Raw genomic sequence first — 254,823 nt, 5'->3', positions numbered from 1 at the left:
ATGACTGTGCTTTTCTGCTCTTCTCTTACTTTTATGCATATCATTTTTTTAACTAATGCTGTCTTCCAGAAGTCATTTATGTCAGCTTACATCTAACTTTCTGCTGCTGTGTTTTTCACATTATTAATGTTTGAAAGACTGCTCATAGCTAGCGTTTCTCAGAGAATAGCTTTTTACCTTCCCAATGCCATCTGTTTGGACTGCGCAAGCAGGGGGATACTCCTATTTTGCAATCTCTTCACAAAGTGCAGGCTGCATCCGCAATTTGCAACTCCCTCCAGGGCAAAGAATAACAGCTGATTGGAGTATATATAGAACAAATTGGATGATTCTTCATAGAGCCTCTGTAGCTCAACAAGAAAACAGTGTCGGCTGGGAAAGCTGAGCCTTCCAGGAGCATTTTTGCAGACATTCCTAATGTCCTGATCATGCAACCTTGTGCGACAGCTGCCTGTGCTTTGTTACCGTGACAGTTTTGAGTCTGCAGCTGAGCAAGGGGTGGGCCTGCGAGAACATTCCTGGGCTGCTTCAGCAAAAAAAGTTCAGCCAGGTCAGCTTCAGAGCCTGCAGGAGCAGCCAGCAGCCTGCCTACAGGACAGAGCTCACCCCATGTCCCTGCTGCAGGGATCAGGAACAGCTGGCGGGGTGGCTGGGACAGACGGGGAGCTGGAAGGAGGGGTTGAAGGATCTTCATCTCTCATGGCTGCTCCTGCAGTGGTCTTCTCTCCCCACTGCCTTAGTTCTGAGCCCTCTTTACACAAACAACAGCTGTGGATGTGATTTATCTCACTTAACTTCAGACATGGAAAAGGTGGATGCCAAAGTCTGAAGGAGGTTCCTTTCACAGTGAATGGAGATACACCTCCCAAGAGCTATTTGTCTAACTTACTGTAGATGGCTATCTTAGGATGAGATAAATTGCCCTCTGAACTGTCTCTTTCTTTCCATGGACTACAGAAGAAAACTAGAAAATTTGCCTGGCCTTTAGCATTTAGCTTTTTGATCTGTGTTTTAGGACAGCTAAGTCCACCTTATGGAAAAGGTGGGACTAGAGATGGAGGCAGGGAACAATGACAGATCTAATTATTTCTGTGAAATGAGAGGAGTAAATACACAGAACACATTCTTCTTCTCGATATCTGAGCAAATCTGTAAAATCCCAGTCCTGTAGATGCCGTAAAGCATTGAGGCTGTCTACTCATTTGACACAAGACAACCAGACTCTTAAGTGAAGTTCACTGGCAGAGCTATGTGCTGTGGCATTCATAACCCTCATCTCTCTTTGACTGAGTGGAGAAGGACTGGAAACTATATTCCCCCTTGACTTCTGGATGTGAACTCAAAAAGCAAATCTGTAACTGGAGCACATTCCCAGAAGTGCAGCAGAGCAGTAAGGGCCATCATCATTTACACTAGCTGAAGAAGTGCTTCTGATGTAGTTCCAAATGCTGTCCATCTAAACTGGAAGAAATTAACCTCTGTGTCTTTTGAAATATATTCAAAACTACAGGCTTGAAAAGAGGCCATGAATTTCCCTAAATGGCAGAGTATTGGAGACAGTGTGAATTCCAAGTCCTGAACTGGCAGATCTGAAGTGCAAACTTTGAACTTGGGCTGTAGATTTTCTCACTATTCTCGATTCTGCTAAGTCTTATGAGGTATGACTTTAATCTAGCAACCACTTCCCTCCTCACATGCACATGTAATATGCTTCTTGAGCTTCTGATCACATAAACAAATGCCCACCCACGCATAGTCAGCTTTTTGGTCAAGAATCAATAATGATCATTTCGTTGAGAAACTGGAAGAAATGATTAATAAAAGGCAATTGAAACTGGAAATATTGTAAATGTTTGTTGTAAGCAGTGTCACAACTGAGTCCAAAACAAGGTCTCCGCTGGATCTCTTGGAAGTGTAAGGATTTGACAAATTTTCAGTTGGATTTTCTTTGGGTGTTTTTGTATTGTTAGCCAGCACTTGGTATAAGATTTGCAATCAACAACAGGACTTGCAGGTACCACTGTAATGTAGACAAATTATCCGAGACTAATAAAATCAAGCTGCAGACCCACGTTACAGCTGGCTGCCATGGCTGGACATCAGAGTTCAGATCAAGCCATCTGACAGAGACATGTCTGGATACCAGTTGTATTTGTCTGTCTGAGGTAAGCAACATTTAGATTAATCCATTTTAAAACAAACCTCTCAACATTTCTAACTGTAGTCTGTGAACATTTCTCCATAATCTGCATTTTAAGTTAAAGAGGGAATTATCAGAAAATCAGGGTAATTGTCCCGTATTCAGTATGCTACTTTTTTTTTTTTTTTTTTTTTTTTTTTACAGAAGTTCTAAAGCATTAAATAATAACAGTCTTTCATAATATGTTACTGGAAAACTACTTCTTTCATTTAAGAGCTCACAAGAGCTGGCTGAAAAATTTTTGGATGTGGATTGTTCTTTGGAAAATGTCATTGAAAAATTGGCCACTAGAAATTTCAATTGGAAATTTTTTCAATGGAATATTGTGCTGTTAGAAAATGTGTTTTCATCCAAATCAATTGTCTGTAAAAATGTTTTAATTCTGACATTTCATTAAAAAAAAAAAAAGTTTTTAAGTAATACTGAAGTAGTTCTTTTCAGTATTTCACATACTTTCAGTCTCTTACCTAGAAATATTTCTGGCTTTAATTTTTTAATTTTTTTATAGTCGAAGTATTTTTAAAAATCTACATTTAAGCATTTAATTTGATTCAAGCACGTTTTGAAGAAAATCTTGTATTTGATTTTTATATTCTACAAAGTAATTGAAGTAAGGCCTTATAGCTATCAGATGTGGAATAATTTCTGTGATCACAAGGAAAAAAAGCACTGAATCTGGCTTTACATTATATTTAACTCTGCTGCTAAAATGATGTGTTATATAAGTCAGTATCGTGCAGTTCAGCACATTTGGGAATTGTTGCAGGTAAAAATTTCATGCAAACTTTATTACACAGAATTTGATATTCCTTTGAATCAGAATTCTGGCTGGAGGCTAAGCTGTCAATTGGTCTGTCTGCAGCACAGACAGCTCTGGCAGCACAATTTCAGGGGGGTAGGAACACACACAAAGCAGACTTTTGCTTATGAACCTTAAGTGGAGATAGTTGCCAAAGCTGGAAAAATGCCTGTAAACCTGTTAGAAGTATTTGTATTTTTTTATGCCAAGCTATTTTCATGGGTTAGGGTTGGAAAACTCTGTAGCAAGGGTGAAGGCAGAGAGACAGTATTCAGGTGGGCCAACTTCAGCTCTGGGGGTTCCAGAACTGCGTGAACCCTGGAGCTGCTGTGAGGGTACAATGCTTGGTCACCTAAGGGAAGATGTTCAAGCAGCAGTCACCGTGCTGGCTGCTGTAGACTCAAAAAGCAAGTCACAGGGCTTTGGGACTTCTGGGAGAACAACATTCTAGGATTTTGCAATTATTTGAATTGAGTACTCTGAATCATTCAGCATTAATCAGCTTATACTGTGAAGCCTATCAAATGTGTTCCCTCTTGGTGTAGCTGCTATCTCCCTTGCTTTTGTTCACTTCTGAGGGCTGAATGGTATTGTGCTATTTGTGCTGTTTGCCATTAAAAGGTACACAGGATTTCAGCTGATTCCTTTCTTATAAGTTCCTCTGCTTTCCCCACATCTCCTGCCTTGCTCAGTTTCCAGAGTTCTCGTTTGCTCCCTGCTCCATGTAACGCCCAGGCTGATTCAGGGTTTGCAGCACACTTCGCTTGCCTGAGTTCCTTTCTCAGAACACTGCTCCATGCAGTCATGTCCAGCGCACCGAATGATTAATGTGTAAATTGAAACTGTAATTCAAGAAAAACCTTGTGCTTTACTGGGCTCGTCCCCAGAAGAAAAGAAAAAGGAGGCTCTCATGTGGATCAGTGTGATGTGCCTTTTGACTTTGGAGACCTAATCCCAGTGTGGTTCTTGGTTCAAGCTCAGTGAATACGGTCCTTTGGCTCTGGCACTTGGCTAGCAGCACAGCTGTTGGCTGGAACTCCTGGCACAGCAGGAGTTACGCTGACAGCACGGTGCAAGTCCTGCCCACGCAGGACCTGAGGGAACTGGGGTAACTTATTCTGTCTGACACCTTCCTGAACGGAAAACCTAATTCAGCCAACACAGTGCCGAGAGACCATGACAGGAAATTTCCTCCTGAATCTTTCAGGAACCTCAGAATCCTGCCTTGCTCCCACAAATCACACTCGATATTTTTGCAAAGCCCTCTGCAGCCCTTACCCCCCAGAAAAGAATCTGTGCCATCCTCATGGGCATTCCCTCACGTCTTTCTAGTGAAAAATTTTGGTCTTCCCCTCTGATCCTACAGAAGCAAATGGAAGGCTTCCCATCCCAGTTTTCAACTGTAGTGTTCATGTTTCTTTACGAAGAAGGTGTTATTAATGTTCCTGTGCGAACAGAGGAACTGGACAGAGGGTTGGTGTGGCTGGCCTGCCCAGGGCAGCAACACGGGCTGGCTCTTTTAACCCTGCACAGAGCTGGCTCTGGGTCTGCGCTGCTCTGGCCTGGAGACTCTGAACAAGAGCATAATGCAAGTCTGGCAGCACTCTCAAGGATTTGAGTGGTGGCTGCCTTAAGTGGTAAGATTTCTAGTTTGATTTGAGAACCCTACCAGTAAGCCAAGTTCAGAACAACAGGAAACTCGTCCACCCTCCCTCCCCCGCCTCCTTTTTTTCTGTTCCTCTGCTGCAGAAACTTTCTGATGTTCAGATCACAGGCTCTCCGGGGTTAAATGCACCATTAGTCACTGGAAAAAGAAAAGAAAAAAAAAAAAAAGGAAAAAAAAAGAGACCCTTTAAAAGCAGATGGTGGGTGATAGGGAACCTGTTTGAGAGTAAATATCTACACCAGCATGTCTGCTTCATCAGATATTAGCATCAAAAGCTGTCTGACAATTTAGCAACAAACAGAAATATTGATTTTCTTCCAAACTGCAGACACAAAAAGCACAGAAAGACAAAGACGGAGAAATGGCTCTTTCATAGGATCCCCATCATGCCTGGGCAAATAACAAGGCGGGACTGCCAGGCAGTGAAGCACCTGCAACACCCAGCTCAGCATGGTACCAGCAACCTGCAGGTTAGAGGTGACTGAAGGATGCAGGGGATGGTCCAGCTCCTGGCCCTGAGGTGTGCAGCACGCAGTGATACCTTCCCAGGGGTGAAGAAGTGGGGCTGAGGCTGGGCTGTTCCCACCACGTCAAGTAGGAGCTTTTGGATGGAAAGTGAACTGGTGAACTTGCTTCCCTTGCTGTTTTCAGAGGATACACGAATTACTCACTACAAAGCAGTCGCACAGTAATAGCTACCTCTCCACCTGGGCTGCCTGCAGCCCCAGCAGCCATCCTGACTTGTCAGGGCACTGGCAAAGTAGCCATTTTTCCACCCTGGCAATCTGGAAGAATTCTACCAAAGAACTAAGATGCAACTGTTTTTTTCTTTTCCTTTGTTCTCTGTCCCATTAACTTCATTTTCCCATGTTGGTAGAAAAGTCTTCTCATGGCCAGCAGTCAGACCTCGGAACCACTTCTTTTATCACAAGTGTTTGGTATATCCAGTCCTCTGGAGAACAGCTTTCTTTTTTCTGATTTAAATTCACCACAGCCATTGGTCTCACATCAATTATGTACACTTTTCCCTTGCCTCTCAGTCTGAAATGCCAGTGAATCTGGTAATTTTTGCTCACAGAAGTGGGGAACTAACAGGGATCTGATCTTTGGCACAGCCTGCAGTGATTGCAAGTACCAAGGCATTAACAAAACAGTAAGGAAAGAGAAGCAGGCACTGAAACTCACTGAAGTACAATCTCCTGCTCACAAACAAGTATTCAGAGAGTAACTCATAAAGTAGTGCTTCAGAAGTACATCAGGACAGTGCCCAAGAAGGGCTACACAAAGCAATACCCAGCCCTGGTCATTAGGACATCCAGAATGCTCAGGATAGAACAGGACAAGAAATAAGGAATAACTTGTGCCTAAACTTCCTGGCATAAATGGACACAACTCCATTAACTTTTAGCTCTGTGCACCAGAAGGAGCTAAGCTGGATATTGGCTCTGACCTAGTTGGAGTTCTTTATAGCAACATTACCGTATTGTTAAAATGCTGTTTTAAGAGCCAGTTTTTGGTTGTTGCCTTCATTTTTTTCACCCTAGAGAAAGCTGGTGGGGTAAACTTCTATTAAATGAATGTGAAAAATTGATGCCTGGGTCTAAGTGCACATTTATAAATATAACATCAAATTCAGTGGCTTACAACAGCAATGTCTCCCAAAGAGCTCTGCCCTCCAAGCACTGCCTACCCTGCTGTAGTAATGGTCTTTCTCTTACCAGCCTCCCGAAACACTCGAGCAGTCTTCCAAAGGCAGCCTTATGCTTGTGAGATTTAGCTCTGTCATTGTAGCATGTCTGCAGCATTTACTTCTCCATATCCTGGTGCTGAGCTGATTTGCTCATTATCAGATTGCTTTTTATTAATCACAGCAGTAACAATGGGACAGAGAAGCTGGAATACAGCATAGACAGTGCTTCATTTGTTCCAATTGATTTTCCTATCACATTTTATTACTACTATTTACTTTGTGCGCCTCAGAAAGATTGAACTGCACTGTGCAGTAGGGGTACATATTTGAATTTCTCCTCCTTTTAGCTCTTGCTATTTCTATTATGATAGTCAGAACAGTGGGTTCTTCCAGCAACTAAGCCATGACCTTCTCTGCTATAAAACAGCATATAGAGGTTTTGTGATAATTAGACTCCACCGGCGTGTGAAGTCCTGCATGTGGAGTCCTAGGGAAATCCATGAGAATCATGGATACCGAGCACATCTGAAAATTAGACTGCCAAGATGGTATTTTACAAATTCTCAGCACTGACCAGAACCACAGCTATAGCTAAAACAGCCACAAGGTATAATTTGAGAGTATGTGTATGCGTCCTATACTTGGGCTAGGATGTTCTGGTGGTTTCAGAATGAGGTTTTGATTTGCAGTAAAAATAATGGAGATGATGGTGATGAATATGCTTTTTCTTTTTCTTTTTTTTTCTGCTTCTTCCTAGCTATGTTCTAATGTCTTAGATCACTGTTCACAAGCTGGATCTGGCAAACTTCAGCCAGAACATATAAAACATCAGAGAAGACCAAAGGATTACCGTCAGAAGGTATTTGATGGTTTATGGAAAATGATGCTTGAGTCAATGAGAAGACAAAGGATGGCAGGTGCAGTAAGATTCATTAGTTGTTTCCTTTCCATAAATGAGGCTCACTGAGAACCAAAACCAACTTAAAACTTTGCCAGAAAAAAAAATATCAAATTCTGTGGTAAAGCTCCTATTTTCAGCACAGCTAGGATTTCACACTAGAGATTTATAAGCGTTTGAACTATATTTATTCTGAAATTGCCCTATTCAATGAGTACAACAGGAAATCCATGGTTGGCTGCACCTGTAGGTGTGAGATACAGTTGTGTGGGGAGGTGATGAGAATATGTAAGAAAAAAAAAAAAAAAGGCTTTGTTTTGTAGAAATTGTTTTACAATTAGCCTAGTTTAGGAAGGAGGAGGAAGCTAGCAGGTGGTAGCATGTGTCATTAATAAAGTTTAAAACAGAAACCACAAATAGTCAGCTGAGCTGAAAGTTTCCGTGGGCTCTTCACTCTTACTGGAAATGTAAGAGTCCCTCACGCAGGAATTTCTTTCTTATCATGTGCTTTATCTTGCTGAGGTGCTGTTTTATAACTTAAGCAGAATGTGTAAGTGTTTGTGTGTGTGTGCGTGCAAGCACATCTGTGCACACGTGCACCACGGAACAGCACGTCTATACAGATGTGCAACATCATGCTCTTTGGGAACATGCCACGCACCACCAAGTAGATTTTTTTTTTCCTCCTAGCTTAACCAGTAGAATGGCTTCTTTTGTTCTACCAGCAGAAGCTTTTGTTTCTTAGAGCAGAAGATGCTGAGCTCGTGTGCCCTGGCCCCCTCCCTGAGGTATATACATATACTTGTCAGTTGTCCAACAGCATCATCTGAGCTGTGTGACTTTGAGCTTGTATGATGGTTTACTATCCTCCTACAGCTGGTGACCTTGAGCTGCATCAAATAATCATTTTCTTACCTTTTTTTTTTTTTTTTGAGCAGTAGTGGGGGTAATTGAATGATTGTAAAATGGACCACTAGGCAACTAGAGGTTAAATGAAAACTAAAATAATGTCATCTACTGGAACGTTTTTGGTCACATTTAAGGTCACAGTCAGATAAAGGGTTAGGAAATATCAGCCTGAGACTTTAGCATTGCAAATGGGTTTCTGCAAGCACAGCTTGTGAGTGATGGGAGGGGAGAGGAAGAAGGGAGGAGAATATATAGATACTGGTGGTGGATTTAACCTGGACTAAGTTCAGGCACCTCAATAAGATTCACTTGAGCAGTATTGATCAGAGTGGAAACACTAAGTATGTTTGTTAATCTGGCACTATTTCTTTCATGCTGTGTTTTTATTGTTATTAGAATCTGTGATTTACTGTGTCCAGCCTGGATCAAATTCAGCAGCTGTATTTCTCAAGATTATTTTTTCACCCTTTCTTACTGAAGTACATTTATGGAAGAAGTTTTACAGCTTTTCAAAAGAATCATGTCTCCCTCCAGTGGTGAAGTGATACAGCTTGGGTTTCCAAAATCAGTTAGGCCATGTGACTGTATGAGTGTGCATGACAGTACACTTTTACGTGAAATAGTCCTGTGACGCACGTAAGGAGAACATGAACACTCATCAGTAGCCACCTATTTTATAATGGTTCTTCCAGTAGAACACACTGTTTCTTTGAACAACCTCTGTGGTACACCACATCTCATTTAAATATTCTTTGTTTTAACAAAATAGTTTAATATTGCAAATTCTCACTCAATTTGCATGTTTTGCTGCTTGAATATTAGTAGTTTCTGTCTTCTGGTTCCACGGTTGTACAATAAAATACTGGGTTGAGCCCTGTCACGTTGTGGCGTGAGGTAAAACAATGCTTTAGATGTCATGTAGAAAAATCTCTTTGGATCAAGCTGTTTTCAGTTCAGAAGAGACATATTCAAGCCCTGGTCACCCCATAACAGAAAGCCATATGATACAAGTGCATTGGGGTGAGGAGATATTGATTTACCTTCTGTAAAATAAATGTAAAGTCAAAAGTCTGAGCGTTTTTCAGCACCTCTCCAGTTCTCTGCCTGATTTGTGTGCAAGCCCCAAGTCTCATACCTTCCACCGTACATCCCACATCTTTTGAACCATCCCTGAATTGCAGGTTCATATTATGAGCTGCAAAACTTGTTCGGCCTGTGTTGTAAGCCACAAGTGCTCCCTTACTCATCTGGTTTGTGTTCCTTACTCAAGTTCTTCCTTCTTGACCTCATTCTTCACATTTCCAAATCTGAGATGAACTTCATAAAGCACTTTTCTTAACCTCCCTGTGCCTTACTGTGTTCCCCGTTGAAACTGTGCAACATCAAAATAGATATTAAAGCAGTGATACCTCAGTAAGGGAAACAGCAAGAAGCGTTACATTTAAACCAGTATTTATTGTTAATTATGCTTTTCCTTCTAGTAGTGAATAAGCACTCAGTGCTGAAATTGGAAGACCTGCTCAGAAAGGGTTCTATGTGATTATCCGATTATAATATGTTAGCAGTGCTTGTAGTTACCGTTCTGCTGATTTCATGCCAAAACAATGGGCTGTGATGGCTTCAGAATCAGCTAAACACTTCACCATCTCCTGAGCACCGTAAATGGATTGGAGAAAACATATTTGTGCATTTTCTTTCTGAGCTCTTTCATCATCTGAACTGTGACATAGAATAGTTTTCCTCAATGCTCACTGTATCACAACCGTTTGCTAAAATATGAATATATTTTTGAAGATAAAATGTTATCTTGTCTCTTCAGGAGAATGCATTCTCCTCCTGTTTACTTTGGGTTTCAGGTTGTGCTTTTCCCTGTCACCCACAAATATTCAATTGTATGTTCCCTCCTCCTTCTCTTCTAGCCAAGGTTATAAATTAAAATTCAATTTCATTAAAATCGTAAGTAATCATTCTCTGCCTCTCATTAGTAATGATTCGGTGCAGGGGGATCCCGGCTGCTCCCACAACTGTAATTCAATTGGACTCACCAGCTCTTGTTCACAAATCGCTTGAGCTGCACTTTCTTCACAAATTTATGGCATCAGCACTGTCCAGAGGTTGAATTACAGCTGCAGGTTTGATCAGGGACTGCATTATTCTGCATCTAATCCCTGCATTCTGACAGCAGCAGGGGGGAGCACTGTTGTTTTACAGGAACTGTGCATTGTTCTTCTGCTTTATGTCAGGGCCTGAATTGCCTTTGGAATCAGGGAACTGTCAGCCCAAAGCTACAAGCAAACAACAAGATCAGAATGACATGGTGTATAAATAACAAACATGGAGACAGTCGAAAGCCAGCGTTCCTTCTTCTGCACTCTCCTAAATTACTGGAATGGTGATTGACCACAGACTGTGCTCTTTCATCATCTGATGCTATCTGAATATGCGATGCTAGCTGAGCATAATGGTGAAATATCACTCCCAGCTTTTACTCAAAACGAGGAATGTTGATATTCACTCAGTGTTGATATTCACTGGTGGCACAAAGTCACCATTAACATTAATTAAATCTTTCAGCCAGAGGCCATGTTCATGCACCCGTTCACACATGAGCCCTTCCTCTCGGGCAGCGTTCTGCAGCCTACGGCATTCTTGGCAAAAAGGATCCATCAGCAGATCCGGAACAGCAAGCAGCAGGACCTGTGTGTGCCATTTACCCCAGAGGTAAGACGTCACCCATCAGCTGACAACTTGCCTGCTGCAAGGCGATATAGCCCCAAAGCCGCCTGTACCCGGGGTTTTAAACCTGGTGGAAAGCAGAAGCCCCTGCCTCTTGTAGAAAGGTGGTGCTGACATGCAGCTGACCTGGCTCGTGACTCTCAGTTTGGAATTGATCTTCTGCAGGACTGCAGAGACACATGGCCTCAAAACATTTAACATCAGTTTGGAATAAAAAAAAAAAAAATAAAGTAAATAAAAATAAAAAATAAAATGGTGCATTGCCTTTGAGAGGTTTTCCTGCTTTAGAAAGTATATGGATACTTTTTTAAAGTATCCATATGCAGGTGGTCCTACAACAAAGAGCAGGTCCAAAGCTGGCACATGCCACTATCTAGTACTCATTTCATTGAGCTTTTCTTTTAAATCATTAATGGAAATCACTGAGTGTAAGGCAATATGGTAGCTTTACCACTGTTCTGCTTCTTGGGGCTTCTACTAATTTTCTTGTTTGTTTTAATAACAAAATCTGTCATATTCTAGTTTTGCACAAACCCTAAGAGGCAAATTACAAGATGTGTCAAGCAATTCTTGTTGACTTCAATGAGGGTTATGTTTTTTTTAAAAACTACTTCCCGTGGAAACTGAAAGTCCTTTTATTTCTTTATGCAATCTTGCCATTTTTTATGCTTTGTTGTCAGAGAGACTCTGACATGAGACAGGATAAGGGAAACGTCTGCTTTCACATGACAAGTCAGAGCAACATCATCTGGCTCCTGGTTTGCAGCTTGCAGCTGAATCACCTGTTGTGTGCAGTCCCTTGTGGCTGCAGGCTCCCCCAGCAGGATTCTCAGGCACGATTTCCCAAGTGTGTTCCAATATGTTTTCAGTGTATTTTAGATCCTCCTTTTGCTCATTTTTTATCCCTTTGCAAACTGAAATATATTTTTCCTTTCCTAATTAACTCCCTGCCACCCCACTTGTGGTAAAGCCTGATTTATTTCTCCGTCTCTGCACTGAGAGGACAGGATACTTAATCTCCTCTGGGTGGACGCTGAAACACTGTCTGAATAAAATGCTGATCACTCATCTGGTTAGCTCCTGCCAGCTCTTCTCCGCGTTCCTGCCTCCCAGGTTTTGCATCATTTGCTATCACTTCTTTAAAATGACCGAGTCCCTTCCTTCTCCACTTCTGAGGACTAATAATTCCTCGGTTAGCCAACAGCCACATTCAGGTGTGCCTTTCATATTGTCTGAAGATCATGAATATTCACAGGCTAAAAAGGATTGTTTGGATAAAAACTTTGAAAGGACATTAAGCCAATGGCTGCAATTTATTGCACTTGCTGTTCTTTTGGGAGGTTTGTTTGTTGTTTTTTTTTTGTTTGTTTGTTTTTTTGGTTGTTGACAGGGACCTGCTTTTTGTGCTTATGTCCACTTGGTAGCTGCAGAAGAATAAGGAAGCTTTGGGATCCTCATTCGGGGAGCAATGAATAAACATGTTGTAGAAACAAACAGGAATAACAATGAATTAGCATTTTGAAAGCTTCTGTGTTTGATGCCCATCTGCAAAATAAAGAATGAATATCAGATATATGTGGATGCATGCATACATGTTTGCAGTGGCAATCTCTTTCAGATGGCAAACACTTAACTCTAAGTGCCAATGTTTTTGCACATCTTGAAAATATTTGTGTAAAAATGGAAAGAGAAAAGTTGCCATCTGCACCGTGTAGTGGAAAATGATGTGGGCAGAATGCACAACATGTGTGAAGTGAAGAGAGCCAGGTGAATGAGGTGAGGAATCAAGATTTTTCTTCTTCACGCTGAAGCCCTGAGAGACTCATTTAGTGACGTCTCATAGCACACTTTTCAGATGTGCATCCATTCTGCCTTTCCTTTGAAGTTAACCTGGGCTGCGAAACGTAACAGTGAATTCAGCGAGAGGGCTTGGAAGCCTGGCCTGCCAGACCATTAATGGTCTCAGGCAAATACTGTGGACTCCGTTCTATTTATTTTTCCTAAAGTGTAGGTGTTAAGAAATACGAGGCTGGTAAGCGGGTGACACGGCATCTGCAAGCATCACCTCGGCAATTCTGGTTAGCAGACAGCCTTGGAGTAGGATTGTAAAAATTGCATCATTTGTAACCTTTTCCGCACCAGCCTTTTTAAAAACAACTGTAACCAACAGCTTTCCTTTGGACATGAAGAGAATAACTAAAGCGAACATCTGTTTTCCCTTTAGATGTGGAACTGCAATAGCAAGCCATGCATAAATTTTATTAAGGCTTGCTAATTTCCTATGAGTTTGGGGAGCTACATGTTACCCATGGAGATATTTGGCTCTGCATCTCCAGATGAAATGTAATTTTAAAAACAATGCAGAAAAAAAAGTGTATATAATTTGGCAGCAAACATGTTAGATTCTGTTCTCAGGGAGCTCCATTTTCTTTGACTTTGTTTTTATACTTCTTGAATTTTTTACCTTTTCTTTCCTCTTAATGTTATTCTCCTTGTTTTCCAATGACTTTCTGTAACATAGACATCTAAACGAAACAGGCATCTGAATTGGATATACTGCTTAACGTTTGAGGCTTTTGTACTCAAAATCAGAGCTCCAAACATATTTAGGACCAAAGGCTGGTTTTATGTTGTTTCTTAGATGCCAGACTTCTTGTGCATGCTAGGGATGTATGCTCTAGCCAGCATATGCCTGTTCTGTCACTTGGGGCTCTAGGAATGTCTCCAGATTTAGAACTCAGAAGCAAGGACTGTTGACACATAACCTCATGTGGATATAAACCCGCTCAGACCCCACAGGCCCAGTTTCTGTGCCCTCCGAGGGCACCTTTGAGCAGAACCTCACTTTCTGATCTTTCTAAACTCTCAGAACCAAGGCACATGGTCCCTGTGCATAACCAAGGGAACTTCACATTAAGAACTTAGAATCTGCAGGATGCTTAGCAGGACATGCCTAGAATTACACAGATCATGCCATCTTATATGAAATAAGTAGAAAAGTCATGGCATGGGTTAAAAGTATGCTTGTCTTCTCTTAATAATTAATTGTTCAGGGATTAATATGGGGTTTTGTGTTTTGAAAGTAAACTAATCCACTTGTTGGCTGGTGTGTAATGAAGGAGAACAGGCTACTGTCAAGCAGGCTGAAAACAGTGAAAATTAACTACAAGAAGTGCCACGACTCACATATTTTATGTATATGAGTAATGTATTCTCTGTGGGACAGAAGATGAAAATATCACACAGAAAAGAAAAACACTGTGGCTACAAATTTAATAAAAGAAGCAGGCATACTTGCCTCACAGCATATTTTGGCATTTTTACTTCCTGTTGGTATCTGGGCTGGGCAATTGTGAGAGAATCCATGTTTGCAAACCCACAAGAAACATGAACGAAACCTTCTGCAGCCTCCCTGCCTGCAGAGATAGCAAAGGGAAAATATAATTAAAAATCAGAATACGCTGATATCAAACAATTATAATTTGAAAACACTGTTTGGTCCTGCATTCTTCTTCCAGTCATACCATTATGAGGCTGTTCATGGTTTTCATGTTCTTTTTCTAGGCCTGTTTGCGATATCTTGATGTTAATGCTTAGAAGCTCAAGAAGTTTAGGCAAATCTGGGTCAAAAAAACAAATGCATGTACAAAACAACTGTATATTAAAGCAATGTTAAAAGGGACAACGCAAATACTGAGAAACAAATTCCCTTTTAAATGTATTTTTTGAGAGATGCCAAACTACTTCAGTTTTCTTTGACTTGATGGGAGTTGAGACTGCAATCACTTCAAAGAACTGGGACTGCTGAAAAAGAGCAAATTACAATAGAGATCATAAAGACTTGCAGAAAACATCCACCTAAGGTGTCAGTACCCATAGCAAAACACTACTGTATTAGTCCTGGAAGGTTCCTATATTCTTAATGAGGTTACTAGAAAATAGTTGATTTACTTGAACTGTTTTTTGTTTTATTCCTCCACAGGAGAACATTATTCAGTTTTTCTATTTTTTTCATGCTGCTGTGGGGAATGTGCAGAGAGGTGGCCATTGAAAAAGCCACATAAAACCCCTGAGAATGCAGTAAGCAGAATATAGCTCTTTTAACATTACAAATCTACCAGCTTAGGTAAGGGCTTGAAGTGCATATAAACTCCTGCACCTCCTCAGATAGGCAGAGTCACGATCTCAACAATGGAGTAGAAGCAAAAGGAGCTTAGATCATAAATCTTTTTCAGATCTACAAGCTTTGCTGTCTGAATGCACAACGAGCAATTCAAGGGCCCCAACATCTTTTAACAAGTCCGGCTAAGCTGGGAGTACTTCTGCCCTGTGGTAACAACAGTTCAATATTTTGACTCAGTTCGCTCATCTAGCACAGTGGTGAGAAAGGACAAGGTGGGTGATTTATCAGCTCAGGTGATTCCATTAGTGCATACTTTATCTTGCTGTTGTCTAAAGATTGCCAGTTTCGTGCCTAAACTCTGAAGTTTAAATTGCATTTGAGCTAGCTCTAATATTGCTGCATGGTGCTGTACTGCAAGCTGGTAGGCATAGCCTCATTGTTGTTTGCTTTGCTTTCCAGTTTCACTGAGCAAAATATTTTTCCTGGCAGTGACAGTGTCTGGCAGTGCTCAGGAAGACAAGAGCAGTGTCTCAGGTATGGACTAACACTCAGTTTTGTAGCAGTGCTTCCTTCATACTGTGTCTCCTGCACTGATGTTAATGATACACTTTCAGAGCACAGAATATAGTCTTTAAGGTATGGGTCCTAGCAGGCTGGATGAAGAATGGGCCATCATCCAGGGGGCTGAGGAAGAATTTGGGGTTGGTCAACTATGGGCTTCAAGACACTAGAAAGATAGCTCTGCATGCTTTCAAGGGCTTAATCCATATATCCCCTCTGTGCTCACCCCAAGCAGAAAAAAGTGACACTTGAAACACAGAGAGAACCAAGTTCAGGCACCTCAGCATTCCTCATTCCCTGTACTTCGTGCTGACATTCATCAGTGAGGCCATAGCCTCGTATGAACTTTCTGAAGAAGTCACAGAAATCACAGGATTTACAGACTGGTGTTCAATATCAGGGCTACTTCCATAACTTCTTGCTCATCCGCCTGAGCTGACCAGATGTCATGCCCAGCTGCAGTAAGGTCTGTATGTACAAGCAATCCAACAGCTTCTCCAAGTCCCATACAACTTTTCAGCCTTGATCTTCTGCCGTCTGTTTGCAGACCCCGGGGGCACAGAATTTTGTGCTGCAAGAGCTCCCAATTTTCCCGATCATAATTCATATTCATTTTCCTGCTCATTAAAAGTCTGTAGCCAACAAGGGAAATGGAAATCATGTTGCCCTCACTGCCTCTTTCTAGCCTCCTCTCCTCTATTCCATCTTTCAGTCTCCTTTTTTCTTTCTTTACATCCATGGGAGTTGAAGGAGGGAGAAATAGAAGCAGGTGTACAAGTCTTTCTTAATCTGGGCAGAAAGAGAAGAGGAATTATAGGAAGTAACAGAGATGGCGAAAAGAAAAATAGAGTTGAAATAGGAAAAATATGTATCTGGAAAACTCAGAAAGTAAATAAAGAAATAGAAAGCTGAAACATTAGTATAAATTTATTCTGTTTTGTACCAAAAAAAAAAAAAAAAAAAAATCAGTACAAGCCCAAAAGAGGGAGGTGAACTTGGAATTTTGAAACATGAAACTAGTAAATGATAAGGAAATGGAGAAAGGGAAGCTGTAGAGACTGAGTACAGACCTCTCTCTTATAAGCTTTTACATGGATGCTTACACCTACTGCTTACGCTCATCACAAAATATCTGCAGAAACATCAGCAGGGATCACCACATGCATTTGTGAGGTTCTGCCCAGTCCCTCAGCAGGGTAACAGAAAGCGTACTGCTGCAGCTCCGCAGTAGTAAACAAAATTGTTTTGTCCTGTTTTTAGAGCAGCTTCTGAATGATTAGATGAGCAACAACAGTGCTGCAGGGGAAAGAGGGAGGGGTGGACCTTTTCCTTTTGACAATTAGATGTGAGCTATTGAAAGCTGCTTTCATGGATGGATGCATAGAGAACTAAGGACATATGGTAGCTGATTTGTCTGATGAGGTTATTGTATACCATAATTTCGCTCTCACTTACAGACGAGGCAGGCCTATCACGGGAGCTGCACTTCACAGTTGTTTGAATTCTCTGCCAAATACTTTCAGAAGCTCAGAAGTCTGAAGAGGACCTCAAGCAGGGCGCAGACAAAGCTAGTGGGGCAGGAGTAAGGGAGCTAATCAGAAAATACCAATCTGGGCACTTCACAGTTACATAGGGTCTGATTTTCAGGCAGCTCAGGCTCTGTGGATTCCAGCGGGAGTCCTGAGTGCTCAGCTGCTCTGAAAATCAGGCCTGAGAGCATGGGGGATTTGGGGGCTGGTTTGTTTGCATCGTCCTGCTCTGGCTGGCTTCTTCTGGGGCAATGACGACCTCCAGCGGGGAATGTGGTGAATTGCAGCAGTATTTTAGGGTGGAATGAGCCGTGCTGCCTCAAAGTGCAGTCAGAGAGCAAGATCCTGAGAGAGGAAACAGCTTTTTCAAGACATATTGTGTGTTGTAGTGAATGGCTCGTGGCTTTGTGTTGTTCTCCTGACTACTGCAATGCCTAAAGGTGTTTTTCAGTTCTCTCTCTCGGCAAGGAGAAAAAGATTTGCTCTTTGGGTAAGTTGACAACAGCACCTCGGTGTGATTAACAGTCAGAGTGGGCACTCCCAGGGAGGGTTTTTGTTTATTTTTGTCTCTTTTGCCTAGGCCTTCCCCAGCGCTTGGTAAATGCCTGGGGAACACAAAACAGCTGGAGCTGGATGAGGTATTCATGACACAGCCTATCAGAAGCAGAAACAAAGGGATAAGCACAGGACAGGCCTGCAGCAGGCCGTGGGGCCCCTCACGGCCCGGCCGCCGGGGCTGCAACGTGACGTCACGACCTGACGTCACACTCTGGAGTCGCGGTCTGACGTCACACCCCTTCACCACGCCCCCTTCGGCCGACCGCCCCTCTCCCCCCAGCCCGGCGCAGGCCACGCCCCCTCCTCCACCACCGCGCTCCGCCCCCCGCCCGCCATTGGCCCTCCCTCGCTTTGCCCCGCCTCCCTCCGCGAGGCTCCTCCCCCTCCCCCGCCCTGCCCCTCCCTCCCCCGCCCTCTCCCCCTCGCACCCCCGTCCCCTCGCGGTGCTTTTATCCAATCAGAGCCGAGAACCCTTTGAGCGACGCTTCCCTCGCCCAACCAGACGCGGCGTCGGCGGGGCGGAGCCCCTCCCTCCGCCGGCCGCCTGAAGCCACCGGGGGGCTCCCCGACACCCCCCCCCCCATCCCCTCCCCTCCCCTCCCTGCACCCCCTCAGCGGCCGCGGGGCTGAGGCCGGGCCGCGGCGCTCGGGGGGCGGCTGCCCGGGCCCCTGGGCGCCCCCACGGCTCGGAGCCAGCCGCCGGAGCCCCCTCCCCGGGCCTGCGGGCCGCGCCCCGCCGCCACCGCCCCCCTTCCACCTCCTCCTCCTCGTCGTCGTCGTCGTCGTCTCGGCGGCCTCCGCCCGATGCTGGCCGCGCAGCCGGGGCTCGGCGCGGCGCCGTGAGGCGGCTCCCTCCCTCCCCTCCCTCCCTCCCCTCCTTCGTCCCCCTCCGCCGCCATGTCCGGCGTGGTGCGCACCCTCAGCCGCTGCCTGCTGCCCGCCGAGGCCCCGGGCCGAGGCCCGGAGCAGGCACGGAGAGAGGGCAAGGAGCGGAGCCGCGATGCGGAGCGGGAGGCGAGGCGGAGGAGCCGGGAGATCGACGCGATGCTGGCCCGCGAGAGGCGGGCGGTGAGGCGCCTCGTCAAGATCCTGCTGCTGGGGGCCGGCGAGAGCGGCAAGTCCACCTTCCTCAAGCAGATGCGGATCATCCACGGCCGCGAGTTCGACCAGAAGGCGCTGCTGGAGTTCCGGGCCACCATCTACGAGAACATCCTCAAGGTGAGGGGCGAGGCGCGGGGGGCAGGTGCCTGGCGAGGCGCTGCCCTTTGTGTGCCCGCGGAGAGCGGCTCCGGGATCCCCCCCCCCCCCTCCCCAGGGCCTCGCCGAAAAGGAGTCGGGGGAAAAGTTGGAGGGGCTTCAGGGTTTGGAGGAGCGAGGAGGGGTCTCGGTGCGCCCCGGGGTGAGGTGAAACACGGTCCCGGTGCGTGTGCTGTGGCTGAAAGTGGCTGTGGGACATAGGTCCTTCAAGCTGGGTGCTGTGGGGTGTCACCGAGTGTAGCTCAGACATCAAAATAACTTCGTTTCGGTGCCTTTGCAAAAAGGTTATTGTTTGGTGCTTGTGCTCTTAGTGCTGGCGGTACATTTCTTTAGTGACTGGAGAAGGTAAAGGCTACTGGCAGAGCTGGCAAGTTGAGCTCTTGGTCTTCAGACAATGAAGGGAAATTATCCCTGACAACTGCTGTGCCCTTCTGGGGAACTAGCTCTGATGCCCTGTTCAGGTAGAAGGGGCTGTGTTCCAGAATATCATTGAAGATGTGTGAATACGTTACTTATGAATAACTCTCTTGTAATCGTCATAATCTCTCTAAAAGACTAGAGACGGCTGCTTTCCTGCTTAGGCTTTCTTGTAGGATTGTCTCCATTCTTTTATGGACATGGATTTGTGAGGCACTCTAATACCTCATAGAAAACTTGAGTGAAGGCAACTGTCTAAGTTAAGGATGACAAGAGTGACTTCTGAATTTCCAGATTTGTTTTGAAAACAAAGGCTTACACATTTACACATTTACACATTACATTTACACATTTACACATTTACACATTTACACATTACACATTTGTTTTGAAAACAAGGGCTTATACGCCCTTAATAAGTGCACGCATACACAGTGATTCTTGGTTATTAAGAATTCCAGTACTCTGTCAAGAAGCTTTAACTTCTGTTAGTGAACCAGAACCTTGTTGGCTGATTTTCTTTTCCTTTACTTTTTTGGTCCGTTTTTGGAGCATGCTGTTTATTACATGAGCACATACATGAGTTACAGGCCCATTAACTGCAAGAAAGTCGAAGTTCAGAAGCCTTTCTTTGATTGAATTTAGGTGGAAAAAAAGCGTTGTTACAAGTTTTTTATTTGTATAACTAGAAGCAAGGATTCTTATCATAGAGGACGATGCTTATTTTGGCACTGTCACTGGTATATTTAGTGGTACTACTATTTTAAAGTAGTAACAGAAGCTTTTAAGGTAGAGATCTGTGGAAACAACAACTTGATGAGACTTTCTTCTTTAAGTTATAGAAGCAATACTATTTATGGTTAAAATACTATAATATTTTATGTATAAAGAAAGTATACAGCTTTCAGCAGTAGAATTTATTGTGCCTAGGAAAGGAAAGTGTCTCCATCATCTTGGGGAAGCTGAGTGACACACTTGAAGCACTTGTCTGCTGGATGGCTTTGGGCAAATCTGTGGAATCCGGGTCCTCAAGGTAGCTGGCTGGTGTTCTGATTTCAAGACCAGTAGTTACAGCACTTCATGGAGCGTTGTCAGCTGAACACCTCTTTTAAGCCTCCCAATCATCAAAGTAAAACATGGAGGTATTATTAAAGGGAGATAACAGGGTTTAATGAACGCCCTTTTGGCCTTACAGATCATGGTTTGGGAGTGTTAGGGTATGGCACCCTTGTAGGTACACGTACAGTGTCCGTTGAACTTCTGCTTTTTTGTTTCTCTGGATGACAGAGATGGCGCTTGTGTAAAAATACAGTTTGTATTTCATCCATAGTTTTGGGGAGTGGCTTGGGAATAGCTGCTACGGAAAGAGCATGCAGCAGGGGAAAGAGCAAACAGAGGAAACAAAATGTTTTCTGATGGGAAGGTCTGAGACTGGACTGGGGAGAAGGCAGTAGATGTTCTGTTTGTTTCTTACCCATCTGAAAGAATCCTGATAACACCTTGAAATTCTGCTGCAATCATCAGGAAGAAGAAAAGTACCAAGACAGATTTAGGGGGCTCTTAAAACAGTGATGTTGTCAGGGAAATTTAGTGTAGTGTAACGCTTTCTTGTATTACGGTTCTGTGGAAAACCATAAAATGTTTTAAGTAAACTAATTTTGATTCTCGGACAATGTAAATTGTCAAGTGAATCTGATTGCTATTCTTTCTATAGCAGTGTTTAGACTACAAGTTATTTCCCGTGTTTCAGGAAGTTCAGACTCGAGCAATCATCCATTAACACTAAGTGGAGCGGAGATCACTGTGTAGCTAACTTACAAGAAGGGGTTTAAGATCAATTTTTAATTTAACATGATACGTGGACCACTTGAAATGTAAATGGTCATGTAGAACAGCATATAAATCTGTTGGACGTTGCGGAGTACAGCTGCAGCAACCTTACCCCTTTTTCTATTCAGTTCTCAGCGTCATCAAGTAATGGTTCTGTTAAGCTCCTACAGCGCTGAGATCTGAGATAGAAATGCAGTGTAAATCTCCGGGATTAAATGGTCAATTTTCGTTTTCCAACCATGACTAAACTTCTGTCTGAAGGAGAGAGGATTACTAGTCTCTCAGCAGTACTTGATATTTCTAAAGTGCTTATTGCAGTAGTATTTCAGCAGTCTACATGGCTCTTGGAAACCAAAGGAACTGATTGAGCGAACAGAACCCGAAACCTCTCTGGACATAATGGTGCTAAGTGTGAATTGACATTATTGTCGGCTTCGACTTTGAGTTTTCAGCTTTCCTTGCTCCTTTCTCTCCATTTCTTCTCCCCTCCTCCTTGGGAAACCCTAGTTAGAAACAAACTGCTAAAATGGAGTAAATCCCTGGTACAGGATTTACTTTTCCATTCAGGACAGGTGATAGTTCAGGGCCTCGCTAGCTTTTTCTGGCGTTTGTGGGGCCGTCTTCAAATACATTAGTTTTGCTTTGGTTTAAGGTAAATAGTCATCGGTTAACTAGGGTTTTGCTTGTTAATCGAGGCTAAGTTTCAAAGTAACTTTTTGGAACTTTTTGGTGATTGAAGTGAAAAGCAGCAGTGTTAATGTCCTGGTATGAGTACACAGGCTTCGCGGCTTCAGCACACCCACCTGGAGGAGGCAGGCGGGTAGGACAGGGCCGTGCTGCAGCATGAGCTTCAGGACAGCTCTTGGGGGAGCAGAGAAGCCTCAAAAACCTTTGTGTACCCTAAGTCCCAAGTCTTGAGCAACACCTGGTGGTGTTACGTGAGCGTTTTGATAACCTTCTAGCTGTAACTGGAGGGGTGATCTCCTGATACCTTCCGAAATAGAAGGGGTGGCCTTGCTCTGCTCTATTTGCTTCCTTTGATAACAATTAAAGCGCTTAGGGACTCGATGAATCACGACTCTGATGTTCCTTGTCTAAATGTTTTTTTGTTTCAAGTATGAGAATCGCATGCTGCTTGAAGAAACCCAGCTTAGCTGCGTAAGAAAATAATTAATGTACGAGCACCAGAGTGGTGCTTGCAGCAGCATGTTTGGGAGATCTCAATCTGAAGGGAGGAAAAAAAAAAATCAGTTTTTAAAAGCCTCAAGTATGATCTGTTGATATTTTTGGTAGCAGTATTTTCTATGTTGAGATTGCAACGGCCAGCCCGAAGTTTCAATACATCTACGAGTGTTTTCTTGGTGTCTGTGGGCTGAGTCGGGCCGGCTGGCTGCAGAGCTGGGAGCCTGGCCTCGCGGAGGAAAGGACTGCTCAGGAAGTGATGTGTAACTGCTTGTGGGCTCTGACGGGGGGAGGAACAACCAAAGGTCTCAAACATGCAAACTCCCTGAGGATATATCTTCGGGACTTCTGGATGTAGCTGCAATACACGTGGGCATACCTGAGAGCGTTTCTCCCCGATGGGTTGAGTCTGTGTAAGTAACAACAAAGCTGGCAAAACGCGTAGCCTGTGCTGAAGTCCATCTTAAGAACTTTGGACGTCTGAGCTGGTACCGAAACCCAGACTGCTGCTGCTCCGTTGTTTCAGGTACCCCCTGCCTTGAATGGGCTCCTGTTGTGTTTGTCGGCTCCAAGCAGAAGTAAACCTTTAATGAGTTACCAAATATAATTGCTGGATTAAAAAAATCTTGTTGGCAACTTGCTGGTTTCAGTCAAGCACACATTCTGGGAAGTGGGAAGAGGATTCCCAAATTTAGATGAGCTGCACTGCGAGTCACTGACAATGCAAATGTGTTGCTTCTAACAGCCCGCAAACACAGGGGGACCGAGGTCTTTCCGATATGTGAGTTCTTGCTGCTCGCTGAACTGACTCCCAATTTCTCTGGGTTTACATCAAAATGAATTGGGTAACCTGTTAGGTGCTAATGACACGCAGTCTGTAGGTGGGAGCCTGCCTACACTCGAGCTGTTTGTTGCAGGATGGCGTCTGTCAAATTTCCACTGGGACAGCTTCCTTTGAGAGGAATGTGAAGGAGAAGGCTCGGGAGGAGCTGTGGCTAATCAGGAGCTTTTCTATTAAATTTAACGTGCAAGTGCTAAAGCTCCGTGTTAGAACTGGTATTTAAATCTGGTTATCTATGCTCCGTGCTTTGACTCTTTGGTGGCTCTTTTAATATGAAAAACAATATTCACAAACATGAGGGAAAATAAACACGCCAAACTTCTGGGTCGTCTTTTTGTTCCAGGTTCATTTGATCAATGAAACACTTGGTAATTTCCACTTGATGTGGATGTTGTCTTAAACCTAAATTCCATCACATCTGGTGGTCTGTTCACATTTTAAGGGTGGGTTAGAGAGCAAACTTCCCCATGGTGGACAGTGGAAGAGGAATAATGGTCAGTAGTAAGTGATAAATATTAATTGTTGCTCCAAAACAGAGCCTACAGTGCTCTTGTGATGTAGTCATTAGTCTTGCAGAACATGAGTTAGTCCCTGGAGACTGGAGACACATACTTTGATGTTTTCCAGACAAAACTTTAGTCACTTGAGTGACTAAATCTGGGAGCGTGCATTGCATTCAGCTGTTTCGGTACAGATATATTTTTATAATTCACTTGGAAACAGTATTGGCAAGGAAATCTCCAGATTCTGCTACTAGGAGTGTGTACAAGACAATTTCAGAGCAAAAGCAGACTAGCAGGCATTATTTTAAGAAGTTCAATGCAAATCACAGAAAGAGGAAAAGCCGAGAGCGTAAGCCATGGGGCTGCAGGGTTGCCAAATGAGTTTCCTTCACTTGTGTGTGTGTCTTTGCCTCATCGTGGGGCTGGGGACAACGGATCCTGTCCTGGGGTGGAGAGCCCTGGAACTGCAGGTGCTGCTTCAGCCCCACTGAAGGCATGAAGGTACAAGGACGATAGTCTCAGGAAAAGGAGCAACCCAGTAATGTAATTCTGGGAGTGCTAACTTGGAACCTTTTTCAAGGTCCTGCATTACTCATCACCTCCGAGGTAAATTGTCTCACTACTTTGTGCCTAGCTGCAAGTAAAGCTTGCATCAAGAGGACTCTTTTTCTTCTGCATTTATCGTCATTTTGCTGGATTTAGTGGAAGACAAGGACTCTTTTCAGAGCCGCCAGACAAGCAGACATACTGCTGCTCCCAGGTCAGAGATTCAGTGGCTAATCCAAATGCTGCTCAATGTTTGCGTTCCCATGGACTAAGTAAATGACTCCTTCCCTTTGTTCAGGTTTTTATTTGTGTGTTGGGCTGGAAGGTAGGTCACCTTCACTGCCTACCCTGCTCAGACCTGGCTGGGATTGGGATATGGGAATGTCGAAAAAGCACACAACTGCTGAGCCTTCTGCTGGCCAACTGGTGCTGCTTCCTCCCCTGCCTTGCATCTCTGATGAGGCTTTGATTGGTGTTTGGTTTGTGGGCTCCAAAAATGACAAAGCCATCCAACAGGAGAGGGTGGAACCATGTTGCCAGGAGGGATGCCCCTCTAGGTTGTACCCAGTTATTGGAGGGACTGCTCTGTGATACGAAGCCTCATCCTTAAGGGCGTTGGGTTCTTTGCTGCTGCTTGGATGTCAAGTTCCAAGGGCATAGATCAAATAAAAACACCATTAATGCCTTCATGATAGCGTGCTGTGTGAATCTGATTGTCTTTCAGCTAACTTTGTTAGCAGCGGATCACCTTTATCCCAGTTTTCCAGCCGGCAGTAAAAAAATAAAAATAAAAAATGTGAGTATATTTAGGAGCACTGACAATTGTGTTGTTCAAACTCGTATTTGAAAATGTCTTCTTTTAGAACGTAAAGAGTTATTTTCTAAAAACACACACAGGCTACATTTTATCATCTCTGTTTGCCAGTAAGAGCTGCTGCTGCTAAAAAAGCCAGCCCCATCTAGGGCTGCGAGGTTGAGCCTTCTTCTCTCGTGCTGGCACCAGCGGTCCCGAAGCTGTTGCAGTTTTTTGGTCCAGCCTTCCAGTCCAGCTGGCCCCGGCTCACCCAGCTGCATCGTGTCGTGCTGTTCCCCTGGCACCAGGGCACAGCAGAAATATCTTACCAAGGTGGGAGTGCTCCCTTCAGCGTTAGCTCAGCTCTATATTGGTCTCCTTGAATTGTGATCCCCAAACATTGCCAGTTTCTTGTCAACAACAATGAAGAAAAACACGCAGCAGGAAACACGTTTCAATCTCCCTGTTGCCTGCAGCGTGAAAGCCATGGGAAGACAGCGCTGCCTGCGAGCTGTGATTTGGAGTCTCCTGATAAAGCACTAGGCGATGATCAGCGTTTCTCTTGTGACAGCCATTTCTGTAAGTGACACGGTCGCTGGGCATCTGGGGCTTTGGTGTCAGGTTGGGCGGTGTAAAAAGAAAGCTTAAAAAAAAGCATCTGCAGCAGGATTTTGTGTGTAGCAGTTCTGTGCTGTCTGACACCTCATACACAGCTGTAGTTCAATGCAGGGATTCAGGGACAACTCCGTGCAGAAGGCTTTTCTCACTATTTTTGTATGTTATCTCTAGACCCTTGACTACAATACTCAGTTCTCTGAGTCACTTCACTGTCACTTTGGGCATGGACCAACCTGTATTTGCTTACAAGTGACCCCTAGACCCATGGCTTGGGGCTTAACTGCGCTGTGCTCACTCAGCCTGTGGGTTGGCCAACAACCCTGATTTGTTTCAAAGCACTTTGAGAAGCGAAGGAGACAAAATATACTTTAACCAACATTTGTGGAAATGCTCATAAAACCTTCATGCTGGTGAGGAGTAAACATTCTGCTGAGCGCTCCATCAGGCCAAGGATCCAGCGCTTTGTCTCTGACGTGAGAGGGGAAAAGAATGGGTAGGAGAGCAGGGCAATGTGATATTTTGGTGTACTCTTCTGGCAGCTGTGGGTTTCGGAAACTTCCTGAGCCAGGAGTCGCATCTGGAATGTAACTGAGTAGTCCTTCTTGGAGCACTCTGCTGTCAATTTGTCTTGGTTGCTTTCGGAGTCCATGTGTTCTTTTGGCCAGCATCCTCTGTAACTCTGTTAGGCTCACTTGGGGTGGGTAGGAGAAAACTTTGCTTTTAGTTGAACTGAGTTGTACTGCTGTGCCAGGAGTACTTGTGTACTGGGGGGTAGTGGAATAATCTTCTGTATTCCCTGTCTCTAAGTAGTTTGCAATTTCTATAGATTTCTGGTGTGTCAGACCTTAGTTATCTTTTTTCAAAGCTGTAGGTTTCTATATCTATTTGGTGTCTCCTTCAATGTAAGATAATTTGTGACACGGATCACAGCACACCTCTGGTGTACTTTTTTTGGTTCCACCCTCTCTCTGTTCAGGTTGTGTGTGTGCAGGGGTTTGTGCAGTGACTTGTACATGTTAAAAATCACTAGGAGAGGAGTAGGGCAGAGAACTTTGCTATTTCTTACCTGGTGTTTCTCGTATGCTGCTGTTTTGCCTTTTTTAATGCTTGGCAGTATCCTTAGCTGTGAATTTGTATTCTTCGCACCTGTGCTTAGTCTGTGTCCTGCTTTGCAGCACAAAAGCTTTAGATCAGCTGAGCTCTTAGAAAGTTTATTTCATATCAAAAGCATTTGCCACTTTTTTTCTGTATGCCAGTTTAGAAAATGTTACAGTAATGGGCAATATTCACTCTTCTGAATGAAAGAGTGAATTGTTAATTTCGTGAAGAACAGAAAAGGGGAAAAATGTTCAGTGTTGGGAAGCCTTACTGTGAAATGGTTACTGCAGTTGAAGGCTACCTTTGTTGCCAGAGCTCGGGAGGAAGGGTTGCACATGCAATGACACTGGCTATTTTTAATCTTTACTGATGGTATGAGTCCAAACTGAGTTTTGACAAACATACTTTAATAATGTATTTTGCTATTTTAAGATAGATACAAAATCTAGGTATTTTAAGGAAATTCCATTTTCTAAACGAAATGTTTACTTCTAGGCATCACCAGCGTGTATAAGCTGTTGAGCAGTTTTACCTAAAGAAGAGTTGCTGGCTGGCTCCTGTGAGGGTGGGTTATTTGGAGGAAAGAGGTATGGAAATCTTTCCAGAAGGAGGGAGCCTGTCCTATGGCAGCTTGTGCTGCAGATTATTGGGGCAAGGATTATGCAGTGCTTGTGGCAGCAAAACAGCAGAGTTACTCTGAAATGAGAGAAGAGCCATACATGAGATCTAATTTTGGAGATGTTTGTCCTTGTTTTTGTGACATCTGCTCGGAGCATTTATCATTTTGTGAGGATGCAGGAACACTTGGTTTAGGCTTGCTTTACTGGGGCACCTTGCTGAGTCACATTTTTAACTGCTAAGAGTTGGGGGTAAGAAACCCTGGCTGTTCTTACATCAAGCTTCTACCCGTGATGCATTTTAGGTAGCAATGTCAAAGCTGGTGTGTTCTGTAAATTCTGATTTTGAGAGGTACTGTTCCTGTGGATGTCCAGGACAGCATTCCTGGTACCCCATTTCCTATTTTTGATGCTCTTCATTCAGTGTTTAAGGTTGTCCTATGTGTTTCTGCAGGTGTCTGTGTTTGTCAGTGCTGATGGCTCTGCCTCTGGCTGCCAGTTGGTCCCAGCTCTGTCCCTGTACGTGACTTGGTGGCAATCCTCCCTCTAAAACAGTGGGAGGACGATGCTGATGCCACATGCACCCCGTGGGTAACCATGTGGTTAATGCACGGCGTAGGGTCTGTGGGATCCAGGTTTAATTCCTTCTCCTGCCCCAGGGAGATTCAAACCTGCATTGCCAAGGAGCTGCAGCCAGTAGATAAGTGACTATTCTGGGACCGGAGCAGTCTCTACGCCCTTGATTGAAATTCTGCTCTGTGGTTTTCTCCAAACAAATGATGAAACTTTCCTTAACAACAGCCTCTCGAGATCCTGCACGTCCCCGGTGGGAGCAGTAAAATGCAAAGTGACGGTATGGGGAAAGGCGTCGAGTCTCAAGTCCAAATGCTGCTTCATCTCGGTGGGAACTCAGCGACCCTGCCATCTTTCGCTTGAGATGCTTTTAGGGGACTGCGGTAGCCGTGAGATGGTGAAGAGTTAAATCCATCTGGATGCTGGAAGATGGAAAAGCTGCGGCTGAGCCGGGCGGTGGCTGCGGGAGCTGGAGCCAGGGCAGGTGAAAGGTCGGAGCCGGCTGAGCCCTGCGTGTGGACAGAGCCCCAGTTAACTGTTTCTGTCCATCAACACGACTTCTGGCACAGAAAGAAACATGGCATTAAGCATCTAGAAATAGCGGTGTGCCATCAGCCCTGCTAACCACAAAGTTTTGGAAAAAATTCCTTGTGAAATTCTCATCTGGGGACGGGGGGGGACTTTGCACCCGGACAGAGGCCAGTGCAAGTGATGGGTTTGCAAAAGCATCTCAAGTCCTGGAGTGCGGGCATCTGCGGTTCAGAGGGAACCTTGCGAGTGGTTCTTTTTCCTTCTGGCTTGCATTTATTGACACTGTTCAAATAAAGCAAATCTCAGGACTTGTGCTAATAAAGCAATAAACTCTAACTAGGAACGAGAGTGGGCTTTTGGTCTGTCCAGCAAAGTTACCAAATAGTTACTTACATCTGGAACTTAAACCAGCAGCTTGTAAATACATTCAATTTTAGTCTTTCCATGGTATTGTCAGGATCTGTTCTCTACTTTATAAAAAGAAAGTAACAATCACCAGAGAACCAAATATTTACATTTCTGGGAGACTGCACTTCAGGAACACTTGCACAATGACAACTGAGATGCTTCGTTTTGTGTTCTTGTTCTGTGACACTCAAACTGAAGTTGCTTCTCACTTCCCTTTCCAATCTTAATTTCTATTGGGAAAGTTACTGTTTGTGTTGTATGGGGCTGTTAAGGGACTGGAGGCATGAAAGGTTCAAGAGTTGAAAAAACATGCTTGCCATCTTGGTAGCTTAAAGTGTACAGAAAGGAGTTGGTCCCATGATGCAGAGGTTTGTGTGCGTAGCTGTGGAAACAAAGCTTCAGTTTTGGTTTTTATTTTTGTTTTCATAAACTGTTAAACCAAAAGATCAGCACAGTAAGCAGATGTTTAGTACAACACACAGATCTTGTGAATTAGATAGTGCTTGAGATGCAAAGCCACCATTAACAGATTTATCCAGTTTTAAAATGATTCTTACTATTGAGAAACGAGTACTGCTCATCTGAAGCCAATAAGCACAGGTGTGGTTAGATTCAAGGCTGAAGTTTCAAAGTTATTTAACCTCATGTGTTTGGCTCCTTGCCATGAATAAGAAATTAAGTTTCCGTAAAAATGGTAAAACGTGCAATTGAGTGGTCTCAGTAATCCTGAGTTAAATTAGAGAACTGGGGCACCTTCCTTCATTTTATTTTATTTTAATTTCCCCCCCCCTCAGAATTGGGATATCAAAACATATCTGTCATGACTTATCAAACGTGTGGCAAGCTGGAAAAGTTAGCTGGTGCTGATGGAAAACTGCTGCTGCTTTACTCAGCCTAGCAGCTTGAAATCCCTCCAGAGTCTCCAGCTTCCTTGCCGCTAGGCTTTCCTACTGGAAGGAACTGCTTGGATGAAGGTCTCTCAACAGAAGATGCTTATTTACAGTAAATTTTCAATAAGTCTGTCAAGTTGGATAGACGTATTTTCTTGTGTTTTATAGCATCCAAGTAGATCATGTCAAAACCACGCTTTACAGCAACATGCTTCTAGGATCTTTCTGGCTTGGTATGGTGCTCTGTTTCTGTGTTTAAAACTACATCAGTGAGGATCACAAGTTAGTTCCCAGGCACTTTTTTATGCATTTGGTGCTTGCTTTTATTTTGAATCTGTTGGTAGTAATCTTTGTTTTGCTGCTGATATTTTTTCCCACCTGAAGAAACGCATTGCGGCTAGGCTGCTTATACCAGCAAGCTCTTTCTGTCTTAATTCGGGTGGAGATGTTCCAATAAATGATGTTTGATCCCCTTCTGAGTTCAGGCTCACCAGAGTAAGGTCTTAACAAAACAAAACCCCAAACCAACCCTGAATTTCAAGCACCTCTAATTCCTTGTTCTTTTGTACACTTTAATCTCTTTATCACTGACTTTCTTATCTGACTCCTTAGGGCTGCAGGGTTCTGGTTGATGCACGGGACAAACTGGGGATCCCTTGGCAGTACACAGAGAATGAGAAGCACGGGATGTTTTTGATGGCTTTTGAAAACAAAGCTGGAATGCCCATAGAGCCTGCCACGTTCCAGCTCTACGTACCTGCACTGGGCGCCCTGTGGAGGGATTCGGGAATCAAGGAAGCCTTCAGCCGTCGAAGCGAGTATCAGCTGGTGAGTACCACTGGTTTTGTGGTGGGAAGGGGAAAAAAAATGTTCCCTGCTGTATAAATATCTCCTCAGTTGAAAGATCGCTCGCTACGTGCAAGATTTAGCCATCATACGAGCCATTTGTAGTTATGCTGTAAATCTGAACACTTCAGCAGCAGGAACAAGTGGTAATTGGAGCCAAACTTGAAAAACTACATGGCAGTAAGAGGGAGTGGAAAAGTGCACATGACTGGATAAACTGGAAGAGCAAGAGGAACCAAAAAAGGCAGGAATTGGTTGAACTAAAAATATTTTAGCAGCTCAGTAGTTCTGTTCATAGTAGGTCACTGATGAAGGCACACTTAATTTGTAACTTTCCAGTCCTGCCAGCTTGCACTATATTGATACTGGCAAACTATTCCTGCATGCAGATCTTTTGAAGTGAATGCAACACCCATTCCGGCTGCTGCTATTTGGCTGTTTCTTTTCATCCTGACGTCTGCAAGTGAAATTTGGATAAGCAACTGGAAGATGACAGTGAGCTTTAAAAATGTGCTATCTTCCTTGCTCTCTTGTTACTTAGATTTTTGTGCTCTAGCACCAGACTAACTGCAGTTCTGGTGTGGAATATGTTTCTAGCAGCTGTTCATAATCCACTCTTTTTTCTTTCTCTGTGTGAGTTGGAAATGTTTTTCCTTGTTTTCCACTTCCTTGTTCAGTGAAGCAAGGTACAGGTCCATGAAACTTAATATCACTGTAACTAGTTCTTAGAAGGTGATAGGGGATGATTTTCTAGTTTTTCTAATAAGTGATTTGTGATTCTAGAATATTGATTATGGTTTAATCTGCAGGTAGAATTCTTTGTTTCAGGTGTTCTGTCCACAGACTGAATTTAGCTATGCTTAAAATCAGCTGAAGATGAAATTCTTCATACCTGCATATGTTATGAATGTTTACTTAGAAGAGTTGGGTTAGAAGCCTGAATTATTAGACTCTTACAAAGGAACTGGATATAACTATAGAAAAGCCTAGAGAAACTCCCAGTGAAAGTCTGTTTTTTCATGCTACTGCTTTATTTTGTAGTGTTTAATAGGGTAGTTAAACTCATGCTGTAGAGCTTAGAGAGTCATCTGTCTCTGCTACTAAGATGCCTGTTTGAGTCTTGCTGTTTTGTGTCTTTGATATCTGTCTGAAGTATCTTGAGAATAGCTAAAGAATAAATAAAATGACTAGGTAAAATTGTCACAGGATGGTAGTAAAAACTGCATTTCCTTAGGCTAAAAATGTTAACAAATTGCATGTTACTGCACTGGGAATGGGGGAAGGATAGATTGTTTCATAATTCCTAGCATCTGTAGAAACAGACTAAGCCTTTGCTGTTCTGCACTGTTCAAATGTGGAATAAAAAGATGGTTCATGCCACGGGGGACTTGCATTTAACATGAGACAACTACTAAGAGAATCCAGTATAATGAGCAGTAATTGCATCAGCAGCCTATTACAAATCTTACTTTTTCTGGGAAACACTGTGATCAAGCAAGGGTTTTGTTTTTAAGGGGAAATGGAGATTGGGATCATGTGGGAGGTTCATCCCTATACTGGTTCAAAATAAAATTACATCAATTACTGGGGGGCTGAGGGGGTCCAGTTTGCATAAATAGTATTCCCTGTCTAGGAGGACTACCGTGGCATTCTCTTATATTGAGAGCAGAATTAAACAGAAAATACCAAAAAATAAAAATGCCCCACAAAAACAAAGCATACAGGCTTGGAAGTGATCATTTAAGACTGTCATCTTCAGCATCATGGTATAATTCTATCGTGTGTCTCTTTGGACAACATTCAGGTAACCTGCCTAATGCTACTAGTGTGGCTGAAACTGCTGCAGCACACACACTGTTAAGTTCTCGATAACGCAGAGATAGTGTGCTGCCAAAAATACTGTTCATAACCCACTCCTGTTGGGTTAGGGAAAAAAAAAAAAGCTCTTATTGCAGTAAAGTTTTGTAAATGTACTTGTTTTCAAGGATACAAGCGCTAGTTTTAGATTGCTCCCTAAACAAATTCTTGAGACCTTAATAACTTGAACCTGTTTCTATTCCTTCTAGTTTCAGCAAAAGTCTGATTGCCCGAGTACACGGGAATTAGAAGCAGCACAGTTCCTTTAAAAAATAAATAAAAAGCTGAAAACTACTGAACATTTTTACAGAAAGCAGATAGTTTAAGGAGCAGCCTTATTTATAATTGCATATAGGATGTATAAACCCATACCTTAATTTAGTTTAAGCCCTCCCTGGATACCGACACATGTAAATAAATAGAAGCCAGATTTAGTCGACTCAGAGAAAATCATTCTGTTCTGAACTGATTTTAACCAAGGCTAAAGAGAATCTCTGTATCAGCACTCCCTTTCTTATTTAGAGTAAGCTACTGAATGGAATATGCTTGGTTGGAACTGAATTTATTATCCTTATCCTAGTTTTAAAATAAACTCAAGTTTAAAGCTTTAAATTGCTGCAGTTTTTCTGGATGTTTCTGGACGATGTTTGAAGTCATGACCTTGCTCAACACTCGTGTTTTCCTCTCCCATGTCTTACAGGCAACTGAACACCAGCCTGTTTTATTGTTGTTAATACTTTGCCTTTAGTAGTTGCTCCTCCAGTCAATGCTGCCCTGACTTCTAAGCCAGAGGATTACGTTGGTTTGCTTTTGAACTCTTTTTCCAGGAAGTTGCGTAACTTTACTTAAAAATAAAACATGGTTGGCTGGTTAACTACAGCTGAAAACTGTGGTGTGCAGGTGTCCTCATGGGCTGTAACGCCGAGCATAATGACTGACTCAGCAGCAGAAAACCTGTTGAAAGAAAATGGCTCTGACCAGAACATCGTACAATCTGGAGGCTTCTTCTCTGGGATTGCAGAAGCTGCCTCTGGGCATTTGAGTGTTTTCTGCTTCATATTCAGTGCCTAGAAGTGCTGGCTGTAAATCCCTGTCTGGGTCTTTGAGCCTTTCAGAAATGAGTGGGTGGATTCTACAATAGCAGGGTGCTTTTCTGCCTTTTTTTTTCCCTTCACTGTCTTTCTTAAAGCAGACTAACCAATTTCACTTTCTTTTCACAAACATCAGCCTCTTGCGCTTCCCCCCCCCGCCCCAGCCTGTCCCCACCGCCCCAAGTTCCTCTGTTCCTTGTATGCAAGCCAAGTAGTTCGGGGACAAAAGCTTCATTGTACGGTTGGTTACATTGTCACGTCTCTGTCCTCGGTTTTTTAACTACTAGAATAGAAATTCCTTTGTAATCAGTATGTGATTCTTCTCCCTCGCCTGCATTATCCTACCCCATTTTCTGTCTGTATGTTAGAAAGGAATACATTTATCATGTGTCTGAAAATGTCCTGTAACATTTGTTCTTTTGAGGTTGCCTGTGGTGGTCTGGGCAGCTGGGTGTCAGTTCTTCCGTGCCAGCAGGTGGAGACAAATTCAATTTTGAGTGGCTCCCTCATAGGAAAGGACTTGGGATTACAATTAGGCTTTAGCTGAAAGGGAGGGAGTTTCTTCACTTTGAGCCTAGTAACAAGTAGTTGGGTGTACTTAGGAGTCCAGGTGTGTGTCCTAAAATAAGCTGAAAGCTTTCTTACACCCCAAAACAATGCAGGCTCCTTCTGGTAGTAAAATGTGAAGACCAAGGCCAACGTAGGAATCCCTTCGGTCAGTTGGGTTTTGTTTTGTTTTGTTTTTTCCCTTCCCAGGATTTCAGTGGGAGAACATGAGAAGCCATTCGCTTTTGTTTTAATGTGTCCAGAACAAGCATAAAAACTGACGGGAGGTCAGCTACTTTTGGAACTGCTTGTGATTTTCTGTCATTTTGGATGAAGATGGGCTAAATAGGACTTGTCGTGCAAGAAAGTGATACTTTGGTCATGGGCGAAAAATAGCAGCATGCTGTATGCTAGCTCATTACAGAGCTCATGGCAACAATGAGCAGATTTGAAAAGACGATCATCTGCCCTTCATTGATTTATTAAAGGAAAATTGACATTATTTTAGCAGATAGGTGTTTTTTAAGCACACATACTGTTTCTCTACGTCCCAAACACTGAAAGTCAAAACAATATCTTTATTTCAATTATTCTTGCTCTCTTTTCAAAATACCAAGTCTTTCTAGCCTGTAACTATGTATTTGAAGAGTTCTTGAACTTCTCCTGTTGTACAACGTATCTCTTCAGTGTTGATAGGATTATTTACTCGGAACTTCAAAGACTGTTTGCCTGTTAAGGTGCCTGTGCCCATTTATTCACATGTTGCCAGACTAATTTCTGACTTGAGTTTACAGATACCCACCCTTCATGCAGAGGAGAGAGCGTGGCCTTGCTGTGAAAGACATCTATTTTAATGCTTTTTTTTAAAAAATACAGGATATATTGCTACAGTATCAATTTAAATGTAATTATTATTGATGTTCTCTACTCTTGTGAAATAATTCCTAATGTTTAGTAGGTGCTTTTAAAAGTCAGCATAAATGGGAAGTAGTGGTTCCTGAGAGGGATGTAAGGGGCTTACAAATACAGTTGAAAACTTACTACTGTGTCCGTAGTTATTTTTAGATCTCTGCTCAGGGAATTGTATGGAACACTTCCAGTAATACTTCAAATGCTAAGAGCCTCTGAAGCCTTGGATGTGGGAAGACTCTGGAAAATGCTTTAAAGACTGTTTCTTTATTGATTCTCCATTTTCTGGGTGTCTTGGGGTGTGGGTTTGGGGGGGAATATTTATAATGGGGTGTGAGTCGCTCCCCTGTGAGTTAACTGTTTGTTTTTTTTTTCTTCAAGCAGTTCCTTGAAATAAATGGAGGTGGTTAAATTATACCTGACAGAACAGACAGTGTGTTGGAAATGTTGCACAGTGAACAGCCTGCTCCTTGCATTAGTATAGCTACGGTCAAATTTTGTAAAGATCTGATGGCTTCAAAGCCTTGTAGGCAGCCAGCTGTGTCTTCTGGGCAGTATGGAGGTGAGGAACCAGTCTCTCACATGAATTCTTGATGCAAAGCAGACAAACTGCTCCCTAAATGGCTTACTTTTGGCACAGACATTCTGGGTATTGCAGTAATGTAAGGTGATCAGGAGTTGGGCTGTATACCAGTGTACGGGGGTTGTGGGAGCCTTTGGCTGCTTCCATAAGCCAAGGGAACGGAAAGGTTGGGCAGTGAAACAGTGCTTGCTTGACATGGCAATTAAGTGACTTCTAAGGTGACGTGTTAAATGTCTGTGAGACATACTAAAGTCTGTGAGAGAGGTCTCTGGCTTGTTCGTATCCTTCAGTGCACTTTAGTAGAAATTCCTCAAGTCCTTAATTTAAAAATTTCCTACTGATCACGTATCTTTACGATGCAAGGGAAGAGTTTGATGAGCCTTAGAAGTACGTTTCTAAACATCTTGTTGTTCTTTCAGCATGCATGTTGCAGCACTGAAATGCAGGAGAACTTGCATCTGGTATTGACTTAATGCACTTACTAAGAACTCATTGGGAAATACCAAGCATTAAATCAGCTTCAGCTTCTGCAGTTGACCATAATATAAGCATAAGCTATTTGCTTTGCAAATCACCGTTACGCTGTCAGGAACCTCATGAAGATCAAGTGCAGTTCTGCACCTGGGGAGGAACAACCCCATGCAAAAACATATTCTGAGGGCCACCCAGCTGGAAGGCAGCTCTGCAAGAAAGTACCTGGTGGTCCTGGTGGACACCAGGCTGAACATGAGCTGTAAATGTGCCCTTGCAGCACAGAAGGCTATTGGTATCCTGGGTTGCATTGGGCAAAGCACTGCCAGCAGGTCAAGGGAGATGATCCTTCCCCTGTATCCAGCACTGGTGAGGCCACACCTGGAGTGCTGGGTCCAGTTCAGCTCTCCCCAGTACGGAAGATGCTTGGGGCTACTGCACAGGTTCTGATGAAGGGCTGTGAAGATAATTAAGGGTTTGGAGCACCTCTCCTGTGAGGAAAGAAGGAGAAGAGAGAAGGCTCAGAAGGAGTCTTACCCACATACTTAAAACACCTGAAGGGAGGATGCAAAGATGACAGCCAGGCACCAGTGGTCCTCAGCAACAGGACAAAATCCAGTGGGCACAAACGGAAGTATGGGCAGTTCCATCTGAACATCTGGAAGCATTTCTTTACTCTGAGGGTGACTGAGCTCAGGCACAGGTTTCCTGGGGAGGTTGTGGAGTCTCCCTTCTTAGAGAGACCCAAAAAGCATTTGGGCATGGTCTTGGGCACCCTACTCTAGGTGGCCCAGCCTGAGCAGGGGGATGGACAAGCTGGCCTCCAGAGGTCCCTTCTGACCTCAACCATTCTGCAATAACTTGAGTATAAGCTTACGCAGGAGGTTATGAATGTTCCTTGTTGTGTAAGGATTTTTTGTTGGTTTTTTTTTGTGTGGTTTTTTTTTTTTTTTTTCAGAGCCATGAAACTTGCATATTTTGTCAGTGAGACTTACTGGGGCTTGACCAATGTTGGTGAGATGTACAAAGGAAATAGTTGCGCTGTTCAAAGGGTCAGCGTGGGAAATCTTGTTACCCTTTAATGCATGTAATTAGGACTAAGCAATAACTCTTTGCAAGTTACTTGTGAACTTGCGGGTATTTCTAGTTCACAGAATTCCTGTGAAACTAAATTATTGCTGAGGAAGGTCTACAGATTTTTTTTTCTGCATCTGGATGGGACGTAGACACAGAAAATCTTAATGCCAATGGGCTGACAGGAGCACAACAAACTAGAAACTCTCCTACCATCATTGATCCTTGATATTTTTTTAATTCCATTGTTAGTGCTCAAAGTCAATTACATCTGTATTTAACGATGTTAGGTTCGTTTTTTTATTTGACAAAGCTGATTGTGAAGCTGAGGAGGGCATATAGACCAGTTTTGATTTAGCTATTGCTCTTAAGGAGTGATAGTGCTCTAAGTTTTCACTTAAATTAGTCACATTTTTGTTGTTATAAAAATAACAGCAAGTTTCTGTTATCTCAGTTATGTTAGAATTCTGAAACAGGTTTAATCTGACATAAGATGTCACGATGACTTAAAGGATCATTAACTTGCTGACTTTATCTCTGCAACTTGCAGAGATATCTTGTTCTGAATTCATAGCTGGGTCAATTATGGAGATGTTTCCCTTCAGTTAAATATCTAAGCAAGGCTTTATGCCTGTAACGTGGCAATTAAATGCCAGAGGTCCAGATTTAAATTCTTAGTTGTAGTTCTGTCCTCTAATCCCAAGACCTCAGTTGTTCACAGTCATGTTATGTAGTTTGACTCATCTTTGTACAGCAAAAGAAGTTAATTGCTTGTTTAAGCACAATAGTGCAAAGCATTGTGGCTGGCCTGTAGTAGGAGGGATTAGCTGTTGGAGTCCCTGGCTTCTAATCCTGTCTCTAAAACCAAATAAGAAAAAAAAAAAAGCAGATCAAAGTCTAAAATAAAAACTGTCAAACAGAAGTGGCATTTTGTTAAAGGAGGTGAGAGTTAGCGAGTTGTTATAGCTTGGGTTTTATTAAAATTTGAGAGAGAACATGAAGCAAAATGCAGCTGGCAGCCTTTGCACAAGATTGTGTGGATATTGGCTAATACTGTATAGTTTGTCAGTGTGCATCTACAGGGGTTAAATGCTCACTGCCATTATATTTGCACTAATCTAAAACTAAATCTAAAGCTTTTCTTGATAATGTCAATTTTGGCATAAGTGGCACTGAGCAAGAGGTGAGAACAACTTGCATTTAAAGTAGGCTGGAAGGAAAGGTCATAAATAATTTTATACTTTGAATTCTAGGAAAATCCACTTGTATGGTATCTGTTCTTAATGAGAGAAGCCATTCTCACAAGCAGAACCACCCACAGGAAGCTGTATGATGGCTAAAGCAGTTATTAGCTGTTTTTTAATAATTTCTGCTGTTGGAGAGAAATAACAAGAACCAGAAAGGTCATGAATTGTGACCTTTTCAAAGCAGTGCAAATGGAAAATTGTTAGAAAATAGCAATTTATTACCTTAGCTACCAGAAGTCTCGAGCAAGGATTAAAGCCCTCTGTACTGAATGCTCTGCAGAAAAATAAAAAGATTCCTGCCACTAATTGTCCCCAGCCTTAGGTTATGACAGCATGCAACAGCTGGATGAAATGTAGTGTGCACGGAACTGGGAGGATAATTTGGAAAGTAACAAGCAGATCATACATAATAAATAAGAATGGATAACAAGAAACTGATACGCCTACCATATGGGAACAGAGACAGATGCTGAATAAAATTAATAGGGAAAGACCTGTGCTACTGACTGTTCTAGTACTCAGTGAATTCCTGGCACTCTACAATTCTTCCTTCTTTTTTCTTCTTTTAAAGGCTGAAAACTTAGAGCAAAATCACCTCTGAAGTCTGTAAAATATGCAGTGTGTTCATACACTTCATTACTGCACTGTCTGGATACCAAACGGTTGAAATTTTAGACTTCGTGTGGTCCTGCTTTTTACTTTCTTAGGTTCTTGGAGATGGATTAAAAAGCCTTGTGTTTTTATGGCACTGTGTAAGCCTGTCTGTAGGAGCTCTTGCTTTTGGCCCATGGATGCTAGTTAAACTTGACTTTATTTTTGGTGTGGTTAAGGTGAACAAGAGAAACAACTTCATTGATACAGGTCCCGTGTTGAAAATGCTTTACTATTGTTTGTATCTTGCATGTTCCTTTGCTATTTTTGTGGTCACAAAGTTTCTTTTTACTCATGCGTATTTGATTAAGGACAAACTTTTGTTTTTACTTCATACTGCTGCAGCCAAGTCGGGAACTGCCTGGGTGTCCCAAAAGGTTTACAGAATAAGTACTGTACTCATCCTTGCCTGTGTGTGGTAGTGGTTATAATCTGATGTCTTACCTTCAGCAATAGCACTGAAACACAAAATCTAATATTCCGAGAGTGGAAAAGTCCTTTTGGCTCCCAACTCTTGAGAGTAAATGCCACCCTGCTTTGGGAAAGAAGCTTTCATTTTATTATGCATAAAATAATTCTAAAAAATACTTCTGTCTTTGCAGAATTGTTGTTCTAAGTCCTAATTAGCACTACTCTAAATCTTGCGGGACTGTATTGAATATAAAGATTTGTTCAGAGCAAGTACAGCTGTAATTAATCTTTGCATTCCCATCAAGAAATGCTGGCACATGCTGTGAGAAACAAGGAAGGAAATTTTCAGTTCAGGCTGTCTGAGCCAGTACCCAACTGCAGCTAAAAACCACGGGAGTAATCTTTTTATCCCTTTCTAGTGCCCAGGAAAGATCTGGGCAGACACAAATTCAGCCCAGGGAGCAGACTTGAGCTTTCAATTGTACCCTTTAGTTTCCACCTTCAGAAGGTTTCTAATGGAGCTCAGTAATTCAGGAGACTTCAAAACTGGCAACGAGCGGCTCCGTGGAGGTTCCCAGTAATGAGGATGTATTCCAGAAGTCTGAACAAGTTAGGGATGTTTAAAGGTGTGCTCTTTATGTGACTAAAAGAGACTAATAAACAGTTCCCACTGAAACTTGGTGGAAGCTAGAGGGGACTCACATCAAATACAGCAGGATAAAACCACAGCAGTGCATGAGGACAGTGACTTTTCTTCTAGTCACAACAAAATACATGCATAATACAGCAGCGTATGTTAATATTTAATTGTTTACACTGAAGACTAAAACAATTACAGAATGCTGCTTCTGATGGAAGGGTTCCACTTGTCAGATGGGATTCAGTCCTTTAATCTTGAAAATCTAGCTGAAGTGGAGACTGAAATCATGTTCCCATGACACAGGTTTTCAGGGGTTTGGGTATATTAAAGCCACATACAGTTCTTCAAGAACCAGCATAGCCCTGTAAAAGAAAAGAGGGAAAGAGGGCTCCTGCTACTCCTGTGTGCTCTGTTTGTGCTTTTCTGCCCTTACAGCTGGTTTGGGGTGTTGGGGGGTGCTGCAAAAGAAGAGGTGAATAGTTTTCTGTACACCCTTCTCCCTGGCTTGACTCACTGTGCACTCAGAAGTGTGGTGCTCTGCTTTTTCATAGTAGTTCTGGACCTTGTTCTCTGCCTAAATTCAGGGCTGAGAGCAAGGGTGACTTCAGTGTCTTTTCAAGTGCTCTAAGATACTCCCTTGAAAGGAAGAAGAAGAAAAAAAAAAGAGGTTAAGGCTTGGATTTCTTGAAGGGGCCACTGAATTTGGTAGAGTAAGGATTATTGAGTGCTTTAAAGCTTTCCTGAGTGTCCTGGTTTCTTGATTCCACATAGCTTACAATAACAAGTAATAAGCACAGATGAACAAATAAGTGAAACATTAAAAACTAGAAAGTCTCACTGTCATATTTCCTGGGTTTTTATGTTTGTAAAAAGAGAGCAGATTGAAGTTGTTCTTAATTCACTGTCAATGTGACATGTTACGTTCAGTAAGTCTATTTTTCTTAAGAAGATGGGACCTGCTACAATGCTGAAAAGGAAAATGCAGGTAGGATAATCACGTAGCAATAACTTGCCGTTTTGTGTTCATGCCAGCTATCCAAACCTGGATCTTTTTGCAACAGCTTCTTGTAAAGAGCAACTTTCTTCAAGCTACTGTTCTTCTGTTATCTCCCCCTCTTCCTACTCCCTCCCTCCCAGGCCTGCTGTGCTTTAAAACATGGGGTGTTGCACTCAGCATGTCTGCAAGGCTTGAGCTTAACGTGGGCTGTAGTTCTGTGACAGAGCAGTCACGGTGAGTGATAGGAAATGGTGGTTGAGGGAGTTCTGCCCTGCACTGTGTTCTTGTTTCTGTTGGCATAACTTTTTTTTGGAAGCTGTGCTGTAGTCTGGGAGGCTGATCTGAGGCAGGGTGCAGCTGTAGGACTGATCGTAAGTGCAGCTCAGGCAGTGACATGCTGGGGCATTGAGGATGGACAAAGCAGCTGGTGTCCCATCTGAGCATGAGTTTAACATCAGGCCTGCCAGGGAACAAGGGTAAGGTCTTTCTCTGCTGGCACTTCCTCCAGGCAATTGTTCCTTTCCTTCATAAAACCTTCCTGAGGCCAAATGAAGATGTCAGTTCCATAAGGATGCCATTTAGTTTTTTCAAATGTTTGTGCTCCAGGTTATCAGTGTATCACAAGTGTTTGTGTAACATTCAAAGGCAAGGCTCAGTTTCATGTGTATTGAACATAGAGAAGGAGGTAAGCAGAGGGAGGGAGGAAACATGGTATTTGAGTTGTATTTTTGGGGGCTCTGTGAAATTACAGTTGTGCCACAGTGGAAGGTTTTCATACCTTAAGTGACTTAAGGATGCGTGTGAATGTGATAATGCTGCAGAAGATCTCTTGGGGTTCCGTAGCGCCACAAACTGACCAGCTGCCGATTGAACAGCTATGGGAGGAGCAGAGCTGTAGCCTCCTCAAAGGAGGAAGAATAAGTTTGGTTCAATACTCTTCTCTTTTTCTGAACCGGCACTATCTGGGAAAGCTTTCTATTACAAAGGCAGAAGGCAGCCTAATTTCTTCTCACTAGTTTGAAGCTCTACTTAAAGCAGCTCTGTGGAGTAAACATAATTTGGCTCTATTATTGACTTAGTATTTGAGGGAGGGGAAGAAAACTTCTTGGAAACATCATGCAAGATTTTCTGCTTGAGAAAGTGGAAAACATGTTGCTCTGAAAAGTAATTTATTGACACCTTTCAAATGTCTCCTCTGTATACAACACAGATTCCTGCAGTTCAGACTGTGGCAGACTTGTGCTTCACTTGGCTTTACTCCTGAACAAACTGTTGGTGTTTGTCCTTAGAAGGTCTGCTCTTCACCCCACCCCCAAAGCCTCTTAATTTGACTTGCTTTCCATGATACTCACTTAATTCTAGTCGGGAAAACTTAGTAAAATCTCTAGCTGAAAATAATGGTGGTTTATTGATGGAACGCTTTCACATTTAACTCTGTCTCTGTGTGAATTTAAGACTTTGATCCATCTATTTTCGGTTTGGTCAGAGTACAGTACTGAATTAATAATGATGTTATGTGTGGATTTATTGGCCAGGAGGCAAGAGAAGAACTTACTGCGTCCTCTTTTTCTGTCATCGTCCTCCTGATCCAGCACATATGTTCTAGGTTGCAAGGAGTTCAGATGGCTATGCATGTGGCTGGGCAGCTTCCCCATCTGCACCTCAGTAGGATGTGACCAGGGCTTTAGTCAGGATTTTTTTTTCAATAGTCTAGTCTGCTCAGCTGCTTTTAGAAATTTGTTAAACCTACTTTAGTTCCCACTGTGGTTTCATTAATTTGCACATGTAAATCGGGCCTTAAGGAGGGAAGGTAAGTTACTTATTCCAAGTCACTTATTTCAATTATTAGTAATTTACTTTAGATTTGTTTTAATATGCTTATAGTACTTGGTTTTTATAAGGCAAATGCATTTATACACTTCAGGGTGAGTAAGAATAAAGCTTTCCATTTGATACAGGTCTTCAATATTACTTTCCTTGGAGCGAAAAAGCCCTCAAGTGGTTTCTAAAAGCCTGAACTTCATGATAGTAGTTTTTAATGATTAAGGGCTGTGTCAAAGAACTAAGATGTAAATGCATATGAAAATTGGATGGATTTGTCAATAATACAGCTATTGTTCATGCAGTTAGCAATCCCACCTCATCTTGTGAGTGTTCACTCAAGGATGTTTGATCCTTTAGGGAATCAGTACCTGAGTAGGTGTAGATTTCAGCTCAGGTAAGTCCATTCTTAATAAGTGAAATTAATAATGTGAATTTGTGTAGTTGGATGAAGTGAAAAATGCAGAAAAAGCAATCCTGAATATTTTGAAAGAGAACAAGTCCTGATATCAAGTAATAAATTTAAGTTACTTGAAATCCTCTTACCAAAATATCAGTGGTGCAGATGTTTAAGTGCATATTTAGAAGAATGTCCCCTTCTCCCACCATGACAACCTTCATTTAGGGGGAATATATTTGTAAGAATGGATACATCATGACTGGGTGTAAGTAGATGCTATATTGAGGTAATAATTGCAAATCAGATCACAGAGAAAACTTGAGATTGTGAATTGAAACTGAATTCTATTTCAGATCATCTGAGGCAGAGAGGTTCACCAGCCCTCATCTCCAGGGATCAAGATGTGCTGTTGTGACCAGCACTGGAGCTGGAGAGACAGGGTTAGAGGGAAGGCAGTCACTTGCTGAATTCCCATCTCACTATTAAATGGGTGAACTGAGATGCCGAGTAGCTTCTCAGTACTGAGAGAAATTCCACTGATTTGAGCAGTCACTGGGAAAGCAAGCAAGCAAAAAAGTTGAATTTTGTAGTTAAACATTTGTCAGTCTCTTAGAATTAAAGAAAATTAACCAAAAGCAAGCTGTTATTGAAAAAAGTGAGGTTACTTCTTCCCAGGGTAAATGAAAATTTTTCTGAAAATACAGATGCAGAAAGTGGTTAGAGAGGAATTCCCCAAAGACTTGTAAGTCCTGTGTTCTGTGTAGCTGAGCCTGCTGAGAGCTGAGGTAGTGCACATGGTATAAAACTTGAAAATAATGTAAGCACAGTGGAGTATGCTTTTTCTGCACTTTACTATCTGCACAGTTGCTTTTAAGGGAAATTGCTAAATAGCACACTCAAGTGTAACTAAGACTTAACATTTTACGTTTTCGGTGAAAATCAGGCTGAAGGAACTTTCAAATAATGAGCAGCTTTCTTAGTCTTGCGAGATCATCGTTTTCATCTGCACTGTATCTAAAAATGTCCTAGTTACATACACAAAAAATGAGAGAATCTTTTTAAAGCTTTTTTTTTTTTTTAATAAATGTGTGGGGTAAACGACTTTCCAATCCTTATAATTACCTTAACAACAAATATAGAAAAACTAAGTAAAACGTGGCTGAGGTGATGTTTTTACAGCAAGTGGAGCATTAGGGCACCTTGCAACAAATGCTGTGGTGTAGAAATGGAGTAGGAAGCATCCTTCTGTGCGATACTCAAGGTTATGCCTGTTGTAAATGCATTCAAGTTGCTTAGCTTTCCAGCTGGCTGCCTGCCATGGAAAAGTCCAAGCTCAACATTCTCTCATGGCTGGTGTTAGCTGTTTTTTTCAGCCCACAAGATCTAAGATATTTATTTCCCATCCCTTTATCTGATAAGGTTTGAAAGGGAAACTCACTGGTAAACTTGTGATTTAGTCTTGATCAGATAGTCGGCACTGCTGACTAGATTAATTAGTAAGTTAAGGCTTTTCTGTCAGCGTTTTTTCTAGTTCTGCAGACGTCTTCTGTAAACAGAGCAGGTTCAAGTCTGCATACTGAGCTGCTGAAAACAAAGCATGGGACTAAGGTCACCTAATGGGGTTGTTCATCGCTCCTGATGGTGGTAGAAACATCCAGTTCCTTTTCAATTATGCATTTGTTGCAAATGCACATTTTTGCATGGCAGCTGCCCACTGAGAATAAATGAGATAATTTGCCAGTGATTGACCAGGAACTTGGATCTATCTATCCAGCTACTGCTCAGGGTTTTGTTTTAGCTGCTTTCAGTTGCCTTCCCTTCTGGGTTTCAGCCGACTGTGCTTGGAATGAGAAGTTGAGTTGGCGTGCATTAGTTCAACTTCACGGAGAACCTCCGGTGTTGGAGATGAAAGGGTTCTTGCAACAACTCCAGACAATGTGGTCGCTTGGACAGTTGGCAGGGAAACAGGAAGGAATCCTTTCATGGGGTGCTGGGGACTAGGTCTGTCGTCTGCTTGTGCCAGGGTGAGTGTGTGAGCTGGGCACACAGCTGATGTTGGATACGGGCGGTCAAGCTTTTATCATGGTTTAAATATAACTGTGTTTATTCCACACAAAGTAGGTATATGTCTCCTTATATCTGTTCCCTGATTCTTGCTAACTGCTAGTCAGTGAGTGCTAGGAAGTGCTAAATCACTAATGTGCAAGTCTAGATAAGGATTTCGCTAGAATTTTTTAAAAAAATAAATAAAAGAAAAAAGCAATAACTTAACTCTATTGTTTTGCACCTGTGTGTCTTAGTTTGCGTCTTAGTTTTGTGGGTGGCCAGTACTGGTTGCTTGGCTGTCCACACCTGCGTTTCTTCCTGTCAGTGCAAGTCTGTGAAGCAGGGATAGCGGTGAAGAGGAGGCAATAAGTAGGAGTAAAATCAGAAGGACAGGGATTTGTGCTAATGTCTTCTGAAGCTGAGAGTGTGGGATGAGTCTGCCTTAGTCTGAGAGAAAATTTCTTTCCTCCTTGAGGCACTTTTACTAGCGCGCATATTTGAGACAAATGGACAGAATTGTTAACATACTATCAAGTAATTTATCTCCTCTACATCCTGCTGCAGCAGAAACACCTAGAGTTTCAGGGAAAAAATGTTTTTTTTTCCTTGCATTTCCAGAAAGAGGTGCTGTACTCAATTGCAGCTAAAAGCTAACGGATGTAGGATTTGAGGAGTGCTTGTGGTGAAGGGCTCCTGTGAAGGGTGCTTCTAAAACTTCCCTCACAGGGACCCACAGTTCTTATCGATGATGTGGGAGCTCAGACTAACCTGGACTTTTGGGGAGGAACAAAATAAATATTTGATCACATATTTTTTTTTCATGGGCTGTGAAGCATACAGCTTGGCCGCCGTGTCCTATCTCGGAGCAGGATGAGTTTATAGAAAGCCATCCTGACTTGGACAAGCGAGCAGATTTTTGCGTTGCCTGTTATTACTGAGCTGACAAATAAAGGATTTAAAAATATTTTTAGACTCGAATATCTGATACTCTCACTGTACGAGTACAGCAGAAAGAAGAGGTAGCTTTTTCTAAAAAGCTTGGAACCGAACGGTGCTTTTTTGTAGCTCTTATGTTTGTAGGGTGCAGATAGCAGCAACTTGGATAAGCTCTGGAGGCACTGGATGGGAGCCAGGAGCTCAGGCTGTTGTTAAGGAGGAAGTTAAGCAATGTTAGAGAAATTTGATATTGCTGTTACGTATGGCTTAAATAGCGAGAAGTGGTTAGTCTCTGCCTTGGAATTGGTGATTGATTGAAATATTGCTGCTTGCCTTGTGTCAGTAAGGGTCAGTGCCCGTAAAGGATGTAGATAATATCTATAAAAGGGAATTACGGTAAGAACGGGCATAAACATTTCAGCATTTCAGGGCAATTTAGGTTACTTCAGCATCCTTCTGAGTGAATTCTGAGCAAGCACGGGCATGCTTGTCTCCTTGGAAAATAACGTTTTAGAATTCATCAACTGTTGTTGTAGAGTAGGGAAGAGTTTAGGCTGTGGTCAGTCCATGCCCTGTTACTAGTTAGGCTGAACAGAAGGACAGATCCAGAAGTAACCCGCTGAATGAGTGTGCAGGTCATTTGTTCATGAGCAGGGTTATTTGTCTGTAGTTGTCCCTCCTGAGAATTTTCAACTTGTTTTTTCAGGGTTTTTAAAGGACTACTCTTCCCCTTGCACCAAACCAGGCTGTGTAAACTGGAGTTGTGTCTGCATGTTTACTTGTAAGGGTTGTATGGATTATAGTGACAGGATGTTAACCTGCTTGTTATGTCCAGCAGGTGTCTCTAAGGAAAGTATTTCCAGCATCTCTTTTTGCTGGTTTGGGGTTTTAATCTCAGTACCCAGAGAAGTGGCTGCTCTAACAGTCTTCAGTGTTGTCAAACTCCAGTCTCCTGATTCTTTTATTGTAATTCTGTGCTAGCAACCTTGCTGTTCCTTTGGGCATCTGCCTTGGATATATTGTTTTTATACAACATGCCCCTTAACAATCAAAAAGTGATTGAAATACCAGGAAATTTGGCAAAAAAAAAAAAAAAAAAAAAAAAGAGTCGACAGCATCTGTCTGAAGAACAAATACATTACTCGCAAATTAGCGTTGCATTTTCTGGTAGTATGTGTCTTTGCCAGTGCTTTATATAAAGGCCAAATTTGGATGAAATTATGTACCAGTGCTTAAAATCCATCCTATTCAGAGCATTACAGAATATCCAGGGTTGGATGAGACACGCAAGTATCATCGACTCCAACTCCTGACTCGACACAAGGCCACCAAAGAGTTAAACCATATGGGCATGTCTTGGACATCTCCAGGGTTAAAGGCTGGGAGATTTCCAGACTTGCTTCTGGGCTCTCCTGGATTTCCTCAATGCTGCTGGAACATCTTACACCATCTAAATGGAGGGTGTGATGCAAACAGCACCGTGCTTGTAGTCAGATCCCCATTGCTTCCACTCCACAGGTTCAGATGCAGCTTGCAGTAGTTACAGGATCTGTTCCTCTGTGTCTATTTGTGGGAGTCCTGTTAGATCTGTATTACATGTTCCTTGAAGTATAACATTTCCTTCCTGTGTGGTTTAATTCATCATCTGAAACAAGCAAAGACTGACAGGTCTACCTTAAATTGTCTGCTCTAAATTTAGCAGCTAGAGACAGAATGATCAGGAAGGGCTAAATTAATATTATGTCAAAAAGGCCTTGGGACAAGGAAAGGAAAAAAGCCAATTTGGAACAGAAGGTCTGCTTTTCAAGTCTTCTAGCATTTAAAGGAACTGCTTTTCAGAAGAAGTTTGAGACGAGCCTGTATTTTAGGGAACTAGACAATGGGACGTTTCATTATTAATGATCTAACCAACGTCACTTTGAATAACTGGCTAAGGGTTAGCGACAAGTTGATAAATTCTGGCCTTGCAGAACATCTTTTCTTATTTCTGAGCTTCTGGGTGTATTTTAAAGTGATCTGCATGTAATCTATTATGCATTTATTTTCATTAAATGAAAACTATTTGGGAACTCTGCCCAAGTGTTTTCTACTTGTTTTTTGCAACAGGGCTCATGAGCAGCAAAGGAAGTGATGCCAGTTTTGTTCTAGTATTTCTTTGGGGAGATTTCCTGTGTGTTATGAATCTAGCCTGAAGGGACAGAGGAGTTGAATTCAGTTAGTTATTTTGTATTATAATTATTTGGAGTTAAGATGATATTCGTATAATGCAAAATATATGGAAGTAAATGCAATAGATATTTCTTAATATTGCGACTTTTGTCCCTTGAGAATTTTACTTGCCATGTTCATAGTAATCTAGAATATAAAAAGAGCTTTAGAGCACTATTTCAGGAAGTGAGAATGTTTTCACTTTTACCTTTCCTCCCTTTCTCTTCCACCAATCACTCTGTAAGCAAATTGTACTATTTTTGTTGCTTCACCAAACTTTATACTGCAGATAAGGCAGTTAAAAAAAATAGAAATAAAAAATGAAGTCCAATGGTGATGCTGCACTGTGGAGCTTGTGGGCTCGTTATAGGCCTTGTGTTTGTGTTTCTCGATACCCCCAGTTCCCAGATGTGCAGTGACTCATCCCGCTGAACAATGGGAACGGAGCCTTATTCCTTCACTTGGTCCCAGTTGGCAGAACAGTTACTCAGAGGATATGTGTTGCAGAGGGAGAAGAGATTAGCAGTGGGAGAATGAATCATCCGAGCATTTGTGGTAACTCTTGTGTGGTGACCAAGAAGTTAAGAAAGGCTTAGAGTCTGTGCTGTGCTCTTGTGTACTAAAAAGGAGTATCTGAATTACTTATGTACGTTTCATAACGCAGAGCGTATTCGTCCCAGACAGTACTGAGCAAAGATGGATGACAGCGTTTTGACATCTTGATTAATTATCAAAAGGGGAAAAAAAAATCTAGCAGATGGCCGTCATTTATTTTGCTGATTTTGTTTTTGTTTTGATTTGTTGATAAAACTTCTGAAATGTGAAATGCACTACTAGATCATCAGGTAAAAAGTAACAAAATCCCAGCACTGACATGCTTCACTAACACGCGTAATGCCACGTCAGCTGAAATGAAATGATGCCTTTCAGATTTCAAAAACACTATGTATGAATATTCTTAAATTATTTCTTTCAAAGGTGGTAGTACTCCAGCAGTGGAATACAAGACTTGAGTCTTCCTTGAAAAGCCAGAGGCTAGAAAAACTTCTATGAAGGTGGTTGATCTTCAGGAAGTTTTTTGAGCTGCTACAATTTTCCAGCCTGTTAGAGCTGTCCTGGACTTAATTTGTGTGATTTTTGTAAAAGATGCATCGTGGGATGTGTTTCCTTAGGTATTTAAATACAGTATGAATAGTATAAAGGTTATATTGCTTGATTTCTGTTTTGCTGCCTGCAAGCATAGTTCAAAATATATTGCAGCGCTTGAAAAACCATTCAAATATTTCAGTAGGACCATTAAAATACGTTGAAATAGCCAATCTATATAAAGATGTCTTTAATATCAGAGTTAATTGCAAATATGAGCTGCTATATTTGCTGCTGCTTCTAAGGCAAGTTGTGCTGGTGAAGCAGAAATAACTGGCTGCAATGTGGAAAAGGAAGTGCTGAGCCAGCTCTGGAGTGCAGTTGACTGGTTGGGTGACTTTGGAGAATCTCTACGAGTTTGTGCTGAAAAAGCCAGAACAGGTTGCTGTTCTTCAGTGCCCACAAGAGAAAAATAGTTCAACGTGCGAGGGGCTGCTGGTACTTTTTGGTTTCAGTATTAATTTGTACTGAATGAAAAACCTGCCCTGATGACCTATTCTTAAACTGTACGTGTACTTTATATATACACGCACCCTGTACAAAAGTATGTATATAATACCCAAAGCATGGAAGCGTACTCTGAATAATATTGATGGCATTCAAAATTGCGTTCAAGTACAGCTCAACGGGAAGCTAAATAACTTGAACTTTTAGATCCAATTAATGTTGCTTTCTATTTCCTCTGGATGATAAGGAAAAAATGAAAAGCTAAATGATTGTTCAGTTAATACAATTGTTATAGTGAAAAATACTAACATAAAACAGTCATAAAACATGAAGGTTTTTTTATTTCCCTCATTTTAAGTAATCTGTGTTATTGCTCAGATCAGTTGGTGCCGTATGTAGTTGTTCTGCTCTGCCAGCCTGATGAACTGAAGTGTCCCCCTACACCCCAGCTCCTCAGAAGCAACCACCTTTTCTGTGAATCTGATAAAATGTAGAAAAAAGGTTACAGAAGAAGCCTTGGAGCAGGAACTGACCCCATGCTGCTATGTTCCTGTGTTAGGGCTTTAATCGGGGAATCATCTTGAGAGTAAGGGTTTCTCAGTGTTTGTGTTTTGTTCAGCTTTTTCTTTCTTTTCAGGTTTGTGTGCTTTAATGTTCTGAGCTATTCTTAACTCTGAACCCTCTGGAGCTTTTGGGGGTTTTGTTGTTTTGACTGGAAACAGATATTTTGACTGAAATACTGAGAATCTTTGAATTCTGTGCTGGAAGAGAATACTCAGACTTGTTCAGAGCTGTCAGTCCCATCATATGTTGAGCACACCTGTTTGACAATCCAACTCGGTTACCCAGCTATCCAAGTATTTTGTAATTACTGCTTAAAATTTCTCAGAATTAATTATTTGGCGTAATTACAACATTACGCAGGGCTTCATAGGAAAATGGCAAAGTCTAGTTTCCTTAAATCACTGAATAAATAAATGTGTATTTTTCAAGAACTAGATTTTCTCTTGTAAATGTGCAAAACGTTAAATTGATCAGTGTGTGAGGCAGGAAGCAGGGGAGGCGCAGGCCATAAATCAGGTAGATTTGCTTGTGTGTCGCAGCAGTTTACGTGCATACAGCTGTTTCCTGTTCCCAGCGTGGGAGGGTGTATGAGCAAGGCAAGGACTCTTAAAGTAACTGGTTGGAAAAAGAGGAACTAGTTGCATCAGAGACAGCCTGTTTGCCATCTTGTTGCACATCTAAAAGCATTGTGCAGGACAAAACACAATAGATAGAAGGATTTATTTTTTTTAAGCTTTAGTGACCTTTTCCGTTTGGGCTCTCCCATCTCCTAAATATGACTAATGCTGTACAGGAAGACCTTTTTCGTATTCATGCAGTCTGCGATATCTCTTCTGATCCCAAAGAGTGCCAAAAAATACAGGAAATTACTTTCACCTTATGAAAATTCATGATTGTAAGGAAGCTCTTAGAGCAATTGTTCTTTACAAACTTGCCCCCACCCCTGGAAAAAGTCCTTTCTTTAATGCCTTAATATCTTTTGTGATACACGTAGCTTTTTGCAAATATGTATATTTTCTCTCCTTTATGAGAAGATGCTTCCAGTTTTAAATGTTATGAAATAGTAAGTTGCAGCTCCTTTTTGTCTTTGCCTGATGCTGAAATTATGTCCTCGTGCAGTACACTGAATCCTCTGATCTCCAGTCTGATACTTCAGAATAAACTGTTGTGTTGGCATCTGTTTGAAGTTGTACTGGAGGGAAATAATTTTGTTCCTCTGTCTCAGGCCTATGGTATGGGGGAGAATGTTCGGTTTAAGGATTTATATTGCTGTTGGAATCTGTGAGATGATATTTTGAGAATGTTCTCATCCCAAGTTAGTAACATGGTGAAGGCACCTACTGTCAGTTTTGTCAGTGCAGAGTAGCACTCACTTGATTCCAGTGTAATAAACAGGCAAGTTTCTTAAAAAGATAAAAAGTTCACAGAAATACATCTTCTTTGTAAACATTGCTTATTCTTTTCAATATAACTGCTAAGGAGTCTTGTATAAGATCAGCAAATCTGTTATTGAAACCCTTGAGCCTAAAAGGGTTTGGAGAAGAGAACGTCCTTCATGATTGGGAATTATTATGAATCTTAGGTGACTTGAATCTTTCACTTTTACTGAAGATACGCCAACTAGTCTAGCATATGCTTTTGTTCACTGTTATGAATTTCAAGCAGAATACATTGGTTTCTAATGAAGGTGTTTATTTTTACTCCCACCCGGTGTCATTTAACTGCCTTGATAGTACAAGGGAAAAAAACTACTTTAATCCAAAGCAAAGAACTGCCTTTGATAACGCTTTCTTTTCATTGTAAAGATCTACTAGATAGCTTTGAACACTTTCAAAATCCTGTGCAACTTTGTTTTTTCTAATAGTAACAGAACTGTTTAGAATAAATACTAGCTCACCTACTCATCAGTAGCAAATAATAGTAGCTCTGCTTCGTTATCAGCAGTTTATGTGAGTTAAGCAATGGGGTATTTCTATTGTTGCAGCTCCTTAAGCATATCAGGATGTAGTCCAAACTTCTGTTTGTGATACAGCTATGTTAGACCTCGATGTTGGAAAGTGGAAGTGCAATAGCTCGATTGGATTAGCTATCCTAGAAGTACACTAAGTTTCCATCTCTTTCCTTTTCTCTAGGGTGAATCAGTTAAATACTTCCTGGATAACCTGGATCGGATTGGTCAGCTGGTAAGACATAACTCTTCTTTCTGTACCAAAAGTGCTCAAGGATGAAAGCCTTGATATGCTGTGATGAATGACTTAATAATAAACATTAAATAACTCAATCGAAGTTCTTCAGGAATAGTGAACTTGAGCTTTATGAAACTGAAGCTTAGTATTTAATCAGTGTTTTTTGACAGATGAATGTTGCTTATGAAAGCTGCATTTGTGCACGCTTTGTCAGCCCTGTGTAGTCTCTGGATCTCGTTCCCTTTTAATTGTAATCTGATGGTTGGTACTACTAAAAACAGAATGAAACCCTAACAAAAACTACCAAAAATTTACAACTGTAGAATTCAAAATGAGTAATGAAAACATCTGTCAGATTTGGAGAAGAAAGAAAAGAGGTGATTTTTCCAAAATAGTAACAGTAATAAGCTTGTGAAGAACGAATTGCTACAGCAGTGGGCTGTGCCACATCCTGCAATAGAACGTGTTGCTTTGCTCACTGGTCAGGGACTGTGAACCTGGAAGAATTAACCAGCATTTTTGAAGGATTTTTTTTGACACTCTTCTCCTTTCTTTTGCAGAATTATTTCCCCAGCAAACAAGATATTTTGCTGGCTAGAAAAGCCACCAAGGGGATAGTAGAGCATGATTTCATCATTAAAAAAATACCTTTCAAGATGGTGGATGTAGGTGGACAGAGATCTCAGCGTCAAAAGTGGTTCCAGTGCTTTGATGGAATAACTTCAATTTTGTTTATGGTCTCCTCCAGTGAATATGATCAGGTTCTCATGGAAGACAGGCGCACAAATAGACTTGTGGAGTCCATGAATATCTTTGAGACAATAGTCAATAACAAGCTTTTCTTTAATGTTTCTATTATCCTATTCCTCAACAAGATGGATCTTCTTGTAGAGAAGGTAAAGACTGTCAGCATTAAGAAGTATTTCTCGGACTTCAAGGGGGACCCTCACAGGCTAGAAGATGTTCAACGTTATCTGGTGCAGTGCTTTGACAGAAAGAGGAGAAACCGTAGTAAGCCGCTCTTCCATCACTTCACCACTGCCATAGACACTGAAAACATCCGCTTTGTGTTTCATGCTGTGAAGGATACGATCCTTCAAGAGAATCTGAAGGATATTATGTTGCAGTGAAGGAGAGCAGTCCATGTCTTGTTAAAATTTGCTGGAGGGTTAGATCGAAGTTTTTATCCTTTCTTTATGGCCCTTGCATGTGGTGTAGGACCCATGCTACTTACTTGGCTCAGGAATGCTGTAAACTAGCCAGTCCAAACAGAGGAGCTATAGGCCGAAGGAATCAAATGTTGATGTTAGCTACTGAATCATTTGGACTAGAAACACTACTGAAACATGGCCGTTGTAGGTTCTGTGCCTAGTTTGGAATGCTGAATAACACAACCACCTTCTGCCTTCCTAGAAAACAAAATCTCTGACAAACCATGTATGGAAGACACTGTTTTAAATGAATATGCTTATTTTTCAGAGACACCAGTCATACAAACTGCCTTTTTTGTAGTTTGGAGGTGCTGAATTGATCAAACTAACCTAAATATAATGAGATTGGTAGCTGTCTTGGAGAATGTTAATGGAAGTTGCGTTCTTAACCCTAGGAATATAACCAGATCTTGTATGCATATTCAGTTTTGCCAAGGGTCTGGAATCCACTAATTAAGGTGGATGCACAGCTCTTGTCTGAAGGTTTTGCATGAGTATCCTGAAGCAAAAGTCTGAAACTGTATAAGGAAACCCATGTTGGAGTAAATTGGATGGGAAGTTGAGGCCTTGCTGGAGAAGGGTTTATTTTTGCACTATGTGTAAAGGGTATTACATCATGGGGAAACTGATTTCCTTGGTGAAGCAGCCTGTCCTAGAGCACCTGACCCCGTCTCTGAACAGGGGGTGCTCGAGTGAGATGTACTTGGTGGAAATTCAGCACTGTGCTCACACCTGCGGTTTGGCAGTACTTGTGAAGGTTCAGTATCTCACATGGCAGAGCTTTATCTATATTCGGAAGTTTGGAACTGATTAAACTCTTACGCAAAGGCTTTGGTAGTACAGCAGCTGCTTGATTAGTTCCCAACAGTTGACTGTATAGGAAGTCCAAACACCCTAGAGATCCCAGTTTTACAGCTGCACTGATGGATTTGGGCAGCAAAACCTTGCTGTAAAATTAGCCCCTAATCTGTGTCTTAATGGGATCTCTAGCCTGTAGTAATGCACATGCAGTTCTGAATACAGTCAAGGTTGGAGTTGCCCCTCTTGGGCATCAGTTTGTGCGTAAAATTGCAAGAGGCTATGAATAGTGTTGATATGAACTGTTAATTTCCTAGCTCTCTCAATCTGTATAACTATCAGGTGCCTTTTTTGTGTACAGACATATCAGGTCTTTTCTAGTTCCGGGGGGTACATGGACAAACTTACAACCTGCCTTTTATCTCAGCACTGTAGTGCTCTTCTTTAGATAATTCTCAAACGTAGTTTACTGTTTAATTTTGTCATGGTTTTTATCCAAGAATAAAACCTGAAGGGCTGTTTGTACCCGTACAAAGGCAGCAGATTCTCTGGAGTTCTTAATCCCCACTGAGACTGCAGTGGCATGTCAAAACAAGCAACGTTTTACTTCAGCTGGTGATCCCATGGGAAATGTGGTCTAAAAAACATGAAAGGACAACGGAACAGGATTTTAATTTGGATAAAATCTGGAATCTTTCTTCCCCTCTGAAGCTTGCAGATGTTGTATCAGTATTTTTGTGTAGCTTCCTAATGCAGCAGTCTTTTTTGTGTGTGCAAACTTCAGAGTGGAAAAGACGTGGCTATGTTGGCGTTATATAACGCAGTGTTGAGGTAAGAAGCAGTGAAAAGTTACAGACAGGAAAATCCAATTTAAATTTAAGCAAACTTAAACAGGAATTAGCTTCCTTGTAACAAGTCTTATTTTTGCCAGGACCAAGTCTGTCTTTTAAATGTTTATTCATTTTTAGCCTTGAAGGGGAAAAATCCCATATGACTGGTAGTCAGATGGGAGAGCTCGTAAGTTTATTACATTTGAAAAGGTAAATGCTGTAACCTTGGTTGGTGCAAATAAGTTTACTCTTTGTATAAGGCTCATTTGTCTAAGCTAGCCCATTTGTTTGGCTGAAGATGAAGATTATGCCAACGCTTTTATTTTTTCTTGGAGATCCTGATAGTGGTTTCCACTTCACACGAGACACTGGGAAAAGAGGAGGCAGTCATGGGCTGACCTGACGTCTAGGTTGACTTGATTTTATTTCCTAGTTTGCTGTGAGCTTTATTCTTTCACTAAATTTTCTAGATGGGCTAAAATGATGCTTGTTTTCTCAAATGAGTTAAGCATTCCCTTTCAACTCTATTTTTTTTCTCAAGAATTACCTCAGTTTTATGTCTGAATCTACTGTAGTTTTACCTGGGAGGCATAGTGTGGAATTTCCTGTTCTGTTTTTCTTTCCATGGTCATCCATGGTTTTGTATCCATAGTCACCGTATGGATTTAAAACTCTAAACAGAGCTAATAATGCAACATATACTTTAAGTAGCTTGATCTGCACCTGGAAAAGAAACAGCATGAGTTATCTCATATTGAGCTGTCAGTCTTGCTAGTGATTTTTTGTATGAAGCAGCAGTTTTGCACAATAAATCAGAGTTCTAGGGAACCAGTTGGCTCACCTGTGGCCCATTATTGCTTTTCTTCTTTCTCGTGACAAAATGGGCCTAAGCATGATGCTCTAGACTGCGGATGAAAATCAGTGGTTTGGCTCAGTAGGCTCTTTTGTGTGTAATTTGGGTTTGATAGCATTGGTTTGCACCAGGAACCCAAGATCAGGAGACTCTTCATGCAAAAGTGAAGCCCTTCTCAAACTTGAGAAGGATTTGGACTGCGAGTAAAAAGGATTATTTTTCAGGTGGCAGGTAAATTTCTTTGCTAAATATAGACTCTGCTTCTTGCACAACTGAGGTATTTTGTTTTTGTTTTTCAAGCTAAGTTGTAGTATAATAAAGCCAGAAAATCATGTTATGGTAAATTGGTTAATTACTAAAGCAGAATGTAGGTAGCTTAAGTTGTACAAACATCTCAGGACAGGCTTGATCAGTTGCGTAGTCCTTTCACAAGAAAAAAAAAAAACTTTAAGTGACATCCTGGAGAACTTTGCAGGTAAACACAGCTGGAGAGAACATCTTTTTGTGTTAACTTTATAGGGTTATTGTTCATTTGGCTAGTCAGGAAATAGGTCACAAGCAGGATGATAATCAGATGGAGACCTTGAACAGCTACTTGAAAAAAAAAAAAAAAAATGCTGTCCATTCTCTGATGCTACAGGTCAGTGACCAGTGACGGGGTGTTGCAAATGGGTTGTCTCTTGCAAGGACAAAGAGAGGAAATGCTGGCAGCTTGTGCATGCAGGAGAAACTTACGTAATCGTGCAGTTTAAGTAGAAAAACTAACTAAATGGGAGTATTTCATCAAGCAGTACTTTGTATTTATTTTTAAGCTAACAAATTGCAGTGCTGTCACTTTCTGAACAATTCTGAGATGGCAATACCAGATGACAGTGAATTGGAATTTAATAAGGAAGAGTAGGAGTAATTTCTATAAATGACATGTTTAATAGGCAGTTATCACTTTAAAGCAATTAAATAGTTCCTAGTGTTGATTGCAGAAATTACTGGCCACTCAGCTTCACACTACAACTCAAAGATGCTTTGAGTTTCATATGAAGAATTGAACTTACTCTGTTTGGTATGGCAGCATAGAGTATTTGATGTGATAATAGTATTTTAAAAAACTGAATATATTGCTGCATCAAACCTAGAACTAGTCATGTTACAAGCATGAAGGAGCTCCTAAAGGCATCCATTTTGACTTTCTGAGCTTACTAATGCCTGAACCAAGCAGAGTGGAGAAATGTACACTAATTAAAAAAAAAAATAATGAAATGGTGTAGGAAAAGCTCATCTGTATGTGGCACTACAGACTAAAATTTTGTTCCCCTGGGACACTTGAAATAGGTTTTGATATGAAAAACTTTCCGTTTGAAATGCTACCCAGGTATTCAGTAGTCCTGGTTAGTGGGGGGGGGGGGGGGGGGGGGAAAAAGAAAAGAAAAAAGAGAGAAAGAAATTAAAAGAATAGACATGGAACCACTGAAGAAACTGGCAGCCTTCCCCAGAAGATCACTTTAGAAAACATGCCCTTTGCCTTCTTTAGGTGGCTGTATTCTGGATAATAACTTCATGTTTTGCAGCCTTTTCTGTGAATTTACCTTTTCAGTTCTGAAGAACCTATCGTGCTGGATAGAACTCAAGGAATTCTGTAAAAGCTCCCTTTTGATTTTCAAGCAGTGTGTTTGAACACATGATTTTTCTTATCAAATTTTCAGGAGTACTTTTGGTTGATGGACAATTTGATGCATGCCAGCTTGAGGCAAAAAACGAGATAGGCAATAATACCTCCCTACAGTGCAGCTTGTCCTGCAAACCAGACCTCTCGTCATGAGACCTCTCTTGGGTTCCGATGGGTTCAGTAGTAGCCTTTTTCTATAACATTTTTCTAGTATAAAAACACATGGGGTAGTCAGGGATTTAACATAGCACTGCCAACGCTTTACCTCAGTACGCTCTTCTTTACTTCTGTAACACGGGAAGTGGTGGGTAGGGTGTTTTAGCAGCAGCCATAAAACATCTATGCCTACTTTTGTAAACGAGCCTATAACAGATTTCAGGAATTGGTGAAAACCAGCATCGCCTGGGCCAGATCTGGGCTGGATTAATACCAACTCCACGCACTTCTGGATGAGGACTGTCTAGCCTACTGAGGAAGTAATTGGCAAGACAATACAAAATGTAGTGCTTCTTAATATTACCTGTTTTGTAACTAGCTGGGGTGATCTCTGTGCTGTGAAGTGGGCACTTCTTTGTTTTGACACTAATTTATTTACATAGATGGAATTGACCAAAGCCAGGATGTTCGGAGCTGAAACTGCTGTTGTCCTAACCAGGTGATGCTCTCTCTTCACTCATCTTGGTGCCTGGGCAATTTAGCTGGACTCTTAAAGCTTTTGTCTTCCTAACAGCGTTTGGAAAGCGGTATTGAAGTTTGTTTGTGTGTTGATATGCTTGTTGTCTTACTGGGTGGGGAGTGTGGACATACTGGGTCGTCAGTGCTAGCGGTTCTGTGCCTGGCTTGACAAACTGTATCGCAGCCTAGCTCTTGGCATATGCCCAAAGGTCATGTCTTCTGTCCGGTGTGAAATTAATCACGGAGTGAAAAAAAAGAGCAGCACTGACTTCCAAGGTAGGCATTCTGGTAAAAAGCCAAAGTATGTTGGAAGGGAGCAGGAGAGAGGAGCAACTTCCTAAACAGATCCCAAAAGCTGATGGTGCTTGAAGACTGACTGTGTTGAAAAGAAATGCCATCTGCATTGACCCCAAAAGGTTTGAGTGACTCCAGAGAGCTATTGGCTGTGAATTAACAGCAGCAGGCTGGCAAGGCTGGCCCTGCTGCAGCTGCACACCCTTCCGCTGTAAATCTCTCTTCATCTGCTCATAACTGGGTGCTAAAACTCAGTTCCTGCTAAAATATGGGATGCAGATCTCTGGCCAGACAGTGCATCTTACTCCTAACAGCTACTTAACCTTTCTTCAAGATACCAGAGCACGAGAAGCATTTCAGGGGAACGGCTAGATAAGATACTGTTTCCGTTATTGGAATAAAAACTACAATTGATGGAGAGAAAATTTTTTTCATAAGTGGGACCTAAGGGAGAGATTCTTCTGAGGGAAGGAACAGATTTTGGAATGGCACTGCTGCTCTGCTTGTACCTCCCGTCAGTCTTTTGTGCTGAGCTTATGTGTGGGTGGTTGGGTGCAAAGGCTGGCAGCAGACAGCAGGGAGAAGGGGGATGTGGAAGAGGAATGGTCTTTTTGGTAGTTCACAAGACTTGGGAAGCATGCTCGGTGGTTATAGGTTTGAAGACATGTTCAAACTCCCGCTCACACCGAAGCCATTAACGGTCTTTAGGATAATGAGCGTTTTTCCGATGTACAGGTTAAGTTATCTGGGATGTGTAATGAGCTTGAATTGATGATCCATGTTAAGCAGTATTTCTGGAGACTCCACTTAACAAAATGGCTAGTATTTATTGCTCTTGTGATGAGTTGTCTTGTTTATGGAATCAATATGTATGAAAGCAAACTGACAAAACACCAAGTTATCTCGTGACACAATCATGTAGCTAGGAAGCCAATTAATGTTATCTTTTTATTCTGCAATTTACTTGCTCTGTGGTGCCTATGCATTGTAACACACATACTATGCAATATCTTTTTTTGTTTAAACCAGTTCACTGCATTGGGCAAGAAAGGCCTGAGTTTAGCCTTAATTTTCTAACAATCACAGGAAAGTACTTTAGAAACAGTGACAAATTAAAGAAGGTAAAAAAAAAATGCATAAATTAAAAGCACAGTTCCAGACTGCTCACATAAGTGTCTTTATAGCACCAAAACAGCATCCACAATAGAAGCAGCTACTTGCTGTAATAGTTTCAATTTATGAAAACTGTGTACTAGATAAAATTATATTGTGATGTGTAAAAAGTGTATTTTATAGCTTTGGTGACTTAGTTTACTGTTTTGTATATATGAATTTTATAAATCTATTAAAACTTGACTTGTTATACTGTTATTCATGGCTTTTATCTTTCAACAGAGTCTAGAGAATGACTATTGCCTTGAAAAAATTTCTGCAAAAAGCTGCTTTTTGAATAAATTACAGCACGGGCTGCATGGAACTACAGCTGTCATGCAATAAAACCTTGTTCTTTAATCTTTATGCACCTCCCACCTCCCCGGTTCTGGTCTGAATAATTCTTCCTGAATGTGTCCAGGAATTGAAGGCTGGTGAAACATTAACCTATAAAAAAAACTTCCAACTCATTCATCTGTGATGTTTCAGTAAATGTTTTACACATTAGGACTGATGGGAAGGGGAGACGCAGCTTGAGTTTGTGTGTATGTATTTTCAGCTCAGCAAGAGAAGACAATTAAGCTTGAGCTGGTAACACCTGCTGGAGACTTCTCTTCTGTTGTGTAGTATCTGATAATAGCCATAGGAACTATCCTTGCTTCTTTTTCTGGTGCCAGTCCCCTCTTGGACTTCCTTACTTGTGTCCTGTGGTATCCTTGTGCTACGGTGCAGAACCGTTGACCTTTGAGGAGTTCTCAGCATCCCTGTTGCACAGGATTGCCGTTATGGCATCAGCTAAGTCTGCCAGAATTTGAGCTCCAGTTCTTAGGAATGCTGTTAACCTTTCATGCTTCTACTCTGAAAGGTCACAGCTGACAGGTTTTTGTGGCAAATCTTAATTGTTTCTTGTGTGAACTGTTAATGTCCAATCAATTTCATTGGCAGGTGCACAATTTGAAAGTCTATGGAGCAATGTTTGTCCTTTCACTAATCACTGGGAATGTTAGGTCCTCAGCTACATCGGGCTTCTGGGAATGGCTGCCTTTTTTCCCCTGGAGGTGCTGAGCACTTTCAGGTGACAATGTGTTTTGCCAGTGGTCAGCATCCCTGAAAATGGGAGCAAGTGAATGGCAGATTTGTTACCAGCTTGTAAGAGGTTCCCAGGTGTGATCACATTCTTCCTAGTTTGAGACCCTCAGCAGCAGCATGGCTCCATGTGACCTCTTTTGTAGGCTCTGTGAAGGCAAATTGTCCCTTTTCTGGGAAGAAATATTCCAGTGAATTACAGCCTTAAAAGATAGAGTGTAGAGAAAGTTTGGGCTGTAAGGGACCTGAAGGATCCTCTAATTCCACCCCCCTGCCATGGGCAGGGATGCCTACTGCCAGCCCAGGTTGCCCAAAGCCCCATCCAGCCTGGCCTTGAGCACTTCCAGGGATGGGGCAGCCACAATTTCTCTGGGCAGCCTGTGCCAGTGCCTCACCACCCTCACAGTAAAGTATTTCTTCTGCATATCTAAACTACATCTACGCTCCTTTAGCTTAAAACCATTACCTCCTGTCTTATCACTCAACTCCCCAGTAAAAGCCCTTCATTTTTCCTGTAGGCCCCCTTATGTACTTAGTATTCATTACAGTTTCTTAAAGGAGAGACTGAGGAAATAAAGTAAATCCCTGTGGTTTCCAGCTCATGTCTTGTATCTGACTATTCTGTAGGATTGGGAAGAAGTTTTTAAACAGTTACTAACAAAAATTACCATATTTCTTCCCATTTTCCTTAAGACTGACTGGCATCTTGTGAAGCCGCATGGTGTTAAGGGAAGAAGTTGTTAGAGTATTCAGAGATTTTTACAAGTAGCTTTAAAGCCTTAATTTTGCACAGCAGAAATGAACTTCAGCTAAAAGCACCATTATTAGGAGAGGGAGGTGGTCACATCTGCTGCTAAATCACAAAGGGCTGGGTATTGCTGATGAAACATCTGCGGAAGGCACTGGCTTCTCTCCCACCTTTGCAATCAGTTACAAGCAATTTTACCTGTAACTAGGAGAAAAGAAAAGGTTTTCTTTCACCCCATGGCAGATGTGTTGTGTCCCTGCTACCTTCAGTTACAGCAACATCTTAGGAGTAAGAACAGAATGTTTTGCCAATTTATTCTTGAAAAAAGATCTTTGTCTTTATGAGCTCGTAAAGCTATTAAAAGGCTGTGCTTTCTACTCTGTCAGGGATTATGGACCTCAGAAGTTGCTTCAAAATAAGTTGAGCATCTCCTGAAGGCAGCAGCGAGGTAACGTGCAGGGTTCATTTCTAGATCATCCTGTCAGGGCAGCAAGATGTCCTGTCGGGAGGCAGGGGCTGAAGGCGCTGCCTTGCTGGGGCTGTGAGGGAGGCTGCTGCTGATCCTTCTCTTCCCAGTGACCTGCCTTCATCCTTGTCCTGGTGCCCTGCTCCTTTTGTTGCTCATCTTCCTGCAGGAGGCTCAACGAACTGAGGGGCTGCTTAATGTTACACCTAGGCTCTCCTGCCCACCTCCTACCCTGTGGTGAAACTCTTCCTGGCCCACAAGTCAGCAGTTTATTAGCTGCAAGTTATGTTGCTGTTCCCACACTTCTCTGTGTAGAAAGATCTCCTCAGAAACCTGCTTTATTTGATAGTATGGCTGCTGCTTAAAATGCAGGGTATCTTATTTAGGGGCTTACCTTTGATGTATTTTTTTCTTCTGTCAACTGTTTTCTGCCCCGCTACAACACCAGTACCTGCAGGTAAGGATAGGAACGGCCCCTTTGTGCTTTAGTCCTGGTTACCACCTTTGTTTTTCTGTGTGGCCCTGGCCAGTCACGTTCCTCTCTGCAAACCAGGCTGCCCACGGTGGAGAAAGGAGAGGGTCCTTGCTCACACTGGTGCAGGCTTTGTAATGCAAGGGTGAGGTATTATTACTCCCCTGTGTTTCCCTCGCTGTGCTTGAGTACTGCTGGCTCTGGACAGTTGCTACAGCTCCGTGTGCTGGTGTTGGGAGCCTGACCTGGGCACCACAACCTTCATATTCCCAGGGGCCAGCAGCGCTCGGACCCCTTCCTCGTCTCCACCTGCTGAAGGACTTGGACGTGTAACAGCCATTTTCTTTCTGCCTGGCACCGCAAGGCTGCGTCTGGCCTGCAGGCCCCACTGAGCTGCCACGCAGGTGGGTGAGTGGCCCTGCTCCTTTACTTCTTTCTTTGGGACACACGGAGCTGATAAGTGGTGGTTCTGTCACTGGCAGCATGAAAAATATCTGTTAGTGGTAAGTGACAGCTCTACAGCGGGCATTGGTGCTCTCACAGCAGAGCTAACACAGGTCTATAAAGCGAGTGTCACACAGGGAGTTTCCCATCTGTGACTTCTGCAGCAGTGCAGGTTGGGTTTGTGCCTCCCCTGCTCTGTTGCTTTTGGACTTTATGACAGAAAGCCGTCTGTCTCTCTCCCTCGGGCCGTATTGTCATCCTGAGTTTATGGTGTCTTTGGGGAAAGTTTCGAAAGTTCAGCCTCGTGATTCACTACGGAATCAAGTAAGAGCAAACAAAAAAGCAATCTCTTGCTTAAAATAGTAAATCTGTTACAGCAACGCATGAGCAAGCGTGGGGCGGTACGCGGGTTTGTAATTCCGGTAGGATTTGCTCGGGGAATTTCTGCTGCAGGGCAGGATGCCGTGGCCGAGAGCCCCTCGGAGGCACCAGGAGAGGGCGGCAGCAGCGGCCCCGCTGCGCTGAGCCAGGGTGCACAGCCTGGAAAAGGAGCTGCCATCGCCATTCCTGAAGTCAAATTCCCTTTTTCTCCCTGCTTGAATCGTACTCAAGTGGATTTGCTTGTGTGTCCTGAATTCGGCTGAATTTAAGCAAAATCTTTTGTACTTTCACAAGTAAATCTCGAGCTTTTCTTGGACGCCTTCCTCTGATTGTCTCCCTACCTACTCCAAAAATGCGTTGCAGGGTTTTGGGTCCTCTTGCCTTCAAAGTGCACAGGGCAAGCACTGTGGAAAGCCCTAATTATTAGCTATGCTGAGGGAAATAGCCTGTCTCACGCCCCAGCTGAACTGGACCTACCTGCTTTCCTGTCCTTTGCAGTTGTTAATTCAAAGATATTTTTAGGTGGGGGAAATCTGAGTGTGGCCATGGCCCTGCGAGCTGTAGGGAGCGTTATCAGTGCTGCGGCCTGAGCGAGCTGTGGGAGGAGAGGGCCAGCCTTCCCTGTGCTGCTATTACAGGGCTTGAAAGCCATCAGCCTCTTGAGCTCCATCTATAAATAGCTGGAGGGACACAGCGTGCCCCCAGCAGGGGAAGGCAGCTCCTGGGGCCAGCACAGCTCCTGTTCCCCTTCAGTGGGTGACTTATGGAGCAGAGAAGAGCGAAAGGAATGGGGTTTTGCCTTCTTAAGGCAGGGAGAGGAATCCGTGTGTACTTCCCCCTTTTAGGTTAATAATCAATGTGTGTGAGAATGCTTGCTTCTTGTTCTGTGTTGTTTCTTTTTTTTTTTTCCCAAAGGTTTTCCCTCCAGTGCCAATCTGCAGAGGATGTGAGTAGTTCTAGCTTACAGCTCCAAGCCTGGCTTTGAAGTGAAGCAGCCTTGGAGATCCCCCGGAGTGTCCGCCAAAAGACAGCCGTCACACAAACGCTGTTCTTTAGGGGATATGAGCTGCTTGGCAGCTTTCTGCTTCGCTCACCGCCTCCGTGTCCCTCCGCCTCCATCTCTCCCCCCCACCCACAGCCGTGGTCTGTCGGCCTCGTTTGTGCTCCCGCGCTGGGCTCAGCCTCCAGCCGATGGGGCAGTGAACGGAATAGAGATGAAGGTCTGGCAGGGGGGAGAGAGGGAGGAATAATAGCCCTGCGTCAGACAGAAATGCTAAGTAGGAGAGCTCTGTGTATGGGAAGAGAGCTGCCCTGGTTAATTTGCATCTGTTTGTTCAGATGGCCCGAGCTTCTGTGTGAATGTGTTTAGTGTTTAGCATAGACCTCTTCCCAGCTGACTTCAGACCAAATGAAATACAGCATGAAAATTAAGTGCCTACATAGGACTTGACAGGAATTTAGAGTCATGCTAGAGCTTAGACCAGCACAGGAAAAACCCTTACCAAAGAACTGATCATGTCAAAATGATGTTAGCAATCTCAGAAAAAAAGAAACACCTTTTATTCCTGGAGGGAGTTCCTGTTTCTCTCTGACAGCAACAACTCGTGGTGAGACAGCTCAGGAGCAGGACAGTAATGCAACCAAAGCCCTGGGAGCAGAGCTGGCCCATCCCAAGGCAGACCCTCGCTAGTTCTCCTCCCACCGCCAGCGATGAGGGGACGATTCCCCTTTGGACAGTTTTCTGGAACTCAGTTTCCTCCGCAAGGAGGAAAATTTGTCTCCGAGAACTTTCCGCAGCCCGGTGTTGTCCCTAGCAAAGGGCAGGTCCTTCTTCATCACGGGCAGCTGTCCCGTGAACATCTCCCACTTGGCCAGCGCGTCCACGGCCTTGTCCACCTGAGCCAGCTCCTCCTCGGAGACGTTCCTCTCCAGGGCAGCGATGCAGGTCTCCAGCCACAGCTCGTAATCCTTAACGATATCTGTGGCCTTGGTGGACCCGGCGAGCTGGGGCTGACTGTGTGCCTCGGCCAGCGAGCCCGACTGCTCGTCCTGCTCCAGCTCCTGGCCGATGGACAGGGCCTGGCTACACGTGTCTGGCGTGAGCGGCTCCGACAAGGAGGTCACCGCCTCCGAGTCGTTCTCACAGCACATCCCGGAGTCCGAGCTGACCGCGGGGACGTCCTCCGAGGCTGACAGGTCTGCCGACTCTTGCCTCGGCCACGTGGACAGCACGGTCTGCGTCCAGGCGTAGAGCTTCTGTGATGAGAAGGGAAAAGGCAGCATTTTAGAGAACAAGAGAAAACAGGTAAGCCTTTCCTAATGTTTTTGGGGAAACCTAGCTGTCTTGGGATGCTGTGGGGCTCCCTGCCAGGAGCAGGGGCTTTCTCTTGTCTTCCTGGAGTCAGTGGCTGTGGCAGAGCCGGCCCCATCAGATGTGGGCTGAATCTGCCACGTTATTGAAGACACTTGAGAAAAACAGCACAAATTCTCTCCCCCGTTTCTGCGCATGATTTCCACTAGAGCCAAACCAGCGCCTTCCTAGAGGAAGCTGTGTCACCACAAAAGCTCCTGAGATAGCGGGGAAGAATTTTGTTTCATGGTGTGGTTGGCTCCGGTGGCAATGTGTGTTGTATTCCCAAGAATAGCTCCTCACCTCTCGGGCTGAAGCGCACAAGTTGGAAGGCCGGGCTCCAGGAAAGAATTAATGAAAGGAAAATGTCTGAGACAATTTCCTTTTTAAATATTAAACGCTACAATGTGGCATATAGCGGGTTGCTTCTGGCACATTTATTCCTTGTGCTCTGGGGGGATGAATCACCACTCCAGTCATCACTGGATAAAAGGTGATCTCCCTGTCTGCCTTGTTGGCATTTTTTGTTTGTTTTTCAGCTTTTTCACACCCTCGTGGCCTATTTCCTCAGCCTTCCTCTCTGCAGCTCCCAGCTGGTACATTTGCAAAGCACTGTACTTGCCTTGGAAAAGGCAGGGGTGACAGGCACAGGGCATTAACTTGGGTTGTGGCCCCAGTGCACTGGTCACTGTGCTGGGTCCATGCACACAGCAGTGAACCCAGTGCTGTCATGTTTGAGAAGTGGGCACAAAATTTGCAGTGCTACAGAGCTGTCGTCTGTAGGAGCATCGCCCCTCTCCCTTCCCCCTCTCCTCCTCTATTGCTCTCTCTTCAGGCAAGTGACAGAAAAGATAAAGAGCTCAAATTGAGTGGGTGGGAGAAATCGGCCCTGCTTCTCGCTTCAGTCTGTGCATGGAGCCTCAGGGAAGAATTTCATACAAGAGTAAAATGGACCCTTTCAGCTAAGTTAGTCTGCCCTGCCCCCTCCCTCTGGGGCAAGTCAAAATGCAAAGGGACAACTTTTCTCCTGCCTCATCCCACCTCCAGCAGCCCCTCCATCCCTCTGGGCTTAAAAAACAAAGAATGCACCAGAAGCTGCAGCAGGAGCCAGACTGGGGAAGGGGACAGTGGGGCTGTTTGGAAGCTGCCAATAGCCCGTGATTCTGTGTCTCTTTTCAGCTCCCAAGACTAAGAATCTGGGAAAGAATCACAACTGCTACTTAGCACAATTCCCCAGAAGAGGAAAAGAAACTGCTGAGACAAGGATGTTCACAGAGAACATCTGGATTATTATTAATGGAAGGAATAATTGACTCGAGATCACTACCAAAACCCAGAAATCTTTCCTGTTTCTTGCTCTTGGGTGGTTTATTGCCTCACAGATGTGAAGGGTTTGTAGGGCTGCAGCCTTTTTTTTTTTTTCCTTTTTCTTTTTTTTTTTTTTTTTTTTAGTGTTCACAGATATAACTGGAACGGGGCACCTTCTTTACAGTCTTAGTTTACCTGCAGGCAAGAGCACGTGGAGTCACTAGGACTGAAATCTGTGATCTGACACTTCAGGGAACTCCAGTGGGGAGGCAGTGGAAATTTTTTAAGCCCCTGTGCCATGTCAGGGCCACCATGCCCCATCCGCAGGACAGTCACACTGCGCCTGGGAGCAGATCGAAGCCATGCTAATGCAGCCCGTGGAGAACAAACAACAGTACTCTAGGGCACGGGTCTCTGCAGCGTTAGCTAGACTTAAAATATTATCCTTGCCCTTAGCCAAGCTCCAGTCCTCAAATATTCATGATTTAGCTTTGCTAAACCAGTATTTGTACCCTAACTAGTGAACTTGCAAAGGCTGCAGAAATTATGGTTAACACCAGGGTGAGGATACAGCTGTCCTGTGCTGCTAAGCCAGGCTCTAAGGGCAGCTCGAGCACTGGTGAGTCGTGTGTTCTGGTTTCTTTTGTTTTTCAGCGTGGCCATTGCAATCACTGCATTCTGGTACAGGCCCTACGTGCAGAACAGCCCGGGAGGCTGCAGAAGCAGCAGGTGGAAATGTTGGTTGTGCTGGGGAAGCGCAGTGAGAATTGGGTTGCTTTCAATTTTCAAGACAATTCATCGCGGAATGAGCAGCTGCGATGACAAAATGGAGTATGTTTCTGAGTGCAGCTCAGATAAATAAATTGAAGGGCTCATCCTCCTACATAAGGACTGGTTTCCTGTCCCACGTGCTCTTCTGCCTGTAATCTTGTCTCAGTCACAGACGTTCGCAGCACTACCTGCTCCTGGGGAGGAACGGCTCCGTGTCTGGCATTTCCTGTATTTATTGGGAACGTCTGGGGCTGCTCTGCGGCAGGTGGGGATTCTTGCTCGTGCTCCAGAGGGAGATGTGACTTCAGCCTTGTACTTGGCTGGCCACGACCTCCCAAAATATTCTTTGCAAGTAACTGTCATCTGATCTGATATTGTCTTCAAGTGCTCTGTGCTCTCTTCGCAGAGAGTTGCTTAACTCCTGGCTTCATCTCTGACGTTCCTATCTCCTCTCTCAAGGCAGCAGCAAAGCCTCTCGCAGAGCTTATCACAAGTGTCTCCTACAGGCGTGTACTATATCTCGCTGAGCTTCCACTCTCAGGGAAGCAGATGTGATGGTTGGCAAGTGAGGCCTTTCTTCAGCTTTGTGTCTGCTGCTGCCAGGGGATGTTGAGCCAATTACAGTATTTACCGCAGGTGTAAAGGAAAAGCATTTCTAGAAGGGCTTAATGCAGACAGCAGTTCTCTTCTAGAAAGCAATAGCTGGATGGTGACAGGCCAGGCATTTAAATAAACCAGAGCACGTTCCCCTGGTGTTCTGGGCGATCTGGGCAGCTCTCAGGCAGAAGCAAGCACCAGACGGGTCTAACACTGCACAGACACACAGGCGAGCAGCAAAACCACGCAAGCGTATTTTCCCCCGCATGCTTTGACATGCTTCTGTGCATCTGATTGTGAGCTGAATGAAACTAGAGGCGTCCCCGTTCTCATTCTGCACGCATCTCGTTACAAATATAACCCACAGACTTTAAAACAGGCAGCCGTGGAAAATCCTGTCTCTGAACATGATGCTTGTCAGACAGGAATAATAAGCAAGAAGATAGGGTACGGAATGAGAATGGGGAGATTATTTATATTCCACTAGCTGTTTGGCTGCCGAATCCAGCTTTTTAGACAACAGAGGCAGAAAACCCCTTCGAGAGCTATGGGAGTGTTAGCACTGCTCGTGGTGGCGTCCATGTGTGGTGTTAGCAGATCTATGGGCTCTGAAACTTGCCCTGAGAGCAGCATCTGCATTTAACATGCTGCTGTAGTGCATTTAGCACCGTGGTTTGGGGTCAGCAGCCTGGCAGCTGCTCCGGGAAGGTCTGGGGGCTCTATCACTCACCCTATAGCGCTCGACCAGCTTGAAGCCCACAACGTACTGCAGCTTGCGCAGGCAGATGGGGCAGGGCTCCAGCGGCCGCAGCAGGGCCTCGTCCAGGCTCAGCGCGCCCTGCATGATGCACTGCAGCCAGCGGCACGTCCCCAGGCCCATCAGGTGGCAGATCTCGTGGCAAGTCACCTGGCAGGAATGCAAAAATCAGAGCAGCAAGCGGTTATTCCTGCTTCCTTGTCCCTTCCTCTCCCGTCACCTCTCTGGCAGTCTAACCAGCTCGGCGTGGCCATCCTCCAGCCTTGGCTTTTCTAAGGGGAACACAGCTCCCTGCTTCCCAGGTACCCAACATCCTGATTTGGGGGAGTGGAGGAGGGGGAGATGTGTGTTTTGGAAGCAGCTCTGGGAAGACCCCATAGGTAGTGTTTCAGGCAGTGCTGATGAAGCTCTCTTCCCCAAAAGGTGGTTGTTTTGTTTCCTTTTGTTTTTTAAAGGAGAAAATCAATCCCAGTGGGGTCGGAAAAGAGCAGCACAGTCCATGTGAGAAACCTGTACGAAATTATTGGCAATAACAGATCTGGGTCCTTTCAAAGCACAATGTCTGTGCCAAAGCAAAAGCTAAGCTGGAGTCAGCTGGCCAAGCGTGACTGCCTGGGGAACTGGCAGCTGCAGGATGGCCGAGGATGGAAGGTTCTCCTCCTCCCATTGCCACCTCATTCCCTTTGAAATTCTACAGGAAGAGACCCCAGACTAGAACGTCCTGAGCAAACACAAAGCGAGGCAGAGAGAAATGGCACTGAAGGCGTTGGTGCAGGTACTTGGCGTGGGCCAGCATTGCGAGAAATGCTAGCAGCAGCACTGGGCATAGGGTGGGGGGTGAGAGCACTCATGAAGATGACGTGCTGGAGACGGATGGGACTTAAGGCATATAAATATACATGCAAACGTGTCTAATATTTTTTTCTCATCTGTCCACTTAAGCAGGTTGGACAAGTGTTAGTGCCCGGTCCTCTTCCCTGACGGATGCCGGTGTCTGAGGAAGATGCACCTGCCCAGCTAACCACTAGCTGACACGGAACACCATTAGCTATCCAAATTAATCTCCAAATACTTCATCAGCTAACAGGTCCTACTGCCTGCACATCTCCTGACTCAGATGTCCCAAGCAGGAGGCTGGGAGCTGGGCAGTTGTCCCAGTGCTGCTGTGCTGTAAGTCCTGTCACCTCTCCATGCAGCTGATGCTGCAGTTTGCTCCAGTGGCAAGGGGCGTAAGGGAGATCCGTGCAGTGCACTGAGATACAGACTGCCTAGGACTGTGTAAATGCATGGACCGGTACAGGAGCAGAGTCTCAGGCTTCACTGGGCTGAGAGGTGGATTATGCCCAGGTCTGAAGTATTAAACCCCACACTGCAAGAAATACGGGGTGCAGGAATGTGCCAGTCCTACCTTACAGCACTGGACCATCTCCTGGGCACTGAACGGCACGGTCCGGTCTCTGCTTTCCTTGCTGACTTGGCCTAACCGTTCCTTCTGCACCAGCGGGTTCAAGCTGCTACAGCTACCGTGGGGGAAATCCCCGGAAAATCTGGCAAAGCTGCAGACTCCCACTTCTGTAAAGAGAGGCGCATGTAAGCTTGTGACTGTCTCTCAGCTTAGGCAGCACAAGAAGAAAGCTGTGATAGCGCAGTCCAGTGTGGTGAGCCACGCTTCCAAGGTCTGCAGCGCCTTGGTTACCTTTGCCTGAAATAGCAGCCCTGGATCAGGAGCCCTGAGATCCCAGTTTTAAATTGGGAAAAAACAGTTCCTCTCATCAAGGAGTGGAAACAAAAAATAAGGATAAGATTTGGTTATTCTGGTCTCCCAGGGAAGGCTTTTTGGTACAGTGCTGCCTTATTCACGCCCTGTACTAGATCATTGGACACCAATCCCACCTTGTCCTGGCAGGAATTTGCTGAAGGTGAAGCTCCAGGTCTCACATGGGTAAAGGTCCAAGAGAGTGAGTCCAAGGACACACAGAGCATCCATGGGCTTGTTGTTCTTCAGGAAGTTCAGGATCCCATCTGGACAAACACAAGAGAGATGGTCATTAAAACAAAGCATCCTTGGAAGGCATGCAAGAGCCAGAATTCCTCCTGCTAACGGGAAGGAGCACGTAATCCAAGCTGCAGTGAGGCAGAGCTGCTGGACCCAGTGTATCGGATGGAGAATCGCAGCTGTGCAGCCCGTCCTCTCAAATCAGAGCACAAGCAGACCTGGCTTTTCAAGTGGTGCTGAGCACAGCGTTAAGGTTAAGCAGACCCCAGGGCAGAGGTGCAGATGAATTCAGCACCACCCCATGGAAATGAGCACGTGGAACTACCAAAACTCCCCCAGGGGTGTTTCAGAGCTGTGCTGGAGCAGCCCCATGGCTGTGGCACGGGGGCCAGGACAGGCACATGCTGCCCCTGCTACCTGCAAGCAGCTCGCTCCAGATGGGTGTTTGTGCAGCTCGAGTTTGGCAGCTGGTGGACCCATTGCCCTGGGGAGCTGTGTGACACTTGAACCCCGATTTCCGAACATGAAAGGCTGCTGAATTCCCCACCTGCACCACCCAGGCCACGGATTTACTTTGGCTCTGGGCAGGAGGTGGAAGAACTCAGCCCGCATGAGATCTACAGTGCCCTCCCCCAGAGCTGATCCGAGCGGGATCTAAACAAAACAGTGCTGAAAAACACAAACAGCAGAGGAAAATGTGATGAAAGTCACTTTGTTTTTTATTCCTGTTTCCAGCCTCAGAGTTCTGGCTTTTCCATGGGAACAGGATTTCTCCCTTTTCACTCCCTTCCTCGTCCCCTCCCTGCGCAGGCAATGAAGGGATATCGCAGGCATTTCCTATTTTCCATGGTGCCAGCACACCAGGCTGGTGCCAGGACGGTGCCAGGTCCTTACCTGCGTGAAGCTGCACCCTGTCCGAGTCCTGGCTGTGGCGGTAGCAGCAGTGGATGGAAGAGATGGGAATGGAGGGAAGGCACTTGACACGGAGCCCCAGGAAGAAGGACTCAACGCAGCTCTGCAGGGAATCCAGCAGCGACAGCCCGGCAGGCCCTTCGATCAGGTCTGAGAAGAGAAGCCGTGGTGTCAGTGCTCTGACAGGGTTTTGTGGGGCTGGCCGCAGCAACTGGGCACAAGGCAGGCTCGTTGTGAAGGTAATTGCTTACTCTGGGATGTGGCAGTTACCTCCAAGTGGCTGGCCAGGTATGGAGGAGATGGGGGCTCTTTCAGAGGTCACCCTGAGACCTGGTGGTGTCTATCACAGCAAAGCAGATGTGCTCAGAAGGTGATCTCTGAGATAAGCAGCCCAGCAGGATTAGCCTGGGGACAGGGAGCTGTTTGTTTTTTATTAACTGGCAGGGATGGAGTTCCAGAAATGCTGTTTTATCCAGCGTTGTCTTATATATATGCGTATTTGTGCATACATATATTTCCAGCAAGTCTCACCCAAGGGCACACATGGTGCCGTGTCCAGAGAAGAGCTATGAAGCTGGTGAAGGGCCTGGAACACAAGTCCTTTGAGGAGCAGCTGAGGGAACTGGGGTTATTTAGTCTTTCAGGGGAGACCTTACTGCTCTCTACAACTAGAGGAGGTTCAGGTTGGAAACGAGGAGACATTTCTTCTCAGAAAGGCATTGGGATGGGTTGCCCAGGGAGGTGGTGGAGTCACCGTCCCTGGGGGTGTTCAAGGCAAGGTTGGGCCTGGTGATTAGGGACATGGGTTAGTGGGTGACATTGGTGGCAGGGGGATGGTTGGATCAGATGATCTTGGAGGGCTTTTCCAACCCTAATGATTTTATGATTCTGTGGGGTCATCACGACTTGTGACTCTGGACTCAGGGCATGGCAGAGCCTTTGGTACTACCGACTGAACTTCCCGTCCTTGGTTAGTCCTTGGAAGAGGCTGATGGGTTAGTAGTGTTTGGCACCACCTCCCTCCCATGCTTTACCAGGGGACACCCACATTACCTATAGGCTGCAGGTAAATGTGCTTCCGACAGAAGCTCTGCTTCCTCTGCAGCATGGCGTGATAGAAGGTTTCAAAGTCCTCGGGGGCATCGGGGTGGCTGAGGAGCCAGTCGAAAGCCGTCCGGATGAGCAGCGTGCAGAAGAGCGTTCTCTGCGGGTTGTAGGCTTCGGAGAGGAACAGCTTCTCCGCCCTGGAGAAAGCCTTGGCATAGAGCTCCTGCAGGGCTGGGTTGGTCGAGATCAGCGCATCCTTCAGAGCCCGGGGCCCGAAGCTGAATTCCTGAGCATGTTTGCACTGCAGCATTGCGGAGAGGCCCGCAGGCTGCGGCACTGCCTGCAGGAGCAGAGGCAACCATCAGCACCAGGGACCTGCGAGCCTCCTCCAGCTTTGCTCTCGGAGCCGTGTGCCCCAGGCTCCCAGCTGTAAGGCTTGGCTGGGAGCTTGTAAATGCTCAGTGCTGGCCAGGAGCCCTGTGCGTTTACGTGAGCGCAGCTGTGGCAGGGTGCTCTACATCTGCGTGCCTCTGGTTTATGGACAGCGTACCAGTAGATGGTGCTCAAGAATGCATAGCCCCGTTATTGCTACCACATGTCTGGATTAAATCAGGTGGTTTGATTTTTTTTATTTTTTGGTGCTCCATCCCAAAGTCCCGATAACATGATAAATATCTGTGGTGTGCATCTGGCTGTGCTAGCCCTTGTTGTTGAAAGGTGGTGCTCCTCTTTGCTTAGGGCTCTCAAATGCCACAGTAGGAAAAGAGAAGAGGTAGGTCTTGGTCTTTTTTTAATCTATCAGAAACCTGAACTCCTGATTTACCAGGCACCAGTAATAGCAGCTGTTCCTGTTGACAATTTCCTCTAACAACTTTCAATCCTGGCTCCTAGGCACTGACCCAGGGCACCTGCCTAAGGAATTTTGCCCAGCCTGATCCACAGGTGGGATGTGCTGCGTGAGCCTTGTGCAGCTGCTGTGCCCCTCTAGTGAGATCTGTGTGGGCCCCCTGCCATTGTGTAACCTAACGAACAGCTCATGTCAGATGTGTGACATCAAGAATGCTAAACAAGGCAGCAATGTTGAAGTGGTAAATAAAGAGTAAATGAATGCCTACAGCAGAAGGAAATCAAGTCATAGCATCTGGGAAATATCCTCTCCATGGTCTTTTCTAAGGCCAGCAGCAGGAGTCAGGCACCTATTTCCCATCGCAATTTAGGCACCAATGGAAATCCCATTGGGCATCTCAATGGAAATAAAACATATGCTGGAAACAATATGCTGACCCTATGGCTGTTCTACATCTTGATTTTACGGAAAATGTGTGTGTGCACCAAGTAGAACTCAAGTATTTTGCAGCAGTGCTTTGGGCAAAGCTCCCTGCCACAGGTAAGAGCTCCACCTGTGTAGAGCAGAATGAAAATATACAGGTGTATATGTACAAAAGCACAGAGTTTCTAGGAAGAAATATTATCTTCTATTAGGCAAGTTAATACTAGTTTAGAAGAAACCAGGTGAGCTTTCTGTGGATAAGCCCATGTATCAGCTGCTGACCATCAGTGTTGTAACAGCATTATGCAATCACAGGAGAGACGAAAAAAGAAGGTGAAATATTTTTACAAGGAACTGGTTAAGTCTGTAATTTAAGTAGCTCTACAGCCCAGCTCTGTCAGGTAAGTGCCAGTCAGTGGCCCCTGAGGACAGCAACACAACAGTGAATTCAATATTTAACGAAGAGCACCAACACGAGCCAAATTCTTTCCTCAATTATGTAGAGACGGCTCTGGTCATTTCACTGTAAGAGGAAAGTGGCAAACCATTAAAATTAATATTGAATTCCTTTACATCTAACCCTCGGGAATATATTTGTATGTATAAGCTGTCCTTAGAAAAGATTCTTTTTGTAAGATCTCTTTTGGAGCTAAGGGTGTATCGCACAGGCGATGGCGCAGGTAAGCAGTTTGCTTTTATTTTTGCAAGCTTTGTGTTTTGCTAGCATTAAAGCCTGACAGCAGACAGCACAGTGGGATTTGAAATAGTACAGGGGCCCTAATCCAAGGGAAGTTTAGAAATAAAGTCTGTGATGCTTTCTCAGCAACCTCTTCTTATTGCCCCCAACATGTCCATGTTGCTTCTGCTGGATTTTTACTAGTAGCAACAAGAGTACACATGAGGTTGTTTTGTGCTTTGTCACCAGTATCTCTACACTTCTGATTTGCTTCCAAATTTGAGAGTGTGAAGGGAGATTCTAACCCCAGAAACTCATCAGAAGTTTTGCCTGGGGCTTTAGTAGTGCCAAGATTTCACTTGTTCTGTGCAAGCTTTAAATACCAGCATCATTTTTTCTGGTCATATGCAGAACTTACACTAGGAAACTATTCACAATGTTAAAATCACTGAGGATGTGTGAGCCACTTGGGAGCCTGTTGCTCTGAAGGAAATCAAGCAGAGGCTTTGTGCTTGGTCCAGGTTGCAAGTAGCCTTGTCAAAGATCACTGAGAAGCAGGAGCTGCTTTCATCAGCTCTTCCTGGTGAGCAAGTGGGTATGCGGGGGGAGGAGTTGGTTAGAGAATGAAGGGAATTTTTTTCTTCTTTTCTTTTCTAAATGGGAAGTAGCAAAGAGTGAATGTATGCAACAACGAATACAATGAGCACACAGTCTTTTAGCATGTGTTCCCTCCGGCTCTCTCATGAAATATAGTGTGTGCCCAAAGATATGGGACATACGTTGTTTCCCAAGGCTTCCTAAATGGGGATATTCAGCTTGCATCAGACACTCCCAGCTATGATCATGGGCATTTTGTGAGCATCCAACATGCCTAAGGATGTCCATGATTATGCTTTGATGGTTTGAAAGCTGAAGGGCAGGAATTCTCTTGCAATGTACAGTCTGGAGCAGCGTGTGCCTCCTGCCTCTGGGCACTCTGCTTTTGCTCCCAACAGAACAGCGGCAACACATTGTATTGGCCACATCTGACACCATTACTTCTCTTTAACAAGGTTTTTGAAAATGCTTCACTGGGAAAAAAAAATCAGCACTTCGGAAAAAAATTATGGATATCTTTAGCAGCTTGAAAGAAAAGAAACTGGTTTACAACATTAACTGTAGTAGATTGTATTACATCAAGCACAAATACTCGGATATACTGTTTCATTAACTGAAGTAGTGTAAAAGGGCTTTGCAATTTTCATCTCTTGTGTCAAGGATGCCTTGTATTACCCCTTGATGTAGTGCTTCAGGGGGCAATGGCATTTTAGCTTAGGTGGACTTTTTTTTCTCTTTGGTTTTTAGGATGTTAAGGTGGTGGTGAAGGAGTGGAAGTACCAACACATCTATGTTCACTTCAGGTATGGAGGAAGAAGACATTACATCTTCAAAGCAAAAAGCAACTAATTTGACCTCTTAGCCAATGACAAGCCCTAGGACTTGATTAGCAAGTCCTGAGGAGGAGAAAGCAATTCTTGTTATTTAAAAGGCCATTAACTTGTAGTTGCACTTGAAGAAATCCTTTAAGCAAAATTATAACAATTTAAAGATCTGCTGCAAGTGGAGGCACACACTGTGTCCACTCTATCATTCTCTACTTTTACCATCAGAAAAAAAAAAAAAATCCTACTTCCAATCTGAATTTTATTATTCCTACTTGCAGCCGTTTGCCACTGTTACATTTTTTCCACAATTAGGAGCACCCCATTATTGGGTCACAGGGAGGAGCGATGCACGTCTACGTAGCAGGAAACATGAGACTACGCCCTGTTGGCACCCTGCAGGGTCCCTAACAGGGCAAGAAGGAGCCAACCTCTGCCAGGAATCCTAAACTAAACCAGGCTCATTGGGACCACACAGACAGCACGCACAGGTGCTGTGCTGCACCACGCCAGCCTTGGTGCAAGAGTGATAATTCTGCATCTGGAGGCTGGCTAGCCCTAGTCCCATCAGCTCACCAGTACACGTGGCTTTTGGTAACTTGGGGAGGTTTCAGGTCAGATGGGAATATTCCCCAAATCCTTTCACTGTGGAACGTGGAGAGTTTTTCAATGGTGTGTGTTTGCACAAGAAATGCCTCACAAATTCAGTCTTAACACAGCTGTGCAGCTGATATATTCCCTTTGTTACACTAACCTGTAAATACTTTTTATGTGCAATTCAGGTTACTCATAAATTATTCCCTTTACAAATCAGGCACCTATAAATTATTCTCTGTAATTGAAAATTACCTATGAATTATTCTTTTTGTTATCCACATATATGTCATTTATTCTCTATTATATTGACATTGCTTTCTTGAATAGATAAGCGTGGGGCTGACACCAACAGTGTAATTCTCAAAAGCCAAGGTGGCACCATACGGTGCGGGATAGTCCAACAACATAGAAATGGACTTGTACGTGGAGAGTCTGTGTTACATAGTCCAGAAAAGGACCTCCAGTACCAAATGGATTTTTGGGCTATTTTAATAAATTTCATCCTAACATTGTAAAGATTGTATTTTATATTTATTTGTTTATAAAAATAAATATATATGTTATATATGGATAAAAATTGGTCATTCTAATGTCATTTATTTTCTAATAAATGTAAGTGTAAGTCATTTCTATCTCTGCAGGCTGTGCTTATCCTGTTTTCTTCCCCTTGGCTTTTGGATAGTATTTAGAGACAGACTCATTTAACTGGGCTCTTCAGATGTCAGAGGGACATTAGCAGAGTCTGTTAAAACTGATTAATTGCTTAAGTTAGGTGCTGTACTGTAAACAAGCAGTGGTAGTGCAGAAAATTCATAGCCAGTCAACAGCAGTGTAAAGCCCAGAGCAAGCAGAACAAGCGTTAGCTAATTATCAACACATGCCCTAGTTGCTTAATAGCTCTTTTCTTGAGATTTGCAATTGGTATCTGCTACTGCTACTCCGGGAGCACTCTCTCCTTCCCCTGTATAACACAGATCACAGCCTGAAAGCAATTTTATCAGTTTGTTTGCTGATATGTAATAGAAAGAGATTTTTCTTGAACACTCAGTGGGTGACAAAGTCTGATGCAACGGGACACAGAGAAGACACGGAGGTGTGTGAGCTTGTAACCCTGGTGCAAATAAAGTTCTTGGTATTCCAGCTCCTTCCTCAAGGAAGGGAATGCAGTCCCTTGCATGGAGCAAGGCGTTGCATACTGAGTAAGCTCAGTTCCCGAGGTCAGAACAAATCTGTATTGTCAGGTTCGGACCTGAAAAGGGATAACTGCTGGGGGCTGGGGGGATTGCGGGACGCTCAGCACTTCTCAGGATCCGTCTCTGCTCACGGGGAAAATACACCCTGGGCCTGACTCAGCCCCATACTAGTACCCACAAGGAACTGCAGCAGCTTCTGTTCCATTTGCATTCAATGGCCACAAAACTTTTAATCAGATCTGTGTGTTCCCACCCATGAAGTTAGATAAAAACCTTCTGGCCTCGTGTGCTGCCAGCTCCCAATAATGTTTGTGTGTCATGTCTCTAGAATATGCTTGTGACTCTGAAACAGATGCTTTGTGTGGTCTCTCTGAAAATGAGTCATTCCTGGAGCTGTGGAAACCTTTAGGGATTCACACGTGCATTTACTGGGAGGAGAGCCTACCTGCCATGTAAGTGTGATGGATGTGTTATTGCTGCAGGGCTCAGCCCTGGAAGTTCGTCCTCACCTGAATCTTCCTCGTGAATTTACTTGGACTGTTGGGCAAGGCAGATGGACAGCCCATATGCAGGAAGGTTTGCAGTATTAAAGACTAGGTTTGTAAGGGTCATCGAGTACCTAAGATGGAGATGGATGCTTGCAGAGTATTTACAAATGCTTACACAGCCGCTTTCCCCTTGATTTTGTTTTATGTTAAAGCCTGCTCTCTTCAGTACACTCTGCTTCACATGAATATGTATTAAGGACATGCGTTATCCACAGTTTGTCTCCTATCCTAAGGATCTTATTTATTCTATGCTCATGCATAATGCTACATTTTTTTTAGCACTTTCTATTTAAGGATCTCTAAGTGCCATACAAATATTAATGAATTTATCTGTGCTATCCTCCAGAAGGAAAGACAAAAGTACACACCCTTCCCCCCATCACCTATTTATTCATTTTTGGTGCTCTGTGATTTTCTCTGTTCATTTAATCCCATTAAATTTTCTATGATGTTTCTTGCATGCACACATGTGATGGATAGCTGGCTACATTCTTCTTTCCTTGCTCTTACCTACAACAAACCTGCATGGTCATCTGGTTACTTCTTGTGCATTTGATAACCAAAGACCCAAAGGCACCCAGAAGCAGAGCACACCACCTATCAGCACTGTACAACAAACCCAACATTGCAGAGAGAGCCAGGCTCTAATCATTCACTGCTCTGGGCACTTTGCTCTTCATCATACTTGTCTAGACAGACTAAATGGTTTCTGCAAGACAACCCCGGTGTTAGCCAGGGAAGAGGCTGCAGAGTTCCCATACAGATGAATGCCCAGACAGGTACGGCTCTGGTTAGATGTTCCCTCCGGCACAGGCGTTATAAAAGTGGTTTTTCATGCAGTATAAATGCACTGTAATGCCGTGCTTTTTTCCCCAAGAAACCGAGCGCTTTGGGGGGGCAGGGGATGCTCCTTTTACAGGGGCACCGAGGTGGTACCTCCACCAAGGAGCCCCAGAGGTGGCCCGGCTGTGGTGTGCAGACCCCAGCCCCGAGGTCTCGGTGTGCCCTAACGGGGGACAGCTCTGCCAGCCGGGAGGTCGGTGGCTGAGGGGCGGCTTTGGGAAGTGCTGCAGCCCCCAGGTCCTGCTCTCGGGACACCCGAGCCCCCCAAGCCCTGATGCTTTGGAAATGGGGCAGGGGACAGCGGCTGGGGGGGTGTCAGGAACCGCTCATCCAGCACCCTGGGAGGACTCCCGGAGCCCAGCCGGGTGGGGTGCACCCAGCTCAGCCCTAAAACGCCCGAGGGGCTGCTCCAAGGACAGCCTCGCACTCCGGGTGGTGCCTTTAGGGCTCCCCCCAGCACCTCGGGGCGGGGAGGGGGATACCCTCCGCAGGACCCCATCACCCGAGGAAGGGACACACACACACGAGGACCACCCCAAACACACCTCCCAACCCAGGACATTCCCCAAGCCGGACCCCGACCCCCGGGGGGCGAAGCCCCGAGCCCCGAGCCTGCACCCCCCGGAGGAAGGGGACAGGAGGGGACAAAGTGGGGGCGACGTGAAGGTCCCGGCGCCCCTTCAGCCCCCGGTTCCCACCCGGCCCCCCGATTCCCTCCGGCGACGACGAGGCCCCCGAGCATCCCCCCGGCTCCCCCCGGGCCTGCAGGGGGGGCTCAGCACTCACCGCCCGCCGGGCCGGGGCTGCGGAGGCCGGGGAGGTGCGGCAGGGCCGGGGCACCCGCTCGGGGCTGGCGAGGCGGAGCGGAGCCGGGCAGCGGCGGCAGGAGGAGCAGCAGCAGCAGCAGCAGCAGCAGGAGGAGGAGGAGGAGGAGGAGGAAGAAAAAGGGGGAGCAAAAGCCGCGGGAGGGGGGCTCAGAGAGCCGCCCCCGCTTCTCAGGGAAGGGGGAGCCCCGGGGGTGGCCCCGCTGTGCTCACCCTTTTTTCCCCCCCTCCTCCCTAAAAGGGCCCGTGGCCAGGGTGCCCCGAGGGGTGCTCGGGGTGCTGGTGGTGGTGGCAGGTCCCTGCCGGGCTTGCTGGAGCCTGGGAGAGCAGCAAAGTCAGCCCTCCTCTGGGAAAGGGCGCTCCTGGAAGGGCCTGGGGGTGAGCAGCGTGACAGTGGCACCAGGAGCGAGAGGCTTTTCATCTCTCTGCCTTCTTAATGAGAGCTGAAGGAAGGAGTGGGTGTCTGGAGACCAGGGCGGTAGTTATGTGGTTACGCCGGAGCCTGATGAGATCCCCGCCATGGGAGTGGCGTTCGTCTTCGCCTTGATGCGCCTCTCAGGACTGGTCCCAGGTTGTCCTTTAATTTGGGGATATTATCTGTTCTTGGGAAAGTTAATTATCCTAGAGGAGTGGATCTCCAGCCCCATTGCTTCATATATTCTAGCTTTCATGTTTTGATCCCTTCGGTGCTTTGATCCTTCGTTTCTGCCATCCCTACAAGGAAGGACAAAGGAACATCCTGGCTGGGACCAGAGCTTGTCCCCGAGTGACTCAAGCTGATGTAAAAGAATAAAACTTGTTTACAGGCTCAGGAGCTGCAGTGGTCCTTGCAACCCCCATGCTGCAGGCACAGCTGAGGGCTTTGCGGGGGCCAGCAGAAAGTTCCCCCAAGCCAAAGTGGCCGCAGAAGAGAACAAATTGTCCCGTGCTGTGCTGTGGGGTTAGCAAGAACTGACTAAGAAAACCACTGCATGCTGCAGCCTGCCATCCGTGAGCTCTGCATTGCTCTCAAGGCACTGAGATGGTGAAAAACCTCCTTAATTTGCTGCTGTCCTAATCAGGACAAGAGGAGTAGCGGCAGCTTCAGCCTCCTTGTGGGAAACCTCCCCGGGATGCAGTGGGGCAGGACCAAGTCCTAAGGCCTTGCAACAGCATCCCTGTCATCTGCCCGCCAAAGCAGAGGAGATGCCCTCTGTGCTGCTTTAATTGGTTAGTGCTTGTAATTAGAGTTTATTTGTATTAATTAACTTAAATGATCTATTTGTGATTTGGTTGTTGCACACCACCAGCCTGCTCAGAACAATACAACCCCAAGCAGGTGGCTCCTGCCCTGGGGAAGCCAAGAGCTAAACCAGACAAAAACACTCTCCAGACACAGTGTGCCCAGGAATGCCTCTCCATGCTTGTTTTTGCTCAGAAACCTATGGCATCTAACCTCAATATTTAATATTTGGCTTAGCTACCAGCACACTGGCTGGCCAGCACAGGTAAATACGACAAAACAGGATAAATGCTGTTAGTGACATTCCCGAGGTGATGCACTGATCCTGGGCAGGTACGGGGGGAGCTGGGGAGTCCCCGAGAGAGGGAGACTGGGATCAGGAACAGAGTGATGGGTGGGGAAACAGCCACACGTCCACTCTGAGGCTTTACAGGAGGTGAGTGGTTCTATTAAGAGAAGATCAGCGTGACAGGAAGGGGAAAAGGGAGGAGGAGGTGGCCAGGAATCGGATGAGAAGCGAGCCAGGAGTTATAGAGGGCAGATGAGGAGTGGGTCAGAGGGAAAGAGTTTTAAGGCTGTTGAGGGAGCAGAGCAGCACCGGGGTGGTTGCACTCAGCCTTAGCTCAGCTGCGATGAAAGCTGGTGGCTGCGGAGACGTGCTGCTCACCACAAGCAGCCTTTATCTGCAGCAAGCTGCAGCCATCGTTATTCTGCACCAAACTCCACTCCCTGTGCCCAGTTGTGTTTCCTGGCCAGGCCGTGGTGCATTGCCTCCGAGCAGGGGATGTAACACAGCTGCCTCCTGCCTTTGGTAGGTGAGCGCAGGGCAGTTCGTGCAGCAGCACATCCTCGGGGGAATGCAATGAAAACACCCCCAGAACAGCGCCTAGGACTGGAACTTAAGAAACTGCAGTGTTCATCTGAAGAAAATTGTATAGCAGAATATAAATATCGCCCCTAGGAGAAAGGCCAGGTATCCGAGAGCTGTTAAAGTGAGGGAGAAGAGATGTGGCCCAGACTCACAGCTGCAAGCTGAAGCCAGACAAATTGAAATGAGAAAATAGGCATTAATTTTTTCAGAATGAAGCTGATTAGCTGCTGGAACAAATCACTGAGGAAAGTGAAAGTCTCTCCATATGTTAGCGTTTTCCAATCAGGGTAAGATGCCTTTCTGCAAGATGGGCTTCTGCCAAGCACATGTCACTGGGTTCGGCACAGCAGGGAGGGGATGAAACGCGGTGCTTTCTGCTCTGCTCTGCAAGGTGATCTCGTGCTTCGATCCGGTCCTTTTGAAATGATTTGCAGATTGTGTTCCTGGGGAGTGTTCCTAAATCGCTTCTGGGCAGCTGTGGTGGTGCTGCCCTGGGTCCCTGCAGGCAGCTCCTACGTGTCCCCTGGGACCACAGGCGACCCAGCAGCCCGCAGGAACAGTTCCCCGTGCTGCCATGGGGTGTCTTTCCCCGTGTTCCCGCTTCCTTCTTCAGCTTTTCTCACATTTCAGATTGATCAGGGCTTCTCGAGAGGCCCTCCTGGTAGGGCTGTGCTCTGGGTATCCAGGCAGGTATTTTTCAGATAGCAAATTGCTTGCTGCAGGTGTAAAATACAGTCCTGTTGCTGGAGTTTGGGCTGTTCAAAAGTCAGCATTACTTCTGTATTCTTGTGATCTGCAGGCGTGCCTTTCGTTATCAGTCTGTACCACCACAACAAAGCATGGTGCACACGAGTGAACCTCAAGAAAGTCTGGGTGTTAGTATCAGTCTAGGCAAAGCACCACGGGTTCATCTCCTGTTCGCTCGCTGCTCTTTGACCACAAAGAGCTGACCTAGATTTGGTCAGCCCTGCAGAAGGCTGCATCACGAGCTATTACTTTGCTCTTGGTCCAAAGACAGCCACGGCCATTCAAGGAGCTGCTTCACCCTGGGACTGTGCCGTGAACCAGGGGGAGAATGAAGAGAAAAAAAATACCAGTCTAGTCTTATGTTGCTGCTCTACAAAAAGGTGGTTCTAGCTAGAGAGTCTAAAGCAGGAGAAGAGGAGTTATTAAAGCAGGCATTCTGCTTGAACAGGACAGTCTGAGGGACTGTCAGATGAGGCCACAGGAGCTTTGTGCTTCCTCTCTGACATCAGTGGTTTTGGCCCTTTGTGTACATCAGAGGGCATGAAAGGGAGATGAAGCGTTCCTCTTCTCTTCCATTCACTTGCAAGGATACCCTTTAAAAATGTGTTGTATTGTCCTGGTGCTTGAAAAGGCTCCTCCTGTGCCCAGCTGCTGCTCTGGGCACTACCCAAACCATCCTCATCTGAGTGCCAGGATGTGCTCAGGGACGCTGCCTTGTGCCCCATCCACCGCCCTACCCTAAACAGCCCCAGGGATAAACCTTGTGGAGGTCAACAGTGATGCGAGTATCATACCTGGGTCATTTTGTTTTGTTTTTAATTCACGATTCCTTTCAAAATCCCCCATGGAGCAGCTAGGAGCAGCAGCAGTGAAGGATGGTGGAGGAGAAGAAGAGAGCAGCAGGCACCTTCTGGTAGGTGATAGAGTGGAGACATCAGTGTCCCCGAGGCAGCGCTCGTGCTCCATCTGGAATTGTGCCCGACCAGCGAAATTGTCCCTCTCTGCTGTGTCCTGGCACGGTCTGGGCTCCATTGGCAGGCTTGGGGAGCAACATTAATGAAAACAAGTGTTTGGCTGGTGTTACTGTAGTGACACAGACGTTAAGAAACAAACACAGAGAGCCCGGCCCCTCTTTGATTAGCGAGCGCAATCTGCTGTTACAAGCTGATGCTGGGGGAAGAGGGAAGGGAAGGGAGGGGAAAGGAGAACAGCTATTAAATGAAGATGAAAACACTGGGCAGAAGATCTGCGGGAGCCATTTATTTGCAAATCTGTTACTGGATCGTGCTTCCACGTGTAATCTGGGCAGCTTCTCATGCTGTGGGTTTATTCAGATTTAAAAGTTGTGTTTGAGACCCTTGAGAAGGGGCTGCCTGCCCATGGAGCTGGGTAATGGGAGCTTCAAATCTGTCTTTGTGCTAATCTAAGGAGAATGTATCTTACTCCCAAGCTCTGCTCATATGCAGGGTCGTTTTCCCTTTTTACCACCAATCTCATGTTTAAAATCTCCCAAATCTCCCTGTGGGAAGTCAGTGTGGATGCTCCATGGTGTCAAGAGAAGGAGCAATTTCACGTTCTTCTGTCTTCACAGATGAGGATGCAGACAAGTTTTCACAGCAAAGAGAATGCAACTTTAGAGCAAAAATTTGCTCTGGTGTAGGGTACCTAGGGATGTACAGACTGATTATCCTTTTAAAAAAAATAATAATAATTTTATAATTTTTGCTGCTGGAAATGTTGAGGATTGCTACCTCTTGGCTTTAGACTAAGGTCTGGGACCCCTGAGGAACGAGGCTGCTGCCTGAACAACCCATCCCAGGCTTTAAACTCAGCCCAGGCTGTGCCTTCCCTGGGATTCAGCAGAGTTCACGTATTGAGGCCAGCAGAAATAGCATCTCGCTTCCTGGTTCCAGAGGGGGTGCTAAGTAGGACATAGTTAAATTTGGGATTATTAGGAAGAGAAGAAGAGCAGATACTTCCTTTGTAATGCTTTTCTTTGATAATAGATCTTCGCACAAATAAATGCGAAGAGAGCTGCCCTTTGTGGAGTGCTAGAGGATGAGAAGTTTGCAGCAAGCAAATTGTCTCAGATGTAGTGAGCTAGTGGGCAGAAGTGCATGTTTGGGAGTGCTTCGTTATCCCTCCTGCAGCTGGGGCTGGCACCCAGTCCTGCAGCATTTCAGCCCAAAGAGCAACTTGCTGATAGCTGCAGCTGGTAAAGGCTGGGGAAATTCCTGTGCTGGTATCTTGGGCTGGAGGAATTTGGGGGTTGCTGTGTGATAGTGCTGGTGGAGTGGCTCAGAGTTTTCCCTAAAAGAGAGGCACCTAGACATCAAGTTTCACATGGCCAATAATCCAGCTGGAGACAGTGCACTCTATAGAAAAATGTTCACAGATTCCTATGTTTCTATGCAGGGTACAAGCCCCGCATCGAGCTGTTTTTTAATTAAAAAGCTGCAGTGAGATGAGATACAAGATGGAGAGAAGAGATTTTCTCAGAGACACTGGGAAATGGAAGCACTTCCAAACATTTCACTGCAGAGACATCTGGAGAATTCACCAGGACTTTCTCCTTGCATTTTCACCTTGTGAATGGTGCTGTGCAACCAGGTGGATGCTGGTACTGGTGTTAGCACTAAATTGAGTCCGGGTGTAAAGGCATGCGGCTGGGGGGAGTTGAGGGCTGTGGAGCTTTCAGCCCAAGCCCACATCCATGTCCTGTTGGGCTGAGCTCCGTGTCCTGGCTTGGACTTGGGCTCACGGGCAGGCTGCTTTGCTCTGGGCTGGGTGCTGATGCGCTTGTGCACAGTGATGCTACGAAGGTGGCTAAAGGCCAAGTGCTGTCATTGGAAGCCAGCTGTGAATTAATGTGCAGCGTGTGATTAATGTGCTTTTTAAACGCGTTCATGTCCTGTCGCACTGGCTGAGGCTCTTGTGTCACACTCAGTGTTCTCAGAACACTTATTAGCCTTACAGATCCCCTGATTATTGCTTTCTCTTTTATAATTAAGCCATGAAACTCAGCATGGTGCAGCTTATGCGGTATTAATTCATGCCTGGCATATTCTGCCTGTGCCCTAGGATAAGGCTAAACACTGGCAGCTGGGTTGCTCTCTGCACAGTTGCTATTCTGAAATTTCTTAATATGATTATAAAAATAACATTCTGTGTGCAAATGGGCAACTTGGGGCTCAGCACTGCTGCAAGCAGTAGCAAGACGTAGTGTGACTTCTGCGGGAGCCAGATCTGGCCCTGACAGTGCTGCAAGACGGATGGGGCTTGGTCCTGCCCCAGGCTCTGCCTGATGCTCTCCAGGTCAGCGCTGTCAGCTCTGCTTTGCTGTTTGCTTCTCTCCCTTCTCAGAACACATCCATGAAAATGTGAGCCTCACAAGTGAGTTCTGCTTCTCTTCTTGTTGTTCTGGCCTCTGCTCTGATGAGGTTTAAGCTGAATCCAGGATTTCTTGTGGAGCTGCAGTTCCACATCTACTTTCTGCCAATGTGTAGTTTCCCTCCCAGCTGGTCGCTCCTGCCCACAGTGCAGCAGTTCAGCAGCTTGTGTGGCCATGTGGTGAGCTGAGCAGGGAATAAAAATGTCATAAACCATGTCTGTCTCCTTTATATCTTTTTATTTTCCCTCTCCTGGGACTTAGCTGTAGGAGTGACTGTGCCGGAGGAGTTGGAGCTCAGTGCTACCAGAAGGGAAATCACTGGAGTGACCCAGCAGCTGTGCCCCCAGCGGCTGCTGCTCCCGAGGGAGCAGTATGAGTGCAGAATTCATGCAGGCTTTGCAGGGCTGGGTGTTGTGCTGCTATTTGTCTCTGCTGGGGCAGTCCAAATATCCCTGTAGATGAGCTGTGTGAAGTGGGAGGTGATGGGCTCCAGCCACTGTACACCTTAGCATGGGCTGTAGGTCTGCTGAAGGCCCTACCCAGTTTGGGATGTGGGGACAAAGGGCAGTAGGTGGCTGTGTGTCAGCTGTGGAAGAGCACGTGTGTTTCTAATCTACTTTGGACAGCCTGGAAGCAGTAGGAGCCACTGTGCCTCTGTGTGCAGCTGGACACTGTGCTCATTAAGGGCTGTGGATACAGCTGGAGCTGCTAAAAAGCTCATTGCAACAGGTATGATGACTCCCTCCTGTCCTAGACCCATAGCAAAAGCCCATGGGTTACAAAACGCATGCCTACTGGCTGTGTTGCACAAGGTGTTCTCTCACGTCTAGTCCTCATTTCAGAGGGAATCTCCCTAAATCTTTAGTGAAACCCTTGAACTTGCTGTGCTGTTCCTGCTCTGTGGCATGTGCTATTTATACACGTGCTGCTCGTGCTATCAATTTTTACTAATCAAGCCATTTATGTAGAGACGCGAGTGCTGATACATCGAATCTCAAAGCTTCTGTTTCAACAAACAGTGCCAAAGCCTGTGAGCAGGATGCAGAGCTGTAGTGCAGAAACTCTTTGAGCTCAGACGTTTCCATGGAGATGGATCTTTTGATCTCATCGCTATAAACAAGGGGCGGAGAAGATGCTCCCAAACTAGGGAGGAAGGCCCAGCTGATCCCTCTGGGGCAGAAGTTCCCAGCAGCAGGAATTAGAGAGGCTGGAGGTCTCTCTGCTTCTCTCCACGATGACTTGTCTGTAGTACCAGCGTGGCTAAGCCCTGCTGTGGTGTGCGAGGAGGACATGTCTCTTGTTTGGCCGGGCGGCACCTTTGGGCTGGTTAATTTAATGCTGCTGAGAACTCAGACCTTTGTCTGCACTGTGATGTTTGCTGTGTGATTTGGAGAGCAGGGGCACAAGGCTTTAATGCTGGCATGAGGCACTCCCGGCTGTGGAGAAGCAATTTGAGCAATAAGGAGAACAGCTAGAAGAACCTACAGCTAGCTAGCTGCATTTCTAGGTAAAATTGAGAGAAAAATATAATTTTTCTCTGGAAGAATGCACAAAACAGAAGTGTTTAATATGTTAACATGGGGACTGACCAAAGGCAGCAGTCAAGTTGGCTTTATCTGCCTGGACAAGCCCTGATCACACTGGCACGAGCTCATGTGTTAAAGCCATCAGCAGGGTCAGGGCTGTTACTCCCGGCGTTGGAAATTGAGGCTTCTGGGGCTGGAGCTGGAAGAGAATTCATTAGGAAAGGGCTTGACTTGGTCCAGCAGTTCCTGAGAATGGCTGCTTGAAGCAGCAGTGGCCACAAGCGCCCTGGCTGGGTGTTTCACACCAAGATGTGCTGTGCTGGCAGCGGGAGGTGGTCCCTCGTGTTTGGCAGTGTGGCCGTGCCGGCACAGAGCACACGCGTGCGTTGGGGCGTGCTGAGCTGCTCACGCGTTTGTGCACTTCTCCGGCACTCGGCAGCTGGGTGGTGACGCATCCTGGTCACTTCCTATCTGTTCACAGGGTGTTGATGGATCGGTCCCTTTGTTTCTGCTGCCAGCACAGCCTCAGACAGTTTGTGGTTTTGATTTTTTTTTTTTTAAAGTCTGTAGTAGTGTGTAGGGTGAGCCAGTTCTACACAGCCTGGTTGTAATACTCTTTTCTTTTTTTTAAATGTTTCTTCCTTGGTTGTATTAGGCTGCCAGTCATGCTAATTATATTCTCTCCTCTTCTGGAATTTGCAATACTCCACTTAGGCAAAATGGTGTTTAGGGCCCTAGTACGGCTTCCTCCCACCCCTTTCACTGGAGCAAGTGACCCCTCTGTGCCCTGCCAGCTCCCAGGCTCCTCAATAACTCACCCATCACTTTGTGTACTTTTCAAGGTCCAGTTTAAATATGTATGAGGACATATGTTGATTGCAACTCTGAAAAAGTTATCATCTTTTTCAGATGTTACAGAAACACTCGGTGCTGAATGTAGCCCCTGGGTTTGCTTTGGAAGCTGACAGGTGTGGCATTGTTTTTTTTTGTGTGTGTGTGTGTGTTTTTATTATTATTATTTATTTTTTTTATTATTTCAAATGACCTTCATGGAAAATTTTGTCACTTATTTCCTGTTAATCAGAAAAGGACTCCTCCCAAGATAGCCATGGTGTTGTCTTGTGTGCTAGTTCACTGGGGATGAAAAAAAGTAAGTTGAAAGAGCATGCAATATTAAAGGTATTTTTTAATCAAACTTTCTTGCTTTGGTTTCAGTGGAGGCCTCAGCTTTGTTCTCATAGGGCTCTTTGTCGGAACCCAAACCATACAATATTCTGGTTAAGGTTACCAGAAAGTAATGAAACCAGCATTTTTTCCCTCAGCTCTACAGACAAGATGGAGTTGTTGCACAGCTGCAGCGGCCTGTCCCATGGCTGGGACAGGCCTGTGTGGATGCTGTCACTTAGCAACAGCTGCCATTTGTTTTTTAACCACTGCTTTTCCTTGTTGGTGCCTAATGAGAGCTTTAATTGTCAGACCCATTCCAAAAAGGGTGCACCTGAATGCAGTGAACCCCAGGGTTCACCTGTGCCCATATCAAGGCCTGCGTACACCTGGAGTGCAGGTGTTATGGCTAATGCAGCCTAACGAGGGTTTATTTTGGAGCCAGCATGGCTGGGCTATGCCTTGGTTTGAAATATACAGCCTGATTCTCCATCTGTTAGCCCTGGTGATGCAGCTCCTCTGTTCAGGGCCTGTTTGTGGCTGAAATGTCACAGCCCAGGGCCTGGTCATGGTTGAAATGTCATCTCCCTGAGCAGCGGTGGGGTGGGGGGGGGGGGCAGTGGAGGCCAGCCCTGGTGTTCGCACGCACAGCAGCATGAGCTGTCTTCTCCTTTCTACCAATACAGCCTGAAAGCTCAGGGAGTATGAGGTGAATGAAGACAGAACTGTGAAGACCAAGAAACAAGGAAATGGAGGAATCTGAAGGTCTGAAAGTGTATCTGCATCCTACAGGTAATTCCCGCCCTACCTAGCACTAAAAGGGTGTGAAAGTGGGTAGTCTGCAGCTCAAGCTCTTTATGATCACAACTTTATTTTACACCTGACCTGGGCTAACTGGGGAAAGTCCCCAGAAGGGGCTGGCACAATCTCTGTCCCGCATGATACGTTCCTGCCCCTGCGGTCACCCCCCTGTGGCTGCAGAATGAGCTGGGGAGTGACTTGGTTTGGCTGGGTTTGTTCTGGAGGCAGGCACGTGAAAGGCATTTCCTAGCCCTGTCACCTGGTTGTGGTAAATACATCCTTTAAGGTGTGATGCTGCTGAGCTCTCAGCAGAGATTTGGTATTACTGATGGTCAGGCAGCAGCAATTACTCCTTTACTATTGCAGCGGCTCTTGATGTGGGCTGCTTGCTTTCCCTTCCATTTGGGGGCGAGTTACAGGCATATCCAGGGTGTGTTTGCAGGGCCCTGAATGCTTTCATTGCAGCAGCAGTGAAACATCACCACCTTTGTTCTCCCTTTTCTGCGCAGGCACACCACTTGTCTGAAAGACACTTCTCTGTGTGCCGGCTCATGAAGCTATGTGCAAGGTCTGGCCTGTCTGTGGAGAAGCAGGTCTGATGCAGGCTGAGGTCTGGACGTGTTAAGTGGTGCTTTATTTCTCAGCAGAGGACAGAAACCACTGTGCTGAAGGGAAATGACACAGACTACAGGGGTGTTGCTACTGATACATTTTTCCACTGTAAATTACTGAGAGCTTCAGCAGTGAGGCTGGCTGATGAGTTTCCTCTGTAACACACAGTGGCTTTTAAAAGCCTTGATGAATACGTATTGAAAGGTAGAGCAAATTTTACTAGATGGACGAAAGAAATTTCGAAGATATGCCTGAGCTGATCTGTAATCACAGGTCATGTATCTAAGCTAAAGTAACAGCCTTAGACACTTATGGCTCATTTTTTTACTTACATGATGCAATTAGTAGAATTAGGCAAAGAATACTCTTTGGATTTTAAATGTCCAGTGTATTAAAACAGAAAATTAATGACCATACTCTTGGCAGCTGTTGTATAGCTATTACTATGTAGGAATGAGCCAAAGATGCTTATTCACCACTGTCTCCATTTGAGTCTGAGTAGTTGGAGGATAAATCTTTTTTTCAGAGTTTTGTTGAAATGCGTTGAAAATGACTCTAGGAATTTCATACCTGTGTATAGATCAGGAAACACAGCTTAAGTTGCCCCTGTTCAGATAAAGGGCTGGAATAAGCTCTGTCATCTTCATTCACAGCATCAGCCATCAGAGATGTGGATTTTACTTATCTGTGATGTTCTGTGTTGATACCACTTGTGTTGCTGCTGCCTGCCACCTGCAAGCCACATTAAAGTAAATGACAGTCCTGAGTGTTGGTGCCTCTTACGTTAAATGAAGCCCGTGCCTGGCACAGGCTTTGCTGAAATCGGCTGTAGCGTGAGGACGGGGAAAACTCTCTCGGTGGTGCCTGCCTCCTGCAGGAGCTGTTCAGCCACAGCGCTGATGGTGTGAGAGCAGCGGTTTCCACAGAAACTCATCCCAGAAAGGCAGCTTGCAGCTTTCTCGTGTGTCTGTAACTGAAGGCCAGGCAGCCAAACCTTCTTCACATCACTGGGGTCCTTGGCATGTGGCAGAAACATAAAGTTTATTCAAGGACCACTGTTCTCATTGTGCAAAGTGGTAAGCAGCAGTGGCACCGGGACTGAAGGGTCAGTATGCATGTTGGGGGGTGATGAATCTTGTTTCTAGAGTGTGAATATGGCCTTGGAAGGTAGACCCTACCCCTCCAGGTGCATCAAGCTCACAATTCCTTGGCAGGGAACAGCGAACAGCATAAACGCTTATCCCAGCAGAAAGCTGTGTGGTTGGGTAAGGGTCAAAACAGCTTTGGTAGGTAATGTAAGTCAGTGGGGTAGAGATTGCACATGTGCTCTTAACGAGGTCATAGAGAAGGTATTGCTTCCCAGCAAGATGGATGATTTGCACTGGTAGCTGTGGTGTGTTTACCAATTCAGTAGCTAAACTTTCAGCTTGTAAATCCCACTGCAACCTTTCTGTAGAAAGTCTTTTTTTTTTTTTTTTTTTTCCTCTTTTATTTCATCTCCATTAATCTCTCTGTTCCCTGCCATTTGTTCCTCATGCTGCTCGGATGTTTATGACTATATCTCCCAGTTACCAGGTGCAGGATGTCAGTACAAGCACCTCAGCAAGACTCTTCTATAGCCATAGAGGCAGAGAAAACAAAATAAGGGAATGCAGTGAGTTGGGAAGTACAAAATCAGAATTGAGTCACCTAATTGCTGGAGATGGAGACCTGGTTTTAATGAAACATGAAAGGAGTCTTTAATTCCCCTTCCAAAGATAAGGAACTTTTTGCTTAAGAGTTTGTTACGCAAGTATCAAGTATCCTGTGTTTAAACAGGACTTTGGACCACAATTAGGAAAGCAGTATAAACTTAGCAATGTCACCATCACCCCAGCCTATACAAAAAGGGAAAAAGTTCCATTAAAAGTTAATAGGACTGGGAATCAAGAGACCTTGGTAATATGTGCTGGAGTCTCCCTTCTGTAAGAAGACATTTGTTCAATTTGCTGATGTTTGAGACTCCAAGGAATAATTCAAACTGCACAACCCTGAAATCTCAAGGATTCTAGTGCTGAACAGGAGGAAGGTATTTACTCAGCAACCTGCTGCCTCCTTTTCTGAAGCATAACTGAACATATCTGGTATTGCCAATATGTAACGCTAATTTTGGAATTAGAATCCCTTTACTAGACAGGCTTGCTAAATCTCTACAATCAATCCACGCTTTAAAATCAACTGTCTTCTCTCCAACTAACTCGGGTTCTGAGGAAAAATGCAATGGCAACCGAAGACCTGATTTTATTTTTTTATTCTGTCTTCTGTCTCTGACTAGGTATAGGACCTGCCCAGGTAGAACTGTACAGCAGCAGAGCTGGTTTCTTCCAGTAACAGCTGCTGTTAGAATACCCAAGAGCTCTGTCATGCATAAAGCAATAGGTAAGTGTACTGACTTCATAAAAAGGCATGGAGTACATTTTCAACCTCAGCAGCATGAAATTAAAACTACATCTCACCCCACCGTACTGCTGCAGGGGTTTATAGTGAAGGATGAAATGGTATGAGAAAGTTACTTCACTGCATCAAATGCTACAGCCTCCATTAGCCTAAAATGAGCGTTGTGTTCCTGTCCCTCTCTAGGCTGAGGGAGAATAAATGAGGCAAACACCTGAGCACTGGAAAGGAATACAGCATGGTTTGCCCTATTCCTGAAGGTACTGCTTTTTATTCTAGGTTATGGATGGCTTCTTATCATAAGGTGAGACATTGGAGTAAATCAAAATCTAGTGTTCCCATCTTCCCTGAGCTTTTTTTTTTTTTTTTTTTTTTTAAAAAAAAAAATAAAAGTTCCCCTCAGAATGTTGCCATTCTCCCTGCAGCTGCTGTTTTCTAATTGGTGGTGATGGTGGTTTGTTTGTTTGTTTTTTAACCAAAGCTAAGGATGGATCTATTTTCTGATAGGAAAAGCTGCAGGTGTCGATTTCCCATACTACTTAAAAGCTATCTTAGTTCTTCAGGAATGCAAAATACGAGCACTTGAAAAATTCAACAACATAAACTTGCTTCTAGCTTCAATTAATGTCAGCTTTTTCAGTGTCATTGCCGAGATTGAACTGGTACGTGAACATTATCTTTCTTTATGAAAGAACATTTGTAATCAGTACACTTGACTCTCTGAATGCTACCTTCCTGTGTGGGCCTCAAAACATAGCAGGGAACTTGAGAATTCTTGTTTCTAGAATGGAGATATGGACAAGGTAAAAAACAAAAAAGAATTTCTTAAAGACAAGTCTTGATCAGGTTTAGATACTCTGGCTCAAAAAGGAGCATGCAACATCTTGTTTTCATTCACTGTTTTGGTTTTTAAAATGTTTCTTTATGTAGGCAGGGTCTGGTGCTTTCTTAAGATACATACAACTTAAAAAACAGAACAAATGAATTTATTTACTTTAGAAAAAATGCAGATCAATTCCTTAGAGACTGTACTTAAAACAAAATCATCAGTATTAAAGCAAAGATTTTCTAACCTCTTCACAGCTAACAAAACCATCCTTTTCTCCATTCAGAGTAACGCTTTTTTGATCTCCTCTCATGAAAGACTGAAGACTGGTAGCAAAAATTCTCCTCCGGAATAGAACTGTTTCAGCACTATTTCCTCAGAGCAAAACATGTCTTTAGTAACAGTCAGCTTCATTCTCGTCTATGGTGCCCACAGTAGCAAGGATGTCCTCTAAAAGGGACTGAGGGCTTTTCTCTATGTGGTCACTACTTTTATTTAGTTCATCATGTAGTTCTTCTAAGTCTATCGTTCCCAAAGCTAGCATCATGCTCTCTGGATCTTCAAAGTCCACCCCATTACCACCATCTGTTGGGAAGTCCTGAGCCAGAGAGCCCTGCCTTAGAGTCCTTTGCAACCAAGGAATGCCATGTCCAACAGATACATCTCCAGCTCCTTGGCAATCTTTCAGCAAGCCACTTGGAGAGAGACTAGCTCTTAAGACGAGCAGTATATCACAGGCTTTCTGACCCACTGGCTTGTCATAGTCACACAAAGACCAAAACAAAAACCTGAACAGTTTTGCTCGGCAAAATATCTGCAGCGACTCATTCTGCTGAATGGAACTAGTGACTGTGGATGAGGCAGCAGCAGAGGGGTATTTAGGAAGGCCCGCTCGGCAAAGTGTCTGGACACAGAAAACTTCAACCAGTTCCAGGCCACCAATTCTGACTTCCCAGTCTAAGTCACGCTCTACAGTTTGGATCACTCTAGAGACAAACTTCTCTGTATCTTCCGCTTGATCTGTGCAGCCTTGTTTCAGCCACTTGGTGAAGATGCTGATCACAGCCCTCCGAGGAAAGCTCTCGGGGTCTGTCGACAAGATATCTTGAAGCTTTGCTGTAGTGTCCTAAATGTCGGAAGACAAAGTACAAAGAGGGGAGGAACATGCACACACAAAAAAATCTAATATATATAGATCAGAAAAATTCAGTCCCTTTTCACTGCTGGTTGTGTAATATGCCTGCAGTAGACTGCAGGTGACTTAGAAAGTTGTAATACAGCTGTAAACTGATGTGTGGTTCTGCTCGAGTCTGCAGTGGACTACACAAAGTTATCATACCTCTTTATTGTACTGATTCCCTGCGACGGGTGTCTCCGGAAGAGAGTAAGTAATGAAGGTCAAGTGTCCCACAGCAGTCACAGCGCTCGCTCGCACATAGCTCTCTGGATCCTCAAGAAGATTTTCTGTAAGCTTTGGCACTTCTGAAGACAGGAGGGACTCCCTGAACTCATCCTGGTCTGCAAGCAAGACAGCAATCCAAAGAAGCGAGGCTTTACTCTCTCAGAATATGAAGTTTTCTCCAATGCAAACAGTTCTTTGTGTCATATAACGATGCCTGCTGACTGCAGGGACAGCTGCCAGTTGAGTTGAGCCACTGCAGAGAGCAGGCAGCTGCTCACAGGAGCACAGACACCCTGTGTAAGGCTTCCTGTTTCGCAGCAGCTTGGCGACTTCCAGTCAAGCCCTGCTTAATGCTAGAGTTTGGACAAATCTACCTGCAGTTGTTCTAATGGTGAGAAAAGACTTGCTTCAGGTAAATGGCCACATGGCTTCAGCTCCATCAAACTTTTGCTTAAAGGTAGAGAAAATATTGTCCTCCCTTATTGGTTTTGAGGCATACGGCAAAGAAAAAAAAATGCAATTATAGCAGTATCACGGGGAAAGGCTGCAGGGTAGAATGCTAATAGAGCTGAGTGTGCTGGATACTTCCTCTGTGACCTGGGGACAGCAGTGGGAGACAACATCCTCCTCTATTCTAACATCACAGAGCTACTGTAGGAGAATTAATGTTACCTTAGTGCTACCCACTGCAGTGCTTGAGCTACCAGTAAAGCAGAGAAGCAGTAGCTAATTCAAAGCATGCAAAATAGACCTAGGCTTTCAGAGCCTTCTATATCACAGCCCCCAGCCTGCTGAGTGGAATCTGTTTGTTTCCACTGCTGAGCAAACTCGGTAGAAGGAAAGTTATTATCTGCTTAAGCACTGTCACCTCCTCTGACATATGTCTCAACAGAGATGACTGTCTCAACACCCCTCAGCTTAACTTGCCAAAACTACCATTAAGGGAGACACAGCAATCAGAGTTCTACAGAAAAGCAGGGTAAATTTATCAATCTTCTTGTCAGATTTTTATCATGATCTGAGAGTAAAAGGTTGAACTTTTTTTTTTTTCTTTCTTACCCCTGCAGTTACAGGTCAGAGATGCTGCACAAGCCTTATTGGCTTCCACAGCATTAGAAGAAATACTCCTCTAATCTGAACAATTAAATTTCTGCACATACCTCTCATGCTTTTAATCAAGGAGGTGAGGAACTCCAGAGAAGAATCTCGTACTTCCCAACAAGGACTGCACAAACGCTTCTGAAGCACCAGAAACACATCTGTGAAAGCCAAGTGACAAGTTTGAATGAACATGAAAGGTAACAAACCTAACCAGAGCAATCTATGTACAACCTCTGCATCATTTTATCTGATGCAATCCTTTTTGTTGATGCTGTGTGCTTCTCCCGGAGTTCTTCAAAGCACTATCTGAGCAGATAAACCTAAATTCACCATAACTGCAAATAAACAAATCCTAAGTGCTTTGAGTGGGAAAGGTAGGTGAGAGCAGATTTCAGATGTACCACTAGCTCCGGTTTGTCCTAACTAGAATAGCTTTGTTACCTTGCAAAATCTTCTCAGTTTGCCACTGATTGTTGAAGCAGGACATTTCTGGCAAGCGTGCCAACCATTTGGACATAGCTTGAAATGACTTCTTCAGTACCTGAGGCAATATAAAGCAGATTTACTATATTGCAGAAGGCAGTGTTGTTACTTTTACGCTAGATAAAATTTGTTTTGGCTCAGGATTACAGAGAAATTCTCAGAGGAAACAAAACATATGCTTCCACACTAAGAAGAAAGCCACAAATAAATAGTGCTTATATAACGTTATAACATCTCTAGCAGACTCCTAGATAATGCCTGTTCTCAAATTTAAAAACAAACTGGTAGTGTCTCCAGCTTTTGATTTGCACTTCTCACCCAAGTCATTGGGACAAAAAGCAAGAAAACAAAAAATTAATGCAAGGTTGTATCAAGTTGAGTATGTTGGTCCTACTCTCAGATGTGAGGTCTCCTGTCTTTTCAGGAACACCAGATTTACTGGCTCATTACTCGCTCACTAGTATTTTAGTGATTTCCCGCAAGACACCCAGAACAAGTCTTCCAGATAGTCTAACAGAAACTGTGGTAAGAAACAACTACTGTCACACTATTTCTTAAGACTATATCCCACTGGGTAAGCTAATAGAATTGGCTTTTTCTTTAGCGTTATACTCACAGTAGGGCTGGTGTTTGGACTCTCCAGGTATACCAGAAGGATGTCAAATAGACTTCCTATGACTGTGTCACAGCCTGAAACATTTAAAAAACAAACCCAAACTGAAAAATCAATATTGAGACGAGGGGACAATTCAACTCTTGTAACACAGAAAGAAATATCATAATGCTGTTTTACAGAATAAAGTACAGTCCTCAAAAGGAGAAATATTCAACTTGTCACAACCACTAAGCTTCTTCAAATGCAGCATTACCTGACCTAAATTATCAACAGAAAGTAAGGTTAGCCAAGACAGTAGGAAGAATGGGGAAAACCAAATGCATTTCAAACAAATGGAATTAATAGTCTTCATTCAGAAAGACTGGTGAAGGGGGATTGAAAATTCTGTGATTATAGATTAGTCAAGTAACTTAAAAGGAAGAGCTAGGATTAACTCACCTTTCCGTTCAGAAAGTGCTGCCAAGGCATCCAGAGCTGACTTCTGTACTCTGCCGCAACCAATCAAAATTTGGCTTATCTTGCTTCCCAGAGAAGTAGCTGGAATCAGGAGGCCACTACAGAATTGCAATATTGTCACGAAAGAACGTAGCAAAGCTGTATAGGGTAAATCCACTGGCAAATGAATCTAATGGAAAGGGGAAAAACAGGCAAGTTTCCAGCAAATATTTCAAGCATGCATACAGAGGAGGAGTTTCTAGTCAAGACGCAGCAAAAATTACAACTTCTAGTGTTCTTAAGGTAACACAATACTAATAAGTACAAAAAGTAATCTTCCTCTCTCCCAATGAACTACTGGACAGGTGAAACGAGATTCTTTACTTGGGAAAGCAGTTCAGTCTGTTTGTCGCTGGATCAGTAATTGCAGTAGATGGGATGTATGGTAACAAAGCTTGTGAAGGTGGATTTAAAAGAAAGTACAGTGCCTCTCTACAAGCTTCAGTGTTCCACTGCTCTCCCATTTGGACTCATGCTACATTTTATTTTTTGTAACATACGGAAGCCCTTCTGCCAACTCCTCTCTGTGTTAAGATCTACTGCAAATGTTTGTAACTACTCTCAATACTAGCTTTCAAGGACAACTTGACCCCCAGGCTTTTTTCTTCTCCAAACATTACCAGAGACAGCAGCTTCTCCAAATGAGCAAGAGTCTGACACAAGAGACTAGCGCAAGATGACTTGGAGGACAGAAGGCTTTCGACAGTGGAGGGATCACTAACAGACTCATCCAGCAAACCTAGAGGATCAAACAAGGGAGAAGCTCAGGTTATTACTGACTACAAATGATAGTGATTTTTAAAGTTGATTTTTCAAGTTACAGTTTTCAGGTGATGCAGTGTGAATAACCCTTAAAATGCAACTGTCAGCAGGATGCTGCACTTCAGCACAAACACTGCTACTGACCTTGACTCCTCCTATTCTTTCTCCTGCAGTTTTGCCTGCACCAGACATTTAAAACACTGGCAAGCAGACTAGCCTCTAACTTTTGTATCCCAACTGTACCTGCATATTCCAGAGGCTGGGAGGCTGCTCTCAAAATACAGTCCATTGGCTGAAGTAGAACAGTCATTGCCTGAATCCTCACATCTTGTGGGCTTCAAGGAGGAAACAGCAGTTACCATAACAAGAACACTACAAATCTTTCCCAAACATCTGTCCCCAAACAGTGAGCAGATTAATGTTTTTCACACAGGCTTCTTAAAAAGCCAGCAGTGTGACAGCAATAAGTGTGGTATCATAATTCAAGCCGCCTTCCAATCTTCCTTGGCTAACTGAAAGGAGAGCAGAAATGAAATTCATAAGCAGCCTCATCCAGCAATGAAGAGTGGAATCCTGTGTAAGAAGAATGTTTAGACAGAGAGCCATTTTGTGTCAAAGAAAAAAAGTATCCTTAACTTAAGACACAGGTATTAATTAGCCTGTAAATCAGTATCTGTATGTGCTATAGTTGTTTAACATCTGATGTTTTCTTGATGCTTTTTCACTACCTAAAGGGGATTTACAGAGAAGATGCCAGTAGATTTCCCAGAGATGCATAACTAGACAAGAGGCAATAATCTTAAATTGCAACAGGGTAGATTCCAACTGGATATATAGAAAATATTTTTCAGAGTGAGACTGATTAAACACTGGAACAAGCTGCCCAGAGAAACTTTAGAAACCTGGAACTTGACTGGTGAAGGCCCTGAGCAACACGATCCATCTTTGAAGTCAGCCCTGCAATGAGTAAGCAGTTGAATTAGATCACCTCTGCTGGTTCCTTCTAACCTAAGCTTTGCTATGACTGTTGACAGAGATGATGTCATGATGTCTCCATGATGTATGCTTCTGCTGGACAGCAGTGAAAGTTCTTACACTAGTTTGGTTTGGTGAAAGAGAAAACTGACCAAATACTATTGGATTTGACAGTCAAATTGTATCCATCATGATCAACCTTGGCCTAACTTCCAAAGTTAAAGGAGTCTGGCATTTCTTTCTGAGATGGGCTGGTTGTAGATAAGATGCAAATGTATACATGACATTGGCTCCTTTCATTTGTGTCTTTAAAACTACCTTTCTAATTATCAGTGTCTGAAGCTCATTAACTACTTGCCTGGTTCTTGCCAACCCATCCTACATATTAAGCAACATAGTAGAAAACACAGTGCAGGCAAGAAATAGCTCTTAGAAACACACCAGATACATTGCACACATCTGCAGAGTGCAAAGATTTCACAGCAGCAACTCCTACCATTTGTGGAGACTCAGAATTCCTACTGCCAAAGGACCTGCTTGTACTGGGCTTAAGTGTTCCAGAGCAGATGTCACTAATGCCCAAAAACTGCCTTCAGTGTCACAAAACACAGGAGACCTGTGAAGAAAGAGAACCATAAGTAATATGTCTTACTAATACAAATGGTGGAAAATGGGTATTTCTAATTACCAGATCAGTAGATCCTCACCTTGACATGTTCAGCAAAAGATCCGCCAGCATGTGCCGTGTTTGAACAGAGTCTTCTGTCAGGAAGGACTCTACTTGCTTTGCTATACGTAACCAAAGTACTTCTGTCCAAGTAGCTCGACAACTGCCAAACAAACTAGTTAATAGCTTTAATGACTGATTGATATGAGAGGCAGAGCCAGACTGAAGAGAGTCTTCTATATGCTTTATAATCATTTGGGCACATGCTGGCCAGTCGCAGTCCTTTTCACTGAGAGGTGTAGTTGATTCAGACTCTACAGAGAGGGTGAGCATGTGCACCAGAAGCTGACTGGCAGCTGAAGCCACAAACAGGCTGGGATCTCCTTGCAGAGTGAAGATTACATCTAGGCCTTCTGTGTGAAAACAAAGCAAAAGTCAGTGGAAGGAAAAACAAAACAAAATAGCTGCCCTCTTATTGTGGAGCCTTGCTGTGGTCTGACTGCATATTATTCAAGTACAGGTATCAAATGGGTTTAAATGTAGCGTTTTTTTTCCTTTTTTTTTGGTTTCGTTTTTTAACATTTTATTTTGTAGTCTCTAATGCCTTTTTAAAGTTATCCAGTCCTTAAGTACAAGCAAACAAAAGAAAGTAGAGATTTTTTTAGATCCTCAGGTGTGTTTGTAACTCTGGAACAGAAGAAGACTTCTGTATAACGTTAGCAATCTTAGGAGAGTCGACAGTGTATTTATGGAAGGAATTTGTACCATCTGCAGACACAGCCAGTAAAGAAAAAAAAAGGGAATTGCAGCAGCAGTACCACTTAACCATCATATAGCCAGGACTACATGCTGCACAGTTAACACCAATTCAGTCTTCTAGACCCCTTTATAGAGGGAATCTAAAGCTGTTAGCAGAAGAAATTAAATAGCTGTATAAGGACAATGGGACTGCAAATGTAAGCATTAAGAAATGAGTCCCAAGTTTTTCTGCTCTAAAATTACACCAAAATGTACCAAAACATAATTTGGTATGAATTGTAAATAAAAATACAAAAGGTTTTTAATAAGCTATTCTTAGCCTCTGTTTCATAAGATCGACCTCTCCTCCCTCCATAAGGGGCACCATCTTCACTGTTGAAAAAAAATTAGATACATAACCAATTTAATAAAAAAACAACTCTCTTTCAATGACTTCAGAATTTTTGATAAATGGCTTTTTATCTTGCATAATGTAAACTCCTCTCTCTCTCTCTCAATCAACACCTGAGCAACAGTCTGGAATGGAAGGGACAGAGGGAATTTGGGGAGTTACCAGTCCTGGGAGTACTCACCACCGTTGCAGAGGAAGTGGAGGGCAGGCTGGTGGTGCATCATGCTGTGCACGCCCTCCACCCAGCCACTTCGCACAGATGCATCTTCCCACACTGCCCTGTTCAGCGTCCCACCTGTGCCAAAGAGCCTGAACAACAGGTTCTCCTGCTGAGGACAGAGAATGCACACAGTAAACAGCGAGCAAAGGGACTTGAGGGGTGCAGAGAGGTTGCTCTGTCATCCAAGTCACTAACACGCTTTCATATCTTATGCTTAAATGCAACATCTCTGTCTTTTACAGACTAAACACTGTAAGTGCTTAATTGTTTGTTTCTTAAGATTCCGGGGAAAAACTGCATACACACAAATTCCATTAGTCTGCTTTATGTTACATGTATCTCCTCCCTGGAGAAAGCCTTTCAGATTCTCCAGTTTGTTCTACAAACGTACCCTGCTGTTAAAAATTAGGCTTTGCAGAGTTCCCACGTTTCTGCAGGAAATCAAAGATTTCCTTTCAACCTGAAGACTACATCTGTTATTGCAGTTTAAATCTAAAGGATCTGTCTGGGTATATGGGATATTTTGCAATTACTGTTAGAGATACTGTTATTCCGTGTACTGTTTTGCACTGAAACTGAGAAGTACTACTTATCAACATTGATAGCGCTGTTTGGTGCAAGACGGCAATAAAATGACAGCTGCTTTATGTGGGAACTGAAGGGATAACTTGATTGTAGGTCTTCATAGCAGTATCACTGTTCTTGACTTGTTCAGTGCATGCAATATTGAAATAGAAATAATATTGGTACATTTTCACAAGTTCTCCGTAGAGGAGAAGGCAGAATTGAGGCACCTGACTCACCTGCAAGTGCTGGAAACAATCTTCTGAAGCTGCAAGTAACCCAGCCAGCCGCAGAGTGAAGGAGAGGATGCTCGGGCTCGGCTCTGGTAGCGCCAGGACGGAGGTGAAGAACTCTGTCAGACAGGGGTTGTCCTGCACCACGTTCAGGGTAGGCTCTAGAGCAAGTGAGGACAGAAAAGAGCGTCACTGCCAGCGCTTGTGCCACAACCCCACAGCACTAAGGCTCGGGATGATTGTACCACACAGCCCCCCGACAGGAGCTCGGCTTTATTTGGAGCCCGGTACAGGCCTCAGGCACCAGCAGCGTTTCTGGAGGCCAGCAGCACCCCTGGGGGAGGCTTCCTGGCCCTCAGCCGAGCCCCGGCCACCCGCGGGCGGCGGCGGGAAGAGCCCGGCGGGCCCTCACCGAGCTCCGTCAGGTCCCGCAGCCAGTCGAGCAGCTTCTCCAGGCAGGTGTCGTCGGAGCCGGGCTGCCGCGGGTCAGCCAGGGCGGCGCAGACGCGGGGCAGGAGCTGGGAGCACTCGCGGCTCATGGCGAACCTGTGGCGGGCGCGGGCGACGAACCAGGCCTGCCAGGCCGACATGGCGGCACGGCCCCGGCCGCCAGGCCCAGGGAAACCGTAACCACGGCGACCGTAACCATGGAGACGCACGTTGCCAGCGCTGGCCGTAAAGCGAGTGTCGCGATGGCCGTGCAAGGGCGGCCCGCTGCGCTGAGGGCCGCTGGGGGGCGGTGGCGGCCCGCGGCACGGCCGGGGCCCGCCGGGCTTCTCCCGGGGCCTGGAGGCGGCAGCGACGAAGCCGCGGCGAGGGCGAGGAACCCGTTGGAAACCCGCTGGCACCCTGCGTAGGCTTGCGGTCGGCCCTGTTGTGCCCACACGGCGGGCGGAGCGCCGCTAGGCCGCCCCGTGGTTGCCATGGTGACCGCGCACCCGGAAGTGCCGTGAGGGGGAGGCCGCGGCCGCCCCGGCCCCTCTGAGGCCGCCCCCGGTCATGGCCCGGGGGGCAGGAGAGGCGGCCGCGGAGGGGCAGCTGGTAAGGAACGGCGGGGGCAGGGGGATGAGGAAGAGGAGGAAGAGGAAGAGGGCTGCCGGGGCCCACGGCTCGGCCTGGGGTCGTGGCAAGGCCCGGAGTCCCTTCAGGAGAAGGGCTTCGGCCCCTAGCGTGAGGGGTTTTGTGGCCCTCTTCCTCTCCTTCCCCAGCCAGGAGGAAGCTTTGGGTTTTGCGCAGAGCCCCCGTGTTCCCTGTCCGGGATGAGCCTGCTCTGCAGGGGAAGAGGGGCTGTGAAGGCTTCCAAGGGTGTTCTTGTCAGGGCACCTTTATATCCTGCTGAACTGGAGTGTTTTTGTCATGGCACTCTATATCCCGCTGAATGTTCTCTAGGGGCCGAGTGCCTTCTCGTTCTTTATCTGATTCCTCCTGCAATAGGTGCAGTTATGTGGAGAGATCATGCAGAGCGATTAAAAGGCCTTAAAAATAAAAAGAACCTCTCAGTGTGCTGCGGGGAACATTGCCTCAGGAAATTAAAAACTAGACGGCATGGCGCGTGAGACGCGTGCGTGCTTGCTCGCAGCCAGCACCAAATGCCGTTGTATCTGCTCTGGTGTTGTCAATCCCATCTCCTTTTCTGTTAACTGGGGTTCTAAAAAAAATACTTCACCCCCTCCCTGCCCCTCAGTGAGATAGATCAGCATCTTTCCAAAGAATGGTGCTGCAGCTGTAAGTGCCGTGGAGTTGGCAGCTAGTGAAAACGTTCTTTCTGCAAGGGCAGCCCACTTCCATATAATTTGAAAGAGAAGTGGAAATTTTCTTTCTGCTATGGATACACTCACGTTTGAGAAGCAGAGAAATTTGTCAGCTTAATACGAGGGGAAATTAAACGTTTCTTTTTAATTCGTTAGCTGTGTCTTTTTCTCAGTCAAGTTATTTCTCCAGTCTAGTTTATTAAATGTTCCTTCCCATAGCTTAGCAAGGGAGGAATCACACTGAATGTTTGTGTTAGAGCAAATGATACTGTGTTTTGTAAAAGTAGCAACTCATTTCCCATTTGAATTTGTTGTACTCAAATTCTGTCGTGACAGTAACAGAAAATAAAGTTTTCTGGACATGCATTATAACCACTTTTTTGGAGAGTAGCAAACATTGCCGTTTGTGTTTATTTCCCAGGGAGATGACAGCCTGTCTGTGATAACCTGTGAATCAGATGCAGAAATGGTGAGTTTTATTAATGGCATTCTGCAGATAAATGCCTTAAAAAGGCCTCTCAGAGTGTTCTTTCACACGCTACACCCACGTGATGTCTCCTGATCAATAAGACATCCTTCAGAGAGGAGTAACAATGTTATTGCAATGCAGTTGGATATGAAAACCTCTTCTAATTCCAGCTGTAATTTTGGCGTCTAAATTCTTCTTCTCTAAATTCTTCTGGGGGCTGCAAATGATGTTTGGCTAACTAATCATTTTACAGTGTTTGCAAGGAATTCAGCAAGCCTTTCCTTTAGCTAAATGGTCCTATGGTTCGGCCTCTGTTTTGTGATCATCTTGGACTCTTGTTGCCACTTGTACTTAGTACTGATGGGGAAGGTCTTAATGTTATGAGCATGAATATGCTTTTTTGTAGCCTAAAACTTCAGTAGTTACCACCTTAATTTTGGTGACTGTTGCTGTGGCCAATCCTGCATGTACTTAATGCTACAGGTTTTGTTTTCTACACAGGTTTTGTGTTATTAGAGTAAGTGCTCTTAATATAAAATCAGAGTTGATTTTACAGTTATATGCTCAAGTGTTTGAAGGGTGGAATATTTTAAATATACGTAATATATATTTTTTCCTTCCAGAAGTTAAAGAAGAGAATTCTTCACAAGCCTCCAAAGTCACCAAGTAAGAGTTGCAAAATCTTTTCTTCTGCTTCCATTACACTCAACAAGATAGGTTTCTACGGGACACAGGAACTGCAAGATTTATTTGAAACAACACCTTATGATTCTCCCTAGAATTACTCATTGGCGTGTGCAGAGCACATCTATCTGAGATTTATGTTCTATAACTTGTGAAGTTAGATTTTTATAGGCTAAATATTGAAGTGTATAGCTTACTTGGAGTTCTTGATTATTTTCATATTATTATTTTTTATGTTATTTTTATATATTTTTCTAAGTGATAGGGCTATGTCTGGGAACCTTGAAACACATGGCAGAATTTTTGTGATCTTGAACTTCTTAACGCAAGAGATATTTTCTTTTGTTTAGAGTCTCCGTACAGCTCTAGCACACAACTGTATCCTAAAAAAACTGCCGTTTGGAGATCTCTGCAGGGAACAGGCAGTGCACGTTTTGAGAACGCAGCTGTAAAAAACCCAAGGCAGATGTGGCTGGGATCACTGAAACAAGGTATTAGTATAGAAATTTAATCTGCATACGTGTATAAAATTTACTGTTGGGGACAGCTTAACATATGATTCTTAAACAATAAATATGTATTTGTTTAGAGTACGTAGGAAGTCATTTCAGTATTACTTGGGTGGTTGGAACTGTGAGTTATCTGATCTTGAGCATTGGAATTTGTAGTAGGAATGATTAACAACATCTGGAGCTTTCTGTGTCATATTTGCTCAGAATAAATCCACAAACGTAACTCACAATTATCCCTGACTTTTGCATTTTGTTCCATTTTTGTTGGCAGGAGTGAGCCACCCCCTGAAATCAGATGTTGACGTGGGGCATGCGCGATCTAGTGTTTCTAGTAGCACTCCAGAGTATTTGAAGGAAGCTCTAGGAATGAAGAAGCCAAAACATTCCCGTTCTTCTAGTAATGGTAAACCCTGTGATCGTGTGGTAGATAAAAGTTAGTGATGTCATTTCTTTTTCCATGTAAAACCACACATTATTTGTTTAAGATCTTAGCTTTAGTAAAGCAAGACCCGTTCAGTTTAACCTGTATTAAAGTACATGTGTCAAAATGTGATCATTGGAATACTTTGGAGATTTGTAAATTGGTTAAGGCGGCTTCCCAGATTTTTGTGAGCAATGAATCACTATTAGCTTTCAGAACTTCTTGCAAATTGCTATGCATTTTCAGCTGAAAAAGCTGCAAATATAATATGGTTCAATGGGCCAGCTGTAGACAATTTATTGTGACTTTGCAAAGCATAGTTTAGGAACCATTGATAGAAACCATCTGCTTGCCTGAAATTCTATGTAATTGACTCCTTTTACTTCTTTTCTAGAAAGTGTTTTATCATGTGGTTGTGATATTAAAATCAACTGGTTTTTATGAGAAAAGCAAAATATAAAACTTCTATCCTGTTCTACTTCAATGAGAACTGTAAAGTTAAAATTCCCAGTCTTAAATTCCATTTCGAATGATACCTATGCTGGTATTATACCTATACTCTTATGCATGGGTTCCAGCAACTCTGAAAGGCAATACACTTTCACACATTAGGCATCAATAGAAAAATGTCTTTTGGACATCTTTTAGAAATCTTTTGTAAGTAATTGACTTCTTGGGATGGAAAGACTTCAGTCTTCTGTGAAGTGTTTGTTTTTCTTGAGATGCGTATTTTAATCTAGCATGAGAGAAAAGAGAGATACTTAAGAGAAATTTCACGTATAATCTGGCAGAAGGTTCATAAGGTAACATCTCCATTTTAATTTATAAAATTAATTCCTTTGATCACGTTTCTTTTTAAAATGGTCTAGTTTTCACTTTGGTGCTGTTCTAAATATTTTCTTTAAATTAGAAGATTTTTATTTAGGAGAAAGGTACTTTTTTTCAGATCTGCTTATTTTATGTACCTTTTGTGTAGGCTACATTCCTGGAACTCCTGACTACAAAGAAAAAGAAGATATGTATGATGAAATAATAGAACTTAAAAAGGTACTGTCCCTCTGATGCTTACATAATAAAAGTCATAGGGCTGCTCTGTCCATCTCTAGATGTCCAGACCTTGTTGGTTCAGAATACTTTGGTTTCTACAACTGAGACATCCACCAAATTTTATTTTATTTTTTTGTATTTATAATGCAAGGTCTAAACTAAACTTGCATCTGTTTAAGGCAATTTCATTGTTCTTATGGTGTGATAGATACTTCTGAGTTCTGGAGGTGGAAGCCCTGAAGTATACCCAGTCCTGAACCCCAGCCATGGCCCTAGCTGGACACTAAAAAGGTTCATTGCATTGGTTTCTTTGACTCTCCATGCACACCCCTCCTTCCCTTCCTTTTTTTTCCCCCCTTCTTGGCTGTTATTCATCACATTTTAACAATTTGTGAGTTGATCTTTGTGCAGTGTATGAAAGACAAGGACAAGTTGAACACTAGGCAAGTTGAACCCCAGGGATACCTATAAACAAATATCTTGGCTGTTGTAGATCATTTGTGGAAGGCTGCCTTTCTGTTAAAACTTTCTTTTTGTCTTTTCCCTGTCATCTCTGTTACATGTCAGCCCTGGCCATAGTGTAATGGTCTTTTTTCTTTTTTTTTTTTATCTGCTTTGTCGTGGCCATCATAAGTGGATTGTTACCGGAATCAAAACATTTCCATGTCAAAATTCAGTGTCAAAATTTCCATGTCAAAATTCAGAGACAAATTTTGTCTCTGAAATGAGCTTAGGATTTTTCCCTCCTCTTTTAGACAATACAAGCTCAGAAAAATGAAGGAGATCGAATGAAAACTAAGCTTCGTCGACTGGAAGAAGAAAATAACAGAAAGGATAAACAGATCGAGCAACTGTTGGATCCTTCCAAGGTGACTATTTCTTGGAGATGGGGAGGTGGAGAAGTGTGGGGAGAGGGATAAAAATAGGCAGAAGAGTGCTGAGTGGTGTGATCCTCATCTCTTTGTCTCACTGAATTTCAGAAGTCTGTAGTGTGACTCCTAGGAGTGATGAACTTGAATATGAGAGGTGGTTGGTTGGTGCAAAGTGATTTCCGTTTTGTGTATCTCAGCTTACTGTTCCAGCTCACTTTAAGGGAAGATAACACCATGCTGTGCAGATAAGCTTATTTTGCAAAGATAATTTTCATTTCTTAAGGAAAAATTGAATTGTTGTCCCTTCAGATGTCTGCTTTTTGAATGTTTTGCCTGAGAGTAGAAGGGAGTTAACCTCTTGCATGGTGACTGTTGCATGCAGTCCCAAGACCTGAACCAGGAAACAAAAATGAGCTTAGGAAACAATTAGGATCATAGGAAACAATTAGGATCATAGAAGACCTGAATTTCACTGAATTCCTGTAGTATTTTCACCCTGATGATCAGCTACACTCTACCACAGCTGTACTCTCATTCCCTTTCTCAAAGGAAGAGGGGCAGAGTATATGAAGAAAAAGGGCTCAAGGGTTGAGAAAAAGACAGGGGGATCACTCACCAATTACCATCATAAGCAAAACAGACTCAATGTAGAGAGATGAATATAATTTATTCCCTATTACTAATAGACAGTGAGAAACTAAAAGCAAACTGAGCTTCCTTCTTCACCCCAGGTCCACCCACTTCTACCTCCTTTCCCCGAGCACTGCAGGGGAACAAGAACTAGGGAGCTGGGGTCAGTCCATAGCACTTCATAGGACTTCGTCAGCTGCTGCTCCTTTGTGGTCATTTTCTTCCCCTGCTCCAGTGTGGAGTCCCTCCCATGGGATGCTGTCCTCCCCAAACTGATGCTGTGTGGGCTTTCCACAGTTGAGGAACTGCTCCAGTGTGGGTCATACAATCACAGAACGGCTTGGGTTGGAAGGGACATTAAAGACTAACTTGTTACAACCTCCCTGCCACAGGCAGGGATGCTACCCACTAGATCAGGTTGCTCACGGCCTCATCCAGCCTGGTTTTGAACATCTGCAGGGATGGGGCATCCACAGCCTCTCTGGGCAACCTGTTCAGTGGCCCTCTGAGTGAAGAACTTCCTCCTAACCTCTAATCTAAATCTCCCCTCTTGCAGTTAAAAATCGTTCCACATTCTCATGTCATTATCTGACTGAGCATAAAGTTGCTCTCTGTCTTTTTTATAAGCCCCCTTTAAGAATTGAAAAACCGCAACAAGGTCACCCCGGAGCCTTCTCTTCTTAGGCTGAACATCCCCAGCTCTCCCAGCCTTTTTTCCTAGGAGAATATGAAGGGTCCGTACCACAGAGTCCATCCTTTAGGAGCAAACTGCTCCAGCATGGGTCCCCCATGGGCAGCAGCTCCCACCAGATCACCTGCTCATTTGTGGGCTCCTCTCCACAGGCTGTAACTTCTTTCTCTCAGCTGCTGTTGCTGTTTTTTTCTTTTTTTTTTTATTTATTATTATTATTTTCTTAAATATGCTCTCATAGAGGCGCAAACAGCATCACTCACTGGCTCAGCAGTGTAGCAGGTCCCTTTTGGAGCCAGCTGGAGCTGGCTCTTATCTAATGTGTGGCATCTTCTGGACTCTACTCACAGAGGCCACCCCTGCAGCCCCCCGCTACCAAAATCTGTCCACATAAACCCAATACAATTCCTTGTGCCTGTTGTTTTCTGTGTACTCTTCTGTATCTCCAGAGAAGCATCCTAATAGAAACTGGTGAGCATAGGGACTTCTAAATTTAAGCTGTTGGACTGTGAAATGACTGTGGAGACAAAGTAGATTAGAAAATTCCATGGAAAGAGCTGACAGTAGAATAAAGTAGCAAAGTTGGTCATTTGCATTATTTGTCTTCTCTTGCAGTGCTCTGAGCTGGCACGAGCTTTGTCAGAAAAGAAGTCTGACAATGGATGGGTAATAGTTTGCTATCTTTTGCTTTCATTTATCTTTTTTTGCTCTTGCCGAGTTGAATCACTACTGAATAACAAAATAGAATGAAGTAAGAAAGAATAAACAGTTAGCATAACAATAATTTTTATAGTCAGGTAACAAGGATCTGGAATTAACTGATTTGTAGAGAGCTCTCTTTGTCACTTCTTTGAGTCTATTTGCGTCTGTGTTCTCCCTGTTATCCTGCTACACTCAAAGCAGCAAATAACGAGCAGAATTGTTTTTATTTAGCGATTATGTGTAAATATTATAAAACTGGTTATATTACCATAGATAAAAGTTAGGGATCTAATTTCTTTAGTGTCCTGTTTGAAACAAAATAACAGACGTGCATGTGATTTAATAAGTGCTAAAGTAAGTTAGAATAAGTATGTCTGATAGGTACAATTTATAAAGAGAGGGTGAGATTATGGAAAAATGCAACTTCTGTGAAGAGATGGATTACTGTAGGACTGATGAGCTCTTTGTTCTTTCTGTAGGTGGTTAGTGGATTAAAGCAGAAGGTTCTCAAGCTAGAACAACAGTGCAAGGAGAAAGACAACGCTATCAAGTATGACTTTGGAGGGGTAGGGGCTTGTACTGGATAAGACAATCAAGGGAATCTGAAACCCAATATTTTTTACCCATATTCTTCTGTTTCGTAACATGAACTAGCAAACTCAGAGAACATCTTAGAAAATGATAAACCACCCACCCAGAAACTGTAAACCAACAGGTATTACTGTGGCTTTACCAGTGATTATTTTTTTTCTTCTATTTTTAGCAAATTCCAGTCAGACCTGAAGACCAATAATTTGGAAGAAATGAGGATAGCAATGGAAACCTACTATGAAGAGGTACATCTGACAAGGCTTTCATCATGTGTACTAGAAAGGAAGTCTTTCAGTTGTTGAATTGAAGTATAAATAGAAAGTTTTAGATAGGTGCAGCTAAGCTGTAAGAAACCTGTCATTAGAATCAGATTTTCACTGGCATTCTTACAGCTCCTTCTACATGTATATGCACTGAAAAACCTATTTTCCTCAATAAGTTGTGTATTAATCAAGAAGGGGAAATAATGAAACTAATGTACATTTATGTGTAGTGCATAGGTGAAAGGCAACATAACAATAGCCTGATTTTCAGTGATGGCATTGTTGCCTCTGCTACTACCCAAAAGGTCTTGCTCTGATTTTCACCTAATGACCAAATGTATTTCATTAATGATGTGAGTTTCCCACAGCTAGCACATTAATAGAATCTATATTTCATATTTCACAGGTTCATCGTCTCCAAGTCCTCCTGGCAAAATCTGAAACTATGAGGAAAAAGTATGTTTCATTCTTTTGAAGCAAATATTAGTGTACATGTATATATGTTTCATATGTCACTCATATACTACTTTGGAAAACACTTACATGGAAACTGTTTATTTTGTCATTTAAATTGTTGGATTTGCTTTTTCATACTGCTTTGGTTAGCTTCACAGCCTTAGCATGTGTCTTAGTCACATTTTTTTCTGGAGATAGATCATATTGTGGATGTGGGAAAAATGCTAGAGCTATTTAAAAAGTCCACAGAAGCTCGGAAAGTTTATTTGTTAAATAAAATCCATCTTCCCCCATAATTATGCTTATTCTGATATCACTGCTGATTAAAACAAACTCAACAGAATTTTGACATTTTACTGTTGAGTCAGTTCTGGGCCCTGCTCTATGGTGCGTGCTGCACTGAAGTTATTTTGGAGTAAACTTGATTTTCTTGCGGTACAGAGATACAGATCCAAATATCAGAGTATCTTTTGTGAGATATCCATGAGTGGCGCTAGTAAGACACTGTCAGGGAAGCTTCTGCTGGTGCTTGTCACCAGTGCGCAGGTGTACAGATGGTGATGAGGGTAAACATGCTGTGAGAAGTGGTATACAGAGGAAATAAAAATCAAAGCACAAAAGGCAAAAAAATGAGCTACAATAAAAAAGGAAAGTAAGAGCAAGTGAGTGTTAGTTGAGCTGAGAAGAGGGTAACAGTCTTGTGGGGTAGGAAAATGTACTGCACTAGTGACGCACACCACTTGATTGTCCTCTGTGCTTTGTTTTAAGCACAGGCAGCTATCTTAATTTTGGTTGTCATTATATGGATTGATAGAAACATGAGAGCTCTTTGTGGGTCGTTATGTGCACTGGTTGTGTTTTGTTGATTTCTGTTGACTTGTGTGGATTGAAAACAGGAATTTGGTTTGCCACTTTTTAAAAAACTAAAAAAATCTTCTCTTGGCTCAGGCATGTGGTGACTAGCTCTCAAGGCTGTAAGCCATCACACTTAATTTAGTCACAGGTGAAAATGAATCATTGGGTCTCTTCCTTGTCCTCATTTATTCATAGCTTCAAAAAGCAGTGGTCAGGGCAGTCTCTCTCAATTATATGAGCGTCAGTCTCTCCTTGAGAGGCCAAGCACTGAAATAATAGGTGCTGTTGAAGGTCAGGACTCTGGCACATAGAAGGAGTTGTAGGAGAGTGTTTCTTTCATGATGCTTGTCTACATTATTTCTGGCTGAAGTGAATGGCGTTTAGCTCCTCTTCAGTATTTACACTGAACTATGAGTGTTTGTATGTGAGGCTGTGGTTCCCAATTGTAGCTAAAGACTAGACAAATTTTCAAACCCCTAACATGGTCTGCAGTGGTTTCAGTTTGGTTTTGATGAGCCTAAAATAATGGCATGCAGTCATGCAATTACGATTTCGATCGTTTCTGTCGTTTCCCACTTTTGGTGACTTTTTTTTTTCCCCTACTCCCTGCTTGGGACAGTTTTATGAATAGTCATCCATGATACCTGAACAGCTTTATTTATTTGTTTTCCTGCCTTCCTTTCCTTTGAATTTCCAAAGGTAAATTAGGTATCTTTTTGCTTAGCCTAATTGTAGACTGTCTTCCCCTTCATCTTATAATTATTTCAGCAAATAAGTGATTTAAGGTTCCTTCACAAACTGTTCCGTGATTGTCATTGGCATTTGTCCAAAAGTAAGTCCATTCTTTGTTTTCAGGATATTTCTCACAGTGGTAAGGAACAATTATTTCATCCCACTAGAAATCTGTTTTGTGATCAAACTTTGCAATTTTGAACATCTGGAAGCGGAGTTTCCTTTTATTAGAGAAAAAAAATAAGCAAAATCACTGACATTTAAAGCGTTCTTAACACAGGAAAGCAGACTTTCCCTTTTCTGGTGCCTCTCCCACCACATCAATGTAAGTTATATCCTCCAAATCCATTTCAAATTTCTCATTGATTGAAATGTACCTTAAAGAGATTTCTGAGGGGTTCACAGTTTCGGAACCAGTTTCCTTCATATTAAAGCGTTTATAGTTACATTTATGTGTAAAATACATTTATATGTTGGATTTGAGTTATTTTTCCTGTGTATAGCCTGCACTTCCAATCTCAATCTGCTTGTTGAGTGGGAAAAAAAAGGCAATTCAGTAAACACAGGTTAGCTTCCTGTGCTGAGCAGCTTTTTGTAGAAGTCTCTCCAAAAGCAGTAGATAAGTGTTTTTTAATCTGTGGTCCGTAGATCACTGGTAAAGCATTATATGATTGGTTAACAAAACAAGTAGAAGAATAAATAAATGCAACTCATACAACAGTTGTGAAATTGAGCAAGACAATCTTTATTCTTTTAGGAAAAAGTGTTCAACTCCTCATATCAAGAAAGTTGTGCAATGCTATCAGGGAGGGAGCTGCAACAGTTAAACTAGCCAGCCGACTTGGACAGTGAGGCTGTTCCATTCCTTCTGATGCTGCTTTTTTGTTCTCTGCTTTTAAGTTAACTTTCTGTTCTTGACTCTTTTCAAGTACAGAGGGCAGAGATACCCAAAAACGACTAAAGGCACTGAACGCTGCTGTCCTGAGATTATCCCGGAACATCAAGGAATTACAGGATGAGAATCGGAGTTTGAAAGAAGATCTAGATCATGTAGTGAGCACTTCTCTTGCATCCAATAAAACAAAAAGTAGGTGCTGAAAAGTTGGTGAATGAGGGACGATGGATTTAGGTACATTTGAAAAATGTGTTTGAGAGGGAGGGCAAGATGCGGTAGAAATAAGGGAGATAAGACAAAGGTGGAGATTTGTGACAGGCAGAAGTTGGAATGAGAAGTTTCTTACAATAGTCTCTCCCTTACTTGTGGGGATGCTGCTCCAGTAAGACATTCCTTTATTATTATTCCTGAGAATTCTGGACTGGAATCACTTAAGATTAAGCTTTTGCTGGAAAACTATTTTTATCTGTTGGAAATGGATAAATGTGAATGGTTTATATTGTTTTTTGAGCTAACTGGTATAGGAAGTCAGATATTTCAAGACTGCTTTCTTCTTTTCATTACTGCATCTTTAACGTTGAGTTTCAGTGATCTTTAGGTGGTCTTTTTGTATGGACAGAAGTTTAAAAAAAAAAAAGTTAATTCACTAATACAGTTTCCTGCTTAAAGCTTTGTTTTTGTGTTTAGATTACAGTGACTGGAGCAAGCAGAGGCTGGTGAGGCGGATTTTGGAACTAGAAAAGGTGAGTGATCGTAGTCACATGGCTGTCTTACCTGTCTCCAAGCAGAAAATACAAAACCACTGGCTTGTGCTCATGGCATGTATCAGCATTGTGTATTGTAGCACACACATGTGAACTGATGTCTGCACCGTGTCCCCTTCCTCCCTTTTTTTCTTTTATCAGACTTGAAAGTAAATGCATGTTTTAGAATTAAGTTCTGTTTGATCTTTTCTCATGGCCTAAGTGAAATTGTTTTATGCTAGATTTAATCATAGAATCATAGAATCATAGAATATCCTGAGTTGGAAGGGACCCTTAAGGATCATCAAGTCCAACTCTTGACACCGCACAGGTCTACCCAAGTTCAGACCATGTGACTAAGTGCACAGTCCAATCTCTTCTTAAATTCAGTCAGGCTCGGTGCAGTGACCACTTCCCTGGGGAGCCTGTTCCAGTGTGCAACCACTCTCTCTGTGAAGAACCCCTTCCTGATGTCTAGCCTAAACTTCCCCTGCCTCAGCTTAACTCCATTCCCGCGGGTCCTGTCGCTGGTGTTAATGGAGAAAAGGTCTCCTGCCTCTCAACACCCCCTTACGAGGAAGTTGTAGACTGCGATGAGGTCTCCCCTTAGCCTCCTCTTTTCCAGGCTGAACAGGCCCAGTGCCCTCAGCCGTTCCTCGTACGTCTTCCCCTCCAGGCCTTTCACCATCTTCGTTGCCCTCCTCTGGACACTCTCCAACAGTTTCATGTCCTTTTTATACTGTGGTGCCCAGAACTGCACACAGTACTCAAGGTGGGGCCGCACCAGCGCAGAGTAGAGCGGGACAATCACCTCCCTCGACCTACTAGCGATGCCGTGCTTGATGCACCCCAGGACACGGTTGGCCCTCCTGGCTGCCAGGGCACACTGCCGGCTCATATTCAACTTGTTGTCTACCACGACCCCCAGATCCCTCTCTTCTAGGCTGCTCTCCAGCGTCTCATCGCCCAGTCTGTACGTGCAGCCAGGGTTTCCCCATCCCAGGTGCAGGACCCGGCACTTGCTCTTATTGAACTTCATGCGGTTGGCGATCGCCCAGCTCTCCAACCTATCCAGATCCCTCTGCAAGGCCTTTCCACCCTCATTCGAGTCCACAACTCCTCCAAGTTTGGTGTCATCAGCAAACTTGCTCAAAATGCCTTCTATTCCTACATCCAGATCGTTTATAAAAATATTGAAAAGTACCGGCCCTAAAATGGAGCCTTGAGGGACCCCACTGGTGACCGCCCGCCAGCCTGACGCAGCCCCATTCACCATAACCCTTTGGGCCCTGCCCGTTAGCCAATTGCTCACCCATCGTATGATGTTTTTATTTAGCTTTTTAATTATTATTATTATTATTATTATTATTATTATTATTATTATTATTATTATATATTTTAATAATAATAATTAATAATATTATTTATTATTATAATTAATAATAATATTTTTATTATTATTATTATTTTATTATTATTTAATTATTAATTATTATTATTAATTTTTTTTAGCTATTTAATTTTCCTCTTCTTTTTGCATTTGTGGTATTTTTCTTGTGTATATAAATTTATCCTTTTTAGAAACTAGGTGCCATGGAGAACACAAGGGTATCACCAGCAGATAGTGAGTCATCCCAGTTACTTGCTGTGTCATCTTCACCTTCTGCAGACCTGGATCATCCAGACTCTCAACAGGTAGACCACGTTAAAGAATGCCATCACCTCCGAGGGCTAGTGAAGAAACTGAAGAGTGACAGGAGAGCACTTCAAAATCTCCTACTTAGTAAAGAGTAAGTACAGCGCTTTTTGAAATGTTGTCGCTTTTTGTAGGTAAGAATTATTTGTATTACCTTACAGAACAATGCAATAAGTTCTTCACATTTTCAGAAAGAAGACAAATTTTTAAGGATCTCCTCCTTTTGTCAGAAGCTTTTTCTAGACCTGTTGGTGTTGCAAAATTAAGTTATAGAGGAGGAGGAAAAGTAAGCAAGATGATAGAAACATGCAGAATTTCTCATTTTCCAAAACGTTTTTCACACCATGTCATTTTGCCAGACACAAGTTGAATGGTTATATGCTGCTTTATGCAGCACTTCTTGCATGTATTTTGCTGTAAAATTTTTCCTTTTTTTTTTTTTTGACAAACTTTTTTTTCACTGATCTGCTGCTTTCTACATTTAAGCCTGCCTTCTGCCATGTGATGCCATGTGTCGTCTTTTCTCTCCAGTAAGCAACTGATCTGCAATTTAAAGTGTTTAGACTAGTTTGGTGTGTTAGTGCATGAGGGCAGGCAAGTTAATCTGATCATGAGCAGAGATGTGCACAGAGCTATGTATTCTAATAAGATGCTCTGCCCCCCATGTCAACTCATCTTTGAACAAAAATGTATAGTGAGAGCACACAAAGAGGCCTTCTGGTTCTGAAAAATGTGTTTGCATTTTGCTTTGTTTAAAAGGATAAATTAAATGTTTAGTTACTTTCCAATATTGTTTTATTTATAAGTTTAAACAAAAATACTTGCTTTGTTCATGTGAAATAAGATTTTTTAAAAAGAATTACTTAAATTTTTCTTACACCTGTATAGATTAGATATCAAGCAGTTGCTGCAGGCAAAGGCTGAAGTGGAGTTGGAGCTGCAGAAGTGGAAAAATAAGAAAGAAGAAAAAAGTATGGAAGAACAGACTTCAAGGTATTGTATTCTGTATTAGTAGTTCCTTTCAGAACCAAAAAAAAAAAAAAAGAATAATCTCTTTTGAAGTGTCTCAGAATTCATAGATCATATGAACTGCAGGAAGCTGGGAATTTATTTAATGAAAAATGTTTTGGAGGGATGGAGTATGTTACCAGGGGAGGAATTCTACAGAGTGATTTTAGAGGAAGTAGAAGGCTGAGATGTATAGTAGAAAGAAGAATTAGATTATAATAAAAATGAATGGGAAAAGAAGTGCTATGCTGTGCTTGACACATTTCTTTTTACAAGAAAAAACAACCCTCTTGTATCTTTACCTTACCTTAGCCTATGCTTCTGGACCACTGCCAATATGTCATTCTATGTAGTTCATTTATTTTGTATCACTGTTGGTAATAATCCTGCACAGAGCCGGGGACTGGAAAGTGATTGCATTATCGCTCTGTAAGACAGGACTTTGCTACAGTTTCATATTTATCAGTCATCATTTCAGATCTAGAGGCATTATTAATAGTATCAAGGGTACCATTGTAACCTTGGGCCGCTTTCTTTTTAATTTTAACTTAGGACTATGCTATCACAACTTGAGAATTGATGCTCAGTGTCTGTAACCGTGAGAATATGTATCATGTTATCCTGAGAACAGTTTCCAACTTTGGCCTTTAAAAAAAAAAAAAAAGTAACCCAATTTTATGAAAATAGGTTCAGCATGTTCAAAGCAGGAAAAACAGAAAATTTCTAGCTACAAACATCTCTGCTTTTCCAACCATAGTGAGGAAATCCAGATCCTTACACAGAAAGTTGGGAAATCAGAAGCAACATTGGAGGAAGAAAAGAGTGAAATGACAGAAGATACAATGGAAAAGCTTAATAAGGTACAGAAAAATGTTTTTTTGGTTTTGTTTTGGTTTTTTCATTGCATCTTAGACCGTGCAAATGAAGCTTATAGTCAAAATAGCTGCTAGATCTGTCTTTTCAGAGAAGCATCTTGTTATAGAGACTCTGAATGATGGTTAAGTTGTCTTAATAACCGCCACTGCAACTTAGGGTTTGTTTTTTTGGAGCTACCTTAGTAACTACCTACCTGTTCTGCCATCACTTTTTTTCTTCTTCAGTGGAATATTACAAAAAAGCTCATACTTAAGTATTTTTTGCCTTCCTTCCTTCCTAAGAAGAGGAAAAAATGATACTTGATATTAATTTATATCTTCTTATAACATCTAAGCCCATTAGCTAATTTCAGTCAGATACCGTAGAGGGAGGGAGGTCTTGTAAGTTTTGGAAGTTAAAGATGGACAGACAGGTAAGTGCGCTCTGTCAGACTGACAAAAGACAACAACAACAAAGACCCTTTGCAGTGCTTTTACTCTGACCAGATGATCAATTAGGGCACGTGTGCTGTCCAATCAGAAAATAATCTTTAGCCCTTCTGTTTGCATGGAAGTTGGGCGTTCTTTCATGGGAAGGCTTACCAAACAGAGTACTAATCATGATGAAAACAAAGTTGTTGTTTTTTAGTTTCCCTGCTGATGGGGCACCATACTTAAATAAAACAATTAAAGAAGATGCCAATACAATAAAATAAACTCTTGTCCCTTTTGAAGTTTTTCTAGAGTTGAGATATTCATAATTGGATTCATTTCTGGATTTACTGGTATCTAATATCTGTATTTGTGCAGCCCTTAATCCTTCTGGCCAGTCTTAAATAGGCCTGTGTACTCAATTGTGTGTTTTTTTTTTTTTTCCATGAAATATGCATGAACTTGATATCTTTGCAATCTTCTGTCCCTTTGCCAAATGTTGTTGTAGCTGGTCAATGGAGATGAGTGGGCTCTGACAGAAATGCTTTCAGGTGCAGGGTGGTCATGTTAATCTCATTTCACTAAAAACTAGCTGAGAAGTATTACTGGGGATTTTGGTTATTTGTACTTTAAAATTAATACACCCTGAAATTACAGGTAATATGAAAGTATAAATAAAAATGTCCATAAGCTTACGAGGGTACTATTTTTGATAATACCGTGCAATTCTGTAGGAATTTGGGTTAGATTTTTTTGTGTTGTAGGCTGATGGATGCTAGATGATGTTTTGAATACCAAGTAACATGTTTTTAAAAACAGCCAATGAACAGCCCCTTTTTTTTCTTCTGCAGGCTATGTATATTCTTGGCCAGTAACCATCTATTTATTGAAATGTTCCCATTATTTGTAATTATCACTAAGTTCCTACCAATTTTTCATTTTAATAGTAGGTTGTCATTTTTAATATAACATGATCCATTTGCTAAGCTTAAGCCTGTAACTCAGTATTTTAAAGGTTATAAATAAATCCCTCTTACAGAATCAAGAGGCTTTTTTCAGACTCTGTAAAATCTCTTGTTCCTCTACTTAGAATTTTACACCAACTGATTAGTCTTTTAAAATTGCAGTTATAACTTCTGCTTGGCAAGTGAAGTAGAATGATTAGTATGGGTATGATACTTAGGGATCAAAAAGATCAGATGGCCAGAGGTGGTACATGCAATCACACCTCTGGAGAAATAACTGGAACAAAATCTTGTTTTGTTCTTGGTTTCTCTTTTTTTTTTTTTCCTAATTAACTAAGGTCTTCAAGACAGAAAAGTAGAGTTTTATCAATTTACACAAGCTTGCTTTCTTGTCAGTGTCACGTGATGGCCAACACAACACATCAGCAAACTTAAAAAGATGATTGTGGGGTCTCACCTATCAGGAAGAGACTTGAGAGAGCTCCTAGGTTAATTAATATTAGTGGAGAAAAATTGTAAAATTAGGTACTCTGCCATTTGTTCTCAGTCTGTCAATAACAGATGCACAAAAAAAAAAAAATTCTTATCAACAAAGCATTGGTTTCCACTGTGGGAATTCTTACTGCTATAGTAATGCATAGTAAAGTAGAAGTGTGTGTAAATGAAAACCTTTTTGTTCCCATGCTCAGCTAACTGCAAAAATGGGGGCAGGAATGTGTTTTCCATTAAGTCATCTTGATGATGAACTTGAACGTGAGCAGTATTCAGAGCTCAGGTTTTCCCCTTTAACTTTCTTCTACCCAGTAGGCAGGTTGAATGTTTAAAAACTCAGGTTACAACTGACTGAGAAAATTCAACACTGATTTCCCCTTGCAGAATTCTAACTAATCTTTAGGGTACTAAGCCAAAGATTCTTCTTCTCAGTCCTCACCAGTCTGCACGGTTAAAGGCGAAGAAGATCATAGGAAGGAACAAGCAGCCAAATGCATTCAAAGGTGGTGGAAGTTGTACCAAAACAAGGTGAGAGTCCCCTTTCAGGAAGCAATGAGGACACCCACTTCTGCATTTTACTCTTGTTTCAGAATCTAGAGTAACCTGCTGCTGGGCTCCAGGAACTACAACAGTGCTTCCCAGTTCTTTACCACCATCATCTCTTCCACCACTTTTTTTTTTTCCAATTTCTCCCTGCTGCTGCTTTTGCCTTTTTCCTCTAGAACCCTGTTTCTGCTGTGAGAAGGACAGTTTCTAAATGGGGAAGTCTGGGTGAGAAACTAAAGGGAGCTGTAGCAGCTCTCCCTTGATAGTGTTGCCTCCTTGGATCATCTTCTCATGGAGTTCCTGCCTGCTGCATCTTGGCAACTGTGTTAGTACTGGAGCAGAGCCCAAGCTAATAAGCACAATGTATTGCTGATGTGTCCAGCATCACTAACATGCCTCATAGAAGATGAAAAGTTCCTTTCTGGGATCTAATGCCTGTAACACCAATGCAAGCTTTCATGATAACTGTTTGACCTTCTTCCTGAATGCTCTTTTGAAGGATAGATTTAGGGCTTTGGCTAACTTTCCAACTGAGGCTACAGGTAAACTACACGATAGCTAAAGCTAGAGTAAGGGGTAAGAGTCCTAAATGTATTGAATTATTTTTCTTATTATTTCAACTGTTCACTAAAGTATTATTGGAATATTTTTCAAGCTATTGAAACTACTTGTTAAATCAAATTTAAAAAAAACAAAAACAAAACCAAACAAAAACACAAGCAAACATTCTTTGTAGTTAAAAATCATTCCCCCTTGTCATGTCATTATCTGACTAAGCAAAAAGTTGCTCTCCATCTTTTTTATAAGCTCCCTTTAATATTGAAAAATTGCAATGAGGTCACCCCACAGCCTTCTCTTCTTTTGGCTGAACATCCCCAGCTCTCCCAGCCTTTCTTCCTAGGAGAATATGAAGGGTCCATGTTATGGAGTCCATCCCTGAGGGGCAAACTACTCCAGCACAGGTTTCCTGTGGGCAGTACCCTTATAGTAAAGAATTTCTTCTGAATAGCTAAGTCTACCCTCTTTAAACCTATTACCCCTTGACCTATTACTACAGTCCCTGATAAAGAGCCCCTCTCCAACTTTCTTGTAGGCTTCCTCTAGGTACTGAAAGGCTGCTGTAAGGTCTCCCCAGAACCTTTTCTTTTCCAGGCTGAACAGCCCTCATACCTGATGCCAAAAAGCTATTTTCAAAGATAGAACTTCTTTTTCTCAAGCTTGCGTTTTGAGTTTGGGTTTTCAGGGTGGGTGGTAGAACACATATTTTCTTTGTGTGTTTGTTGGGAAAAATTTGGAAAATACTTGTTAGATAAAATGTATATGTTTCTGGTGTTAACTTAGGCATTTTCCATTTCAGAAAGAAGAAATTGCACTGTATGAGGTGAGTATTTTTATGATACCAAACAAAGCAGTGAATCCCATTTAACTTGTATAAAAGCATAAGCAAATAACTTTTTTTTTTTTATTATTATTTTTAAGGAGGTTTTATTGTGAGATGAGCTTTGGTACTGAGACTTTGTTTTTCGGCTGGTAGTGTTCACCTTTTGGTCTCAAGTTTTCTATATGTTTTTCATTTTCACTATTAAGAATCGTCAGAAAGATTTCAAGTAGGAATTTGAAGCCTTTCCTAAGGAGAAATACCGCAGAGTGTTCTGAAGAAATTGACTTTGTGACAATTTAGTCACTTTTCTATCAGTGTTTTGCATAAACATTGCACATTTTGGTTAAACTGTTTTTCAAATTGCACAACATAGCATCTTTAACTTGCTTTTTCCAGAAAATTAGGAAGTCATATTTTCAGACATTAGAACAAATTTTATGTGATACAAATATGCTGTGTTACAACTAGATGCTTTTTGTTGATTAGAATCTAGTAAAACCCGAGTAAAAAATCTGTATCAAAATCTGCAACTTGTACATTCAGCATAATCACTGCAGTGGTCTGCCAGGCTTGACTTGATTTCTGGTCAAACCAGAGCATCACAGAGCCTGCTGCGGAGACAGCATGTAACATGGGAATGGGATGTTTCTCTATTTGTGAAATATAGGCTAGTGCTGGTGGCCAGAAATTAATTGCTTTTAATAGGATCAATCATGAACACCTCTTAGACTGAATTTAAACCCTGAAGGTGCATGTCTATGGGTATTTTATCCCCCGTGCTGGGGATTCTCTGGACTGTGGCACAGTGTCAGTGAAGTAGATGGGTGAGATCGCTTAAACCTAAAAAATGTCAAGACATCAGTATCCATTGCACAGGGAAAAGTTATTATACTCTTGTGCCTTTTCCCTCTGGACTTTTGTTTTATTTTGTAGGTGCCATCTTCCAAGGGAGCTAATGTTTCTTTCTTTCTTTCAATGCTAGGCAGTTGTTGTGCTTCAGGCAGCTTTCAGAGGACATTTAGCGCGACAGAAACTGTTACTGAATAGTGGGATGCATGATGCAAAACCTCACAACACGCATAGCCTTGGAAAAACGGTAATTGGTATCCAGTAATTCCATTCTTTTTAGTTTTCTATGTGAGGTACTATACTTCCACACTTAATTCTCCATGTCACACAGTAGAATTATTTTAATGCACTGGTTAGCAGCACCATTGTAATTCCAGAAGGATAACAAATGAATTCCCTAGCTTTACTTTCTGTCTTCTTTAGTTCACAGAAGTAGAGTTGTAATTTCACTGTGTTATGGACTGTACCTAAATGTCCTGTGTTTTTTGTTGTTTTGTTCGAGTTTTCTGATTCTTCCATTAGCTAGTAGCATAAATTTTAACTCATTAATTTGGAATGTGATTGGAAACTGCACTTATACTCATGTTTGTTGAGTCATAGTAGTAATAGGCAAACCTTTGTCACTGAAATTCAGAAATAAGGATTTAGAGATCTTTGGCTTAAAAAGTAACCTTGCATGTGGCTCGCTCTGCTAAAGACTTTGCAGTATCTTAGTCATGTCAAACGTGCTCCAGATATCTCAGCACTTATCAACTAAATTTTTTTTCTTCTGTAAATCATTTGCCAGCTTACATGAACAACCTTTTGGCCTTTAGCAGGCTAAAATTAATTTGGAATTTTCCATGCAAGTTGTCCATGTGGTCGCACTTTGAATGCAATTTTATATAAATAGGCCAAATGCGATAGGACTGAATACTTTTGCTTGATACAAGCAGAAAGCATATCCATCATGAAGGTTGCCTTACCTTGTTTGACTTTAGGTGGTTTTCTTCCTGGGAAATAAATGAACTTTCCTTGCAGGTATCTAGTCTCATTAATTGAATGCAGGTGCTTCAAAGCTTGTACGACAGTCAGATTTGCATTGCTGCTTATAGAACCATAAAGACTGCAGACCAAAAGACAGGAATGTTTGTTCCCCTGCAGTTTTCAAAATCAGGAGTAAAATTGTCAAAGCTTCTGTCAGTTTCTAAAAGGTCAGTTCTCTTTGATCTGATTACTCTGCAGAACTCCTGTATGTCTCGTGTGTCAAACTCTTTGAGCTCATCTTCTGACTGTGAGGAGAAAGAGGAGACTGTGACATTCATCCAGTCCATTTTCAGGGCTCACTTAGCACGTGCTGTACTGCTTGAGGAGAGGTAAGTGACAAATAGACTTTTTTTTTTTTTTTTCGCGATACGTAGAAGCAAAACTGTGCTTATTACAGGCAAGGAGTAATTTTTGAATGGGATTTTAGTGTGGGTTCCTTGGCAGAGAAAGAGAACAGGGCCATTGTTCAAACACACAAAAGAGCTTTCTCATGAGTAAAATGCTGTGGGTATGCAACTAAAGAGGTTTCTTGCTGCAGCAGTAATCTTCCTATATCTTGTTGCATGTTTGCTATAGAGATGAGGGAAAGCGGAGGAAAATAATTACTTTTTGGAGAAAAAAAATTATACACAGTTGCTATCGAACTCAGTGCTGCTACATTAGCTTAATTTAAATGAGTCTGAAGCTCTGACGCGTAAAAGTTAAGGATTATGTGGAATAGGAACAGGGAAGAGCTAGAATACAATCTTGTATTCAGTCTACTGGCTTAACTCAGGAAGAACATGGCAATTTGCTTACTACTTAGGTTTGTTGTGACTGCCTTGGAAAATACTTTTTCTCTTCAGGGTTTACTGCACCAGAAATTTTTAATATTCGTTCCTATGGTTACAAGGCGAGTTACATAGTTTTCACCTCACATGTGTGACCCAGTTCACTTCTTCAAAAGATGCACTTTTACCTCTTTGGTGCTAGTAACACAATAAACTTTTCTGTATGCATTCTGAAGACAAACTGCAATTCCTGTTTTGTACTATAGGCTATGCAATGTGTAATTTTGCAGACCCTTTGTGTCCAGTGCAACAAGTGAGAAAGCAGATTCTGCTGTCTACATTACAGAGAAGAAACCAGTCTCAGCAGTACTCCAGAGAACTCCTCCAGTCATCATGTCACCTCTTGGTAATCTCATTTCCTTCTGTGTTCAAAAGTATGTGGGGTTTGAGTAAGTGCAGACATAATTTGACAGAGCGTCTGCACATACGCACGCATTTACATGCATACTTGCACTCTGCATTTACTCTTTTAATTTGATAACATGTTCCTTGTACGGGCATATTTTCAAATGAAAGATCAAGTCTTTGACAACGTCAGTACCAGCTTCCTCGCAGTGCTTTGCCTGTTTGTCAAAACTGCAGATTGGATGATCTCTTTCTGTGGTCAATAGTAATTATTTAAGGAACATGGTGTTCCTCTGTATTGCCTTTCTACTTCCGCTTCAATCCCCCACCCCCTGCCCTGTAGCTGTAATATGGTACTTTCCGTTGTCTACAGCTTGCAGCCCACAACATAAGTTGAATGAGTTTTCACCTTGCTGACTTAGTTTCTGATGGGGACAGACATCTGGTAAAAATGAACCATTCTAGTCAGTCATTTGTATTTAGTCATGTTTTTCATCAGTCCTTAGTTGCTGTATTAAGGGGAAAATTGGAGTTGTAGGTAGCCCTGCCAGCTAGCACTGCTGTGGTATAAACTGGGAAAATGTCTTTGTCTTTTATGGCTGATATTCAGTTTTTCCTTCTTGAATTTTGCTTGCTGCTTCTGAGAAAATGGAGTTAAAGCCAAAGAGGCTTCTAAGAGGATGTTAGAAGTACTGAGCAGGAAAAGCAAAACAATGATGTAGATAATACAAGCTTAGACATGCAGCTTCAAAGGAGTTAAAAACAAGCTAAAGAAAGCTGGTAAATAAAATAATAAAATAAAAATATCCTGAGCAGGATATTTTAGGTTTTGTGGACCAGTTGGAGAAAAAGCAACTTTGAGGGTGACCTGAAAAACATTAGTTTGTTGTTGTCAGTGAAAAGCTGACAGTCCCTGCAGACTTGTGCAGAAACAGAGCATGCCGTAAGCAGCTCAGGCTGTTCCTCTAAGATATGAGATGGGGAATAAGCCAGATTTACAAGGGCTGCAAATACAGAGATTACCCTTCAGTGAAGGAGAATGTTTGTAAGAAAGTTCATTGTATTCCATATTCAGAAGCACCTTCTACTACTTTGTGAAGGAGTCCCTAAGACTTGCTTCTGAAGATGTTACAGAGTAACTTTTAGTTATGTCTGGTAACAGTATCCAGAAAAGAATCCTGGCAGCTTCCTGTTTCGCTTGGGCTCTACTGCAGTAGTCTTTGTTGGTACACTCAGTCTAAACTCAGAGTAAATCAATTGTGAAATTCTGCCCAAAGAGAAAAAAATTTTTTTAAATGAAAAAAATAGACTTAAAAAAAAAAAGCTTTGTGCGTCTGAAGAAGTATTTCTAAGACCTAGAGAAAGTGCTGTAAAATGAGGCTAGTCTGGTAGGTGCAGTAGTCTGACCATTAGAATAGTACTGATAGGGAGGGCACTGTCACTACCTACCTGTGAAGTCTCCAAAGGTGATTGTAGGTGATGATGACAATAAAATGATGAGTGAAGAAATTCTGGAAGAACTGATGCAGAGAAGAATTTCACTTAACTAGAAAGTAATGTTTCTTTTCTTCTGTAGGTTGAGGTCAATGTAACAGTCTCCTGCATTCCTTGTTTTCATTCACAGACTCTGTCTGTCACCCTTTTTCTATTTCTGGGCTTGTTGTGCTTTCTTTATTCCACATTACAGTTGCTCTGTATGCCTCTTCCATACCAGCAGGTTTTTTCTTTGTCAGAAACCTCTCATTTCATTATGAAGCCCATGGCATGTTTGTTCTTCCCAAGTAAGATTTTCTGTGTGCCCTCTGTTGTCTTTTCTATTCCAGTGTCAAACTCTCAGCATATGGCCTCAAGTGTGTTTACTTTTTGTACTGCAGGTCATCTTGATTTATTTTCCTTTTGTCTGGGAGATAGTCTTTTTCAGAGAACTGATATTTGAAGCTGAAAAATAGGTGAAGTTGAGGAGAAGATATTGTCCTAGCAGGTATTAATAGCTGTAATCATTAAGTTCACAGATCTCTTGTAGAGGGGATAGAAGCCGCTGTTCCTGCTCATCAGATGTAAGGGGCCTCATGTATCTGACTTCTCCCTCTGATTTTCCAGTTCTTACTGGAATCATTAGGATTCTGTTTATTCCATAAACATTTCTTCAAATTGGAATTGAGTTGCATAGAACCAATAGAACTCACTGTCTTTAAGGCAGTACAGCATGTGAACAATATTTGTGGTATTTTATAGATATAAGAATGAAAGACATTGTCACTCACAGCTTTCATCTTATTTCTCACTGTTTTCCCTTTTCTCTATCTATACTTGACTGAACTTTTCATTATGACCTTCCTGCTTAAGCTTGCTTGGGTCAACTTTTCCTTTTCTGGCCTTCTAATAAATATTTATTTTTATGGCCTGAGATAGTTTCAGTATCAAATTGCTTCACTTTTTGACGTGTAACCACTTGCAAAGATTAAAAGACAATAAGACAAATCATGCGTGGTCAGGATGTCAACTTACCACTTGGTATGCATGTTCTTTCGTTAAAGAGGAAAGGGTAATAGTTGCAAGCGGAAAAAGATAGATGAGAGCTATTCATAACTGTAAGCAATTCTGGAAACTTGATGGCTCAGAGAACATTACGCTTCCCACAAGGGCTTGTTTTTATCAGCGTTGTTTATTGATGCCCTTGTTTCCTTTTGCAGTTATTTCAGCCAGGTCTTCTGAGAAGCAATCACAGCCCACTCTCTCTCTGTCTGTGGATGAAGCTCACTCAGATGATTCAGATGATATTGTCATCGTTTCTCCATTGTTACGGATGAAGAAGAACTCCACCCACTTTTGTAACGGGCCCCGATGATCTTGAATTATTTGATTCACAAACAAAAATATTTCTACGAAGGTAAAGCATAGCAAAGAGGAAAAGGAGGAGTATTAGCCTGCAGTTGTCATTATTTCAGATGTAAATGAATAATTGTTTGATATGTCTGACTACATGGCTAAAAGCCTCTGACTGTCCATTATGCTTATCCTTCTGGTATGGAGAGTTTGAATTTTAAAAAAGACTAAAACAAAACAATGTTTTCTCTCACAGATTCAAATATCAATTTTAAATGAAAGCAATAGAGACTTAAAATATTTCATGTCAAACAAAGTCTTGTTTCAGGTTGGCTGAAATACTTTGTTTAATCAGAAAGTGAAAAATAACTTGGCTCCGTTTTTCAGCTTGTGTATGTGAAGGGGAACAGCTTGTATGTGCTACAAGGTCCTCTCTATTTAAAATTTTTATAGTGTCATATTGTAATATGGTGTTTTTTTTCTTTTTACACTAAACATTTAAAGTCTATGCAGACCAATAAAGGCTTCAAGGAAATCAATTCTGTGTCATAGGGCTACTCTAGGCCTACTGTGGCTGCATGGTTTCCTTTATTTATTGCTTTTTCCAAACGTGCTAGCTATAATATGTATAGCACTTTTGTATTTGAAATGTCTAATCATGTAATCACTTTTTTTTATATTTGTCAGAGAAGGGTGTAATAGCAGGAGTGTTCTATGAAGGATGCCCTTGTGACTGCTTTTTCTGCTCACGTATCAGTGAGTGGAGTGGAGTATGCAGGGTCATCTCTAAGAAGTGCAAACATTTGACAGAGAAGATATAGAATCATAGAATCACAGAATATCCTGAGTTGGAAGGGACCCTTAAGGATCATCAAGTCCAACTCTTGACACCGCACAGGTCTACCCAAAAGTTCAGACCATGTGACTAAGTGCACAGTCCAATCTCTTCTTAAATTCAGTCAGGCTCGGTGCAGTGACCACTTCCCTGGGGAGCCTGTTCCAGTGTGCATATGTTGCTTTATGTTCTGTTTTAGCTTACATTACTTGACTGAAACTTTGACTAACTAGATTGCTCATATGTTGAGTACTAAGAGATTTTAAGTCCAATTTTGCTCTGCTGTTGATCTCTCTTCTCAGCACTGCATTTGTATGCGTGCACATCAGCAGTATATGCTGCAAGTGCACCGTGAGACCAGTTACAGGCTGGGAGAGGGGTCACAAGGGACAGCCATCTTCTGTCATCAGGTAGAGCTATGAGGCTTACTGCTGGAAAGCCTGAGCACTACCCACTCTGTTCTGAGGGATGTAGATTGGGATGAGCAACATATTCAGACCCATGTAGCTTGAACAGAAGCAGAAGGTTGGCTTATAATAGATAATGAGACTACATCCAGAACAAACACTATTTGACAATGTCTTTAGCAGGCTCCATGAAAGGACCAGTGACATAATGGACTGTGGACAATATGATCAGAGGAGTCTTTCCAAATCTTTTACACAAACTGTACCTCTTCTTGCTGGAAGGAGGAGCTTTTAGTCCAGACTATTGTTCCAGTACCTTCAAAGGCATGAAAATGCCTTTGTATGAAAGGTGAACTGGGTAAATCATGTGATATTTACTGGAAGTAGAATTTCATTTTGCAAACAGCAAAGTTTTTTTAGAGACTCTAATGGTTCTTTGTCATCAAGGAATAATAAAGTCACCTGTAAACAGAAAGCATGCTTTTAAATAGAAGATTTTTATCACCTTTTCCCTCTTCTTTTTTTTAAATTAAAAATCAGTCACCGCTGTTTTGCAGAATACTAATAAGCCAGAGCTGTCTCAGTTCTCTGATTTCAATGAAGCACTATCTGAGCTTATCATAGTTCATGCCAATACTTGCAGCCAAAGGAAACTGGATGGCTGCAGCACAATGCAGCTGATTTCATTTAATCCCATCAGTGGAAATGCTGCCTTTGCTTTTTCCAAAGGCAGTTTTGGGAGCTCTCCATACCCAAAGCAGTCTGAAGAATGTCATTTATACTTGTGTTGGGTAAATTTTTCCTGCTGGTAGTTTGGTCACATGACTGTCATCTGCAGCAAGGATAAATATATATAAAATAAAAGGGATAAAATCCTCTCAGTAGAAGCTTAGACTGTTTCCCTCTTTTTCTGAAAGTCAGGTTATAAAAGAGTAATTTTGCTAAATAGAAGCAGAGCTGTATTGAGTTGCTTATGTATAATATTTCAAGTCTGTAACTGTGACTATGTCATGGATACCTCCAGAGAGAGTAACTAGAGCTGAGGACTCTGACACATCAAGGAGAAAGTATGTAGTGTACGTCAGGACCAAGACTGATACAAAATACCTACCTAACTGTTACCCTTTAGGGAAATACTTGGACAGAAAATATGATGAAGATGACATTTACTTTACTGTACCATAACAAAGAACAGATATGAAAGTATCAAGAAGATACAGAGTAGAAAGACTTCTGTTTTAACTGGGCATACAACTAGCAGCAGAGTAGCTGAGTTCCAGAATAAAAGAGAGAGAGTTGCTTGGTGTGACCCAAAGTCATAGACAGACAGAAGGGTGAAAAGGAGCAAACGCCTTCTGAGGTTAATGAAAATGTCTTTAGAGCTTCCTAAATTCAATTCAATCTGACAACCATTAAAAACAAATAAATCTGATACCTAATTGGGCAGGCTTCAAACACATAACTTTGTTTGAAAGATAACTATATGCTCACAGGATATAGAAAGTTTGGTTTAGTACACTAGAAAGAGAAACCTCTGCAGCATTAATAGCCTTTAATGTTTTTTCATTATATGCTGTAATGGAATGTGTTGAAAGGAGTATTAATTGACACTGTAGGTTTCATTCTGTGGCTGTCTGAATGCCAGCCGTTGTAAATCTGGGGAGAGGTACGGAGCAATGAAGGAAGAAAAAATTAATTTCAGAGGAAATGGCATTTTTCTTTTCTTTGACTCAACGGAAAGCTGAGGACAGTAAAAATCTGTGTGGCTGAAACCAGCCAGGATATAGGCCCTATAAAAACACTCAGCTTCATTTTAAAACAAACAAACAAAAAATGTTTTCTGTACAAGGTACTGGTAACCTTGTAGGGCCATCAAGGTCCTGAATTAAAATGAAATTCCGCTGTAAGCTACCTAATAGCACACTTTCCATCCTGCTGATACACAAGTTCTATATGGGATAATGCTGCCTACTTGAAAACGTTTGCTGTTTACCTACTGTTTAGTTAGGAATCATGTGAATATAGAGATCTGACTTTTATGGGATGTGATCTCTCTTGATCTCTTTCTGTCCTTAAGTGCCTATGCCTGTAAATTTTTATTGCACCATCAAGACCTGAAAAATATAACGTTTCCTACGTAGCTATACAAATAATCCCTACACAGGCAACTTTTTATGCAGTTGTAATGGAGTAGTATCAATTTTGGTGTATATATAAGAAAGCCATTGATTTTTATGATCATTTTAATAATTAGAACTGTGCAAATCTTGTATGTAAGTTACTTTGGGATTTTTAAAATGTTGAAATAATTGCAGTGTATTTTCTCCTGACTATTGAACTTTCAAATTAAGTTCAAGCTTGTAAATTAATTGTTCATGCATTCCTGCTGCAGTTGCTGTGCTTGTATTGCTACTCCAGCCTCTGCTGCTTGTTCCTGTGTTTTCACTTTGCACCTAGGCTGACCTTTTACCTCAGGCTGTTTTGCTGAGCCAGTCCTGAGTAAGTCCAGTTTCCTCCATTCTGCAAGACAGGTAATGAGGCTGGTAAAAAGTTAACTCTTAAACACGTAGGGTGTGAATTTCCTCTTAATATAAGTTTAAAGTCCTCCCATCGGTAGGGTGAACAATGCTCTTGACCAAATCCTAGTGCAATTGCCAGCAGTGATGGGCTCTTGCTTTCAGTCTTGGTTTCTGGTACTTGATTCGAGAGGAAATCTGTCACGTGTTTCTAAAACTAAAAGCCATACTATTGCCTCAAATATGTGTGGCTTTGTGCAGAGTACAGCAAGTTTCATTTATGTCTATTGTGCTGCTTGCTTGCTGGTTGTAACAGTCATAGCAACCAGTTATTAAACCAGTGAAATGTGAGTAATAAAATAATTAAAAAAACCTGTGATGATTGTTCCAATTAATCTGCCAGGGGGAGTGGAGGGCAAACAGATGTGCATAAGGCGCATTGGCTGTTGCTTACATGTGGCCTTTAGCATTCATTCTGTCCTCACTGTGCTTGAAGGAATAGCCTTGAACAGCAAGTGTTGCTATGTTCTTGTTAACTAAACTCTGTTGTATTCCACTGATTAAGTTGTACCCTGCTCCTCTTGCCCTTTCCACTGTCTGGCTGTCCTAATGACTTTTTTAAACTCTGAGAGCATATGTATTCTACATCTGTTCTGATCTCCAGGAAAGTGTTCATGTTGTTCCCCGCACTGGGGCTCTGTATAAACAAAACTTCCTCCCTCAAGATGTTGCTCAGATTGTAACAGCTCCCCTACTAGTTGGTAGATTTCTTGCCAGTGTGCCTCAGAAGACACTTCACACTGGGTGTCACATAAGCCCCTTTAGGGCTTCTATTCTTGATAGTATGAACAGATGTGTCATAAAAACTTGATGCCCAAAATGATCTGAAAAGAACCAGGAGGGACATCGTGCCTGTTGTAAGGGGCTGTATTATCTCTCTTCCTATCAGCCAGATCATACCACACCTGAGTCTTGCTCTTCTGCCCCACCTTGGTTTATCAGTTCTGCAGAATGATCTTCTGTTTCAGTAATGCAGTGGAGCTTGCAAGTCTTTCCTGTAATATAAGTTTAGAAATAATATACTGTAAGATCTGCCACTTGATTACAGTGCAGCTGTAAAAAAAAAAAAAAAAAAAAAAAAAAAAAAAAAAACCTGCTTAAATGGCCTCTAGTTGTCTGCATAGAGAATTAGAATAGCATTAAATAAACTGGAGGATTGACCATGAATGCTTGCAATTCAAGTTCTAACGTCCTGTACAAACATTAGTTTAGCGTTGTCGTTATCTAGCAATGATCCTTATTTATATCTCACACAAATTATGGCAAAGCCTATTTATCTAACCTGGAAATATTTCCTAAACAGGCTCTCTGTAATTTACATGGACTTGTCAGTTTCTTCCTCCTCTTGGCAGATACTTAATAGCCAGGTATGGCATTTCTATGCTAGTAAACCTTCATTATTATACAAAATGTACTAGAATGTTATGAAGAAATATCTTAAATAATTAAACAGAAACTGACTGACAAAACAAAGTGCAATTTGAGCTGTGTTATTCTTTCTTTTTTATATTCACTTACTTGCTAATTTGCTGAACTTACCAAACTGCACTGGGTCTCACTGTGATTAGAGAGAATTTGCCAAGTTCCTTTGTAATTGTTTCTTTGCAATTAACTAAATAATAGAATGTTCTGTGTGTAGCTCTCTGGGGAAAGGAAAGGAGCGGGCAGGTGCAATAGGATTTCCACATCTTCCACCCATTTCCCTCAATCTCACAAACTATAAAAAGGCCAGTAGAACATGAGAGAAAGGGAGTATTGCCTCAGGACTGGAAATGACAGAATTAACCTTTTCATACGATTTCTTTGAGTTTGCTTAAAGCTTTTTATGTTGGCTCTGGTTGTGGCTATTCTTTGTTTAAACCCAAAAGTCCCTAGGAGGACTTCAGAGGAAAGTAATGAAGATCCAAATGTACATTCCCTTCTCCACTCTGGGGAAATACCTCAAGAGGGGAGGAGAACTCAGCTGGGAAGAGCCCTGGCAGCGTGGCTTTGCTGGGAAGAGCGAAGGCTGTGGACTGAGCTGTCAAGGGGGCAGTGAAATCTGAGGGGGGCTGCAGAGCAGCCCTGGCTTTATTTCCTTTGACTTTCCATAGAAAAAATACAGAGGAAGCCCTGGGAAGGGAGGAAGGGTAATCTTGATCGAGGCACAGTCTAGCTCAGTGGGAAGGAAGCATGACTTGATGTAAGGGCAGAGCTTACGGAGCAGCAGAGGCAAGCAGGGCTGAGGTGGTGTTTAACAGTAGCAGCTGAGTGCTCAGACACGTTTGTCTCGCTGACCTCCCTCTGACTGCCCGTAATTTAGCCCCTAGTCTCGAGAGGGTAACTCATCCATCTGCTGGCACTTGAAATTCAAACTTTTTTTTTAAATCTGCATTGTTGGTTAAAACCTTTCATAACACATATTAGGTCTGACAGTCAGGGGAAGACTCCTCGCTTCACGGTATATTAAAATCTGAATTATTTCATCTCATAGTGAATAAAAAGAGCCAGGGGTTTGGGATTACTGTTACAAAACGTGCTCTCATTGCACAAGTAGGAGTGTCTGAAGTCAGAGGGAAGCTTCTGAAGCATGGAAAAAGATAGATTTGCTAGTAATGTTTTCTCAGACTGCCTGATGGCCTCAAGGGGAGAGGGGTCAGCAGTGGTTGCCTTAATTTTGGAGGTTTAAACTATTCTTTCCATGTTCATTTTCTTTAATTTTGAGCACCTCATTTGCATATTTTGTCCAGTGATTCTCTAGCAAAGCCACTGTCAAAGCAAGTTAGCGAATGCTAATGTGGCTCTTAGGGTTACTTTTCAGCAGGATTGCCATCTAGCAAGCTGACATTTGCAGTTTGTTTTGGTTGATTGTAGAACTGCTTTCTATGCAAGGGTGATTTAGTGTTAGCTTTTATTCCTGGGATCTCAACAGCAGTGGCTTGTTTGTTCATTTTGCTTTGGCAAAACAGAGAGCACCTATTTGTGTGGGGAGGGGAAAAGGCAGCTGTAATCTAAACATGAAAGCCTTGATAGCTGTTTTGTTGTCATGTAATCGAGAATTACCTGAACAGGACTGAGTGAGAGATGCTAGACATCTAAGAAATGCAAACACTGCTTCCTGATGTGGTACAATAGTATGAAGCGCCCTTTCTACCATGAAAGTATGGCTAGAGCTAGATCCCATGGATTGTCTCATTCCTACTTTGCTGAACTTGTTTTCTTCTTTTTCTTATTTTCCCATATCATTATAAATAATAGTGGGGGAGAAATTAAAACTGTTGATGCCTCTGTTTCTCTCTAATCCCAAATCCTCATTCTACTATAATTTAATCCAGTTGTCTCTGCAGCAAATGACCGTGAGAGAGGCATGCACACGAGCGCTGCAAAGCCTGGTCCCTTTCCCATTTACCCCGCCCCCATACGGCGCCTCAGACTGCTGTGCTGATGGGCTGGTGCTTACACCCCCATTTAATAGTATCCAGCTTTTCCTGTGATTTGTTCCAAAACATTTTGTTCTGTTTGATTTATATCAGTGCTGTCAACTGAGATCTCCGTGTTGAGTGGCTGCTGCATCTGCTTCTATTCCATGTCCATCATATTGCTGACAAAGGTACTTGGGCTTGCAGCCTGGTGGGGTTTTTCTATCCAGAGGCCTGTGGCAGCAGTAACATCTGTAGGACAGATTCCAGCCCTGAGTGTTTTAGTGCCGAATTGCATAAACTCTGTGGCGTAAGTGGTTTACGCGGAGAGAGCCCTTGCTCGGAGTGAGGTCTCCCAGCTCCTTGTGTTAGAGTTGTTTGAACTGGAGGTGAAATATGTTAGATCATTGGGCTTTAAAGTAATTTATTCCCCATCCTTGTTGGCACGGTGAAAAAGGAGGGGGGAAAAAAGGGAACAAAATAAAATTGGCTGCTGATCTCCTGTCCTTCTGCGAAGAAGTGAGAACTCTTCTTGCAGAAGGCTGGAGGGAGTTGAGGTCTTCTATCTCATACCCTTGTATATCTTGTACTTGTGCACATACTGCGTGGCTGTGAACTCTGACGTGTGTCTTAGTGCTATTTGTGAACGATAAGATTTCGTTTTAGCAATGTTGATAAAACTCATATGAAAATCTTGTCCTAGTCAAAAACTATTAAAGTTGATGTTATAGTTCAGAACATCAGCAGAAGTATGTTTATTTTATCCTTATATATTAAATAGCACCTTTTAGCTTTTTGGTGTCCTTATTTATAAAATGCATCTGTAAGAACAGTGTAGAGTGTAAACTCCTAGCTGCATCTAGGGAATGTAATAAAATTGTACTTGCAAAAGAGGCATCTCTATAATCTTTACTGACCTGCCACCAGTTAGGAGAAAAAAAAGCAGTTAGTATTATCCTTTTTTTTTTTTTTCTTTTATCATTTATTTCTTACAAATGGGATGCACAGCACTCCAGTATTTTGTATTTTTTCCTGGGTCATAAAAGTTTCTTGTTCTAATAGGGATACTTTAGATGAGAGTTTCTCAAACGTTGATATGTGAGATGTTTGCTTGAAGTCTGTTAGGAGGCTTTTTCCACTTTTCAAATCCAAGTTGCGTGAAGTGGTATTTACAATACATTGTTTTCAGATTTTCAAATCTGCAGGTGAATTGCGCTGCCTCAGAGCTGTGACGGGGAAAGTGTGGTTCACATAACCATGTGGAGAGAGCTGGGCTGCAGCACGTACTTACAGCAAGAACGAAAATATTGGATCATTTCCTTGTAAAAGAAAACAAATATTTTTATACCTTTCCGTCATAATAGGAACAATGCAATCTTTGTAACAAAGCAAATGAATTTGTGATTGCTGCTGCTTACTGTTACTTTTTTTTTTGTTGTTTTACAAAGCTCTCCTCAGGTTATCCAGAGTGTTTATGTACTTACTCGTTTCTGACACATCCCCCCAAGAGGGTGTGCACGTATTTTTTAACTTTAATACTGCGAATAGTTCTGTTCTGTTTGGAAAATATACGAACATACTTTCTCGTCTGGTTGGTGTGTAGTCCTTGGGAAAGCCGTAATGTCTGAAGGGCTCTGGGGAGAGCACAACGCCGGCACTGCTGTGTTGTGCACAACCCTGTTGTGTTGTGCAGGAAGCAACTGTTATCGCTCCCATACCTGGGTGTTGAATTCAGGGCTGATTTATGTGGTCATCCAGCCACCCTGCTCCCTCCACGTCCCGTGGAAGCTAATGAGGCAACGTAATTGGCTTTGGGTCAGCGGCTGGAAGAGGCCAAGCCTTTGTCTGAAGAGAGAATGGTGAAAACTAAAGGAGGCCGAGTGCCTAATGTCTGCGTGGACTGGGCATGCTTGGAACTGTCACAAAGAGCTTTTAGCCGCGGCTGTACCTCAAAAAAACTTGCCCTGATTTGGGGGGAAAAGCACAAACACAGGGAGCGAGCAGCGGGGGCCCCGTGTTCCCCTCAGCGCCCCCCAGGCTTGCGGGGGCCGGGGGCTCCGTGAGGGGCTGCGGGCAGAGCCGGGAACTTCTGGGGGGGTTCCCCCCTTCCTCAGCCAGCCCTAGGGCTCCCGGCCTCGGCGTTTTGGGGTCGTTTTCGGGGTCTCTTATAGGCGGTCCTGGGCCGGGAGCGGGGCGGAGCGCGGCGGTGCCAATGGGAGCGGGCGGGCGGCGCCAGGCGCGGAGGCGGTGGAGCCTCCTCGGCGAACAAAGAGGGAGCGAGCCCGGAGCCGGCCATGAGGGGCCGCCGGCCGGCGGGGAGAGGGTGAAGAGAGCGGGGGGGGAGGGCTCCATGGCCGGCGGGTCGGGGTGAGGAGAGGCCGGTGAGGGGAGGCTGAGGCTGAGGCGAGGCATGGCGGGCGTCAGCTACTCGCCGCCCTGGTGGGTGAGCCTGCTGCACCGCCTGCCGCACCTCAGCCTGCGCTGGGAGCTCACCTCCGCCGATTTTCGCCCGCAAGACGCCGAGTACCAGCAGGTGAGGGCCCCCTGAGGGGGTTGGGGGTGAGGGGGGCCGGGAGGAAGAGGAGGAGGAGGAAGGAGGGGGCGCCGTGCCGGCGGTGGGCTGCGGGCTGCGCGCCTGGGGGCTGCCTCTCCTCCACCCCGCCGGCTCGGGGCAGCTCCTGCCGGTCTCGCTCGGAGCCCAAATTCCTCCGGGAGAGGTAAAAAAGAGCCGAAAAGGGATGTAGGGGAGCCCCACAGGCAGCCCTGGCCCGGGGGGCCCCGGTGGAGAGGAGGAGAGCCACGGGAAGATCAGTGCACAGCGCGATGCTCGCAGAGCGCTCGTGTGCTGCTGCTTTTATTTTTCTTTATTTATTTTTTTTTGTGTGCTGCGTGCCGTGCTTGGTTGGCTAGCCACCTAATTAAAACGATTACGGAGGGAATTTGTGTGCTCCAACAGCTGTGTGCTCTGCTGTCGCCTTGGAGCAGAGCTGCAGTGGCTCCGCTGCCTCGCTGTGCCATGGGCTCTGGGGCTGGGAACACCATTTTGCTTTTTGGAACATGCAGTGTCCTGTGTCTGCAGCCCTTATGCTAACATCAGGGGAAAGGCTGGGGCAGCTCAACAGCTCTCCTTCATCCCAGAAGCGTAAGGGGTTGGCAGTGCTGTACAAAGCAGTGAGCTTTGGCTTTTTGTTGTGAAGAGAAGAACAGTTGTGTGGGCTGAAGCTAGAGTGCAATGTGAGCAAGGTGTCTGGAGAGCGATGGGTAGATGCTAAGAAGCTTCTTTAAACCAATAAACAAGACAGGCTTTTGACCCAACTCGAGTGTTTGGGGTGTCAATTTATCAATTCGCTTTAGTTCCCATGGCTTAGCAGGGTTCAAGATGGCCACACACAGATGTAACACCGCACAGCAGCTTAGCTGGATTTCCATGACCTCAGAGGGTAGCTGCCTTTACAGCAGGCGACACGAGATGCTGAAGAGCAGAAGTTCAGAGTTCATGCAAGGATGTTCCTGGGAGCGTATTGTCACGAAGCGAGCGCTGGCTGACCTGTGAATGGACAGCCGACGCACCGGTTTTCACTCAAAATCGCTTAAAAACGTTTCTCTGGGGTTGTGTTCATTTCTCAGATAATCTTTCTACTGTAATCACATTCAGGCTTCTGCTTCTCCCCTCCTCTGTGTTTGCTTCCCCTTCCATGATGACATTAAGGACTTCTCGCACAGCAGTGGATGGCCTCTTAAGTCTTAACATCAGCTCGAAAGAAAATGTCTTATCAAATCCCAAACCGACCGTCTGGATTACTGAAGCGCCTGTCTTCAAGAGAATGATTTGAATAGCAGCTTTACTGATTTCAGCGTCGGTGAGGGGTAGCAAATAGGCTCCAGTAATGCAGGCGGTGTTATCTGTGCTGTTGGTTATATAACAAAGCTGCTGTGGCTCTGCAAGTTAGCTCTGGAGTTTGTAGCCACATAGATTAATTCTAATGCAGTGAAACTTATTCCAGGACTGGGAACTGTAATGCTAGATGTTCTCTCATGCTTTAAATTGTTCTGAATTCTAGCTTTTTCCATTAGCTTTGTTATGAATTTGCAGCTCTTGCTGTGTTTGCAGCCTGTGCTGGCACAGTTTCCCTGTTTCTTTAGGCACATTTCATGTTTAGGAGCCAAAATTGTACAAAGTCCTGAAAATAACTAAGTCAATTTTTTGATTTAAATCCTGTTTATTGTTCTTTTCTTTGGAAGTCTCATGAGGTGGCACAAATTGTGCGTGGATTTGTTTTCAATTCCATTCGTGGTTGATGCCCTTGTTCTGTAGTGTAAACTGTGAAGCTGCACGCTGGATTTGAGGTCAATGGGGGATGCTAGCTGGGAGTGTGTGGGAATGGGAAAGGACAGAGCGTCCCTAGCTGCAGTAAGGAAGGATTACCCTTACCAAACTGAAAATACCTTCAAGTTTCCATGACTTCAAGACATAGGGTAGTTAGGCTGTTGTCATAAAGAGGCACACAGTAGGGCACAGTGTCCGTTCTCACTCTGATGTGTTATGAGGAAGGAAGCAACGTGTGCCTTCTGATTCTTCACTGGTTCTAGGGAAAAGAGAACAAAACGTGAAAAAGAAAACATGAGATACAACAGCTTGGATTTGAGTGCTGTAATGTCACTTGTTGAAGTGCCACGTGCTCCTGCAGGTGAGGAGCCTGCTGATATAACAGGCTTTCCACCTCTACCTATCGAGGATTACTGTAATGCGCAAGCAGCTATTCCACTGAAGCAGCAGACAAACCATTGTCCCCCGAAACCTCTCTGGGACACGTGTAGCTCTCAGATAAGCACATAGTGCCTGCCTTTCAAGTCCAGGTCTTTGTTGTGTCTTCTGGGACCCTGGATGGTGGGGCGCATCTGTAAGGACGTAGATCTAACAGCCAGTTGTGCTGCTCTGTCCCACCGGCTGCACGCATTGTGTACCAACGGGGGCTTCCTCCTTTTGTCTGAGAGCTTGAGATATGCTTGGGGCAATGCTGGGCCAAGGGCTGAGATCAGTGCAGCTGCAGGCTTTGGCCACGTACCTTCTTCACCTGAGTCTGTCTCTGAAATGCTCTCTCTTGGTATTATTTACTTCTTATCCACTCCCGCTGCGTATCGTGTTGCATTAGGCTAGAACACCGTGTGCAAGTGTGGAGGAGCAGAACAGATCCTCCCATCAGGACTAGATTGTTTAAAAATGTATGTGTGTGTCCTTCAGATGCTCTGCTTCAGTCACGACTGTCTGCAGACTTAAGTACGGCTTGCTGCTTCATTTTGGGGAGCAGGAAGCTTCATCCTAGCCTGATCTGGGGTTGTGATCACTCTTCTCCAGGGGCTGGCATACCGGCGAGTCCCTTCAGAGGTGCCTCCAAGTCCTCCTTAAAGGACATGATCCATGGAGACATCCCTGTAGAGGATCTTATCAGACAAGTTCTTTTCCCCATCTTTCCATGAATCATTGGGAGTGAAGATATCTCGATATGAACAGTTTTGTTCTGGCTGTGCTCTCATCTGAGTCATACTGCAGTGCTCTGCAAAGCCTTTTCATTGTGTAGTGAGTCACAAACTCTGGAGTGAAGGGAATGTAAAAATGGAGCAAAGCCTGTGTTCCTCCTGACAGCATGATGGTAATACCAGTTCTGGTTTCTGTGCCTTTTGCTGCTGAACAGATAATGATGATCGCAACACTATTGTCCACTTTCTGATTAACTGAACTGGGAAGTTAAGATGGTCCTGAGGCTGCTGGCGTCACTCACTTAATCTGCTTAGTAGAATAAAGTCTTCTACTTGTGATTTATTTAGTTGCGTGGCACTGAATTCACTTTAATTCTGAGGGCAGAGTTGGTTAAGAGCCTTGAGGTAGCGTGGGGGTCACGGGCTGGAAAGAAGTAGAAAAGCTGAATAGCTTTTTAATACGGTACAACAATAGGTAATGGGATATCTGATTGAGACAGGGTGTCTTTGGTACCAACAGAAAAGGAACCTAAAACACTTCATTGTTTGCTCTTAAGTCTCACTGGGTGCTGAGAAGTGTATTAAACAGCGAAGATGAAAAGAGGCTGCAAAAACCTAAGCTACGGAGTACCTTGACTTGAATTTTTGTGTTGTGTTTTTTTTTAATTTTAATTGCTGCAAAATGGCAAAGTTGACTTGAATCTGTGTAAACACATGAGTTGTGTGAAGCAGGCTAGAATAAAGCAGAATGCTCCAGCACGTCTTTGAAATTCTTCCCTTGTATCACACCAGTGCTTTTTCTGCTAAAACTGCAAATGCACAGACAGTAGGTGCAATGGCAACTGTATGTGCTGGGAAAAAAAGACGAGCTGATTGATTCCTACCAATTAAGATGCAGAGCCACACTAAAGGAAGCAGAGATAAGAAGAGGGGTACTCTCTGGTCCTTGGTTTTGAGATGGTCTCTCTAGTGTTGTCACCCAGGAGTTTCTTTTCATACATCTGTCAGCGCTTTTGTGTTGTAATATTGTTTTTCTCCTAATATATGTGTGCCGAGGGGAATCCAGCAGTGAAAGGTGCTGTGTAAGCCCAACGATGCTTCCTTTTTTTTGGCTCGCAGGCTCTAATCCGAGGCATGTGTGTTTGAACCTGTAGGCAAAGGTTCAGCATAGAATTAATTCTGTCAGGTACTTGCTGGCTCTGCGAGGCTGTTTCCCTGCACATAACAGCTAATGTCGTCTTTGGAAGTATTTCTTGGCTGCAGAAACACGATGAAGCCTAAACTGCCAAAAAACTTGGATTAGAGAGATTGTTTTAGAACTTCCTCTACTGTACTGGCGTCTTATTTCAATTTTGAAACCAAGAGTCTTTCTGTAAATTGGAAACATGTGTATTAGTCAAGTTGGATGACGTGTTCTTGTCTCGTTGGCTTGAAGTCAGGGGGTAATGTGCCTTTCTTAAAGGGGGTTAGACTGAAGCTTTCTTTCAAGAACAGATGGACCACTTCCAAGGCCTGATCAGCTCTCCTGCCGTAGCATTAGTTTGTTCGTATTTCCAGAAAGGTTAGGTGACCCTGGTTAGTAGAATCCAGCGTTTTCTAATTAAATTGAAGTTGCTTTTAGTTCTTTAAGAACTGATGGTAAATCCCGGCTTCCCTTTTCTCATCAGCCTTGGTTGCACGAGTAACTGTAATAATACCTCACATCAGCAAATCGGAGCTGGAACCCAAATCCGCTGCCCTGTTTGATCTGGAAGATCATCTACTGGGGAACTGCAGCGTAATGAATAACCAAAAAATGTAGAACTAAGACAATTTTTGATGGTTGATTTACCAAAGCAAGACATAGAAGGGTTTCTGTATACCATCCATCGAGTCGTGCAGCAGCATATGGTATACAGACAAGAAAAAAGTCAACCTCTGCCAGCTTTCTGTCTGCAGCCTTACTTTTTTTTTGCTGACCTGTGCTGTGCTGCTACATTTCAGATGGTCTCCCGAGAGCTGACAGTTTCTGGAAACCCTGGCTGTATGTTTCCATGCTCTAGTCACAGAGCAGTCGCTCTTCTAATGGGTGGTTTTAGCAAACAAAAGTACACGCAGAGGGGTAAAAAGTGACTTGGAGAAACGTGAAGTGCATTGTAGGGGAAGGAGATGTGAGCGTGCAAAGGTATAAACTATGCTCACTTTGGGTACAATCCTGAAAGTATTAATCCTGTGCAGAGAAGATGTTTTTTCCGGGCCTGCATGTGGCTTGGAATAGAACCAGGTGGTGGACAGCCACTGGCATCATGGTGCTTCTGCTGAAACCAGTTGTCCTCTTGAAAATCCCCTTTTCTACAAGCGTACAACAGCTTTGTGTCCTGATCAGGTTTTAAACATTAATAAAATGAATCTTGGGGGATGCATCCACCTCCTTTGAGTGCTGCCCATGTATTGCACTTTCCTGTATGGACGCAGGTGCTTATCGGTTAGGAACAGAGGTTCAAGAACCTTGGGTTTTACTTTTGCTTTAGCAAAGGAGTGTAAACAGGAACTGAAAATGTAGGTGAGGTTCTCTGGTGTTGTTTGCCACCAGAATGATGTGGCTGCTCAGGAAGCTCATCTTGGTGTCTAGCTACAATGCCTGCTTGCTGGTGTTCTGGAGAAAGGACCAAGCAAAATCAGTGCCTTACTCCATCTTTCCCTTTTTTTTTCCCTTGATTCTTAATGCCTTTCTGAGGGAGGAGAAGCCGTGCTTTTCAAGTTCACAAAAATCCTTTCTTTAAAGTTTCATCTGATAAAATGAGCAGTGCTTCAAGCAGACATTGGTGTGGGCTTTATTGCTTCTTATTTTTCATTATTAGGGGAAGTGAGAAGTTCTCACCCAGAATATATCTCATTGGGCATGACTCTGGCGACCAAGGGTGGGAAGTCAGGTGCTTTCCTCTGACTTAATCCCAAGGTTTTGAATGTGGGGCATGGGAGCTGTGCGCAACTCTTCTTGAGATCTGTCTTGCTTGTATTTTGGGATTAGATGTATTTGTGAATACGTAAACAAAACCTTGTCTATTGAGAATGAGACACAAAAGTCTGGGGCCTTTGTCATGTCAGATTTCTTGACATAGCGACTTTTAGACATTTGGAGGGACAGGCATCCTCAAATCCCCTGGCTTTTTTTCTTTTTTTTCCTTCTTTTCTGCCTTTTTCTTCAGGACAAGGTTAATTTATAACTCTTTCCCCCTGGTTCCCACCCACCTGCACACGTGTTGGTGGAAAGGGTGAAACCCAGGCTCGACACTCAGAATCACACAGAATCACAGAATTTCTAGGTTGGAAGAGACCTCAAGATCATCGAGTCCAACCTCTGACCTAACACTAACAGTCCCCACTAAACCATATCCCTAAGCTCTACATCTAAACGTCTTTTGAAGACTTCCAGGGATGGTGACTCCACCACCTCCCTGGGCAGCCCGTTCCAGTGCCTAACAACCCTTTCAGTAAAGAAATTCTTCCTAACATCTAACCTAAAACTCCCCTGGCGTAACTTTAGCCCATTCCCCCTCGTCCTGTCACCAGGCACATGGGAGAACAGGCCAACCCCCACCTCGCTACAGCCTCCTTTAATGTACTTACACAGAGCAATAAGGTCACCCCTGAGCCTCCTCTTCTCTAGGCTGAACAAGCCCAGCTCCTTCAGCCGCTCCTCATAGGACTTGCTCTCCAGGCCCCTCAAAGACACTCTGTGCTTTGGGTGTTGGTGCAGTAAGACGGTGTCGTGGCAGAGCACATGTGGTCAGCTCTTTGTGACTCTCCTGTGGGACACCTCTGTACCTCCGTGATCAGAGCCGTGAAGAGAAAGCCGCGTTGGTTAACGCTTCTCCTGAAGTCATTCTTTTATGAGCCAACACTGAGTAAGATGGGGCTCACTCTCCGTTTCTGGGAGGTGGAGGGCAGTCATCTCATTTGTAGCTAAGCTCTTGATGGCTGTCACTTCTCTGGTTTCTGTTTTCTCTTTTAGTAGTAAGCTTTCTACCGGTTACGTTGAGATTTCCCATTCCCCTTGAGTGGGTAGGAGAACTTGGCTTGTTTTCAGCTGAATGTAGTTCCCATAGCTGGGGGAAGGGACGTGATGTCTGGGAATTTCTTTGCTCTGAGATTCAGACAGGGCTCGAGTAACTTTGGAATACATCAGGATTGCCTTCTGGACTGAACTTTCTAAACTAATTCCCGCTTTTGAGACTTGAATAGGACTCAAAATACTCAGGGACATATTGACATGCTGGAGAGTTGTCTCAAATAATTAAAGAAAAACCAATAACCCCGCTTCCCTCTCAGCAAGGCTGTCTGCACTTTCTAGTATGTCATCCTACTAGTTCTTTGTTTTGGAAGACGATGATTAACAAGACAGGTGAACTAACATCAAGGAAGATCAAGGTCATGCAAGACTTTAAGTCCTGGGGACACACTCGGATGACAGTCTAAAAAAAGAAAAAAGTCATCTCTGTTAGAAATCCTGCCTTTTTCTACTCTTCAGGGAGCAGCTGAGATAATCGTTGTATTACAGTAGTGGATAACTAGGAGTTGGTTGCATTTATCCCCAAACTAGCAATAACCTTTGCTGCATGGTGAAGGGGTCAGCAGGTATCTCATGAATGGTCATTGCAAGGACAGTGTCATGCTGATGCCTTTTCCTTTTTTATCGGATAAACTGGGAAAGAGCAAAACTCAGCACACTTTAATGCTGCAAAGTCTTTAATTTCAAATTTGTCTTTTTTTTTTCTTTAGATTTCTGGGTAGTGAGCCACTTGTAGTTTTTCAGTCTGATCCCATAATTGTGAGTTTTAGGATTTGGTAAGCCACACATGTACATGCTCTTGTAAAGTAGTCATTTGTGTGCTATTCCCTTGCCAAAGAGGGAAAAAAAATAAAAAGCTAGCCTGCATGAATGGACACAAGGGTTGGTGTAACTCAGTCACCATAACTTGTATCCATGCCTTCCTCTAAGCACTGGGAGATGCTGGTAACATTTAGAATAACTCTGGCTTTCAGGTGATTATTAGGTTGTTTCCTTTAACAGGTGTAACATGGGCCAGACTTCTGAGTTACCATCTGAACAAGTAAATATCTTCTTTGTCAATAGGAAGAGCAGAATTGAATCCAGCCAGGAGAAGGAGCTGCCCCCCTTACCCCCTTCCCTCTAACTGGAGCCGTACCCTCAGGTTGCGATCTCCGATCTCCTTGGGTCGTGCGAAAGGCTCTTTCTGGCTGATGTGCCTCAGAACGGTGCCCCGTGTGCATCGCCATGGAAGTCCTTTGCCGTGTGAAGTTGGGGATGAAAGATCCTGCTAATCGGTGCTAACAATGCCAGGCTTATTCCTGGAGAAGGGGGACCTGGAATGTGGGGAATGGATGTTTCACAAACGTGTAACACATTCAGATGTGTTGTTATGCCAGAGTTGGTGCCTGTGCACGGGCACCCTTTTCAGGCTATGAAACGCCGCTGTTCATGCAGAGAATTTAAACAAGCCTCCTATTCAACGCCGAAATTCAAAATAACTCCAAAATCCAAATGGAGGCACTTCACTCGCATAATAGTGTCTGTTACAAGGGGACTCAGTGTGGCAGATGATGTAATGCCCCTTCAGATAAGGCCCAAGCTGGGGAAGAGGAAGAGGGAGCCTGTTACAAATATTGCTAATGGCAGCAAAACTGTCCAGAGGGTGTTAATTAGCAAAGCTGAATAATCCCAAAGTTGCTTGGGTTATAACTGGACATGTGAAACAAAATGACCCCTTGCTTGCTGCTGTCTGTTTTCTCTGATAATTATAATTGCTTCAGTGTTGAATGGCAGATTTCTGAGTAATGTAGCAGGCGGAGCATGACCGCACCATACTTCGTGCTCTTTCCTTGGGGTAAAATCCCTACAGTGCAGCAGATCTCTTGAGTTCCTGTGGGGCTTGGCTACAGCTGATGACCTGGGGTAGTTTGGACATGGGCTGCAGCTGCTGGGATTTCTTCATCCTGCTGAGGAGGTGCTTCCTGTCCCATTGCTGAACTTGTAATGCTTTCTTCCCTCTACGCTTGTGTTGAGCTGTTCCGTACTTATTTCCTTAATTTTAGGAACAGCCCCTGTGTCACTGCCTCCCTGGAAGCGCCTCTGTGCTCTCGGGGCGCAGGCAGAGGGGCGGAATGGGGCCGCTGTCTCGTGCAGCCCCCACCTCCCCTCCCCTCTCTTACAGTATTCACTCCAGGAAATGCTGAGAAAGTTGAGAGTAATGGAATTCATGAAATTCAAGCTGTGCTTCAATGGAAACGTGTTTTCAATTTCTGCCTCCTTGGGAGCTTGGGACTGAACTGCAATTGTTAGGGCTGGGGGGGGCTGGGGCCGGGATGAATGGGAGCGGCGGAGTCGGCGCTGCACGGTCTCTTGTGCAGGATCTGGCCTCTCCTCTGCATTCAGAGGCTGGTGTGTGCTTCACGACCGCTTCAGGAAGCGTTTTTGCATTCAGCTGTCCAAAAGGCCCGGGTGTTTTCCTGCTGGGTTGGCTCTGGCTGCCAGCATCTGAATGGCAGCGACGTGCTGGAGTGGGACGTGATGGGGGAGCGCTGGCCAGGGTCGGGTTTTTCCCCCTTCTGCTCTTGATCCTGCTCACGTTGTCCTTTGAGTGTCCTGCTGCTGATTAAGGGTGAAAATTATAATGTTGACTTGAAAGCCTTTGGTAAAACTCATTAATTCGTTCCTTCTTTAATCAGACACCTAGCCATGGGTTTGTAATTACTATAGTCTAGGAGTGTTTGCAGTTGCAACAAGCTATGCTGCATCAATTGCAGGAGTTGCATGTTTTTTGGTGAATGTGTATTGGGTGAGCTCTTGGTTCGGTTTTCGGTAGAGACCATAGACGGGTGTAGTGATGGGGGAAAGAGCTGGGAGTGCTCGGTGGCTGACCTGGCCAAATCGTGCCTCGTGGCGCTGAGCAGAGAGTGTGTATTTCCTGGGGAGTGCAGCCAGGTAACTTTAAAACAAAGACATGAGGGGGAATCGAATCAAAACTGATGCAAACATCTCCTCTTAAAACTCTAGCTTCTTTGCAAAGTTGGACATTTGCAATAAGAACATAAGGCACAGTTGCTGGCTTTGCAAACAATGCTCCTCTTGCTGTTTGGAAGCCAGGGAACAGCTGAGTGTTTTACAACAAAAAGCACCAGGTACTTTTTTTCAAGTCTTCTAGGGGAAAAAAACAATAGTAAACTTCCATTATTTTGTCATCTCTTCTTGTTTTTAAAAAAAGAAGGAAGGTGACTTCCAGAACTAAGCTGTGTGGGTGACCCCGGCAACACATGACTAGGGTCTTATTGGAGAAGTTTTTGTTGCTTCTGGTATTTTTGTAATACTCGTGCTTTTTTAGAGAAGGAGAACAGGAGGGAAGGCTAACAGGCCTTCAGAGAAGGACTTGTTATTTCTACCCTGTTCCAACTGTACTTGTCGTTAGGATCACTGCGAGTGCAGTGGCAGCCCCTGCAAACACGATCTCCCTTTAGCTTTGGACTGACAGGCTGTCAAGTGCAAGCAATACTGCAAGACACAGACCTAGCACAAGGCTGGGGATAGAGATAGCTGGCTGTCACTGTGCGTAGACAGGGACAGTTAAAAAGATAGGAATTTTTTTCTTAGGATTTGAAGTTAAGTCAGATTAGACTGAACACCTCGGACTTCAGTAGGTGGCAGTTACTGCACGGGACTAGATGAGAGGTACTCCTGTTCAGAGTGACAAGTATTAATGTTCATGCTCCCCTAAGAGGGAGACCGCTTCAATTACTGTAGGTGGCAGGAAAAAACGGATCATCTGTGTTTTGGGTCTGTTTTTGTCTGGATGTAGAGGAAAGCACACATGGCACATCCAGCGAGGACAGAACCATTTGCTTGACACTTCTCCGGTAGCGGAACAGAAGTCTTTGTTTTTGATGAGCAGGCTGTTTTAAAAACACTATGTCACACTTCCTGTGTGACTTTTGCAATTTCAAAATGTGACCTGGGCTTTCTGCTTGCCCTGCTGTCCTGCCCCTGTCAGGGTATGAGGCTGAGCAGCGCGTGGAGCTCGGTGGGACAGGGCCTCACCCTCGGGCTGGCTGAGCGTTGGCCGTGTGTGTGTGGTACAGCTCTTACAGGTCACACAGCAGGTGTTCAGTAGACAAAGTAGTGGGAGCAACAAATCTGCGAGGTTAAAATAGCTTTTGAGTAAGTATAAAAGGGTGAAAACCTGGCAGAATCCTTGGTTGCCCTCAGACCATGTTCTGGGCCGGGCTCCCCGTGCTCACCGGCTTGTCAGCGGCTCTCCCGGTCACCGCGGGGCCTTCGTCAGCCTTTTCAGCTTGACCTGCTGCAAGTTCAAATCACTTCAAACACCGGCTCTCTCCGAGCATTATAAACGCTTTAATATTAAAGGGTAAACTAAAGGTGACGAGTATAAAATATGTCCAGTCCTTGCTGAGGAAACGCTCCACGTGGCCGGGCGGTACTCGAGGCCGTGCTGCTGGTGCTGTGTTAGCAGGCAGCTCCCGGAGAGGCAGCGTGAGTGTCAGGAGTGCTGGCAGCACTCTGCTGAGGTGTAAATAACAAGGCTGGACAGTTTACTCTAGCTCTGCTGTTTTTATTAGTGCAGCTTAGCTGTAGCCTCAGGCAGCGTGGAGGTTCTGGGAGAAGGAGGAAGGGACAAGCTGTGAACTTGCCTCCTTTCCTAGCCCGTGATGCTGAGAGGCAAGGTATGGGGATCTCTTTACCCTAATCCCCACTGCAGTGTTAATTCTTCCTGTCCCTGGGCTTCTATCTTAAGACTGAAATTCTTACCAAGGCAAGTGCTTTCTGGGTCACATGCACGTCTCACTCCATTGTCCTTCCATCCTTTTGGTGTTTGGGTAGATGGTTAGCATCTGTTAAATACAATAGCAGCCAACTGAATTTTTGTTTCTGTTAATTTTTTCCTTTCCCTAAGCAAACATTGATCTGTGAGAATGCTGCTTGTCTTACTACTGTCCCTGAATACATTGAATTGCTATTTGCTAGCTGTTGTCTCTTCTGTGATTGACCCACCTCTTAACGTGTTCCCAGTGCTGAGGAAGACTACAGATCCAAGATTGTTTGGTGGCTAGATCTGAACGCTCTTCTGCTGCTGTCAGCAAAGATTTAGGCTGGGAGGAGGCGTGCCCCTTGTACCACAGCAGTGGCGTATCCAGCAGGTGACATGTAGTTCTGCAGGTATAACCCATGGGCAGGACTTTCAGGACTTAATTATTATGTTTGGTTGGTTTGTGATGGCTGTGCTAAGAGTAATCTTGATTACTTGATGCAATAAATTACAGGTCCCTAAGAAAGAAACAGTTTCGAAGGTAGTCCTTGAACACATATCCAGGTTCAAGTTCAAACCAAGCATGTCTGTATTTCTTTTCCTTTCCAAAGTGATTTTTGCTGCTGGATGTCTGATTTAGTGAGTGCTGAGCTTTCTTTCTCACAGCTGTGCCTTCAGACCGAAACCACTGACAGTTTAGTTCAACTTAGTTCATTACTTCCTATCCACAAACGTGTACACCACCACAGCTCTGATGTTAAAACACGTCCTGCAAGACTTTCCGTGCTGGGGATGTTCTCTGCGAGCCTTTGACTTGCTGTTGCCTTCTGACAAGTCACCGGTCGCTTTTGGGAAAACCGATCCTGAGCGTTTTGTGCAGCTTCCCTCAGGCCCTGGTCAATGCAGAGCCTGCCTCCCATGTGTGATGCACTTAAGCTAACTGCAAAAGGGCTGAGGGCATTAGAGCTTCTGCAAATGACAGTGTAATTAATCTTCAGCTTTATTCTCAGCATGGAATATTTTTTTCCTGTTACAACCTGACACACATGAAATGAAACTGCAGCATTGCTCTGATGTTGCAGTAAGAAAGTATTAAATGGCCCAACCTTTGACATTACCTGCAAGCTATTTACTATTATTTGATTATATTCTTGTAGTCAACACACTAACTACCCTGCTGTAAGGTTCTTGTCTTGGTGCAGCCATGTTTTGGATGATGAGATGGGTCTTCAGGTTCTCCTGCAGTATTTCTGAAACAGGTTATGGATTGCCTGGTCTAGGTGAGTGCCCTGAAGCCATGCTGTGAGCCAGCAAGCATTCAGACACACACGTACCAGCAGCTGGGGAACAGTGCTAGCTGCTGGGTGTGAGCATCGATGCTGTATTCAGGGTGCTTGCTCCCTGTACAGCCCTGTATTTAACGATCTGAGCTCCTCCAGCCCCAATGAGTGGGGTCTCTGTAGGCAGGCAAGTGTCTTGTTTGATTCCCAGCAGCTTGCAAGAAATGGGGTCTTTGGGCTGCTCGTGCTGCACTCCTAGCCATCATGTAGTTAACTTCCAGCCAGCACCCAGATAGCCCCCTCTCCTTGTCCCCTGGCAAATAGGGCCCCCAGTGGAGTTACGCATTCAGGGCACGTTCCCCATCCCGCCCTGCTGGCTCGGGCTGGGTTAGTCATGCGTTTCACTCAGTGTGTCAGATCTGAGGCTGGCTGTTTCTCTCCTGCTCTGAGTCCTTGCTCTGTAAAAGACAGTAATCAACAAAAGGGCGGTTAAAGACGCGGAGCTCAGTTATAGGGTCTTGTCACTTCTTTCACTGTGATCTCAGGACTAAGGAGATAGCATTCTGAGTACAAAAGGGTTTGAGTCCTGGGAAAGTGGCTGAGGCTGTACTGTCCAACTGTGGGGCACTCACTGGAATTAGTGACACTGATGTGCAAATGAAACATCTGGTTATTAGGAGAAAGCTAAACGAAGACCTGATGCGATGGCGTTCCTCATGGCCCAGTTTTACTTCTGGGAGCTCCTGTTAAAGCTCCTAGTCACTAGGTGGGGATTGCATCGTGTCTGTAAGTGTACGGAATAAACTGCTTGGGTTCCTTCACTTGCATGTGTTCCACCTTCAGGTATAATCTTGTGACAATTTAATCACTTCCATAGCAACCAGCCTGTCGTAAGCAGGATTACGGAGCCCGGTAAGGATGGAGGACACAAGGAATTTAGGAAGGAAGTGTCCCCTCGTGTAAGTATCTGTGCTGACGTGGAGTGAGGAGGGGTGGGCACAGTGATGCCCATTCAGGGAGGGGGCACACGTGTGGTATGAGCCATGTCCTTGAACTGACGTGCCAAGGTCTTAAGAAGGTGAACCTGAGGGGTTAGTAGGTAAACCCCACACAGAGCTGGTCACTGATCTCAAGGCGCAAATGTGCAGACTGCCTTTTCTCAGCCAATGTGATTAAAACCTTGAAGGCACCAGGGCCGTGTTCGAGCCAGCTCTTTTCATTTCATGCCTTCCTTCTTTCTGCTCCCCTGTCAAGAGCACCCTAGGCCCACCAATCTGGATGGGGCAAGGTTGGTGTGTTACGAAACACTGACTGCGTTATTTCCACCAGTTCTATCCGGAGAAGCAAATTAAAACGCTTTCTCAAAACACACTCAGCTTACTTCTCCATTTAGTAAGAACCTGAGTTGGCAATTTTATTGTTGAAGCTGATGGGAAGAACCAGCAAAACCAAAAGCTTCCCTCTTTGCTCCTCCTGCAGTGAAGGCTAACGGTGTCTTGTGAGGTCCTTGTGAGGTCTTTCCACAGACCATTAAGGGGAAAGGGAACTACTTTACTTGGACATGGCTATTGCCAGAGGTATCGTGGTGGGTTTTATGCCACGTGGAGTTAAGTGAGAACAGTTACTCAATGCTTTGTCAGAGCGTCTGAGCAGATGCCCCGATCTGCTTTGCAGTTTATGCACCACTTGCTTGCATTCAATAAAAAGCTCCCATGAAGATACAAGAGTCCTTGCAGGTATTTGTTTTATTGCTTCAGGGTATCTTATCTCAGGGCTGCTCAAAACTTTCTAGAGACTTGTTCCCACTTCTTGCAGTGTTCGGGTGATGTAACAAATGGTTCGATGGCCTCAGTAACTCAAAAGTGCTGCTTGGCTCTTTCCCAGAAGCTTTAACACCTGCTAAAAGGGTGAAGGATTCCAGGCAACTGCTGCCAGCCTGTGAGGGCTTTGAAAAGTCTCTTGTCAAAGATCCAGTTTCCTTCATAGCTTGGGTGTCGGATAATGTTCCCCACTAATCTGATGCAGTCGGTCTGAGCAGATCTAGCTGTGTGTTGCTGGTGTTTTTAGTGAGCTGATCCAAGTTTGTGGCACGCAATTGTGATCACAGGTGTTGACAGGGAAGAGGTGAGAGGGCTTAGGAGGCCATGACTGTCATCTTTTCAGCTTCAGAGAATCTCTGATGGCTGTATTTTGACTGCTGTAGTTAGTGAGGCCTGCCAGCCTCCCCTGGGCAGAGAATAACTTTTAGTAAGAGATTAATAGTCCCGTACTGGAGTTTTTAGTTTTCACTTCTCTTCATGATTAGGATGCTCTGTGAAAGGAAGTTCACAGATGTGGTGTGAAATACCTGTCTATGAAGAGCAGAAAGAAGAATTGTGTGTAGGGAAGTATGGATCTTAAGTATGAGATATTTGAAGTGCCTGGAGGCACTGAAATAGCCTGGAGGATTTTTGTGAACAAGTTGGCGCATCCCACATTGTGATAAAGTCCCAAATAGGCAAACTGCTGGTCTTCACAGGTAAGGATACCTGGTGATTCAGAAGAGCTCTTTTCAGATGGGAAGTAAACTATGAAGAGAAATGTAGGTATTAACACCGAAGGTTTTTATGAAGCTAAGGAATGTGATTCGTCACTCAGAAGCTAGCTGGCCAAAAGTCCATCCAGCTGCAGCAGTGAACTGGAAGACACCAAGTTAAAAATAAACAAGAGAGGAAATGGCTGCCAGACAGCAAATAAGGAACCAAGCCCCAATTCCTGGTGCAGATCTGATGAAAACGCATTTCAGAAACAACAACAGCCAGAAAAGCTGATATAATGTATTTTCATGCTCAGCGCTGGGGAACCTATAAATTCAGAATGCTGATAGGGTAGCAGCACTGAAAGCTATTTTTAAAATATTTTGTTGTTTGTTTTAAGTGGAAGTGGCCAGTGCGAGAGACAACATACTGACATCATTGAAGCGCCACAAGGTGTGTGTTGGAAGGCAAGCCAAACCAAAGGCAGAGGAACCACAAGGATGGTCCATAGCAGGAATCACCCATTGCTTTGCTGCCAAAAGGCTGTGGCCTTGATGTTGTATGGGAGGCTGGAGTAGTCTTTTCCACGAGCAAAGTCAGGATCTACCCTGACTTTGTGTTGCTTTGCACTGCTGCAGTACGTGATTGTGTAACAGTCAATGGACGAGGCAGCTGGCTGCTGTGCAATACCTGAACGGGATTTAATTATTATTTTTTTTTTTGCTGGATCCTTCCTCATGTTCTGCTTTTAATTTCAGGAGGCTGTATTTCTAACTTCAGATGTGAGTTTAAAAACAAAACAGCAGTGCAAAGAGTGCATGCCCTTGTACGCTGTAATCCGAAATGTCACCTTGCTGCCAGTCGTTAGTTACGAAGTGCATCGAGGAAAAGAGCCTGGATTGTGGTCAGAAGTTCAAGTCCTTCCTGTGACCTCTCCCCTGGGTGATGGGGACCTGGCACGGGGAGAGCACTGCCACCTGGCTGTTCAGCTGGCACTGCTGAGCCCTGCGTGTGGGTGCTGTGCTGGGGGAGCCCTCACAGGGGCTGTTTTGGGTGAAGGAGCCTTTCCCTGGAGGGTTGTTGGGTGACAGTGCAACACTATGGTCTTGACATGTCAAGCTCTTTGGCTGTAGTGCTTCTGGCTTAATGTGGTTCTTTATGTATAGAAAGAATTCATCTTGAAGGCTGGTTATAAATCTAAAGGTAGCATTGGGAAGACAAGGAAATATGACTTAATGGTATATCCAGCTAGAGACAGAACAAAACAACAAAAAAAACAGCTCAGGATTATGCTGCGAGGGGGGAAGTCTCAGTCAAGTTAGGACATGAAAGCAAATGTGCTTCCTTCTATCTCTTTATAATTTTGTCCACAATGAGTAGTGCTGCTGCTGCTATCTGAAGGAGAGCTTCAGTATGTTTCACATTTTCAAGGTCAGAGCTGCTGACTTTGGTGAGACTGTGTTGGTGGGAGGATGCGATGCTTTCAAAATGCGAAACTGCAGCGGTGAGATGAGCAGCCATTCGAGAGGGATGGGGGAAGCTGCCTGTCTCAAAAGCAAGTGTCCAAAGAAGCTTAAATTTCCCAATGAAATACCAATGAATAACTACAAAGGATAAGTTGATCACAAGTGGAGAAACACATTTGTGTTCAGCACCTTTAAAAAGGCACAAGCTTTGCTTTGAGCTGCTGGGAATTGCTTTTACTTTCAGACATGCATTGGCATGTAGCGCACCTCTGCATCAGCAGCGGTATGCACATCAGGCATCGAATGATCCTGCAGGAGCAGTGTTGGCAGATGAAGGCATGTCACGGTGATGGCATGCCCCCCTGGCTACCAGTGGGTGTTGAGGTGTGACAGTAACACTCATGGCTCTGTTAGCATGGAGGCACGGGGCATGGTGGCACACACAGAAGACGTTGGATCAACAAAGCTCCAAGCACCTAAAGCTTCGGCAGGGCATACAGTGTTTGTATTTCTTCCTCTAAAACCCATCCAAATAGCACCTACCTCTCAGCAGAGTGCTTTGTGCTGATTTCTTCCCCAGACGTAGCTGCTGTGCAAACAAATGCTGGAGGACTTCGTTTTGACAATGGCCCTCTCTGTCAAAGGCGCTTCAGCGCTCGCGAGTTCCTGGATTAGCATAGCAGGGGCGGTGTGAAGCAGTGCCGATAAGCGCGGAGTGTTTCCTGCTGAAATTATGACAGAGTGACTTAGAATTCTGCTGCCTTGCACATTTTTCAATCCCTGACTTAATAGGAAAGTTTTGGCTGCCTGAAGTGTCGCCACATCCCCTCTTGCATCTGCAAATTGCAGAAGGATTTTACGGTGTCCGAGCCTGCAGCGCGCACAGGCTGGGGTTGGTGCTGGAAGAGGTCATGCTTTGTTCTGGGAACCGTACAGCATCACAAAATGCTTCCTCCTTTGTGCTAGATTTTGGAAAACTCTTCTTTCTGATAACCCAGAAAAACAAGTTGTTCTCAAATTCTGTGTGGTGTATTTTTTTCTTGTTTTCTCATTGTTTGGAGCTTAGGTATGCTCAGAGGGTCCAAGAGAAAGTTTATTGTTGCCTTTTTCTTTACAAAAGCTTTGACTTTTTTTTTTTTTCTCTTAACAACAGTAAGGCTGCCTTTAACTTGTAGAAGTCAGCACAAACAAACTGACTTTAGTTTTGCCTGGTTTTACCCTCCAAACCCAGGAGATGCTGTAGTTACGCGCAGTCTCAGTTTTGCTGCATGGTTCGCACTTACTATCTGGATGTCTGAAGAGTGACTCTATTTCCCTGTGATGCATCAGACTTTTTTTTTTTTTTAAACATCCTGTTTCTAAGAAGCAGGCGATGACTGATTCCGAATGGGTGCTGTAAATCATGCTCGTGTAGCACGCAGGGGTATTGTGCTGTGCACAGGTCTCTGTGCCACAAAAAACAAGCGTGGAGCGTGCTGGTGCTGGCGGCTCCTAAACTACACGGAAGTCAAATGCTGTATGTACTGAATTATTTGTCGTTGAAATTACAAATCAAACAAAGGGTGAATAAGTCAGCACAGACGTGCAAAGAGTGTTGAGGTGAATGCTGTGTAGGAGGACACGGGCTGCAGAGCTGTGCGGTGCTTACTGGAGGGGTGGTTTGTGGGGCACAAGGGTCTGGCTCGTGTTCTCTGCCATTATCTGCAGCTGTGTGCTCCAAGTCTCCCTAGTAGCTTTCTCTGTGGAAGTGCTCTGCACAAAATTCAGCATTTGGAATCCTAAATCTGACGTGACTCTCCCATCCCAAACGAAGCGTGCAGCTTCAGACCCTTTAATCATCGCTGTTTGAAGTGGAAGCTTGTGGCTTCTGAGGTCATGGTTACGCAGTCGCCAGCAAAGGGAAGGCAGAAGGGCACGTCCAGGACGATGGCAGGCACGCTTTGCACCCTGAGTTGCTCAGTGATTAAATCAAGGAACTGATCTGGCTGAGAACAGGTTTCAACACCGGCGTAGAGGCAGGTCTGGGGGAAGTTACACTATAACTAGCCCTGGTGCTAACCAAGGCTGTCTGCAAACTTGAGGCCAGAGTGTCTGAGCTGCTGGCCACGGAACTGGATTGAGCGCCCGATCCAGATGTAAAACACAGTTTTCTTCTTATTGTTTAATTATTGTAACCCTGGTCTGGCTCACCGTGCACCCACACAGAAGGTTGGGTCTGGACATGGGTTGAAATAAATATCCCCTTTGCAAGCAAACCCCCCCCAGTGGTTTAGTGTTCTGTTGTGTAATACGGAGCTCTGGTCTGTCACTGTGAAAACACACCTGTAAAGCGGATAAACCAGAGGCAGGAGCGAAGTGCCTGCGTACCATAGTGCTTCATCACTCAGAGAATCGGGGGTAAGGTACAGGTGGAAAAGCCCTGCATGCACAAAGCTTCGTGTTCAGTCTCTCTTTTGGGGTGTTGAAGCAATAAGCAGAATTCAGGAGACAAATAAAAAGTTCTTGGCTGACTTCTGTCTTCAAGTGACCCTATAGCTCTTTCTAAACCACAGTCATCTTATTTCTTTTCCCCTTTAAATCATCATGGGTGAAAAAAAAAAAAAGACACGCTTCCGGCTTTGGCTTATAGATTGGCTGTTTCCTGCTCTTTATGGCTTCTTTCTGGTTTGGAGGCAGGAACAGTGTGGGGCTTGGAGAGCTGATAGAACAAACCACTATACCGCTAGTGACAGGAGGTTTGTGATAACATTTTATTTCTGGTTATTCTATGGCTGCAGACTTGTAACTAAGCAGGGGAATATTGCTGTTAAGTGAACCAACACATCCTCTTCCGAGCTTGTTCTCTCCTTCTTTCTCACTGAAGACCATACTCTCCATCACTTTAACAATCTCGAGCTGTTCTGGCTGCCATTTGAGCACATGATTGATTTTTGATTTCTTTCCCTTTCTTCAGCAGTGGATTGTATGTGACTTGATTGTGATTTGATGCTGCCACTGGCGTGCGCACACCTCCTTACCAGCAAAGCGTATTGCAGCTCCAGGAATGACACGTGAAATCCCACAGAGCCGCGTTCTGTTGACACCAAAGTCTGAGGTGGTGGTGTAATAGCATGCTACAGCTGGCCAAGCAGTAACACAAATGACTATCTTCACTAGATCTGTGGAGTTCAGCTGTGTAATGTACCTGCCGTCCCCACCTTCCCCGCGAGTTTCTCTGCTGCAAGGCTGCGTTTTGAAGCCCTTTGCGAAGTCGCACCTCTTTTAAAGAGTAATGAGGTTGAAAGCAAGATACAGGGCTGTGTGACTAGTTACAGCCCATCCATTTATCAGTGAAATTGTTTTCCAGTGCTGCATACAGAGAGAAACTGTCAAGCCTGATAAATATGCTTGAGCTTCTTCACTTCTTCATTCTCCCTAGAGCCAAGTTTCCAGAAAGAAATATTGATATGTAAAGGATTGGAGATGCTCGCCAGGGACCAACCTGGAGTGGAGACATGGCAGGAATATTTTATTTGGAAGCTGGCTGGGTACACAGTCAAAACAACAAACGGTTTCTTTTGTTTTATGAAGATTTTACTTGTTGTGTTTTTTTTTTTTTTTTATTAGGAAGGGAAAGGAACTGAACTCTTCATACACTGAAGTGTCTGGGAGGGGACATCCTTTCAAATGTTTGGCACGTTGGAGATAACAGCACCCTTCCTTTAATCAGTAAACCTTTTGAATGCTTTTTTAATGCGGTGCAGAGCCAGCGAGTCTGGGGTTCTGGGCATCTTATTTCTGTGCTCTGGTTGAAACAGCTCTTCCTGCCGAAATTAAAATCGGAAACGAGCTGAGCTACACATGCTGAACGAGAGGAAGGTGGGGAGTGGCTTGGTGGCAGGAAGCTTGCTAGCTCTGTTTATCTGTTCAGCAGTTTGGAAATAACTACTTTGGAAATGCCAGGAATTCGGCTGGATGGGAGCCTTTGCTGTCCTGCTGTCTGTGCAGGTTCGGTGCTGGGAAGAAGTGGTGCTCTCCTTGTCAGCTTTTAGTTCTAGTAAAACTTGTGACTAATACGGAAATACACACACGCACTCTCATAGAGAGGTGTGCCCTGACTGTGTCAGAGCTGTTGGTCTGAACAGGGATTTCTGCGTGCTTGGTGGATGGGAGTCAGACGCCAGCCGATGCATGGGGTGTAGCTGGATGTGCTTTAACCCCAGTCACCCTGATTTGCCCCACAATATTTAAAGGTTATGCTGTTATTTCTGGGGTCCGTGGATGAAACTTTAACTTTAGAACCCCAAACTCCTTGAATAGTTTGTTTTTACAATATCAGCATCCAGGTCTGTATTTGAGTTCGAATTATCTTAAAGATCACATGGTAAATGCCGTAGTGTGAAGTAAAATATAAACGTTCTTTTCCCCCTTGTTTATCATCCTGGAAGTAAATTCTTCCTCCGAAGGAGGAAACTTCTGCTTCTGAAGGACAGACAGAAGTGTTAAACGTGTCTTAAACATAAATGATGAGCCCTTCCTAAATGTCAATGCTTTATATTGTCAGTCTATGGGCGTTTGCTGTTTACTTTGGGATGATCAGTAACTGCAGGCTAGCAATAGTTCTCAGGGGTGGGTTACGTTTTCCAGAGGGAACCATGAGCTCAAGGAATCATTATGTTAATAGGATTCCTTGGGTAGCAGCTTCTTCCTACACCTAGGAGAGCCATTGTGCCTGGAGAAATCACTAGGGAAATGAGCAACAAGGAGAGGAGGCTAAGCCTAACTCGTCTAGAGATCAAATGCTCCGCCGGAGCGAGTATTAAAATAGCCTGGGGAGCCAAGAGGGTCTTTGGTGCCTACAGCAACGAGCTACATGAAATAAAGATGCTTGAGTCCTGGGACATCACAGGTTGGTTTTGAGCGGGCCTCCTGTTAAAGGACTTGAAAAGACAGCCCTTACAAGGCAGCTTGTCCAACTTGATTAGATTTTATCCAGAGCTTGATTGAATTTGTGGACGAGATTATGAAAAGCACCACGACTGTCAGTGAGGTGAGCGGTCTTTTGAGGGAAAATACTCTAGCATCCCATAGGATAGTGCCTTTAAGTTTGCTTATGGATATGAGGATTCCTTGATTTAGTTTCAGCTTTTTGATATGACGTTCTTGCTGTTGTGCCATCGGCATGGCTAGTCTAACACATGGTTTGCGTGGTGCTGTTTCCTGAACTTGGTGTTTGCTTGAGCCTGTCCTGATAGTGGAGGATTTTTTTGTGGTCTTAGTCCCTGGGACCATGGGAAAAGCTTTGATCCTCAAGCAAAGCAGCAAAAATAGACTTGCCTTGTTAGGGTGGAGTTGTGTTTGCTGTGCTTCGTTGCTCTAGCAGGTCAGATTAGACAGATAGTGACCTCTGGATAGCTTGCTTAAATAACACATCTCGATATTTGTGTAGTGGATATTGGGCAGGCTTTCACTGGAGAACACGGGGATTTTACAGCCTTTTGTAAGAGGAGAGGAAAATGAAGGAAAACCTCAATATCTTTTTCTCTCTTTTACCCAGGGTGAAGTAAGTGATAAGTTTTTAGAAGCAGCTGTGCCTCCTACCCCCTTTTTTTTTTTTTTTTTGCTGGCTTTGTTTTGGTGAGAGTGGCATTGCCTCCAGCCAGGGGACTGCACCAGCGGCGTGCGGGGACTGCAGGAGGGCGAGCCAACAGCGCTGCTCTGAGTTGTCACAACCCACTCTCACTGGTGTTCTTGTCTGTCGGCTGGTGGTACACATCCAGCAGTGATGCTGGAGAAAGGTCAGAACAATCTCTGACACGCTTACAGCTGCGGCTGTTAACGAGGCAAGCGGTACTCTGTCAGCACCGGGGAGATCCCACTCATTGAAATTACGCTCCCTACCTCTTTTTTGTAGGGGTAAAAGCAAGCTGATGCAGAAATAACAGTAATTTCCAAGCCTGAGAACTGTGCTCGTGTAAATAGCCAACATGGTTTGTAGTCACTGCACTGAATAATGAAGAAATCCAATCCTTAGCTGTCTGCTTATCAACTGTTTCCCCACCTACTTTTGTTGTATTTACCTTGAGGGAATTAACAAAAGATGTGACAGATATTTTTCATGGGAATTTGTACCCTTAGTCCATAAAAACTTTAAAAATGCTTTTGTACTAGGTGTGCTGGCAGTATCTGCCATTTCTCGCTGTCAAGAACGTGTGTGGGGAAGGTGCTGTATTTCCTGGAGCTTTTTTCCTTCTCTGGCGGTGACAGCGGTGCCTCTCGGGGACTCCTGAGGTTTGTAGCAGCCAGACTATGGAAAAAAGCATCTGTTGTTCTAAAACACCTTCTCCCTGTCCCAAAGTCCTTTTCTTCCCCAGCTGTACGCTTGTAGCTGACCTGGGATCTTGGATCAGATGACTAATATGGGCCTCTGCAGTATAATCATTAACCTGTAACGCTCTTCGTAGCTTCAGTATGCTGCCCGAAGACCTTGCTGTGATCTTTGGTTTTGTTTTCAGTCGCCTCCTTGCAAATGTAAGGACAGAGACCTTTGTTTTGCTTTCTTTCTAAAGTAGTAGAAGTTAGGCTGTTGGTTTTGCTATTCAGATTTCAGTGGTCTTCCTCCTGTTCGTTCTCTCTCCAAGAGAGCTTCACAGGGTGAGCAGAGGCTGTGGCAGAGGTGGACCTGACCTGCCCAGCAGTAGCTGTTCAGACGAGGAGCTGAGCTCCTCCTGCCTGTGCTGGGAAGGGAGGCAGACTAGGGCAGGGTGTTCAGGTGGCTTTAACCCTCTCTGAGAGCTTCTGGGACATGGTGGTTTGGGGACTGGGCTGAAGGAATCACAGACCTCTCTCCACAGCGGGTTGTGCAAAAGACCGCGAGCCGTTCACCTCATCTTTGAGTTTTTTTGTCCAATTGCTGCACTTTTTTTTTTTTTTCCTTTTTGTCTTACCAAGAGGTTAATTCCTATTTGCTCACATCTAACGTTGGTTTGGTTTAGGCGGTTGTGCTAGAGGAAAGCTGTAGCAAGCTCACCCGCAGTGAGCTGTCACACTCAGGAGCTAGCACTAGTTTTCCTCCTCCGCATCTGTATTGTATTTCACGATTTGCTTTGTGGCTGTGGCGGTGGTAAGCCCAACGGCTGCATCAATTACTTTCCCACATGATGCCAGCTTCTGTACTCTCTCCTGCTTGTCCTTCTGTGAGAAGCATTGAATTATTTTTTTTATTATTATTTTTTTTTGTAAATGCCAGTGTGGTCTTGGGCCTTGGAGTTGGAGCCCTTTTTGCAGAAAAGCCAAGGCTGGGTAGCGTCCCCTGTTGTGACCGTTTTCTCCCTCACTTTGCCAAGTTAATGGAGTGAAACATCTACAAGAGCGGTGCTGATGCTGTGCAGTGCTGATTCTGAGGACCATTGATGCCTTCTGGGTGTCAGCACTTCTCTGACTGTCAGACACGAGCACAACTGCACACATCGTACTTGTCCCCTCCATCCCGTCCCCATCTCTGCAGTGCCTGCTCACCAGGGACAACCGGAACCACGGAACGAGGCAGAACGTGAGCTTGTCCCACCTTGGCTTTGTAGAAATAACCCAGAGCAGCTGCTCTGCGTTGGTCCCGTGATCCGTGTCCCCAAGTCCTGCCTGCTCGGGCTGCCTCTCCCTGCTTGACCTCGGCTGGGGGAGTGCGATCGATCAGGCGGCGAGGCGCAGAGCCCAAGCGATCACGGTGCTCGTCACGCCTTGCTGTGGGCCTGCAGAGGAGGGGTTGAGCAGGGAGCTCTCATGCGTGCTGGCAGCCTCCTACCTCAGGCTCGTTGCTGTGCAGCTCTGGCAGGCAGCAGCCAATGGTAACCACGAGCATCTCTGAGGCCCAGCTCACCAAATAGCTCCTGCAGCACCTTGGTTTCGGTCTGAAGCGTGCGACTGCTCCATCGTGGCTTATTTTTCCCCTTCTCTCTGCCTCTCCTCTGCTTTCCACCCCCCTCCGCTGCCTCATTTTGTTGTTTTGATGAATAACGTTCACGCTGTTGAGTCTCTTGTTCAGTCTCAGGTTGAACTTGCTGCGTTTATCACGCCCACGGAGCGCCTGCCTGTGCCTTGCAGCGCGTGGGGGCTGAGCTGTCACCTCCTGGTGCTTCGTGACCATGTCAGGTGGGGTAGGTCATGCAGCTGGAGGCAAACCTGGGCCAGAAGGGCTCGTGTTTTGCCTGCCTTGCTAAACAAGCTGAAAATAGCCCTAAAATGGGGTCACCAGCCACTATGCACGCAGAGGATCTCCACCAATTATGCGTGCCAGCGTGCGTGCTGTATGGCTGCATAACCATTTGGGGCCCCGGTGCAGGAGGGATGCCAACCGACTGCAGCGTGCCTGGAGGAAGGTCACGGAGCCGGTGAGAGCCTGACCTTCCCCTTGACCCCTTCAGCATGGAGAGGAGAAGGCAAGGAGGATCCAGATCCCTGAGCTGCCATCCCCTACCTGAAGCAGGAGCTTTGAGATGGCAGCATCAGGCAGTTCTCTGAGATGCACAGCAGAAGGATGGAGGAACTCTAACCATAAGTTACAAAGGGAAGCAGCACCCGGGTGTAATTGCTCATGAATATTTTTTTCCATAGTGCTGGAGCAGGGTCTGAGGGAAGCTTTGGAAACTCTAGCCCTCGAGACACTTGAAACTTGCCTGGACATGGCTCAGAGCAACCTCATCTGACTACGAAATTAGCCCTACTTTTAGCAGCAGGTTGGACTACAGTGACCTCCAGAGGTCTCTTCCAGCCTGTTATTTTCTATCACTTCAAGGGACCTGTGAAATTGAGGTTTCTCTCTGGAATCTTGTAGCAGTGACATGTTGACTTAGTGGAGTGAATGCTGTAAAACTGGAGCTGTAAATGTGCACATTTAACATTTATGGGAATTAATCTTTCAGGACTCTGTGGCGCCTGTTTTCAAGTTCCTGAGAAAGGAGACCAGACAGCTATGAGTGCTGCTTTCCCCTGCTCCCTGGGGTGCTAAGCTGAGGCTGAGTGCTGCTTCTGTTTTCCAGTTATCCCCTACCCCTCATTAGTGTGATCTCTGTTTATAAAATTTTCTTTCCATTCATACACTTCCCATATAATCCTTCTGAAATGTATTGACTCATGGCAAGAGAAATGTAAAGAAAGTCCTTCTTATTTTATCTTTTCACTAATAAAGTCCAGTGGCGTGCAGGCGAGTTACAGCCTAACTGTAATGAAAAGCTAATCACCAGCCTTCTCCGCCCCCTGGGATCCCAGAGGGTTACTGGAGCAGCACACTGCCCCAGTTTCTCATCCTCATGTGTGTGGTGTCCGAATTCTTCCTTGATTTGGTGTTTTCAGCGTGACTCTTGATAAGCTGGTTTGATGTTGGTTGGCTGCTACATGTAGGGCCAGCATCTGACATATGACTTTAGAAGGGGAAAGCAACTTAAGTAGCTTAATAGGATTTAGCTCTGTCTACACTGTCCTGCCAGAGCACGTTATAAACCACTTTAGTGGGATTCCTTCTTTAAATATAACCATGACATCAGCATAGGCAGAACCTCCATAAGAGCTCTGGGAACTCTCTTGTAAAATCAATCTCAAAATGCACTTGAAAAGAATTAATGAATGAATGAACGCCCGTGCAGGACTCGAGGTCTGGGATCCTATCCGTGAGCAGGGTGGAAGAGTATCTGAAGGAGGGCTGTGTGCATTAGTTTACCTTTTAAAGTGCCTTGGTTTCTAGTGTAAGTGATGTATCTGTCTTGGGAAAGTAGAGCAGCTAACAAGCAATCTTGTTAGGACAAAGAGGTGCAAATATGTGCTTCTTTTAACTGATATAACTGCCAGTACAGCAAAACAGCTCACTGTCCTTATATGTTCCCAAAAGTTGGTGGTAAGGGAGGGTAAGTGAGGCATATTTGTCCCTAAATACCTGATATGAAGCCAGTACTGTCACTCTTTTTTTATTTTTTCAGGCCAATGGCCTTTGACATCGTTCAGCTTTGCAGGCAGACGAGCCTTTGTAATGACCAGCTTTGCTGAGTCAAAATGAGACCGTTTCACCTCTTCTCCCAACCCACCTGGGAAACAGAACCCATGAGAAGAGCTGCTCAGACCTGGAGCTGCAGAGGGGGGTGCCCTCTGATTCTTGCTGTGGCCCCACATTGCACTTGCATCTGCGGAGATTTTCAATCTCTATGCACTCTTACCACTACCTCTTGCCCTTCTCCCATGAATGTCATTTGGGATGTGAATTTAAAAGCATGTGGTCCCCTTCCTACAGCGTGCTGAATGGGCAGCAGGGGCGGAGGGGCTGAGCTGGGTTTGCTGACCCCTTGCCAGGACGCCGCTCTGGAGGGAGCGCCATCTGATTTCCCCCTGCTCGCTCAGAGGACCATCTGCAGCTCCGTTCTGCTAATGGAGAGAGCTGTTAAAGAAAGCATCTCTATTCAAACTGCATTTCCCTTCAGCATAGCTGCCGGAGGCCCTAATCCCTTCTCGGCGCTTGGCGAGGAGCCTGCGTGGGGCCTTTCTTAGCTCCGCAGCTTCCCTCGCGCAGGCCGCGGTGCCGAGAGGAGAGGTGGTTAATGACGCTCCCAGTCTTGTCAGTGGTGCAGAAACACAGCTCCAGCTGTGACTGTGGTGGGTCTTGGCTGGCTTGGAGAGGGTTTTTTTTTGATCTGCTTCCTCTGTTAGTCTCTCGATGGTAGTTTTTTCCTGGGTTTGAAGGTTCCCCATAGTGCATATCGGTTGTCTTCCTCCCTGAGGTGTCCTTCTGAGATTTTTTTTCTCCTTTAATGAAAGAGAGGAAAAATAACCAACAACAAACCACCCAACCCCCCAAAAAAACACAAAACAAAACCGAGGAAGAAGTGGGGTGGAAATGCTTCCTGCACATGAATGAGCCTCTCTTTGGGAAGGGAAATGCACAGCTTCAAGTCGAAGGAACAGATTTTTTTTTTTTTTTTTTTTAAACAAACAACTGTAATAGACTGCAAAGAGGAGGTTTGGGAGTGAATTTAGGGTGAGAAGCGTGGCAGCTGTTTGTCACTGCCAGCCTGACAGTTAATGGCATGTCTGCATTGTTTGTACAAGAGGGGCAGCTCAGGGCCACATCAATAGGTGGGTCAGAGGTCTGTGCTCCTCCTGCCCCAGCAAGTGGGAGGAAATCGCTGGCCCCATGGGATATTGCCCCTCGCCAGTCCTTCGTGGCCTCTCCACATGACTGACATCCTGCATTAAAGCTGGCTTCAAATAGAAATTATTTTAAGGAAGATGTCACGTGGAAAGCTAGCAATAGCACAACGGGTTGTGACTTTTTGAAGATTTAGGGCAGTTCGCCCTTGATTTTGCTCTCTGTTCCTTCCCAGAGGTCAGCCAGCAGGGCAGCTGTACCAGTGTCATTTGCTAATGTAATCAGGAGAGCTATTTCTTTCACCTTGTAGCTGGCTTATTTTGTGTTATGGACTACAGTAAGTTTTTGCTGTGCAAACGGCCATTTGACCTGCTTTAGTTGTACAGAAAAGTGCCAGTAAAGCTGAACGGGGCAAATATAAATGGAAATGCAGTGCCACCCTTTTTTTTTTGTCATTATTTTTTGTTGCTGCTGTTTTTCCAAACTTCTTGCTTTAGATTGTGATAGTTGACTTCAGTTTTCAAACAGATCACACGGTGGACATGGATCTCCAAGTCAAAGACCCCTGAACAGCATTGATGGAGCCCGTTCACATCACTTTCTTGCAACAACTTGCCTTCCTGTTCATTCAGTGCTAACAGAAGCACGCTGAGAAGCCACTTGAGGTAGATGGGTTATCTTGACCAGGAAAGTATCCCTTTTCTTCTTAATTAATTTTTTTTTTTAGACTGAAGTGCTCCCAAATGCCGAAGTGTGTGCTAGAGCTTCTTAGTTACACCAGAAAATAATTCAACTGGTGGCTTAATCCTTTTGCCTGATAGCTGCTCTTTAGGAAAAGACCTTTTCACGGTGCCAATGATATGAAGCAAGCTGTAGAAATGTTAGTAGGCGCGTTGAGTTGCCTTTCAAGTCTAACATTAGTAACAATTTGACGCTGGGGTTCCCATTCCAATTTGGAATCGCTCTCGTTACTCTGCATCACTTTATGGTTCAATGCAGGATTTTCTGGGTAAGATGTCATTCTGTAAATGATTCAAGAACACAACCCCTGTGGCCCATCAGTGATCATGTTTTCTACATTTGTCTTAAGTATTTTCATATCTCTTGGGTTTCTGCTTGCTTTCTATATTCCTGTGGTACAGTCAGAAGACTTACAATCCTTCTGATTGCAAGTTCTGATTCCTTGTTTCCACTTACAGTTGTTTAAAAAAAAAAAAAAAGTGTTTAGTGTCCTTTGCAGATCAGTTATGAGTCTTTCCACAAAGCCATGGCTCTACCCTGAAAAGTCTCCTTAAAATGAGCTCATTTGATATGTCCGAGTAGACATTGGAGTATGTTATTTGCACACAGTGCTTGGGAACAAAGGTAAAGCTGCTGCTTTTCTGTTGATCCTGGGGTGCCTTTTCTCTCCAAAGCAAATGAGCTTCTTTACTTGCCTGTGTGTGATCAGTGAGCTTTACCAGATCCTGGTTCCAGTCCCACCAAAATTAGTTGGAGGTGGAAGGCTGCAGTGATGTCACTACGGGGATGAGGCACTGTGCAGGGTCTAGTAGTGGAAAAATATAAAAAGAAGCCTGCCTGACTTTCCAGAATCACTTCAGTCCAAGTAGGGTTGTTAAAAATATCTTCTGTTAAAATGAACTTCTTTCATATGGAAATTTTGGAGACAAATTTGGAAAGTCAGTCTGTTTTTTTTTATCTCGTGGGGTAGACGGGAAATGGCCATACTCGATCTGTTTTTCCCTACTTTGATATGTCTGCAAATCATGAGATGCACAGAAAAGATGCCAGCAGAATCTGCAAGGAAGAGTGCTTGTGTGCACGCTCTGGATGCAACTGGATGCTTATGCTGTTAAAAAACTTGAGGGAGTACCTTCTTTGTCCAGCAAAGCTTCTTGACTTATGCATGTGATGTGATATTGAATTACTGAAGGCGATCCGTCGAGTCCAAAATAATGTAAAATAATGACTGAATCAACCACATTATCTACAACTGTCATGCTTGTGGAAACTCCTGTCCCTGATGATGGGATGGGCTCACCCTGTTGATGGCTTGCTGTTCCTCTGGGCAAAGTTTCCACAACTGGGGTAAGATTTTGTTTTCCATTGCACTTGGGGGTGGCTATTCTCATTTCCGCTCTTCCCCAGTGCTTTATTTCCTCTTCCAAACAGAAATGGTGTGGGAAAGCCTCTGAAAGCAGACTGGAGACTGGCTGTTCATGGGGTACGGCACGGTCGGTGCAGCTGGCAGTAACCTCCCTGCTGGGCCTCTCCTGCTCTGCACGTCCGAGCCAAGCACTGAGCCCAGCCTTCAAGCTCTGTAGTGGCTCTCCTCTGGTTTGGGTGGCTGTTTTAGGAGAAGGTGATAAAGTAGGACAAGTAACATAGCTGTGATCCTAAATATCTAAACCACTGCCATGTCATTCCCTGCTCCGTGCTGGAAAGGACAGGCTTTAGGTCCTGCAGAGGAACAGGAGAGAAGAAGGAGGTGCATGTGGTCATCTCTGCTGAAACGTCCTATCTTTATACAGGACTTCTGCAACTTACAGGAGCACTGTGAATACTTGGGTTTAAAACCATAAGAAACAGTTAAAGAATAGCTAAAAAGAGCTGGTAGCTCGCAGTAAAACACAGACTCCTTGCAGATGGAGGCATGAAAGAAAATCCTTGAGGTTGGCATCCGCTCCAGCATATGCACAGTCAGCGTAGATAGGTAAAAAATGTGGTGTCCCAACTCTTTGCTTAATAGTGAGTAAGGATAGGTTTAATAGTAAGGATAGGATTAATAGTGAGTAAGGATGAGATTTTTTTTCCCCCTAAATGAAGTGCATTGTCTGAGAGCCCACATTGTAGGAGGGGGGAGGGAAGAGGAGGGAAATTGGATTAAGTCACTGGGCTGCAGGCCTGAGCATTTCCTGCCTTTTTTTTCTTTTTTTTTTTTTTTTTTTTTTTTAATATACCAGCGCTGCCGAGATCACGTGCTGAGCTGTGCAAGCCTCCCCTGGTCCCTGGCTGCGTGCAACAGGCAGCTTGGCAGCGCCGCACCTCGCCTTCGGGGAGATCCAGGCCAGCGAGAGCAGAGCTGGGGCTGGGGACTTGGCTTGGCAGGGGAATTTGTGCAGCGCCTGGGCTCGGGCCAGGTAACGCAGGCACTGCTTGCTTATCCCCGAGTTGTAGGAGCATTAAATTCGTGCTGCCTTTGTAGCGCGGAGTTTCTTTCCATTATCCAGTTTGCTGGAAAATTACCTTGTGAGGAGATTGGGTTTTAAGGCTTTTATGGGTGATACAGCTTTCGAAGCAAGGAAATAAAGCTGCTTCTAAAAGGCCGAGTAGAGGGACCGCCGTTGGTCAGGAACGCGTGAATTAATCTGTTGTGGGAAGGGAAGGGCTGGAGAAATTGTGCTGGTCTGGCACGGGCGAGCTGAGCGTGCACGCGAGCTGTGTGGGAGAGCGGTGCAATTCTTCTGGCGCTCCTCTTAATGCCCTTCGCCTTAATATTCCAAATATTTATTTGATCTTTGTCTTTAAACAAAGCCGGCTAATAGGTTTAACGTTATCTGACCGGGCACGTTAGGAAGGAGTGAACTTCTAAAGCCAGAGGCCCGTTCCCAAGGGGATTCCTTACACGTTTTGCTGGTCTGGGATTTGGAGCAAAGACCTGCATGAACACTGATGCGCCCGTGGTTTTTTTAGAGCCCTGCAAGGGAATTTGCAGAATCCCCAGAAAGGAAATCCTCCTTTTCAGCGAGAATGCTCATTTGACAAGCTGCCAGTTCTGAGCTAAGCCTCATTTAATAAAGATTTAGTCTGTGGGGACCTGTCAGTGGAAACTGAATTTGGTGAGTGTCTCATTCTTTTCATCGCTGCAGCGCATAGAGTTTTTCAGCCAGCATTATGGAGAAACGAGGGATAAGAACATCCAATTTAGAGGACCCCCTTACCTCTGGGAATGTTTCCTTGCCGTGTAAGATGGAGATTGCTGAGTTGGTAACAGCTGAGGGAATAAAAGGGTTGTTATTTGACTTCAGCCCAATAGGATGCCGGTGTTCACTGCTGATTAGCGTGGCTTAGATCTGCATTTGTGGGCAGGAAAAAAAACAAAACACAACCCAATTGTTAAGCAAATCCTTTCTGCTGGGTGCTCTCCTCCCTTTGGGTTGTGATAGGAGGTGCTCTGATGAATTCTAGCACCTGTCCCCACGCAACCTATGGCAGCTGAGGTGTGTAGATGTACCTGCACTATAAATTGTTAAAGCACAGTCTCAGCCAAACTCTGGCGATGATTGTATTTCATGCTTGGTATTGCAGTAAACCAGCTATCAGCAAGGTTACGTCTTTCTGGCCTCTGCGCTGGTGGCTTCTGCGAATTGTACCAAATATAAGGGCAGTGTTGAAACTGTTTAATTATGAAGTAAGGGGTCAGAATGTTAACGTGGAGGAAATGATGATAATTTCTAATCAAACTAGCCTTGTTCTCAGTCGTTGCATGTACAAGGGCACTTGAGAAATTAATCTGAATTAACTGGAGGAATAAATTCAAAGCAGATTAGTTAAACCACTTTAAATGCACTAAAGTGAATTAAACTGCACTGAATTAAGACCATTTTAGTTAAACTACATTAAACCCCTGTGTGAACACTCATTTGTAATTAAAGTGACTTTAGTTCATGGCTCTAATTCCAATTAACTCTGGAATGCCCTTGCCCGTGTGGATTGCCTCTCGGCATTAAGGAAGCCTCTTGGCTGTTTAACCAACCTGGTTAACCTGCTCTGGGCTATCTAGTCATGTTACACGTTTCGACTGTAGATCTGTTTTATTCCAGTGTCTGCTGTCTTGTCCTCAGGTGATTAAATAAAAATAAAGAAATATGCATGACATAATCCTTGGCATTTTCCTTTTTTTTCCAGCAAGGAAAGCCAGTAGCCAAAAAAGCCAAAGGCAAAGCATTGGCCTATATTGCCGCTCCAGTGTGGGCTTGCTCTTGGTGCGTGTGTCTGTAATCTGCTGCGCTTCCTTGCAGCGTGCTTTCCCTGGGAGATGTCTACAGAAGGAGATGAGACGGTGGAACCTGGCCTCCGTTTCCATGGTGCTCTTCCCCGCTGCCGAGGGATCCCGAGCGAAGGAGAATACGGCTCAGTGCCGTGGGAAAAGGCTCCTCCACAGAACGTTTCCTGCCCAGCCTTGCTTCTCCGCTGCGCTGAACGCGGCGATTGGCCTGGGAAGGCCTGTCCCCCAGGCGGAGGAGATATGGATGGTTTAGTGCTGAGATCAGTCGTGGTTTCCACATCCTTCCCCCCCCCAGGCCCCACAATTACATTTGCCAATACGTGGCTGGCTGGGTTCCCTAGAAAGTCTGCATCCTTCTGTGGAGGCTGTGGGGTGAGTGACATCCTGAGCCAGTTCGGTGTCTCGACAAACGCCACACACAGCACTCTTCACCAGAAGGGAGATGAAATGAAAATGGAGCCTCTGAACTCTCAGCACGATCAGAGCGAGCTGATGAGGGGTCAGAATGTGCTGCTGCCGCTGCCAGCATTACACAGAGATCAGTTTGGTAGGATGTAATTATTTATCATCTGTGAGTACATGAGCTTCTCAGATGTTCTGAGGTCTGCAAAAAAGGTGTGGAAAGTAGTGTGGGCATGACACTATCCCACAGCAGTTTCTTTTCTTGCTCAGAAGACTTCCGTCCTTGATGGAATAAATAGAGATGAGTGCTGCTTTGGCAGCAGCCCAGTTTGCTTCATTTGTTCTTCTGGGTGAACGTTTTTCTCTTCCCACACTCCTTTAACCTCTTCTCTCTGTTTTATTATCGCAATCTTAAGTCACTGCATGGAAATCCAGAAGGAACATTAGTTGCAGATTGAGTGGAAAGCTTTCTCTTGGCAAACGCTAACTTTAAGGTAAAACTATAAACAGCTCTCAATCTGGCAATGATTAAGGCAGCTGTGTTGTTGAGATGCTCAAAACCTATAGCTGGTAGGTTTTATATTTTGTCCTGTGGGTTGAAATTACAAAGTTTAAGATGAAATAATTTTCAAATTACCGATGGAAGCTTAAAAGCAAATCTGCGTGCTTTTCGGGAACCGTCGGAAGACTTCTAGGTTTCCTCTCAAGTTTCTTTTTGAGGTTTTAGTGGACTTTATGACTAGTGGTAAATTAGCAGTGCTATCCAGAAATAGCTGTCTTCTATTTCATGTGAAGTTGCTCACTGTGCCGGACTGCTGTTGGTATAGTTTAGGCCAAAAAAAGTGGTAATTGGAAATTGGATAGGCTGAAATTGGTAAAAACTTGTACTTAATATGGATTACTTGGAGTCTGTGTGTATTCAGGATTAATTTTCTAACCCCATGCTGCTGCCAGGACTACCTGTGCCAAGTAACCTTTGTGGCAGAGGGGAGGTGGTGGGAGGACAAGGCCCTAAGCCAACACTGCTGTCCAGTCAAGGGGCAAACCAGCAGGCTTCAGGCAATGCTAAACCATGACATCTGTGTGCAACCCAGTGTTTACCTCCTGCATTGCAGTGCTTCATTTATTTATTTATTTTTGAGGTTTTCATTAAGAAATGTGCCTAAATGTATCTTGTCTATCTCCTTTCTCATCCGTGTAGATCACTACTGCTCTTCTTGACTACCTTTGTGATTGCAGTTCCTTACATGAGGGCACTTTCTGCTGGGGGACGATGGAGTGGCGTGTACGTCCCTTAAGTGCAGTTTCAGCAGCAGAAATTAGCCTTCCAGGACCACAGAGATCAGAGAGATACTCACGGAGCTAATGATGTAGATCACAGCTGGGGACTTGGGGGCTGAGAGAGCTGCAACCTGCTGTTTGGTGTGGGATTTTTCATCCAGTAGGCAAGTCTGTGTATTGGCTGAGTCAATCCTGGAGACTGTGAATCGTGCTGTGCTGAAGGCTGATCTGCATCCACGTCCTTGGGTGTTACATCAGCACCCAAGGTACCCTCATACCATGCGAAAACTCCTGCCTCTGTAGAGCTAACCAGCCCCAGGGGTTTTAGTGGGGGATGTTTTTGCCATGACTTGTATTTCTTACAGCAATGGTGCCTCTCTCTGCATGGGAACCTAGATGTTTTCTGCCCCTTTTTGTCCTGTTATTCCCATTGAGAGGGTGAATGCCACGAATCCTGGCAACCCAGGCGGAGCTGAGAAAAGCCATTAACACTGCAGCAGGCTGTTGAGCATAGTGCATGCACAAGACCGAGTGTATTCAGGTTTCACGGTGCCTTTCCAAGCTAGCAGTGCTGCTCATGGTTACTTCCCCGTGCATTGCTATTAACTTTTATTTTGAAAGAGCTGCTGAACACTGCAGCTTCGTCTCCTGCCAGTCTGGCTGATACCACTTGGATTTACACTCATTTTCAGGGACTGCTCTGTCTCCACTTCTGCCATTAGTGTCAGCACAGTGGTAAAATGTTGCTCCTTGAAGTTGTCTCCGTTTTCCTGTAAGGGCAGTTCATGCATCATTCGCTATAAAGGTTCTGGTAGTTCAGCAAATGTTCGAAGACGAATTGATGCTCTTTTGTGGCAAAAGGCCCAGTGCGTAATTTTGCATTTACTTGGGATAACGTGGCCTTGGATAACCGAGTCCCAGATTTAGTGTTGCAGGATAAAGTCTCTGAGGGTTTATCCAGCCTCAACCCCCTTTTTTAAATACTGTTATTTAATCCCAACAAGCAGGCACAGGCATATCTTTGGTTGCGACCAGGCTTTCACTGCCAGCCAGGCTCTGGGTCCTAAACTGACTCATCAGTCAGAAAGATTAACAACCGCTCTGCTGGATGATTTCACTTGTTGTCGTGGCACATATCCATTAATGGAAAACAAATATTCTCTGCAAAATGAAACACAGATCTGGGTGTACTGGCCAGCCAGCCCCTTTTGGCTAAAGGCTTATATTTAAGCACATATTAAAGCATCCCTTCAAAGTGAGAACTCCAGATTGCTTGGTGCGTGGCAGTCTTTGTGTGTGTGCTCTTTTCTGTTTGTTTGTTCCTTCTCAGGGAGGCTGTTCCTTTCCACCTGGGGCTGCAGAGTGATTTCTTTGCTAATAAAGTCTCTGGGAGGACTTTTCGGTGGGTTCTTCTTTCCGGAGGCAATGCCTGTTAGCAAGCAAGGAGGGCCGAGAGTGCGAGTGAAGAAGTGCAGGCAAGCTGCGCAGGCAAGCTGTGTGTTACCCGAGCCTGAAGCATTTAAAAAATAACCAATATCCCCAAGGAGCTTCGGTAGGCTGAATGTGTTGGTTAAATTAGTACTGAGGGCTCATACATGGCAGGCCTTCAGAAGTGGGAGAAGTTGGGTCTCCGAATGCAGCTTCCCTCTCGAAGGCCTCTTTGTGCTCAGGAACTCGAGCGGTGCACACACCATCTGGCGTAATCATGGGAAAGGGGGATAGTGCTTTTTCCCTTCCAGCCCCGCTTCTCTCACTTAAAAATCCCAATGTTCAGTTTCAGCTGTTGAGTTTGGGGAAGGTGCACCTGTAAGCTCCCCACATCCCCAGCACGCTCGGTGAGCTCTGGGTCGCTTTCTTCAGGCCACGAAGGCGCACAGCACACAGCGACATGGATCATCTGTCATGAGCCCTAACTGGTGTGAATCTCATTATGTACATCTGATGGGCACTACAGCCCATAAATACTGCCGTTTGCTGGGCTGGGAAGTACGTTCAAGTGTTGCGTGGCTTATATAGCTTGCCAGAATTCAAACACAGCTGGGAGTACCTATGGAGTAAGATGGGGGAGAAGGAAGGGAAAGGAAAACCTCAGAAGAAGAACTTGTTACCAGATTCCCTTGGAAATGTTCACAAATTTTGCTGAGAATCTTGCTGCAACTGCGGCATTCTGTGTTTCACATCTTTGACCAGGAGGCAGTTGTTGCTTCAATCAGAAGGAAGCCTATAAATATTTTAAAGGAATTTCTGCATGGGGAGAAAAAGAGAGACTGAGTAAAAAAACTTAAACCTTAGCGTTATGTTTGCTGCTACAGATCTATGCCTGCCTTCCCAATATTGGGGCAGCAATAGGTAACTTGGGTCCTCTACAGATATTTACGTTGTTTTTACTACATTGGCATTTGTCACTGCTACCCAAGGGTTTGCCCAAAAACACTTCTGGGTAAAATAACATCCTTTTACTTCATTCATTCACTTGAGAAAGAGTGGCTGGATTTAGTGTTAGAATTCGTTTAGTTTTTTTATTTAACAAAAATGTTTTGCATTTTTGGGCTTCAGCCAGGATTTTCTGAATAAAAATAAATCAGAACGGAGTTAAACACTTTCTGCCTTCCTTTCCTCCCAGGGAACAGCTGAATAGAAATAGGTGCAACAATACTGAAGCTTGTGACTACTTCAAGCTGGTGTGTCTGTAGCATCTGCATTAGTTTTGCTGTATCTGTATATGTGGATGGTATATGGAGGGTTTAGCATGTATTCTAGGTCTACCTAGAATAGAAGCATTGCATGGAGATTTTCTTTTTTTTTTTTTTTGAAAAAAATAATTCAATATCACACATGCATAATAAATTCCACCCCCTTTCAAACCTACTCATGCACTTGGGTGTCTAATGAATAAGCCCGCATATTTATTCATGAGGATTAAAGAACTGTACAGATAGAGGCAGCTGGCTGAACTATTCATTTATTTTCTCTTTAAATCTGCTGACCTCTGATCTGCAGTAAAGAGGGAGCCCTCCCTGATTCACTTTGGCTGCATGCAGACAGGGCAGACAAAATGGCTCGGCTCATCACAGCTCAGAGGCAGGAGATGGTTTCATCAAGCAGAGAGGCAGGGCAAGGAGAAAGCGGTGCTCAGAGCCCCCTGTTTGTGGCTTTTAAAAACAAAACCAAAAATAACATATTAAACAACCAGTTTTCAGGTTTGGCCTTCAGTACTGTCTCACAGTCGAGTCCTCAGACCTCTGGTTGATGGCCTGCGCTGTGGGAGCTTGGTGGTCCCATGCTGACGACCGGTTTTCTTTTCCTCAGGCCCTGCTGCTGTTGGGTGGCGTGGCGCTCTCCTGCCTGGCTCTGGACCTGCTCTTCCTCTTGTTCTACTCCTTCTGGCTGTGCTGCCGCCACCGAAAGAGCGAAGAACACCTCAACGCAGACTGCTGCTGTACAGCGTGGTGTGTTATCATCGCGACCCTGGTGTGCAGGTAAGGCTGAGCACCTCGCTGCACAGGGCGTCGTGTGCTGCGTTGTGTTTTCATGCTTGGGGTGCTGTGCCTGTAGTTAGTAAATGTTGGCAATAATCCCTCTTTCCGCTTGGTAGGTGTATGTTTTAAATGTCTGTAATGCATTTCCTTCCTCTCTGCCACTTGCTGAACTGCCTAATGGTTTGAGCGATGTGAAAAGGAATGGCTAATGGGCTGCTCTTTGATGCTTCTCGAGTGGTAAATCAAGGACGCTGTGTCCTTGGGAGCTTAACACTTAAATGGGATGGATACAGAGTTCAGGTATTTGATGGGTCTAGATGGGGGTTTCTTAGAGTCTTGTGTCTGAAAAGAATGACTGTGGGGGAGAGTAGATTATGAAGAAAGGCACAAATCGTTCTTTTAGGTTTGGAAGTACTGGTGTTTGGACGTGGACGTTCAGATTTTGTAGCCTGTATAAGGCACTGCTACATTTTGTTGTATGTACTAATGTACAGAGCTCTCTCCAAGGGTTGCTGGTAATGCTGCTAGTGTCAGCAGTGTTTCATGTTACGACTGAACAATAGACGACACTCTTGGAGATGTTCCTGGAAAACCAGCGAATTTAAGTAGTTGATGGAGAACATAGGCAGAAGAAGTTAAAATGAATGAGTTTAGATTTTGCATTCTGTTTCTCTCTCTCTCTTTTTTTTTTTTTGGTCAACGCAGACAAGGATCCCATTTCCTAGAAAGGTAACAATGGGGCATCTGAAAGCAGGAACATGTTTGCAGGCCCCTGGAAAGAACTTTGGGCTTAGTCTGTTTTGACTTGAGCCGAATGAGTTCTCTGGGATCCATGGACATTTACACTGAGCTTTCTTACCAATTCCAAGCATCAGCTACTCTTATCCAAGAGTCCAGGTGGTCTGAGTTGCCCCTCTGCAGTTCTGAGAGCAGTTCCCTATTCAGAAAAGAGGTAACAACGAGACAATTGTATTTTGTTGCATCTCGTGGCTTGCTTTTTCTGTTAACCTGCTGATAGACCATGTCCTGGATACATCACCCTTTTGGAGGCATACATGTTCCTTGAAGGCCAAGCTTAGCTGTTCAGGGGCTAGACTGTGCTATTAATGGACTTCTCCATTAGAAAGCAAATGGTATTTGCTCTTTCGAGGCACATACTTGAGAGACTAGAAAACCCCTGGAGTACTGGAACAAACACCACAGAGCAGACATTACTGTGTTGTGGGTTTAGCAAGCTGGGGATGGATTTGCCTGTAAAAGCCAGGGCTCAGTGGTTTGGAGGAGAGCTAGTGTGTTTGAAAAATAGTGCTGTCTTTGCAGGGAGCTCTTCCATGCTTTGCTGATTGCAAGTAAGTGCCTGGAACGGAAAGGCAAACTAGAGAACAACTCACAAAAAGAAATCTCAACCTCAGACACCTTTCTTTTTAGTGATCTCAGGAGCTTCAGCTGCATCCATTCCAATCCACTGAAAATGCTGTGGTCCTAACCCTTCCTTACAGAAACACTAACTGATGCTATTTATAGTTGTGTTGCTGCTACAGGCTCTTGTTAGCTATTGTTATGCAGCATTTGTGTCCAAGACAGCTGCTGCAGAGTGTGGTAGTTCTGTTTGCTTTTAATTGTAGGCAGGGTGAGGAGGAGGCTTTCTGCATATCTCCCCAAGTGTGCATGAGACAATTTAAAGTTGGAAGGTCAGCATTTAAATTCTGGTAGGCTTGATGCAACTCCCAGTCATGTCCGCAAGCTGGAAAACGGCTTAGGCTTGCTCAAAATCTGAACAGTTGATTTACATCCTTGGTGTACCATTTGTTTCTGCAAGTACTAAATGCAGGAGTATCCTTAAAATTAAGATTCTCCTGGAATCTGCGGTGATACTGCCTGAATATCTGGTCTGGCCTTTTTTTAAAGTTCCCCTCTGAAGCTGGCACTTGCAGCGGTAGCAGGATGGCACCAGCCCTGGGAGCTGCAGGTGCTGTCCAAGTGCTGGGCTCTCTGTGAAGCCGGGGTCTGTTTTCTGCCCCTCTGACAGCAGCTGGATGCGACAGCGCACTCAACGCGGCGCCTTTTGGCTCTCTGTGCCCGACATCTGGCTGGGAATGCAGATACGGCTTCCGACAAGCAAGGAATCCAATCTGCACTAGCAGGAAGTCCCAATTAGGTACCGGCAGTTAAAGATCAGTCAACTGGAGATGTCCTGTCCTAGCTGTGCGTGACACGCAGCAGAAGTGCCAGACCGGCAGATGCTGTTAGGTTCCAGTGAGAGGGAATAAAGCTCTTCTGAATGTCTGCCTGGGCCTGCAGGCTGACCTGGGAGGCAGTTCGCACCAGGGGGAACAAAGGTGGCTTGGATGCTCAGGCAGTGAGAGGATCCAGAGACCGCTCTGTTCTGTACAAGTGCCATGGAGTGGGCTGTTGTCTTCCTAGCTGAGAACTAGGTAACCCTGGTTGAGCCCAGCCCTGCCTAGTGCTTGCTTATGTAGGTAGTGGTTAAACCCAGAGGGCAGTTCGTGAATCCTGCTCAGTGCTGGATCGCTGTTACCTCTTTTCCTGCTGAGCAAAAGGGAGAATGCTGAGCCAGCAGGAAGGCAGAGCTGGTTAATAGGAATTCTCCAGCAAAATACCTCTCTAATGAGTCCTCCCGGTTGCTTTAATCACAAAGCTGCAGGAAGGACTTGCCTAGATTATTCCTTGAAAACCTAGTTCGTTGCTAGACTTTACTGATTTTGATTGGTTTGTGTGTATGGGGAGTTGTCATCTCATATAAATCCCCTCACCCTCGGATCCCTGTAGGTCATGCTAACGCTCCCGCAAGGGACCTCAGCTCCGAAGGTGGGTAGGAAGCTTCATGGAAAGGATACCTGAAAGAAATGGGTGCAATTAAATGGTGAAAACTTGCTTTCTCAAGTGCTAATAGCGCTTTCCCTTGGTGCTAAAGTGCAAGGTGGTAATTAGACAGACAAATTAACATTCCTCCTGAGAACATGAAGTCTAAAAAGGGCTCTCCTTATGAAGTTCCTGTAATTAAAGATGACTTGGTGTAGTTAGATTATTCATTTCTAAAGATGTGATGTGAATGGCTAGTGCTCATCTTTTCAGACTAGTGACTGGATGCCCACGGGGTTTTCACTGTGTGTGTGTGTGTTATGACTGGAAGATCTCTCCATCAGCAGGCATGAGTATGTTCTCTGCATCAGATTAATGCTCCGCTGTTCACGTACACCTTGTGTAATCCAGAAAACATTTTTTGCAGGTTGTATTACAAGGAAATGTGGAATTACACCTGATTTCTTTTGCTGTCTCCTTATCATGGAATGTCCTAAGCCCATGCACCTCTTGCATGCAAATAATAGGGAGGCTGCGTCCTTGGGGAAATTCAGCTGTGAGCCTTTCAGGAAAAGAGAGAGGGAAATGGGTGTTTTTTTCTCCAGACGTGAATTTCTTGAGCCTTGTTGAAAAGTGATACTGAAGTGTACATACACAACATGCAGTAATTAAAATCATCGTGTTGTCTCTGTATGAATATGTAGAAGTCGCAGCATGCTGCTGGTCTGTCTCTTGTCATATCACTGTCTGAAGAGCTGGTGTAGCACATAGTCTCTCCCTAGTGTGCATCTGTGGGTATGCATTAGTAATGACAGCGTTAATCTCAGGAGTGTACTGTTTTCTTCTTTTAACATATAAGGGTGCCTTAAAACTTACCAAAATGACAGAGTGGCCAAGTGGCTTTTTAAAGGCTGCATCAAGCAGCAGGAGAAATTTCTTAAATGTCCCATTGGAGCTTAGTAGATAAATTTTAAGATTATTCTTACTTAAAAATACCAGCGAGAAGGAAGGAAGAGGAGAGGTGGTGCTAGTGAAAGGGGCAGGAGAGTGACAAAAGTAGGTCTGGGAGGAAGAACCGAGGCTGGGGTGGTGTGGACTGAGGAGCTGAGGTGTGTGCATGCTGGGGAGGGGAGTGCGGCAGAAGGAAGAATAGCACAAGTGGAGATGAGTTTCCCACAGAAGTGTTGAAAATGCGTTGGAGTATCTTCCAGAGGGTGCTAGGGTGGGAAGAAAGCTGTGTCATTCAGGAATGCTGTTCTTGTATCCACGCTGCATGACAGAACTGCAGGCTTCCTCACTGGGCGATGGTTTTGTCATCATGGACTGGGAGATGTCTGCTCTTTCTGAGGTTCTGGAGCCGTCCAGGGTCTGTGCAAGAAGCCATGAGATCGGTCCTGACCTCAGGGACTTAACACTGTTGGGTTAGGATGAGTCGATCTATTTTTACTTTAAAAGAGTGAGCTCAAATGAAAGGGAGCCCCTGGTTCTTTTTAATCAAATAAAAGGTGGTTAAAAACTGCTTCAAATCCTTAAATCTGCTTTGAACAACAGCAACTTCTACCGGGGTGTGTGTAGGCAGGGATTTGAAACAACTGTTGGATTTAGATAGGCCGAATGCAAGCAGAAAGCAATAGCAGCACTTCTCTCTTCCCCCGCCGGCGGCTCCCCCCCTGCCTGCCCTTCGGCTCGGCTCCCCCCTCGGTCACAGCGTGGATCCAGGCAGCTGCAACCAGCCTGTGCCTCTGGGCTGCAGGGATGGATGGCTTCCCTCCCTCTAGCATGATAGGAAGGGGAACTGCCACAAAACGGCACGGCTTGCTCCTAGAAGGAATGGCTCCGTGTAAGTAGCTCTTGCTAGCACAGCATACGAATGCAGGGCTGGCTTTTGCTGCGCAGTAATGGAATAATTAATGTGCTGTCTGTAGGTTCCGGTGGATGTATGGTATGCACATCTAGAGGAATGTGTTGCTTGAATTAAATGGCTTTTATCCTAATTCCTGTTGCTCCGGGAAGAGGCGCATGCCCAGCCTATCCCCGAGCAGCCGGTATCCCTCCCGTCCCCCAGCCAGCCATCCCACATTAATTAATTGTCCTGCATGACGCCCTGTGGTACGGAATACCCCTTTGGCCAGTTGGGGTCAGCTGTCCTGGGTCTGTCCCCTCCCAGCTGGAGGAACTCTACCAGGGAGTGTAGCTGTGGAATGAAGAATAACGGCTTTGAACAAAGCTTTGTGCCAGTGGCACAAGAGACACCAGTGCCTGAAGGACCTGGGGCAAAGGCAGGAACATCAGACAGACAGCTGTGGGGAGCAGAGGCATGCCTACCATACAGAACACAGTGGGGGACCCAGCCACAAATGTAAACCAGATGGCAGCGTTGAATGCATGCATGAAAATCAACTTGGCAGTGGCATGGGACGTAGGGGTGGAACTGGACGACCCCCTGGTTCGGCACCCTGGCCACCAAACACCATGGGCATCTCACAGGCTTACCTGCAAGATGTCCCAGCAATAAACAACTCCGTTGCTGATTCTCAGGGGTTGAACGAGTGCTTCTTTTTTTGGGGGGGGAAATGGGCTAAAGTTGTGCCAGGGGAGGTTTAGGTTGGATATTAGGAAAAACTTCTTTACTGAAAAGGGTGTTAGGTATTGGAATGGGCAGCCCAGGGAAGTGGTGGAGTCACCATCCCTGGAGGTCTTTAAAAGACGTTTAGATGTAGAGCTGAGTGATTTGGTTTAGTGGAGGACTTGTTAGTGTTAGGTCAGACTTTGAACTGGGTGATCTTGGAGTTCTCTTCCACCCTAGGTGATTCTGTGATTCTGCATGAGTAGTGACAGTACCTAGGTGGTTATGGGCGGCTGGGGGTGGTAACACGATGCTGGGCAGGACGCCTGCGAGGATGGGTGGCTGCTGGGATGATTCTGCCTCTCTGACATGGTAAAGAGGTTTGAGTCAGTTGCCTGTAGTTGGCAGCACTTGATAAATGTTTCTCTTGTGTAAAGTGGCTAAGGTACCTAGCAGTGTTGTGTCTTTAAGGACAAAATGACTGCTGCCACTTCACGCAGAGTGCTGTTTCTGAGCCTTTTCCACCAAAAAAAAAAAAGTGCTACTGTGGTGGGAATACTGAGAACCAAGCAGCAGGTTTTGGGCACTCACCAAGCCTTTGCTGAAAGAATAGCATTCTAGTAGCTGTAATGGGATGAATAAACATCACTTGCCAATTAGAGGGTTCAAATCTGCATATTCAATGCCTGGAATGTCGTGGAATTTATTTGGTGTTGACAGTATAAACAACTGCTAAAGTTTGCTGCTGCTCTGGACAATGAAATGGTTTGTCTGAATTTGTTTGCTCTGATAAGACCAGGGGAAATTCAAGCCAGAGGTTTGTAATTGCAGTGATGGGATGCTGAGCTGTCTTATCCTGGGAACAGCTCAGGATCTGTAATCTCTCTAGTTCTCAGGGATGGGGAGTGCTGTTTTTTTTTTTGTTTGTTTCTGTTTTGTTAATCCTCATCACCACCACCTGCATCCTAGGCATGCGTTATCAAGCTCTGATTATAGCTGCAACCAGGGAGGAATGCAGAGGGCTTTTCTCTCTTCCATTATCAGCATTGTTGCCATTGTGAAAATATTTGAGGAATGGTGTTCATGAAGAAAGAGACTGAATTCTTGTATTAACACCAAATATTAGTAGTTACATACGTGCTACCTCTCTTTGTATATGATGTAGCTGTCTCCCATCCCTGGGAGACTCTTCAGCTAAGGCTTATAGACCAAGCCCCCTGTAATTTCTGGAGATTTTATTGTTGGAAAAAGCATGGGGCTGATGTGGATTTTCATAGGGGCTCTGCTTCCAGTGTGTGATCTTTACTTCTATTTCTTGCACATGTGAAGAAAACATAGAAGTGCAGCCAGGTGACTGTATTGTTCTGCTCACTGGTTTTGGGGTGCGTGAGACATGGGAAGGGAAGGATGGATGCTGTGTTCCTGCAGGACAGGAGTGACAGCTTAAACAGTCATTTGGACTGCAGACTGGTGTACATGCCAGAGCAAATCTAGGCAAGTGTCTGTTATCCAGACAAAGCCCACCCTGGCCTGTTTAGGTTCATTCTCCAGCTGGGTGATGGAGGTGAAGAACGCTGAATGTCCTTTTGTGACCCTTCCTGTTAAACCAAGACCCTGCACTTCCTTGTTCTGGAAGCTGTTTGCCTTGCTTCCTTCCTCTTTCATACCTCCTTCAAACCACCTCTGTGAGTGTGGTGCTATAACCCAAGCACAAAGTTATTGTGAGGAAACTGCTTCATCCAGAATTTTTTTAACATATTTAAATTAAAAAAAAAAAAAAAATCCTTTCTCCTACACCACCACCACCGTCCTTTCCAGTTCCACCATCTTGGTGTCTTGAGAACCGTCCCAGGAAAGATTCTGGATGTTCTGAAGACAAACTTGACATGAGAATGGGAAATGTGTATCCTGGTAATGTTTGTTTCCCCTGAGTTCAGTTGTATAAACCCTTAACAAGTTCTTTCTTCCTCTATTGTTAGTAAAAACGGGCTTGGGAAGAAGAATGGTGAGTTCCTGTGGTAATGCCTTAATAGAAGGGGTATTGCTGAGTTGCTTCAGATAATCTCCTGGTTGTAACTCAGTTACAGGATCTTCCTCCTGTAAGTGAGGCTTAAGCTAATATGGTTTACTTCATAATTGGGGCAGACTGATATGTGTGGACAGTTATGGCAAATCAACTGATAGGTGGTAATTTGCCAAGCAGCTGGAGTTGAATTGTGTCTGCAAGCTTGAAAATCACTTGCTTAAAGATAAATAAGCTTTTTGTCCTAGCAAGTTATTAAGCTTTTCTTCCAAATAGTCTGAATCAGTACAACTCAAATGCTTCTAATGGAAGATAAATCAAGATAGATGATGTTCATGCATATTTCAGAGTGTAGCTAGAGAAGACATGGAAAATAGATCCAGAAGACACCACCATAGACAAGTAGTCAATGCAAGCTCTCAGTATCATTTTCTTAAAAATGTAATGAAATGATCTGTATTTCATGTCCAGAGAAGGCATGGGGTTCCTGGCAGAGCAATGGTAGCACCTGTTTCCTCTTGCAGGAGCAAGGTTGGCTGTCTGGATTTCTGCCTGCCTATGGCTGGGTCTGAGCTCTCTAAAAGCTCTCTAACAGATTGTCATTCATAAATGAAGCTCACACATTAAGAAGGGATGGTTCATTATATGGATGCTATATAGACAATTGTTGGCTGCGTGGGAAATGCAGGAGAACATTTACAGATTGACTTTTCTGGTGGTTGCTGGGGAGCATGATTACCCCAGCTGCTCTTTGTGGAGGCATGAAGCTTTCCTTCCTCTAAAAGGTGCTGATGTGACCATGAAGGGCCTTGCAGAGGTAAGTGGTGCATTATATCGCTACACTTTAGCTTTAACTGTACCCTTTCTTGCTTTTTTACCTCTGCAGTGCTGGAATAGCTGTTGGCTTCTATGGGAATGGAGAGACCAGTGACGGTATTCACCGGCTGACCTACTCGCTGCGCCATGCAAACCGCACTGTGGCGGGTGTCCAGGACCGGGTAAGCGCAAGGGGAGGCACCCTCACAAATGGGGAGTGAGGGAATGAGCAGACTTCCTCGGCACCTCTTCTCCTGAATCCGTCTGTGCCTGTATCTCTGCCTTTTTTTTGTTGTTGTTAGTCTCCAAGCTTAGAGATGTGCTAAAATTTCCGTTAATGGAGTGATGCTTTCTTCAGCTCTTCTAAAAATATCAGAGCAAACACAGCTTGTTAAATGAAGTCTTCTCTTTGCGATTGTGCTTGATTTAAACACGGCTTCTGATCGGCTCTATTCCATGGACATGGAGGCAGGCCAAAGCAGACGAGTCTGTTAGTAGAATATATCATTTTAGCACAATTGGTTGTTGCTGTAGTACCTCAAATTTCATGGTACCTTTCTGCAACCCTGATGGCTACAGGTACTAATATCAGGGCATTGTAACCTTCCACAAATGTCCCTCCACTAGACTTAATTGTACGCATTTTTAACCTGTTTTAGAACTAAGGTGAACAAATATTAAGGGAAAAAAAATTGCCTTCACAGTCCTAGTGGCTGTGTTCTGGGTTTGTGCTGTTCTGTTCTGTATTTCGATATGGAAAATAACTTTTAAACCGTGTTAAAGCAAAGGTACAGGAGGTGGTTAAAAAAGGATGGCTATTGTGATTTAAGATTTCCTGCTTATCAGCAGAGCCTGTTTAACACGTTGTAAAGTGTGTAGGTATGGTGAAGGCTCAGATACCATCACAGGACAACTTGCAAACAATCAACTTTATAGATGCTTGTAGGTTGTTTTTGAAGGGCAAGCAGTCTCAGCCTCTTAAGACAGAAAAGTGGTAGTTTGGAAGCTGTCCATAACTCACTAGTAAGAATGAATCCTCTTTTACTTTTACTGCTGTGACTTCCTAAGCTTTTTTTCTTTTCTTCGCCACACTATAGGTGTTAGATACTGCAGTGGCCCTGAACCAAACAGTGGAGCCAAACTTACTCGTCCTGGAGGAGATGTTTGCAAAGCAGACAGACTACCTGCACATTATCCAAAAGCTACAAGGTCTCTTGGATGATCTGGTCAGGCAAACCACTGAGATCCCCTTTTGGAAGAATGAAGAGCTGTCTCTGGAGGAGCTGGCAATTCAAATTGACCTCTATGACTGGTACAGGTGTGTACTGTACTGTAGTACAATGGTTGCATTTGTTTTGGCCTGTTTTGCAGTAATTAAGTGCGTGTTCTGGGTGGCTGAGCCAAAGGCCATGTATGTTACTACAGGTGCTCTTGGCCCAGTCCACTGATTTAATTTCTTAGAGCAAAAAATACATTCAGTTTAAATGAAAATGCATGGCAACAACTTTTTTTCTTAATTTTCAGTTGGTTAATTACCAACTGAAGGGAAGCTTATTCTCCACATAAAAAATCTTGTACAAAAGTTTGTGTTCTAAAACTGGGGGAGTGTTTGTATGGTGCATTAACTAAACAGAGTAGGAAACTGGACTTGTTCCTTGTGGTAGCACCACACACTTTCCTTTTTATTAAAGTTATTGAATAAAAGATCACACCAAGTGTATTCCATGAAAGAATGCCTCTGTCCACACGTGTGGATTAACTGAAGCACATTCTGACAAATGTCTAGTTCAAGAAAGTGCAATGCTTCTTTGCCTGATGGTGTCTAGTTGCATATAACTTGCACAGTAGCACAAGATTAGCAGTCTCATTTCTCAACAGCTGTGTATGCTGAGCATGTTGTTTAAATGCTTTTGCATGCCTGGTCTCCAGAGCCAGCAAATAGCCAGTGCTTTCTGCAGATAAACCATTAGCAGTAGCTCTTACTCAAAGAAAAGTGAAGCTAATTTTTTTTTCTCCATTAGTCACTTTACCTGCTTCATCTACTGTTTGTATACACCAGTTTTCCTTTGCCAACTATGTTTTTATTTGCTGCAGGTGGCTGGGTTACTTGGGCCTGCTCTTGTTCCATGTTCTAATATGTTTGCTGGTGCTCTTCGGACTCATTAGAAACTCCAGAGCCATTCTTTTGGGGTAAGTCCTGACCCGGGTACAGTGCAGAAGGAAGGCCAGCTGAGTGCAAGTGCCTGATAGCTTAAACCTCTAGACTCTTGTCCATTGATTTCAAGGGCTTTTGAGGCTGAACAGTTTAAATCTGTCTCTTAACGTAGAGAGCCTTTGTAGCACATTGCTCTGTGGTTTGGATTAGGGCTACATACGAGAGAGGTTCACAGGAAGGAGCTATAAGATCCAGTGGTACTGTTGTCACTTTGCTTTCGCATCAAAACCAAGTAACTCCTCTGGGTAGTCTGCCTTTTGCTGGATAGCACTGGTAGCCTCTGTTTGCCTGGGAGTCAGCTGGTAGATAGTAATGTGGACAGCCTCCCTTGAATTTACAGGTTAAAAAAAATTCCCTGTAATTCTCTACAGTGGTGGAGGCATTTGTTAATGGCTGATAAGCTTTGCATGTGTTTACACAGCCTGGTAGCATGCCTTTTGTGTCACGATCTGCTCTTGTTTACCTTTGGCTGTCACACCTGAAGACACTTTAAACTGAGAACACACAATGATTTGTACAGCTATGAGGAGGAGTCTTGTTGCCATGGTACTGCAATATTAATGCATATCTGCTTCTGCAAAGCTCTGCAAATGCTGCCATGCTGAGGCCCCGCTACAAGAAAAAAAATATTTCTCTATGTTGAAGCTTGGTTTAATTTGGCACATTTGGCAAAGATACTGGTTTCGTAAACATAATGACAGTTTGACAACTGACGTAGCCAAGAGTTTATCCTGGTACATGGTGATACCATTAATACTTGGAATGCGTATTCAGATTTGTTATTTGCCAGATGACTTCATACCTGGCAGGTTGTACAGACAAAAGTCCAAGTGTATGCACAGATGGTAAACCCAGAGTTTAAATTAGAATCTCATTCCATGTTAGCCAGAAGTTCATATTAAGGCATTCCCCAAAGGGAGCACATGGCATAGAGAAGCAAGTGTGTCACAGCCAAGCAAGATGGTGAAATGCCAGTTTTCGATCTTCCAGCCAAGCAATCAGTTACTGACCCAGTCATCTTCATTTAAAGTAAAACAACGACTGTGTCACATTGAACAGATCACCACGCTCAGCTGAAGGCACCAAGTGGTGTTGTCCTTATGTCATAAAACCACAGAACCTTGCTGATCCATGACTGATAATTTTTGTATCCCTTTTTAAAAAGCATAATAAGGTATTCTGCCACTTTATTCCAGAGTGCTGTGCAAGGCTCAGTCTGGTGAGGCTCCATGACTTCTGCAAGGCGAATTCCCATCCTGTGAATATATCTGTGGTCCCTCAGAAATATGTTGTTAAACTGAGGAATAGATCTTTTTAAAAATAAAAATAAAAATCAGACCCACAAATATATTTTTGTAAATCTCTAGTCTTCAGTGAGACAAGCATAGCAGAAAAGAGATGCCCCTTCCCTCATGGCTCACACTAGGTTTGACTAAATAATATCTTGATTATGAGTTTGTTGTGTCTTTTTTTGTTTTGGTTTTGGAGGGAAGGTGGGAGGAACCTCCTTGTATTGCAAAGCCTGAAGTCAAAAGCATGCCTGAGAAAGCAAGCCAGTACCCTTTTACTCTGAAGATAGGGATGCATAAAATGATACAGCTTATTAGTCTGCATTCCCATACCTGAGGGAGTTGAGGAGCACTTTTGCCTAAATGTCTCTAGCACTCATACTGACAGCAAAGGTGAAGAGCTAATGTGCTGGTTGGGGAAGTGCAAAAGCTTTTCCCACTGCTGTGTGCTAGCTGGGTATCAATGAGATGACCGCTCCATCATCTCGCTGCTTTGTGTGTCTGTCTTGGCCTGATAGCAGTCATTTCCCACTATTTGTGCCAGTAATGAGGTCCGGCTGCCAGAACAAAACTGAAGTCTGCAGAGATGTGTTCACGTGGCATCTGTGGAAAGTATCTGAACCATTGCTCTGAGCTGTTTGCCTACAGATGCCTGGCTCTCTCCTTGGGCTATGCGAGGTGCTCAGGTGGTGTTCAGATGCTTACAGCTGGAGACCAAAGTCAGGTGTCCTAACACAGGCAAAGTATTCCTTCCAACTGCATGTAGTCGATGCGTTGCTTACACCAGACAGCCTTGTTTATTCTAGAAACAGAAGGAATTTGCCCGATTTTGTTGTGTTTATGTATACATGTATATCTATAGGGTGGGAGGGTATTTTTCTCTGAATATCTTCTGGGTTTAGAAAGTAATGTCCAGAGTGAGACTAGTTCAAGTGACAGGATTGTAGCCATTCATCTGCCAGTCTGCCTTCCCCTGGACCAACCCTGTGCCTTTGGCTTCCTTGCTAGAAGCAGACTAAAGGCTTCTCTTTGGGCATCTTCCTTCCCTGCAGCCCCAGGGCCAGGAAACATGGGAACCAACAACTGGACATAAACTTTCCTGGTTGCTGCTGTCTGCAGCGTATAAAATGAGATGATTTGTCTGAAGTTGCAGTATTTGTTAATTTTTTGGTTTTGGTAATTGCTTTGGACTCCACATAATACATCCTGTAAAAGATCTGGATGCTTGAAATCAGAGCTTCTACATCTGCCATCTGTCTGTCTCCTACAGGGTTTGTTTGCTTGGGGTGTTTGCCCTGATTGTCAGCTGGGGATCCTTGGGTCTGGAGTTGGCTGTCGCAGTGGTAAGTGGCTCTTGTCCAAGTCCCATTCACCCTTTGCTGCAGAGTTATCAAACACAAGATTAAGTAGCTATTAATGCATATTATGGTGTGCCTGTTTTACTGTGTCTCTTGTTCTAAGAAGCTGTCCCAGTAATTTGCGTCCATGGGAAGTACAGAGCTACTCCGTGGTGGGTTGCACTGGCTCGTACTCCAGCACTGCTGCGGCTGTGTAAAGCTGTGCTAGAGGGGATGGCGATGAGAGACTTCAGTGTCTGAAAAATCCCTATAGTGGAGGGTTCCCTGATGCTAACCTGGCTCAACTGCTCTTTGATATTAGTGTTCTTTGAAATTCCTTTTCCCTTTTGTCTTGTCTCTACCTAGGGTTCCAGTGATTTCTGTATTAACCCTGATGCTTACGTCTCCAAAGTGGTTGAAGATAATGCAGTGCTTAGTGCTGGTAAGTGCTGGGTCTGACTTTGGCACAGGGAACTGTGGCTCCAGCTGTCACGTAGGAGCATGGCAGTGTCTGAGAATTTGTGGCTGTGTTTGGAACCCAGCAACCTGCATACAGTGGGAAAAGCAGATGTGTGTGGAGCTCTGGAAAACCAGCTCTTCCCAAAAAGCATTTATACTCCAGTCAGAAGTCCATACGTACATTTTATGTAATTACTTTTGTCAGAAAAACTTTTAGAATCTTTATTTCATCTTGGCCCTAAGATGGAAATAGCTGATATAGCGGAACAACAGAACTCCATGGATTATTTTCTTTAAATGTAGCAGCCTTGGTCTTGTTTCTCCTCCTTTAAGTGATGGAACTGTAGCAGTATGAGTGTGCAATTTGAGTTGTCATTTTTAAAATCTGCTCTTGGGTCTGTATCCCAGCATCTAGAGTATTTATTTTTGTATTTGTTATTAACAAATATATATCAATTTGTCTCTTAATGGTGGTTATAAATAGGAGTCTTTTGAAAGCTAATTTAAAGGGTAAATGAACGGAAACAGCAGGAAAGAGAAGTATGAATTTCCCTTTCCATTATAAATGCAGTATTTTGATTGCTTTGTTTACCCTGTTCCATTTCAAGCAATATGCCTGCATCACTGTGGCATTCAGCTGAAGCACTGATCGATTTTGTGTTTGTCACTCCTAATTTAGACTGAAGTGGTTGGTTGAGATTAGGGGTGCCTCCAATTTGGACCTTGGGGGCAAAACAGATATTCAGAACTGTGGCTTAACAAAAATATGGCTGGATGCTTGCCAGCAGAGATAAGTGCTAAAAAGGAAAGGTATTTTTCAGGGCTGGGTCTGCTGCTTAGCTAATAAAGTGAGCTTCTCTTTTCTCCCACCCTCTCTCCCCCTGATAATCCCTCAGTGCATTTCTGTGATGATAAATCACAGATAAGCCATGATACTGATTTGTAAAAGGAGCCACATGTGTCTTTGCTGGTTCTTATTTGCTGGAATCTGAGAATCTTTGCCATGTGTACCCAAGATCTAGTGTTATTGCTGTGTGCTTAGCCAATCGCTGCCTCTCACTGCGTAACTGATGGGGAATTAGGTATGTAGCGATGGCTGAGGATGCAGGGATTGGAAGCAATAAGAAATATTTATGTCTGGAGGCAGAATGTAGTATAAAAGAGTACATGCCAGTTGATATTACCACAATGCAGCTTATTCTTGGAGAGCCTTATTTATTGATTTCCTGGAGGGAAGAGGAGAGAGCCTGGCAGCTCGCAACAGATGGGTCTTTGTAACAAAGAAATGCAATAAGGGAAGAGAATGAGTGTTTAACACTGCACAAGATGAAAATCCTCCCTTGGTTGTGAGGGTGATGGCGATGTGGCTTCAGGTGCCAGCTAGCCTCCGTGTTGTTCAAGGAGATGAACAGGCTAGGGAGGCCAAGGGGAAATATGTGACACTAATGTCAGCTGTGTGCTGTAGTAACTTGGCAACCCAAACCAGAACATTTGGGAACAATTTGGTTGACCTTGAGAAACTGAAGGAACACCTTTCCATGCAACTTTTCCGTTTTACTTGTTCTTGTCGGCTCCTGCAGGTTTTTGCTCCTCGGTGTCGTGCACGTGGAGGCTGCCGGTGGCTGGGCCTGGCACTCCCCTCCCTCCTCCTGCTTCCCCCAGCAGGGACAGTCAGCTCCCCGGCGTGAAATAAGGCTCTGTTCTGGCAGCTCCGCCAGCTCCAACAGTTGCTAAGGCTCCATAAATAACGGTGAATGGGGCTGAGTGAGACGCTGAAGAGGAGGAAGAGCAGGTGTTGTCACAGGCCTGAGCTGGAAGGCCGGCCTCCTCCGTGGGCTGCTGGTGTGTCAGCTCCCTGCTGTTCGGCAGCCGTTCCGCGTTCACAAGCACCTTTCCTTCTCTACAGAAGGAAATCAGCCTTGCTTCTGAGCCTGCCATCGCACCAGGCAGCTGGTGGGGAGGTGATCAAACGTTCTGCCTTGCCATGTGAATTTCCACTGCTCTGCTGTAGTTTATGGTCAGGAAGCGATGGAAATAGGCCTTGGCCCCCCGCGTCAGGAGCGTCCTGTGCACCTGAGCAGGAAGGAAGACCACGATATCAGTGCTGTGATGTGGAACTGTTCAATGAGGCTTTAATCCCAATGGCAGTTCTCTAAAAACACCTTTATAAGTCTGTAAAAAGTGTTGGTATCCCTTAATACTCTTGGCTGTGAACTGTGGCAATTGCTTTGTGATCAGCTGAGCTGTGTCTGTGACGGGGACAGGCTTGAGGAGGCAGGGCAGGCGGCTGGGAGCCAGACCCAGGGCTGTCCTCCTGGGGGAAGCTGTTTGAAGGCTCCCAGATCTAGTGCACAGGCTCTTCACACGCTCTGCTTTGCTGCGGGATAGATGGATGAGGCAGGAGTGTTTTAAGATTGTTCCAGCTAGTTTCACCAAAGTGCATCCTGCTGTGAATTTTTCAGTTCAGAAAACAGATCGCTAAGAGAAGGTGCAAGTTAAAGGAGGAGCTCACAGTCCACGGAAGAAGAATCCAATAGGCGTTACCATACATGTAGAAATCACGTTTATTTTGGAAATCACTCAAGCTGAAATTGGACTGGGAGAGCAGTCGTGTTTTTTATTCTTGCCTAGGTGTCTGCTTTTTACCAGTGCTGGGGTATAAGGTACTGGGCTGGGCGTTGTTATCTGCTTTTAAGGACGTTTAAGAACCAACAAAGAATCTTAAATGTAAAACAACAGGAAGCTTTATAGTGCTGGGTCAACTTTTCCCTTTAATCACTACTTTAAGTTGTTTTTAGATATGGTGGATTGTAATATTCCCAGCCCTGTGTTCTGGCATTCGGACTAGCACTGAGTGGCCCAGGTTTGTGTATTTGCAATGTTTTTTTGCTGTTGATTATAGTATTATTTTCCAGAAAAAAATAACATCATTGGATACTGGGAAACTAGTATGTTAATATTTCTGTTTATGTATTAATTGCTGTTTGCCAATCTAAATAGAATTAATGGAGCTGAGAATAATCTGATTAAATGCATCATTATTGTTGTAATGTTTTTAGCTGGCAAGTAGATGTCCTTGTTTTGTAGAGAAAATGTGCTGCATTAAAAAAAAAAAGGGGGGGGGAGGTGTGCTGGGATTGGGTAGAGAGCCTTAATACAGGTTTCCTGGAGGAGAGGCTTAAATCATTTTGCAGAAGAGCATGATATATATGTGCCTAACTCGCCCTGTATTCATTAATTGAGATAAAGCCAATGGAGTTGAACAGTGGCTGTATAATCAGCTCCTGCTGCTAGTAAAAAGGCTTGGTGCAGCCAAGATGTTTATTTTCAAAGCAGGAGGCCATCTTCTAGTCTCATTCGTTTTCATTGATATTATGTTATTATCAGATGACTTATTGAATAAAATTAAATAAAAAGACAATCTGTCTAAACAACGGGAAGAGCTTTCTCCAGATTCTCTTACTGGAAAGCTGCATTGTGAAGAGACATTCACTTCATCTGAAAGAACTGCTGACCACAAGGGATGGATAATGGAGCTTTTTACCTCCAGTCCAGCCAAGTTTCTCAGGCTGGATGATGCAATTTAGCTGCTCAGATATAAGCAGCAGTCCTTCTTGTTACACACAGCCTCCTAATTGGCCTCGCTGATTCACTCTCATCTTTGAAGCCCAGAGCTGAATGAACCAGAGGACTGACACCACCACCACCATCCTTTCCTATCTGAGAAGTAAGGCCAGGACAAAAACTCACGTGGGGAATGTGGTGGCTGTGCTGTTATTGCTTGGGCTGAATGGGTGCTGCAGGAAAGAGCTTGTCCAAAGAGGCGCTCTCAAGGCTTGTGTTGAGCTGTTGTTGGTATCGAGGAGCTGTGTTTTCCTGCGTTGTTTTGTTGGGCTCCTGCTGAGCAGAAAACTTTGCGTGGAGAGCACTTGGGATGGCTATGAGCTCTTTACTGAAAACTCGTGATCAAGTCAGCCTGCTTTCACCAGTACCAGCAGTGTATATAAGAGAAATATAGCTGGTATGCAGATACATCCCTTTGCCTTAGGAAAACAAAACTCCTAATGGGCAAGAAAACCTGGCCAGGAAAGTATCCTTCCTCATTGACATCACCAGCCATATAGTTCAACATCCTCTGGTGATTGAACACACAGAGGCAGTCTCATCTGGGTATATATATAAAATGCAAGCTGGCTAGAGAATGCTTGAGTAGCGATGAAGAATGGCTGGGAAAAACTACTCAAGGTGTGGATTTTCTTTTGTAAACTAGGATTTTTTTTCCTGATTGCTCTTTACCCTACAGATCATCTTGCTGCCTTTTGGCAAGTGCATAATGCCATTTTCACGTTTCTGCTGAGCTTTGAAATGAATAGTAAGTCTCCATGGTTGCAGAAGCAATGCGTAGATTCTAGCAGCTAAAGCTGTCTTTAGTAGGCAGTTTGGCTTTCCTTTCTAGGAAAAACAGACTTTACAAAAATAACGCATTTCGGATAGTTCCCTTCCGTGCCTTCTGCTCCCACACTGCCTGTGCACTGAGAGAGCGGGTCAGGAGGACTGCTGCTAGCAACAGCAGGCACAGGCAGCTGCCACTGTGACCCTACCTAACCCTTCTCCTGTAGACTCCATCTCCTCAAGGCTGGCTTCAAAAATCAGATCCGGCCTTCAGGAATTTTCCTTGAGAGGAAAATGCAACAGGAAGATAATTACAGGGGAGAAACAAAATTGCCTGGAGCTGTTAGCAGAGCACAAATAATGGGTTAGCATAGCTGTTCTCTGGTCAGAAATGTGAGACTTGCTGTTGTACAGGATGGCCTCCATAGGGATTAAAAAGTGGTGAAGGTGTCTCCTGTTCTGTCCTTTCTTCCCAGCCTGGCGGTGTGGAGGCAGTGGTCACGCTCCTCTTCATTTACAGGCTTCACAGCACAGGATAACCTCAAGGCAGCCTCAGTGCCTATTGTAGCATTAGTTTTAAAGCACTGCAGCTATCAACACACTGCGTTCAGTGCAGGGGAGAGCTGCTCCTGCTGGCTTTGCCATTTTGGAAAACACATTTTACATACGGCATGTCACACTAGTCGCCTGCAATGCTGGTGCTACCGCACTCATTTCGCCGTTCTGCTTTTTACTTCACTTATAACCACCAGTCTTTGATTCTGGGCTCACAAGTTGCAAACTCTGATGGTATCGGGAACTCTCATCTGTAATCTGCCCACCAGGGATGATCCGAAAGGGCCTGAAAAAACATTTCTGGAGCAATATAATTGCAGTATGTCATGCAACTTGATGCATTTATAAAGGTGATGTAAAATTGATACCACTGTGGGAGCCTATGTGAAACTTTTAGTGGTTTGTTGGTTTAAAATAAATAGGTGTCAAGATCACAGCTGTATGTAACGTTCTTGCTATGCTGTTCTCTCAACACAGGGGCACTTATCCATTTTTTCCTTAGCCATCCCATGGGTTGGGGTGACTTATGAGCGTGGGGGAGCAGTCCTTTCTTTGGCACAGTGGTTGTGCGTGTAGTTTGTGTGGTCTGCTCAGTGAGGCCCACGAAGCAGTTCCTGCTGCCCTCCTAAAATCTGCTGCCCAGATTTTGCTAATTGCTGTTTAGAGGAGGCAGAAGTCATCCCAGAGAAAGAGATGGTGAGGGGGAGATGGAGCATCTGGCAGGAGCTGCCCCAAAGTAGGCTAATGAATTATAAATCACAGCTGTCAGGTTGCATCGCAGTGTGCAGGAGCTGACGGTCTGTGTTGCACCACTCGGTCTCCGGTGCGCTGGCTTGCCGAAAGGTGCATTCAATATTTATGGGAAGTGCGGCAGAATCGGGATACAGTCAGGTCTGCTTCCTTCACAGCTCCCCTTGCTTTTGGTTGTGCATTTTGCTGATTTCTGAGTTGGGACTGATTAGAATACCTTTGCGACCTGGAATATGCTTTACCGAGAGTCACAGATAGAAGATTAAAGGGAATGGAAAAAAAGGGTACGGGGAGAAGGGGGGAGGCAGTGTATGTGTTTTAGAGCTTTTGTTATCTTCACTGGGCAAACTTCACCCTTGATTTTTCTGAGCTGACATGCTCCCATTCATCTGAAGAACTGTAAATGTTTGAGAATTAATCTAACAGTATTGGGACGATCAACTCTTTGACAGAACTCCTTCCCTCTGTAGCACTATTGAGAATGGCAGGGGAAAGCCTGGTATTTGTGTTTTGTGCATGCTGACTTTCTCCAGGCAGTTGTAGTGTTATGGAGGGCTCGTGAGGAGGGCAGCAATCAACTTTCACACACACCTGAACAAGGAGAAATGAAACTGTGTCTTCAAGCCTGGAAATAAGAGATTTAACAGTCCTACTTACCTGTGTACTCATAAATATGAGTACCCAGTGAGCATACTGCGATTACTGATAGAGCTGCTGGTAAAACGCACCTTTAGGATGTTACCAGCAAGTGATCTGAGGGTCCTTGAACAGATAACTTGTTGCTGGTATCCTAACACGTGGTAGGAGCTTTCTTTCCTGACCAAGTCTGTGGTATTGATTTAAAATGTAATATACCTTCTTAGCACAAGTCAATAGAAAGATGCAAAGGAAATTATATGCACTCTTTTAAGTAGTCTAACTAGAGCCTTCTAATTAAAATCTAATTACATGCAAGTAACATCCATCAGAAAACAGGCCGTGTTTACTTTTTCATCCCTAATGCACGTCAAAAAGACAAGAACTTGTTCTTCATCCTTTTCTTTTCCCAGCACATTCCATTACGTTGCTTGCTTGCTAGGTGATAACGTTGTTGGGAAATATTACTGAAAGTTATTTGCTTGAACAGAGAGGGCTTTCTAACATTCTTCTATAGAACGCTGCCTAAAACCAGTCTCTGAGTATGACAGAAGAATCCCCAGTTGTGAAGATTCTTTTTTTCTTTGTTTGTTTTAAACACATGAGCTTGTCTATTTAGGAAGTGGTACATTTCAGCACGGTGCGGTAGCAGGGGGATGTGTGTCTGCACCTCCTTTGGCCCAATGTTGTGCTTTCACAGGTATTTTTGTTAGCAGCCTGTATTTATATCAGCACTGCTGCCTCTCGTGTGCCAATGTTTCTGTGGCTGCTTAGTGACCTAGCTGGTGAACAGAACTGGCTGAAAGTTGAGTTGTCTCTTTGCTATATTCCCTAGGCAGCACTCTACCTCTGGCTGCTGTCAGTGACCGTAGAATGTTATTCCGACACTCAGAAGTTACAGAAATTAACCATCCCACTGGGTTTCTCCTAGACTACGGTCTGGTAGTGTGGTTTTACTGTGAATACTGCTGACTTTGGAATAAAACTTTTTTGATGGTTCCCCTGACTATGTAAGTGGGGCAGCCATGTGCTGCTTTATTGTTAAGAGCGAAACAAAAAAGTAGCAGTCTTAATTGCGGGGAGGGAAACAAAGAGAAAACAAATCTTTCTTCTATCCCCAAATGCAGCCTACATCCCTTTTTCTAGTGCCATCCATGCCCTGTAATCCTGCACAGAGAGAGGGAAGTGATTCCATTTATATTGCATTTTCATTTTGTGTATTGCTTTCAGAACTCAACACCTCCCTTGTGGCAGTCGTAAACTATTGTAAAGCTGGAACAACATACCCAGTATGACTTTCTCCTCTTTTGTCTTTGCAGATACCCTCCGCTATTACATCACCTGTAGTGCTGGATACCCCAACCCTTTCCAGCAGGTCAGTGGAAGCACCCACCCTCCCTCCATCCCTTCTCAGCGTGCTGCTCCTCACAGGGCATGGGTTAAACGCTTCTGATGCCAGCATGCAGCAAATTGCAAGGTGTTAGCTGTAGGAAACACTCCACCTGTTGGTAAAGCTTTGGTAGCTACTTTCCAGTTGCGCAGATGATTTAGTGAGCAGTTTTTTTCCACCTTCATCACTGCCTGCATAGCCTCGGGTCCACGATGCCCTCTTACAGAGGCCTGTATGTGTTGTGGTGAGGGGCATGGCTTTGTTCACGGTATCTCTGTTTACATGGTGCACTTCTAAGAGGAGCAACATGGAGACAGAGCACCCATAATTATTGCCAGGGTGGGAAACTACAGGCTTCCTGCTTTGAATCTCTTCTTATGGGTTCTTTTAGATTAAACACTGGCAACACTCCACTCCCAAACTGCAGCCACTTCAGTGGGTGGGGGAGTGATTCTCACATATGCCTTCTTAAATCCCTTGGATGTTGGGGGGTTTGTATCCTGAAGTATAAACGTGAGTCATTATTCTTTTGTGTGGGGGCTGAGGAACGGCACCTGGGCCCATCCCAAACTTCGTCTTGTGTATCAGAGGCCAGAAGGAACCCACACCACCCACTGTTCCGCAGACACCAGCTGCTTCACAGTTTATATTTAGGATTTTTTAAATCCTGTCTTCCTCTGTTTGCAAGGGTGGGGGAAGACCACTTCAGTCTGTGCACTGTCGCCATCAGTTGCATTTCTGGTTGTTCAGTGTAGTCTCTGACATGCTATAGCATGTGAAATTCCCATGGATGCTTTAATGGGGCGTGAAGGCTGCACCCCAATGTAAACAACTTCCAGTATTAACATTAACTTTTTCTCAGCCATCTGGTTTAGTAGAAAAATCCAGCTGTGTGCCGTGGTGAGAACATGAGTGCTTTGTGTCTTGTCTTTTCTCCTTCCTGTCTCTCTTGGCACTGGCCACAGCTCTGCATTTGTGTTTTGTGCTTGCCCTTCCTACAGGTTGGTAAAAGTAGAACTTAACCCTATTGGAACTGAACCCATGTCAGTTGAGACATCCTTAGCTTATACCACTCATACAGGTGCTTCAGTATTTGGGAGCAAGACGTAACTCTTAACTCCCAGGAGTTCTGTTGGTCCATGAGTTGCTAAAACACTGCATGTTTTGTGTTGAGCAGAAGCTGTCAGGAAGTCACAAGGCTTTGGTGGAAATGCAAGATGATGTTATGGAGCTCGTGAGGTCAGCAAGCAGAGAGCACCCCACCTCCAAGGTAACTGCTCCCCCTCTGCTTCCCTTCCATGAGTACAAAGCCTGAGATCAGCTTCTGTAAAACCCTTTCCTTTCAATAATTACTGGCTTGTTGCTTACAGGAGTATCTTATGCGGATCCAGGAGGTCTTAAATACAACAGAGATCAACTTGCAGCAACTGACAGCTTTAGTAGACTGTCGGAGTCTGCACTTGGTGAGTACTCAGTAACTGGGCCTGCCCTAAGAAAGCACAAAGAGGGGTGTAGAGCCTATGAGCATGCTGATTATTTTGGAATTTCAAACCTCTGGTGTGCCAAAACAGTTTATAACAGCTTTACTGATTGACTTCTGCAGAAAGGAAAACGGGATTTTGGAGCAAGCTAGCTTTCTATTTTTGTGTTTAAAGATCAGGGTAGGAAACTGGATAATATGCCTTTATACATCTACAAGCTGCAGCCATAAGGCTTCAGGAACTGCCAGCTTGTTTCCATAGCTCATAGCTTATTGCCTTTCCCATGAAATGCCTTATAGCTGCAGTAAAGCATGATTGAACTGTTGCCCTAGCTGCATCTGTGAAGGCAGAGAAATAGATAGTCTGTGCTTGTGTTCACAGGCAAAGGGACTGAGTGAAGGACCTGAGAGGCTTATTGAAAAATGTGGTGTCTTAAGTTGGGTACATAAGTTTGTCTTGGCTTTTTTTTTCTTTCTTTTAATCTCTTACTGTGTGGGGCTTAAAAATCTGCTATGCCTATATCTGATTTGGGCTTTGTGAGGGAAAATAAAGGTTAGATAAATTATGAAAAACTCTTGAGGACCCTGAAATTAAAATAGAAATATGGTCTGCAAAAGGAACTATGAACTCTTAACTTATTTCAGAGAACATAGTCCAGGGGGAGGGCTTTTGAATTAGAACTCAATGTTAACTCTCTAGTGATCAGGAAACTCTGCTCATTTTTTCTCTCCAGGATTACGTCCAGGCTTTGACGGGCTTTTGCTATGACGGAGTGGAAGGCCTCATCTACCTGGTTCTCTTCTCCTTTGTCACAGCCCTCATGTTCAGTTCCATTGTGTGCAGTGTCCCACACACTTGGCAGCAAAAGAGGTATAGAGAGGGTTTAGATCCTGTAGTGTTGTAGAGCTCTTTCCTAATGAAGACTGGCTATTGGATTTGTGCCCGTGAGCATCTGGAGCTCTTTCCCATATGATCCCAGGAGTGTGAGGCCTTTTAAGCACAGGTCCAACAGAAAAAAAAAATCTGCTGGCTTTGCTCTGGTTGTGGTTAATATTTACATCTGAACCTTATTGCACTAGAACATTATATGTGCAAATTATTCAGTACGCTGCAGGACTATGAGTCAAATCAGAGATGAATGTTGATAGCTGTAGAGAAAGGTAATGCTTGAACAATGTGCCATCTCTTACAGTACCTATTCTCTTGTGTTGCTTTGAGTCATTTGTTCTAGTATGGGGAAGAGAACTGGAATGAGAAGCAGTCCACACATGCCTTTCTTGTCTTTGCTAACACTGGGGCAACTGACTTACATAGCTAATAGAAACTGGAAACAGTCTTGTTTGCAATAGCATGGGCAGATGAGGTGCTTGCACACTGGCGGCAGTCATGCAACAGCAGAGTTGTTTGGCACTAATGTTAATGACGGCAAGCAGGCTGATCAGGAAGTCTTGAACAAACCTTCCCAGGGTCTCATTGACTCACTGCAGCACCACATGCAGCTACTGAAATAGCTTTGATGTTTCTGTTCTTGTAGAAAAGCAGTAGGCTGTGCAGCAAATTCTCCTCTGTGGTCCTGAAACATGATTTTTGTGGTCTAAGCCTGAGTGCAAGGTTCAAAGTAAAATGGAACATCCTGAACAATGGGAGGAAGCCAGAGCCCACAGGCCTGCAGTGCCCACAGAGAAAGCCTTGGGAAATGCATCAGAATAGCACATAAGAAAATGGCTGGTTTCTTTACCTCTTCCACATGCAGCTGTAGAAGCATTTTCAGGAGGAGAATGGTAGTCTGCCTGTTCAAAGGAGCAAGGTTTATGCAGTGTTATCTCTTGTGCTGCCTTCCATGTGAGCTGCTGCCCATATTGCGATCCCCAGCAGGCTCAGGCTGCTGCTGTGAACTGAAAGATTCCCTCTTGCTTTCTCTGGAGCACCATTTCTTCCTCTAGCTCCCTCGGGGAGGTGATGGATGTCATACTTTATTGCCTGTAAGAGAATGTGCAGGCTTCAATTCCCTGCATAAATCTTCAGTGCCACCTTGTGGTACAGAAACTGCAAGCGATACTTGGGATGCTACAGCTATGGCCATGTTGTCTCCTGCAAGCAGCAAAGCATTTCCTATTGAATGTTTTACTAGCTTTTTTCAGCATCACTAAAACATATTTCAAATCTTGAAACTTCATCCCCCTAATTAGGGAGATAAAATAATAGTATATTATACATAATAAGGAAAGGAGAATAATATGGGAAGGCGGGGGGGGAAGGAACCAGCTGACAAACAGCTCTGCTCTGTATTAAAATTGATTTAAATTCCTGGTCTTTTTGAGAGAACAAAGGCGCTAGAAGCAAATGTTGCAACTTACTACATGTAGAGGTTTGTGGGGTTTGGTTAGAAGCTGAAGCATTCACTGTGTAACCATGACGGAAGTTCAGAGAAGTCTCTAGAGACTTATCCTTAAAAGCTCTGTGGATATTGCTACAAGGAATGGAAGGACACAGACTGCAGCTCTGAAGGTTGCTCTGAGTGATGCATGCCACTGTATCTTCACTTCCTCTTTTACATATATTTTTTTCCACTATTTGCTGTGTATTTTGGGATGCGTGTCCATCCTTCCGTTATATGGCTGGGCAGTTGCAGAGCTGTGCTGTCTGCCAAGCCCTGAGAGAAGACCATAGGGAGAGTGTTGTAGGGGATCGTGCAGCCGAAAAGTCCAGATGGTATCTGTGGGAGGTCTGAGTCACAGTGGTGTAGGCTGTGTTTGACACTGCCGCCCTGAGGCATCCCAAATGGGTATAAATGTGGAGGTGTGGAAGATGGTTGGGAGGTTCCTAGGATTGCCATGGTTTCCTGCAAACCCCACATGTGGGGTAATTGTAGGGTTCTAGGAGGAACTTTTTTTCCTTCTTGCAGAAGCTCAGATGATGATGGGGAAGAAGAATCAGCTGCTCAGGGGAGCAGACAGACACACGATAATCTTTACAGAGTGCACATGCCCAGCCTCTATAGCTGTGGGAGTAGTTATGGCAGTGAGACCAGCATTCCAGCAGCAGCACACACAGTCAGCAATGCTCCCGTCACAGAGTACATGTGAGTATCCTGACAAAAAGGCCATATTGCAACTTGCCCAAGCTGCTTCACTCAGATTTTGTCGTTGCTAAGCGCTGCGAGGCTGGTGCTTTCAACCAGGCATTGGAGGTGGTAAGGGATTCTGTCTGAAATGTCAAAAGGCATGTTTCCCGATTAGCATCTGCTGGGAGAAGGGGATTGCTTAAAAGTACTGCAGTAGAAAGGGGTTTATTAGGCAGCATGCTCAAAAACATGAATCACTTTGTACTGTGGGATTTAGACATCTGCCTACAGAGAAAAAATAAAAATAAAAAATAGTAGTATTGTCCAGGCTCCTTATTGCACAATCTGATCCCCTGAAGACTAGACTCTTCAGATAGAGCAGTTTTGCGAGAAGATTTTAAGCCTCCTGAGACACTGAGAGCCACAACAAAACCTGCAGGCTCTTTCCTTCCCAGTAATTGCAGTCAGCTCTGACATTTGTTGGAGTCTGGAGCTACCTAGTTCAGGTGGGACCTTCAGAGCTTTCTCCACAAGAGCTGAACTCTGATCACACTGACTCCCTTCAGGGCCCGTCTCTTTTGGGCTGCCACATCGTTTTCTTCCCCTTAGGCTTTGTCCTTATTTTATCTCCATTTCTACAGCACGGCAGTTCTGACTCTGCAGAGAGGCAGATTTTTCACAGGAACCTATTTTTAAATCATTTGACATGATTCAGTGTGGGCTGTTCCGAGTGTAAAGATAGTGCTTAATCTGAGGAAAATAATGCTAGTTTTATGTCCTTAACTGAAAAAGGGGATCCACTTGGCCTGTAAGGAAAGCTTTGAGGGAGACAGTAGTTCTGGGGGGATGTATACTCTGTCAGAGACCTTCCCCAGAGAAGTGTGGCACGTACCCCCATTACCATGTGTGTCTTCCTTTCCTAGGAGCCAGAATGCAAATTTCCAGAACCCCCGTTGTGAGAATACCCCGCTCATTGGCCGGGAGTCCCCACCTCCCTCAGTAAGTCTCTCTTTACTGCTCCTCTCTGCTTCAGCAACTTTGGGGAATACACATTTACCACTCCTGTATACTCTCAAGGGAGCTGGTTGTGTAGCCAAGCACAGGATCTGGCCCATAAATGGCAGCACTTTGAATAGACGAGCCGTGTCTCACCTGCCATGGAGAACAAAGCTCAACTCTGCTACTTTTGACATTGCACATAAAAATAATAAAACTAAATCTGTTAACACTGGTAATCCTATGGGCCCAGTCCTGCCACCACTGAAATGCATGAGTGTCTTGGTGGGTGACTTCAGCAGGATGATTCACTTGCATGCAGTATTCTTGCTATCTGTGGCACTGGTTCCTCAAGTTTACAAAGAAATTTGTTAAAGCAGTAAATTCAGAGTTATTGCTGAACCTCTCTCCTTAATCTGCCCTAAAGAGACAGTAGGATGAAATTTGTATTTTTTTGTTGCTGTTGAGATTTTTTTTTTTAAATCTTTGTTTCACAACTATTTTACTTTCTTTAGAATCTATTTTTGTATTTAATTTCCTACGGAGGGGGAAAAAAAAAGAAAAAAAAAAAAAGAAAAAAAAACACTTTCTTGGAAGGTTTTGATATTTGGAGTGGCCTGGTAGCCATTTCAGCGTGCTGGATAAAACATGAGCATGCCTTCATGTATGTGTAAGAACTAGATGAATCTTGCCCTCCTTCACTGGATCCTGTGAACCTTACGCCAGAACCTGGAGAACATGCCATCGCAGTGCTCGTTAACTTGGTGGTGTGATTACAGAGGATGAGTAGTAGCATGTTTAATCAGCAGCCAGTCTTCAGGTATAGGTAAAGAAAATACACTCAGTGGTGCACGATTCAAAGTCATGGGGAGGATGTTGGAGGATGGAGTAGGAACTGTGGTGGGAAGGGGGACATCACATTCATGTTTTCACTTCAAAATGACCAGTTCATCTCACCGTAGAGAGAGAGGAAAACTGGAAGGTTGCCAGGTTTCTTGCAACCTTCTTAGAAATACAGATGGTTTTTCCCAATCCCTGGTATTGTGAACCACAACCTCTGGTAGCATTATCTGCTCTCAGCAACGCGACAGTCCACGGGAGGAGCTGACGTGCCGCACACAGTACAGTATGGCAAGAGCTTGCTTTTCCACTGCCATTTCCTGCCTCTAGACCTGCCAAGGCATATGTTCGTTCAGTGTCTGTAGGCCAAGGTCCTGCCTCCCCTTCCCCTACAGCTCTCGTGCTTCTGAAAAAGCACGCTCCTTTCCACGGGGGCTGCAGTTACGCAAGACATTTCTTGGTTCTTCTGTAGCTGTTTGCATTAATACCCTAAAGGGGGATCCAAGTCCTGGTGCCTTTAGGCTGGCGTCTGAGAAGAGTTTTATTTTTTGAGATTTACGAGATTTATTTTTTTTTCCAGAGGAACTTGACTTGACAGCCAGCAATACGGTCTGTAGGGAAGTGTAGGAGCTGGAGGAGGAGAGAGCATCACTGCTCCTATAGACAAGGGGAGCTTCTGCCTAGGTGAAGCAAGGAATGGACTGTAACATCAATGTCTTTTCTGGAGGGATGTGCTGATAGTAAATGGGCAGTGAAGAGAAGGCAAATACTGTTTGCTACCCTGTTGTACAGACAGGCAGCAGGGGACAGGGGGATTTTCTGTTTTATTGTTATTTGGTTGTTTTTTTTGTGTGTTTGTTTTTGCTCTCTTTTTTTTTTTTTTTTTTGGTTTGGTTTTCTATTCACAGCTCTCCACAGTAGATTTCTGAGGCTGTATGGAAGCAGAAGAACTTGCAGGACCTGTTTGTAGCAAATTTATCTGTTAGAAGGAGAGCGATAAAAAGAGAATATTAATGTGCATGTCCCTGCCTCCTTCTGGGAGGGAGGAGGAGGGGGTTAACCATCTCAGCAGGGTATGCCCAGTGTGTGGACAGAGCTGATATATTCCATTTAGCTTCTTTCTGAGAACAGATGGTGAAAACTAAGATGTGATGATCCTGCTGCATTGTTTGTCCGTTACTTTTCCTGGCTTTTTGTTTGTTTGTTTGTTTTTCCCTCCTCTCATTCCTTCTGTTTTCTCCTTCTTGCCACAGGGCTATCCCCTTAGGGTTGTAGAGACCACCTTGTCACCAACACGCACCACAGCGTTTCACTTGCTTGCACTGTGTTTTTCATGCACGTTGAGGCTGCACTCTCTTTTTCTCTCTTTCTTGCGTCATCACAGTTGTATTTGGCTGCCATGGACAGTAGCAGCCATATGAGCTGGCAGCTTAAGCCCTCGGACAGTGCACGGACATACTGGTAACAGCGCCCGCAAATGGAACAGGTACTGGAAAAAAAGGTCCTTCTTGCTCAACCCCTTCTCCACTCCCAACCACTCCTGTCATCCCTGCACTGTTTATCCCAGGCCAGTGCCTTTTATTTCTTCACATTCCTTTCCTCTGCACCTCCCACCCCATTCCCTCCTGCCAAGGGTTAAAGTTTTTTAGTTGTGCTCTGGTGCAGACTCAAGGAACATTATTAACCTTGGAAGGGCTTCTGGTGCACAATGTGATGGTTGGAGAGGCCTGTGCCTCCTAAAGGCTAGCTCACGGCTGCTTTAAATCAGAGCCCACGCTGGAGAACAGCTTGAACACTTAGTAATGAGCCCTGCTTAAATGTACAAATAATGTTGCACTTCAAATGCAGCACAGAAGTTCTCCCATCCCAAGAAGCCATTTTCTAGCAAGAACCAATCTAGCAGCTTTTCAGTCAGGATAGGGTGTCTTATTTAACTTTTTGGCATCCCCTGAGCCCTGCTGCTGTCCTCTTTGTATTGACTGGTCATAACAGCATGTGCCCACAACCACAGATAAGTATCTGCCACATGCTTTAAGTTCCTCAGTAGGATTTTTGATATGTTGAAAAATCCTAGCTGGTAATGGTGGCCTGTCCTAAAGAGTTGTTTCAATGCCTGTTAGATCTGTGTGCAGCTCCTCCTTTTATCCTCGCATTTAAAGTCAGAAAGGAGTAAGTTTAAAAAAAAAATCCTGAAGGGTCCAGACACGAGCACTAAGATCTATTTCATTCTGTTTCCAAACCTTTTTACTGTTTTGTTTGATCTGTGTGTGTCCAAATCATTCCATCCATCTCCCATCGGCTCTGAACAGGGCCCTCTTAGCATCATTTCACCGTCTGAATTCCCAACGTGCTGCTGTTGCTGGTGTTCTCCAAGGTAGCCAGTGTGTCCTCCCTCACGGTGGTCCATGAGAAAGCCACGTGCAGACAGAGAAGAGCAGCTGGTCTGCCCTAGGTCTTGTAGTTTTTAGCTTGGTTGAATACAGGTATAATTACAACACCCATGCAACTCACCTGATATAAAGGGAGCCACAGCCACAGCTGGAAGGTGTTGGTTCCAGTTGGAATAAAGGCCTGCTGCTTTTGGCCCATGCAGCCAAAGGCCCGTATCTTACAGTCTGTTCCCAGAAAGACACGTCCATAAAGCTGCTGTTCCTCCATTTCTGCTGTTCTTGTTGGGACTTAGCCTCGCATTGGGTTCCTTTCTGTCATGCTGCTGCTTGGTCTGCCTTCTTGCTGCCTCGTGCCATTTGTCTGCCTGCCTTGTGATGTGCTGGGAGGTGTGCTGTCTGAGTTGTGTGTCTTGGTGCCTTCTCCCATGGTGCATGAACACAAACTTGCCTTGAAGCATGGTGCTAGCACCCATGAAAGGGTCACAACTTTCTGAAGTCTTGTAAAGACTGCTCTTGGGCTTGTGGTGTCTTGTGCTTTCTGGTTCCTGCAGGTGGTATTGTAGCAAAGCTAGAAAACTGCTTATGGGTCTATCAAATAAAATATTGTCTGGGGGGAAAAAAATCTAGTCTTCATTCTGGATTTGAGATACCCTCTGGGCTGGAACATGACCTCATTTCAGTCTTCACTGTCTTCTGTTTACCTAAGGTCACACCCAGAGTTTAATGTGGCTGTCTGCAGGGCTAAGAAAAAGCCATCGCATTCTTTCCAAGACTTTAAAAACAAACAAAACAAACAGAAGCTCTGTTCTTTTGACTTGGAAAACTTAAGTCCCTTTGAATTCAGAACCCACTGGCTGGAATTGGCTGTTTCCCTCCACGTTGTACCTCCCATACATAATGATACCAAACCCTGTGTGTTTACTGTGCTGTAGCTATTTGAGAGGTGGATCAGCTTTTAAGAACTTGACTCCAGAAGCTTTGGTCTTTATTGGCTTACCTGAACAGCTCTGGCAGGAAATCAAAGTCAGGGTAGCCAAAGAGAGATGTATGTGTTTTTTTAACCACAAACAGTAAATGGTTTTTACTTGGAGTCACGGTTTCACGTGGTAAGTGATCTTCCAGCATAGCTCAGTTAGCAGTGAAGTATTCATGATCTGCACAGTTCACAGGACTTGGTAGAATTTATGATCTCTACAATTAACTGATTATTCTCTTTAATTTGTATTAGCTTTTGCAACCAGTGATACTTTTGGTACTTTTGTATGCAGGCTACATGTATTAAGCACCTAACTTTTATGTGCTGGCAAATTATGCCTATCAAAGTTTTTATGCCCTCAACAAGGCTAAATGTGAAGGAGAGACTCTTTCTTTTAAGAAATGCAAAAATAAACTTGCGTGCAATCAGCTGTGTTTGTCCTAGCTGACTGGTAAGTGACTGAGAGGTGTGTTGTGTGGAATAACACGAGACACCTGGAGACGTGGCAAGAAGGCTGTTGGGCGCTCAGCTCAGGGGAGCTAACAGCATGGTGAAGGTCCTGTCATCCATGATGAGTTTAGAAAGGTACAAGAGGGCATATAGGCACCTGGGCACTGAGAGTACTGGAAGAATCAATGCACTGTGCATGTTCTTTATCCTTCTATGAAAGCTCCTCTTTAAAGGAAACTAAATGCAACTGTGTACCTTATGGCTGTGTCAGGCACTGTATCCAGGTTACCTCCAAGCAGGGACCAAGACCTCCTGAGCTCTGAATTGTTGTGCTCAGGCTTAGAAGTCATTCTTTAGATTTTTATTTTTTTAAAGGAACTGAAGTCTAAAGTTATTTTAACTGTGGATAATACATTTTGATTTCATATCCATGTGACTGGCAAGTTTGTGCTGATACATCTTCATCTATTGGCCTGTCCGGACGTAGGGATCTGTGTATTCCACAGCATCTTTCCTTTGCTTCCCAGCAGAGGACTGAAGGACTTGGGCGAGAGACTGACAACAGCATATGGAGCAAAACATTCATGCAGTGAACCTAACTCAGTGACAAAAGATTCAGTGCATGCTTGTAGAGCTGTGCTGCTCATGAAGGGTGTGCAGAAGTGTTAGCTCTCTGCTTCCAGTTTTCAACCATACTTTTCATGGTCATTAAAATTATACTTTAACAGAAGGAGTAACTGGTTCAAACTGTAATGGGAAAAGGTTCAAAGGTGCAAAAATCCTGCGTTAAGGAGAGAACATCAGCCCTAACTCTGACTATTGAGTCTTGATTTGTTCTTTGTGGTGGATTGCAGGTAGGTTTGAATGTAAAATGCTCTCTGCTTGACTGTCCAAATCTCGTAATCTTGATTACTTTGTTTCAGTGACTCTTAAACAATCGCATGTTTTTGTTTTTTTTCTTGGAGGAGAAAGGAGCAAATTCTTTTCAACTTCTCCCTCCACAATGAGTGTACTTTGTACATCATTGAAATGCAGTTCATCAATTGGCCTTCCTTGATTTGTAATGTTCTAAAGAAAGTTGATGCTGCAGATTGTGTGCTGAATCTATGATTTGTCTAGCAAGATGCACAACGACCTTCCATGATCCTTGATTTTTTTTTCTAAGTACTTCTTAAAAAAGCTTAGCAACTGCAAGTTCTGTGTTCATACTCATCTCCTCTGACACTTCACATATAGAATACAAATGGAAAATGAGCAATCAAATGCCTTCTAAGACCCTCTTTTTAGCATGATGCTTGGCTGGTAATTTCAGCATGATGCTATCTGAAATGTGTCCTACTTATCATGAGAAAGCTCTTTGACTTCTAAGCCTCTTTGAGCCTGTTGGGTTAGTCCCATATGTTTTAATAATGCCCTAAGCTTCATTTCTGAAACAGCAATCATACTTCATAAACTGTATAGAATATACAGTTCAACTGTCTCAGCTTGGTATTTTCTACTTTTTCTTTCTCAGTGGCAAAAAAATACATCTGAAAAAGAGAAAGAACGTATGTACCCTTTGTCTTCTAAATATAGATGCCATTTCTGGGCCAGAGTTTTATATTAAGATCCATTTTCTGCAGAAAGTTTTCCAATTATGGAAGACACTAAAAGTTGAGTGTGCAAATAAGCCTCAGGTGTCTTCATCTTGTGCCGGTAGGGTCAGCCCTGCTAAAGGAGCAGTCTCTCTCTTCTATTGTGCAGAGGTTCAGCCAGGTTTGGTCTTTGAAGGAAAACTGATTAAAATACCGTTAACTCTCTGAAAACCCCTTTGAATATCTGAGCTTTTGAGAGCCTAAGGATGCCTCATAATGTTCCTTCCCAGCACGCAAGATAAATCCTACCTCCTGGTGGGGAACTGCCTTTCAGTTGTCTCTTTGCCAGCTTAACTGGCTATTTCACGTGGTACAATTTTAAAGGTGATAAAAATTCAGTATGCTGAAAAGCACTCTTGGGAAGTAAGACATGGATATTATAGAATTATTCAAGCTCTTGCTGGTATAAAAAGAGGAGAAAAATACCTGTCCTCATTGCTTGGTAGTTAGTATCATGGTAGCAGAATCCCAGAAGCAGTAGCATGGTCATGATGAAGGCATTGAACACATTGGCATAAAAAGACAAAGACTTTTGTTCTTACTGCGGTGTGTGATTTGCATGCTTTGCAGCTCAGTAGTCAAAACTGAATGGCGTATGTTCCCCTTGTAGTTTCTGGGAGCTGTTTTGGATTACCTTGCTTGGAATAAAAAAAGAAGAAAACAACCCCCAAACCAAAGGCACCTCTCATCTTTGTGAATTTCTTTTCTCACCCCCAGGCTGGAGTCTTGTCTACCACTGCGTGGTACTCAGGCTGGATCCCAAGCCATTGGTGGATAATTAACCATCTGATAACTGTTAGCTAATTTCATCTTGTGGGATGGCAGCCTGTTGCCGTTCTGGCGGGGCTCTCTTCTTTCTCAGGCATAAATTGCTCACAAAGATTCATTCTTCCACACTTTTCTTTCAAACTGTCCATCTGCGACACATGCAGTCTTCTGATGCCCTCGTTGCAGTAAAATGCAATGAACTTTATTTCCATTTCCTTTTCAACCTCCTTTCTCTGGCAACCTGACTAATTGAGGACAAAGGTATGTGCTGGGTTTTTACATCTGCATCATTTCCATTTCCCTCTCTTTTCCCAAGTGAAATATGGCATAATTTGACTCAATGACTGTTGGATTTCCTTCTCCATCGAGAGCTTGGTTAAATCATTAGCCCATCTGCACTGACCTGGCCAGCAACCTTGCAACAGGCTTGACAGTGTGTTCCTCAGACTTGGCTACTCAACGATTTGTGCAAATTTCCTTGTCAGACCAAGCCAGCAGCTCCTTGATATGCAGTAAATACAGACCATTTTATGCTGGGAGGCGGTCGTAGTCTGTCGTTCCGTGTTTACATTAGTCATTATGACTGACTTTTCTGTTCTGTTGTTTGTGTTTTGTTTTCTTTTCTTGTCTTCCTCCAGTACACTTCCAGCATGAGAGCCAAATACCTCGCCACCAACCAACCTCGTCCAGATGCTGGCAGCGTGCATTAAAATGAAAAAGCTAAAGCAAAAAAAAAAAAAAAAAGGCAAAAAACAAAAACAAAACAACAAGAAAACCCACATGTGCAGTCAGACAAAACAATGTGCCAACTGCTGTGCCCCTGTGCTGTCCTCGAAGAACCATCCTGCTGTTCTGCCCAAAATCCAGTGCAGCTCCTGTTTCTCCAGCCCAGACCACCCCTCCAACCTGGTACCTGCCTACTGGAGTGGAAGCCCCTTTTGAATTTAAGCCTTCACTTTGCTGTACCTGATGTGCGAGAGAGAGCAAGCACGTGCAGGCAAGCAACCAAGAGGTTACCATCCTGTCCTGGATTCCAGTTGCCTGGGGCCAGCTTTAACAGAGTAGCCCAATAGAAAACATTGGTGAATATCTTCTGCCCCCATTTTTTTTCCCCTTCTGTTCCTCAGAGGGATGCGGTGAAAGATGGTGGTAGATCTTCTTACTTCTGCAGTGGGATCAGCAGAGCTGCTCAGTCTGTCAAACGCTGAAGAGGAAGAGTTTCGGTGTCTGTGACTAGCGAACAACGAGGGGAAGCTGAGCCAATGCACAATACAGCAGCCTGGGGGGAGTCCTCTGGTCCAGCGCCCTGTGTGAGGGAGGAAGGAAACCCCTGCCTCTTGGTGTCACTGTATATCCACTGTAATCTGTGAGCCTGTGGCTCTTTTATAGAGAAAACCACTCCACTAGCATGGTAACTTTTAAAAAAAAAAATCAAGAAAGTGCTGTTTTCTTTCCCACTCTATCTAGCATGTGAATTCTCCAGGAGGAGCAGGGGGTCACAGCACCACCTAAGTACCCGGTCCATTGCTCTGAACCTGACCTCTCTGCTCCACCAGGGAAGCCCAGGTACTTGCAGATGGCATTCTCGGTGCTGCTTTTATGAGGCCGACACACAGAACAAACAGGAGCCAGCCACCACCCACTTGGTGCCAAACTTTTCCAGGAAAAGACTTGTAAGACTTTATGGTTGTTTTTTGTTTTTTGTTTTTTGTTTTTGTGCTTTTTTTTTTTTTTTGCACTAAAGAGTTTCAGCTCTCTGATATTAGGTCTTATGGGACAGTCAGCTTTCAAAAGCAAGAGGGACTGCAAGCACCAATGGATTTATAGCAAATGCAAACTCCCTGTAGGAGTGACCTGTGAACTCTGGTGGACTTTATTTTTCTTTTTTTTATTCTTTTTTTTTTTTTTAAAATCAGTTTACAGCACAGGGTTGCTGAACTGGCACTGAAGAAAGTTTTTTGGAGCCTCAGTTCTAACAAACTCACAAAATCCTCAGTATATCTTCTGTGCTCCGGAATCAGAAACACAAATGCCATCATTTGGGCATTTGGAGAACATTGTAACTGTCAGAACATATTTTTTTCTATTTGTTTTTGTTTTTCAAGGCACATTGCTAACCACTATCTGACCACATTCAGGCACATGTAGGCATTTTTCTAGGCATGAGCTAGAACAAGGCTTGCAAAGGGGCAGCTGGGTGCCTGCAAAGGGCAACATCCTCCATTGGTGCTGTACTTTCCACTGAAGAGCAGTGCTCCAAAGGACACTGACCACTTCCTACTGGAAAAGCAGACTGCCTCTTGGGCAGCTAGTAGTACTGTAGAGTACTGGCCTTTCAGTAGGGAAACTATGATGTTCCTTCTTTTGTTGTTGTTTTTTGTTTTCGTTCTTTAACCTCTGAGCAGCAGCATCTCAGTGTGGCTGCTGAGCATGATATTGAATAACTGGCAGAAGAAATAAAGTGGGAAATATCCCTCAAACTGGAGTTGAGCCATTGGCAGAGGCAGTTAATCTTCACGTCGGTGACGTTCAGGCTTGGTGTCCATTTACCCCACGTTTGCTGTACGGGGCGCAAAATCTACCAATCTGCCTTTACTCAAGTCAGTTGCCTTCTTGCAGTGAGGTAAGGATTGCTCCTCGCAATGATGGTGTTTGCTCTCAAAGGGTACCAGCTCTGTGAAAAGCAAGCTTTGAGCTCCTCTGAAGAAGATAAACCACTAACAGAACAAAAAGCTGTAGGCCAGCTTGTACCACTCAAAGGAGTGAGGGAGAAAGGGAAGACAAGGCACCGCGCAGCCAGGAAGAGAAGGTTTGGGAGAAAACTTCACACTTCACCGTAAATCTGTGGAAGCAGGATTTTCTTGCTCAGGACTGACTAGGCCTTTCAGACACGTTTGATGGGCTTCACACTGAAACATACCTCGGTGTTATCAAATAACAAGGGCAGGGAAACACAGCCACAGGTTGTATGGAGGGATTTCTGTGGCTCTCGAGCACCAGGTTTTCCACCCTGTCTTAAAGCCTACCATAAGACCCCAGGCGTGCAAGCACGTGGCATGGTTAGCTTGCAGGGCCCAAAGTATGCAACTGCTATCCAGAGGGGACCAAACCTTCCCCTTGCTTTGATGAAAGAAGTAAGAGCCATACAATGCTTACGAAGAACAAATCGTTCTGCCATCATCTGTCCCTGCAAGGGTGTGCCCAGATTGCTACTTCGGCTGTCACTTGTAGGGGAGTTGCCCTAAAATCTGTGCCCAGATCCTGCTCGTTGAAGGCAAGCATTTTGAAGGCTGGAGGGTGTGGGGAACCCTGTGAGGACAGGTGCTTCTGTATACTGACATTGCTGTATACAGAAAGCATCCTGAATATGGATGTGGTTGCATTTTGGGAGGGGTTGGATCCAAATTGCCACAGTGGCGTTGTCTGTGCCAGCAGGGGCATGGGGAGCCCGTGCCTCCTGTTTGCAGCACCTAACGCAGCAGCCACCTTGACCTGCTTCCTTCCAAGGCTTGGCGTAGTCACTTGTAACACCCAGAGCAGCTTCTGACAACGTTTGGGGCTTGCAGCAAGGCACGGATGTGGAGATATGTGCTCTGTGACTTCAAAATATAACTGGAAAGAATGTTATGGAGATGACGTTTTGCTCTCTGGAGGCCAGCATAACATGACTGCAGTGTGAGCTGTGTACTTTTGTCCAGCCAGCACTTCCTTTACTTGACATGGATATTGCACTTTTGTAAAGCATCCTGGAACTCTGCTGCCCCGCTGCATGCTGTGCAGAGCGCTGGATAGGAAACACAGACAAACGGTTTGGTTTTGTTTTATTACTGTTGTTAGTACTTTTTCTTTTTCCTTTTTTCCTTTTTTTATTTTTACTGGAACCTTGAGCGACAGTGTGGCATTTCTGCAGGCTGGTCTGAGTGGATCTGCTGAAGAACAGATGGCCTTTGCCTATTCTTATGGCTGCGACGTAATCAGTCTCATCCATACGGTCACACTTTGTCTGAGGAGTGGACTTTGGAAAAGCCAAGATCTCCCAGACTCTGTGCCTCCCTCTCGGGTGAACAGCAGGTGCTATCTGGCGAAGACTCATCTGTTCTGGATGGCATTCATGGTTGAGGGAGTCCAAACTCTTCGAGCTATAGGAGGGTAAGCTGTAGAGACCTCTCTCTCTTCCATTGTGTGTCTTTGTTCTTAATGTGACAAAGCGCTGAGGCCGTATCGCTTGGCGTGTTCCAGCTGACCTTATCAGAACATGAATCGTGTTACTGGTCGCTATAAAAAAGGGTCCAGGAGTCAGGGGAGCTGAGATTGGCCTCTGGACACCTCACTGACTGCAACAGGGAAGGCGGCTTGTCCGGTCGAAGGTGACTGCATCGGTGAAGACACTTCATGTTACTTTTTCAGAAGCACAAATGTGGTCATTGGCTTGTCTGGTTGGCTTGGTTTATTTCCACTACATCATCATGTGTGAATGACTTTTTCTTTTGGAACTGAGAACTCTTCCAAGCACACGAACATCTCCACAATGTGAAATGTAAATAGCATGTTGGACTCTTGCGTCCAGTGTTCAAGACTGCATTGTAATTGTAAAGGAAATCAAATCAAGACTTGGCTGTGAATTTCTTGTGCTGTCTTGGGAATATAACTGTAGTGTTTGTATCCTGTATGTACTATTAAACTGAGTTCATTTTATGTGCTGATAAAAGGGTTCAAGCTAAGATTTTTAGCGTGCATCCATGTACCCAAATGTGAAGGATGGAGTGCTCCCTTCCCCTCCTGTCCTTTTTTAAGTTCTCTCCATTTGATAGGTGTTAATTTTCCGTGTACAGTCATCTCAGCCAAGATGCAAGGATGTTCATTTGAGTGCTTTGAGGAGGACACAGTGCATGGGGATTTCAGTGATCCCAAGTCAGGATTTCCATAGCAGTTCCCTAAAAACTATGTAGTGTTCACATGAAAAGCTTGGCCTTTCTGAGAGTAAACAGCTTCTCCGGGGGGGCTGCTTAGCCATCGCTCGTGAGAGCTCTTGGTACTGCGGGGTGACAGCAGGCAGGAGCGCGTGGATACCCGTGCGAGCAAGGTACAGATACCCCTGTGGATAAACCCACGTTAACTTCTGGTCCCGCCTTCCACCAGCAGCTGAAATTGCGTGCTGAGCCCTTTGAAGAAGAGAGCAGTGTCTTGGCTTGTTGCTTAGAGCCACCCCACCTGATCAAGGCTTAGATTAGGTGGGTGGGTTTCTCCTTAGGTAGGGAGGGGTCTTTGAAGTACTTCCTACATAGGGACCAAGCCAGGGTCTTCCCCTGGCAAACAAATCTGTTAGTAACTCACTGAACACCTCCGGGTGGGAGGGGAGAAGCCCTCCAGGCAGATACTAAGGAGTAGATCTAACACCTTGAGAGAGGGGACCCGACCAGGCTTAATCTGTACCTTTGGCCAGGTGGCTTCTTTCATCACCAACTACTCTCATTTTCCAGAAGTGATCTGTGTGCGTGCGATGGATGGCTTCTCTCTAGTCCTTCCAGGAGACCCAGCAGAAGCGTGGGATGTTTTGGTAGCAGTTCCTAGATGGCTAATGAGCGGGCCGTGCTTTTGGGGGGAACAGTGGGATCTCCTGCCGAGCCGTGATGGTGAGTGTGTTGCCCAGCTGGGAGAGAGAAGGGATGGGTCACCGGTGGCCCCGAGCTGCCGGGTGCTCACCCAGCCCCTGTGGCTGCGTGCGTGAACAAAGTGGAACATAAATTGATGTACAACCAGAAAGTTCAAAATACTCCTTTCCTAAAGAGGCTAACTGTAGCATGAAGCTCTAGGTGCTCTGATTTGATACCACATTGCTCCTCACTATGCAATTCCAAACTCCTTCCTTCCTCTTCCTCCTCTAATCTCCCACGAAGACTTCTCCAGTGGCCTCTGTGCAGGAGGGCACTGGGCTCCCAGAAAAGCTTCATTTCTTTCATCGTCCTCTGCGCTGGGGCCGGGTGCCCAGCTGCCACGTCGTGTGCCTCAGGTCCCTTGTTAACGGGAGGCCCCATGAGTTTCATTCACGTCATTCAGAGGGAAGTTGTTTTCTTTTTTTTTTCTTGGACACTGTGCACAGAAACCTAATGGTGAACATGTACCTGGCCTTTTTGTAACTTTTCTGTTTTGTTTTTTTTTTTTCTTCTTAACCATAATGGTTGTATATCATACCACTTTATATACATATATAATATATAAATATATATAATTTTTTTTTAAAACTTTGAACCTGCTAGTTTCTTTGAAGAGTTCCTGCACTTACCCAAAATGTTTTTAAATTGTGAGGGTTAAAGAGGATTGAGCCCATTTTTGTATCTTTACTTTTAATTCTGTAGTTCTATTGATTGTAATGTAGCTATTTTTTACTGTAACTTTTTGGTTTGCAAATACTAAAAAAAGAAAAAAAAAAGAAAAAAAAGAACTAAATGTAATTTCTGTGGTTTCTATTCAGCTTGGGTTTCATGTTTTAAAAATAAACAATATAAAACCACTGTTCCTATTTATTGATTCACATTCTTTCCCTAGTTCGTAAACCTGCCTGAATTTTTATTACCTCCCATATGTAGTGATACATCCATGGGCTAAGGACAGGAGGAAATAGGTCCATGAATTCTCATAGCTGCTAGGGAATTGAAAGAACGGGAGCATGAGTGTCCTTTACTACAGAAATCGAAGCATTAGTGTCAGTCCTTCTAATGTTTTTGTGACATTAAGTCTGTGCAGGTGTATTGGCAGGGCTGCTTTCTCTGGTCGCAGCTCTCAGCCTAATCTGGTTGCTGTTAGAAATCAGAATTTGGCATTTCTGATTCGATTTGATCTCTGGATTGTTGCAATTGAACCAGACAGCTTCAAAACCAGCCCTCTGAAGAAAAAGGAGCTGTGCAGACGTTCCCTCCGGGGGAAAGTTGCACTAATCCTGCTTCAGAAATGAGCCCATCCGTAGTGTCTCTCTTGGTGTTTTCTGCCTGAGTCAGTCAAATGAAGGGACTCGTCTACATCCCAAATTACCTGGTGCTGCTGTAAGGACCAGGCTAACATCCCTGGATGTCACCACCATGTGGCACTGCTGGTCTGAGGGCCGGCTGCCTTCGGCCCCATGGCTGTGGGAGCCGCAGGCCCTGTGCACCCTTCTCTGTGCTGGTGTCCTGCCCTGCTCCACTCCCACAGACTGTACGTGGATTTATCCCGCTCCCTTGGCGGGCCAGACTGGTGTGAGCGAGGGTTTCATTCTGTTAATTCTGTATTTCATTAAGCACCGTGTGTATTTAGACTGAAACCCACTCCCATGGTCACGAACCCATCAGTATGGTGCAGAAACACCGATGGCTTTTTGCTGCCCCTTTCACCCTCGTGTGAATCTCAACAGAAACCAGTTTTCCTCCCCTCACTAATAACTGACAGACCAGCCTCCCCCCTTATTTTTCCCCCTAATGGAGGAACCTGTGCCTTCCACCTGCACCCCCTGCCCTGAGCTGATTAAACCCGCTCTGAGGCACAGGGGGCTTGGAGCAGCCAAGGGAAGCCAACAGCATGAAGGAGAATAAAGCCCCCACCAGAGTCAGCACGTAAATATTTTACCAGGTTGACAGACTCCCACCGGGGATGGGAACATGTGAGGCCACCAGCCCAGTGACCTTTCCCAGTGCTTTCCAGCCGGCCGTGCCCGCAGCCGCAGGCTTCGCTCGCCCTCCTACACAGGTCCCTTCTCCCCCGGGAGCCGGGGTGAAATATGTGTTTGAATAAACCTCGCCTTCTGATCAGCCTTCAGTAGTGGGCCGTTAGATCTCCAACCTCTGAGATAGAGGAGGGAGGGGTGCCCCGGGGAGATGCTTTCAAAGATCTTTGTTACTGGCGTGTGCTGAGCTGTGCCGACAGGAGCGGTGCCTCCAGGAGGGGATGCTTGGCGGCTGTTCTGTGCTGGAAAGGCAGCACGCTGGTGGCTGTGTGTGCCTGCTGGGACCAGTTACATGCCTCTGTCCCTGGTCAGCGGCTGGGTGGTGACTCCTGCTGCCTGTGGCAGTGTGTGTGCCGAGGCTGAGGCTGCATTTGCCCAATTTCTTCCATCAACCGAACCTGAGAGCTGGATCAGTGGTTCTCCTTCTGTTGGGTCCCACCAGAGCTGTGATTCTCACATTTCCCAGCCCAGTGAAAGCCAGTGAGCAGCCAAAATTGCACCTTGTCCTCTGCAATCCTCTCCGAAGCACGCCTGTCCCTGAGGACTGACCCCGTCACCCCTTCACGGATGCTCTCGGGAGCTCAGCGGCCTCCCCTTGCATGGCAGAGGATGCAAGGAGCAGAGCTGGGAGCCCACTGGGCCTGAACAGCTGAGAGCAAAGCCTAAATGGGGAGAAACAGATCTGTCTGACCGCATGGGGATGCTGAAGTCCTGTTCTTGGCAGCCAGAAGGGTTTGAAGCAGAGGCAGCCACAGGAGGAGCAAGGGGAGAGGCGGCAGCTCCTGGGGGCTCTGCAGGGCTCCTCTGCAGCTTCGTGGGGCACAAACCGTGGAGCAGAGGCTGTGACCTCCCCGCACATTTACTGGCAACCTCCTGCCTGCTGGGGTGGCCGGGCAGGGGAGGAGGAGAGCCTGGATGCAGCCACCTCGGGTCACGGGTCCAGACACTGTGATAGAGCAGCTGGGCACGGTGCTGTGCCATCGTATGCAGCGTGGGGAGAGGGGATGGGTGGTAGCAGGAGCAGAAGGACTTTCTTGTCCATGCCTCGTGTCTCTATTTCTGTATGCGGGATCACACGGTGGTTTATCTTGGAGCTGCAGTCGGGAAGGGTCCTGCCTTAAAGCAGCTTGGGGCAGGCTGTTTCTCACAGCGAGCCCTGTGAAAATCCCTGCTCAGCCCTCAGGACAGGCTGTTAATCCCTCCCGGGTCCGTGCAGGGGCTTTGGGAGGTGTTGCAGATGCTGGTGGTGAGAAGCTTTTCTCCTACCCACCCCCTTCCTCTTCCCACCAGCTGAACACCACAGACTGGGATGGGATGGGGTGGGCTGGATGCTCTTACCCCATAAATCACCAGGCACGCAGATGAGCTGCTCCAAACGCAGCTGCGTGGGGCTGCTGCACGGATGTGCTGCTCCAGCCCCTGCTCCCCAAGGGGCTTCTAAATCAGTCTGTGTGCCCCAAAATGCCCGGTGTCTGCTGGGGTTGGGGCTCCCTGTGCTGATGTGTGCTCAGGACCCTTCAGGATATGGCCGTGCTGACCACAGTGGGGTCTGGGGAGATGTAGTGCCTGTGTTGGCCATGGCGCACCCACACTCATGTCTTTTATGTTTTGGCTCTCGGGAAAAGTGCAGGGCAGTCCCTAGGATGTGGCCGAGCATCACCTGCAGTGTCACTGTGGTTTCAGTCCCCTGTACCCACTGGGGACAAGCACAAACCCAGCACGGTGCCCCCAGTGAAGCCATCGCAGTGTGGGGCGGGTGGAGGGGGACACACATACACTGAGGAGGAGGAAGAAGAGGAGGAGGATGAGGACAAAGGGGCCGGCAGCAGGGCCATATAGCGGTCCCACAGCTTTGGCCGGCAGTGCTGTGGGAAGTGCTTCCAGCTGTGTTTAAGACGCTCAATTCATCTCCCGCTCGCCTCCTCCCTGCCAAGCAGCCAAAGGAGCAGAGGCAGCCCCGCTGCACGGCTGGGGAACCAGGAGCAGCAAGGATCTGGGAACCCCAGGGTGGGGGGGCAGGAGGGGACTTGGTTTGGACAGGGACACGGCTGGTCTTAGAAGGCAGGATGAGAACACATTTTTGGAAGATTTGGGGGTGTGTTTTTTTAATTCATCTTCGAGGGATACAGGGTGGGAAGCAGTAGGAAGGGGAAGCTTCAGGGGAAGCTGCTTTGGGGGCTGGCTGCCCACGGCTTTCCAGCCCGTCCCACCAAGACTGCAGATGCTAGCGGGGGATTTTAGGGGACGTTCTCCTGTCCCATCCATGGGCTCACCCATCCCAGTGCTGGGATGCACAGGTCCCAAATTCAGGTCGATAGATGACAGCCAGGTGGATTGGACAGCCAGATGGCCGTGTGTGTTGTTTGGGCTCTGTGATTTGGCCACTTTTACGCTCGCTTCCCACAAATGTTCCCCATTTGCTGGCAAGAGTGGCTGGAAGTGGAGCTTGGAGAGGATTCACACAAGGCTCTCCATCTCCCGTCATCCCTTCCCATCCCGATTCACAAATATTTCTCGCCGGGGCTGCTGCCAGGACTGGTGCTCATCCCATCGCAGCGCAAACACGAGTCCCCAGCGAAAAGCCTCTGTGAGCCGGCTGGGAAAGCAGCAGCTCACACAGCGTCCAGCACACTGAGTGACCCAAATACAAGTTTTATTATTAAAAAAAAAAAAAAAAAAAGAAGAAGGGAGGTGAGAGAGCAGCAAAAATGACTAATGTAGAGCCTCACTCTCCACCCATGATGCTGCAATCCTCCCTGGGGGGGCCGGGGAAGCCTTTGGCACAGTGCTAGAGCATCTCTGGGGCACGGCGGTGTCACAGAGAGGTCCCTACGTGGTGAGGTGTCCCCACTAAGCCAGGCTTGTCCTCCCACTCTGTCCCAACATGGTTTTGCTCCAAAAGGTACCGGGAGTTATCAGGAGCAGCCCCAGCTGCAGCGCTCGTAAACAGGACGTCCCACACCAGCGCCGGGGGCGCAGATGAAAGCGAGCTGGCCTGAGGAGCCCGCCAAGTATGTGAGAGCAGCAGGGCTTGCTTTTGTTTTCCTTTTGTTTATTAATGTCTGTATTTATTTACTTTTCAGCCCGCAAGTAAGGAGGCTGGGAGCCTGGTGTGGGATGAACTGGCGGGCTTGTGTTCTGCTGGTGCTGCTCCCGAAGGCTTGCTGGGGTGCTTTGATAAATAAAATAAATAAAAATAAAATAAATAAAATATTTTTATTATTTTATTTTATTTATTTAATTTTAATTTTATTTTTTGCACCAGGCTGCAGCCTCCGTCTCCCCTTGGCCTCCCCCCTCGGAGGAGGAGGATGATGCTGATGATGGTGAACACACGATTTGGGCTGGTTTTGCCAGAAATGCGCCCCTGGCACCCACTTGACTAGGGTGACCCACGGAGGGCAAGGCTGAGGAAGGGGTGAGGGCACCTGGGGCTCCTCCAGCCTGACCCTGTGCTGCCGGGAAGTGCCCGTGGCCCCATGAGCAATAGGGAAACGCGCGGGCGAGCAGCGGGTGGCACGGCTTCCTGCGCCTGACGCAGTTTCCCTTCTGTGACCCCGTGCCGGGAGGGGTGCAGAGGGGGGGGAAGCAGGGACGGGGACCGAGAGGTGCCAAATCCTGTACCCGCTGCACAGCCAGGGCCAGGCGGTTTCACAGGGCTCGCTTTCTACCACCCCCTCTTTGTCCAGGGCACTTTTGGGCTCTCTATTTTTGTAGGGGTGCCAGTTTTGGGGTGACGCTTGGTTCCCTTCTGCTCACAGCAGCCCAAGAGGGGGCTGCTTGGGGGGGGGGACCTTTGGTTTGTTTTGGGGCTGCCTGAAGGGTGTGTGTGTGTCAGGGGGAGGGGGTTGTTGCTTTAGCACATGCTGACTTCCTGCTAGGAGGTATTTTTAGCAAGGCCAACCCATGATAACCGAGAAATTCAAGCGAAACTGTAAAGTAAGTGTGCCTTGAAAAAAAAAAAAAACACAAAACTGTAATAAAAGATGCTGGGTAAAGAGGAAGGGGGGGGGGGTTGGGGAAGGAGATGACTGTGGCAGATGAAAGCTGCTCTGGTTGCACAAACAGTGCTGGGTTTAGGAAGCGGGGGGGGGGGGCAGACCTGCTGCTGGTGCCACAGCACACGCAGGCTGGGTGTCGGTGGCGCCTGGTGTGAGAGGGAAGGGGCTCGGGCCCCCCGCAGCCCCCGGCCTTCCCACGCACACGCCTGCCGGCCGGCTGTTAACACCCCCCCGCTAACAACCGGCTCTCACCTCGCCCCCGCCTCCGCTCCCACCCCAGAGCCTGGGAAAACCCATTCCCGAGGTGCTAAGCCCTGATGGAGCCTTTTGGGGAAGGGAAGGGAAGGAGGAGATGACCCCCCCTCCGTGGGATGCAAACGGGCCGGTACCCGTGAGAAAAGAGGGGGATGCAGGGGCAAAGCCTCGCCGTGCACCCCCCAAGAGCTTCATTAGGGATGAAAACAAGCGCAGCCCATCCGTAAAGAGACACCGGAGCCCAGGACCAGGTGACTGTGGTCAGCAAAAAGCTGCTTTATTGGTGACGGCTCCCACGGGGGCCCCGTGGCAGCGATCGGGTTCAAGTCCCTGAGAACACACTGTCCATGCTGGTTCCCCAACCCACACCTATTGCTTTTAAACACATCCTAGTTACAAAAAGCACAGAGTGACGTTCCAGATACTGGAACATATAAATTAAGGTAAGTGATAGTTACAAGACATCGCAATTTTTTTTTTCTTTCTTAAACAGATTATCAGAAGGTTGTTTTTTTTTTTTTTTCTGATCCACAGAAAACGTATAAAAAGCATTTTAAAATCTACATAATTCTCAATGTTGCTGTTTTTGTTTTTTTGTGTTTTTTTGTCTTTTTTTTTTTATAAAAAAGGCACAGTAAAAAAATACTGGCACGATAACATATTTACAACGCACCCATTATGGGCTATCTTCTCTCAGTTTCAGGTTGGAAACATTCGGCTCCGGCTCTGCCCACTGCTCCCTGGGGAGCGCGGGCTGGCAGTGGCCACAGGGGGATGCAGGACCCCCATCCCTGCCCGTACTGGGCTAAATCCATCCCTGGCTCACAGCAAATTTTGCTCTCTGGCAGCATTTCCCAAACTGGTTTTGCTCCTGATGTGCCTGGGGGAGTGGGACTCCACTCTTCAGGCCCCCAGTGCTGGCTTTGCTGCAGTAAAATGTAGGAGCAGAAGCAGAGCCAGGGGAAGAGCCTGGGATGGTGTGGGGGTGACTTCTGCTCTTTTGGGGTGCCCATTGCCCACCAGGCACAGGCAGAGAGCAACGGCCGGGCTGGGAAATGCTGCTGGCCCCTGGTGGGTGCCCACCCAGCTGAGCACCCCTCGGGCACTGCAGCCACCCCAGCAGCACCTGCTGGAGGATGCTTGATGGGGAGACACCCACAGGGCCTCAGGGACAGACCCCAAAGTGCTACTTTGCAAAGGTGCAGGGTGCCCGTGCTCAGCCTGCTTGCACCCCTGGCCACCTCGCTGGCAGGCAGAGAGGTGGCACCGGAGGGAGACACCTTGGCGCTGCGCAAACACAGCTCCGGAAAAGCCCTCCTCCCGCCCCCCGTATTTATAGAAAGCCTTTAAATTAGTCTCTATAAATAGTGCATAGATTTACACTGCTGAAAACATTTCAACAGGACGTAGGGAGCTCCGGGGAATGGAGCAAATGGTGGTGGTGCTGGGTTCGCCAAGCCACCCGTCTGCCCCATGGTCTCCCTGTGGGGTGGCTGATGAGCACCCAGCAGCTTTGCAGCACTGTGGCGTGTCCCAGCATTTGCCGTGGCCAGGTTAAAAAAAAATATAAAATCTTTGCCTATGAGGAGCCAGAGCCTCAATGCTGAGATTTGGGGGCTGGGGGAAAGGATGGGGACAGGTTAGGGGTCTGCGGGAGCGAGGAGGGGTTAGAGCTGAGGGTGGGGAGGCACACACCGAAAAACACAAAAACACCTTAACATCTGGAAGGAAAGAAAGAAAAGCAAGCCAGGGTGAGGCAGAGCTGCGCAGCACCGGCTGCCGCTCCCCACGCATAGCGCGGGGCTGGCCGGTGGGCGGGGGGCTCGACCCAGGCGAGGCAGCCCCCCCCATGCCCCGGGGTTAAGTGCTCAGGACCCGTCCGTGCCCGCCGTCCCGGAGCGGGCAGCGGGGGCGCGCGGCCGGGCAGGCAGGGCAGGGGACAAGGGGCCGCACAGCAGCCTTCAGTACACACACACTGTGCAATACCACAGCAACGACGGCCGGCCGGAGGGCCAGCACGGCCGCACACACACACACGAGGTCCCGCACGCCCGTCGGATACCGGGGAGACTCGGGACGAGGTTGGGACACGCGTCTCCCTAGTACACCACGTTGGCGGGGCACCACGGCGTGTCGGGGTACAGCAGGCAGTGCACGGAGCGGAACCTGTGGAGGAGAGGAGCGGCGCTGAGCACAAGGTGGTGGTGGCCACGCGGTGGCACAACCCTGGGGGGGGTCCCTGCCGGTGGGGTGAGGGATGGGACCCCCCCGTCTCACCTGGATGGGTCCTCCTCGATGGAGAAGGCTCCCTTCATGTGGATGGAGTTGCGTTTGTTTTCGAACATGCCGTAGCTTAGTGTCACCTAGGGGAGCAAGCACGAGAGGGTCAAGTGGCCGACGTGGCCATGAGGATCGATCGGGGGGGCTGCTCTCACAGCCTCCTGGGACAGGCTGATGGGGCTTGTACATCCATCATGTCTCAGCTGAGATGCCCAATTTTTAGGTGGCTCAAGATAAAGGTGACCCCTCCTTGCACTGCAAAGGGGTGCCACGAACGAGCCTCAGCTGAAAACCTCATTGCAAGGCACTTTGTTTGGGGATTTTGGCCTTTAGCTCCAACCCTGGAGACCCTGCTCCCAGGCTCCCAAAATCCCATTGCATGCCTATCCCACAAAAACCATACAAAGGTACCATCCATCCCCACAAAAACCATCCATCATACCAACCACTCCACCCAGCCCAGGGCCCTCGGGGCAGGGTTACCTGTTTGTGGATCTCCGTCTTGGGCACCTGGTGGAGGTTCTCCAGGTGCGAGTGGAAGAGGTTGCTCCGGATGAGCTTGACGCCCAGCACGGACTCGATGATGTAGCCGATGGTGCAGTCGTCGGGCAGGCGGATCTTCTCTGCCGTGCTCATGAAGTGGCCCCCGCTGTGGGGAGACAAAGAGGAGCTGCAGCAGAGCAAGACCCGGGGGGGATGTGGGCACCCCATGGGGCCTGCGCTTGGCTGCTGGGCACCTGGCCTGGTTCTAATTAAAAGACAATTAGGGGAATTGAGGTCCTTTCTAGCTCATTTCCAAGCCCCTGCCGAAGCCCCCATCAAGGCAAAGCGAGCCAGGTGGTGGGATATGTTCAAACATCCCCAAAGGTGCTGTCATCTCTTCCGTGCCCCGCTGGGACCGTGATGGGTCCCCCTGGGTGAGCAATGCCAGCGCTCTTACCTGGCCCACGGGCTCATCTTCAGCGCCAGCCCCCGGCTGATGCAAAACCCTGCTCCTCCCGTGGCAAACCAGAAATGCACAGGGTGCTGCGAGAGAGGGGAAGCAAAGGCAGTGAGACCCCCTCGGGCTGGCCCAGACCCCTGCCCACATTAAACCAGCCCCAACCTCCCTCCCCCCCTTTCCAGCACCACAGGAGCTTCCCACAGGGCGCTGCTGCCACGGCGGTCCCCCCGTCATGTCCCCCCCCTCACCATCTTGTTCTCGCTGATCCTCTCCGTGGCCTGGATGGGCCGGTCCAGGCTGGGCTTCCCGATGTAGATGTCCTGCGTGTGGGGGTAGCTGGAGAGCAGCTTCACCAGCATCCGCACGTTCACGTAGTTGTCGTCGTCCACGTGGCAGAACCACCTGTGGCGGCGGCAGCAACCACGTCACGCTAGGCCAGGGCAGCTCCCCGACCGAGCAGGGCCGCCCAGGCCCTGTGAGGAATTTCTGCCCCAAAAGGCAAACCCCGTTCCCCAAGCAGCGCTTACTTTCTCCCGGACTCGATGAACTTGTCGTACTCCACGGCCATCTTGCAGGACAGGGCCTGGCGGCTGTGGGCAGCCGAGCAGTTGGTGTTGATGACGTTTCCTGAGGGAAGAACTGGGGTTAAAACGCCGGTGCTGGGGCAGCCCACTCCCCCAGATGAGGATGCTTCACCCCAGGTGTGACGGGGGGCATGAAACCCCATGGGCTTCATGCTCGGTGGTCTCCATACCACATTGTTTTGGGCAAAGAGCACACTTGGGCTCTTAAGTGTACGTGAGATAGAATGGGGTTGAAGTACCCCAGTACCGCCCATCCCACATGTAATGCCACCCTACATCACCCCGCCTGTCCTTGGGGCCGTGCCCCCCAGCACCCTGGGAGCAAGGAGGATGGATGGAGGGGGCAGGAGGGGATGGGGCTGGCTTCTCCGCCCAGGATGTGACAGCCAAAGCCCTCGCTCTGTTCCCACTGCCTTTTCCCACAGCAGCCACCTGTTATTTGCTTGCCCAGCTCAAAGGGAATCGCTTCCCCGCCTGAAAGGGACTCATTTGCATGGGGAGAATAGGCTGAGCTGACCCCGACCCCAGGCAGCGGCTGCCAGATAAACGTCCCCCGTGAAACCCCAGGGTCTAAACTGCAGTGTTTTTTGATTGTTTATTGTTTTTCTTTTTTTCACCATTTTTTGACTTTCTTTTTTTTGGAGTTTGGCAACAGCCGTGCTCCCAGGTTGGGGGAACACCCCAGTACAGCCCCAGGCACCCGCCACGCTCAGCCAGGTCACACACACAAAGGGCCAAGGGCCACAGACTCACGTGCTTGCTTCTTCAGCTCTTCATCCTCCCCGTCTGTGAAGATGAAGGTCTGAAAGAGAAGATGGGGCAGCCTTGAGGCTGAGGCCACGTGGCTCTGGGCATGTCCCAGCATCCCAGGGCAGCGCCAGGGATCAGTCCCCATGGGGCACTGCCAGTGACTTCTCCCTCCTGGCTAAAACCCAAAGCAGCACCAGGGCGATGAGCAGCCCCACAACACTCTTGCCCTTGGATTGAGAGGCTCGGATCAATCCCCTATTTACACAGCCCCTTCCTAGAGCCTGGAGCATCCCCATCCCACAGGGCGGCAGCAGCAGCCTGCTGGCACCCATATGGGATTTTGGGAGAGGCAAGGGCTGATCCAGCACAAGGTGGGCGCACGGAGAGGTGCAGCTCCGGAGCTCCCTCCTTCCAAGCAGGGACTTCAGACTCCAGGTGGAGGGACCGGCACGTGCGGTGGGGATGCCAAAGCATCCCCGGGCCCTGCCCAGGCAGGTGTGTTTGCCCACGGCGCCAGGTGCCAACCGTGTCCCCACCTGTGTCAACACCACGCTGCGGTCCCCGGCCGCTTGCACAACACCCCCGGGGTGGAGGAGCTGGCAGCACCCACGAGTGCCTCCGGCCAGCCCCAAGGAGGGGACTGTGCCCCGGCACCTGAGCTGCCCGCCCGGCTGCACTCCTCTATTTACACAGCTAATTCCTGGCATATGTCGCCCGGGAAAGGGGGGGGCCGGGGGCCGCTGTTCGGGCTGGATTTGGGGAAGGGCGAGAAGCAGGAGCAGAGAATAGGGGGTGGGAAAGGCACCGCGATCAATCAGCGCGCAGCAAACAAAGCTGGGGGAGAGAAACCACAACCAGCTGCCAAGCGCTATTAAAAACCAGACGTGCACAAAAGGGCAAAGGAGGAAAGACAAAAGGGCTGGGGGGGGAAGGCAGGAGGCACAGGGGGGGGACACGGGGCCCGAGCGCTGGGGCTGAAGAATTACAAGCGAGCTGGAAACTCGGTGCCACCCCGCGGGCAGCCGGCCCCAGCAGCGCGCTGGGGTTTTGTGGTTTGTTTGAGGAGGGAGCGGGGCCACGACAATAGCGGGTGCGCGGGGCTGACTTTACTCAGCGGAGGAGAGTTAAGCGGGCAGCAGCAGTCATTAGCATACAGCTGCGCTGGTTAACCCGGCGCCGGGTTTGCTCAGGGCCGCGGGGAGAGCAGGGACTTGCCGGAGGGATGAACGGGAGGGTGCGTTCCTGGGGATGGGGCTACAAGTGGCCTTTTGGGCTTAGAAACGGGAAAAGGGGGAAAAAAGAGTGTGGTGGAGGAGGTGGAAAGGCGGTTCTCTCAAACGGACGGCCAAGCGCCTGCTGTGCATCCCTGGTTCTGGGATGGACAAGGGTCAGCCCCCAAATGGGTCAGTAAGGGTTAGAAGATATGGGACCTGCTGATGAGGGCAGTGGGAAGGAGACCTTAGTCCATCAGCTGTAGGGCCAAGGGCGTCCTTGGTACCCCAGGATTGTCAGGAGGAGCTGCCCAGGGACGGTGGAGATGATCACAGCACAAGCACTGCCTCACCCACCCCAAGGCACGTGGCGCCCGGCCCATCCCCATCCACCTCTAGCCCTGCCTCCGCTCAGGCGAGACAGAAAATGTTTGAAAATGTTTGCTTGATTAGCTCAGAAGTGCCGTCCAGCAACTGTGCCTTCAGCCGCTCCAAAAATAACCCCGCAGCCCGTCCTCCGGCCCAGCCGCTATAAATAGGCCACAGGACAATTGTTTATTGCCGGCCGCACCGAAAGCCCTCATCCAACGAGGCATCTTCCCCCCGGGCACATCCCTGCAGTTTTCCCAGTGCAGGTGGGACCAGAGGACACCTTGGGGACACCAGGGACCAAGCACAGGGGCACCCAGCCCTGCACATCACCCCACAGCTTCCCCACCTCCCGCTGCCAGAGCCCAGCCAGAAATTTCAAATCAAAACCAAAATATATATATTTTTTAATTAATTTATCTGCCTTTATTCTACAGGAGCTGTTCCCTTCCTGCACAGCCCTCTGGCCCCGAGGAGGATCAGGCACCTGGAGGTGTCGGGGAACTGGAAAGGGGCCAGGGAAGGAGAGGGACAAGAAGGCACCGTGTCCAGGGGATGGGGGAAGCCGCGGCTCAGCCTTCTCCTGGGACCAACCATCCTACAGCCACGGATGGGGCCAGGCTTTGCAAGTATAGCCCAGAGGTGGGGAAAAGGACACGGGCAGGACCCCGCCAGTGGCTTTGCGGGCAAAACGTGGCCAGAGCTGCAGCTCCAAGGGCTGGCTGTGAGGGGCAGCACCCCGAGCAGGCTTCGTGCTGTCACATCCCCTCGCACCCTCACCCACAGCAGCCACAGCCCTGCTGCCGGGACCCATTTGCAGCAGGGTGGGACACCGCAGCCACACGCTGTCCCCTACCACCAGCCCCTCTCCCACACAGAGAGCCCCCAGCCCTTGAACTCCCCCCCTCCCCATCCCCAGGGATGGCACCGAGGGGGGACCAAGACCCCCTGCCACCCCACACAATTAATTTCCCAGTGGGGCAGAAGAGAGGAAGGGCCCGCTCCCGGCACGCTGGCGGCCGCCCTGCCTGCCCAGACCCCTGCCCCGGGAGGCGCAGGAAGCCTCATTGTTCTCCAAAGTGCAACTTCAAGAAACACAGGATGCCAAATCCGCGCCGAACAATAGCTGCCCCTGCTGAACGCGCCCCGCCAGGCAGCACAGAGGCACCCCGGGGTCCCCACGGCCAGGGGATGGTGTCAGCCCCCTGTCTGCCTGTGTGGGGATGGGAGCCCCCTCAGCTGCCTCTGGTGCCCCTGGGGAGGGCTGTTTCTTTATTTTTTTTTTCCACCCTCCCCTCCATTTCTCCTTTCGCAGTGACTCATTTCCCCTCCTCTGAGCGAGCTCGTGGGTTGCTCTGAGCTTGGTGCTGTGCAAAGCACCCCGTGGGCCAGGCCACACATGGGAGCAGCAGTCTTCTTCCTCTTATGCCACATCTCCAAGCAGTCCGAGGGGCTGCCAGGGCTGACACACACCCAGCAGATACCAAACCTGCCCCCCCTTCCCCTGCCCAAAACAGGAACCTGAGCCAGGAGAGCCCCGCGACCCCACAGCGCACAAATCCTGCACCTTCCCCATCACGTCTCACTTCCCCATGCTGGAAGGGGATGGAGCACCCCAGCACCCCCCCCCCCAGCACCCGGGGGGGCTGGCAGCCCCTTTCACTCGAAGAAAAAGAAGGAAGCAGCCACTCGCTCAGCACGAGGGCCCTGGGGCGAGGCGGTGAAGGGGCGCTGAGTTTGAAGCCCCCACGGGGATGGGGTGCGTTGGAGGAGCAGCCCCTCGGGGAGGTGTGGGTGCTGCCAGAGCAGGTCCCTGCCCAGCTTTTTGTCCCCTCCAGCAGATGTTTTCTACAAACAGCCCCGCTCCATCCCGCAGCGGTTGGGAGGGAAAATCCCCACCTCACCTCAGCGGGCAGGGAGCAGCACGGCGGCCGTGTCCTTGTCCCCATGGCTTTCCCTGGGATGGGGTCCGGGTTGGCACAGCCCCACAGAGCCAGGGAAGGGGCTCGCAGTGCTCTGGCGAGAAGCCGAGGGCCCTTCCTCCCCCTGGCTCCTTGCAGCAAGAGGAAGAATCCTCCACTGTAATTTTAAATGCTATAATTTTTTAATAACCTCCGCACAAACAATGAGCTCATTGTGCAGCCGGGGTCCCCCGCCCTCCCGCCCGGCGCTCCACGCACGCCGCTCGCCCGCGCCGAGGCTCTTATTGACTAGGCCGGCAGCATCGTTAGGGGCAGGCAATTAACGGCCCAGACAGCGCCCTTGTCCCTGCTCAGCTCCCCAAAACCACCTTGCCTCCCGGGCTGCCCGGGGAGGGATGCTCACATGTGAGCTGAGTTGAGCAGTGCTCAGCACACCCCAGGGCACGGCCAAGGGATGGAAGGGACCCAAGGGACGGAAGGCACAAACAGCCTCCCCCATCCCAGCTCCCCAGGGGGCACCCAAGCAGGGCACGTGCCCATTTCCCCCAAGGACACGAACTCTGGCCAAGGTGCTAAAGAAATTTTGGGAGCCGCCAGCGGAGGAGCAAAGGAGCGTGCTCTCCGGAAGGCAAATGCATTCCTCGGCGCCTGGAGCAGGAATTTTTCAAAGCCTGCAATTATCGTGCCGAGCTTGGGGGAAAGCAAGCAGCTCCCACGCAGGCGGGATGGCAGCCCAGTACAACCCAGCACGGCCCAGTACAGCCTGTGGGCACCGCAGCGTGCGCCGAGCACCCGCTGCCCTCAGCGCCCCAGGGACCTGGATGTTTCTTGTGCAACTCTGCCACTGCAAAGCACCCGACTGAGCAGGAAACCCGTGGGTTTGGGTGGTTTGGACTAGCTTGGCATCCAGGACTTGTGCATAATGGCCACTTTCCTCCTCCCCCCTCTTTTCTTTCAAGTGTAAAGTTTCCCCCAGGCTGCACTCCAACAGTCCTAAGGATACAAATGCCGAGACAGCTGGAAAAGCTCCCCAAAGCAAGGAGGGGAAAACCCCACAACCCTTCCCCAGTGCCGCCTGTCTGGCCTTGCTTGTGCAAGGCAGGCAGCAGGCTCTGAAGGCAGCAGGGCTCTGCCCTCTGTGCAGAGAGAAAAGCAGGAAGGAGAAGGGGGTGCCCGGTTTGTGAGTGAGCCCATTGCGGGGTGGAAGGGACAGACCACAGGAAGCAGGGACTATTGTAGGCAGAACAAAGAGTGGGGAGGAAGAACACAATAGCTATTCCCCCTATCTGCCAGGGTGCAGGCTGGAGCTACCTGCCAGATTTAACTCCTTCTTGCCAGAGCTCGCATCACCCCTCCATGGAGCCTGGCTAACCAAGAGCCACAAGGGAGGCTTCAGGAGGAGGAGAAGGGGGAAGGAGACGCTGTGCCAGGCGAGGGGATTCTCGGCCCTCAGGCAGGAACTTCCCCACACCCTCCTGTGCCGAAAATGAGAGGGCTGGGATGAGACGAGCTTGACTCAGACCCAGAGAGCCGTTGGGGTGCAGGCAGCCCCACCGCAACGCGGGGCACCAGCGGGGAGGTGATGCACAAACCACATAGGACAGGGCAGGGATGGAGAGCAGCCACACGGCACCACCACCAAAAAAACACCACCAAACAGCTTGGCCCCAAGCTCAGAGCAGCCCCAGGTGCCCTGAAGTTTCCCAAAGCAGAGGCAGGGTCAGTGTGGGAAGGCTGGAGCCGATGCCAGCAGCACGCGGGCTCGTCCCCTCCATCCCTGCAGGAGTTTGCGCCGCCTCCAGCTCGCTCCGCAGCTCCTTGTCCTCAAGTGCTGCACAAGAGCCGTCACTCAGCGGCTTGGCTTGTCAGTCGGGCACCTCGCCGGGCTGCGGCCCCCCTGGCTTCATGGCCCTCATCTCTAGGCAACCTGACCTGGACACGGCCGGCTCCGGCTCCCCCGTTCCCATGGAAAGTGCCACACAAGAGGCTGCGAAGCCTTTTCTCTGCGCCGGGAGAAAAGGGGCTTTGTTAGCTTGCCCAGGGGGACAGCGTGAGAGCCGAGGCTCGGGTCTCTGGGAATCCAAACGGACAAACGAAGCAAAACAAAACAAAAAACCCCCAGAAGAAAGCCGGGGCTCGCAGGAGGGAGGGGAGGGGGGAAGACCAGCCATTCCCAGGATCATCTGTAGGTGCTCAAAGAGCGTTTCCCCCACCACCACCGCTCTCCACCCCCTCACAGTGACAGCGGAGCATAAAAGAGGCTTCCATTAAATAACCGTACCAGGGAGAGACGGCAGAGACACTGCCAAGTCCCGGGGACATGAGCAAAAAGAGGGACAAGATCCCCAGGAGAAAAAAAAAAAATAGTAAAAACGAAAAAGAAAAGTCAGCACACTTGGAGTAACGTGCAGCAGCCAGGAGCCAAGCACACCCACAAGGTCCAAGGGAACTGAGCGGAGGAGGCACGGGCAGGTCGAGCCCCCTTCTCCCCTCCCAGTCACTTCAGGCTTCCAAAAACCACCAAGGAACAATTCCAGGCCAGGAGGAAACACGTGAAGACAGTAGGATGGGAGGGTTAGGACGAGACGTAACTTACTCGGGAAGCTGTCTAAGGCTAGAAAAAGTGCCTTAAAAGCAGAAGGCAAGGCACATTTCCTAAGAAAGTCCCCCCCTTTTTTTTTCTTAAGTTCTGTGTCAGTGCTTGAAGGACAGAGCAGGGCAGCCAGGACAAGGTGTCACCGAGCTCAGGGCTGGCACCAGCTGCAACTGCCCCAGCACAGGCAAGCTGGAGCAGACCAGTGGGAGCCCCCAGTGCTGCCCGGATCCTGCTGAGGGGACCAGGAGCCTGGGCACAGCTCTGAGGCCAATGTCGCCAAGGCAGCCGAGTGCCTGTGCCCCCAGGAACTCCCCATGGAACCCCCCAGGGAAGCCCAGGAGGGCGCCAGGGCCGCGTCCCTACTCCGTGCCTCAGTTTCCCCAGTGGAAACCCTTCGAGGCAGCAGGGCAGAGCCGGGGGCTGAGATTTTGTGCACCACTCATTACGGGGAGCCCGAGGCAGGGGTAGCCGAGCCCTCTCCATCACTCACCCACCCACCACTCGCTCTCTCCAAAACCCCCCAAACCTCCCCCAAAACACCCCCGGCGCTCCGTGCCACCGGGCGGGCGGCCGGAGGAGGTGACACCCGCCTGGTCCCCGGCCCTGCCCCGCCGGTCGCGACCTTACCATGTCGCGATTGCGGGAGATCCAGGTGTCGAGCAGCAGCTCCAGGCGCGCCTTGTGGAACTTTTTGGTGGTCTTGACGGCGATGAAGACGTCGCGGGGAGAAATGTCCTCGGCGGGCGGCCGGGGAGGGCTCGGGGGAGCGGCGGGCACCTCCCGGCGGGCTCGGCTCAGCCTCCCGAAATAATCGGCGAAGCTGCGGAGGCCGCCGGAGCCCTGCGCCGCCTGCCCCGCCGCCCCCAGGCTCTGCAGCGCCCGCTGCGCCCCGCCGGCCTCTCCCCGTGCCAACCCCGGCCTCCCCGGAGGCTCCACCATGAGCACCAGGAGGCAGGTGAACATGGAGCCCACGAGGGACAGCAGCAGCTTCCTGCCGCAGCTCTTCAGCATCCTCCTCCACCACCGCCTCCACCTCCTCCCTGCCGCCCCGCTCCGCCACCGGCCGCGCTCCGCCCGCGCCGCCGCCGCCGCCGCCGTCCCCGCGGCGCGCCGCCGCCGCCGCTTTTAAACCGCCCCCGGCCCACCCGGGGCGGGCCCGGCTCGGTACCGCCCCCACGCGTGGCCGTGGGGCGTGGGCAGCCCCTGCTCCTGCCCCTGTCCCTGCACGCCCCCTGCGCGCCCCCTGCGCGCCCCCTGTGCGCTCTGTGCGCACCCCTTGCGCACCCCATGCGCGCCCTTTGCGCACTCCATGCGCGCCCCTTGCGACCCCCATGCGCGCCCCCTGCTTGCCCTCGTGCTCGGGGGTCGCCTGTGCCACAGCCACGTCCCCCGTGTCCCCCCCCCGGGGTGCTCAGGGGGCTGCCCGCTGCTCCTGGCCCCCCACCGGGGTACCCCGGTGCCCGCACGCCGGCAGCCCCCGGCCCACCCGCACCCCTCGGCTGCTGGGGAAACTGGGGATGGGGAGAGGAGGGTCGGGTCCTGCCCTGCTTGGGCAGAGCTGGAGGAAATGCCAAGGGTGGCAGACCCCATCCCAGGTGTTAGGGAGCTGGTGGCGGCGGGCAGCCCCCGCAGGCTGAAAATAAATCCTATAGGGGTGTCCCCGGTGACTGCTAACCATGGTAACGACGCCTTGCAGAACGAGACGCTGTTTTCCCAGTCAGGCGGTGGGAAAAGTGGGAGCTGCGAGGGGAAATCGATTGGGAAGTGCTCCTGGATGTGCCACCAACCTGCTATTTTACTGACGCCAAATGCCAGGGTTTCTTTCCCCCCTTATCCTCGTCTCGCCAGGCAGGGAGCTCTCGGGGTTTTCTCTCCCACCGCATGCTGTGTCTGCTACAGGGAGGCGGATTTGGGTTTGGGCCTGGGCTGCTTGGTTATGCCATAATCAGGGGCTGCTGCATTTTTGGGCAGGGCCCTTGTCCAACTTGCATTTTTCCTGCTGTCACGTGCTCCATTCATCTCTGGCACCGCATAAACAATGCTCATAATACCAGGCAGGACGAAGCAGGGAGGCAGCTTCCTCGGGCAAGCCCCAGCGTTTGCCTTCTGCTGGGTTTGGGATCTGCATAACCCTGCTCAGCCCTCCAACCCTGGCCCCAGGCTGCGAGTGCCAGGAGAGGCTGTGGACGTGGGTTTGGTTTTGCATGGCACTGCCCACGTCTGGGGAGGGACCTGTCCTGCCAGAGAAGCCTCTGATAATAAAAGAAAAAAAAATAAAATAAAGCAGTTAGACCATACAAACACAGGAACCAAATCCCACAGTCGCCACTTCCCGCTATTGCTGCAGAGCCCGGCCTTCAAGCCTCAGCTTTCTTTCCCTCGGGCGCCTTTTGTCTCCAACCCGATGGCACAGCAACCGTGGCTCGAGAGGCAGCTGAAAAGCCCGACCGGCGAAACTCGGAGTGAAGAAAGAGCGCCTTTCTCCGCGAGCCAAAAGGGGAGGAAACGCACTTGTCCCCCGACCAGCTGCTCTCCCGCTCCCGCAGCCTCGGAGGTGGCCGGGGACACGTGCCGCAGCCAGATGTTGGGGTCCCGGCCGGCGCCACGGGGCCGGTGACAATGCGAGCTCTGTGTGCCCCGAGCGACGCGGCGGGGTCTGGAAGCCACCGTGCCACTGGCACACGGGTCCCCTGGGGCCACCCTAACCCCGTTCCCGAGGCCAGCGTGCAGTGGTGGTGGAGGAAAGCTTTCTTTCATCGGCATTGTCCCGCCACAACGTGGCTCCCCGGGGATCGGCTGTGTCCCCGCAGGCTTCCTCTGCAGGCGCCTGGCCTCCTGGCTCAGCCCTTGCCCGCCACGCGGATGTCTCCGGCCAGGCACCGTGCTGCTCGGGGAAAGGGGACGGGGTGATGGGGTGAGCGGTCCCCATGCCTGTCCCCGCTGGGTGGCACCTGCAGGGCTGGGAGCCGGAGGCTGCTGCAGGGAGGAAGCTCCCCGGGGTGTCCCGTGCCTGGTCTGTCAGCATTCAGCCCCTCTGCTGGGTACCAAGAGCCTCGCCCTAACTGGGGTGGCACCAGGGCTGGGAGAATTTGGGTGTCCCATACATACAAAGGAGCTGGCTGCACTCACCCCACACCAACCCAGGGCAGGGACTGGCGTGGGGCACCTCCCGTCCAGCCACACCGCGGGATTAGGTCGCTCTAAATTGGTTTAAACCTTCCACATTGCCCCCTGCACAGCCTGACCCCGGTGCTCTATAGGTGGTCCCTAAGAGACTCACAGCTTCTCAGGGCTGCCGAAACGGGTAAATAAATTCCCTGTAATAAAGCCTTCGGGTCATTGGGGAGAAACGCCGTGCCGGGGCTGCAGATTGCAGGATGATTTCCACGCCTCGTCGGACAGGGGTTAAAAGCTCTGTCAAACGCGGGCTTCATTGGGATCGCGGTGCTGTGTGTATTTAGTGGGGTTTGGCCCCGTGTGTTAGGGTATGCGATGGAGGAGGGCGGCTGGGGAGCCACAGTGCTGCCGCAAACGCCACCCTCCTCGCCCCCCCTGCTTTTTTTTTTTCTTTCTGGGATTTTGTGACAGCACAAAAGAGACTTTGCATCAATTACTGGTAGGAAGCCGGCAGCGCCCCGCGGCAGACTTCTGCGCTCCCCATCCTGGGCTTGGTTAACTTCCCATTGTGTGAGCGAGGGAACAGGGCAGCGCTATTCAGCCCCAGTGTGAGGCTTGGATTTTTTTTTTTCACGGCCTGGCATTTTCTATCCCCCTGGGACCACAAAACCTCCCTGCCCTTGCAGCACAGGGCCTGGCGGTGCCATCGGGGTGGCTGCGCAGAGCCCAGCACCCAGCCGTGCTGCGGGTGCTGTGGGTGCTGTGGGTGCCCGCCTGATGCTGAGCCAACCCCGTCCCCCTCGGTGGCTGTCCCCAGCTCCAGCTCCCACATTGGGACCTGGCTCAAACCCCACCTTCTCTCCCGAACCCCAAAACCCTCCGTGGGGCTGCGGGTCCCCTCAGAGCAGGGAGGGGGAGACGGAGCGATTCGTGCAGGGCGCGCTGGGATCCCACGGGGGCCGGGGGGCTATAGAAATGCAAAGCGTTATTATTTCCCTGGGCTGAAGCAGAGGCCTGAGAAAGGTTGAGCGAGAGAGGCAGCGAGCGGGGAACAGCGGGGGATTTAGCTCCTGAAAGGGAGCCGGGGAAAAAAGCGGGCGAAGAGCCTCATTGTGCGCCGGGCAGGGGGGGTCACGAGCGAGTTAAACTGGTTAATGTATTGGAGCAGCTTCCTCCGAGCCGCTGGGAGAAAGCAAAGCGCTGCAACAAAAGGCCGGGGGAGCATTCTTGTGGGGAAAGTGGGCTCTCTTTAAAAGGATTTGATTTCTTTTCTGTCAGTTGAATGGAATTTGGTGGTGACTCCTTCAGGTCTAAGAATTTCGGGCTTTGGTGGTGGCGGGAAGGGATGGTTGTGTGTGTGTCCCCCCCCCCTTTCGCTTGTCCCCATCCCACATTCTTCTCCTGGCGGGGCCATTTCCAAGCCCCCTGCCCCCCTGGATCACGGCCCCCATTGCTGGGGGGAGAGGGGCTGGGGGGACACCAGCGGCCCCATGGCCACGCTGCTCCTGAGAGAAAGGCGAGGGCACGGGGCAGCCTGCGGGGCCTGGTTTCTCATGGTCAGTGTTCAGCCAAAGAGTGGGGGATGCTGGAGGAAAGGGTTGGGTTGGGGTCCCTCTCGGGCTGGGACGTGAGGGCAGCTTTTCTTTGGGGAGAGAATTGTAAAAGCAAAGGTAAAAACAGGAGGGGAAGGGAGCCTGTGCTGAGGAGAGATGGATGGATGGATGGATGGACAGAGGGAGGCCCCAGCCGATGCCAGCGCGGGTGCCTCAGTTTCCCATGAGGTGCCTGTCCCCAGGGCAGGGGGAGAATGGGTTTGGTGTGCTGTGTGCATGGGGTGGGCAGAGTCCCACAGCTCCTTGGAGCTGAGAGGAGCTGGGCAGCTCCTGGCCCTTCAGCTCTGGCCTCTCATTCTTCCTAGCCCCCAGTTTTGTCACGTTCCTCTCCCGAGCTCTGAAAATGAGCCAGGAGCTGGTGTCAGGTTTGCAGATTGCCCCAGGGAAGAGGCAGGAGCCAGGTTTTGTACAGGGCGTGCCCAAGGCACCTGCCTTAATAACTCCCTAAACCTCCTGCTTTAAGGTTCACACGTGACGGACGGGGCACCAGCCTCCCCCTTGCTGCTCACAGCCACCAACCGCCCCACGTCCCCCAAATTTGCTGCCACAGAGGGAGTCAGAATTGCTCTGGCTCCCTGCCCCAAGCATCCCCATCCCCGCAGCTCCCCAGGGAGATCGGGGCAGCCCTGGAGCAGCGATAGCTCCCGCAGCCACCCGCGTGCATCCAGCACTGCTCATGTATGTGTCACCCCAGCTCGGTACGCTCCTGCCAAGGCTATTTCCAAACACTGCCTGCCCCCAGGGAGCTTGGCTTCTCTCTGGGCCATCACAGCTTCTTGGCTTCTCCCTCACCCTTAGGGTCTCCCGCTGCCAAGCCCTTTGCCAAAGGCGCACGGGGCAGCGTTTGTTCACCCACCACTTTCCCTGGCTTGCCTTGGTGGTCTCCAAAAGCCCCTTCCCCACGGCACCCCTGGGAAATGGCTTGCTCCTTTCCCACTCCCCCCTCGAAGGGGATTAAAAGCAGCAGTTCATTTTTCATGTGATGTTAGTTTAAATTGGAATTTCGCTGCTCTGGCTTCGGCCGGTTTCCGGGAGCCGAAGCCGAGAGGGTGGTATTAGCGCCGTGCGAGGCGGGGAGGAGGAGGAGGGAGGTGGGAGGTGGACGGGGGGGAGCGGGGGGACGCGCGGGGGTGAGGACGGGATTAAAACATCCCATTAGAATTTCTGTTTTTGGAAAGCTCACAAAAATGTTGACATGTAGCATGACTAACATAGTGCAAATGTCAGCCCGGCTCTGCGAACGGGGGCCCTCGCTCTCCTCCCAACACGCTGGCCCCCTTTTAAGGCAAAAACATACAATGAAAGGCACAATGGCTGGATTCCAGCGAGCAGCGCTAATTGTTCCTCGCTCACGTCGGGCTAATTGCTGCGCTGAAACCATTCGTGCCTGGCCTGGATCCCACGTGTTTTTACCATTTAATTGGGAGCTGGGACTGGGAATCGGGATGAGATAAAGGCAGGCAGAGGCTGAGCCAGTCTGGGTGCCCCAAGCCGGGGGGGGATGTGCTGCGTGTCCCCCAACTGAACAGTCCAGCCCCGTGCCAGCTCCGTGCAGGGCTCAGGCTCTGCAGAGGAGAGCTGGGATGCTCGGGGACCTGGTGAGCCCAACATGACGGAGAAACATCTCCAGCAGCAAACACGTGCAAGAAACGCCTTCGTCCAGCTGCTCGGGGGCTTCTCCAAGGGTGATGCACACAATAGGGTGTGCGCAGCTCATCACCCGGTGCCGTAATTAGAAGGTTTGTCCCCCTGCAGTGTGTGCAAAGCTTGGTCAGGGCCTGGAAAGGAGAACAATAGGAGGGCAGGAAATGCCTTTTAGTGGCTGCCTATTGTCTTCCACCTTCTGGGGGAACTGGAAGTTTAACTATAGTCTTCCTCTCTCAGGTATTCCTGTAGGGTTTCATCCTCGGAGGATGCGCCTGGACCACAGCATCGTCCTGGCTCAGGGCTCCATTGTGCTGAGGAATGTGCACGTGGTTTTCCCTTTAACAGCTCCTCTGAGACCCAGAAACACTGCAGGGTCCCAGCACAGCCCCTCTGGGGCAGAAGGGCTTGCTTGTGTCTCCCCCAAGCATCTCTGCTACCTCTCACCCCACGCTGCCAATAGGGGTGGGGGCACAGGGCTTAACGTTAGCACTTCTTCGCCTTTCTCCACATCCATCTTACAGCATGTTACTCATTCCACAGCACCTTCTGGGAAGCCTTCATGTAGGCTGTGAAGCTTCATAGGCAGAGAAAGACACTGTATATATATAAGGAACCACTTATTCTGACACCGAAGTGCAGCATCCTCGAGGGTGACCCTGGTGGAGCTGATGGAGTCTCTCCAAAACGGAGATCAACCATGAACAGATGTAGAAACTACTCAAGACAGGGAACCCAAAACATCCAAGGTTCCCCAACAAATCTGCAGGTATCTGTCTCAGCACAGCGAGGGTGATCTTCTCTTTGTGTTTCCATGAAAGCCCTGAGCGCACACCCACAGCCTGAGGACAAGGATGTTACCAACACCAGAATTAATAACAGCCATTAGTTCAGGAGAAAGGCTCCAGGTGGAAAGGACCGATACTTGAAAAAGAGAGGAAGAATTCTTCACAGATGCGAGTGGAATACTTGTAAGTCAATATTTGCTCCTGCGATATTGGCACACACAGAAACGATTTCCCAATGTGAATGCATTTCAGCCCAGCTGCTGCAGGATCGCCTTGTTCAGAAGCACTCAGATCCACCTCTTAAGCTTCATTAAAAATGCACTTTTTATAGCCTCTGGGGAGTTGAGAGCCTTTTATGACAAGCCCTTCTATCCCTTGAAATCCACCCATGCCATGGGATGGCCTTGTGGTAGCTAACCAAGAACAGATGATCCCTTTGGGAAGAGAATATTTTAAGCCCCAACACATAGACAGGCCAGAACAAAGCCATGTGTCAATAAGAAGAGCATTCAGAACATTTCTTCCCAGCTCAGTCAGTCCCAGAAACCCCCTCAGATGCTGTTCAGTCCAGGGCCAGCCCCCAGCCCCACAAACACTTCCATCTCCTGCCCTGTGCCAGCCTCACACAGGGATGCCCAGCGCCGGTCACTCACAGGGGGATTTGAGCAGGGCTGTTAAATCACTGTCCCATATGCGTGAGCCCAGTGGGAAGAACACAAGCAGAGGAAGAAAAGATGCTCCTGACACCCAGAACCTTGCTTCAGACCCGGATTTATTTGCACGAAATATATGGCTGGGAAATGATAGTGCAGAAAATTATACATCTGCACACCCCCGTCACCTGGGGGAAAGTGAGGCCAGTGGCCATCATCAGGACCTGGTAGCAAAAAGCGAGGAAACTCCTTAGTGCTGTTCCCCAAGGCTTTCCCTCAGAAAGGTTCACATCAGGAAGGGTGGAGGCAATGCATTTTGTACTCTCGGACGGGACGAGGCGTCCTTGCCAAAGCGATCGCTCCTCTGGCTGCTGCAGGGCAGCCTCTGTCCTGTCCCTCTGAGTGTCCCCTTTATTCTCCAACCTCAAAGGGCTGCACCTGAAGAAGACAGGGACATTTCTTTGGGGTTTGTCTCAGGCGCTGTCCAGAGAATTAGCTGCCATCCCTGTTTGGGAACAGCATCCTGGTGTGGGTTATCATCTCTGGTGGACAAAAGACTTTAGCCAAGAATCGTTCTCCTGGGTTTTACAGAATAATTCAGCTTTTATTCTGGAGCAAGCAGGGAGCCCATGTGCTGAGCAGGGAGCAGCCCGAGGGCTGGCCATGTACAATCTGTCATTCCCCCCAAGCTCAAACTTGGTCAAATGCAAAAGGGGAAAGCCCAGGGAAGAGCAAGACCTGCTTTTCCTTGTTTCCCAGCTAGATCCCAGTCTCTGGGGGATGAGATGCTGCCACAGGCAGGTTTTCCTCAGGACCGTGCTCCTGGTGCATCCCCAGAGATATGGATCAGAAACACATGGGGAAAGGGAAGCTCAGCACCCGAGATGCTCGCCATCATGCTCTCCCCTTGCACTGCGTGCCCGTCCCGTCTCTTTTTGGTTTAAGCTCCTGACATCTCAATCCCCGGGTTTGACCGAGTGCGTGGCTGTCAGCTCTGCCCACCCTAATCCGCTCACGGGGCTCCTCTGCAAGCTCTCAGGAGCAACGCAGGCGGCTTCTCCTTGTTCACATCGAGGAGATTCATGAGCTGGTTTCACATTTGTTTTTCTTTCAAACTTGAGGCTTTGCAGATATTAAAATATAATCCAGGAAGAATTTGCTTTGTGAGGGAACAGTGTGGGATCACCGAGGGGAGAGGGGTCATGGGGGAGCTCAGGGAGGTGGGGGAGCAAAGGGATTTTCATTTCCCCTCTGCGTCCCATTGGGATCGAGGCCCTTACCTCCCTGCAAGCCAAGCGTGGCCAGTATGGGACTGGTTAGAGGCTTCGGGAGACTCCAGGCTCTGCCAAGCAGGGAATTACTGCTTGCAGCAGGGATTTTAGACATTGACCATGGTGAGGACAGGAGCAAAACCCTCTGCAGGTGGTAAGAGCTGGAGAAGGTGGCTGGGACCATGGAGAAATGGGCAACAAGGAGAGGAGAAAACATTTCTCCTAGTATTGAGTAGTTGCTTTGGGTTAGAAACAAAACAAACAGGCAAACAAACAGAAAACAATCAAATAAACAAGCAAAACATAGGAAAAAAAATGTATAATTTGTGTTATAGGTAAACAGAGGAACTGGCCAGGCAGGACAGGAAGGCAGGGCCCCGTCAGAGCCCCGTGCCGAGCGGGGAGATAAACAAGAATTCAAGAAATGAGAAGAGAGTCTTAAGGTGATTGCTCAACGTGTGAGGAAATACGGGGCAAAAGTCAGATATCAGGGAGAGGAAGCTGGAAAAGGGCAGGCTGATCCGAGCAATGAGGTCAGCGCTGCAAAAATAGTGCGGGGAAGCTTCCTGGAGGCAGTGAGCTGGAGGAGCACATGCGGCCCTGCTGCTCCGCCTGCCTCACAGGCACAGGTGGCAAGGGATTACCAGCCCGAAATTGGGCTCAGCCCTTTCATCTCCAGTGATTTCCGTCCATGGAGAACCCCTCAGCTAAGCCCCCTGCTCTGCAGCACCTGCAGCTGCTCTTTATTTCCAAGGGAGCACTCCCAGGCTGACACAGCGCCACTGGGGACAACACTGGAGTTGCCCTAGCTGAGGATCTTGCCCCCAAAAAATGAGAAATGCACAGCCACATCCTCTTGAAACAGCTATTTTTCTTGAGTGAGTGTTGGAGCTGGCCCTGGCTCGCTTCAGAGCCGGCACAAGACAGCCAGCCTGCCCTCCCGGCGTGGGTCTGCTCTCCTGCTCTGTTGTGTGCTGAGCCCATCTGTCCTGGAGCACCAAAATATTTGGGCTCCCGATGTGCCAAGGGTCTTGAGGCTTATTTTGAGTTCATCTCAGTGTGGCGGGTTTGATGGAGTCTGCCTTTCTGGTCTGGGCACAGGCAGTGGGATGTTCATACCAATCTTGCTCTGAGACTAACCGTGTCCATAAATCTCTGGGCAAAGCCAAGAGCCTTGTGTTTTGTTGCTCCGTGCTGTCCCTTTGGCCCTTTGAACCCCCAGTGCCCTCACAAGCATGGAAACCTCAATCGATGTCCTATCAAAAGGAGCAGAATAAATCTCCTTATCTGATGGGACAAGGTCACACTCCCTGTGTGGCCGTTTGGCAACAGAAGGGGCTGCTCCTGAGTTGTCTTCTCTGTGCAGGAAGTCTTCCATCAGCTCTTGCAACATGTGAGACTCCATTCATCTCCAAAATGCAGCTTCAGCACTTGGCCCTGCTGCTGCTCGTTCAGGGGGGTCACTCCTCTCACTGGAGGATTTCCCTTTATGGCCCACCCTACCAATCCATCCTGCTCCACCACCGAAGGGGACACCGTGAAATTTTGCCTCCAGCCTTGCCCCCAGGGTCTCATTACTGCACAGGACCACTGGATCCCTCTGTGTCCTCTCTGCTCTGTAGGCTGGCCGAGGAGAGGACAGGTGTCCCTTCCCTGCACACCTTTCAGTCCAGGACCACACATCCCAAACCCAGCTTTCACTTTTCCACTTTCTTTGAGATATTTATTTCAGTCACTGATAGAAAGGGGGATCCTTACAGGAGGAGGCAATGAATTACAGTGCCTTTTAACATGGTTGGATTTGTTTCTCTAGGTCATTTTCCTCCTGTTCCTGCCGCTCTGCCTCCTTCCATCCTCCCAGTGATGCATTATAAGGTTGCACCAAAGCCTGACCACCATCCCGCTGGCACACTCAGCTGGACACACGCTCCCTTCAAGGGACAAACGGACATGCTGTGAGAAGAAGAAACCATGCGTGGGCTCCAGGAAGGAGGGGGCTGAAGAGGACTTGACTTCACCGCCAGCAGGGAGGGCAGATAAGGATGGAAAACCAGATTGCATCCAGCTCACACCATTCAGTCCGTGGGGAAGAGGCTGCAGCAGCTGTGCGTGAAGGGGCTGCTCAAGAGGCCACCAAACACATCCAAGAGCAGGGCCCCTTTTCTGCCTGTCACCCTATAGCCATGACCCAGTTTCCCCATGGCATTTCTCGACCGCGGGCTTTTTCCTTTTTGTCTCCTCGCTCGCCGTTCCCCTCCCTCCCCTCCAGCACCGGCATTTGATATTTACTCTTAGGCCGGGAGGGACAGAGGAGGCTTTTCCTTGTGTTGCCCCTGCATTGTTCCCTGCTGGTATTTGGGAACAAGTGTGACATTCAGGGGAGCCGCAGCGGACAAAGCCTGCCTGGAGGTAATCGTACCGCAGGCGGCCGTATCGGGTATCCGCGGATGCAGGGCATCCGAGAGCTTTTGACTGTGGCTTTTTTAGGAAGAGCTTTCTCAGCCCGGTATCTCTCAGATTAGGTTTTGTCCCCAGAGGAGCCTGTTGTCTCTCCTTTGTCCCGCAGCTGTGGGAACCCGCGGCAGGGCTTGGGCCGGGAGCTGTAGGACAATGCCGAAAGGCACCGGCGCTCCCGACCGGCCCGCCGGGCGGCTTGTCCCGTGGTCCGGAGGGACCTGGTGCCGACAGCTGCTCGCCGGCGCTGGCTCTTCTGTACTCAGACATCCGTGAAAGAGCAGGTATGGATGGAAGCCCTGTGCCCTTGGCAAGCATCCCCTGAGCATGAGCATGGAGATGGAGAGGGTGAGACACACACACATTGAGGGACGGATGGTGATCACCATATATAAGTGGGGGTGGGGCGGAGGATGCATCCCCTCATCCCTGGCTCTGACACAGCAAGAACCCTAAAAACTCAGTGAGAAATGGGGAAATGCAGGAGAAGGCACAGGGCTGTCTTGTTTTCTCCCCCATGCCCTTTAGCACTGCCATGCACAGAGCACCCACAACCCCTCACGAAGCTGGGGGACACCTGCCTGCCGGGTACGCAGGAAGGACATCAGTCCTCAGGCTGTGCTGCAGCCCCAGCTTGTGTGCCAGGTGTCCCTTTTGGGAACATCCAGCCCCTTCCAGCATCGGCATGGCCTGGCTGCTGCATGCCCCTGCCCGTCCCAGTTGGGATGACATCAAGAGCACTGACAAGTCGAAGGAGCCTGCAGCGCCTCTCCTTCCCAAAGAAATCAGCAGCCTTCCCGGCCCCGATCCCATTAAACTGCCTGATTTACTGCAGATGCTAACTGTGCTGAGTCCGTGTGAAGCCACTTGTGGCTCCTCGCTGCTGAGGAGCTGCGTAACCCCGGTGAAGCCTCGCTGATAGAAAGCAGCCTGCGACGCATCCCTTATCTCCAGCCTTCCCGCGCTGACTGATCGGTTCCTCTCCCCTCTCTTTTCTGAGTCTCTGCTCTGGATTCATGCAGACTTTTCATCACTTCTGAAATCCTGGCCCAATAAAACATTAAAGCACTTGAGCGTGAATGGGACTGTTTACTTGCTTAAACCTAAACACGGGATGTAGTTGGATCAAGACCTTTCTCTTCCTGCCCAGGGCTTCCTCTGAATGCCTCGGTGTCCTGGCTCCTCTCCTCGGCATCATCTGTGGTTTCTCTCCGCTGCAGCACACTGTCACAGAGAATTTGCAGTTTCCCATTTGTGACACGCTGGTTTTGCCTAAGGTGACAAACGACCTCCTCCCTTCGCGATAAACCCATTTACTCATCCCAGGCTGCTTCTGCGGCTTCGTCACGGCCTGCCCTCGGAGAGGAGGCTTTCATTTCTGCTCCGCATCTGCGCTGCAGCTGCTTGCCATCGACTTTCCCCCGTCGTCTTTAGCGCCCTGCTACCCGCTTCCTATCGCACTTGGGCTCGTTGCGTTGCCTTTTATTATTCTCAGTTCTCTCAACCAAGAAGGCTCCTTGGTATGGGTTCTGGGAAGAGCAACGCTCTGCCCGGGTGCCCTCGGTGGGTTGGTGTGGGCCAGCACGCCGAGTTTGGGAGGAATTGTGCATGTGAGCATTTTGGGGACAACAGGGCAAGCAGGTGGGAGACACTAGGGGCGTCTGTGCCATCCAGGATGGCTCTCCAGGAAGGGACCAGGACCTCCGGGCGTGCCTCCATCTGGGGAGGGATGTTTTTGGATGAGCAGAGAGGTCTGTGCCGCAGCTGGGGAGCACGACAGCGAGGCTGGCACGAGGCCGGCCTCCCCCCGAGGCCGCCTCCCGCGGCTTGTGCAAGCGTGCGGCCTGTCGGACGTGGCCCAGGCCAAGGTGTCTGGGAGCGGGTCCAGGCTTCTGCGAGCCAGGCCGGCTGCCGAACGCACACACACATCCTCCACGCGAGGAAAAAGATGTCCTAGCGGGGACAGGCAGCGCGCGATGGGCAGGTCCCTGGATGGAGCCACTTCCCTCCAGAACATCTGGAAAACCGCTCCCGTCCTCTGGTAAACAGGCTTCCAGAGGAAGATCCGTACGAGCGTTGTCCTCCCTTTGGGACGCGGTGGAGCCAAGGTAGGAAAATCCAGAGGGATGGGAGGATGTAGGCTCTCCGAGAATAACTTACAGCTGTCCTGGAAGCTGGGAGACCTGGAGGGCTGAGGAACGTGCTGGTAACGCTGCAGATGTCATCAGTTCTCTTTATTCCTGGCAAAGGAATGGGGGAAGATGGTTTCCATGGGATGTTGGGGATAATGGAGGCCCATCTGAAGGCCCAGACAAGCTCAGCCATTCTTCCCACCTCCGTGGGCACAGACAGGTCTTCAGGCTAGGCTCGAGACAAATCCTTGAGGAGCTGGCAAAGCCAATCCTCTCCCCCTGCACAGAGAAGTCTCAGGACCCTCCAGCAATGCAGCATCTGTAAAAATCACAGTAAAATAAAAATCACTGTAAAGTAAAAGTCACTGTAAAATAAAAATCATGGTATAATAAAAACAACTATAGAATATGAGGACGGGTCATTGCTTTAAGAGTCTGGCAAGAGGTGTCATGGTATGAAGTCCCCTAATGAAGGGCAAAACCGATCCTAGAAAAGGACCTCACATCCTCCACCCTGGTGCAGAAATTTGGAAGAGGAAGGGGCTGCTTCAGAGCGGCAGTGAGAAAGTGCTGCAGTGCTCAGAGAGCACAGGGATGTTTTGCCTGAATCTCTGGTAACAATAATTATGTCACAGCTGCTCAGGAGACGGCCCAGAGCTATTTTGCTGGAGATTGCAATCCCAGATATGGATAAATCAGGAAGCTCGAGTCTCTCTGCAGAGAGGGGTTAGCAAGGGGGCTATTCTCCAGCACGGATGGAGGTGGAGCCTGGCATGCCCCAGCTGGAGGTGACATGGGAAGAGAGAGGCACCTTGGCTCCCTCCAGCCCCCTGTTATCAGGGGACTCAGGACAGGGCAGGGACACAAGGCTGATTGCAAAATGCTCCAAGCTCCAATGATAAAAGTCACACCTGGTACGACGGAGAGAAAATGACCCAGAGGCACAATTCATGCCATGGTCCTGCTCCAGCATCATGCTCCAGCCTTGCCCAGCAGCCCCAGGCAGGGAAACCTCCAGCACAGCACGAGGAGGATCCTCTTAGGAAACCCAGGAGCCTGCTGAGTTCAGCTCTGCTTACAGCACTGAACCATCACATCGTAAATCTTTTTTTGTGGCATCCTTGGCAAGGGTGCTCTCCACACAACATCTTGCTCAGCCCCATGGTGAGTGTGGCGGCTGGTTTTGGGGTGGATCTCCCCAGTATGGACACAGGCAGCCCCACAGCAGCCTGCAGGGCATGCCTGGACCTTGTGAGCCCAGCACTGGGGCTCTGGGTGAAGGGGTCAGCCCTGAGCTCTGGAGGCTTTAAAAAAATCACCTACAGGAGCTTGTTTAGGCTGAGAACTCCTGAGAAATCCCAGGGACCTCTCCTCTCTCTCTCCCCCTCCCCGTGGGACTCAGCGCTGCCTCCTGCGAAATCTCCGAGTGACAAAAGGCTCCTCGGGCTCAGCATCAGCCCCAGCCCCACCGCCCAGGCCGGGGACAGAGGACAGGACCATCTGCTCCGGGGCAAATGAGCCCCGTGGCCAGATGCTCCGCTTCTGTAAAAGCCTTGGAGCCAGTTCATGGGAACAGCTTCGCTCTCCCCCGCTCCCTCCTCCCGCTCCCATTAACCTCTTTACTGCCGCTGATGCGTTCGCAGCAATAGCCGAAGGAGGAGGAGGAGGTGGCGGCGTGCTGGGAGCTGGCCTGACACCATGGTGTGAAGTTTGCCATCCTGCCTTCCCCGCGCCGTGGCCGCGGGCCTGGGGAGCCCCTGCCCGGCGGGGGGCCACGGGCAGCACGGGAGCGGGCGCGGAGGCGCCGCAGGGGTGGCAGGAGGAGGTGGCAGGATTGACGCTGCCTTTGGGAAATGGCCCCGCGGGGGATCCTGCTCCAGCCCATTCCCACGGGCTGCCCCAGCAGCAGTCCCCGGGGCCTTTCCCAAGGTTTGCCTTGATGATGGAGTGAGCCCGCAGCAGCAGGATGGCCCGTTGGCTGCAAAACCCCTCCACAGCAGGGAATAACCATCCAGAGACACCTCCTGTCCTTCTACACTCACCAGTCCCAGCTTTTGGGTGTCCTCACCCCCACCATGGGGCACAGCTTCTTTTCTTCCCAGCCCTGGCATCCACCAACACCAGCCCTGATGGTCCCCATCACTGGGGGAGCGGTGCTGTGGCTGCTAAGGAGGGAGAAGAGCACACAACAACTTGCATCAAACCACAGGGTTTTAGGGGAACAGGGACCCAGAACTCCCCATCGTGCCCCTCGTTGTGAAGAACCCACATAGCCTCTCTATTGCCCCTATTCAGTGGCAGAAAGGGGGTACCAGTGCCATCTGGCAGGGTGCCCCCATGTAGCACCCGGTTCTGGGGACCCGGAGCAGGGACACACTGCCCATGTGCTGCTCAGTACTGTAAAGCCCACGGGGCAGCAGGGTGGCAGATTGGACCCCAGCTGGACCCAAACCTCCCACAATCACCGTGTGATGCAGCCTCCACCACAGCATCTGCCTTTCCCCTCCTTTCCCACCCCTCTAACCTCATTTCCAGTGACCCAGCCCACCAAGGGTTAATGCCACCAGCTCGGCTGGGCTGTCCCCAGCTTGGGGACACACACACGCACACACAAACACCCCAACCACATCACAGGTGGGATGCGAGCTTGCGAGGCACAGTGGCCTGCTGGAAAAGACCTTGACTATTGAACCCTGAAAAATCTCCCCCTTTCTGGCAGAGCCTCCCTCGCCCTGGTTCCCACAGGGCTCCGCACCCCCGGAGGGTCACACGCCGCGCGCCCGGCGCGGTGGGAATCCGATTAGCCACCATCCCAGGCCCTGGGATTGGGCAAAACGCGGGCGAGAGAAGGGCCCCGCGCCCTGGAAAAAGCTTTCCCACACTCCGTCCCCCCTTGCGCCGGCGACGGCGGAGGAAATGGTCCATATCTAAATGTGTCCTGATAGCCACGCTAATCTGGGGCTGGGTGCGCGGCGTGGGGCGGGCGGGCTGGCAGGGCACATGGCCCGCGTTCAGCTCGCACAAAGGGATGCTTTCACCCGCTGTCCTGCTCCCGTTTCGCCTGCTGGAGTGGAAAAGCAGAGGGGGAAAAAGGGAAAAAAGGGACGGCACCCGGGTGCATGGGGTCCTCTCCGCCGGGAGGCACCGCACGGGCAGGGCAGTGGGGTGCCATGGAAATGGGCAAAAAGCAGCTTCTGAGCAGAAAAGGGGTGTTTTGTGGTGGTTGCATTGCAAACTCCATCCTCAGTCCATAGGGATGCTCTGTGGGATGGGATTTCTCCGCTCACTCCACACCAAAAAAAAAAAAAAAAAGTATCAAGAGGAAAAATGTCAATCAGACACCAAAAAGAGTCGGCTCAGCTCGACCTGAAACATCCCTGCCGCCAAGCCCACAATGATCTGTTCCCTTTTGGGGTCTTTTGCACCTTTTGAACTCTTCTCCTTTTGACACAGAGCGCTGTTCAAATAGGAAAAGTTATTTTGAAATGAAGAAGCCATAAATGTTTTGTTTTGAAAAGTGTTGAAACAAGATGTTTCGACATCTTCCAAATGATTTCCCTCACTCATTTTGGCTGAAGCCCTGCATTTGCATTTGACCTGAATTTGCACATTGTTGGTTCCCCACAAAAGGGCACATTTTTTGTGAACTCAATCCTGTTCACCAGCTCTGGGGCCAAGCTTCTGTAAGCAGAAGTTTTCACAATGACGGACTAAGGGGCTGGTCTGGATAAAGGTGAAGATCCTCTTAAAACATGCCTCTTAGCCCCACAGAGTTCCTCTTTCCTCTTCCCCCTTTTTCTGCACTGTCTCTTCTCTTTTTTGCCTCCACACTTTGACCAGCCTTTCACCTAAGCCTCTTTCTTCTGCAAACTGCTTTTTTTGGATGCATGTAGTGAACAAACGCTGCTGCCAGGATGGCAACTCACATTCTTGGAGCTGATTCCCCAGCCCCAGAGAGCCCAGAAAAGTGTAAAGCCCAGCTCCAGCATGGGGTAAACTCCCCTTGGGGACCACCCTGGGCCACCAGAGAACGCGTCCAGTGCTGGGTAAAGGAAAATTTCCACCTGGGAAGGAAATGCCCAAACCTCAACCCCACGCCCCAAGCCTCGAGGGACACCTGGGTTCGGGTGTGAGGCACATTGTGGGGCTGCCGGATGAGAGCATCCCTCGCCTGCTCTCCCGTCAGTTCACATCAGCAGCAAAGTCCCCACCCTTGCTCCAAGCCCCATCAGGCAGCTCCCCATCCCCTCCCTGCCACCACGGGGTGACTTTCCCCACCTCACCAGGGCCCGGCTCCACGCTGGGTGAGAAAATCCCAACATCTGGAGCTGGGAAAGCACTGACCTTCCCCATTTCCACTGCAAAAGAGAGGGAGCGAGGGGAGGCAGCCCTTGTGTGCCTGGCAAATCCTCCGCCATCCTCTTTCTGGGCCCTGTTGAAATGTGCCTGTTTTAACTTGTCTGCATGTCTCACTGGGGAGATGGACTGGAAAACACCAGGCGGATCCAAGCAGCTCGCTCCACAGGGAAAGCTTTCAGCACATAATAGTCTTGGGCTTGTTTGATGCCTGGTGCAAGATGCAGTTGAATAAAAACATGTAGAAGGAGCTTGAATAGTAAAGGGCATCTCAAGAAACAAGCGGCCTTTTCTTCCCTCGCCCGCTGCAGAAGCTGCCCTGGAGCTGCTGTGTGTGCGGGGCGAGGGGCTGGCTCCCGTTTAATCTCAGGATGAAGGCTGCCACTAGAAATGAAAGTAAATATCTAATTCCTCCAATTCTTCCCCTGTTTCTATGGGGACCATGATTGAATTAACCACAACTCCGATGCCCTGCACGCCACAAGGCTGCCCGGGTTAATACTACGGGCATCTCTGTGTGTGTCACTCCCAGGAACACTTCTTGGTTTTAGTCCCAGAGCTTGCCAAAAGCCCTCGAAGGACACGTGGTGCAACACGGCATCATTGGCACACAAACCATGCCCACGTTTCCCACACGGGACGGACTGGGAGAGCAGGAGCTACCAAAACTGCATTCCTTGCCACGCAGACTGGGTGGAAAACTCATACATTGGGAATTTCCAGAGAAGAAAGGGGAGAGAACAATCCTACTAATTCTTTCTGGGGCTTCCCTTGGAAAGCCCACGGAGACAGAACTGGTGCAATCCCAAATACTTCTGCCTTGTGCACCACGGCTTGGTGGGTGGTGGCAGGGCTTGTGCGGGGAGCATCTGCACTCCTATGCGAGGCGGGCTCCTCGCTGCATGCAAAATTTACCCAAATTTACCCAAACTCCTCATCTGCAAGCACCCAGAGCTGCATAGGGACTGTGGGGAGACCCGTGGCAGGGAGCTGGCCCAGGCGCAGGAAATCCAGCTGTCAGGGCTCCAGCGTGCGCGCCCGTCCCTGCCCTGCGGCACCTTTTTCTGGTGTGCGTTCATGTTTCAGACGGCGCTGATCCTGCCGGCCAGCCCCTACCTGCCAGCATCTGTCAGACACCGCAGCAAAGAGTAGCCCCAAGGCACGAACAGCCCGCCACGGGGGCCGCACCTACATCCACCTCCGTGATGCAACGCCTTGCTGCGCAGCTGCTCGCCTTGCTGCCAACAGCCCCCGCGGCTCCGCCGGAGAACGGGGCTCCGAGCTCGCCTCCGAAATAGGAGCCTGGCACCTGCCCAGCTGTGTGCTCAGCCCCGGCTTTGAAAGAGGGATCTCAGTAAAAGCCAGCAAAAACCTTCTGCCCTGGGGAGAGGCAGCAGGGCGAGGAGCATCTCTCGTGGCACAGCACAGGGTGTCCTTCTGGGGATGGGCTGCAGTGTGGGCACCTAGGTGTCAGGATTTGTTCCCTGAGAGGACCTCAGTGCATCACCAGGGCCAGCTGTACAGGGCTGTGTGCTCCCAGGGATTACAAATTATTGGCTTTTCTCTCTACTTGGACTTTTGCCTCAATTCACTGCCTGTAAGCAGTGCCTCAACAGGGCTTTAAGGAGCATCAGGACCTCCAGGCTGTGCCTCATCCCTTGTGCATGTCACACACCGTGGTCACCAAGAGGCTTCATTTGAGCCTCCTGAGTGAGGAAGACAAAAAGGACGTGACCCTTCAGGGGATCTGCTGGGTGTTGGGGACCTGCCTTCTTCTAAAGGCTGGATACGAAATGAGAAGCTCAGGGGACAAGGCTTGACCTGGTCAGACAGGGGCAGGAGGGATGGGCGATACCAAAGACTCATCCCCATGGCCCCACAGCTGCTGGCAGGGAGAAGTGGACACCCCAGCTCGGGTGCTGGGTTGGGGACAGCCACCCTGGCTACTTCATGGGGACCCCAAGGGGACGCGGTGGGAGGCTGAGCTGCATCCTGGTCACACAGCCTGCTGTCACTCAGCGTCACCACGGGGCTGTAAGCACCACATCAGCCATTCTGCTGCTTTGTGCTGCGTGCGAGAGCAGCTGCCAGCTGCCAAATAAAAGGACGGCCCCAATCAGGGTCAGATTTTACCATCCGGGTCCTGACGAGAGCTGGTGTGGGATGGCTGTGCTGCTCTGCTGCCAACGGAGCCCAGAGGGGCTGCACTGCTGTTACTGCTCACATACCTGGGAGCAGCATCAAAACCACCACAGAAAACCAAAATACTTGCTCAAGGACATGGGACACACGGACCCCGAAGGACATCTTTGGGGGCCAGCAGAGGAAGAGCCATCTGGCAGCCCCGAGTGTCTTGACCTCGTCTGGAAGGACTCACCTCTCCGGCTCATCTGGAGGGTTTATTTGTCCCTGGGTGCTTCCCATTGGAAAATGCAGACCCTCATTCCCATTCCTGAGCTCCCCAGGGAGCTGGAGGATTCCTTTGCTGTTTTTACAGTTTGCGTCGCTTCCCCTCTCCCTGTTTTCCTTTTCCTCTTATCCGTGACACGAAGCTTAACCAAACCCAGCGGAGGGGAGAGGAGAGGGGGGACAAAGCCCTGTCTCTGACTCCCTGCTCCCACACAATCTCTGGGCACAGAGGCACGTTTTTGGGAGCCCCACAGGGTGCGGTGGGGCAGAGAGCCAGGGCACTGCCCTGCGGGTCAGGAGGGCTGGCTGTGTGCCTCCCAGCCCTGTTCTTCACCTTTTCCATGGGACTTCCCCATCCCCTCATCTGGGCTCTGAGCAGGAACCCCTGGCTCTAAGGAGTGTTTTTTTCTGGGATGGTTTGGCTTGTGCAGGAGATATCAATAAATGGGGTTTCTGCCCTCTCTGCTGTCTCAGGTAAGATATAAAGATAGCAAGAGGGGTTATTGCCAAAGAAACCCACCAGCTGCTCTCAGAGAGCTGCAGCTTGGTGGTTCTGAAGCACGTTCGCAGCCTGGCCAGGCTGCCTGCCTGCTGCACCTTGCCTGGAAGCTGGCACCCTCTTGGCTCACATGATGGGAATTTAGCTGCGGATCTCCAAAGCCCAGGATAGCTTTAAAAAGCTGTTTAGCCAGGGGCTGCAATCGTGACTCTGATCCCTGTGGGACACAGAGAACCAGGTGTCTGCTCAGGCTGGGCCTGGCACGCAGCAATGCTGCTGGTTTTGGGACAGGTACGGGTGAGGCTGGCACGGAGACACCGCACAGCTCACATGTACCCAGTGCCTCTACTGAGGCCTGGGGACAAAGGGGACAGCTCTCTTGGGAACAGCCCCGGCTCAAGGGCCATAAATCACAGGCAGTGGGAACAACAAAGGCACTCGTTGGATGGGGTGGGGGCAAGAGGCATCGCTCAGGGCCGCCTGGATTTATGGCACCCTCTGGCTCCTTTAGCAATGGACG

General features: G+C 46.2%; 6 protein-coding genes and 3 long non-coding RNA genes across 20 annotated transcripts in view; 5 read left to right on the top strand and 4 right to left on the bottom strand.

The window, feature by feature from the left end:
• Positions 1-18,242: 18,242 nt before the first annotated feature.
• On the top strand, positions 18,243-60,545 carry GNA12 (G protein subunit alpha 12). Of its 2 annotated transcripts, XM_068699407.1 has the most exons (4): positions 18,247-18,887; positions 30,386-30,601; positions 52,797-52,847; positions 53,411-60,545. In XM_068699407.1, the coding sequence occupies exons 1-4, from the start codon at positions 18,567-18,569 to the stop codon at positions 53,978-53,980; spliced, it is 1,158 nt and encodes a 385-aa protein (XP_068555508.1). In that variant the 5' UTR covers positions 18,247-18,566; the 3' UTR covers positions 53,981-60,545. The 2 variants fall into 2 exon arrangements, with proteins under 2 accessions (XP_068555509.1, XP_068555508.1); XM_068699408.1 differs by lacking the exon at positions 30,386-30,601 and having other exon boundaries at positions 18,243-18,887.
• Positions 60,546-65,464: 4,919 nt separating this feature from the next.
• On the bottom strand, positions 65,465-82,308 carry AMZ1 (archaelysin family metallopeptidase 1). 2 transcript variants are annotated; one of them, XM_068699405.1, is made up of 7 exons: positions 80,996-82,308; positions 73,668-74,001; positions 72,597-72,764; positions 71,600-71,728; positions 71,115-71,278; positions 69,680-69,856; positions 65,465-66,179 (listed from the first exon to the last, which is right to left on the bottom strand). In XM_068699405.1, exons 1-7 carry the CDS (start codon positions 81,452-81,454, stop codon positions 65,610-65,612), a joined length of 2,001 nt encoding a protein of 666 aa, XP_068555506.1. In that variant the 5' UTR covers positions 81,455-82,308; the 3' UTR covers positions 65,465-65,609. The 2 variants fall into 2 exon arrangements, with proteins under 2 accessions (XP_068555506.1, XP_068555507.1); XM_068699406.1 differs by lacking the exon at positions 80,996-82,308 and having other exon boundaries at positions 73,668-73,971.
• LOC137864848 (uncharacterized) lies at positions 74,611-78,838 on the top strand. Its single transcript, XR_011101649.1, has 3 exons — positions 74,611-76,190; positions 76,952-77,007; positions 77,344-78,838. It is a non-coding gene; the product is annotated as an uncharacterized lncRNA (long non-coding RNA).
• Positions 82,309-83,408: 1,100 nt separating the features above from the next.
• LOC137864847 (uncharacterized) lies at positions 83,409-95,705 on the top strand. 3 transcript variants are annotated; one of them, XR_011101646.1, is made up of 5 exons: positions 83,409-83,517; positions 90,641-90,746; positions 93,682-93,785; positions 93,987-94,104; positions 94,913-95,705. It is a non-coding gene; the product is annotated as an uncharacterized lncRNA (long non-coding RNA). The 3 variants fall into 3 exon arrangements; XR_011101648.1 differs by lacking the exon at positions 83,409-83,517 and adding an exon at positions 90,380-90,459; XR_011101647.1 differs by lacking the exon at positions 83,409-83,517 and adding an exon at positions 90,408-90,552.
• BRAT1 (BRCA1 associated ATM activator 1) lies at positions 94,769-104,002 on the bottom strand. Of its 3 annotated transcripts, none has more exons than XM_068699398.1 (13): positions 103,707-104,002; positions 103,301-103,455; positions 102,459-102,606; positions 101,168-101,540; positions 100,957-101,076; positions 99,729-99,820; positions 99,344-99,462; positions 98,667-98,853; positions 98,229-98,302; positions 97,571-97,670; positions 97,189-97,287; positions 95,966-96,144; positions 94,769-95,752 (listed from the first exon to the last, which is right to left on the bottom strand). In XM_068699398.1, exons 1-13 carry the CDS (start codon positions 103,882-103,884, stop codon positions 95,021-95,023), a joined length of 2,556 nt encoding a protein of 851 aa, XP_068555499.1. In that variant the 5' UTR covers positions 103,885-104,002; the 3' UTR covers positions 94,769-95,020. The 3 variants fall into 3 exon arrangements, with proteins under 3 accessions (XP_068555499.1, XP_068555500.1, XP_068555501.1); XM_068699399.1 differs by having other exon boundaries at positions 101,168-101,537; XM_068699400.1 differs by having other exon boundaries at positions 102,459-102,603.
• Positions 104,003-104,068: 66 nt separating this feature from the next.
• Positions 104,069-137,497, top strand: IQCE (IQ motif containing E). Of its 4 annotated transcripts, none has more exons than XM_068699402.1 (22): positions 104,071-104,335; positions 105,467-105,514; positions 106,141-106,180; positions 106,549-106,689; positions 106,982-107,113; positions 108,108-108,178; positions 108,934-109,047; positions 110,987-111,037; positions 111,553-111,623; positions 111,837-111,909; positions 112,334-112,383; positions 114,900-115,057; positions 115,553-115,608; positions 117,190-117,398; positions 118,193-118,297; positions 119,070-119,172; positions 121,488-121,583; positions 122,959-122,982; positions 123,965-124,078; positions 125,056-125,186; positions 125,918-126,033; positions 128,735-137,497. In XM_068699402.1, exons 1-22 carry the CDS (start codon positions 104,294-104,296, stop codon positions 128,878-128,880), a joined length of 2,091 nt encoding a protein of 696 aa, XP_068555503.1. In that variant the 5' UTR covers positions 104,071-104,293; the 3' UTR covers positions 128,881-137,497. The 4 variants fall into 4 exon arrangements, with proteins under 4 accessions (XP_068555505.1, XP_068555504.1, XP_068555503.1 ...); XM_068699401.1 differs by having other exon boundaries at positions 104,074-104,335; positions 106,138-106,180; XM_068699404.1 differs by lacking the exon at positions 128,735-137,497 and having other exon boundaries at positions 104,069-104,335; positions 106,138-106,180; positions 125,894-126,028.
• Positions 137,498-138,347: 850 nt separating this feature from the next.
• TTYH3 (tweety family member 3) lies at positions 138,348-217,272 on the top strand. 3 transcript variants are annotated; one of them, XM_068699999.1, is made up of 15 exons: positions 138,348-138,607; positions 176,741-176,910; positions 185,209-185,320; positions 186,236-186,456; positions 187,233-187,328; positions 189,913-189,985; positions 190,346-190,421; positions 198,091-198,146; positions 199,339-199,431; positions 199,532-199,624; positions 200,376-200,512; positions 202,548-202,724; positions 203,630-203,705; positions 205,927-206,028; positions 211,399-217,272. In XM_068699999.1, the coding sequence occupies exons 1-14, from the start codon at positions 138,485-138,487 to the stop codon at positions 206,005-206,007; spliced, it is 1,584 nt and encodes a 527-aa protein (XP_068556100.1). In that variant the 5' UTR covers positions 138,348-138,484; the 3' UTR covers positions 206,008-206,028; positions 211,399-217,272. The 3 variants fall into 3 exon arrangements, with proteins under 3 accessions (XP_068556100.1, XP_068556102.1, XP_068556101.1); XM_068700000.1 differs by lacking the exon at positions 205,927-206,028 and having other exon boundaries at positions 138,350-138,607; XM_068700001.1 differs by lacking the exons at positions 202,548-202,724; positions 203,630-203,705; positions 205,927-206,028.
• Positions 217,273-222,964: 5,692 nt separating this feature from the next.
• Positions 222,965-234,480, bottom strand: LFNG (LFNG O-fucosylpeptide 3-beta-N-acetylglucosaminyltransferase). Its single transcript, XM_068698931.1, has 8 exons — positions 233,995-234,480; positions 227,273-227,321; positions 226,463-226,562; positions 226,184-226,337; positions 225,933-226,018; positions 225,476-225,641; positions 224,990-225,075; positions 222,965-224,878 (listed from the first exon to the last, which is right to left on the bottom strand). The coding sequence occupies exons 1-8, from the start codon at positions 234,376-234,378 to the stop codon at positions 224,812-224,814; spliced, it is 1,092 nt and encodes a 363-aa protein (XP_068555032.1). The 5' UTR covers positions 234,379-234,480; the 3' UTR covers positions 222,965-224,811.
• Positions 234,481-238,618: 4,138 nt separating this feature from the next.
• Positions 238,619-254,823, bottom strand: part of LOC137864877 (uncharacterized) — a 16,573-nt gene continuing 368 nt past the window's right edge. Inside the window, exons 2-3 of the long non-coding RNA XR_011101671.1 lie at positions 249,082-249,204; positions 238,619-247,147 (exon numbers count right to left, since the gene is read on the bottom strand). This is a non-coding gene — a long non-coding RNA (uncharacterized lncRNA). The remainder of the gene's footprint in view (positions 247,148-249,081; positions 249,205-254,823) is intronic.

Source organism: Anas acuta, chromosome 15 (genome assembly GCF_963932015.1).
Source record: "Anas acuta chromosome 15, bAnaAcu1.1, whole genome shotgun sequence".
In the NCBI taxonomy this organism is placed as follows: domain Eukaryota; kingdom Metazoa; phylum Chordata; class Aves; order Anseriformes; family Anatidae; genus Anas; species Anas acuta.
Note: the sequence above shows the minus strand (reverse complement) of the source record. Positions and strands in the feature narration are given on the sequence as shown.

Coding starts and splice junctions, on each gene's coding strand:
- GNA12 (XM_068699407.1), top strand. CDS start 18,567: ATGTCCGGCGTGGTGCGCACCCTCAGCCGCTGCCTGCTGCCCGCCGAG. Junction 18,888..30,385: donor TCTACGAGAACATCCTCAAG/GTGAGGGGCGAG, acceptor CTGACTCCTTAG/GGCTGCAGGGTTCTGGTTGA. Junction 30,602..52,796: donor GTCGAAGCGAGTATCAGCTG/GTGAGTACCACT, acceptor CCTTTTCTCTAG/GGTGAATCAGTTAAATACTT.
- AMZ1 (XM_068699405.1), bottom strand. CDS start 81,454: ATGAAAAGCCTCTCGCTCCTGGTGCCACTGTCACGCTGCTCACCCCCA. Junction 72,765..73,667: donor CATTTACCTGCAGCCTATAG/GTAATGTGGGTG, acceptor TTCTCTTCTCAG/ACCTGATCGAAGGGCCTGCC. Junction 71,729..72,596: donor CAGGGTGCAGCTTCACGCAG/GTAAGGACCTGG, acceptor GTGTTTGTCCAG/ATGGGATCCTGAACTTCCTG.
- BRAT1 (XM_068699398.1), bottom strand. CDS start 103,884: ATGTCGGCCTGGCAGGCCTGGTTCGTCGCCCGCGCCCGCCACAGGTTC. Junction 101,077..101,167: donor CTTTTGCTGAACATGTCAAG/GTGAGGATCTAC, acceptor CTTTCTTCACAG/GTCTCCTGTGTTTTGTGACA. Junction 97,288..97,570: donor AACTGAGAAGATTTTGCAAG/GTAACAAAGCTA, acceptor TGGCTTTCACAG/ATGTGTTTCTGGTGCTTCAG.
- IQCE (XM_068699401.1), top strand. CDS start 104,294: ATGGCCCGGGGGGCAGGAGAGGCGGCCGCGGAGGGGCAGCTG. Junction 122,983..123,964: donor AAGAAATTGCACTGTATGAG/GTGAGTATTTTT, acceptor TTTCAATGCTAG/GCAGTTGTTGTGCTTCAGGC. Junction 126,034..128,734: donor AGTCATCATGTCACCTCTTG/GTAATCTCATTT, acceptor CAGTTATTTCAG/CCAGGTCTTCTGAGAAGCAA.
- TTYH3 (XM_068699999.1), top strand. CDS start 138,485: ATGGCGGGCGTCAGCTACTCGCCGCCCTGGTGGGTGAGCCTGCTGCAC. Junction 138,608..176,740: donor AAGACGCCGAGTACCAGCAG/GTGAGGGCCCCC, acceptor TCTTTTCCTCAG/GCCCTGCTGCTGTTGGGTGG. Junction 202,725..203,629: donor GCTCCCGTCACAGAGTACAT/GTGAGTATCCTG, acceptor TTCCTTTCCTAG/GAGCCAGAATGCAAATTTCC.
- LFNG (XM_068698931.1), bottom strand. CDS start 234,378: ATGCTGAAGAGCTGCGGCAGGAAGCTGCTGCTGTCCCTCGTGGGCTCC. Junction 227,322..233,994: donor TCTCCCGCAATCGCGACATG/GTAAGGTCGCGA, acceptor CTTCTCTTTCAG/ACCTTCATCTTCACAGACGG. Junction 225,076..225,475: donor AGACGGAGATCCACAAACAG/GTAACCCTGCCC, acceptor TTGCTCCCCTAG/GTGACACTAAGCTACGGCAT.